Raw genomic sequence first — 288,358 nt, forward strand, 5'->3', positions numbered from 1 at the left:
CTTTCTGAAGAAAAGTTTTGATAAGGTGTAGCAGTTCTTTTTTTTTTTCTTTCTTTTAACTAACTTGTGGGTAGAAATGAAATCCCTGGAAGTAAAAAGGAAGCTCTAAAGAAATAAGATAAAGACAATTGACAGCAAGTTGGTCAGATGTAGTACATTTTTCATAGGCAAATATGGGATAAAACAATTCAAGCCAATTATTTTCCAGAGTGGTGATACTGTCCCAAGAATTTCTCTGTAGGAATGATCAGCCTCTGTAAATCCATCCCACTATACACAAAAGGGTGAATTTAAAAAGAGTTGCTTGCAAGTATATGGACCGATTGTGAGCAACTTTTATTTTAAAACTGAAAAATTACACTTTATATGCACGAGCAACAGAACACTCAAAAAAAGGGGCGGATTTGGGGTGGGTCAAGAGCATTCCAGGGCAGGGCCAACATTTATGCGCGTAAATCCCAATTTTAAAACTGGGGCAACGCAGCGTACGTTGGGCCAATACCTGCGCATAGTTACTTTTGCTCTTTTTCAGGTGTCAGAATCAAACTTGTTATAGCCAAAAACTGACTGGGTGAAGGGTCTGGGTAAACTGGGGGGAGGGAGTACAGGTTAAAGAACCAGAGGGGTCTTGATGACTTAGATATAGACTGGGCAAACTGGTGGACTAAGTGGTCAAACTGGTTATTTCCTTCATATGCGCACGTTTTAAAATGTGTTCACTTGTGTATGTAAAAGCCAAGTCATACGTGAATAATGTTTCCTCACATAACTGCTTACATTTAGCAGCACACATACGTATGCTAGATGTATTTTATATTATACATGCGTACTTGTGCAGATCATTTTAAATTCTAGCGTATGTGGGCGCGCACATGCTCGTTTTAAAGTTACCATCAAAGCTTCCATTTGATAATCAGAAATGGACTGATGAGTTACTGGTCTTGTCAAACTTCACAGTGGTCAGCTACTCACATCATTACAAAATCAACACCTCAATTTTCTGTTCATTGGCACCATCATTTCTGGACACAGAATTTCCAGTAATCAACTCATGAACGGTGAATGTCTTGCTAGTGCCCACAAGGTGCTGGTGTAGTCATGTTCATGACAAAAAATGTTGTTTCATTTTGGAATTCATTTTGCGGGGACCCAAATTCATTTGTTTAGTTTCAAAACAAAAAAAATGTTCATTTTTTGTTTTAATTCATTTTCTTTTTCCATGACAGCCAATAGGGGAAGTTGGATATTAGATAGTGGCACCAAAAGTGACAAGAATAGCCCAAGTCTCAGTAAAGGGGCAAAGGCATTGGCAGGATTTTTCTAAGCACTGAGACAGAAGCAAAGAAGCAGAAAAAGTGGAAAGATCACCCCAAGGCTCCAAAAGAGGGCACCAGCAATAGTGACATAAACCCTTGATGGCATCTAAAGTGGCAAACTGGCACCAAAAGTGGCATCAGCATCGTAAGGCAGCATGAAATAGGAACAAAGCAGAAAAGGTGGCAGAAAAATCCCCATCGAAGGCACTAATAAAAGCCAAGTAACACAAACAGTGGCTTCAAGACACCAAAACAACATGAGGTGCAAAGCAGCCCCTCAGTCTGGCTAGAGCAACTCCAGATGTAAAGTCTAGGGTATGAGAGCAAGGGAACTATAAGGTTTAAGATCTGGGCATGGAAGTAAGATTGCGTGGCACAAAGAGCAAAGACCCTCAATATAGAGGCTGGAATTTGGATTTTCTTGTGAAATGGACTTTCCAAATGCCACGGATATCAAATTTAGGACATGGAAATGATTTCACAATGATTGGGAGGCGGGGGAAGCACTGGATGGCTGGCACCATCTTTAAAAATGGCGCGGGCCATCCAGTGCTCCTACCATGTGACAGGGGCTGGCCAATGGCACAGATACCCTGTCACATGGTAAGGGCAAAGGGCTATTGGCGCCATTTTGATTAGTGGCAGCCGACGGCCCGGGAGCGGGAGATCATTCCCGGGACGGGACCCCCACTGGACCACCAGGTACCTGTAAAATGTTTTTGGGGGGGTCGGGAGGGTGGGGGAAGCAAAGGGATTAGTTTTAAAGGGTCGGGGTGGGTTTAGGGGTTATTTTTGTGTGCCGTTTTTCCCGCCCTCCCCCAAAACGATAAGAGAACCCCCACGATCAATATCGTGGGGTTTTCCTATCATTTCAGGGGAGCCCCCGATTTCTGACGATTTTGAAAATATCGACGATATTTTCAATCGTCTGAAGCCCGATTCACATCCCTATGGAATAGGTTAGGCCCTTGAGGAGCGAGTACCTGGTTCCAGGGAAAGCTCTGAGAGAGAGAAGATAACTCACTGGTGTAGTAGGCAGCGATGACTTCCAGGCAGAAAGAGTATTCAGCAACCAGTCCAGGAACATGGGCCCTCGAGGAGCGAGTGCCGGTTTCCTGACTGACCTGAAAAACAAAGAGAGAGTGAGGCCCCCGAGGAGCGGGAACCCCTCGTAAGCCCGAGGAGGCAGAGTAGCTTAGAATGAATCCTTTTCCTTTTCCTTGCTAACTCGATTAGTTAGCGATTTCTAAGACCTTATATATCCGGTACTGATGACATCATCTCAGGGGGACACCCCTGAGGTTCGCGCCACTGCTGGTACATCAGTTGGGGCTGCGCCGCGCGCGTGCCCTTAGGTCCTTGTGAATCATGGAGGATCGCAGCATCGAGCCGCTCTGGGGACGCCGGAGGAAGATGGCAGAGAGACGACGCGGCAGCCAACCTTCCACTTGAGCAAGAGGGAGTCGCCAAGGAGGTGATGAGGACAGAGTGGAGACGTCGGGCAGTGATGGTCGCAACACCATGACCTCATGCTTCATGCAGAACCAGAATCACAGCATGCAATAGCTGAATCCTCTTGAGAATAACCTGAACCTGAACTGCCATGGGTGATACACCATAAAGCTCTAGGGAGTAACCATATTATATGGCATGTAAAATCCACTGATCCAATATTTTGTGTCCACTCTTGGTAAAACTACTAGAGGCAACTGCCTATGTGATTAACTAAGAAGGGAACCTACCATTCTTCATTGTGAAATGTGACTGGTCCCTGGCTGGACCAGCCTATTCAGTTCTTGGCTTTCTAGCCTGCATACCCTCCCTGCCCTGAAAGGGCTGATTCTGTGCCTTGAATCTGAAAGGCTGGGAAGCTCACTGCTTCCCCAGCCTGTACTTTCTAGAATTTCTAAATTGACCTCAGCCCCTGTTGGCCTGGTAGAAGAAATGTCCTCTGGGAGCCTCCAAGGCTCTTACCCAACTGCTCTAAGTCTTCACCAAACAGCAACTTCCCTTTAAAGAGAAGCCTGAATAGATGAGCCTTGGGCCAAGCATCCACCGCCTGATGGCGAATGACAGAAGCCTTCGTGCTGCTACAGCTGAGGCTACAGACCTAGAAGAAATTCTAATAAAGTCATAAAAGGCATCTGCTAGAAGTGCAGCTCCTGACACCAGCCGGGCTGCCTCTTGAACTTCAGGGAACTGTTGTACCCAGCACAAGACAGCCTGAGCTACATAATCTCCACAAATAGCTAATTAGCCTGAAAATGCTGTGGAAAAGAAGGTATGATTCAAGAGAACTTCAATCTTCCTATCCTGAGAATCTTTAAGAGCTGTGCTCCCCTTCACCAAAATGTTGTATGGGTAACTTTTGAGACAAGGTTATCAACCTGTGGCATCTGAAAAAGATGCTGCACCATCTTTTTCAGATGCTGGCAGCTGCAAGTACAGTTCATGAAAGACCTTGACGCCTCTGAGCCCACTTTCTGGGGACTTGAACCTTGTCAGAAGAATGCCTTCCACTTCTGAATGAAGTGGAAGTGCTTTAGAAGACTTGAAAACTTCCTGCAGAATAGAATGCCAGACCGGGGTCTCCTCAACCTTAGATTTAAACATACTGTAAATGAGACCACCTGAAAAAGTACACCACCTCATCCTTGTGTAAAAAGCAGATGACAGTGACTTCCTCCTTTCTCTCTGAAGGGACTTCTCCCTCCTCCAAAGATCCACAGCTGCCTAGCCAAAATTTTCTTCTGAGTACGCCAGCTGGGGTTCATTAGCCAGTGCTTCACCAGCACCATAAACCTCTGAAGCCAATTTGACCTACTGAGGTCAAGTGACCCGAAGCTGAAAAGCCAGGTAAAAGACCCCGTCCAGTGGTGTTGGCTGATCTCTTTCCTTCATCAGGTGTTTGAAATGCACAGAAGGCCAGGTGCAAAAAATGTAAAGAATTTTGGGGAAAAATCCAGTTAACTAGACAGGCTGGCGCTCAGAATAGCCTTTGCAGTTGGCTTCCCTACTGGAACAACACCAGGTGACCACTAAAATTACTCTGCAGTTCAAGGGAAGAAGCAGAAGTGCGGACTGCATTCAAAATGGTTGTCGTTCCCACCGAAACAATGGCCTCAGCAAAATCAGCATGCGAATGGAGAGCATGTAAATTAAGAGCAGGACCTGTGTATGGTATTGAGGACCCAGACTCCAAATTAGCCTCTGCTAAACCAATGGACTCAGGGACCATAAATAGCTCCCCCGAATCTTTCTTGCTTCTTAAAACATGCCATGCAGAAGGACTCAGATGAGTAAACAAAGCACCATAGAGCAAGAACCCAGCAACAACAGTGCAGGCACTGAACAGTCGGAACCAGATAATTTTCCCCCTCTGTGTGCAGGAATTCATCCCTCTGCAGTCCTGAGACAATGGCTCTCCTCAACTTTCCTCCGATGTTGCTCTTTTTATATTTGAATTCAAAATCTTTAAGAGAAAGAATTGGATGGATTGGGGGGGGGGGGGGAGGAGGGGTGTGTATGTGCGGGGGAGAAAATAATGAGACAGATTGCTAGAAAATTATTTTCACTCTAACCAAAACCATCCACCAGGCTCTACTAAGCTGGGCTTGCTAGCTGGAAAACCAGGTGCCTGGCCCACAGTCTGCAGAAATTAGACAGACAGGGCTGCCAAGTGAAACAGTCCAAATCAAACCACTAGGACAGGAAAAGCCAGTATATGAGAAGCTATTCTGCTGCACTACAATTACATTCTACTATCTAATGGAGACAACTATCTAATGGAGACAAGCCCAGACATCTAATGTCTGGGCTGCAACAATGATGTCACAGAAAAAGTTGTGTCTTCTGCCTCCCTCTACTGCTGGGAGGAATAAACCATACATTTGGAGTGGTGTAGCAGGATGTTAAGGAATTTGATTTTTTTTCTCTACAGAATTACTGTTTCAATGATATTGTTATGGTTTTGAGGTGTTGGAGTGGATTCTTGGGTACTGCGGTGATAGCCACTCCCACAGGGAGGAGCCCTGTGAGGAACCACAGTACTAGGCTAGACTCTATACACGCAAACACAGAAAATTTGTATTTATTATACAACTTGATGGAACTGCCCGGGGAGCGGACAGCAATGAGGTAACCCAATAGAAGTAGTCCAGGGGTACTCAGCAGAGGAGACCAGTCCCACACTGGAGTAGATGGTAGGCAACACAGGATAGTAGAGGAAGGTCCCGGAGGGAGACTCTAAGCGCTGCAGCTGAAGGTGAGACAGACTGACAGGGTTAGTACTCACTGAAGAAGATAGCTGTATGATGAAGACCCTGGCAGGCAAAAGTAGTTCAGTAGTAGGCACCAGAGTAGGGAGAGCAGGCCCTCGAGGAGCGAGTAGCCGATGTTCCAGATAGGTACCTGAAAGAGAGCATAAGGGCCCCCGAGGAGTGGGTACCCAGGTTAGCGATGAATTACCCTGAAGGGCAGAAATAGAATTTCCTGTGGCAGCTAGGAAGCAGCAGAGCAGCTTAGACCGGAGGCATTCCAATCCAATCTTGATCCAATTCCGATCCTTGCTTTAAAACAAACTAAAAAGTAGCAAATCACCTGGACCGGATGGTATGCATCCTAGGGTACTGAAGGAACTAAAAAATGAAATTTCTGATCTATTAGTTACAATTTGTACCTATCATTAAAATCATCCATTATAACTGAAGATTGGAGGGTGGCCAATGTAACCTCAATATTTAAAAAAGGCTCCAGGGGCGATCCGGGTAACTATAGGCCAGTGAGCCTGACTTCAGTGCCGGGAAAAATAGTGGAAACTATTCTCAAGATCAAAATTGTAGAGCATATAGAAAGACATGGTTTAATGGAACACAGCCAACATGGATTTACCCAAGGGAAGTCTTGCCTAACAAATCTGCTTCATTTTTTGAAGAGGTTAATAAACATGGGAATAAAGGTGAACTGGTAGATGTAGTGTATTTGGATTTTCAGAAGGCATTTGACAAAGTCCCTCATGAGAGGCTTTTACGAAAACTAAAAAGTCATGGGATAGGAGGCGATGTCCTATCATGGATTACAAACTGGTTAAAAGACAGGAAACAGAGAGTAGGATTAAATGGTCAATTTTCTCAGTGGAAAAGGGTAAACAGTGGGGTGCCTCAGGGATCTGTACTTGGACCGGTGCTTTTCAATATATATATAAATGATCTGGAAAAGAATACGACGAGTGAGGTTATCAAATTTGTGGATGACACAAAATTATTCAGAGTAGTTAAATCACAAGCGGACTGTGATACATTACAGGAGGACCTTGCAAGACTGGAAGATTGGGCATCCAAATGGCAGATGAAATTTAATGTGGACAAGTGCAAGGTGTTGCATATAGGGAAAAATAACCCTTGCTATAGTTACACAATGTTAGGTTCCATATTAGGAGCTACCACCCAGGAAAAAGATCTAGGCATCATAGTGGATAATACTTTAAAATCGTCGGCTCAGTGTGCTGCAGCAGTCAAAAAAGCAAACAGAATGTTAGGAATTATTAGGAAGGGAATGGTTAATAAAATGGAAAATGTCATAATGCCACTATATCGCTCCATGGTGAGACCACACCGCATCTCAAAAAAGATATAGTTGTGATGGAGAAGGTACACAGAAGGGCAACCAAAATGATAAAGGGGATGGAACAGCTCCCCTATGAGGAAAGGCTGAAGACGTTAGGGCTGTTCAGCTTGGAGAAGAGACGGCTGAGGGGGGATATGATAGAGTTCTTTAAGATCATGAGAGGTCTTGAACGAGTAGATGTGATTCGGTTATTTACACTTTCGAATAATAGAATGACTAGGGGGCATTCCATGAAGTTAGCAAGTAGCACATTTAAGACTAATCGGAGAAAATTATTTTTCACTCAACGCACAATAAAACTCTGGAATTTGTTGCCAGAGGATGTTGTTAGTGCAGTTAGTGTAGCTGGGTTCAAAAAAGGTTTGGATAAGTTCTTGGAGGAGAATTCCATTAACGGCTATTAATCAAGTTTACTTAGGGGTGGATTTTAAAACCCCTGCGCGCGCCAGGCACCAGGACGCGCGTAAGTCCCAGGGCTTTCGAAACGGGGAGGGAGGGGGCGTGTCCGGGGGCGTTCCCGAAACGATGCGGCGTTTCGGGGGCATGCCGCGGCGTTTCGGGGGCGTTTCGGGGGCGTTTCGGGGGCATGCCGCGGCGTTTCGGGGGCGGGCTCGGGGGCGTGGTCGAGGCCTCCGGATCACACCCCCGGGACCGGAGGACGGAGCGGGGTTGCCGGCGACACGCGCAAAGTTACGCCTGCTTTCAGCAGGCGTAACTTTGCCGACAAAGGTAAGGGGGGGGGGTTTAGATAGGGCCGGGGGGGTGGGTTAGGTAGGGGAAGGGAGGGGAAGGTGGGGGGAGGGCGAAGAAAAGTTCCCTCCGAGGCCGCTCCGAAATCAGAGCGGCCTCGGAGGGAACAGGCAGGCCGCGCTGGGTTCGGCGCGCGCAGGTTGCACAAATGTGCACCCCCTTGCGCGCGCCGACCTCGGATTTTATAAGATACGCGTGGCTACGCGCGTATCTTATAAAATCTGGTGTACTTTTGTTCGCGCCAATGGCGCGAACAAAAGTACCAGCGCGCGTATTGTTTTAAAATCCGCCCCTTAGGGAATAGCCACTGCTATTAATTGCATCAGTAGCATGGGATCTTCTTAGTGTTTGGGTCAGTGGCGTAGCCAGAAATGAATTTTTGGCTGGGCCCAAGGTTAACATGGGTGGGCACTAAAAGTCTGAGCCATGGAATTCATATTCTTATTGATAAATACTTTCACACACACACCTGACAATAGATTTCTAAATAATCTGCTACAGCTGTTATACTTTTAATATTTTAAACTCAATTACTTCAAGCAGCTACCAATGCTAAACCTAATATATAGTTATGGAAGCATTTCAATTATACTTAAAGAGATCTCACGTGGCAGTATCTCATAACTTACAAAGAACCATATACTAGTCTACTATAAAGACAGATATCTCATCATACATCACAGTATTCTGTGAGATGTTTTAAAACCCTCTGGAATGTTGTACCAAAATATTTCTACTTGAAAAAAGCTCAGAAAGGCAATGTACTTTTAAGATGGAACTAGATTCAAACTAATTACAAATTCAATGATGAAGGAACCCTCTTTCCTATTTTCTTATCAAACGCAGTAATTCATGAACATCATAATAGGCATCATTGTGTGGTAAAGTATACCTTTGTCACTCTGCCTTATGCTTAATCATAGGTCAGTCCATATTTTTAAGTGTTTTTGTTGCTTAATTCACCCCAGTGATATACTCCAAATTTCTAGCAATAATCTTGCTATATCAATTCAAGGTTACTTATGTTGAAAATTATGAACCAAACTTATCTGGATAATACGATGTTATTACTTCTTCTTAACCACCATCGACTTTGAGCTTGATGCCACGCCAAGATACGCCATGCTGTGGAATATATTACGCCCTTGAAGAAGGACTCGATGCTAGTCCGAAACATTGTGCAATGTCGGGCATAGAACAGCAATATAGTGAATTCTCATATTGCTGACAATTTGAGGGCATCATGCTCAAAGTCGATGGTGGTTACGAAGAAGTAATAACATCGTATTATCCAGATAAGTTTGGTTCATAATTTTCAACATAAGTAACCTTGAATTGATGTAACACAAGATTATTGCTAGAAATTTGGAGTATATCACTGGGGTGAATTAAGCAACAAAACACTTAAAAATATGGACTGACCTATGATTAAGCATAAGGCAGAGTGACAAAGGTATACTTTACCACACAATGATGCCTATTATGATGGTCATGAATTACTGCGTTTGATAAGTTTAAGAAAATAGGAAAGAGGGTTCCTTCATCATTGAATTTGTACCAAAATATTTACCATAATTGAGCAAATGCCTTATTAATCTGTATCAATAAAACAGATAAATATCTTTGAAGATTTCTTTTCCTTTCCTATGGCTCAACTATTTAGTTTTAGTCTTCCTCTGATGCTGACATTTGCTGAATCGAGTCCAGGGGCTCCTGACATTCATCCCCATTTCTTTACAAAGGAAGAACAGAAAAAAAGACTGTTCTGGATAAAGAGATGTTTTGAAGGTGGTCACACCCTTTGGCTGACAGCTGGGATGTATCCTTAGCAGTGTGGAGAGGATAACTGGGTAGACAGGAGAAAAAGGCTATCCAGCCCTGTCATTTACTAAGCTATCATCATGTAAACATACACTCTGCATCCACAAATAAGATTGATACAATTGCCTACATGCTAGTAAAATACCTCACCTCAGGCACACACACAGAACCGACCTTCACCAAAGTGCAAAAAGACCACACATTATAAATATGGAGATAGAAACTGGAATGGAAAACCAAAAAAAGCCACTCTGCATGCAGTGCAAACCTGGAGAAATGGAAAGAGAAATATAGCACCTAACAGTCCCAGGATCTGCAATAATGCACACAAACTAAGCCGCACAAAGTTACACCTGCATTATGGAACATATAACAACCCTATCTATGAAAAGGCAACACTACAAATATTAAATCAGGTCCTAAACACTAATACACCTCCTATTAGGAAAACAGAACAAGCCAAGCTGCTATAGAGCCCCACACAGAAATAACTGTAAAACTATATTAATAAATGTTTCAAAACAGCTGATGAACAGAATAACATCCAACAAAACTCATAAAAATTATTAAACATTGTCCAAATATCAATAAAATATTTCAAAACAACAGACACATCACATAATACTCAATAATTAAAATGGCAGTCAATCAAGAAAAATAAACTTAAAATGCCACTTTTACTTACCCTCTCCAGCAACTCTCCTACTCCTTTCCCTTGAAAGCACATACCAGGAGCAGCAGCGGCTGCTGAAGATCTGTCCTTACGGTCTTCTTCTTTAGGGCCCACAAGTCACACACACAGGGCCGGTGCAAGAGTATTTGGCACCCTAGGTGAACCTTCAGTAATGCAACCCCTCCCCTGGATTACATATTGGCAGCAGCTCCGGCACAGCGCCCCCTCCTTTGGTATTGGATTTGTTGCAGGAGTTTGCCCCCCCCCCCCAAAAAAAAATTGTGGCGCCCTAGGCCACCGCCTAGTTTTCCTAATGGAAGAACCGGCCCTGCGCGCACACACACCAATTAAACCCTACGATCAGTCTCTGTCTCTCACACACACCCCAGTCACCTCCCTGCCCAGACTCTGTCTCTCACACACACCCCAGTCAACTCCCTGCCCAGACTCCGTCTCTCACACACACACCCCAGTCACCTCCCTGCCCAGTCTCTGTCTCTCACACACCCCAGTCACCTCCCTGCCCAGTCTCTGTCTCTCACACACACCCCAGTCACCTCCCTGCCCAGACTCCGTCTCTCACACACACACCCCAGTCACCTCCCTGCCCAGTCTCTGTCTCTCACACACCCATCACCTCCCTGCCCAGTCCCTGTCTCTCACACACCCCAGTCACCTCCCTGCCCAGACTCTGTCTCTCACACACACCCCAGTCACCTCTCTGGCCAGACTCCGTCTCTCACACACACCCCAGTCACCTCTCTGCCCAGACTCTGTCTCTCACACACACCCCAGTCACTTCCCTGCCCAGACTCTGTCTCTCACACACACCCCAGTCACTTCCCTGCCCAGTCTCTGTCTCTCACACACACACCCCAGTCACCTCCCTGCCCAGGCTCTGTCTCTCACACACACCCCAGTCACCTCCCTGACCTGCATTTCCAGCCCGTGGCTTGAACACTGCCACTCCTCCCAGCCTGATGCCTCCCTTCTTCCTGCCCCACCGGCCAATCAGAGGCTTCCTCCTTCCACTGGCAGGAAGGCTTCCGATTGGCCCGCGGGGGCAGGAAGAAGGGAGGAGGTTTCCCATTGGCCTGCGGGGGCAGGAAAAAGGTAAAGGAAAGTATTACTGGGGCTGTGGGACACCAGAAGCCGCAACACACCAGCTGATTTTATTTTTTTTTCTCCCTTGGGTGCCTGCTGATGCTGCCTGCTTTTATTGGCTGCAGTGTCTTGCAAAGAAATTTGGTGGGCCTGAATGGAAAGTGGGTGGGCCACTGCCCACCCAGGCCCACCCGTAGCTACGCCACTGGTTTGGGTAATTGCCAGGTTCTTGTGGCCTGGTTTGGCCTCTGTTGGAAACAGGATGCTGGGCTTGATGGACCCTTGGTCTGACCCAACATGGCAATTTCTTATGTTCTTATGTTCTTAACTCAGTTTGTTAGCAAACGAAGGGCAGGCTAAATACCAGGATGTGATGACATCACTCGGAGGGGACGCCCCCGAAGTTCCCACCATGACGTGGACAAAGACATGGGTGGCGTGCACGTGCGTACCCTAGGAGGCCCTCATGAAAATCATGGCGAACACCGTCACCATTGCCGTTCCGGAGACGCCGGAGAGAGCGGCATGAAAACTTGGCATGAAAACGTGGCAAGGCTTGAGGAGAGAGAAGGAAGAAAGGTGAGGCACAGATGTCGAAGCCGTCTGACACCGACAGATGCAACAGATATGCTTATAAGCAAATTATATTTCCTTTTTGCTATATCAGTTTATTTTTTTTTTATAGGATAAGCATTACAAAAAAACATTGGCTATGAACACCTGTTGCACAAACATTTTTAACAAGTTTAATCCTCTGGGTTTGGCCAGGGCCCAGTTTTATGTCATCAGTGGGGTCGGATGGCAGAGCATCAACCCACCATAACCAAAATGCCAAGAAGGGACCATCCTCAACTCATGGCTCAGACCTTACATGTTGATTTTAGCCAAAATGCTGAGAAACATACTCAGCAAATCTATCTTACATATCTTAAAACATATAAGTGCCTCCTAAGCCTTAGCAGGCTGTATGAAGCAAGGTTCCAGTTCCAATACTGGAGCATACATTTTAATTGTTAGTTATCCCCTGGCTATAAAGATGTATGTACTTTAAAACAATCATATGATAACTATAATTTAATTGCACAGTTAATACTTCATGTTTCATTTATTCTACCACAGAGCCAAACATACTAAGCATTTTCCATAATGCCATGGACCTTATCTGCAGTCATTATATTTTCTGTTACTTGAATCAGACATTAAAGACTAACAAAATCTTAAGAGAAAGACATTTACAGTTTAATTTCTTAGTCAAGTTACTATTTTCTTTCAGAAATATAAATGAACCTGGGATGTGTGTAAGAATACTGTTGCATGAACTGTCCAAAGTACCAAGGCTTAAATGCAGAAATTTAATACATAATCATATCACAAATAAAAGCAACTAGGATAAGAGCTGCTCCTACAGACATGATCACTCAATGCGCTGGCAAACCAGTTGACAGCAGTTGCAATTAAATAATAATCATAGCAAGCTCATAACCTGATTTTCAAGACACATTCTATCTGTCATGCATCCTCTGATAGGAACACCCCCTTCCATTCTGAGTCATTTTTCTTGTGGCTGCTGCAGTGCTTATGCAATGTCTCTGATCATCACTGAGTTTTTTCATTGTGTTTCAGACAAAAGTTACAGATTCAATTTTTCATTTGACTACTCTTCTTCAGGGGTTGTATATGTCATTAAATGTCCCTGTTTTTTTAATGTATGTTACCAAGACTCTCCCTATGGTCAAGAATCGCATTTTTTAACATTGTAATTGTATTAAACAATTGTGCTTTGACTGACTCCCCTTTGGTATCTTATTGGCTGGGTCAAAAGCAATTGTCCGATCTCTTTACATTTGGTCCATCGGTATAAGCACTGAATCTACATATTAAATTCTCTAGATCTAGTGAGTCTTGATCAGGAGCTACACTGCCTTTTTTTTTTGTATTATATTCTGTTTTTACGATGAGTCCTTTTTTGCTTATACTCCTTGAACGGTTTAATTGCTGCTTTTAAATACCTCTTTACTGGTTCAATCACATTTTTTTCTCTGGGTTGTTTGATTGGCTTCTTTGCTAAAATTCTGATTGGCTGGCCACTGATCACTCGATTGCTTTGGCAGCCCTTTTGGAGTTATATCTATCTAACTCAGTGGTTCTCAAACCTGTCCTGGTGGATCCCCACCCAGTCAGGTTTTCAGGATATCCACAATGAATATGCATGGCTAGGGATCCCCCAGGACAGGTTTGGGGACCACTAATCTAACTGTAATAGAAAGGAAATTTGCCATTCCCCTGCATTGGTGGTTTGCAAATTGAACACTGCCCTCTCTTCCCCTCTACTTTTCAGCTCTGACCCACTCTCTCTCTCTGTATTGTCCAATCTATTGTCTACTACCATACTGAGCTCCCCCCTCTCTCTGCCTGTACTCTCTAGCTCTGCCCCTCTCTGAATTGTCCAGTTCCCTCTCTGCTTCCACATAGTACACCAGAGCATACATCTCAATTATGCACTTCCTATATATCACAGTATTGCCCATTGTTGGATGAGATTTTACTACTCGTACTAGTATGTTCGGTTGCCTCTAGTTATAGTACACTACATCAATGGCTGTTGTAATTTTTGGAAATCTGCAAGTCTTGGGTGAGGTGTTTTATACATATTCAATTTTATATGCCATTTTGATATATTTAATCTGGCCTGTGTTCTATCATACTGTCATTTAATATTTACCTTTCATTCTAGATGTAGAATTGCTGGTGGGTTAGACTTCACCGCCTTGATACAGCTTCAGTGAAACCCAGCCCATGTCATGGGATGACTTTTCTTATGAACTTTATAAAGTGCCTTGTAAATCAATTTATGAACTTGCTATGATTATTATTTATCACTACTATTGTCAGCCAGTTTTACTGACACATTGAGCAATTAGATATGCATGAGTAGCTCTTATCCAATGTGTTCTTATTTGTTATATAATTATATATTAAAGTTTTATATTTAAGCCTTGCTACTTTAGAAAGTTCATGTAACAGCATTCTTACATACACCCCTTGTCCATTTAACTACATGTTGGTGTGAGGTTGTTTCCACTTTATTTTTTATTTCTTCTTACTATTTTCTTCCAGAGCATGTTATTTCAGCATGAATAGACAGAAGCCCTCCTTCAGATTTAAGCACAGGGTCTTGGAAACATAAATCAGTTATTTGTATTGGAGCTTAAAAAAATGTATTTGCCAAAGGGCTTGTTACTCTTAACAACCCACACCTGCCCAACATACTCATGTACAGAAATTTTCCCATCAGCAGCCAGAATAATATTTGATCCCACTAAGTAGCACAGCACAGTCCAGCTGCTGAAAAGCCTAGGCAGGCAGAAAAGCCCAGATCATGTCCCAATCTTCTGCCTGCCCACAGGGACCTCAACTACAGTAACCATAGTGGAAGACAGGAGGACAAGCAGAACAGATTGTAGTGGATTTATGACAAGAGAAGGAAGTATTAGGTATTAAAAAAAACCCCCAAAAAACCCTTCCATGAACCCACTCTAATCATCTATCACTACCCTCCATCAGCACCAAAGTCACTTCAAAACTAGCCCCAAATAAGCCAGTTTTTTTAAAACAGAAAAAAATCCCATTTCTTATCAATGTTGCTTCAGACTTTGCAATGAATGCTATGAGCACTAGCTCCTGCTATAACAAAGAAACAATGGCAGCTAGAAAAAACAACCTGTTTTGAGTACAAACCAGTACGATAATTTGAAAAATGGCGTATAGCCATGTGGAGTGTTTGAAAGTCCATATTTGTTTGAATCTAAGGCCTAGGGGATACCTGAGGACTTCAAACTGCTTGGTGTTCAGGTAGATCAGACGGATGTTGTGACAGGGTAGTAATAAGCATCGTAGCAGGCATAGTTTGTGTCTTTTCTTCTTGATCCACTGGGCTGCTTGAGAACTGATGATGCCTCAGAAACAGAAGAGAGCAGAAGTAAAGATCTAGGTCCCAGCTAGCCGCAGGCCAATAGCCTAACTAAAACCTGCAATGGTTGCAGGACTCATGCTTTCAATACCTTCATTCCATTTGGAGTCAGCAGAAATGCAGACTCAATGGAGCCAGCAGTATTTGAGGAAGAGAAGGATTGTTTCAAGATGTAATTTAAGGAGGGGAAAGGATATTTGAAAGGTTGTGTGAATTCTGATAAACCACCACACCGATAATTGTAATTTTTTTCTCTGTTCCATGGAGTAAGGTCAGCATTGTTGTTACTTTCTATGTCCTTTGCACCTTTTTACTCAGGGCAGATATAAGGTTTGCTTCTTATTGAATAGCTGGCACATAGCCTTGAGGATGAAATCACTTCACACTACCTGCAGAGACAGATACACACACATGAAATGTTTACATGTACTGACTAATTTAAATGGCAGAGGTGGCACCATACAAAGCAGCTCTTTTTGGTAAAAAGATAGATTCATTGTACAGAAGGCTTCCCAAGCCGAGGCCCCAGGTTGCTGCCGCCTGTCCAGCAGTTGCTCTTTTCATGCTTACTTTCTAATTCCATTGCAAGTTCTAGTCATGCACATACGTTGGTTCCACAAAGCATGTCAGAATATTTATTTTATTATTTATTTATTTATTTGTACAACTTTTCTATACCGTTATACAGAAAACGAGTTTCTATCTCCACGGTTTACAAGCTAATAATACAAACAAAATATTAAATTAGAATAAAAATGACATAAAACCATCCAATGAAAAGAAAATAAAAATGCAACTAAAAGATATCTAAATTCATAACTTAAAAGAAACAATAAAAGCATAAGACTTATATGACTCTTAACTCATAACCTGGATCTCAGCCTGTGTCTTACGAATCAACCCTGTAAGCTTGCTGAAAACACCATGTTTTTAAATCCTTTTAAATTTTTTTCAGATTAGGTTGAAGTCTCAAATCTTGTGGTAGACTGTTCCAAAGTTTTGGTCTCTCACCTCGCTCAAATGGGCGGATCTAACTGTGGGTATAGATCTAAAAATAAAGTAAGACAGGGTTGGAATACTCTAATAATAATAATAAAAAAAAATAGATAACCAATGTCTAATGAACTGCAAATTAGAAACTCAGAATGAATTCCTGGTTTAAGCTCCTTGAGTGAACTCACAGCCCCTATGCAAAAGAAAGACAGCTTATGTCCTAATGATGCTGCCTATTTATTTAAAAATATTTATTTCCCACCTATTACAAATCAGTCAGGCTAGGCGGGTTACAATAAATAAAAACACAATTTGATATTCCTGCAATTACTACATAAACATAAATATATGTAAAATAAACATAACATAAAAGCAAAGATAGCACCTTATATTAATTTAGAAGGATTAACTAATGTACTGTAACTCTATGGGGAGCAGCGTTTTCCTTTTTAAGTCAGAGGAAGCTGCAATAATAAGCAACCTGCATGTGAAGGTTGCATATTGGAGAAACTAGAAAAATTGTCAGAGGCCATGAATTATAACCTCTTGATGTCCTCAAAGAAAGTGTGACCTACTTTTCAAGTGAATCACTTAATGGTGTCAGGAACTCACTATTCCACCAATAAACAGAAAAAACAGTCATAATGCAAATTTCAAAGTAGGGTCAGGGGAAGAAAAGCCTACATGGACTTTCCAAGGGTACATTTGCCCCTTCTTCAGAGCAGGTGCAAATGTACGGGCCTAGAAGGCAGCCCAGATCCAACAGCACACATAGGGTTTCCCTTTGAAAATGTATTAGCAGACCTTTAGGCCTGCAAGCACTGTGGGCTGTTTAGAAATTCCTCACCAGTCTTTTCATTCCCAATGAGACTGCCACTTTTGTAAGGTTCAAGGGCAAAAGGGTCTCCGATGCTGCGCTTAAAATGTACTGGAAAAGGCAGGAAACAAATCAAGAGCGCCAGTAGTTACAGTCTGGGATGAATTTGGTTCACTGCTGCCCTTAGGCATAGATTCAGTGACATGCTGCTCCCCTCCTGGGATACCTCTGCGCTCTGCATGGCACTGCGCCCCAGACTCTAGCAGCAAATCTCACAAGCAGGCCGATGCAATAAAGTGCGGCCAGTCTAGTGAACAGGTCTACATGCAGTTGGGCGTGTGTTTTGGACACGCAAAAGCAGCATCCGATGCAGCACAAAGATTAGCACGTCTAAAACACACGCCTGACCAAAGTGTATCAGATACCGCACATCACATTTAAAGTGCATGCAAATGAAGACATTAGCTATCACCGCCTGATGCAGGAAAGGGCGCCGATCACTTTTTTCATGCCAGAAAATTAACTCCAGCTCTGGAGATGGAGTAAAGTTTACTCGCACTCAAGGACTCAAGAGAAACATAAAAAATGTGGTCCTCCGAATTGAGATAAACGTACCGCTGGTCGGGTAGGTTTGTTTAGAAAGATTAAAGATTTAGTTATTTAGGGTTAGAACAAAAAATAAAAAATGTATATAGGGATTAGTGTTATGGAGCATGATGATTGGCTAAAGGATACCTTAAAAACCATGGGTGACTCCTTTTCTTTAGGTCAACAGTCATTACAGATTTCTGTAACTTCATGTAAGCGATGCACTTTTGCTAGGAACACACAATGTAGATGTCCATGCACCCGATGCAATATACTTTTCAGTGCCAGAAATGCGCATTTCTCCCTATCGTGCTCTTTTTGTACACCACTTTGATTTTTCTCTCATTAGAATGTTGCATTGGTCACACAGGGGATGTGGATGCACGCGCGCTAGGAAAATGGGCGCTATGAGCGACCATGTTTTGCATCGGCCTGAGAGTAGCTAGCACTGTGCTTACAGGCCCCCACCCACACAAGGAAATCCAGAGGGGTCAGGGTCAGTGAGTGCAAGCTTAGTCCCTGCACTCACTGTACTATAAGGATCACTGCTGGAGCCAAAGTCCAAGGGGAGAGACAGTGGTAGTAGCAGCAAGAGAAGCATCTTTGGAGATCCAGGGCAGGATTGCAGGGGACAAGAAATTTGCTACCCTAGGCACAGACCTAGTAGGCCTGGATGTAAATCCAGGCCTACTTACATTACAGTGTTATGACAACCTGTTACTTGTACACCCCCCCCCCCCAAAAAATAAAATCCTTCCTCTAGGGTGCACACTTCAGTACATCAAAACATTTATGCACATATATCTTGCTAACCTTTAAATCTGCCCATGAATTCTTCTGTAATGCTGGAGTGTCTTTAGCACAACCATGCTCTGAATATGATTGCTTCCTACTACCTTGGTTCAGCAGCTTATAACCAGGGTTCTACAGAGAAACAGGGGCAGGCCAGTGCTACTGTGGCCCGCATCAGTTACCTTTTTCCTCATTCCCATCCCCTAAAATGGCCAGCTGTTGTCAGAGAGATGAGGGTGTGGGCCAGCATTTCAGCCATCACAGAGAAGAGGGGAATTCCCCAGCCCCTGCTTTTGCAGATTCACCATCCAGAAGTCATCAAGAGAGTTTCTTAATTGCTGCTGCTAGTGAATCCTCCTCTATAAATTTCTCTCTGCTGCTGGGGACACAGGGCCCTATGGCCTCATGAAACCCAAATGGCCCAATATGGTTCTAACTGCAGAGGGAAGCATGAAAAGAGGCAGTAGCAGCAGGAACAAGTACTGCTTGTCCAACTCCTGGTTGCATGCTGGAAAAAACTCACAGGGAGGAGGTATAGAAAAGGGGAAGGAGGAGGAAAGAACAAATAATTGTGCCAGCAGCCAAAGGGGTAGAGGGGAAGGGGATAGACAAGATGATTGTGTCAAGGGGTGGGAGAGAGATTATTGTGCCAGCAGAATGGGGGAGAAGGAAGGAAAGATGATTTCACAAAGGGAGATGGGAAAAAGATAACTGTGTCAGAGGGTGGAGAGATGATCAGGGCTGAAAAAACACTTGGGCACCTCTGTTACTACGTATGCCAGAATAGAGGAAGAACGAGGGAGAGAATGCTGGAAGTGCCAGGGAGAGGAAGGAAAGGAGGGGAAAGTGCAAGTAGCAGGAAAATATGGGAATAGTGCTTAGAAAGAGGAAGGAGAAAAAGTTAGTTAAAAAAAACCTAAAAAAACCCACACACACCAAAAAACTAAAAAAATATATACAAAATGGACATTAAAAAACAAAACAAAACAAAACCTTCCCCCCAAATTAACTGCAGGAAAAAAGCCCTTATCCCCCTGTGCCCCCCAAAAAGGAAAAACATTTCCTGGCTTGAAAGGCTGGGAAAGGGACATAGGGGAAGGGGAAGGAGGAGGGGATGTTGGGTCCAATATGAGAATCTGTGTGCATATGCCAGAGGTGGATGGTTTGCTGCTGGGTTGACTGGATGAACCATTTTGGTCTTTTTCTGCTGTCATTGAGCTGGTGGGAGAGTTTTCTAAATATTTTAATTCATTCTTTTCTAACAAATCAAATATATTTTGCTTTGTTTTCATTTTACTTTTTTTATTGTAATATTTTTATTGATTTCAACAATACATTCACACTCAAAACATGTCAGAATGTAACAGGAACTCCAAAGGAGTATCTCCAGTAATCCCTCAACATGTTAAAACAAAGCATAACAACATAAACCAGAATTGTGTATACTCCCGCATATACTATTCCCTCTCCCAGTCCCATCCTGGAGTCCAGCTACAAAGCAAGTGACACTATAAGCATTAATTCTTGTATGGTAATATTGTAATACTAAAACAGTGTTAAGCTACACTGCAGTAAATGTGACACTGCCATGAATCATGGCTTTGGAACATATAACATTACATTACAGGCAATGGGATCCAAATTAAGCACTGCCTTGCTTATCATTGGACACAAAACCTACTTTATTTCTGAACTCTGGAGGAGGAAGCAACTTCATATAGGAACTCCAGATTTGTTTTGTTAGAATTTGTAGTTTCTTCGATGGCCCCCTCACCGTTTTCATCTCCAATAGGAAGAGATCTGTGAAAGGCGTTTCCCATTCCGATATAGTGGGGCCTCTTGTTTCCAACCCAATACAATAGTATAAGCCGAGGTGCCACTAGGTAACTTTTGGTTAATAAAAGTTTTTGTGCCCTTTTAAAAGCAACATTCACTTCCAATAGGCAAAAGGCAGCAGACCAGTAGGGTACCGGGACATGTCAACTTACAAAATAGTTGTATAATGCTGTAACATAATCTAACAAACCCAAAAGCAGTATACTAAATGATGCTGCCGACTGAAAACATTTTAAACAGCTATCAGGGAAATTAACCAAGACTCAAATGCTTTACTCGGCCAGAAAATAATTCTATGTACAATTTTGAAATGGGTCTCCCAAATGGCAATGGCTTTCATTGCATGCCTAGTTAAGATATAGTCAAACATGTTGTCTTCCGTTAAAGGACAAGCCAGATCCTGTGACCAGACCAATGACAGCTTGGTGTATATCATGTACTTACCAGTGTTATATGGGAATTTATAAAATAATACAATAGACACTAATTTTCTCACAAGTGCAAAAGTTGTTGAAAGGTACAATTGGTAAGAGCTGTGCCCTAGAAAATTAGAGTTTTAGCACAGCTACAAATTTGCATATAAATAAGAAAGTCCATTCTACTAAAATGTAGATACTGGTTACAATACTAAAATTTTGCAATGCACCAGTTTGTAAATTAACAAAAGGCTCCAGAGTTGATACATGTTGCAAATGTAGCAATTAAATTATTTTATGCAACGAGCCTGGCCAAAACTGAGGATTATCTGTTTGTTGGTGTTTGAGGTAGTTGTGGATGGATCCTTGGGCCGGTGGCAGATGACCACGCCCCCGGGGGAAGATCCTGAGAGGGGTCACCGGTCAGGCTCAGAGTATGGAGACAGACACACACTAGTTCTTTTATTAAACAGTATATTGAACCACCAGAGGTGGCAGTAGTGAGCTGGAAGAGCCTGGCTGGGCTGTAGTCCCTCAGGTTCTGGAACAGCGATCCTGGATAACTGAGCTGTAGAGAAACTGAATATAGTGAGTAGGCAGGGTATGCAGAGTTCAGGAACAGAGCCTTGATGGTAACACTCACACAATAGTCTCTAGAAGTAGTCCAGGTGTTGGAATAGGTTAGGCCCTCGAGGAGCAAGTACCTGGTTCCAGGGAAAGCTCTGAGAGAGAGAAGATAACTCACTGGTGTAGTAGGCAATGATGACTTCCAGGCAGAAAGAGTATTCAGCAACCAGTCCGGGAACATGGGCCCTCGAGGAGTGAGTGCTGGTTCCTGTGACCTGAAAAACAAAGCGAGAACGAGGCCCCCGAGGAGCGGATACCCCTGCTAAGGCCGAGGTGGCAGAGTAGCTTAGAACAAATCCTTATCCATTTCCTTGCTAACTTGATTAGTAGCGATTTCCGAGACCTTATATATCTGGTACTGATGACGTCATTTCAGGGGGATGCTCCTGAGGTTCGCGCCACTGCTGGTATAGTCGGGGCCGCGCCGTGCGCGCGCCCTTAGGCCCTTGTGAATCATGGCGGATCGCAGCGTCGAGCCGCTCCAGGGATGCCGGAGGAAGATGGCAGAGAGACGCTGCGGCGGCCAACCTTCCACTTGAGCAAGAGGGAGTCGCCAAAGAGATGAGGAGGGCGGAGTGGAGACATCGAGCAGCGACGGTCGCAACACTGTTAGAGGAATGCAATAGGAAGCTTGCCAACTCAAACCTAAATGACTCCTTATACAACACCAACTTTTCCTTATTGCACCTGCCAACAGAAAATTAAGAACATAAGGAGGCAGCTCCTTCCACTTGGCATGGACCAAGTAAGGAAGACGAAAAGGTCTCATGAATTCATGAAGTGATTGAATCATCGGCTACCACTTCTGGCCAGTTTCAAAATCTTTAGGAGGCAAGCAACATTATAAAAGCCCACATCTGCAAACCGCAGCCCTCCTTCTTCTTTAGGGGCTATCAAGGTAGCAAATTTAAGTCTTGCTTTACTTGATTTCCAGAAAAATGTGGAGCAAAGTTTTTGTAGCTGATGCAAATTACATTTTTGTAGTATGAAAGGGACAATTTGTAACCTGTACAATATTTTAGGGATCAGTATTCTTTTAACTAGGGCAATGCGACCTGATAGAGAGAGGAAAATTTTCCCAACGCAGTAGTTTTTATTTAAATTCCTGCATAAGAGGTTTGATATTATGTTCATACCAACACTGACTATTCCTGTGTACTTTTATGCCCAAATATTTGATAGTTTCTGCAGTCCATATCAATGGAAACTTAGGCCAGTTTCCCTTTAAAAGTACCCATAATGTCCATGGCCTCACACTTAATCAGATTTAATTTTAGGCCTTAGAAGTGACCAAAAGTAGAGATGTGATCTAAAACTAAAGGAAGAGTATCTCGGGCATTAGCTAGTAACATCATCGTGTCATCTGCGTAAAACATCATTTTTTAACTCTTGGTGGCCCATGAGAATGCCACATATTTTCCTATCCTCCTTAATGGTACAAATTAAGGGTTCCAGTGAGATAATATATAGCAAGGGGAATAGAGGACAACCTTGCCTAGTGACTCTACTCAAACTAAACGTTTTGGTCAGTGATTCGTTTATACAGATGTAAGCCTTAGGATCATTATACAGAAGTCTAACTGCATCCAAAAGGAAGCCCTTGAACCCAATTTTTTTTTTATTGCTGTAAACAGGTATTCCTATTCCACTCTGTCAAAGGCTTTCTCTGCGGCAAACCTAATCAGGAGATGATCAACTGTCCGGGATTTGCCACAAGTTCAAAAGTCAGTAACAAGCGCCTGATATTCGCGTCTATCTTCCTACTAAACACAAATCCAGTCTGTTCGTAGAAAATTAAAGATGGCATAATATATTTGAGGCAGTTGGTGATTACCTTATCATATATTTTTATGTCCTGGTTCAACAGGACCCTGGATCTGTTGGGTTCTTTCCAGGTTTTGGGAGCACTGTAATTGCTGCCAATGTCATGGAGGTTGGCAAATGGTTTTGCTGAACCATATGATTAAACAACGTGGCAAGGGTTACCGCTAGTGGATTCTGGAGATGTCTGTAAAATAATGAATTAAAACAGTTTGGGCCAGAAGATTTATGGAGTTTTAATTCCTTTATAAATCTGCTAATTTCTTATTATGTAAAAGGTCTATTTAGGACTCCCAACTGATCTCTCATGATTTGTGACAAGTTTAAATTATGAAGAAACTGCAGCTGATTTTCTAAATTGGGAATTTCTGATTTATAAAGACGTTAATAAAAATCCAAACACACTTCCCCAATTTGTGGCGTTGAGATGACAAGAGACCTATCTTTTTTCCTAATGCTGCTTATAAATTTAGACTGCCTTTGAGCCTTAGTTAAGTTTGCTAATAATCTCCTGGGTTTATTTCAGTGTAAAAATAGCTTGTGCTTAAACATGAACATGGCACCTTTGGTTTTCTGGTATAACAAGTCATTAAGCATGCATTATGCCTCTATAAATCACTTTCGAAATACTGGATTCTTTCCTATTCCATTGAGATTTACAGTAAAAGATTTGCTTTTCAAGCTCCAAAATTCATTTGTTTCTCTGCTTCTTGTTGAACGCCACAAAGTTAATTTCCCCTCTAGGCACAACGTTTGCCATTTCCCAGAACAACCCCAGACTGTCCTTATGATGTTCATTAGCTTCCTCAAATAGCTTTCATTTTTCAACAGACAAACTTGAAAATCAGGCTCTAAACTCAGCCATTCTAGCATCATCCATTGAAAAGCCCCAGGTAAGCTGGTTCCTTGGCTCATACAGCAAAAAACAGAACAAAGATCTGAAATAATTAAATTACCTATTTCTGCACTACTTGTTTCATTAAATAAAGATTCAGATTCCAAGATATAATCAATTCTAGATTTAGTTTGGTAGGCTTTAGCGTAATGAGTAGTGTTCCACCTTCACGGAGCGGAAGGATGGAGGGCTGCTATCTCCAAAAAAACAAACAAACAAACAAACAAAAAAATAAAAACAGGGGTGGGTAAGAGTATGGGGCAAGGGTGTGGCCTGCTTGTTACAGCAGTTGCTACCCCTTATTGAGCTGGATGTCACTTGGATGCAGATACGGCGCTGCTCTCTAAATTGGTGGTGGGGTGGAGGGGAATTAGGGCTGGAGGGTACTGGAAGCCAATAGTAACAGGTGGGAGAGAGAAAAAGGGAAAAAAAATGGATAAAGTGTGTAGCTTGCTGGGCAGACTAGATGGGCCGTTTGGTCTTCTTCTGCCGTCATTTCTATGTTTCTATGAGTATAGTCTCGCTCTTCTGGGTGGAGTGCTCTCCAAATATCAATGAGCAAAAAAGTGTGTCACACAAAAAAGAAATACCTTTCCCAGTTCCCATTCTCGTACATGCAACCTTAGTGCATTTGCCTAAGTGAGGGTCAGAAACACAAATTTAAGTCCCCCCCCTAAAACAGCACCTCCTCCAAACCCAGAAATGCCTCTTGTAATTTTAGTAAAGAAAAAATGATCATAATGATTCGGGGCATATACTGAGGCCAATATTATGCCCTTCCCATACAATGTACTTTTAACCATAATCCTTCCATCATTGTCTGACCAAGAGTTTCTGAGGAGAAAAGAAACTTTTATCTATCAATATTGCAACCCCATTGCACTTGGATGTTCCGGAGCAAAAATCAACATTTCCTCAGTTTTGTGTATGTTCACTGTCTACCATATGTATTTCTTGGAGAAATATATCATCACCCTGTGACCTACGAGCATGTGCTAATGCTTTCTCTCTTTTTAATGGGCGAGCGTCAACCCGCCACATTCCAAGTCATTCATTTCATATTTACAGCCACTCTTTTTATCCACGATTCCTTTCCCTCTAACCAATCTCCCGACACAAGTTACTGATTCCCGCACAGTATTTCCCATATTCAACCAGAGACCAATGCCTTCATTTACTTTGTAAGCATAGCCACACGTTACACTCCAGGACAAGAATCAGTACCACTTTAGCACATATTCTCCAAATTACCCATTATGAAGCTACCACTAATTCTAACCGAAAACCACTCCCTGCCCATCCATCCCATCCACAACCCTCCTCTCTCATACCACCACTAAACCTTTGTCTCCCCATGCTCTTCCAGTAGGGAGTCAAAGCCACTGAAGTGCGATCAGGTGCCATCCCCCCCAACTTCAACCTTTCGAACATGGTCCAATGCATAACATAGCATAACCTAACATACAGCTAGAATGATGAGCTACACTAAGAAAAGGGGCAGGGGTGAAAATGTGCAGCCGGCTGCATTGCGGCGGTGCGTTTTCACCCGTCATGGTTGAGGGCGAGCCACACACTTTTGTACCCATAGTGCTACGGGAAAAGATGTTGTTATTTCCCACAGCACTGCCAGGCCGTAACCATGCTCAAACCCCGCCACACTCCTCCCATTCCCCTCATTTAAATAATACCACTGCAATGTGGCCGTTATCGCACCCGATAAGACCACATTGCATTTTGATAAATGACCCTAATAATTTGTCTGTAGTGCATACCAACTTGTTATTTTCACATCAAACATCACCAAAATTAATTAACAAAGAATGCACAGACAGAAACCTGCAGCACTTTTCCTGGCTACAATATTATTCCACATGTAGTAAGGTCCCAGTATTTGACCTCCAAGCTTAAATAAAAGTTCGATTGATAGACGCCCCACACCTTTTTGATATGGCAGGATGAGGTCCCTGAATTGACAAGCAATGTGGGGCCTTCTGTTGTAAAGCGCTGGTCTCTTAAATCCTTGCAAACTTTTAAATCAGGATGCCAGAAGAATAAACACACAGCAACTGTTCCACTTGCAGAAAGTGTCATCAAGGCACAGAGATCATCATACCCAAAAGTTCCCCAAGTGTAAAAAAAAAAAGTGTATTGCGTGCCTGCTCTGAATTTCGACAATCCATGACCTCTGGCCCGTACGCCGCCAACTTAAACAGGAGTGGACACAGTACTGACAGCCAGCAGCGCTTATAATCTGTAGATGTGTAGGCTCAGTGCCACAAACATTAATCTGTTTGGCAGGCAAACCGCAAATTCACAAATTTTTTGGCTGCATCCAATGTTTCAAAATCGTGTGCTGCTCCATTTTTCCAAATTTGCAATTTGGCAGGAAATTGCAACACGAAGCAAATCTGCTTCATCACTAGTTTAGCTCAGACAAGCCCGAATTCTCTCTGCTTTGCAGCACCCTTGAAGGAATGGTCCAGAAAAATTCTTAATCTCTCTCCATACAATGCAGTGCAGGTTGCTTGCGAGAGGCCCGCCAAATCATGCTTGTGTGCAAAGCTCAGAACTCTTGCAATCACTGTGGCTTTCCAACTCTTTTTGATCCCAGCCTGTGCACTCTCTCTATGACCAAGTTGATCTGTAAACACAGTAGACCCAAAACCACAGGGAGCCAATTAGCCAAAATCTCTGGCAATTTAATTTTCTTCTACTGTTTCAGCAAACCCAATAAATCATAAGTTATTGCGGTGAAATTGGTTTTCCAATTCCTCAGTTTTCTCTTCCTGCACAACTACCTTTTCGAGCTTTTCTAAATTCCTTGCCATTTTCAGCACCTCATCTTCTGCGAGAGACACTCAGCCTTCTAAGGTGTCCATTCTCGGCCCAAATTCGTTTATTGAGTATTTTAGCTCTGAGATTTTCTCAGAGATGTCATTTAACCAATCTGCAATCGCAGCTACAACTGCTGACATTAAAGCACTTATCGCAGCTTCATCAAAGGAGCATGGCTGGCTATTTCCTGAAATCATGCTTTCACTAGTTTTAGCTTTTTTCTTCTGTTTTGCAGATTTTATCAGCATGCCAAATGGCGTTTTGGTCATATAACGATCGAGATTCATGTAAGCTGTTAATTCATCAGTTTTTTAGAAAACTGGAACCACAGATATTACTCAGATTAAGGGGTTGGCACCTGGAACCCGCAAGGGAGACGTCCTCCCTGGATCTCCGCATCACCTGTCACTTCATTTTTCTTTTAATGAATCTTATTTTTTATGTAATTTTTTACATTATTAAAGTGTATTAACTTTGGTGTAGCCAAATAAAGTGAACCTAGTGTCAGGTCTGCTGCAATGTGAAAAAAACTTGGGAACCACTGTTCTGGAGAAGTGGAGGGGAGCTGCTTATAGAAATGGAGAAACTACTTACCTGATAATTTTGTTTTCCTTAGTATAGACAGATAGACTCAAGACCAGTGGGTTTATGCTCCCCTGCCATCACATGGAGATGGAGCAAGCTGACATCACAGTATATATAGCCCTGAGGTGACCCCAGCCTATTAGTATTCTCTTCAAAAGCAACCATGGACAGACTAGCAAAAAACTTGGTTAAAAACAGGTAACCAGAACTGCATTCAACCAACCATAAACACTGAATTCACATAAGATTCTAGGTACCCCAAGCTAGGGACTGGACGAACACTTACCAGTAATCCCTTGGGAGGACTATTGACACACTCATGTGGCAGCCGAGGGCGGGAACCTGAGTCCATGTGTCTACACTAAGGATAACAAAATTATTAGGTAAGTAACTTCTCCATTTCCTAGCATATAGACAGATGGACTCAGGATGAGTGGGATGTATCAAGGCTACTCCCGAACAGGGTGGGAGGCTGCCCACGATCCAGTCAACACCGTATGTGCAGTGTTCAGTGTGCTGCGGCAATCAAAAAAGCAACCAGAATGTTGGGAATTATTCAAAAGGGAATGGTGAATAAAACGGAAAATGTCATAATGCTTCTGTATCGCTCCATGGTGAGTCCGCACCTTGAATACTGTGTACAATTCTGGTCACCGCATCTCAAAAAAGATATAGTTGCGATGGAGAAGGTACAGAGAAGGGCGACCAAAATGATAAAGGGAATGGAACAGCTCCCCTATGAATTAAGACTAAGGAGGTTAGGACTTTTTAGCTTGGAGAAGAGACAGTGGAGGGGGGATATGATAGAGGTGTTTAAAATCATGAGAGGTCTAGAACAGGTTAATGTGAATCAGTTATTTACTCTTTTGGATAATAGAAAGACTAGGAGTAACTCCATGAAGTTAGCATGTGGCACATTTAAAACTAGTCAAAGTTCTTTTTCACTCAATGCACAATTAAACTCTGGAATTTGTTGCCAGAGGATGTGGTTAGTGCAGTGATTTGGTTAGTGCAGTTAGTGTAGGTGTGTTTAAAAAAGGATTGGATAAGTTCTTGGAGGAGAAGTCCATTACCTATTAATTAAGCTGACTTAGAAAATAGCCACTGCTTTTACTAGCAACAGTAGCATGAAATAGACTTAGTTTTTGGGTACTTGCCAGGTTCTTATGACCTGGATTGGGCACTGTTGGAAACAGGATGCTGGGCTTGATGGACCCTTGATCTGACCCAGTATGGCATGTTCTTATGTTCACAAATCTCACCCCAATGTCACTGTACTCCAGTCACCCTAATCTATGTATCCACAATACAAAACACAAATGGTTCAACCTTCTTATCTTAAACTGCCAACATCAAAGTTTCATATGTGGGCCCCTTACTCTCAGAGTCTGTAATCACTTCAGACTCTAAACTGGTGTAGGGTCACTTTTACTTTATTATTTTAACAACAGGTTCTCTCATTTCTTTATGTCCATTTTTCTATATCCATTTTTTTAAAAAGAGACCATTTTTCCACTGCATACTGAATTATTAGTGCCACCTCTGAATTAAATGCCAACTTTGGTTCAAACTAGTATATATACCAAACAAGCCAAAAACTTGAATACTCATTCATTGGTTTTATGTTCTTATGTTCTTCAGTGGCTGCAGCAGAAGAAAGTAAAGGTTCTGGAGTGACCATCACAGTCTCCTGACTTCTACATCATTCTGCCATTATGGAGAGAACTCAAACATGCAGTTCATGTTAGACAACCGAAGAATTTATATGATCTGGAAGCTTTTTGCCAAGAGTAATGGGATACTTCATCACATGAGAAAATAAACGATCTCATTCACAATAATCACAAAAGACTACAAGCCATCACTGATGCAAAAGGAGGCAATAGACGATATTAAGAAATAAAGGCATGCAAATTTTTGAACAGGACCATCTTATTATTTCCTTTATCACTATGGTTTGTATAATGATTGTGCTATTCTGTGATTCATAATAGTTTAATTTGAAACACATTAAAAATAACACCTATTTTATCTGATCACTCATGTTAAACACTACACATCTTACAAAAAAACTCTGCCAGGGGTATTTGCACAACTACACATTTCCACACATATAACCATACACACACACACACACACACATTGCTAGCTTTTTTTTTTTTTTTTAAAAACCTCCAAGACCAAACTTGGAGACTCACAGATCTTTTTTTTTTTTTTTTATTCCAATAAAAACCTAAAACATTATTGATTGCTAGCATGCACCTGTTTATTTTAAGGCAGGCTCAGCAAGGAAAACGGACGTCACAGAGAAGACCCTTATCAAGCAAGCTTCAATTCCCCCGGGCTCTCAGATCTACAATGCACAGGCTCAGGCTTCTCGTTTCCATAGCAATCACGGGCCAATAGCCTGTCAGTTTTAGAGATCAATTTATTCCGTCATGGTTAGCGTAAGAGCAGAGCGGCGGTTCGCCCCAGGACCCAATGCTCAGCGGGTCTCCCAATCCTAGGGCTCTCAAAATCTTCTGCGCCCCTAAGCCTTCACCAGCACCTCGGGCCTTCAATATCCAATCGGCGTCAGTCAGCTGCCCCACCTAGCCTCTTCCGTCTCCAACAGCGTTCCAGCAGCCCGGAGCGACATTTACATCAGGAAATATTATAGTCATGAAATAAAAAAATTATACTATTTACAATAAAGATAGCTACCCATCTCTTACCACCCTTGAATTATTTTATCTGAGCCGAACGCTGTTTCATAATACAACCTTGACCTAGAATAGAGGCAGCTACAGACAATAGGAAGCATTATTTGCATTAGTCAGTGCTAGACCGGAAGCAGCAGCTGGATTCCTCTAGGCTTTTACTACAGGCAGTCTGTGACGTCTCCGTGTTAGTGCGCATGCCCGGAAATGTGCTGTACATCCGGAAGAGCTGAATGTGAAAACAAGGAAAGAGAAAGGGATCTGGGGTTTGTTGTCGGTGGTGGAAAACCTGCCTATAAATTTAAAAAACAGCGAAATTTGCTGGTAAAACTTGATCTTTGCTAACATTGGCTACAGTCCTCCAGCCTTATGTGACGTAGGCGGAAGCCGGAAAGACGGGGACTCACGCGGCTCAAACTTCTTTAGTTGAGTGTGCAGCGCCGGTACGCACTGGAAAAGGGTATTGGACGGTTATAAGTGGTGAAGGGGAACAGGGGGAGAGGGACGGGGCATCGGAAAGTGAGGAGGAGGAGGGGAATGGAGTGCTTAAAGGGAAGGCATAATAGGAGGGGAAAGAAGGAAAGTGTGTGTAATGCTTATAGTAATGCAGTCATGTTAATAAAATACACTCAGTTATGCCTTTCAGTATGGCCAGATTTAATTAACTGTGTAGAACAGCTTTTATCAGGGTAGGGGTGTAAATGTGAAGATTCTCCACACATGTTTCTCCAGCACCCACAGGCATAAAGGTCAACAAATAATGGTAGGTGACACCTTTTTATTGGACAGACTACTTTTATGACTCGCTTTAAGAGCGGTGTCTTCTTCATCCTAAGAACATAAGACAATGCCATACTGGGTCAGACCAAGGGTCTATCAAGCCCAACATCCTGTTTCTAATAACGGCCAATCCAGGCTACAAGTACCTGGCGAGTGAACTAATACAGCAGCCATAGTACTTTATTCGGTACATACTAAAATTGTCATCCCATTCACACAGTAAAAAAATTGCTCAAATAATTAGTAAATTTGAAAAAAACACAGGCCTTTACTGAAATTAAAATTGAATGCCTAAGAGTGAAAAGCAAGTTTGCTTACTGTAAACAGTGTTTTCCATTGATAGCAAGTTGAAATAGCCATGATCTGTAGGGTGAGGTCTTCTGAAGGCACCGAACAGACTTGTCTCTTCACGCTGGTAGAGGTTTGGCTCTACTGAGCATGTGTGGGAATTCCCATGTTGTTGTTGCCTCAAAAACTTCCTCAGTCCATGTTAAAGCTAAGCAGGTATATAGTTGAAGCCATCCTGCTATCTATGGAAAATGCTGTTTATGGTAAACAAACTTGCTTTTTCCAATGATAAGAATGTTGAATTAGCCATGATCTGTGGGGAGTCCCAAGCTGAGGGTTGCAGCAAAGCATTTACTGTTTAAGCAATCCAGACTCTTACCAGGGCGAGGAGACCATTGAGAAACCACATGTTGTAGGACCATCCTACCTATTGCTTTATCTGAAGCAAACTGTCAAGGCAGTAAAAGGACATGTAAGTGTGCACCGACGACTTATGTAGTAGCTTTACATCTATCCTCCAGAGGCACCTCATAAGTGGGCAATGGAGGAGGCCATTGCATGGACTTGGTGAGCCTTGATTGGGTTTCGGAGACCAAATCCTGTAGCAGTACTGGATGCAGTCTAATCCAGTTGGACAAAGTTTGTTTTGAAACAGCTGTTCCAAGTCTATTTGGGTCATAAGAGAAGAAGAGCTGAGATGTTTGTCTATGAGACTGAATTCTCCTTTTATAGTACACAAGTGCAATCCAGGGTATGAAGAGACTTCTCACCATCATAAGCGTGTGGTGGCACAAAGAAGGTGGGTAAAATAATGGACTGATTAATGTGGAAAGCAGAAACCATTTTCGGCAGGACCTTAAGGTGAGTGCGACGTACTTCCTTATTGTGGAAAAATTACAGAGGAACATGAACCAACGCCTGAATTTTTCAAACTCACTTTTTAGGTGAAATATTTCAGAGATGCCGATGAAGCTCAAATGGCGGCTTAGTCGGATAAGTGAGTACAATATTGAGGTCCCACAACACAGGAGGCCTGCAGACTGGCAGTTTGACCTACAGCAATCCTTTCATAAAGTGAATGCGTTGAAATGGATCCAATTGTTCACCGAAGCATAATAGGCTGCGATGGCTCCGAAGTGCACCCGAACTGAGGAGGTGGCTCAGGTAGAAAAATAGATGACGCAGTTCACAGGAAAACAGGTCCAGCTTATGTACAGAACAACAAATAGAGTACCATTTCCATTTAAAGGGGTAATTAGGCCTAGTAGTTGGTTTTCTAGCCAAGAGGACAATAACCTCCACCTATTTAGGCAGAAAAAGGTTGGCTAAGATAGCGTGTTCAACATCCATGCTGAGAGACTGCAGAACTGGGTGAAGTAGAAGGCTGTCTTCTTGAGAAAAGAGGGAAGGGTCCAACCTGAGATGGAGCGAAGAGCATAATAGTTGCACCAGATATGCATACTAAACTTGTCTTGGCCATGATGGAGCAATGAAAACCATGTGGGCTCAGTCCAGTAGAAGTTTCTGCACTGTCCTCGCAATAAATGGTAATGGAGGAAAGGCATACATGAGGTCTGTTCCCTAGTCTATGAGGAACGCGATGTAAGTTCAGAGAGGGCTGGGAAGGATGGAGCAAAATAGATCCATTTTTCGGTTTTGCTCCAAAGCAAAGAGGTCTATTGTTGGGTGACCCCTTAATTGCAATAACCTGTCAGCAATGGATTATTTGAATGACCATTCATGAGTGTGAAAGATCCTGCTGAGATGGTTCGCCAACATGTTGCCTGCTCCTGGAAGATACATGGCTTGAAGAGTAGCATGGTGGTCCAATGCCTACTGCCAAATGCGTAGTGTGTCTTGAGAAAGTTTCTAGGACCTGGTGCCTCCCTATTTGTTCACAAAGAACATGGTGACCTGGTAGGCCATTTGAATCATAATACTCTTTCTCAGAAATGCATGAATGTATGCAGAGCATTCTTGATGGCTCTCAGCTCAAGAAGGTTATTGGAAGGAGGCGCTGAATAGAATCCAAGGCTGTAACCACCACAATAGCTTTTGTTTCATTTCCAGTGTAACTTGGACCAACTTTGGTGGTTGTGTGAGCTGAATTCACTGGGTACACACTCCCTACTGGAGGCAGCAGATATGCAAGCTTGTCATTGGAGCATTCTGAGGGAATTGCTCATTTATCTCCTTGCTTGGCATACTCAATCACCTCTTCACAACTTACAAGCACTCAGGGGGGAAAAGGCTATCTCAGCACCCATACTGCCTGTCGTTCCACACAAATGTTATGCCCATAAAATCCTGCGGGCTGCATTACCTACAAAACTCTATACTCTTCTTGGAGGGTTTACTTTGAAGGGTTTACTCTGGAAGACTCTCGCCATCTCCCACCTCCAAGTACCAGAATTCTGCCTGTCTCACAGCTCTTGACTCGGGGCTTGCCTCTGGAATCTCAGGAGATTATTTGTTCCATTCTTCCTCTATCTTCCAACAAACCCCCGATAGTAGAAAGGGATCTCATCCTAATCTCAGAAGAGGATATCACAGCCACCTGTGTAACAAATTACGGACATTGGTGCTTCTTTGCTTCCTTGATGGGAGAGCCACATGATCCTTTTACCCCTTTACTGCCTCTCTTTCCAACCCTGCATTCTCAGGTTGCGGCAATGTCATCTCCATCTGGGGTCTTGCCCGAAGCGCTAACACTACCTACACCCTGCTTCACTTTGGTGGCAGATTCTTTTAAAATTGGAAGACCGCTCTCTACTTGTGCTGTATCCAGATCAACGGCATCATAAACTAGTCTAACATAGTGTCCAATTCTTATGATGCTTTCGCCCCCAAAAAACGTTGTCAAACTCGTTCATGCGACCACACCCCATGGTACACTACAGAATTACACAACTTAAAGACAAAAATACACCGCCTTGAGCGAGATGGCGCAACAATCCAATTCCAGAATGAAAAAATGTTTATTATGCATGTCTCAACCATTACAAAAAGCAAATAAACACTAGTAAGAAAACATACTATGCAAAAAAAACTTCTGCTGCCAATGGTAATAGTTCTGTTTTATTTAACATTGTGAAATCCCTGATAACTACAAAAAGTGACCAATCGACTCACTTATCAAATTCTTTCTGCAACAACATTACAAACCATTTTAAAGATAAAATTTTAAATCTCTCCTCAAAATTTAACCATTTGCCAATTCCACACAACATCCAAGTTTCTCCATCCTATTCCTGGACTGAATTCTCCACCATTTATAGACACAACATTTCAAATCCTTTCCAAAATAAAAATCTCAAACAGTCCATTTAGCCCATGTCCTGGTAAACTGCTACGTGACGTCCATGAATCTTTAGCTTCATCATTAACTCATTTAATCAATTCATTGCTAGCATCTGGAATTTTCTTGGCTTCACTCAAAAAAACCCATCAATTCTCCCCATTCCCAAGAAAAAAAATCTGATATTAATCTCCTAAGTAACTATTGCCCAATAGCATTCCTCCCTACCCCAGCGAAATTAATTGAATCTGTCATTCTACACCATTTAAATGAGTACATCGAAGATAATAGTATCTTACACCTAAATCAACACAGCTTCAGGAAAGGTCACAGCACTGAAACCCTCCTTCTTTCATCCTTTGACTCCATAATTCGAGGCTTTGATTCCAATATAGATTACATTCTCATACTCCTTGACATCTCAGCTGCTTTCGATACCCTGAACCACGAAATTCTCTGCAATAATCTTCAAAATATTGGTATTACTGGTAAAGTCCTCGATTGGTTCAGATCCTTTTTACATCACTGCCCACAACAAATTAATCTCAAACAATACTGCTCGATCTATATTACATTGACTGGAGTACCATAAGGATCCGCACTCTCCGCTATCCTGTTTAATATATATCTTCTCCCACTATGTCAACTTCTATCAAATCTCAACATAAACTATAAAATCTATGCAGATGACATACAATTCATCCTCCCATAAGACTCATCATGGAAACACACCTCACTAGCCAAACTCTACCTTCAAAAAATAAATACTTGGTTAATGGATAATCGACTCACCCTCAATGCAGAAATAACCAAAATCATCCACCTGTCCACTATTCCAAACTCTACCTGCACCCTCCCACTGAATTTATCTTTAACAAATGACATATACCCATACACAGTCATGCTCGCATCCTAGGTGTTCCCATCAATTCCAAGCTATTCACGTCCACAAATATTGCATCTATTAAAAAATCATCATTTTATAAAATTCACCTACTCAAGAACCTCAAACCTCTACTATTTCCTGCTGACTTTTGATATGTGCTTCCATCTCTTGACAAGTCTTGATTACTGCAATTCCTTATACATAGGCCTCCCTGACCATACATTACAACCGCTCCAACTGATCCAAAACTGTGCAGCTAGACTCCTCACCCACACCCCCCGTCAAAACCACATAACTCCTATTCTCATGCAACTTCACAGGCTGCCAGCAAATCCAATATACAATTTTAATGATAATTCATACTTTGTTAATCAGTACTTCATCTATATGGTTATGCTCCACTCTCTGAATTTATCAACCACGTCGCCATTTACATTCTGCCGTCAAAAACCTCCTCCAAATTCCCACAGTAAAAACAGCCAGACTGAATTTGACATGTAACTGAGCCTTCTCAGTTGCAGGACCAAAAATATGGAACCCCCTTCCCAACCATATCCACTAACTTACCACAAAACATGACTTCAAAAAGCCATAAAAACTTACTTATTTTCACAAGCCTTTCCCAGCTTGTAACATCAACCCAACAGGTTAAAAGTACCACCCTCCTTTATTTATCAGAGTCTGTATTTCGTGTCTAGTTTTTTGTTTTATACCTTGTTTATTATGTATGTTCTTTTTAATTTGTAAACCGCCTAGTTCCACTTCTTGTGTGTATATGCGGTATTAAAAATCCCTTTTAAATAAATAAAATAAATGAACCGCAATACCCTCCTATCTCACCTCAATTGGCCAGGTGCTTCCTTACTAGCAGAGTCCCCAAGCAGCTTCATGGGTATCCATTTGGTCTGTATGTGTCTAGAGAAGTCCAGCAACATCAAGAAGGGTGATGTGCACAGAGTGCATCAAGACAGTGTGCGCTGGTGGAAGAGGCATCACCGAGGCGATCTTTGAAATATGCTTGATGCAGTTTGTGTAAGGGAATGAGTTGGGCACACTAATGCACTGGGCGCTCCAAAGCACCATACGTTGGGTGCTCTGATACATCGGGCACTCTAATGTGCACTGAGTTGGATATGGAGAAGGTCCGTGCATCAAGGTTTTTCTTTTTCTTTGGCACTAATGTATCTTAATGCTTCGTTGAGACATATGGCTCTGAAGAGTGTCCGTGTTTTGGTGCTTGCTGGCTCTCCAAGGTCAGATCATCCCAGTGGGAGGATGGAGAAGTCATAAAGGAGGTCCTGCCCAATTAGCTACCTGGGCAGCCAGAAGGCACTTGGCTCCAGGAGGAGGACCTGCTGTGGCTTCTAGCCTGACAAAAGCCTGCTAGTTTGGAGGCTCTCTGGTGCTGTGCACGTGGGGACATCTGTCCACAAACTGGGCAGTTTGACTGGTCATGGTCAAACCCCAGGCTTATGTAGCAGTGTTCATGTCTAATGGTGATGGTCATAATCTGCCCATAGACATGTGATTTGAAGCCTCTGGATGTGGCCTTATGCTTACTTGACGTAGCCTGAACAGGGTTCTAGAATGTTCTTTGAGGAAAAAGTTTTTTCTCGCTTTTTTTTTTTTTTTTTTAAAGTAGCACTGAAAAGTGCTGTTTGGAGTTCTGCAGAGCAGCAAGGCAATGGCCAGCAGAGGCAAAGGGAAATGTTTTGAGATGGTTCAAGTAACTATCCGTGCTCTAGTTCAGACAAAAAAAAAGACCGAGGAGGCATCTGAGCCAACACCCTCTAGGGAACTCCTGGACATGCTCAATAGAGCCAAAGCTGTACTAGCTTGCAGAGACAAATCCATTCAGTGCCACCAGATGACTCACCCTACAAATCATGGCTAATTCAGCCTGCTTATCAATGGAAAACAAGAAATTCCACCCAGGACTACAGCATCCTATTTTCCAGGACACTACCCCCACTCACCCATCTCCCAGCTTTCCTCCACCACCACTACCACAAACACACATAGTCGCTTTTGTCTGTCAGAGTGACTTCATCACTATAAAAACAGGGCAACTTTTTTCTTTGAGTCACGATGAAACCAAGGTTTCAAACAATCAAGGAGCAGACTGTATACATTTCATTTCTTCTATCTTTTGCTCTCAGAAAAGTAGAAGAATAACAATGTTCTAAAAAAACAGAATTTGGAAGAACCCACCTTTAGAGTCCTGAAGGTAAGTGAGCACACTACCCTCCCATACATCCCTGATAAACATAATTATGATGCTGTTGCATTGCTCTTCAATGTGAATACTGATCCCTTTACTGGCTAAGTTATTCTTGTAAATAAGAACTTGCTCTTAGCTTTCTTGTGTCTGGATGTGCTGACTAGCTAAGGATCACTTAATTGAACTCTTCTTTTTATCTTTTAGCTATATGTGAGGTTGCCATCCGATCCAAGGCAGTTCTGAGAGTCTAATCCAGTTTTGATTTTGTCCTATTGCATCTTGGCCTACAAGTTCATGGGGGGGGGGGGGGGATGTTAAATTAGAACTGATTCTGCTTGTCAGGATTGATCTGAATATGGTGCCAACCCTGTATTGGCAAAATGGAAGATACCAATAATGGTAGGTCACAGAAATCCATACCCATAACTACTGGTTTCCATTTTGAGTAGCGTGCCATGTATGCTGGAGTAGGAGGAGTCCAATGGAATGCTGGTAGAGTTGCTAACAAGCTCCAAGTTTTCAGGTTTTAGCTGAGTGGGTATATGAACTTGTAGTTTGTGCTTTCCTTGGAGAGTTTGGAACAGTAATTACATAGATGCAATGGGGGTAAAGCCAGGACTGGCTCAACTGGCCCCTGATGATACGAAACTTGTTGACAACTCTAAATTAGGATTTTCATGAGAACCAGATCAATCCGGAGGGACTGATCCAGTTCTAGTTTTGCTCCATTGCATGTCCTTGCCTTTTGCAGGGAAATGGAAATTACATTCCAAAGATGAAATGGGATAAGACCAGAACTGGATCAGACTGTCGAGGTTGACCTGAGTCAAGTGACAACCGGAGCTACAAGTTCATACAACTCTGCTATGACAGTAAAAATATTATTACTAGCTGAAAGCTCATCAACAGTGTCAGACAGGAAAGACACTCTCCCTCAGGCCCTCCATGTTTAAGCATCTTCATACTTCTTCCCAGTTATGATTCTGGGTGTGCGTGTGCATGCACATGCATTATTGAATGATTGCACATGTTATTAGCAGTAAATGCACACTATTTCACATTAGCACCTGCTAGTATCCTGTAGGGCGTATTTTCAGTGCATTAATAGTAGGGATGTGAATCGTTTTAGGACGATTAAAATTATCGTCCGATAATTTTAATATCGTCTTAAACCGTTATGGAACACAATACAATACAGATTCTAACGATTTATCGTTATAAATCGTTAGAATCGTGAGCCGGCATACTAAAACCCCCTAAAACCCACCCCCGACCCTTTAAATTAAATCCCCCACCCTCCCGAACCCCCCCCAAATAACTTAAATAACCTGCGGGTCCAGCGGCGGTCCGGAACGGGCTCCTGCTCCTCAATCTTGTCGTCTTCAGCCGGCGCCATTTTCCAAAATGGCGCCGAAAAATGGCGGCGGCCATAGACGAAAAAGATTGGACGGCAGGAGGTCCTTCCGGACCCCCGCTGGACTTTTGGCAAGTCTCGTGGGGGTCAGGAGGCCCCCCACAAGCTGGCCAAAAGTTCCTGGAGGTCCAGCGAGGGTCAGGGAGCGATTTCCCGCCGCGAATCGTTTCCGTACGGAAAATGGCGCCGGCAGGAGATCGACTGCAGGAGGTCGTTCAGCGAGGGTTCCGGCGCCTCGCTGAACGACCTCCTGCAGTCGATCTCCTGCCGGCGCCATTTTCCGTACGAAAACGATTCGCGGCGGGAAATCGCTCCCTGACCCCCGCTGGACCTCCAGGAACTTTGGCCAGCTTGTGGGGGGCCTCCTGACCCCCACGAGACTTGCCAAAAGTCCAGCGGGGGTCCGGAAGGACCTCCTGCCGTCCAATCTTTTTCGTCTATGGCCGCCGCCATTTTTCGGCGCCATTTTGGAAAATGGCGCCGGCTGAAGACGACAAGATTGAGGAGCAGGAGCCCGTTCCGGACCGCTGCCGTTCCGGACCGCCGCTGGACCCGCAGGTTATTTAAGTTATTTGGGGGGGGGTTCGGGAGGGTGGGGGATTTAATTTAAAGGGTCGGGGGTGGGTTTTAGGGGGTTTTAGTGTGCCGGTTTTTCGATTTTTCGATTTTTAACGATGTTCCGGCGAGGGATGGGGTTCGGGAGGGTGGGGGATTTAATTTAAAGGGTCGGGGGTGGGTTTTAGGGGGTTTTAATGTGCCGGTTTTTCGATTTTTCGATTTTACGATTTTTAACGATTTTTCACGATATTTTACCCCCCCAAACGGCAACAATACGATTCCCTCCCCCTCCCAGCCGAAATCGATCGTTAAGACGATCGAGGACACGATTCACATCCCTAATTAATAGTCTTTAGTATGCGGTCCATCTCCCCTGGACCCATCGGAAACATGCTAATGTGCAAATTCTTTAAACTTAACTTATGTTACATATAAGGTGAAAACAAAAATTATTGCAAGCCTTCCCTTTCTAATACGAGAGCAAATTTTCAAGAAATGTTTGTGTAAATCACTGCTTCTCAACTCAGTCCTTGGGGCACACCTAACCAGTCAGGTTTTCGGGATATCCACAATGAATATGCATGAGATAGATTTGCATCCACTGCTTCCATTGCATGTACTGATGGAAATGGATGTTAACCTGTGGAAAAAATACCTTTTGAAAAAATACCTTATTCCCCTCCCCAATGTAGGGAAAAGGAGCAACATCAGAAGGTAGGTTTAGGCCTAGGCTCAGAAAAGTACTCCAGGAAATTTCATTTTGAAATCCCCATGCCTGCTTTATCCCCACATACTTTGAATCTGCAACACATGCAGGATAAAGATTCCCTGTGGCACTGGAGAGTTTCCACTTGAAAAAGGGCATGCAGACCCATGGGCTGTTTAAAAATTGTCCTCCGTGACATGCACATATATATTAAAGAGGCACTTTGGAAGTATTCCTTTTCAGAAATATTGCAGTTTGAAAGCCCTCTATGAGCCAGGAGATTCCCAGTACTAATGTATAATTTTAGCAAATGACAGATTTTTAAGAAAGTTAGGACATGGCAGATAAAAGCTTCACAGGCTCTGGTTGACTGCAGATAAGTAGTAGGACAGCACCAGAAGGAAAAGAGGAAACAAGGGCAATGATGGAAGTTGCTGCCGAGTGCAACTGTGATTTACAGTCGGCCAGACCTCATGGACAGGGACGGATTCCGGGTAAAGGTCGGCCCGGGGATTTTCTCCAAAACCAGCCCAGAAGATACCCCGTGGTCTGCCGAGCGCGGCTCTGTTGCGGCCGTGCTCGGCAGACCACGTGACCAGAGCAACCAGCCCACCAGGGGATGCCCGATCCCCCGATAGGCCAATCCACCCCTGTTTATGGAGCATTTATTTTCCGCATATAAGTTGATGACTTAAGTTATTGCTGAAGAGCAGTAACTGCCCTGTTATAACATGGAGTCTGTCAAATATTTCCAAAAAGGAGAACGTCCACATGAGATCTCCTTTTTTACAACCACTGTAAATGGGGTTTTAATAACATTTTTTTTTAGCATCAATAATTTCAAAAGTCTAAATATTTAAGTAAAAAAATCTTGGAAATAAGGTTATAAAATTTTTTTTAAATTTATTTATTTTTTTACACACCAACACAGAATTTAAACATGAATAGTAAAGAATTGTAATTTATGTTGTTAGTGCAAGAAAGAAGCAGAAACATGAGAGCTGCTATGGCAGAAAGAATTTGGCAGACTATCAAGAGGAATAAAACTTTGCAGTATGGTGTGCCCATGCTGGTGAGTATCTGGATGCAGGGAGTGGGAGGCAGAAGGTTACTGATTTACTGTGTGGGGGGTGTGAGTTTTGCAATTGCACACAGCTCCCAACTGAGCAGAGGCAATCAAAATATTTCAGGCTGAATCAGGATCCTCTTGAAGTGGTTTATCCTTATACAGATGGGCACTGTAATGGTTTTCTAATTTTCTGCTGGAAAGTCTCAGCTGGTATCTGAGAATATTGTAGCAAAGCACATTAAATCTTACCTGTTGATGCCCTTGCAAGGTTTTCAAAGCTATGCTGCAGTGCTCCCAGAATTTTTGTCTCCTGGCTGTAATTAATAGCCTTCTGAGAATAGCAGTTAGTTCTGCAAGAGCAGGAGGAGGGGAAGACCTTGGGGAGAGAAGATGAGGGAGGTTTTGTAAAGAGGCCCCAGTTGAAACATTGTGCCTCACTGTAACACTGTATATTATTATCACAGCTTTCTTACTTTCTCATGATTCATTCGCTCCTTAACAATTTTCAGTTGTCCTTCAGACTTGTACCTTTGTATCAAAACTACCCTTCTCACTACCAGCTCTCTTCTTACTGCTGGACATTCTGTTTTTCTTTCATTTCTCTATTCTTATCAAACTGCTGCTTTTGCTGTCAGTCCCATGACTCTCCTGAGGTATCTTCCAGCTATGGATCCCTAACACTGCTCCTGACTCTTCCTTTATAATTTCCTGGACTAGTCCATGCTCTGTTCTGTTGCTTCACTTTTGGTGGTCCACATGGCTCTGCTCTGGTTAATACAGAAGAACATAATATATTCCATGCTGGGTGAAACCAAGGTCCATTGAGCCCAGCATCCTATCTCTGACAGTAGCCAGTTTGCGACACAAGTACCTGTTAGATCCCAAAAGTAGATATATTTCTAGTTGCTCGCTCCCAGGGATGAGCGATGGCTTTCCCAAGTCTACCTGGCTAATAACTGTTTATGGACTTTTCCTCCAAGAACTTGTCCAAACCTTATTTAAATACCATTATGTTAGTCGTCATGGCCACATCTTCTGCCACCAGATTCCACAGCTTAATTGTGCGCTGAGTGAAAACATACTTTCTATGATTTGTTTTAAATGTGCTGTTTGTTATTTTCATGGAGTGTCCCCTTGTTTTTGTATTATTTGAAAGGGTAAATAACCGTCCCCTATTTACCCATTCTTCCCTATTCATAAGTTTAGGAACTTCTATCCTGTCCTCTCTGTCATCCCTTTTCTAAGCTGAAGAGCCCTTAGCTATTTAGCCTTTCTTCGTAAGTGAGCTTTTCCACACCCTTTATTATTTTTGTTGATCTTCTCTGTACCTTTTCTAGTTCTGTATGCAAACCTTTGGGTTTGGACATCATATTTATGCAGATGACATCAGAGTTTTTCTTTCTCCTCTGAAATCACTTATTTGTTTGTCCGATGGTCATCTTATGGCTGTCAGCATATTTCCTGAAAGTGAATCTATCAAACCTATCTATTTCCTTCTCTGTTGATCTGCTGTACTTCTTATTTGCTACCAGGCTAACTGCTCCATCAGTTCCATCATATCTGCCTTCAGTTTTAATGTTTAATTCAATCTCTAACTGCTTTTCTTTTCATAATGCAACTCTAAATCCTTCCATTTTCTCCTCTTTCACATTTCCAAAGTCTGCCCTAAGCTTATTTGTTCTTATATATTCAGCTATCTTACAAAATTCATTTTCATTTACCTAAAGGATTTTGAACTGAGGAGGGCTAAGCTAATTAACTGGTAATTCAAATCACAGTGGTGAGCTATGTACATTTTTTGTATCCATCATGTCCTAGCAACATTTTAAATCATACACAACTGGGTGCAAGCTCACTTTTCCTACTCTTTGTACTCCATCATCCAGCATAACATGGAGAGCCTCATAATAAATGGATGAGAAACAAATAGCATCCATAGGATTGACTTGCTCAGCTAGCTAGTGCGAGCCCATCTCTGCTTCCATATCAGATAAAAAGCACAGCACAGGCAGCAAACCAGACAGTTAATGTAAGTGAGAAGAGGATTGTTGTGGTTCAAGAAACACTTAGAGCCAGCAGCTGAGGGGAAAAATCTGTTTTTTAATTAAAGTCTACAAATAATATTATAAAGTATATGCTATGGAGAGAGTGACACAGTGCCGGGAAGGGGGGGGGAGGTTGGGGGACAGGGGGCATTGTACAAGGCTAAAAGTTTCACCTAGGGTACCTAATACCCTTGCACCAGCTATGGGTTCCGGGGTGGGGGTGGGGTTTAAAGTTTGTATCACTGGAGGTATCTGGGATTTTTTTTTTTGGATGGATTCCTATGAATGAAAAGTGTGTGTGTGTGTTGGGGGGGGGGGGGACCAGCATAGTAATTATTCGCTCAGGGCAGCAAAAAAGCTAGCACCGGCCCTGACACCTTGTTGCAGATTTTGGTGTAATCAGCAAAATGACAAACCTTTCCTGTCAATCCTTCTGCTATGTTGCTCAAGAAAATGTTGTAAAGAACCGACCCCTGAGACACACTGCTAGTAACACCCCTCTCCTCAGAGAGCTCCATTTACCATTACCCTTTTTTTGCTTCCCACTCAGCCAGTTTCTAACCCAGTCACTCACTCTAGGTCCCATACCAAGGGTGTTCAATCACTGATCCTTCCAAGTATAGACTATTGCAATTCGTTATATCTAGGGCTACCCCTTCATATTATTAAATCCATTCAGGCTATTCAGAATTCTGCTGCTAAGATTATCCCAGGGACTTCTCGTTTCGATCATATCACCCCTCTCCTTAAAACCCTTCATTGGCTTCCTGCGCAATCCCGCATTCATTGCAAAAAACTAACCATCATTTATAATGCTCTTAACAATGATCTCCCTTTCATCATCAATCTGCTGCTCAAATTTCATAGACCCATGAGACATCTAAGATCAGAAGGACAATGTTTGTTAGATATACCCAATTTTAAAACTATCCACCTCGCTGATTCCAGAGAGCACATGCCTGGTGCCAGTCGCCGATTCCCCTCGTGGGTCCAAGGAAGATCTGGCCACCCCTCCTTTCTCCCAGTCAGTGTTATTTATTTGTTTGTTTATTTATTTAGACATTTTATATACTGTCGTTCCATGTATAGATCACAACGGTTTACAAAGTGACATTCAAAATAATGATTCAACAAATAAACAATAATTGGTTTTAGAGGAGGTCTTCATAGACGGATATTAATATTTATCAAGTAAGATTATCTATTACATATTAATAATTGATCTAGTACTTAAGGCAAAATAAAACAAGATGATAGTTTTCACATCTTAGGCATCGGCAACATTTAAGGAGGAGCTGGAGTGCTGAGTCCAGCTGGCGGTGGAGCGGGCACTGCAGGGCTTCGGTGCTGGTGTCACCTGTCCTTGTACTGCTTCTGGAGAAGCTCATTGTGCTTATCAGTGCATTACCGACCCAACTGGTGTCAGTTCCTAAGACAGCACCGAGGCTTTTCCCTTACTGATACAGTGGTTGTCGCCAGTTCCTCTGAGAAGGAAGCTCCACCGAGGCTGGTGGAGATGCCAAGGCCTGTAGTTCCCCATCCAGTTTCACTGGAGACAATCCTGCAGATTTTCTTTCCCAGGCCCCATTCACCCCAAAGCAAATGAGCACTGTACAGTTTGGACTGCAAGCAAGCCTTAGCCTTCTATCTGGAGTGAACAGAAGCCCATAGACAGTCCACCCAGCCTTTTGTTTCTTTTAATAAGAATAGGCTGAGCATTGCCGTTGCCAAACAGACACTATCCAGTTGGCTAGCAGATTGCATCTCCTTCTGTTATGCCCAGGCGGGTCTACATCTTGGGGGTCATGTCAAGACTCATTCTGTCAGACCTATGGCAGCGTCGGTGGCCCACTTTTAAGCAGTTTCCGTGCAGGAGCTCTGCAAGGCTGCAACGTGGAATTCTCTCCACACATTCCCATCTCATTACTGTCTGGATTGGGATGGCCGACGGGACAGTAGGTTCGGCCAGACTGTCCTCTGGAACCTGTTTGAGGTGTAGAACCCAACTCTCCCAACCTAGGGCCCATGATTTGTGTTCAGGCTGTCTCCCCCTCTGTTACCAACAGCACCGGTGGTGTTGTGCCTGTTAGCACTTGGCTGGGTTTTTGTTGTCCCCTTTTGTGTTGGGGGGAGATATCTGTAGCTAGGGATTCAACCATGTGTGAGGACTACCATCCTGCTTGTCCTCTGAAAAAGCAGAGTTGCATACCTGTAGCAGGTGTTCTCTGAGGACAGTAGGATGTTAGTCCTCAAGAAACCAACCCACTGCCCCACGGAATTGGGTTTCTCCTACTTCTTATTTTAATTAGATTTCTATCTTACAAGACTGGAGAGGGAGCCCCCATGGATGCATGGTGTAAGGCATGCTGGCATACTCAGTGTGCCTAGTCAAAGTACTAGAAACTTTGACATAAGTTTTCCACATCGGGGCTCCATCTGATGATGTCATCCATGTGTGAGGTCTAACATCCTGCTGTCCTCTGAGAACACCTGTTACAGGTAAGCAACTCTGCTCTACCCTCCCTCCCTACTCCTCATCCACTCATCCCACTTCTTCTTTCTCTTACATAAGTTGGTTGTTTGTGGGGCAGGGACTCAATTCTCACAGCTTTAGCTTATTAAATTCTACCTAGTAATCCAACATTGATACTTTAAATCTTTTTCCCCCTTATCATTTATAATGCTTTATTATCTTGTCTGTTTTGACTGGACTGTAAGTATCACAGAGCAAGGGCTATCTTTTTTGTGGACCTGTACAATGCTGCATATACCTTGCAGTGCTATATAAATATTTTGTAGTAGCTCGTGGTATGATGCTAGCCGAAGTTAGTGGAAGTGGCAAGAGAGCACTAGCATGTGCAGTTAAGTAAAAGGCACATATATAATTAGCACCAAGAATTTTGATTCAAGTGAGACAGTCCCTTGATCTCATGGCCTGAAATGAACATTGATGTCACTGTCTTTCTCACTTCCCTCTTTTTCCAGCTGTCTTTCTCTGTTATCCCTGTTCTTTGTACATTCATTTCCCTCTGCTTTCCCTTCTCCCTGCTTTGCACAGCAACCTAGCTTGCTGTTGCTGCTAGCCATGCTGGCAAGAATGCTAATTTTGCAATACTTCCAGCATGCTGGTGGTATAGCAAGAATAACCTGAGTGGTGACAATAGCCAGCAACAAGTTGGTGGAAGGATTTGCCGCATGAGTGTACATGCGCTAGTGTCTCCATGGAGATGCTGACCGTATGTCAAATTGCAGGCATCCCGCTATCCCCTGGCCAGACACACATTCTGTGTCTGAATGCCATCCTCTATTATAGCGGCAGCAAGTGACAAAAATTGAAAACAAGAGTATTGTGGAAATTTGAGAATAAAAATAGTAATGGTGAAAATGTACAATCTCCCTTCCTGGCCTGAGATTACACACAACCCATTGCCTGTACTCTGTGATAAACTCAGAAAATGGAGGTACAAATTACTGTATGGTCAACCCTGAAGATTTTTAATCTGTAATAATTTCAGTACCTGTTCATTGCTTGAATATCCAGCATTCATAAACAGTAAGTATCATGCTCACTACATCTGACTAGCCATCATGTTCACTACTACCTGATATGTGAGCAGATTGCCTTCTAAAATTAATAACAAAAAAGATGAATAGTGGTGTGGCCCAGGGATCTGTTCTGGGACCACTGCTTTTTAATATATTTATAAACAACCTGGAAATGGGAATGAGTGAGGAGATCAAATTTGCTGATGACACAAAACTATTCAAAGTTGTTAAATCAGAAGAGGAATGTGAGAAATTTCAAGAAGACCTTGCATGCAAAACTGGGACACTGGGCCTGCAAATTGTCCACATTAAATTTAATTTAATGTGGACAAGTAAGTGCAAAGTGATTCTCTTAGGGAGGAGTAATCCAAATTATAGTTACAATTGCAAGGTTCCAGATTAGGAGTCATAGTCGGGAAAGGATCTAGACGTCATTGTTGAAAATACATTGAAATCTTCTGCTCAGTGTGCAGCAGCAGCCAAGAAAGTAAATAAAATGCTAGAGATTATTAGGAAAGGAATGGAGAATAAAACAGAATATCATGGGGTAGATTTTCTAAATTTGCGCGATCGCATACTTTTGTTCCCGCACCAGGCGCAAACAAAAGTATGCTGGATTTTATAAGATATGTGCGTAGCCATGTGTATCTTATAAAATCCGGGGTCGGCGCGCGCAAGGGCAACCTGCGCGTGCGCCGAGCCCAGCGCGCGCTGCCTGTTCCCTCCGAGGCCGCTCCGATTTCGGAGCGGCCTCGGAGGGAGCTTTCCTTCGCCCTCCCCCCACCTTCCCCTCCCTTCCCCTACCTAACCCACCCCCCCCCCATACCTTTGTTTCATGATTTACGCCTGCTAAAAGCAGACGTAAATCTACGCGCGCCAGCAGACTGCTGGCGCGCCATCACCCAACCCGGGGGCTGGTCCGGAGGCCTCGACCACGCCCCCGGGCCCGCCCCCGCAATGCCGCGTCATGCCCCGAAACGCAGCGTCCTTTTAGACACGCCCCGACACGCCCCTTTTAGAAAGCTCCGGGACTTACGCGCGTCCCGGGGCTCTGTGCGCGCCGGCAGCCTATGCAAAATAGGCGCGCCGGCGTGCGAGGGCCCTGCGCGCGTAAATCCGGCCGGATTTACGCGCGCAGGGCATTTAAAATCCGCTCCCATATGTTTAAACATCTTTATTCAGGAAAAAATAGATATGACAAAACAGTTGGAAAACAGGTTCCAGTTCTAAATTTCAGTAACATCTTATGATAATAGTAATCACAACCTGTAAAACATGTCAACATTGTCGGCTATATCTATCCCCCCCTGCATCTCAGACATACAGATTCCCATATCCTGGATGCCTTTTTCCTTGTATATCCAAGATCCAGCTACTAGTCCTGAGGGAATTCTGCACAGAAAATTGCAGAGGAGACCCCGGCATGCTCAAACTGAGCGAGTCCCGCGTGTGGCATGGGACGCGCTCTGTTCGCAGTGACGATGAAGGGCCCGGCACTCCGTAGATGGAAGGCCCCTGTGTGCCGCAAACAAAGTGTGCTCCGCTCGCAGCGAAGATGGAAGGCCCCAGTGAGAGAGAATGTGTGTGTGTGTGTGTGAGAGGGGGGAGGGGAGGGTATGAGAGAGAGAGCATGGTAGGTAAGAGAGTGGGGGGTATGCTTGAGTGTGGGTTTCAGAGAGAGGGAGCCTATATGAGGGGAGGGGTGTAGGGGAGGGGAGAGAGAGAATGGGAGATAAGGGGGGATGCTTGAGTGTGGGTTTCAGAGAGAGGGAGCTTATATGAGGAGATTGTGAAGGAGTGTGTTATATGTGTGAGAGATTGGGAGCTCGTGTGTATGAAAAAGGGGATTTTTGTGTGTGCGAGAGAGTGAGGGAGCCTGTATGAGGGTGTGTGTATGTGTATTAGAGAGAGGGAGCATGTGTGTGAGAGAGGGGAGGGACCGAGGGAGCCTATGTGAGGGGCAGTACTGAGAACTGGGTCAAACTCTGGGACTGGCAATAGAATGGAAGGGGTTGAGCCTAGAGGTGGAGGGGAGAGATACTGGAGGGTAGAGGAGTTGGGGCCTGAGAAGGCAAAGTGGCCAGGGGAGTAGGGAGAACGAGTGGAAGGGACACTCGTACAGTGAATTTCTAGGGAAATTCTGCTCAAAATATTTAAAATTCTGCATCTTTAAGTAATAACTTTTTTCTGTATTAATTTAAAATGTAATTACTTAAAGACTGTCATGTAAATTGTGTTATTTTGACCAATATAAAGTTTACAGAATTTTAAGTTTTTGTGTGCAGAATTCCCCCAGGAGAGCCATGGGGATGGCTTGCTGGAATGTTTACTACCTGGTGATTACTACTACCCTTACTCAAAAAAATCCCTTGCACGGTTAATACAACCCCAACATTGCTCTCTGCTTCGACGGCAAAGGGAATTGTGGAAAAGAGGATTTGCATTCCGATAACAACCAAAAAGAACTGAACTTCACAATCTGGGTAAATAAATAAATGTGGGGGTAGCTTGCTTATTGCAGCGGTTACTACTCTAAACCAGTTAAGCCTGATACATCACTTGAATGCATATACAGTGCTGCTCTCTGCTTCTACGGCAAGGGGAAAAAAGTAGAAAACAGGATTTACATTCAGGCAACAGCCAACAAGGACTGAACTTCACAATCTGGGTAAACAATCGTGAGAGTAGCTGCTTATTACAACGGTTATACCCTAAACCAATTAAGCCTGAAAGATCACTTTGAAAGCATATACAGCATTGCTGTCTGCTTCAATGGTAGGGGGAAGTGAGGAAAATAGGATTTGCATTCAGACATCATCCAACAAGGCATCGATCTGTGCAGTCTGGGTGAACAAGCATCGGGGTAGCTTACAACTCCAACATTACTCTCTGCATCAATGACAGGAGATGGCAGGAAATTTGAATCAAATAGTTACCAACAAGAGCCCTGAAGTTGGTGGTTGGTGAAACAGATAAGTATGGGAAAATAAGAGTCGAAGCTTGCTGGGCAGACTAGATGGGCCGATTGGTCATTTTCTGCCATCATTTCTATGTTTCTGTGAGTAAATTACCCAGTTGAAATAGATACAATTCTCCCCCCTTCCCCTACCCCCTCAGCTTCTTCCTGTATTTCCCTACATATCACAGGGAGGTAAAACTACAAATCTTAACCAGATACCAGTTAGATATCTCATTCCATCTTAGAGGCTATTTAAAATCAAACTCCTAGCTCATCCAGAGAGACTCTGTATTTACTTGTCCCATTTATCCAAAAACCTTCTTTTAAAAGAAAATGTTTTTTATAGGAGGCCATAGATTCCATAAACAACATATCATGTAATGCATTCCTCCATTGCCAAAAGCAAGTGGCTCAACCTCCCGCCTTGTCAGTAGGATAAATCTCTTGCCTTGAGCTAGTGCCTTTCTAGCAAAAAGTCAATCCCTCCTTTTCCCAATATATTTCGAAAGATCCATTTACAGAGAATATCATAAAGCTTGTTTATAGCTCTTTGGTGTGACCTCATCTGGAGTACTATGAACAGTTCTAGTCATCACATCTCAAAAATGATATAGTAGAATTAGAAAAGGTACAGAGAAGGGCGACCAATATGATAAAGGGGATGGAACGATTCCCCTTTGTGGAAATGCTAAAGATGTTAGGACTCTTCAGCTTGGAGAAGAGACAGTTGAGTGGAGATAAGGTAGAGGTCAATAAAATATGAGTGGAATGGAACGAGTAAACATTAATCAGTTCACTCTTTCAAAAATGATGAAGACTAGGGGACTCAAAATGAAGTTAGAATATAGAACATAGAACTGATGGCAGAAAAGGACCAAATGGTCCATCCAGTCTGCACAGCAAGCATATTTGTTTTCCCAGACCTTAAAATTTAGTGTCCTTGTTGGTTGCTGGCTGAATCTGATTTCCCCCCCCTTTTTTTTTCTTTACCCCTACCTATAAAGCAGAGAGCAATATTGCAGCAGAGAGCAATTTTGGAGTTGTATCAACAGTATGAAGGCTTATTGGTTAAGGGTAGTAACTGCCACACCATTACCCCCATGCACTTTTTTCTTCATTTCCATCCTTTAGTCTTTAGAGATCCACAGTGTTTATCCCATGCCCCTTTGAAATCTTCACCATCTCCTCTGGAATGGCATTCCAGGCATCCACCATCCTCTCCGTGAAGAAATATTTCCTTATGTTGGTTCTGAGACTTCCTCTCTTGAATTTCTTTTCGTGACCCCTAGTTCTACTAATTTCTTTCATTCGGAGAAGGTTTGTTGATTGTGCATCAGGTATCTGATGGTCTGTATCATATCTCCCCTGCACCTACTCTCCTCCAGGGTATACATATTTAGGTCCTTCAACTTTTCCTTGTTAAGTCATTTGATGGAGAAACCCCCCCCCCCCCCCCCCAAAACCACCATTTCCCTGTACGTACCTGGATCAGTCCAGACAGTGGGTTATGTCCCCAATCCAGCAGATGGAGTCAGTCAAAGCTTCGAGAGGGCGTCACCACTAGTGCTACTACCCCCTCTGCAGGAGTTCAGTATCTTCTGACTCCAGCAGATGCGAGTAGGGAATCTGGGTTGCTCCCGATTACCTTAGGCTTTTCCTTGTATTTCTTGGATTCCTTTTCTGGTTTCTTTCTGCCTACTTCGGTTTGGATCAAGTTTTGTTGAAAAAAAAAAAAAAAGGATCAGTAAAGTGAGTTAGAAGGGGTCTAATTGGGAGGCGTGGCTTCCCTCTGTGTTTGTCTGCCTTTTTCCTTCTTCTCTCGTTGCGAGCGGGGTAAGTGCAGTGTTGTTGTCTGTTTGTTTTTTTTTTCTTTCCCTGCAGCTTTTCTTCGACGGAGGGGCTCGCGGAGGCCAGTAGTACCGGCCCCTCCGCGTTCTCTCCCTTGTCCGCGGCCATTTTCGCGGCTCCTTGTGGGCTGCGAAGGCGGGCAGGGAGTTCGTCGGCGGCGGGTTGCGCGGCCAGGAGGCCCCCCCGCGGTGCCGTTTTTCGCCGGTTGGCGGGTTGTGCAGGCCGTCCGGGCCCCCCCGCAGCGGCGCTTCCGCTTTCGGCCCCCCCCCGCGGCTCTGCCGGGTGTGGTTTTTGTCTGCCGGGACCGTTTCTTTGATGCCGCGGCCAGCGCGCTGTGCTGCTTGCGGCGAGCCGGGCTCGCGGATCTCAAGGGAAGGCATCTGTGCGAGGTGTCTCCCCGGGGGGGAAGGCACCTCGCGGCCCCTCAATGATTTTCCTATCCTGGCAGGCTTGCCCGGGCGGCGTGGGCCGGCCCCTCCCCCAGTCCTGGCGGGAACGGCGGCCATATTGCATTCGGTGCGCCCTGAAGGGGAACAGGCAGCGCTTGGGGCCGGGGATGCGGGGGAGTCTCCCCCACGTTTATTTCCGGAATCGGACCCGGAGGCAGCCCGGCAGGGGCCGGTTTCCCCGGGCCCCCCCCCCTCGGAGCCCCCTTCGGGTAGGCCGGGGTTTTCCCCGGAGTTTATCCTTTTGATGCACACGGCATATCTGCAGGGCCTTGATGCTCCCACGGGACCTCCTCCAAGCAAGATATCGCGGCCCGCGCCACCTTCCCCGGCCCCCCCCGCTCCGGCGGGTGTGGGGGCCCCTCCACCTCCCGCCCGCGCCCGGCTCCCGGTGGGCTCGGGGGCAGCGGGCACAGGACCAGCTTCCCCTGGATCGGACCCGGCGGATCCGGGTCAAGGGGACTCCACCTCAGAGGGTGATGATCCGCACACGCTGCGCCTGTTCCAGTGGGAAGAGCTGGATGATCTATTGCCACAAGTCATTAAAGAGTTGGACCTCGATCCACCGCCGGAGCCGCCCGCTCCCGTAGCGCCCGCTGTGGTCACTTCCTCAAGGAAGGGGGATCCGGTCTTGGCAGCCCGGAGGCCGAGAGCTCGAGCTTTTCCAATCCACGAGTCTTTCCTGCAGCTTCTCACCGGGGAGTGGGATGCCCCGGAAGCTTCCTTTAAGGGCAGCCGGACCATGGAGAGACTTTACCCGCTGCCGGAAGATTTTCTCGATCTTATCAAAGTACCTAAAGTGGACTCCGCGGTGACAGCGGTCACGAAGAGGACGACCATCCCAGTGACGGGGGGTGCGGCATTAAGAGACGCGCAAGATCGCAAGTTGGAAGTCTTCCTCAAGCGGGTCTTTGAGGTCTCCGCGGTAGGATTGCGGGCGGTGATGTGTAGTTCGCTGGCACAGCGGGCCAGCCTCCTCTGGGTGCAACAGTTGCTCACCTCTCAGGTCCTACCGCCTGGGGAGGCCGCCCAGGCGGATAGACTGGAAGCTGCGGTTGCCTATGGGGCTGACGCCTCCTACGACCTGTTTCGGGTCCTCGCCCGCTCCATGGCATCGGTGGTAGCGGCACGCCGTCTCCTATGGCTCCGCAACTGGGCGGCGGATACCTCCTCCAAGTCGAGTCTGGGCTCCCTGCCATTCAGGGGCAAGTTTCTGTTCGGGGAGGATTTGGATCAAATCATCAAGTCGCTAGGGGAAAACGCGGTTCATCGCCTGCCGGAAGACAGATATCGCTCCACAAAGGCGTTTTCGTCCTCTCGGACCAGAGCCAGGGCGCAACGGCGCTATCGGAACTACAGACCGGCGGCAGCCAGGCCCTCTGCCCCCAGGTCTCAGCCCTGGTCTCGCTCCTTTCGCGGGCGCCGCCCCGCGCGTCCCGCTCCCACAGCTGGGCAACCCTCTCCCAAATCCTCTCAATGATGTTCAGCTCGCCCACTCCGCCGTCCCCAGGATCGGGGGACGGCTGGCGTTCTTCTACGAGGAGTGGGCGCGGATCACCACGGACCAGTGGGTCTTGGATACCATCGGTCGAGGCTACGCTTTGGAGTTTGTCCGCGCTCCAAAGGGACGGTTCATATTCTCCCCTTGCGGCTCGGACACCAAGCGAAGGGCGGTGCAGCTGACCCTGGACAGACTTTGGGAGATAGGCGCCATTGCGCCCGTGCCCTTCGGAGAGGTGGGCTCGGGCCATTATTCCATCTACTTCGTGGTTCCAAAGAAGGACGGTTCCTACCGGCCCATCCTGGACTTGAAGGAAGTCAACAAGTCACTCCGGGTGGTTCGGTTCCGCATGGAAACGCTGCGGTCAGTGATCGCGGCGGTGCATCGGGGGGAATTCCTGGCCTCCTTGGACCTGACGGAGGCCTACCTCCACATCCCCATTCGCCGGGAGCACCATTGTCTTCTACGGTTCAAGATCCTGGATCAACATTTCCAGTTTGTGGCTCTCCCGTTTGGGCTAGCAATGGCTCCGCGCACCTTCACCAAGATCATGGTGGTGGTAGCGGCCTCCTTGCGGAAGGAGGGGATTCTAGTCCACCCTTACCTGGACGATTGGCTCATTCGAGCAAAGTCTTTTCGACATGGTCAGGCGGCTGTGGCCAGAGTCATAGAGTTCCTACAGTCTCTGGGATGGGTGGTGAACTTCTCCAAGAGCTCCCTGGTACCCTCGCAACGCTTGGACTTCTTGGGGGCGACCTTCGACACCCGTCTGGGTGCGGTTTTCCTACGTCAGGACAAGGCGCAAGCCCTGCGGGAACACATACAACGATTCTCTGCGTTATCGGTTCCCACCTCCTGGGACTATCTACAGCTCCTAGGGGTGATGGGTTCCACCATCGACATGGTCCCTTGGGCATTTGCGCACCTCCGGCCTCTACAGAGGGCACTTCTATCCCGCTGGAAGCCGCTCTCGCAGGACTACCAGGTACTCCTCCCTCTGCCGCAGTTTGCCAGGAACAGTCTGGCCTGGTGGATGAATCCGGAGAACTTGGCCCGCGGCATGTCTCTCGATCTGCCAAATTGGGTCGTGGTGACCACCGACGCGAGTCTCGTAGGATGGGGAGCGGTCTGCGACCGCAGCGCCACGCAAGGGACGTGGTCCGGGGAGGAATCAAAGTGGTCCATCAATCGCCTGGAGACCAGAGCGGTCAGATTGGCGCTCCAGCACTTCCTGCCACTCCTCCGGAACAGGGAGGTCAGGATCTTATCGGACAATGCGACGACAGTGGCCTATATCAACCGACAGGGCGGCACTCGCAGTCCGCAGGTCGCGCTCGAGGCAGAGTTACTGATGCAGTGGGCGGAGCGGCATCTGGCCCGCCTGGCGGCCTCGCACATCGCGGGCGTGGACAATGTACAAGCGGATTTCCTCAGCCGTCAGCTCTTGGATCCCGGAGAATGGTCCCTCTCCGACGAGGCGATGCAGCTGCTCGTCCGGCGGTGGGGATCCCCCCACCTGGATCTCATGGCGTCCGCACGAAACACCAAGGCCCCCTGGTTCTTCAGCCGTCGGCGAGAGCGAGGAGCGGAGGGCGTGGATGCTCTCGTACTCCCGTGGCCGGCCAACCTGCTTCTATACGCGTTCCCGCCGTGGCCATTGGTGGGACGACTACTCCGCCGCGTAGAGGCCCACCAGGGACCGGTGATCTTCGTCGCTCCGGAATGGCCAAGGCGACCTTGGTTTGTGGACCTGCTTCAACTGGTGATCGACGGACCCATCCGTCTGGGACATCTCCCCCGCCTCCTTCACCAAGGCCCGGTATTTTTCGACCAGGCAGAACTCTTCTGTCTTGCGGCCTGGCTTTTGAGAGGCACCGCCTTTGGCGTCGGGGCTACCAGGAGGCGGTAGTGTCAACGCTGCTGCGTTCTCGAAAGACTTTGACGTCTGTAGCCTACGTGCGGGTCTGGAAGGTGTTCGAGCTGTGGTGTGCCGGACGGGACACGAGTCCCACGGAGGCTTCGGTTCCTCAGATCCTTCAATTTCTGCAAGCAGGGGTGGACAAGGGGCTTGCCTACAACTCACTCCGGGTTCAGGTGGCCGCCCTTGGTTCGCTCCTGCGGGACGGGGGTTCTCTGCTACAACACCCGGATATTCTCCGCTTTCTCAAGGGTGTCAAGCATATGCGTCCGCCGGTGCGGAATCCTTGTCCCTCCTGGAGTCTCAACCTGGTGCTCCGGGCCATGTCGGGACCTCCGTTTGAACCACTGCGGAATGCGACGATCAAGGATCTCACTCTCAAGGCGGTGTTTCTGGTGGCTATCTGCTCCGCTCGGCGCATCTCGGAGCTGCAGGCCCTGTCGTGCAGAGAGCCCTATCTCCGGTTCTCGGATTCCGGGGTTTCGATTCGCACTGTTCCCTCATTTCTCCCGAAGGTAGTGTCCGCGTTCCATGTGAATCAGACGGTGGAGCTTCCTGCCTTCTCCTCTTCGGAGCCGAGGTCTCTCCGGCTTCTGGACGTCAAGCGCACCCTGCGCCTCTATCTGGAGGCTACGAATGATTTCAGGACTTCTGACCATCTCTTCGTCCTCTGGTCTGGCCCGCGGAAGGGCGCCCAGGCCTCGAAGATGACCATTGCCAGATGGTTGAAGGCCGGCATTGCCGCTTCCTACATCGGGGCGAACTCCCCCGCCCGGTATTGTAGCGCATTCTACACGCTCTCAGGGGGCCTCTTGGGCGGAGACCCGCTCAGTCTCCTCTCAAGAAATCTGTAGAGCGGCTACCTGGAAGTCGTTACACACGTTCGCTAGACACTATCGTCTTCAACTCGCGTCCTCGGTCTATGGACACTTTGGTGAGCAGGTTCTACGAGCGGGTCTCGCAGGACCCCACCCGGTTTAGGGACGCTTGGGTACATCCCACTGTCTGGACTGATCCAGGTACGTACAGGGAAAAGAAAATTATTACTTACCTGCTAATTTTCGTTCCTGTAGTACCATGGATCAGTCCAGACGCCCACCGCATTTGGGTGTTATTTCTGCTCGACAGTTTTGCCGCTACTGGATGGGAGTACTTTCTCTCTCTCCCGATTTCTCAGTTTTTCACTGTTTGTCACAGTTCCGTTTCTGGGGGTGACACGCTGACCTCTTGACCTCCCACCCGTTGGTGGGACAGGTACGGTTTTGTTGCTTAGGTTATGCGGCTGTTTTTGCCGTTGATTAAACTTGATCCAATCTGGGGGTTCTTTGTTTACTCGGGCTTTGATATACTCGATACTGAACTCCTGCAGAGGGGGTAGTAGCACTAGTGGTGACGCCCCCTCGAAGCTTTGACTGACTCCATCTGCTGGATTGGGGACATAACCCACTGTCTGGACTGATCCATGGTACTACAGGAACGAAAATTAGCAGGTAAGTAATAATTTTCTTTTTTGTTGCCCTTCTCTGGACTGCTTGAGATACAATCTCCAGAACTGAACGCACTACTCCAGGTGAGGCCTTACCAAGGACTTGTTCAAGGGCATTATCATCTCCATTTTTTTTTTTTTACTGGTTATTCCTCTGTGCAGTCCAGCATTCTTTTGGCTTTAGCTATTGCCTTGTCACATTGCTTCGCAATCTTCAGATCGCTAGACACTATCATTCCAAGGTCCCTCTCTTGCTCCGTGCACATCAGCCCTTCACCCCTCATCACAAACAGCTTTTTTGTATTACCACACCCCAGATGCATGACTCTGCACTTTTTGGCATTGAATCCCAGCTGCCATATCTTTGACCATCATTCAAGCTTCCTTAAATCACATTTCATTCTCTCTATTCCTTCCAGCGTGTCCACTCTGTTGCAGATCTTAGTATCATCCGCAAATAGACAAACTTTACCTTCTATCCTTTCCACAATGTCGCTCACAAAGATATTGAACAGAACTGGTCCCAACAACGATCCCTGCGGCACTCCACTTAACACCGTTCTCTCTTCAGAGTAGGCTCCATTCACCATCACACTGCTTTCTATCCGGCAACCAGTTTGTATTCCACTCCAACACCTTGACACTCACTCCCAAGCTTCTCATTTTATTCATAAGCCTTCTGTGCGGGACCATATCAAAAGCTTTGCTGAAATCCAAGTCGATCACATCGAGCGCTCTTCCTCGATCCAATTTTTTAGTCACCCAATTTGTCTGACAGGATCTTTACCTGGTGAATCCATGTTGCCTCAGGTCAAGCAACCCATTGGATTGTAGGTAGTTCACTATCCTTTCCTTCAACAGAGTCTCCATTAATTTTCCCACTACTGAGATGAGGCTAAACAGCCTGTAGTTTCCAGCCTCCTCTCTGCTCCCACTCTTATGAAGCGGGACCACCACTGCTCTTCTCCAATCTTGTAACACTACTTCTATTTCCAGGGATCTATTGCACAGGTCCTTCAGCGGACCCGCCAGCACATCGCTGAGCTCCTTCAATAAATAACCTCATCCGGCCCCATGGCCTTGTTCACTTTCAGTTTTCCTACCTCTTCCCATACATTCTCTTCTATAAATGGAGTTTCGTCTACACCTCCCCCAACCATAGTCTTATCAATTAGCATCAATCCTTCTCCAGGGTCGTCTTTAGTGCACACCGAACTGATTTAATTGTTTAATATTTCAGCCATTTCTTTGTCGCTCTCCCCCCCCCCCCCCCCCATGGATCTTTGTCTCCTTTTAATTTCACTATACCACTTCGGACCTTTCTTCTTTCTCTGATATTTCTGAAAAATGTTTTGTCTCCTAACTTTACCACTTTGGCAATCCTTTTTCCACCTGTCATTTTGCTTTCTTGATTTCATTCTTTGTCTCCCTCTGTTTCACCAGATATTCTTCCCTGTGTTTATCTTTTTGGGATCCTTTATATTTCTTGAACGCTGTTCTTTTTGCTTTTATTTTATCAGTCACCACCTTTGAGAACCAGATTGGTTTCTTATTTCTCTTACTTTTCTAACATATAGATTTGTTGCTCTTGTACGTGCTTCTTTTAGTTTGGCCCACTGTTTTACCGCTCTCATTTTCTCCCAGGCTTCTAGTTCTATTTCCAGATACTTCCCCATTTTGACAAAGCCTGTATTTTTGAAATTCTAAACTTGGGTCTTTGTGTGACTTGTCTGTATCTTATTTGTTTTATCAAACCATACCGTTTGATGATCATTGGTGCTGCAGTGGGCACCCGCCTGGATTTTAGAGACAATTATCTCCATTAGTGAGCACTAGGTCAAGTATAACTCCCTCTCTCGTTGGTTCCATTACCATTTGTTTGAAGAGAGCCCCTTGCAGGACATCTACTATCTCTCTTCTTCTGGTAGATTCTGCAGAAGGGATTCTCCAGTCTACGTCTGGCAGGTTAAAATCTCAATCAATACTTTTCCCTTTTTTTTTTTTTCCACCTTTTGGATGTCTTCGATCAGATCCCTGTCCAGTTCTTCCTTTTGAGTTGGGAGGCCTTTAAGCCACTCCAGTGAAAATGGATGCACCATCATCTTTTTTTAGGACAGCCCATAATGCTTCTTCTCTACCCCACATTCCTTGCAGTTCAGTTGCTTGGATGTTATTTTTGATATAAAGAGCTACTCCTCCCCATTTTCTGTCCTCTTTATCCTTTCTTAACAAGTTATAGCCCGGGATGGCCACATCCCAATCGTGAGACTCTGTGAGCCATGTCTCCATAACAGCAACAATGTCCAAGTCCGCTCACAATTAAGGCCTGCAGGTCTGGGATTTTATTGACCAAACTACGGGCATTTGTAGTCATAGCTTTCCACTTACTTTCCCTTGATTTGTTTTGCTTCTTAGACACCTGTTCTGCTTTTTTGAGCTGATTGATTTTGTTGTTTTCTCCTCCCTCATCTTTTATAGCTTTTATTGCTTGGGGGTGACATGTCCCTTTTATTGTCTGTCTCCTGCCACCCCCATTCTTTAGTTTAAATGCCTTGTAATATATGATCTGAATTTCTCAGATAGCATTCTCTTTCCTGCTACTGACAAATGTAGGCCATCCTTTCCATATAGCCTTTTACTGCTTCATACTCGACTCCAGCCTCCAATGTATCCAAAACCACTTTCTATGCACCAGTTTTTGAGCCAGGAATTGAAATTGTCAATATGGCATATCTTCTTATTAATTGCAACAAAACCCAAAAAATCTGAAATCCAGAGACCTATTATGAAGATTTATCAAATTAAAGAAGTGGTCAACTGGTCATTTGTTTCAAAACTATTTTATTCTTTTTCTTTTTTATATTTTTTCTTTTTATATTGAATATCTGTAGGACTGACACTCCAACAGCTTGTAACATCACAGAGCTGTTCTTAGTTTAAAGTCCACTTTACTTTATTATTAATTTGTTCATTTATAACTAACTTTTCATGAAAAGCTTCGTAAAACATCCAGTACAGTGAGCATTAGTGATCACTCTCAGAAAAGTATGAGTAACTTCAATTTGAAAAGTTCTTATCTTGCCACGGCGAAAAGGTCATACAACCAGACATGGATCCATGTTTCGAAAACCAATCTGCTTCAGGGGGTGGAATCTCCAAAATCACATCCATACAACTCTTTAACACTTCAACCTGCTCATTTTATCTGAAATGAGTCTGTCCTGCACCTATCACAACATATTCATAACAATTTAAAGAACCATGGCGGTGGAAGTGATCTTTATCTTCTCATTACCCTTTCCATGAACATGTAATACTTCCAAAAAGGCAATAGTCTTTGCAGTGTGTCTTATCTTTCCTAGATTTTGGAAATATTTCTTTACTTCATGGATACCATTTCTGTTGAGGTCGTTGATCCCCAGATGGATGATAACTCTGACATCAAAGTCTCTTCTTTCTTCTTCAATGACTTGGACTATCTGGTTTGTATTTATACTAACTGAGGATCCTGAAGGCATTTAACTGTTATGTCACTATCAAAATGTACTCCCAATTTGGATCCTCTGATAATTGAATCTCCCAGCAGAAGCTGTTGTCTTTTCTGACATGTAATTCTGTTGAAGGGCTTCTGGATGCATTGGGTGACTTTTGGAAATCGCTTCAAAATCTATTGCTGATGTTTCTTCGGTCTCTAATGCAGAAAAAAGTATTTTGTAGGGGTACATTTAAAATTAATAAATGAAAATATGTGTATGCTCAATGCATAACTAAGCTCTGGAATTTGTTGCCAGAGGATTCGTGAAAGCTATTAATGTAGCTGCATTAAAAAATAGGGATGTGAATCGTTTTTCTGACTGATGAAAATATTGTACGATATTTTCTAATCCGTCAAGTATCGGGGGGGTCCCCGAAAGTGATAGAAAAACCCCATGAAATTTTCGTGTGGTTTTCTTATCGTTTTGGGGGGGGAGGAAGAAAGGGCACGCAGAAAAAAAACCCCAAACCCATCCCAACCCTTTAAATCTAATTATTTAGAATTTCCCACCCTCCCGACCCCCCCCCCCCCAAAAAAAAACATTCCTAAAGTACCTGGTGGTCCAGCGGGGTCCCGGGAGTGATCTGCCGCTCTCGGGCCGTCGGCTGCCACTAATCAAAATGGCGCCGATGGAACTTGGCCCTTACCATGTGACAGGGGCTATCGGTGCCATTGGCCGGCCCCTATCACATGGTAGTTGCAATGGATGGCCCGTGCCATTTTTTAAGATGGTGCTGGCCGTCCATTGCTCCTACCATGTGACAGGGGCTGGCCAATGGTACCGATAGCACCTGTCACATGGTAAGGGCAAAGGGCCATCGGTGCCATTTTGTTTCCTGGCAGCCGATGGCCTGAGAGTGGGAGATTGCTCCCGGGACCCTCGCTGGACCACCAGGTACTTTAGGAACGTTTTGGGGGGTCGGGAGGGTGGGGGATGCTAAATAATTAGATTTAAAGTGTCGGGGTGGGGTTTTTTTCTCGGCTCGGGACAGCCGAAAAAAAAAAGCAGTGAGAACTGTGGGAAACGAAGATTTCCCGTGATTCTACGAACACGATACCGGAAACGATTCCCGAACTGATTCACATCTATATTAAAAAAAGGTTTGAAGTTCCTGGAGGAAAAGTCCATAAACCATTATTCAGGTGGAGTTGCAGAAATCCACAGTGCTTATTCCAGGAATAAGCAGCTTGGAATATCTCTATCTCTTGGGATCCTGCCAGGTACTTGTGACCTGGATTTGCCACTGTTGGAAATAGGATACTGGGCTTGATGGATCTTTTGTCTGACCCAGTATGGCATGTCATGCTTGGATGTATTTTGATTCAGCATTCTCAGCTCAAGTGGCATTGATGAACATTATCTCAGAGGAGGCCTCCTGCCATACTGGAATAATTGAGATCAGGGGAAATAGGTTGAAATGATAGAAAAATGTGGTTAAAAAATGTTACAGTGACACCTTTATCTTCCTTCAAGTAGCCTCTTTGCTCCAGGACATTTCAGCTGAAAATGAAAACATTTTTCTCCTTACTTTTGTACCATCTTCTAGCTGCAACTTCTAAAGTGCTACTGTTTTGATATTTATCTGTTTAGTTGCTCATTATTGGTGGTTCATTTGGCCTCCGTGAATTTACCCAAATTCGATATGATGCCCACAAGCGCCATGGAAAGGTAAGTTAAGAAATTTTGCTTTGAACTTTGGTTTCCATTGTACAACCAGTTTTTAGGTCATCAGGGAAGTTATTTGTGTAAGCTATGCTTGTAATTATAGTTCTGGTGAGAACACTATCCTAGCTTGCAGCTTAAGAATTTTCCATGCTGTTTCATGCTTGCCACAGTAAGCAACATTTAACAGAATTCTGCTGGAATGAACATTTTTGTAATTTATAATCATAGGCCACAGGAGTGTACTTAAAACTAAGGCTTCTGGTGTAGAGTGTTTTTTCATTCATTTTAAGAAGTATTTACATGCTTAAAATTGTGTTGTACATGTGTAAATGCACTTTACCTGTATAAGTGGGCTTTTGAAAATTGCTACAATATATGCCATTGAATTATCCATAGGATATTTACATGATTGTAATATTGATAGCTCTTTTGTGAGGACAACATTTTTAAACATGGAATTAAGCCACCAGAGGGCAGAGCAGAACCATAAAACAAAAAAGATGATGATTTGAGGGATGTAGGTAGTACTCTTTGTTTAAAAAGGGGATTGTCTCTGTGGCAAGTGTAATTTTAGGCTTCTTATACTCATGTATATGTATGTATACATCTAGGGATGATTACGAATTAGTGTATAAATATTATGTGCTTCATCTTTCTCTGTGGCTTTTTTTATTCCCAAGTTACCATAGATTTAAGGGACCCTGATTACACACAGACATCAAAAGTATGACTCGGGGTCTTGAAACAGGAGAAGAGTGTTACATCTTTAACGAAGATGAGCATTGCACACTTTCAGTAATAAGAATAGTGGTTATATTGGAAACAGAGAAAGTTAAGACTGGAATATGAAATAGTTACTGTAATTTGGCAGCTGTGTTAATCCACTTGAATACACAGAAAGATTAAGAAAAAAATATATATATAGCGATACATTTTTATTGGATTAACTTGATACATTTCTTCACAAGTTTTCAAAAACTAATACTCTCATCTTCAGGTTAGAATTCAAGTAGCTCTCAAAAGCTTGTGAAGAAATGAATAAGTTAATGCAAAAAAAGATATTATCTATATATTTTATATACCGCGGCACGTGTGGCACATCACCTCAGTTTACAAGCAACATTAATTCAGCAAAGCGCTTTACAATAAAACATATTAACTAGAGACAATAAACAAGTAGTAAGTTTAACCGATAACTAGAAGCATGAATAAATAAATAGAGTCTAGGGGAGAGAATAACAATGGAGAAGTGTTATGAAGGGGAGCCAACAATTAGTAAAAGACCATAAAGAACTAGGAGGGAGCATTTCAGGTGGAGGGTGGGTAGGGAGGGAGAGGGGGACAGGGGGAAGTGGTAAAAAAAAATATATGTCTATATCTATATATATATAGATATATTTGTTTTTCTTTAACCTTTATTTCTGTTCATTTTTACTGTATTAAAGCAGCATATGTTATTTATTTATTACATTATATTAATCACCTTATTGTTAAAAATGCCCAAAGCGATGTACAATTATAAAACAAAATACAATATACAAAAATACAATGTAACATTAAAAATAATAAAATACATTTATACACTAATTGCCAACTACCATTATCCCATACCAGTGATTACTTCTACTAGATCTCCTTAATACTGTTATCTAGATCAAATAACAGTGCTTACAACCATTAACGACCCTTGAAGGTTACTTAGTATGTGATTAATTGAAGATTGTAGACATCAACCATGTTTTCAGTTGTTTCTGAAATAACTTTAAATTGGTTTCGGCTCTTATGTCAAATTGGAGACTGGTCCATAGTATTGAGGCAGAAGCCGAAAAAGATCTGTTGAACAATCTCAAATAAAGAACTTTTTAGGTGGTACCAATTGCACTAGATGTTTTCCAGTTGAACTCAGATTTCTTGCTGTCTCATGCCATCTCAGACTATTTTGCAAATGTGGTGAACCACTCCCTCTTAATATTTTGAAGGCCAATATTACATTTACATTATACTAGCTTAGCCAATCCAGAAAGTTCATGCTGTTGAAATGCTTCGTATAGTAGGGATTTACTCCTTTATGAGCTTTTTATTAAACATTGGGAATTTATGCATGTTGAAGAAACTCAGGTTTAAGTGCTGCTTTTAAACCCTGATTGCTGCATAGTCGATAAGCTGCCTAATGACTTTTTAAAAAATTTTTTATTTAACCTTTATTTGGGCAGGAGGGTTTTTAGGACTGAAATGGAATCCTTCAGGCAGTTATTTGAGAAGAGTTTCAGCAAAGTTGCATATCTTTCTGTAATGAATCTTGCGCCTAATCGTGGCCCCGCCACTTCCCACTATTTTAATGAGTCCCATTAATTTCTGCTTAATGATTTGATGCCTAGTTTGTGGGCACATAGGAGCAGGAAGAGAGGGAGGGAGAGAATATGTCAATTTCTGAGGGGGAGCATGCTATATTAGATGGTGGTGTGATCTCAAGAGTATGTAGTGGAATGCTGGGAGTTAGCGTTGAACATATGTGATAGACAATGCGCGTGACTTGCTCAAGTTTCAGGAAGTAACTAATCAACATTCTACATCCTTGACAAATGCATGTTTTGTCACGTGCTGGATGATTTTATTTAGGGGACTGCCCATAAAAAAGACAGAGCTGGAAGAAATTAGTGGTGGTTTCATCTATGTACGTTTAAAAAAAAAAAAAAAGAAGTTTAGTAGATGGAACTTTATACAACATGCATCCTATATGTGGGGGTACATAAAGGGGCGGATTTTAAAAGTCCTGCGCGCGTAAATCCGGAAGGATTTATGCGCGCAGGGCCCTCGCGCGCCGGCACGCGTAAGTCCCTGGGCTTTCGAAAAGGGGAGAGAGGGGCGTGTCCGGGGGCGTTCCCGAAACGACGCGGCGTTTCGGGGGCGGGCCCGGGAGCGTGGTGCCGGCCCGGGGGCGTGGTCGAGGCCTCCGGACCAGCTCCCGGGACCGGAGGACGGAGCGGGGCTGCCGGCCGACGCGCGCCAAGTTGGGGGGGCTTTAGATAGGGTCGGGGGGGTGGGTTAGGTAGGGGAAAGGAGGGGAAGATGGGGGGAGGGCAAAGAAAAGTTCCCTCCTAGGCCGCTCCGAAATCGGCGCGGCCTCGGAGGGAACAAGCAGGCCGCGCTGGGCTCGGCGCGCGCAGGTTGCACAAATGTGCACCCCCTTGCGTGCGCCGACCCCGGATTTTATTAGATACGCGCGGCTACGCGCATATCTTATAAAATCCAGCGTACTTTTGTTCGCGCCTGGTGCGCGAACAAAAGTACGCGATCGCTAGTTTTTAAAGATCTACCCCAAAGTTGTTTATTGCTTTCAGACTTAATTTTGTAATTTAGGTATTTCTAGTAAGTTATAAAGTTTCATCGAGCGTTTTTTGTTTGAATTATTTCTGCTTAAGATTTTAAAACAAGTTTCCAGCAAAAATGTATTCATCACTGTGAATGAATAAAAATGATCATATACCTAGTTTGAAAAATGCCAACAGGCCCTGTGCACATTGGCAACCCAGACTCGCTTCTTTTATGCAGGGGTCTTGGACCTCCTGTTATCCAGGTTATGCTACATTATTGGCTTCATTACAATATGAATGAAGCTCATTATTCTTTCTCAGATATACAGAGTCTCTCTGCTGATGTCAGCAACATCTGGAATTAGACAGAGAAAGATCACAGAGTATGCTCGTTCTGTGACAACAACATGAGCTATGGGCAAGAAGTCAAAAATGCTTGCTCACCCTTCAGTCATTTCACTGTCTCATTTAATTATGCTTTTAAACATTTAAGTGGGCCAGCATCATAGGATGCAACGGGGAAAATAGCAGTAACACATGTACAAAAGACTCTTATTAGAGAAAAAACAGTAACTTTAAGCATGAAGAACTGTAGTTTTGAAAGGCAAAAGTATCTAACCCTCCTCTCATCCCCAAAAAATATTTCCATGTCTAGTTTCTACCTTCTCTGTTATTGATGAACAGCTACCTTGCCCATAAAGCTATAGTACTGGCTCCTCCAGATAGCAAAGCACAGCTTTTGCTTTCTTAGAACATTCAGTAGTAAACCCCTATAATGCTTTCATGGCCTGGCAGCTCACAACAGCATCTGTGACTGCAAGAGTAGGGGAACGATTAGTGGGAGTCTCATCTGCTCCACATATGAGCAGGATTCCTCAAATAGGCATGGTTACCATATCTCTGTAACACCACCTTTGGGAGTGAGCTGTGCTCCAGTGGAGCCATGAAAGATTGTGTCTCTCTTTGGGGCTGGAATCCCATCAAGCTAGCTTGTACACAGTCTCTTACCCCCAGGGCGTGGATCCTTTGTTGGTAGGGGAAAAGATTTGTTCTTTCAGGACCCAAAGTGCTAAGGGTGAGTTGGGTACACATTTCTCATTGCTCCTCGGGAGTGGTATCTTTCATTCACTGTGGGGAAGATTTTTAAAAGAAGCGCGTGCGGCCTACATGTGCATGCGCACATGTTCGCCCGATTTTATAACATGCGCGCGCAATGTTATAAAATCAGGGGTTGGCGTGCGCAAGGGGGTGCACAATTACGCACCTTGCGCGTGCCGCACTGCCTACCCCCTCCCCCCCGGCCTTTGTCTTATGTTTTGTGCCTGCCAGCAGGCTGCCCACACACAATCCTCCGACACAGCGGCAATGGCCGATCTGTCGGAGACCTCTGGCCCCGCCCCGGGACTTACACATGTCCTGGGGCTTTTTGCGTGTCGCCGGGCCTTTTTAAAATAGGCCTGGCGCGCGTAACCTTTTGAAAATCCGGCCCTGTGTGTGTGAAGCTTGTTCCCAAAATTCATGCTGGGGTCACTGAGTTAGTAAAGATTTTTAGCTGAATGCTGATAGGCAATCAGATTTTAGAATGACAATATTTAACAGAATCCTCTGCTCCACAAATGTCTTACTTTTTCTATCTGTGCATGACTTTCAAGATCAGGGCAAAGGAAGAATCCATATTCCAGGGTGTGGATAAGTGGGCAGGATATCCTTAAGCTGGATGAAAAAACCCTTTCCAAACTGGTAAAAATGGTAACATAGGATTTGACTCTCTGTGCAAGAGACTTTCTCTCCCTTGGGGTGAAGACTCTGGATGGGTGTCCTCAGTGATCTCATCTTTGTTCTTACTCATGGTTAGGTGATCTTTTGTTATTTCTCTCTTTTCTGGACCTCAGATGGGAGGGATCTCCTGGAAACGGGCAGCGTGCCCTGCTCCAATGCAGGAAGGAAGGGGCAGACAGAAATCTTCCTCCTGGGTCTCAAACGAAGTCCTTTTCCCTTTCAACAAAATTCAGCATAGGAATTCTTCCTTTTAGCAGGTCACCACCGCACTTCCTTTCCTCGCTGAGGGCATGGAGGGGGCAGGTCTTCCCTAACCTGGGCAGTCCCCAACATAGGGTTCCTTGTGACCTGAATCCAAGTGGTACCCAGGGTCTCACAAGTCTCCTCCACCAAAAAAAGTGTCATAGCTCAAAAAATCAACACACAGGGAAATACCAACCCTGAAGGGAATACCCTCCCATCCCTGATCAGGGACACCAGGCAGGAGGTACCTAACTCCTCTGATTAGGCCTGAAAAACGAACTCAGAAAGATCTCCTCACTACCTCCTAACTGCTAGCAAACCGTAAAGGACTACCCATAGTCTCTTTAGAGAGAACTGTTTAAAAAACCTTCCCAGGGAGGTGGCCATTCCAGCACTCTCAAAGGGAGGGCCTGTATTTGAGTGGTAACCTCCCCCCTTCTCTGACTACACTGATCTATCTGAATAAGCAATCGCCCAGGGCTTACTTGTAACAGATTGGGTAGGGTACATTACATCTCTATTTATAGAGGGACCCTGCCTTCATCTGTTTCACTTGCGGCAGGACCTATCAAACTTGCACGCCACCTTTATTGACCACAGTGAGGAAATGATAGAAATCCCTTCTCGCCTCTTGCTTTTTCAGCTCTGTAAAGGAATACTGTATATCACTCAATATATAAAGGCTGCTGTTCATGCTGAGAAATGAGCACAGTGGTCCCAAGTGAACACAAATAGACATGGCCTGTTTTAGATAGCACCGATTCTGACTTGCAGTGTCTTTGCACACCATAAAACTGCAGAGATCACATACTGCAGCTCTTTGCCTGGCTGAGAAAGCCTCATGGTGACAGAAAGAGGCACTGCTACTGTTCCTTCAGTTGAATGTGAGCATGAGTGCAAAAGTATATATGCATACATACAGTGTGGCTATAGATAGTGTGTGTATCTGCAAGAAGGTATGCAAATGAGAAGACTGAAGGGGAGAGACATATGTGGTGAGTGTATGTGTGTTAGATTGGTCTGGTTTAGCTGTATGCTTTCAGAAAGTTCAGTGTCAAGCTCTGCTGTGGAGTAAACAGCACTGTATCTTCAAAGATAGTATTTACCATAATAATAAATAAAAAAAAAAGTACAGCCAAATTGGTTTACTGTTTTTGTCAAGAGAAAACTAAGTGACAAAATAATTTATATAGACTATATGGGAACATAAGAAGTGCCCTGTTGGGTAAGACCAATAGTCCATTGAACCCAGCATCCTGGGTTCAATAGCAGTCAATCTGAGTCATTTGGAATTACAAATCCTAATGGGGAGATCCTTCAATGTTACTCCTTTTCAGAAGTAAGGGTTGGCATTTCCCTCATCTACCTGGCTAATAATTGTTAATGGAACTGTCCTCCTTGCTTAAACCTTTTTTATATCCAGCTATACTATTAACCTTGACCATGTCCTCTGACAACAAATTCCACAGCTTAAATGTATGTAGACTGAAAAAATACTTTTTAAAAATTTGTGTTAAATCTGCTGCCAGTTTGTTTCATTGAGCATCTTCTAGGCCCGAAAGAGAAAATAACAGTTCCCTATTAATTTGTTCCACACCACTCATGATTTTATAAAACTCTGTCCTATCCCCTCTTAATCTTTCCTTGTCCAAACTGAAGAGCCCTAATCTGTTTAGCTTTCTTTCAGAAGAAAGGCTAAATCTGGAGCTAAAAAGGAGCTACTCTAGTTTGTAAAAGGAACTATGAAAGTTTATATATGTGGGGCTGCAGGAGGTGAATAAAACAGCATGAGTAGATGCATGCATAACCCCATGTGTGACCATCCGTGGTTGAGTGGGAGGGTAGGTGAATCCATCTCCTTCACACCGCAAATTAATTTTCTCAGTAGTGTTGAATATTCGCTCATCAACTCAAGAGACCCTTTATAACCATCATTATTGGGCAAACTTGAAATTTCTGGAGCTAGTTGCCCTCTGGAGCCCAAAAACAGCAGGGATAAATTGATCCCTTTTGTTGCATGTGTTTTTAAAATTTTTACTCTAATCCAACTTACTATTTAGGTAGTATATAGCCAGTTAAAATCTGAATACCAATGATTCTGTTTTTGTTTGTGCAATTTATGTAAATGTATGCATATACTAGTGAGAAGAATGCTGAGATTAGAGCAAAAAAGGTGAACATATTTGATCCTTGGCCATTTAACTAAGCACTTGAAAAGTACAGGCTAAAAAAATACCAGTGATATTTGTTGAAGGTATTCTAAGCTCTGAAAAGAAAGAAACTAGGAAAAATGGAAAGATGTTACCACATGGATGGTACAGTTATACATAGGAAGAGCTACCGAAAAATTTATATTCACTTCTACCAAATATATTACATGGCCTCAGAACAATTCCCAATGAAGTGCAATATGATAAAGTAAATGCAAAGTTATGTGCTACAACATTTTTGTATGTGGCTATCATTTGAGTGAAATGTTAGTGAAATTGCATAGGTTACAAAATGTATCATTGTAAGCATTCTCCATAAATTTGTTTACAGCATGCAAAATATTTTCCCTATAAACTTTGGTCCCTAATTAATGTCTTAAATATTACAAGCATGAGAACATAGAATTTTCTACCAAGTTTGTTGCAGCAAGATTCTACACACCTCATGCTCATTAATGTACAATGTTAAAAAAAAATTACTCATATTTGCAAATTTGATTTAAAAATATAAAAGATATATGAAAATATAACTCTTCCTTTCAGTCAATTTTCTAAATATTTTGAAAATGCTTCCTATTTTATCATTAAACAAAGTCAAAAGAATGCTTGTAACTTTTTTTTTAAATGTTGTGAGATTTTCTGATTAGCTCAGGTGGGAATTTTAAATAACATAGTTGACTGTGGATTTTTTTTTAAATATTTCCTTAAGTTTTAATGAGGACTTCAATCATGAATACTACATCTTTAAACTTTGTAACTACTAGACTAGTTGGCTGTCTTTATACACATAATTCTATGATAGATAAATCTAATGTTAAGATTTTATGCATTAAAAGATTTGATATAAATCTCTATAGGCTGCGGAATATATTTGGCGGAAGCAGATAAAAATGTTTCAGTAATTCTTCCGATGTTCAAATATAACATCCATATAGTCACATGTGGTTATCTTCAACAGATATCACTGACATTTTCCTAGTCTGAACTTCTTACCTGTTTAGTTAAATGGCTGGCGATATTTACCTTTCTTGCTCTAAAAGGAGGATTTTTCTCACTAGTCCATTCCATTTTTGTAATCTGTAAAGGCAAACCGTTTGCATACTCTGCAGGTGACTTTCTTACATTTCTTAATCACATTAGCAAAAATGTTGAATTTTGTACTCTTTTTGTTCAGCTTGTTTCTAGCTATATAAAGTCAAGTTTGGCCTATATCTCATGTCATCTCTTCCCTCATGATCCTCATTCAGTTCAGTCACTGCTCTCCCTCATAGGACAAAGAAACATGATGGCAGAAAAAGACCATATGGCCCATCTAGTGCCCATCTCTCCAATTAATTTAGCATTATAATTCCCATCACTTTCTGAGCGATCCCCTGTATTTGTCCAAGTTTTTGAAGCAGAACCTCTATTTTCCACCTTAAACCTGTGTAGGACCAGGCTAGATGCCTGGTCCACCTTAATTCCCCTACGAGAGAGAACTCTGTGGATGGGGCCCAGCAGATGAGGAATAAGAGTTGGGACCCAGGTGGGTTAGTCAGATCAGACCCAGATCTCCATGAGGAAAGCAGCTGTAGAATAATGCTGCCCAAACATTGAGCTGTAACGAAGGTGTGAGTATTGAGTGAAGCTGCAAAAAAGCTGTGAGTATTGAGAATACACTGTTCTGAAGTTAAACAGTCTGCTAATGTTTGTTTAGTTGAAGCTATAAAACAGTGTTTTGAAAAGGCTGTAGTCAGTCTAGAATTGTTCTTCCAGCCGAGGGATCACCGCTCAGGTTCCACATATGCTTTCTTCAATTCAGATACTGGTTTTGTCTACATTACCTCCACTAGGAGGCTTTTCTACGCATCCATCATTCTCTCTGTAAAGAAATAATGCCTAAGATTTCTCCTGAGTCTATCCCCTTTCACCTTCATCATATGATCCCCTTGTTGTAGAGTCTGCTTTCTATTGAAAGAGGCTTACCTCCTGTGCATGGAAACTTTTGAGATGAGAACATAAGAACATGCCATACTGGGTCAGACGAAGGGTCCATCAAGCCCAACATCCTGTTTCCAACAGTGGCCAATCCAGGCCATAAGAACCTGGCAAGTATCCAAAAGCTAAGTCTATTCCATGTTACCGCTGCTAGTAATAGCAGTGGCTATTTTCTAAGTCAACTTAATTAATAGCAGGTAATGGACTTCTCCTCCAAGAACTTATCCAATCCTTTTTTAAACACAGCTATACTAATTGTCTCTATCATATCACCCCTATCTCACTTTTTCTCTAGGGTGTTCATGTTTAGATCTTTCAGACTTTCCCTCTATGCTTTAGAACGAAGACCACTGACCATTTTAATAGCCACCTTTGGATCAACTCCATCCTGTTTCGATCCTTTTGAATGTGCGGTCTCTAGAATTGTACATAGTATTGCAAATGAAGTCTCACTAGGGAGCTATACAGGGGCTATATTGCCTCCTTTTTTCTGCTGACCATTCCTCTCCCGATGCAGCCAAAGATCTTTCTGGCTTTTACCATTGCTTTAGTCATCTGTTTGGCCAACTTAAGATCATCAGATGCAATGACCCTCAGATCCCCCTCTTCCTTTGTTCTTATACAGATTTTACCTCCAATACTGTACCTTTCCATTGTATTTTTTTTTTGCATCTTAAATGCATTACTTTGCACTTTTTAGCATTAAATATTAGCTGTCTTAGACTATTCCTTGAGCTTTGCTATATTCCTCCTTATGTTTTCCACACCTTCCTGGCTGTCCACCTTGTTACAGATTTTGGTATTAGCAAAAAGACAAACCTTTTCCCACAATCCTTCTGTTATATTGCTCACAAAAATATTGAAAAGAATCTGTTCAAGGACCAATCCCTGAGGCAACTGCCAGCAACACTTCCCTCCTCAAAAAAACGACATTTACCACTACCCTTTGTCACCACCCAGTCAGTCACTCTAGGTTCCATACCAAGAGTGCTCAGTTTATTTATAAGTCTCCTGTGTGAAACCATGTCAAAGGCTTTACTGAAATCTAAGTACACTACATCTAGCACTCTTCCTTGATCCAACTCCCTGGTCACCCAATCAAAGAAATTTATCAGATTCATCTAACAGGATATACCTCTGGTAAAACCTTGCTGCCTTGGATCTTGCAATCCATTGGGTTCCAAAAATTGCACTATCCTATGTTTTAGCAGCAGTTCCATTAGTTTGTTCACCACAGAGGTAAGACTAACTGCTCTGTAGCTCCCAGCCTCCTTCTTACTCCTGCTTTTATGAATAGGAACCCCAGTCACCCTTTTCCAGTCCTCTGGGACCACTCCAGGCTCTAAAGAAGCATTGAAAATGTTAGCCAGTGGAGCTGCCAGAACATCTCTAAGCTCCCTTAGTCCCCTCTGATGTATTCCATCCGGCTTTATCTCTTTAAGTTTAGTTGGCTCCTCACGAACATACTGTTCTGAAAATCGATTGAGGTTTACCTCACTTCCAGTTTTATTCTTTTTATGTGGTCCTGCTCCAGGCCCTTCCACAGTGAATACCGAACCGAAATAGTTGTCTTTTTCCTCATCAGCCTCTATATATTGCTCCCTTGCCACTTTTGCACTTCCTTCTGTCACAAACATCTTAAAATAAATAAATAAATAAATTTGTCTCCCCTCTTTTACGATATTTGCTATCTTTTTCTTCTATTTGAATTTTTGCATTACGGACTATTTTCCCACCTTCTTAATTTCTCCATATATTGTCGTCTGTCTTCCTCTTTTTGCAATCTTTTGTAGTTTACGAATGCTAACCTTTTCTCCCTTACCTTTTCAGCTACTTCTTTACAAAACCATAATGGCCTCTTTTTCCTCTTCCCTTTACTTACCTTTCTAACAAAAAGATTAGTTGCCCTTATGATATCTCCTTTTAGTTTTGCCCACTGCCTTTCTACTTCCCCCAGATTTTCCCATCCAATTAATGACTCCTTGAGGTACTCCCCCCACCCCCCCCCCCCCATTTTAAGAAAGTTAGTTTTCCTGAAGCCTAGGACCCTCACCTCAGAATGAGCCTTCAACACGTGTGTCCTAATATTGAACCACACCATCCGGTGTTCACTGGATCCCAGATGATCATCCACTGCATCATCAGAAATATTGTTCCTGTTCGTAAGCACCAGGTCCAGTATCGCCACCTCCCTTGTGGGTCCTGTTACCAGGTGACAGAGCAGTTCTTGCAGAGAATCCAGGATCTTCCCTGCTTCTAGAAAATAACTGCAGCTGGGATGGCCCAATCAACATCTGGCAGATTGAAATCCCCCAGCAGCAGCACCTCCCCTTTCTCAGCAATCCTGTGAATATCCTCCATTAAATCTTTCTTCATCTCCTCTGTTTGTGATGGAGGTCTGTATTTTACACCAATATAAGTAGGTATTTCATTCCCTCTTTCTAGATTAATCCACAGTTGCCTCTTCCTTACCTCGGAAGCCCAGCAGTGCTGTTGCTTTAATATGGTTCTTTTCCTAGCATGTAGACAGATGGACTCAGGACCAGTGGGTGATGCAACTCTGTCAGCAGATGGAGATGGAACAAATTGACATCACAGTATTACTCCTGGGGGAATTCTGCGCAAAAGAATTTAAAATTCTGCAAAATTCAGCAAACTTTATATTGGTCAAAATAACACAATTTACTTTGACAGTCTTTAAGTAATTACATTTTAAATTATTACAGAAAAAAGTTGTTACTTAAAGTTGCAGAAATTTAAATATTTTGAGCAGAATTTCCCTAGAAATTCACTGTAAGGGTGTCCCTTCCACTCGCTCTCCCTACTCCCCTGGCCAGTTTGCCCTCTCAGGCCCCAACTCCTCCACCTGCCAATATCTCTCCCTGTTGATGACCAGCTCTGCCAGGAGGGCGGAGTTAGCAATCTGTTGACGCTGAGCCCCGCCAGGAGGGCGGGGTTTGCGATCTGATGTCGATCACCCCGCCAGGAGGGCGGAGTTCTCTATCTGATGTAGGATCTGCTGCGGAGATGGCAAATCTGTTAGAGTGTCTGCTAGGAGTTATCAGTCTGTTATAAGTTAGGACTGCTGCGTAGCAATTGTAACAGGAGCTGCTATGGAGTTGCTCCTATAGAGGAGATGTCAGCAACAGTTGAGGGTAGACTGCAAGGTAGCAGTTTGTTATACTCAGCTCTTGAAATGTGAGAGATGAGCACTCTAATGTAGAATGGTGAATCCTTGGGCCGATGGCATATGACAGCGCCCCCAGGAGGATATCCTGAGAGGGACCACCGGCTAGGCTTTGGTATGGAGACAGACACAGATAGTTCTTTATTAGACAGGTTAGTAGAACCACCAGAGGTGGCAGCAGTGAGCTGATGCGCCCGGCAGGGCTGAAGTCCTTCAAATCCTGGAACTGCAATCTCCGGGTTTAGCTGAGCTGTAGAGAGAGACTCATAGATAGTGAGTAGACAGGGTATGCTGGATACATAACCAGAAGTAAATGATACACTCACATAGATATTAATAAAGCTCAGTAGTTGGAGAGAGTTAGGCCCTCAAGGAGCGAGTACCTGGTTCCAGGAACAGCTCTGAGAGAGCGATGGTAACTCACAGTTAATTATCTCTGTAATGGTTTCTAGGTAGACTATAATAAGAACTCAAAATATCTGTATATGAAATACTTCTGAAATAGAAAAGAGTCTTTGTAAGGTTTTAGGAATATAGGCCCTCGAGGAGTGATTACCAGTTCCTATCTGCAATCTGTAATAACTCACGATCTCCGTACCTGCAATAGAGTCTTCAGTGCTCTAGGAACATGGGTCCTCGAGGAGCGAGTACTGGTTCCTATATGCAACTGGAAAGGACACTCACAGTGTTCACGTCTGCCATCGCTTCCAGGCAGTAAGGAGTCTTCTGAGCATTCAGGGATGAAGGCCCTCGAGGAGCGAGTACCAGATCTCGTCTTAGCAATCTGAAAACAAGAGAAGAGAGCGGGGCCCCCGAGGAGTGGGTAACCCTGGTAAGTTCGAAGAGGCAGAGCAGCAGTGCAAGTAACTTGGACAGCTGAAGCAAGACCAAATGGGGTCCTTGCTAACTCAAGTTGTTAGCAAAAGTAAAGACCTTTTATATTGGAAGTAGATGATGTCACTACGGGGGGACGCCCCCGAGGTTCACGCCCTTGCTGGTACAAACTCCGGAGTGCGCGCTTGTCCTACGTCATCAGGAACATGGCGGATCCGCAGCGTCAAGCCAGCCCGGGGACTCCAGGAAGAAACAGCGAGGAGAAGCCGCAGCAGCATCTGTCCATCAGACCCAAAGGGAGTTGCCTCAGAGGTAGAGAGGGTGGAGCGAGGGCAAGAACAGGCACGAATGCAACACTCCCCTTCACCTCTAGGCTCAACCCCTTCCACTCTATTGCCAGTCCCAGACTTTGACCCCATTCTCAGTACTGCCCCTCACACAGGCTCCCTCTGTCCCTCCCTCTCACACACACATGCTCCCTCTCTCTAATACACATACACACACCCTCATACAGGCTCCCTCACATACATAATCCCTTCACACAGGCTAGCACCCTTACATACACACAGTCCCTTTTTCATACACATGAGCTCCCAATCTCTCACACACACACACACACTCCTTCACAATCTCCTTATATAGGCTCCCTCTCTCTGAAACCTACACTCAAGCATCCCCCCAGCCCCCCTCTTACCTCCCATGCTCTCTCTCACCCTCCTGCTCTGTCACCCACCCCTCCCCCACAACCCTCCCCTCATATATGCTCCCTCTCTGAAACCCACAAGCATCCCCACCACACACCCCTTCTCCTCTCTCACCGGCATCCCCTTCCCCTCATATAGGCTCCCTCTTTCTGAAACCCACACTCAAGCATCCCCCCCACCCACCCTCTCTTACCTCCCATGCTCTCTGTCAAACCCTTCTGCTCTCTCTCACCTCCCCACCCCCCCTCTTACCAACCATGCTCTCTGTCACCCTCCCCTCTCTCACACACACATTCTCTCTCACCGGCATGCCGCAGGACATGCTCTGTTCGCAGCGAAGATGAAGGCCCGGGCACGCCGTTCGCAGCACACCGGGGCCTTCCCTTTTCGCCGCGAACAGCGCGCCGGGCCTTCATCTTCGCCGCGAACGGCGTGCGTCCCGAATGCCGCGGGACGTACTCCGTTCGCGGCATGCCAGGGTCTCCACTGCTATTTTCAGCCGAGCTGCGATGCCCCCACTCCTTCACTGTCCCACGATGGCTGCTGTCTGTGCGCTTCCGGTTTTGAATCCTCTTCCTGCGAGGGAGGAAATTGGCGAGGCTTTGGTGGAAATCTGCAATAAGGGCGACGAGGAGGAAATCTGCGAGGTGAGGGAGAAAATCTGCGGGAAGCGGGAATTCTGCGCAAATTCTGCATTCCGCAGTACCACAGAATTCCCCCAGGAGTAAATGTATGTATACTCCTGCAGTGACATCAGCCTGCCAGTATTCTCCAACTCCAGCAGATGGTGGATGTACATCTCCCTACTGGGGATTGCTTCAGATTTTAGAAGGAGAATTTTATAAGGAAATAAAAGCCCCGCTCTCTTGTAGTGATACCAGATGGTCCCTCCCCCAGTTGAGAATTCCTGAGGTGATTTCCGTGGTCCCTCAGATGTGTGCCTTCGTCCTGTAACTGGTTTTTCAGCTGATATGAACTTAGCTGATTGGACAGCTTAAAGACAGCGGGTGCAGGAAGCAAAGTGCAGCGGTGACAGCAGATCCCCCAGCAGCCGAAGACCGTCTCTGTACTTTTTCTGAGAAATCACTATTTTTGGAAATATTTACAAAACCACTGTTGTTTGAATGCCAGACTTGTGATTTTTTTTTATTTTATTTTTTAATTTTACTAATCCCTGCCTTAGAAATTAGCAACTCAAAGACAAAGGTGTCATGGAATGATAGTAACTTCATTAGCACACTGTACATAATAAACAGTAATTTGCAATGCTAAAGATATATCAGAAAAATTAAATTCAACCTTAAGGGAAACAAGTCCTAACTCCTGGACTTAAACTCTGCGCTAGTTAACACCAAGCAAATGCATCTAACACCTATTAGATTTGGAGTAGCTGCAGAAGTACATACTATATTATACTCTAAAGGCATTATTAAAATTAATTTTTAAGTGTTTCATATCTAGTAATGTGTTCATGTATTTCTAGTTTGTTGTAATGGCTTTCCTCCTTTCCTCCTTTGTTTCTTTCTTTTTCATGTATTCTTCTGGTATAACCTTTTCAACCTTTATTTTAAGTTTTGTTTTTTGTACAGTATATGTTCCTACTCTAACGGATGCAAACTTAGGCCTGGATTTATCAAAATGCACTAAATATCGCATGCGATAGGAAAAGGGGTGTGTTTTATGGTAATAAGCAGTTTATCGCAATATGCGCTAATACCTATGCGAAGCGCTAAGATAGCGCAAATTGCGATAACCATGGGGGGGGGGGGGGAGGAAAAGAGAGAGAGAGACTAGCCATATTGCTCTCATACTAGATAGGTATTTATATTGTTGTAGGAGGCCCACCTAGTAACTCGAGGTGAGGTTTAGGTATTAGTGTAGGGGTTAGGGGCCACTTTGACATTCAAAGTGAGATGTACGAACAGAACAGTGCTCTCTTGTGAAAATTTGATGACCTTTGGAGTGAGGAAACTCACCCAAAGATGAGATTTGTACAATGTTCTCTCCACCTAGCTTGATGGACTCTCTACCTGGGTAACATCAAGCTAGGTTGAGAGAACATTGCACAAATCTCATCTTGGAGTGAGTTTCCTCACTCCGAGGGTCATCAAATCTTCACAAGAGAGCACTATTCTGTTCGTACGTCTCACATTGAATGTCAAAGTGGCCGCTAACCCCTACACTAATACCTAAACCTCACCTCGAGTTACTAGGTGCGCCTCCTATAGAGATCTAAATACCTATCTAATATGAGGGCATTTATGGCAAGTCTCTCTCTCTCTCTCTCTCTCCCCCCCCCCTCCCTCCCCCCCCCCCCCCCCCCCCGGTGGTTGTAGGAGCCAAATCCCGCCCCAAAATCCTCCGTTTTTCTCATTTGCGAAAATGCCATATAGCACTTTGATAAATGACCCCCTAACATAGCCTAATCTTTCTTTGTTTAAAAAATGTCTACTCTACTTATTTTTTTTTTATCCTAGGCAGGTTACATAACATACATAAAATCATTAACATGCAGACATTAAAACATTTCTCCATGCCACTTCTTAAGCATCCTCACTATTTTAAGCTGTATCTACAGAATAAAATGAACATATCTTACTGGCTTCTGTAAGCCTGAGCGAACAGAAACCCATTCATCTTTTTCCTGAAAGTTTTAATGCTCACCTCTAGCCATAGTTTCTCTGGTAATGAATTCCAGAGTGTTGGATCTACAGCTGAAAACATACACTCCCCGGATTCAGTAATTCAAAGCTTTTCGAAGGAAGTAACCCCATAAGCTTGGTCCCCTGCGATCTTAGTGGATGGGTAGGCACATACATTTTTAGGGCACAACTAATGCAGAAGAGAACTTCACTGTGCAGCGCTTTAAACACTAGCATTAAGCTTTTAAATTTCAACCATCATATAACTGGGAGCCAGTTGCAAAGATTTCAAGATATGAGTAATATGATCACGGCAAGAAGCACTAACCAATACATGGGCTGCTGCATTCTGGACCATCTACAAAGCCTTTAGTATGGAAATTAGCAGGCTGATATTACCGAATTACACTTATCAAGGCTGCCTAGAACAGGTGCCTGAACCACAGCATGAAAATCATCTGCACAGTATATTATACATTGTTTATAAAAAGAACTCTACACGATTTTCTTAAACAGAGGATGCGATGACAGGGCTTCTTTTCTGGGTCGAGATTGGAAATTGTCTTACTTTGATCTCAACAGAGGAAGGTGTATCATCCTCAGGAAATCTGGCCAAGCACATTATTTCTGCCATAGTAATATTTATTGCTAGTCTGTCTGCAGTCATTGCCTAATGATCATAATGACCATTTCAAAGTGCATTATCGACTATAGTTACTATTGGTAATAAAAACTGGATCTCGTTGGCATACAATTTATAATCGAGGTATATATCAGCCAGAAGTCTGTGTCAGGTGTTTAATCAAAAGCAACACCAGGACCATGCATGAAATGAGGTTTTAATAAAGAAACAGAATACAACAAATCTCCTGGATCAGGGGTGGCTCAAGACCAGCTGCCGCCTGAAGCAAGAGATGAGATGATACTCCTCCCTCCCCCACCATGCATGATGCAGGTCAAATCATTGAGCAGGCCGAGGGGGGGGGGGCTTTCAGTGATTTGAAATGCTAGGGAAGGGGGGGGGGAGGGGAACAGGGGACATTGTTCCCAGAGGACTGGTAGATAGAGAATCAAGGATAATATTTCTAGGAAGCTAGCAATCCTGCCACACTCACAGAAACCCTACCACCTGCCTCCCACCCTTCCTCACCATTTGCCCTCTGGGGATATGGAAAATGTGTGAATGGTGGAGGTGTGTGTGTGTGCTGCACACTTTCAGGGCCAGTGCCAAGGGTATTAGGTGCCCTAGGCAAACCTTACAGCTTTGAGCTCCTAAACCCCAGCCCTCACCACATGCAATAAAAAAAAAAGCATTTATTGTAACAGATTTTATATAGAAAAAGGACATTCAAAGGACTTACAACAACATGTGTATTATATTTACATACACTACTATGGTATCAATAAGGAAACCCTGCAAAAATGCAAAACTACACTTGAAACCCATATGGTATTATGTCTGTTGTAAAGTGCACTGGGTTTGGGCATGGCCCTCAGAAAGCCATGAATAAACTGAACTACACTTACAATATAGTAAATCTTCTATACAAAAACAGCAGTAGCTGCAACCACTAAAACATAACAACCCTACCTATGAAAAAGCAACACTGCAAATATTACACTAAGCCCTAAAACATCAATACACCTCCTATTTTATTTATTTATTTAAATTCTTTTATATACCGTCGTTAAGCTGGGAGCCGTCCCAACAGTTAACAATGAGGCACATAAATTAATGTTGCTAAATGCGTTTGTTATACCAACTAGACAGGTGCCTGTAAGTTACGGTACAGAGTTTCATAATAACTATAGGGTGATAAGTGTGATAGATATGCTTAATTTATTAGAACAGTTTTTAACAATATATGTAATCTACATGTAATCTGTTACTGCTTAAAAGTACAACAAAGTCATGTTGTTTAGTTGTGTTTCGTTAGTGTACCAACTCATTGCTCTCTACAATTCCCTGGATTCTATTCTCCATTCTCTTTGCAGTATGCTTGTTTAAATAACCATGTTTTTAGGCTTTTTCTGAATAGTTTGATGTCTTTTTGTAATCTGATTTCTAGCGGCATGGTGTTCCATAATGATGGCCCTGCTAATGATGGGGCTCTCTCTCTTACTTGCGTTAGCCTTGCTGTTTTGACTGAGGGAATAGTTAGTAGTGCTTTGTTTGCAGATCTCAGGTTCCTATTGGGGATGTGTACTCGAAGTGCAGTGTTTAGCCAATCTGTTTTTTCATCATGGATAAATTTATGTATGGTACATAGTGACTTGTATTGTATTCTCTGCTCAATGGGTAACCAGTGTAGTTCGATGAGGGTGTTAGTGATATGGTCTCTCTTACTTTTTCCTGTCAGAATTCTTGCTGCTGTGTTCTGCAGTATCTGGAGTGGTCTAATTGTTGTGTATGGTAAGCCCAGTAGTATGGCATTACAATAGTCAGCGCTTGCAAAAATTAATGCTTCTAGCACTGATCGGAAATTGTTTGGTGTTAGCAATGGTTTTAGTCTTCTAAGAGTCATTAGTTTGTTGTAACCTTCCCTTATTTTAAAGGATATATGTTGCTTCATATTTAGTTCAGTATCGAATATCACTCCTAGGTTTCGTACTTTCTCAGCTAGTTCTGTCTTTTGGCTGTTTTTGAGTGTGATTGGGTTCTGAATGACTTCTAAATTTTTTCTTTCTAGATGTATGAATTCTGTTTTCTCTATGTTTATAATTAACTCCATTTGGTTGAGAAGCTGTTTAATGATATCTAGGTTCATATTTACCAAATCCAGTGTCTTTTCAATTGTGTGTTCAATGGGAATTATTAGTTGAATATCATCAGCGTATATGTAATGTGATATGCCCAGTCCAGCTAGTAGGTGGCAAAGTGGCAGCATGTATATGTTAAAAAGTGTAAACCAACAACTAGGGACAAATTAATAATATATTCTCTAAATTTAACTCATATACATACACATAGAGAAATATCATACATTCAATTTTTTGTTTTTTATTGTACTTATACAAAATATTACACCATTAAGGTATATTAAGGTATGTAGCATAAACAGTACACTCAGATGTGTTTTTCAAAGAGTTAAGTGATAGTTGGATTTGGAAGTTATGTTTAAACTTTGAATTGGTTTTAATGGCTCATTGTAGGTTACTTCCTGTGATTGTGAAAGATGTCCCTGAGGAAGCCCATATGTGTTGGGTGAAACAAGGATCCGTTGTTGGACCAGTTATACGGAGAGGATCAGTCGTATGGAGATGGACCATTTATATGAAGGATGATTTATATGAAGCAATAAGAATCATCATTTGAGAAGGATAAGCATTGTACTCGAGTTGTAGAACTTGGAAACTTTGTGAAGTACAGTGATTCTACTGATAAACATTTGAGGCACTCGTGCACTTTTTTTGTTTGTAAAAATATTTATATAGTGTCTGTTGGGATGAGGGTTTTATGGTGTGAATGGGAGTGATTGAGTTTTGTATATTTTTAATGGTGTAATATTTTGTATAAGTACAATAAAAAACAAAAAATTGAATGTATGATATTTCTCTATGTGTATGTATATATGTTAAAAAGTGTGGCAGACAGGGCGGACCCTTGTGGGACTCCTGTTTGAAGGTCTATTTTATCTGATATTACATCCTTTATCTGTACTTGGAAATACCTGTTATTTAGGTATGATTTGAACCATTTAATTGTTATATTCCTTAGTCCTATTTCTTCTCATCTATCTAGAAGTATTTCGTGGTTCACTGTATCGAATGCCGCTGATAGGTCTAGCATAACTAACATGTAATGTTTACCATTATCAAAGCCTCTCATGATGCTGCAATTAGTGCAAGCAGGAGAGTTTCGGTGCTGTAGTTTTTGCGAAATCCGTGTTGTGATGGGTACAGGATATTATTGGTTTCCAAGTGTTCTGCTAATTGGTTTTGTATAGTTTTTTTTCTATTAATTTTGCGAGTAGAGGTAGGTTTGATACTGGTCTATAGTTACTTAAGACGAGTGGGTCACTTTTTATTTTCTTTAAAATTGGTTTTACTATTGCTCCTTTGAGTGTATCTGGCATGGTTCCTTCAGTTAAGGATTGATTAATGATGTGTGTTAGAGTCGGGGAGACAGTGCTGGCTAATTTTTTTAAGTCTATGGTTGGTATTGTGTCCTGTGCATGTGAATCAGGATTTAGCTTTTTTAGCACAGATTCTACTTCTAGTTCTGATATTTAGTTAAATACTGTCCATTGTGTAACGTCTCTTTTTTGCATTTTGATTGATTGTTTTGATGTTTTTGGAATTTTTATTTTTAGGTTCGTAATTTTGTCCTTGAAGAATTTAGCTAACTCATTACTTCTATTTACTGGTAGGTTTAGGGAAGATTCTGTTTTGTCATTTGTGAGATTTTTAACTATAGTAAATAAGGTTCTTGGGTTGTTTGCAAATTTTTCAATTTTGGTACTGTAATATTGTTTTTTTGCGTTGAGAATTACTTGTTTATAGTAGGCAAGTAGTTTCCTATGTTTGTCAGGTTTTCAACTGTTTTATTTGCCTTCCAGTCTTTCTTTTTTTCTCAGATTTCTTTTTACTTCCTTTATCTTTTCATTGTACCATGGGTTGGTTTCTTTGGGTTTTTTGATACTAAGCGATTTTATTGGGTTTATTTTGTTAGCTAAGGTTTTGGTGGTTTGTAGCCATGCTGAGGTGGCAGAGCAGCAGTTGGTGTAATCTATTTCTGTTAATCTTTCTTCTAAATTGTCTTTCAGGATGTCTATGTTAAATGGTGGGCGGTAGTTAAATTCAGTGGGTTCTCTTATTATTTTCGTTTGCTGTTCAGTGTATTTGATGGAGGATTCAATGAGGAAATGATCGGAGCAAGGGATCTGTGTGTATTCGGTGTTAATGTGTTCTAAGTGTTTGTGATTAATGAATAATAGGTCCAGGGAGTGTCCTGCTTTGTGTCAGGTCGATACTGTAACGTGCGGTTGAAGATTTCCCGTCTGTAACGTGCTGGGAGCGCACAATTCGGACGCGTAAGGCGATCCAGCGATACAGTCTCCAGTTTCACGTGTCCTTAGCGCTTCTTAAAACAGACGCATAACCCTTTCCGCACGTAGCATGTATATGATATGTAAATGAAGAATTAGCTGTATAATGAAGGAATTAGCTATTCCCCTCCGATACTGTGACGCGCGCTCAGATTATCTCCTTTGTAACCCGCTATTTTGCCGCGTCCTTAACCTGTTAGTTTACCGCCTACCCTCTACGTGGTGTTAGTGTGGTGTTCGAAAATTAAAACGGGAATAAAGTGTAAAAAATGGGGGTAAAACCGTAAAGTGTAAAAAACATTGCAGCGTAAGTTGTTTATATATATGTATAAATACCTGTCACTTTCCGAATCCCCCAGGCGTGCGGTCATCGAGGCGGCGGCGGGAGCCGGCGGGCGGATGGGCGCTCGTTCATCCAGGTGGCGGTGGGAGCCGGCGAGCGGGTGGGCGCGCGTTGGATCCAGGCGGCGGTGGGAGCCGGCGGGCGGGGTGTTCGATCCAGGCCGCGGCCGGGTGGGCGTGCATTCATCCAGGCAGAGGGAGCCGGCGGCGAAAGCGGCCTCCAGCTCCCTCTGCCTGGATGAATGCATGGCCCCCGCCGGCAGTGAATGAATGCATTCATCCAGGCAGAGGGAGCCGGAGGCCGCTTTCGCCGCCGGCTCCCTCTGCCTGGATGAATGCACGCCCACCCGGCCGCCTTGAGCGCCGAAATCGGGAGGAGAGGAGAAGGGAGAAGGGACTACCGTAGCAAGCCCGAGCCTTGCTACTTTTTCGGGTTTTTTTTTTTTTTTTTGCTTCGGGAGGAGGGGACAGGACTGGGGCTGCACCGGAGACCGGACGGGGCCAGGGCAGGTAAGCGGGGGCTGGTGGAAAGTTTGCTGAGCATCGGGGAACATAACTGTCCACTTCCTGGTACCTGTCATTTCAAATGTCATTTGAAATGACAGATACCAGCGTGGCCGTTAAGCGTTAGGCCCGCGAACCCAGGATACTGTATAGGCGCTCTATACAGTAAAATGGGTTGTGCGGGCCTAACGCTTGCCTAAGGCTTCGCAGACGCGGCTTGCATTTGCATGCAATTAGAAGAGAGTATCGAGCGGTAGGTGAAGAGAACTGTGCGTGCGGGGAACGAAGGTGCGCCTGACACTGCCGCACTGTTTCTACCGCGGCCTTAGAGTATCGATCTGTGTGTGGACTTGTTGGTTGTTAGAGTGAATCCTATTAGAAAAATAGACCGAGCCAGGCTCCTATAAGCCCATACATAGAAACTATGGGGCAGATTTTAAAAGGATTACGTGCACCGGGCCTACAGCCCCGGGATGCGGGCAGGTGTAACTTGTGAGATAAAGGTACAGGGGTTTGTTTTTTTTCTGGCTGGGGGGCGGGACAGGAAGGGGACGTGAGGGAACAGGGAAAACCAGCTGGACTCCCCGAGGGCTCGGCATGCGCAAGGTGCACTAGTGTGCATGACCCCTGATTTTATAACATGCGCGCACGTACCTTTTAAAATCTGCCCCTATATGCTAACAGAATACCTCACCTCAGACACACATACAGAACACAAACAGACCCTCACCAAATACAGAAGAAAGAGATCATAAAGTGAGCAGTCAGTGTTGCTGACTGCTCACCTCCCCTTGTCTCCTCCTTCCCACAGGATATATTATGTTAATAATCGCCTAGGATAAATCTCTGTTTATGTCTCGCTACTCGATTGTTTTTCGTTGATTATTTTATCACTCTCCAGTTGTTATCGTTTAAAATCTTTACTGTCTTCCATCTCCTATGTTTTCGCTCCCTGTTTTAATGTAACTTTACCTTCTACTTAGTTGTTAATTGGTTTCCCCTGTTCTATTGTAAACCGGTACGCTAAGACCTCATCTTGAGTATCGGTATAGTAAAAGAATTTAAATAAATAAATAAATAAATAAATAAGAATAGAAACTTGACAAAAACTGAATTGGAGACCGCAAAAAGCCAGACTCTATATGCAGGAGGAGTAGCCTAGTTGTTAGAGCAGCAGGCTACAACCCAGGGAAACCAGAGTTCAAATCCTTTACCCTCCATTGACTCAGGTATAAAATTAGATTGTAAGCCCTGTGTAGAAAAATAGAAATATCACCATTCTTCATAGAGCAAGAAAATCAGGAAATATAAAACATCAATTACAATACTAAAACCATATTAATAAAAAATGTTTTAATGTTTAATATTCAATAATTAAATTTAAAAAAATTTAAAATAAAGATTTAAAATTCCCCACTCCTCCATATCTGGTATATTTTGATTTCCAGTCAGGCCAAGATTGACCTGAATTACTGGGGGAGAGGGACTGCACACAAACTATGACCACTCTCTCTCTCATATTTACATACTAACACACGATATGTTCATTCTCTCACACATTTGTTGACACGCATACCCTCCATCAAATGCTCTCTCTTGTTAGTTCACTCTTATCCCCTTCTGGAATACACAAGCAGGAGCAGACTTCATCTTCAGCCTATGCAGTCATCGGGATTCCTCTGCAGGCTGATGCTGATCCTACTTCTTCTGGCCATAGCGATTGCACTTCCTCCTTCCCACCCATGCAGTCTCTTTTGACACAATGTTTTCTTCCAGGCTCACGTTGGAGGGAAGAACAAGGGGTCTCAATCATTGCAGTTTTGTCACTGCAAAACTGTGGCCCTGCACGCTCGCCCACTCACATCCCTTCCATACAGTGTTGCTCCAACTCTACTCTTTACCTCACTAACATCAACTTCCCTCTCATTCACAGCATTCCATTCCCTCCCCTCACACTCACTCACCTGTCTTCTATTCCCTTCTCATTCACTTATCCTCTCCCTTTTCACTTACCCTAGTCTTCCTACTCATTCACCACCAGCCATTTCCTCTTCTCCCTTCCATCTCTTCTCACTCTTCCTAAGAACAAAAGAAGTTGCCATAATGGGTCAGGCCAAGGGTCCATCAAGCCCAGCATCCTGTTTCCAACAGTGGCCAATCCAGGCCATAAGAACCTGGCAAGTACCCAAACATTAAATAGATCCCGTTCTAATGCCCGTAATAGCAGTGGCTATTCCCTAAATCAGCTTGATTAATAGCAGTTTATGGACTTCTCCTTCAGGAAGTTATCCAATCCTTTTTTAAACCCAGCTACACTAACTGCCCTAACCACACCCTCTGGCAACGAATTCCAGAGCTTAATTGTGCATTGAGCAAAAAATAATTTTCTCTGATATGTTTTAAATGTGCTGCCTGCTAACTTCATGGAGTGCCCCTAGTCCTATTATCTGAAAGAGTAAATAACTGATTCACATTAACCCATATTAGTCCTCTCATGATTTTATAGACCTCTATCATATCCTCCCTCTTCCCTCTTACTCACCCTCTCCCTCCCATCTCTTCTCACCCACCCATTCTTTTCCCACTCACATCCTTCCATCCCCTCTCACATATTCACGCCCTTTCCCCCTCCTCACTCCCTTCTCATTCTGGACAGACTCAGTCACATCCTCCCTCTCCACTGGGTCTTTTTCTTCTGGCAGTTCATTTTGATGTTTCACCAAGGATCCTTTATTGCCCGCGGGCCCTGGGATTGCTGTGGGCAGTTCATTTTGATGCTTTGTTGCAGGATCCTCTTTCTGCTAATGGGTTGGGATCCCTCTGGGCACAACATCTCCCTGTGCTATTGCATGATGACATCTTTAAGTGGCAGTGCTGCTGCCGCTGAGCTCCTCTTCCTTTCTAAGGAACCTAGGAACCCCGTGGGACTTCGTCATTAAGCAACAGTAACATTGCTAAGCTCTTTCTGCCTGTGTGATGTGATCTTTAAGTGGCAGTGCTGCCTCTGAACTCCCTTCTTGTGGGGCGTGACCCCCGCAGATACATTAAATGCTGTGCTGCAGGTGCCATTTATTTGAAGGCAGGGTGAGATGGTGGTCGCAGAGGAGCTTTGGGTGAGGGGCACTTGCTGCTGCCTCAAAACATTTCCACCTGAGGCAGCTGCCTCACCCTGCCTAATGATAGAACCGCTCCTTCATGGGGTACTCCAATTTTCAGCAGTGACGAAGGGGAAAAACTATCCTTTATTGTTGCCCTTTGATAGTGTCCATTTAGATATGATCTAAATCACTTGAATTTAAGAGAGCTGGTGATGCAGAGTAAACTTGACAATAACATATGAGGTCTGACAATTAAGTTCACAAACTCATCTTAGAAAAAGTGCTACATACCTCATTGCTGAATATCACTACTGTTATCTTCGAAGTACTCTCCTTGGGAGGCTATGCACAGACACCAGTGCCTAGTCCACCCTTCAAAGCAATTTTGGAACTCTTTTTCTGGAATCATCATCAGAGCTGTCATCATATTACCCTTGATGTCTTGAATGTCATCAAAATGGATTCCTTTCAATATTTCCTTTATCTTTGGATAAAGAAAAAGTCATTGGGGGCCAGACCAGGTGAGTAGGGAGGGTTTCCAATACAGTTATTTGTTTACTTGCTAAAATCTCCCTCACAGACAATGCCGTGTGTGCTGGTGCATTTTTGTGATGCAATAGCCATGAGTACTTGAAGAAAAGTTCAGGTCGTTTTCGTCTAACGTTTTCATGCAGCCTTTTCAGCACTAACTTGGTTAACTGTTTGTCCAATTGGTACAAATTCATAATGAATAATCCCTCTAATATCAAAAAAGGTTAACATCGTTTTGACTCTTGATTTGGACTGACAGAACTTTTTTTGTCATGGAGAATTGTCTGACTTCCATTGTGCACTTTGACACTTTGTTTCAGGGTCATATTGGTACACCCATGTTTCATCACCAGTGATAACACGGCCCAAAACATCGTCTTGCCTCTCGAAAAGGTCTTGGCAAACTTCGACTCTCCTTTGCTTTTGTTCATTGGTGAGCTCCTTCGGAACCATTTTTGCACACACCTTTCTCATGCCAAGATTTTTGGTTAAGATTTTCCTAACTGTTTCTCTATCAATGTTTACTTGGGGTTTGCTATACCTCTCACAGTCCGCCTACGATTTTGCCGAACAATTTGACAAATATTTGCAATGTTTTCGTCAGTTCTGCTCGTTACTGGCCGCCCTGACCTCTCTTCATCAGTGATGCTTTCTCTTCCCTCAGAAAAAAGTTTAATTCATTTGTACACTGCTGTTTTCTTCATGGCATTATCCCCATAAACTTGGACTAACATGCCCCTGATTTCACTTCCACTCTTGCCAAGTTTAACTAGAAATGTAATGTTTGTTCGTTGCTCTAATTCAAGCTCCGACATTTTCGTGACAGCACACAAAAACACGCAACAACAATAATGAACCCAACTCAGCAAGACAGTGCCACACGTCGACACGAACACAGCTATGAGACACTGATATACCAAGGCTATGAAGCCTTATCGAACTGTTTGTACAGTGCTGTCACAGTAAGGCATGGCGGCAAGCTCGCAAACTTAATTGTCAGACCTTGGTCATAGATACAATTTGCCTTCCTCCCTGACTTAGCTTTAGGCAAGCACACACTCAAATACAACCGCCTTCTGTCCATGCTGGTTCTCATTGAACTACTGTTGCTTCTAAACTTTTGTCATTGCCTTTAAGGAGGCAGTATTTAAATTGCCGGGGTTTTTACCTTGAAATATTACAAAAAATACAAAACAGAACACCCCCTTCCCAAAATAACAGGGAGTCCAACTTTAAAATCTAACTGTGTATAACATTTGCTCATGTAAGCAGATGTACAAATGATGGTGTTCTCTATACCGTGCAGTGGGAGCTGTATAGTTTATAAAATAAGAAGTATTTCTGCTCCGAAAGTACATGCATATGTTTCAGTTCTCGTCTATTTCTAATGCAAGAAAATGCATATTTTCTCTACTTATTTTATAAACATATGCTTGTATATTTTATGTGCATAATAATTGTGTCACTGCACAAATAAACACCAAGAATTAAATGCAGAGGAAGGTATTTTGAAAATATTTGGAATCACCGATTTTTGGTTACCTCCGCTAGTTTACTCATTCCTTCTCCAGTTGATCTAGATCCTCTAGTACTTTACCCTGAACCCTCACCAGTTTATCCAGACCTCCCACCTAAAAACTACAGACAACAAACAAGTTTGATTTCACTTGTGCCAGTCAATTAGCAGGTGTAAAAGTGAACAAATAAGTTTAGTAATATCTACGCATATATCTCTTACAAAATAGCAACTACCGCACGTACTTCTAAACCCTGCACCAGAATGCCCCTAGACAGTCCCTACCTCTCCCTGGTAAAATGTAGGCATAAAACTGAAAATACACACATACTCTTGTCTTTTTCAAATTAGCAGATACCTGTGATTATGTTATTTTTTTTTCCATATGGAACCCCTTTGAAAATTCACTCCATAAGGTTAAATATGCACTGCAAAAATATCAAAGAGCCAATTAACTAGAACAGAGGTGGCCAGCTCAATCCTCAAGAGTCACAATCAGGCCAGATTTTCAGGATATCCACAATGAATATGTATGATATAGATTTGTATGAACTGCCTCCGATCGATATAAACTAACGCATAGGAAAGATAAATAAGAACAAAACATGAAGTTAAAAGAGCTAAAATGATCTGTAAATACAATACACCTTAAAATCAAATAAAATACACATTAAGGTAAAATAAAATATAAAATAACACTATACTTTCATCCTGGAAGAGATAATATTTTCCTGATTAATGCTATCTATCCTACTTTATTCATAACAATCACTCTATACTTGTACTATCCTTAAAAACTAAATTAAAAAGACATGTCTTCACTCTTCTTAAAAATATTTGTCAGAAATAGTTCTAAGATCTGGCATTTTATTCCAAACAATTGGGCCGTTAACATATGCTGCAAAAAAGAGCTTAGTGGTTTTCATAGTTTTAAATAGATCTTAAATTACTCTGCTTTTCAGCTCGAATCAGTTTATATTTCTACATGGTGAAGACCAACTTCCACCAAGATGTAACGTGATTTGTGAGCTATTCTTCCAGTTGTTTAGTATAACCTTTACCGCCAGTGCTGAAGTGTAACAGAGTGCCAAATTACTAATTTAAATGAAATAGAGTCTAATGCAACAATATGTAAAATATTCCTCCACACCATGTTTCAGTACCATTGGAATAAAGGTCAATAGTACAGCACATGTGCAAATGTCTCTAAATCCGCATTACAGAACCAACAATTATTCACTCTTTCCCAACCCCGCTCTGCTCACTTCACTCAAACTCCTCCCACTATGATTAAATCACTCACACTTTATAATCACTTCAATACCCTCACTCACACCTCACAGTATCTTTGATCCTTTCACTCATACTCCTCCCTCTCCTTCACAAAACCACAACCCCTTCAATCTGGTTACTCTTTTGTCTTCCTACAGCCCCTCACTCACTTGCTGCCCCTCACTCTAATCCACTCATTCTCTTACCCCTCCCCACACCCTGACTCACCTTTCCCTCCATTTGATCACTAACACTCCCTCCTCCACCTCCTCTCACTCGCCACTTCTTCTACCGTTGTGTTTACCAGGGGCAGATACAATGGAACCCAGCATGTCAGCATGATGAGCAGCTGTGGAGCCTACCAGTAATGGCAGAAGCAGTGGGACTGATAAGCATTCACTCCATGTGTCTTTGACCTTGTCCAGATTGCCTCACAACCTCCTCAATTGTGCTGGGAAATTGCACAAAAATTAAAGCCATGTGGCTGCCCCTTTCTCAAGAGCACTAGCACTCTGCAAGGGGTGGGGGGCCAAAAATGCTACTGGCTCTGCTCTGTTTCCACAGGGGAGCTAAACTATTGTCCTCTGCTTCCTTCATTCCCAGAAAAAAAAAGGTGAGGACTGTTGTTCAGGAACGTTCCACCAGAAATCAACCCCTAGGGAACAGACACAAAAGGAGGCTGAAGTAATTTTGCATAAGTTGAAGCCTTGACAATTGATCCTGCGGATCACAGATTTGAAATTTGTGCTAATTCAATCATTTTTGGGTCTTTTGCTCTGAAGTGTCTGCTTCAGGATCACCCTTCCCCTCCCTTCTTCTGTTCTCTACAGAGCAGGAATGGAGGGAGGAGCAACATTGTGGGAGGTGGGATGAAGTGGGACTAGATTAGGGAACAGAGTGACTATTTTCTGTTCTGTCTACACCAGGTCCATTTCAGGTCTATCAAATGAGTGGAGTGGAACAAGTAAACATTAATCAGTAGTTTACTCTTTCAAAGAGTACAAAGACTAAGGAACACACAAAGTTACTAGGTGATAAATTTAAAACTAATAAGAGAAAATATTTTTTTTACTCAACGCATAATTAAGCTCTGGAACTCATTGCCAGAGAATATGGTGAAAGCTATTAGTGTAACTGTGTTTAAAAAAGATTTGGATAAGATCCTGGAGGAAAAGTCCATAAACCATTATTAAGGTGGACTTGTGGAAATCTACTGCTTATCCCTGAGATATAAGCAGCATGGGATCTATTTATTGTTTGGGATCATACCAGGTACTTGTGACCTGGATTGGCCACTGTTGGAAACAGGATACTGGGCTAGATAGACCTTTGTTCTGACCCAGTATGGCAAGTCTTATGCTCTTATGTGCTTAGTATTTCATAGAGAACAGTAAAGAATATCAGAAGCCAAAATGCAGTCAAAATGTAAATGATAGTTGGATATAAAAAAAAATCCCAGTATTGGTAATTTTTCAACAGGAATTAATTATTCAGTATTTCACTTGTTGCTCAAAAAGCAGAAGCTGCTATATTTTGTATAAGGAGAGACTTCATTCTCCTCTTGAGATGGCTTGTTCCTCATACCTTTATCCCCTTTCTCTGAGGACAAGCAGGATGGTAGTCCTCACATATGGGTGACATCATCGGATGGAGCCTGGCACGGAACTTTGATCTCAAAGAATCTAAAACTTTCAAACATGCCCCACTGAGCATGTGCAACTGTAGTCATCACCCTGCCCTCTAGGCAGAGTCCCTCAGTCCATGGTATAGCTAATACATGGTAAAACCAACTCCCAGGAGAGGTGGGTGGGTTTCATGAGGACTCTCCTCGGAGAACACCTGTTACAGGTAAGCAACTCTGCTTTCCTCCTGACGAGGTAATGTTCTTTCCATAGATAGGGGAAGGAGGTAACTTCTCAGCAGCTTGTTTCACCCTTGCCCTCTTCTGCCTCCCTATCCCATTTTCTGTCTTCCTTGAATGGTAGTCCTGCAACCTGAATAATGGTTAAAATCTTGCCAAGGACAATCATAGTTGAAAAGAGAGAAAATAAATTATTTTTATCAAAGACACGCAGTCCTACCAAAACTATATGTTGGACAGTAGATGTTAAAAACTTCAGACCTTTATTAGTATTTAATAAAAGCTATGAATGTTTCATCAACGATGCTTCAGTTTGAAAAGTGGATGAAATTTAAATTATTGCATTAATGTGCCTCTGGTTTTTTTTTTCCATGATGATACCATAAGGGTTTCAGTTAAATCATTCACTTTGTCTATTTTAGTACTGCCTTCTAGGTTAAATGTGCCATATAAGAGACTTGAAAAGGCAATGAGAAAATTTTTGTTTTAATAAACATGAGCACAGTCAAGTCATTGAAGTGACAAGAAATCAAGTCTGTACTCATAGTTTAATGGATGGTTATAAGATAGAGTCGGCTTGGAGTGCACTTCCTTTCACTCTTTGAATAAATGGTTTTTTGAAAGTAACCACTTATTTATTTTGTGTAACGAGTTAACAAATTAAAAATACAGCAAACTTTTTATAGCAGTATATGTCCAGAAATGTGACTAGAAATTCAGCGAAAACAATGTGACAGAATGAGAAGTTATGGTATGAGCCTCTAAGGGGACAGACTTCAGGACCAACATTAGGAAATTATCTTATTTATTTATTATCTTATTTATTTATTATTTTGAATTCTTATATACCGACATTCCTGTAAAAAAAATACAGATCATACCAGTTTACAGTGGAACATAACTGCCGCCGTGGGGCGTTACATTGAACCTTAAACAATTAGAGCAATTAAACAATTAGAGCAATCTTCATGGAAATTATGGTGAAGGCCTTGGATAGCCTCTCAGAAGAGGTGGTAAAGATCAAAACAGTGACAAAATTTAAGAAAGCCTTGGATGAGCATTCCTAGTTGTGAAGAAGGGAGAAGCATTGCACCAGGTCTTTATCTGCTATTATATTCTACATTTCTGTGCCCCATAAAAATTATTTCTTTATGAGTGAGGTTTTTTTTAAGGATGCATCAGTAATTCACTTTCTCTTCTTCCCCTCTAGCTGTGTCAGTATGTCCTGCAATGACATTCAGATGTATAAATTCATCTAGAACATGTATCTAATTTGTCCAGTGATGTCACAATTCATTGTCTATAACAATGCATCCTTTTCCGTGGCATTGAGCAATGTTGCTACAAGTAATGAATTATTACTGAATAAAGTAAGGAGAATAGTGAGGTGTATATAAAGCAAGAGTTACTGCTTCCTACATGCAGATCTGGGTAAAGCAATAATCAAAGCTCTTTCTGCAGGTAAAATGCTGTTTCTACCAGTGTAACTGGACTTTTTAATTATTGTCCACTTTATATTTTATTTATTTATTTATTTGAAAATTGGGTAAAAGTGCCCAGGTACATTGTCAGCATGGGCACTTTTACCCACGTACGTTTCGAGATCTTCCCAGTGCTGGATTTGGTTAGGGGAGTCACTTACGCTGATATTTTTGAGTAATAAAAACTACCTATGTAAGTTTGCCTTGAACAAGTACCTGCACAAAAAGCAGATGCAACTATGTGCGGATACTTATTTATTGGTAATAATCAAAGATGGGCCTGTTGGACTTTATCTGCCTTCATCTACTATATATGTTACTATGATCTCTTGAGGGCCTTTCCAGCACTAATTTTATATGATTCTGGTTTTGGCACACACATTCTACAGAGGAGGAGAATTTACAATCCAAATCAGATGTACGTGACAAAGTTCCTCATGAGAGGCTTCTAGGAAAAGTAAAAAGTCATGGGATAGGTGGCGATGTCCTTTCGTGGATTGCAAACTGGCTAAAAGACAGGAAACAGAGAGTAGGATTAAATGGACAATTTTCTCAGTGGAAGGGAGTGGACAGTGGAGTGCCTCAGGGATCTGTATTGGGACCCTTACTTTTCAATATATTTATAAATGATCTGGAAAGAAATACGACAAGTGAGATAATCAAATTTGCGGATGACACAAAATTGTTCAGAGTATTTAAATCACAAGCAGATTGTGATAAATTGCAGGAAGACCTTGTGAGATTGGAAAATTGGGCATCCAAATGGCAGATGAAATTTAATGTGGATAAGTGCAAGGTGATGCATATAGGGAAAAATAACTCATGCTATAATTACACAATGTTGGGTTCCATATTAGGTGCTACAACCCAAGAAAGAGATCTAGGCGTCATAGTGGATAACACATTGAAATTGTCGGTTCAGTGTGCTGCGGCAGTCAAAAAAGCAAACAGAATGTTGGGAATTATTAGAAAGGGAATGATGAATAAAACGGAAAATGTCATAATGCCTTTGTATCGCTCCATGGTGAGACCGCACCTTGAATACTGTGTTCAATTCTGGACGCCGCATCTCAAAAAAGATATAATGTGATGGAGAAGGTACAGAGAAGGGCGACCAAAATGATAAAGGGGATGGAACAGCTCCCTTATGAAGAAAGGCTGAAGAAGCTAGGACTTTTCAGCTTGGAGAAGAGACGGCTGAGGGGGGAATATGATAGAGATGTTTAAAATCATGAGAGCTCTAGAACGGGTAGATGTGAATCGGTTATTTACTCTTTCGGATAGTAGAAAGACTAGGGGGCACTCCATGAAGTTGGCATGGGGCACATTTAAAACTAATCGAGAAAGTTCTTTTTTACTCAACGCACAATGAAACTCTGGAATTTGTTGCCATAGGATGTGGTTAGTGCAGTTAATATAGCTGTGTTTAAAAAAGGATTGGATAAGTTCTTGGAGGAGAAGTTCATTATCTGCTATTAAGTTCTCTTAGAGAATAGCCACTGCCATTAGCAATGGTAACATAGAATAGACTTAGTTTTTGGGTACTTGCCAGGTTCTTATGGCCTGGATTGGCCACTGTTGGAAACAGGATGCTGGGCTTGATGGACCCTTGGGCTGACCCAGTATGGCATTTTCTTATGTTCTTATATTCTTAATAGGCAATATTCCTAATGGAGATAGGTTGTTATGATTGGATAAACTGACACAAGAAGATTTTCAGTGATTTACAGGAGTAAAACCTTTTACTTATGTAAATTGGGAGTATGAAAATTACCCTTCCTCAATATAGCTAATAGTCTGTTTTATAATGCATGTGCTTTTAGCCGTATTCAGAGGAGGCCTGTGCATGTGCTTTTAGCCGTATTCAGAAGAGGCCTGTCTGGCAGTGCGGTTTAGATAATTTATTAACTTGATTAGCTGATTTTCTTATGAAAACATTAAAGTGATTTACAATGAAAATTATATAAAAACAAAGTTATAAAATTAAAATGACACTAGCATACACACCACATAATGAAAACATCAAAATATAGTATAAAAATAGTCAAATAATAAAAATCATCAAATTTTAAGCACCAAATGCTTGTTTATGGAGCCAAACTTTCTTCACTTCCGAAACTGTGGCTAGTTATTCTTTTGCTGAAGTTCCAATGAAAGAATACTTCAGAGGGAAGGTGCCAAATAGCTTAAAGCTGTATGCCGTGAAGCTGATAACAGGTGAAGAGGGGACAGTGAACAGGTCCAATTGTGAAGAACAAGGCATTTGTATGTGCTTAGAAGGGAGCAGTAAATCTGACATATTTACAACAGTCCCTATTTGAGCACCTAAACACAATAGTCAGAATCTTGGAACTTTATAAAAAATGGGAAACTAGTGAAGTTCAATCAACAAGGGGGTCATATGATCTGGGTTTTTTTGTCCTCAAAATAGTTTAGCAGAAGTATTTTACTAGATATGAATGCACTTTAGGGATACAACTTAATACAACTGTATTACATGTATAAATATATATAAATGGATAAATGTGCATGTATAAATGTATAAAGCATTAATATTTATTTATTTGTTTTTATATACCGGTGTTCGATTTACATATCACATCGGTTTACATATAACTTAATGGTGCAGGAAGTCAAGCATTTCCTTTTGTTTGATACAAATATAATATAATATAATATAAAATATAAAATATAATCTAACCGATTTAAAATCTGTGAATGAACAATTATTTCAAGGTCTCTTTTTCTCAAGAAACGTCTGTAACTGATGTACAAATCAAACATTAAAACAATAGAACTAAATACAGTTATAATTTGGCTCTGCATAGTGAGATAGATATTCAAAATTTAGATGGATTTCTAAGGCAGCCGGTTAGACATATCCAGATAACAGACAGGATAGTCAGCAGCACAGCTATACTGCTGAAAATCCACATAGTACGCACTTCTTAGGTGGATAAGTATTATCTGTCTAAGTTTAGACCTGGATAAATTATCCACCTAACGCTGAATATTACTACTTAGTTGAATAATTTATAGCTCTAGTTATAAATTCAAAAGGATTGGTGTCAAATTGAACTCTGAGGGACACTATATAGTAAGGTCTAACTATGGAGAACTCGGCATCTCAGTTTATTCTAAGAACATGCCATTCTGGGTCAGACCAAGGGTCCATCAAGCCCAGCATCCTGTTTCCAATAATGACCAATCCAGGCCATAAGAACCTGGCAAGTACCCAAAAACTAAATCTATTTCATGTTACCGTTGCTAATGGCAGTGGCTATTATCCCAGGACAAGCAGGATGCTAGTCCTCACATATGGGTGACGTCACTGAACGGAGCCCAGGCGGGAAAACTTTCTGTCAAAGTTTCTAGAAACTTTTGACTGGCCCCAGTGAGGCCACTGAGCATGCCCAGCATGCTATGATATTCTCTGCCACAGGTGTCTCTCTTCAGTCTTCGTTTTTTCCGCGCTGCAGCTAGCATCGCGGATCCGGAGCCGTTGAGTTTACCTCAACTGTTATTCGACTTAATAGTCGTAAATTTGAAATTCTCTGTCACAGAAATCTCTCGGGGTTTGTTCTTGCCGGCCGGTAAGTAACCCAGTCAAAAATTTTGATTTCGGAGATATTTTTAAATTCTCCTCAGTCGAATCGACGGCCGTCGATTTCACAATGTCCACAGGATTTAAAAAATGCCCTGTGTGTATGAGAAAAATGTCTCTTACAGACCTGCACACCGAATGTGTGATATGTTTAGGAGATAAACATGATGTCCATAACTGTCCACAGTGCGCGGAGATGACTCCAAAAACTAGGAAAATCAGGCTTGAAAAGATGGAACATCTATTCAGCCTGCAACTCATTCCTTCCACATCGCAGTCGTCGAAGTCGTCTCCGGCTGGAGCGACTAAGAGGGTAATACTTAAAAAACCTCAACCGGGACCTTCGGGAGACCACTCGTCCCCTTCATCGTCCTCGACGTCGACGAAATCGATAGAAAAATCAAAGTCGAAACATCGACACCGTCATCGAAGCCTCTCGTTGTCCGACTCGGCTTCCCAGGAACCCTCGACAGCGAAGCGGCCTAAAAATCAGGAAACCTCAGAGTCAATAACGCCTCGGCCTACCTCCACTCCGATATCGACACCAGAGCCACCACAAGGTACGTGTCAGGAAATTGTGCTTCAGCCTACGCCACCGCCCTCAACCGCTCTGCTCCCAACGGTTGTGCGGCCGGAATTGTCGGAATTAATCCGTCAAGCGATTTCACAGGCTCTGAAGGAACAACTTACCATACTGACTTCATTGTCGATGCCGATGTTCTCCACATCGATGCCGGCAAATTTGCCGATGCCGGTGTCTACACCGATGCCGGGGTCAATTTTGGCTCCGACGGCTCAATCGACGTCGACACCAAAAATAATCACGTCATCGACGTCGATATACGCCCAAATCCCGGCTGTAATGTTACCACCGTCGACGGAATCGACACCGAGAGCATTACACTCGATATCTACTTCGAGGACACCCATCCTTCCCTCGACAGTTACAGAGCAGGAAGATACTGAGGCCCAGGAATTGGCACTTTTTCGACGACTTTCACAAAAATATCAAAAAGTTGTCGATAAAACTCCTCAAAAACGGATGGACATAAATCCTCCAATGATCTCCATCGAGGACCCATTACCTGGACCATCAGGTATTCCTACTAAAACAATCCCAAGAACTCCATATCAACATCCAGATGAAGATGACTCTTGGGATGAGCAACAATCTGAGACATCTTCAGAAGAGTTCATGTCAGAACCATCACCACCTGAAGTAAGAAAAAGATCCCCACCTGAGGACTTATCCTTTTCAAGTTTTGTCCAAGAGATGGCGGATACAATTCCATTCAAACTTTCCACTGAAGATGATTCAAGACAGCATACCTTAGAGGTATTACAATTTGTGGACCCACCAAAACAAGTTTTGGCTATTCCCATCCACGAAGTTCTGTTGGACCTACAACAACGAGTGTGGGAACACCCATGTACGGTCCCAGCAGTGAATAAAAGGGTAGATACCACTTACCTAGTGCAGCAGGCACCAGGTTTTCAAAAAACACAGTTACCACATCAATCTGTGGTAGTGGAATCTGCCCAGAAAAAATCTAAAAGGGTACGTCCACATTCATCAGCTCCCCCAGGAAAAGATCATAGTTTTCTGGACTCTTTGGGAAAGAAAGTGTACCAAAGTGCACTTTTATCTTCCAGAATCTCTGCTTACCAACTGTACATGACACAGTACCAAAGGGATCTCTGGAAGCAGATGGAGCATTTCACGAATTCTCTTCCAGAGCAGTTTCAAGAGTCTACACAATCAATCATTGCCAAAGGCCTAGACGCTGGGAAACATGAGGTTAGGGTTGCTTATGACAACTTTGACACAGCCTCAAGAACAGCAGCAGCGGGCATCACTGCTCGAAGATGGGCCTGGTTAAAAGCGTCAGATCTCAGGCCTGAAGTACAGGACAAACTTGTAGATCTGCCATGCCGTGGAGACAATTTATTTGGGGAAAAAGTGCAAGATGCCGTCCAGCAACTTAAGGATCACACAGAGACCTTAAGGCAATTGTCACAATTACCTCAAGAACCAACCACCCAGGCCCCTAGACGTTTCCCACGAAGGGAACCTAGACGTCCATACTACAGGCCAAGGAGGTACTACAATCAACCTACGAGAACTAGACCTTCTAGACCTACCCAGCGTTCTCAAGCTAGGCAACCAAGACCAGCCCGTACCCAGCCTCCTCCACAGACGGGTCCAGCTACGGGTTTTTGAACACAGATCCAGGGATCAGACCCAACCTCCAAAACCCCAATCAAAACATACCAGTGGGAGGAAGAATTTCCCTTTTCCACAACAACTGGGAAAGGATAACAACAGACCAATGGGTACTTTCCATTGTAGCTCATGGCTACAAACTAAATTTTCTCTCAATTCCTCCAGAATTCCCACCAACTTCCTACTCACATCAAAATTCCCAAATAATTCAGCTACAAATAGAATTATCCACCCTTCTGACAGCCAGGGCCATTCAACCAGTGCCCAGGTCTCAGCAGGGCAGAGGATTCTACTCCAGATATTTCCTCATTCCAAAGAAAACTGGAGGCCTACGACCCATCCTAGACCTCAGAAATCTCAACAAATTTCTAAGAAAAGAAAAGTTCAGGATGGTTTCCCTAGGCACAATGCTCCCACTTCTTCAAGCAGGGGATTGGCTCTGTTCTCTGGATCTTCAAGATGCTTATGCCCATATACCAATATACCCTCCTCATCGAAAATACCTACGCTTCAAGGTGGGCATTCATCATTACCAATACAAAGTACTGCCATTCGGACTAGCTTCTGCTCCCAGAGTGTTCACAAAATGTCTGGCAGTAATAACAGCACACCTACACAAGCAAAGTGTACATGTTTTCCCATATCTAGACGATTGGCTCATCAGAAGCCAATCTCAACATGGAGCAATACAGTCTCTCAACAAAACTATTGCTCTACTGCACTCCATGGGATTTCTCATCAATTATCCAAAGTCCCATCTCACTCCTTCTCACCTACTTCAATTCATAGGAGCGGATTTAAACACCAACCTCTCAAAGGCATTTCTACCAGAGGATCGAGCAAACACACTGTCTCTACTAGCAAGCTCGATTCACTCCAAGAAACAAGCAACAGCACATCAGTTTCTCACGTTACTAGGCCACATGGCCTCCACAGTTCATGTCACTCCTATGGCAAGACTAGCCATGAGGGTAACTCAATGGACTCTAAGATCACAATGGATCCAAGCCATTCAACCACTTTATTCTCCAATTCAAGTAACCCACCAACTACGCTCTTCTCTACTATGGTGGGTGAACAAGGACAATTTGTGCAAGGGCCTACCCTTTCAACAACCGGTCCCACAAGTAACTCTGACTACAGATGCATCCACCTTGGGTTGGGGAGCTCACATAGGGACTCTCCAAACACAAGGAACATGGACAAAGCTCGAAGCAACATTTCAAATCAATTTCCTGGAACTTCGAGCTATACGTTATGCTCTTCATGCCTTCGAGGACTGCCTTACAAACAAGACTGTGCTGATCCAAACAGACAACACAGTAGCCATGTGGTACATCAACAAACAGGGAGGGACAGGCTCGTACCTCCTCTGTCAAGAGGCAGCTCAGATATGGGGTTGGGCCTTGAACAACTCCATAATTCTCAAGGCCACTTACCTAGCAGGCATTCACAATGTAGTGGCGGACAGACTCAGTTGTCAATTCAAACCACACGAATGGTCACTAGATCCCATAGTAGTGACCAAGATATTTCATCGTTGGGGACAACCAACAGTAGACCTCTTTGCAACACATCTGAATCACAAAGTGGACAACTACTGTTGCCTATACAACCTGAACAACAAGCCATCCAAGGACACCTTTGCTCGCCCTTGGAACTCAGGCCTATTATATGCGTATCCTCCGATACCACTCATAACCAAAACTCTAGTGAAGCTACAACAGGACCAGGGGACAATGATACTCATAGCCCCATATTGGCCTCGACAAGTATGGTTTCCCACACTTCTAGACCTCTCAGTCAGGGATCCCATTCGCCTGGGAGTAGCTCCCACTCTCATAACTCAGGATCAGGGTCGGTTGCGACATCCCAACCTTCAATCCCTGTCACTGACAGCTTGGATGTTGAAAGCTTGATCTTACAACCACTCAATCTTTCAGCTAACATTTCCCAAGTTCTTATAGCTTCACGTAAACCTTCTACAAGGAAGAACTATGCTTCCAAATGGAAGAGATACTCTTTGTGGTGCAGGCAAAAAGACATCAATCCTTTCACTTGCCCCACAAAGTCTTTATTGGACTACCTGTACCATCTTTCAGAATCTGGTCTGCAAACCTCCTCTGTAAGGGTACATTTAAGTGCAATTTCAGCTTACCATAATCAGGTATCAGATGCACCGATTTCTACACAACCTCTCATAAAAAGGTTTATGAGAGGTTTAATTCTTCTTAAACCACCAATTAGACACCCAGTCACTCAATGGGATCTAAATTTGGTTTTAACTAGACTCACGCGTTCTCCTTTTGAACCCATTGATTCCAGTGACCTAAAATTCCTTACATGGAAGACTATCTTCCTCATAGCCATTACATCAGCTAGAAGAGTTAGTGAGTTACAAGCACTTGTCACATATGAACCCTACACTAAGTTCTTACATGACAGAGTGGTTCTCCGTACTCATCCTAAATTCCTTCCTAAGGTAGTTACGGAATTCCACTTAAACCAATCTATAGTTTTACCCACTTTCTTTCCAAGGCCTCATGCTCACCAAGGAGAAAGGGCCTTACACACATTAGATTGCAAACGCACTCTGTCTTTTTACTTAAACCGCACTGCAGTTCACAGGAAATCCAATCAACTCTTTGTTTCCTATGACCCAAACAAACCAGGTAAAGCAGTGGGTAAACATACTCTATCAAACTGGTTAGCAGATTGCATTCAGTTTTGCTATGAGAAAGCAGGCCTTCCTCTCCAAGGGTGAGTAAAGGCACATGCAGTTAGGGCAATGTCAACTTCAGTTGCACACTATCGTTCAGTGCCAATACTTGACATATGTAAAGCAGCAACATGGAGTTCTCTACACACATTTGCAGCTCATTACTGTTTGGACAAGCAAGGACGACAAGATTCAGCCTATGGACAATCTGTCTTAAAGAACTTGTTTCCAGCTTAAACCCAACTCCTTCTACATCCAATGTTCTGTGATCCTCGGCTGACTCATTTCAACAACAACAATCCATTACAAAATGACTCAGCCTCTAGCTTGCTAATCACCCATATGTGAGGACTAGCATCCTGCTTGTCCTGGGATAAAGCAAAATTGCTTACCTTGTAATAGGTGTTATCCCAGAACAGCAGGATGTAGTCCTCACAGAACCCACCCGCCACCCCGCGGAGTTGGGAATTTTTATTTTTATTATTCTTTTAGCTAAAGCTTTTTGCTACATACCAGACTGAAGAGAGACACCTGTGGCAGAGAATATCATAGCATGCTGGGCATGCTCAGTGGCCTCACTGGGGCCAGTCAAAAGTTTCTAGAAACTTTGACAGAAAGTTTTCCCGCCTGGGCTCCGTTCAGTGACGTCACCCATATGTGAGGACTACATCCTGCTGTCCTGGGATAACACCTATTACAAGGTAAGCAATTTTGCTTTCTCTAAGGGGCGGATTTTAAAAGCCCTGCGCGCGCCGGCGTGCCTAAGTCCCGGGGATTTCGAAAAGGGGCGGGAGGGGGCGTATCCGCGGCGTTTCGGGGGTGGGCCCGGGGGCGTGGTGCCGGCCTGGGGGCGTGGTCGAGGCCTCCGGACCAGCCCCCGGGACCGGAGGACGGAGCGGGGCTGCCGGCCGACGCGCGCAAAGTTACGCCTGCTTTCAGCAGGCGTAACTTTGCTGACAAAGGTAGGGGGGGTTTAGATAGGGCCGGGGGGGGGGGGGGGGTGGGTTAGGTAGGGGAAGGGAGGGGAAGGTAGGGGGAGGGCGAAGGAAAGTTCCCTCCGAGGCCGCTCCGAAATCGGAGCGGCCTCGGAGGGAACAGGCAGCTTGCGCTGGGCTTGGCGCGCGCAGGTTGCACAAATGTGCACCCCCTTGTGCGCGCCGACCCCGGATTTTATAAGATACGCGCGGCTACGCGCGTATCTTATAAAATCCAGCGTACTTTTGTTTGCGCCTGGTGCGCGAACAAAAGTACGCGATCGCACAAGTATTTAAAATCTACCCCTAAGTGAACTTAATAGCAGGTAATGAACTTCTCCTCCAAGAACTTATCCAATCCTTTTTTAAACACAGCTATACTAACTGCACTAACCACATCCTCTGGCAACAAATTCCAGAGTTTAATGGTGTGTTGAGTAAAAAAGAACTTTCTCCGATTAGTTTTAAATGTGCCACATGCTAACTTCATAGAGTGCCTCCTAGTCTTTCTATTATCCGAAAGAGTAAATAACCGATTCACATCTACCCGTTCTAGACCTCTCATGATTTTAAACACCTCTATCATATCCCCCCCTCAGCCGTATGATCAGTCAAACTCATTTATGATCAAATCAAGCTCATATAAATGTTGAATCAAATGCTAAACATATTTAGAAAGATAATAAGGGCATCCTTCCCTCCTTCAGCCTTAATCAAAATTTCATTGATCATTGCAAGTAATACTCATTTGGTAATGTGTCCTTGATGAAAGCCTGAGTGGGATGAAAAGCATTTATTTTTTCCAGATAGTCTTGAACTTGTTGAAATCTCACCATTTCCATTACCTTTGCAATGAAAGGTAACTTTGAAACAGGCCTAGAATGGTTCACATTAGCAGAGTCTAAATATATATGGAAATATCTAAACATGTATACCCCAGAGGATAGGAGGGATAGGGGAGACATGATAGAAATTTAAATACCTCCAAGGTTTCCATGCAGAGAAGGCGGGCCTCTTTCAATGAAAAGCAGGATCTAGAATGAGGGGGTCATGGGATGAGAGTGAAAGGAAGTATACTCGGCCGTAATCTAAGGAACTATTTCTTTACAGAAATTGTAGTGGATGCATGGAATAGCATCCCTGTGGAGATGGTAAAGACAAGGACAGTATCTGAATTAAAAAAAGAATGAGGTAAACATAGAGGATCTCTGAGGAAGTGGTAAGGATTGTAAGGATGAGTAGTTGGTGTGGCTGTGCCCATATGGACTTCTTATGCTGTCATGTTTTCTGTATTTAACAAAGAGTGAGCCCTTGCTTCTTTGAAAAGAGATAAGCTGTAATTAATCATAGAGCAAAGATATGGTTCAAGAGCACTTCTGATTCAGGGAATCTAATGACGAGGTAGAGGAACTAACAGTTTGTAAAATTGTCCCTAAACCTCTCTCTAAGATTTTATTTAAGGTAGAAAATTTACTCATAAATTAGTTAACTAACAGCTAAGTTACAGTCTCACACGATGAGGGAATGACAAATTCCCTGTACGTACCTGGATCAGTCCAGACCGTGGGTTATGTCCCCAATCCAGCAGATGGAGTCAGCCAAAGCTTTGAGGGGGCGTCACCATAAGTAGAACTACCCCCTCTGCAGGAGTTCAGTATTTTCTGACTCCAGCAGATGCGAGTAGGGAATTTGGAGTGCTCCCAATTCAGTCTATGCTTCTGACTTTATCTTGGTCTTGTTTGCTTGGGCGACTGCCTATTTGTTTTGAATCAAGTTTGCTTTAAAAAAAAAAAAAAAAGCAATTAAGGGGTTCAATTTTGGGGAGGCGTGGCTTACCCTCTGTGTGTGTCCTTTCCTTTTCTGTTCGACGGACGGGGTAAGTCCTACAGCTTGAAGTTTTATTGTGGTTCTTTTCTTCTTTTCTTCTTTTCAGATCCCCAAAAACCTCTGGTGCCTCGCGGATGCCGGTAGTGCTGGCCTCTCCGCGTTTGCGATACTGACCGCGGCCATCTTGGGCGCCTCGTGGGCTGCTCGGGAAGGCAGGCAGGCATCTTTCCGGCGGGTAGTGCGGCCAGGAGGGCCCCCCCGCGGCTTTTTTGTTCGTTGGCGGGCAGTGCAGGCCATCGGGCCCCCCCGCGGCGGCGGCGTTTCGGCTCGCGGGACCCCGAGGGCTCCTTTTTGATTTTTGCTTTGCGGCTCATTTTTTCGCGGTTTTTCACGTCGTCCCGATGCCGCTGCCGACGTGCTGCGCGGCCTGCGGCGAACCGGGGTCCCGCATTTCTCGTGAGGGCATCTGTGCCCGGTGCCTTCCCGGGGGGGAAGGCACCTCACAGCCCGTCGCCGATTTTTCTTTCCTAGCCCCTCTGCCTGGACGCCGTGGGCGGGCCCCTCCCCCAGTCCTGGCGGGAACGGCGGCCATCTTGAACGCCCGGCGCCCCGAGGAACCTCAGGAGAGGCTGAATGGCAGAGAGTCGGATCCGGATTCGCCCCCGGCCTTGCTGCCGGAGCAAGGTCCGCAGGGGCAGGAGTCCACGGATGTGCCTCCCGCCAGGGCCCCCTCGGCGAGACCGGGGTTTTCCCCGCAGTTTGTCCTGCTTATGCACACGGCATATCTGCGGGGTCTGGATGCGCCGGTGGAACCCCCCCCTGCCAAGCTATGCCGGACCTCGCCTTCGGCTCAGGCCCCCCCCGTTGCGGCGGGAGCGGGGGCCCCTCGTGTTCCCGCCCGTGCCCGGACTTCGCCAGGGGTGGTGGGAGCGGCGCCGGACCCAGTGGACCTTGACCCTGACTTTACAGATCTGGGACAGGGGGACGCCACGACAGAGGGGGACGATCCGCGGACGCTGCGCCTCTTCCAGAGGGAAGAGCTGGACGAGCTCATACTACGCATCATTCAGGAGCTGGATCTGGATCCACCGCCGGACCCACCCACTCCAGTTGCGCCTGCGGTGGTCACATCCTCGAAGAAAGGAGATCCGGTCCTGGCAGCCCTGCACCCGAGAGCGCGGGCTTTTTCCATTCACGAATCGTTCCTGTAGCTCCTCACGAGGGAATGGGATACTCCTGAAGCTTCGCTGAAGGTGGGTCGTGCCATGGAACGGCTGGACCCGTTACCGCAAGATTTCCTGGATCTCATTAAGGTCCCGAGAGTTGACTCCGCAGTCTCGGCGGTTACGAAGAGGACGACAATCCCGGTGACAGGAGGCACGGCCTTGCGGGATACGCAAGATCGCAAATTGGAGATCTTCCTGAAGAGAGTCTTCGAGGTCTCCGCGCTGGGTATGAGAGCAGCGATGTGCAGTTCCCTTGCCCAGCGGGCAAGCCTCTTGTGGGTTCAACAACTTCTCACCTCCCAGGATCTGCCTGCGGCGGAGGCTGCCCAGGCGGACAGATTAGAGGCTGCAGTGGCGTACGGGGCGGATGCCTCGTATGACCTGTTTCGCGTCCTGGCAAGGTCTATGGTCTCGGTGGTGGCGGCCAGACGGCTGCTCTGGCTTCGCAACTGGGCGGCAGATACGTCTTCCAAATCGAGTCTGGGCTCCCTGCCTTTCAGGGGTAAGTTCCTCTTTGGGGAGGATCTGGATCAGCTCATCAAGTCTCTGGGGGGAAAATGCAGTTCACCGCCTTCCGGAGGATAGATATCGCCCTTCCCGGGCGTTTGCCTCGTCCCGGACTAGAGCCAGAGCGCAACTGCGTTACAGGACCTACAGGCCGGGGGGCTCCAGGCCGGCCGCTTCCAGGCCCCAGCCCTGGTCGCGCTCCTTTCGCGGCCGCAGACCCGCGCGCACCGCTCTCGGGGCAGGAAACCCCTCCCCCAAGTCCTCGCAATGATGCCAGGTTCGCCCACTCCGCCATCCCCAGGATCGGGGGGCGGCTGAAGTTCTTCTACAGGGAGTGGGCGCGGATTACCTCAGACCAGTGGGTCTTGGACACCGTACAGCACGGTTACGCATTGGAATTTGTTCGACCACCGAAGAGTCGTTTCATATTTCCCCCCTGCGGCGAGCGGTGCAGTCAACGCTGGACAGGCTTCAGGAGATAGGCGCTATTGCGCCCGTGCCCTTCGGAGAGGTGGGCTTGGGCCACTATTCCATCTACTTCGTTGTGCCAAAGAAGGACGGATCGTTTCGGCCCATTCTGGACCTCAAGGAGGTCAACAAGTCCCTCCGAGTGCTCCGCTTTCGCATGGAAACGCTGCGGTCGGTGATCGCAGCGGTGCATCGGGGGGAGTTCCTTGCCTCCCTGGACCTCACGGAGGCTTACTAACACATCCCCATCCGCCCGGATCACCATCGTCTCCTGCGATTCAAGATCCTGGACCAGCACTTCCAGTTCATAGCTCTGCCGTTCGGGCTGGCGACGGCACCACGCACCTTCACCAAGATCATGATAGTCGTGGCTGCGGCTCTCCGGAGGGAGGGCATCCTGGTTCATCCCTATCTAGACGATTGGCTTATTCGCGCGAAGTCGTTCGCCCAAGGCCAAGCAGCGGTGTCCAGGGTGTTACAGTTTCTGCACTCCCTGGGATGGGTAGTGAATTTTTCCAAGAGCTCCCTCGTGCCCTCACAGCGTTTGGACTTCTTGGGGGCGACCTTCGACACCCGATTGGGCAAGGTCTTCCTGCGGCAGGACAAGGCGCTCTCTTTGCGGGATCACATACTACGATTCTCTGCGTTACCGGAGCCCACCTCCTGGGACTACCTGCAGCTCCTGGGGGTGATGGGATCCACCATCGACATGGTCCCCTGGGCGTTTGCGCACTTCCGGCCCTTACATTGGGCGCTCCTCTCCCGTTGGAAGCCGGTCTCGCAGGACTACCAGATGATCCTCCCGCTCCCTCAGAAGGCCAGGGACAGTCTGGGCTGGTGGTTGGATCCGGCGAATCTAGCCCGAGGGGTGTCCCTCGACTTACCGGATTGGGTGGTGGTAACCACCGATGCCAGTCTAGCGGGCTGGGGCGCGGTCTGCGATCGCAGCGCCATGCAAGGAACGTGGTCGGCGGTGGAGGCGACATGGTCCATCAACCGTCTGGAGACCAGGGCGGTCAGGCTCGCCCTGCGGCACTTTCTCCCGCTCCTTCGAAACCGGGAAGTCAGAGTGCTATCGGACAACGCGACCACCGTGGCCTACATCAATCGCCAAGGAGGCACGCGCAGTCCATAGGTTGCGCTGGAAGCAGCGCTGCTCATGCAATGGGCGGAGCGTCATCTCGTCCGGCTAGCAGCATCACACATCGCAGGAGTGGACAATGTTCAAGTGGACTTCCTCAGTCGCCAGCTGCTGGATCCCGGGGAGTGGTCTCTGTCCGACGAGGCGATGCAACTCCTCGTCCATTGGTGGGGGGCCCCCCACCTAGACCTGATGGCATCCGCTCTAAACGCCAAGGCTCCCTGCTTCTTCAGTCGGCGAAGAGAACGCGGTGCGGAGGGGGTGGACGCCCTGGCGCTCCCATGGCCGACACATCTTCTGCTCTACGCTTTTCCACCGTGGCCCCTAGTGGGACGGATGCTCCGCAGAATAGAAGGACATCAGGGGGCTGTGATTTTCGTCACCCCGGAATGGCCCAGGCGACCCTGGTTCGCGGATCTGCTGCAGCTGGTGGTCGACGGCCCGATCAGGCTGGGGCACCTCCCCTTCCTCCTACACCAGGGCCCGGTATTTTTCGAGCAGGCAGAACTCTTCTGTCTTGCGGCCTGGCTTTTGAGAGGCGACGCCTCCGGCGCAGGGGGTACCCAGAGGCAGTAATATCCACGCTGCTGCGGGCGCGCAAGACGTCCACGTCGGTGGCCTACGTTCGAGTCTGGAAGGTGTTCGAACTGTGGTGTGCCAGCCAGGACACCAGTCCCACAACGGCTTCGGTCCCTCAGATCCTTCAGTTCCTACAAGCCGGGGTGGACAAGGGGCTAGCCTATAACTCGTTGAGAGTTCAGGTGGCCGCCCTCGGTTCGCTGTTGCGTGATGGGGGATCTCTCCTGCGGCACACGGACATTGCTCGGTTCCTCAAGGGTGTCAAACATCTACGGCCTCCGCTACGGGATCCTTGTCCCTCCTGGAGTCTCAACTTGGTGCTCCGCGCCCTGTCGGGGCCTCCGTTCGAGCCTCTGCGCAGCTCGACGCTTAAGGATCTCACCCTCAAGGCGGTATTCCTGGTGGCAATCTGTTCCGCTCGTCGCATATCGGAGCTACAGGCTCTGTCGTGCAGGGAGCCCTACCTTCGCTTCTCCGACTCTGGAGTTTCGATCCGCACCGTCCCTTCCTTCCTACCGAAGGTGGTGTCGGCTTTTCATGTGAACCAGACGGTGGAGTTGCCGTCCTTCGCCTCCTCCGAGCCGAAGTCTCTCCGACTCTTGGATGTCCAACGCACGCTGCGTTTCTATCTGGAGGCTACCAACGAGTTCCGGACGTCCGACCATCTGTTTGTCCTCTGGTCCGGTCCGAAGAAAGGTTCCCAGGCCTCCAAGACGACCATTGCGAGATGGCTGAAGGCGAGTATTGCCACTTCCTACGTTGGGGCGGGGTGGACGCCTCCGCCCGGCATTGTAGCGCATTCTACACGTTCTCAGGCGGCCTCCTGGGCGGAGGTTCGCTCGGTCTCTCCCCAGGAGATCTGTAGGGCGGCTACCTGGAAGTCGTTGCACATGTTCGCGAGGCATTATCGCCTACACCTCGCTTCTCCAGCCACGGGACATTTTGGTGAACAGGTTCTCCGAGCAGGTCTCGCAGGACCCCACCCGATTTAGGGAAGCTTGGGTACATCCCACGGTCTGGACTGATCCAGGTACGTACAGGGAAAAGAAAATTATTACTTACCTGCTAATTTTCGTTCCTGTAGTACCATGGATCAGTCCAGACGCCCTCCACATTTGGGTTCTAATCCTGCTCCACCTTACTCGAGGGAACGGTAATGGTATCTGTCCTTCACCACTTTCAGTTTTTCACTGTTGTCCCAGCTCCTCACAAGTTGACTTACTGTCTTTGTAGCCTCCTACACGTTGTAGGACGCTCACTGTTCGTTTGTTACTACGGTTATACGGCTGTTTGTTGCCAATTTCCATAAACTTGATTCAATGAGGGGGTTCGGTTTTTCTACTCGGGCTTTGATATACTCGATACTGAACTCCTGCAGAGGGGGTAGTTCTACTTATGGTGACGCCCCCTCAAAGCTTTGGCTGACTCCATCTGCTGGATTGGGGACATAACCCACGGTCTGGACTGATCCATGGTACTACAGGAACGAAAATTAGCAGGTAAGTAATAATTTTCTTTTCTTTTTGAATTTCTAAGATTTTATTATCGAAAGTATTTACAAACAGATCCATTGTTAAAACCCTTCATATCTCCTTTAGATAGATCATTGTTTCTTTTAGATACATTTTAAAACAGCTGAGTAGGATGTTTCTCTGCCTCTCTGAACTGATTTGAATAATAATCCTTTTTTGCAGTTTTTATTACATTCCTATATTTAATAATAATAATCGGGCATGGAAAAAGATTGTATTAGGTTTTATTCTTCTGCCGTTTCCTGTTGGACCTGTCTTTTGAGTAAACACAGGCCCGAATGATATCCTGGTGGATTTTGAGTTTAGATTAGGGGAGAGAAAGTACACACATTATAGTAGATTAAATTTTCAAATCTATGCATATATTTTTCAAACAAAATTCTACCTGCAGAAAAAACAGGTGCAAGTGACTGCACATAGTTTGTGCCCATGGAAAACTTTGCATTAATCCGGTCAGTTTGAAAATTGTTCCCAAAGTGATCTGTTTTACTTCATGCAATGAGAAAGCACATTTTGAACTCAAGCTTTTCCTGAATTGTTCCTTAATGTTCTAACCACTAGCGTCTAGACCAGTGTTTCTCAATCTTTTGTATGCCAAGGGTTGGTTGGCTAGCTACCTTCCTTAAATTTCTGGACTGATTGCAGTGCTGATGGGTGGGGAGGGGTCCCCTCAGAAAATTAAAGAACAGGGGATGGAGAATGATACACTCTCTCCCCTGCCCGCTCTTTAATCTCTTGGATCAACCCTGAGATGTTCTGTTTAATTTTAAAAAAGTAACTAGCCAGTTTAAGAAAATTGTTTTCTAAATTAAGTTGCTCTTATAAAAAAAAAAAAAAAAGAATGTTCTCTCTCTCTCTCCTTCCCAAAACAGCAAACAGTATTGCCTTCAGAAAAGAAAAAACATGCCATCTTCTCCCTCCCAGCCAGCCACTGGTTGATCATTGAAAATAAAAATCCCTCTCTATCTCTTACCTCCCCCATCCCAGTCAGCCACCAGTTGGTCATTTAAAAAGGAAAAAACACCCCTTCCTCTGCCAGCCAGCAACACTAATACACTTAATACCCCCTGCCCGTGGACTTTTTTCACTGGCTGGGGCCAGTCCTAAGGCCCAGTCTCTGAGAAGAGAGTAATTGCAGCTAAATGTTAATGAGCCGGTATGAGACTGAGTTGGCGACTGTCCGCCCTCAAACCCTGTGGCAGCCCTGTCCCCTCCTGGCTTCTGTGCGAGAATTGGGGCATGAGAATGGAGCAGAAGCTAAGTCTGATGCAGACTTAACATTAAGCTGCAGCTGCTCCTCTCCCAAACAAGGAGCCCCACTTTGGGGGGGGGGGGGGAGGGGAGGCTCACAGGGCAGGGGGCAGGGTTTGGAAAAGTCTCTGCTAGTGTAGTGCAGGATGTGTTGCTGCAGGTAGGCTTTGTTTCCTCCTTATCTTCCTGCAGTGACTGTCACTCTGTGGACTGGCTGAAATGCTGTTCTAGACAAATAACTGGGCAGCCCGGACACCGTGGGCTCCTATCCACCCCCACCCCAGTCTTGCTGGGCTCCCCCACTTACACAGAAAGAAAACATAACACACAATTTGGATGCAAAGGCTGCAGCTTTATTAGAATTCCCAACATGGGTATCTAATTAAGCACCGAGTCCATTCAATAATGTTTACAAAATTGCGGCTGGGCAGGTGCTAGTACTCTAATATCCGCCCAAGTGGAACCATGGGGGTCTCGTGCCAAGCGAATCCCAAGAATAGGCATCATGGCTGCCAAGAACCAGATGGGATCATGGCTTGGACTGCCACAAAGCAAGCCCGCTGCTATATCCCATCTGCCAGAGGGGATGCGAGCCTGGCTGCCACAAAGCAAGCCTTGCCAGAGCCCCTTCCCACGTAACAGCCTCGATCCGTGAGGCCTGACATTGATCATCCGTGGAAAATGGGTGAGGGCTCCAAGGCCTCTCGCGTACATATCGGCACCTTCCAGCTTCCTTCTAATGCTTCTTCATTTACAAAGGCACTCCTGGACTTGGTCGCTGCTGCCACAGGGCTCAGCATGCGAGAGAGCATCTTCCTGCCCACGCATGACAAGCATCCCTCAAACAACGGCTATGACCACTGCATCTGGATGAAAAACCCCATCAGGGCATACAGCTCTGCGCAGTGCCCATCCACCTATTCATGTCACAAATGATAACCATCCTGGAGCTGTTTGGCTTTGGCTACCTGTTGGTTGAACTTGGTACAGTATCTACCCCACCACCCATTGCACGTGAAGCTGTGACGGAGTATGATCTCGGACCAGCAGATTTTTGCGGTCGGCAATAAGGAGGCCAGGTGGATAAATTCTTTCCTGATTGCATTCATAAGAGTGATGTCGACACCTTTGCCTAAGTCATTGCTGGCAAGGAGAATGATGATTAGGTCAGGCGGTGCTGTGCTCACACTCCTCGAATGCAACATGGGCCATAGCTGATGCCATTGCATGCCTCCTTGACCCAGACAATCGATTGTCCAACCTTTCCATGAGCACCCAAGATCATGACCGAACTTCTATTCGATGGATCTTTTCCGTGTATGCGGAATGAATGAGTGGCCGACGATCCATGCCGAGTGGCACCGGACAACAGGTGCAAGTGAAATTGAAAATTAGGTCATGGTGCATGCCCGGCCGGATGCAAGTGCAGGGGAACTATCCTCGTGCCTATCGTATGACGCGTAAGCATCCGACCTCCATCGACCCAACTGCTGAATTCCTGCCTGTGGGATCCCGGCGCTAGAAGCAGTTCCAATGGAGAATGAGTGAGTGCCAAAACATTCGCTCTGGAGTTCCGCCTCCACTAGGGCTTTCTTGAACACTGCTGAAAACTGATAGCACATTAAAGGGGATTTATCGCGGTGTAGCAAAAATAGACTATTCCCTATTGGGTGTATGGCTAGCTATCAGGTTACATCCGCTACCAGACATGTCTCCAGTTCCCTGACCACTGTCAGTGCGATGACTTAGCCACGGGTACTCTGGTCAGTCTTAGACTGCCTTAACGTTAGGTTTAGGGTGCCGTCTGTGACGCTGATGTCCTTCCCCAGCAAGCCCCGCAGCTGAGATGCCTTGCACGACGGTGCCATAAATTCATTGACGTGCAGGGCACTGAAAAATGCCAGTGCAAAAGCGACCCGGAAAAGTGCAGTCTCAAACTCGTCAGTAGCTACCGCAGGCAAGACATGCCACAGTTGTAGCAGCAGGTCATGAGTTGGTGGTCTCTGAGCATCATGCCAAGGCAGAGATTCTCTGGCCCTGCCTAGCATCACTCTTTTCATTGCAAAATGGTGCTTACGCGATCCATTTCTAGCTTTGAGAAAAATGCTAGAGCTGCTAGGTGTGAATGAACCATGTTTCTGGACAGTCCCTGCCGTTTGGCGTGAACAATGTATGTAATCAAGAGGTCCTCTGGAACCCGGTGGCTGGAGCAGCAGTTTGCAATGAGAAATGCCTTCACTTAGCTGTAGTTGTGGATGTATGAATTCCATGTAGCTCGGGCAAGTGATCTTCGCAGCATCTCGTGTGCTGTCCGATTCCGAAGGACCAAAGCTGTTCCGGAACCTCTCTGCTGTTCGGTTTGGCTTGCGGCACCAGCGAACAGGGACCACTTTCTACGAGAAAGAGAGTCTGCTATCTTATTGCGCATTCCAGGAACATGCTTTCCCACACAACAATGTTCTCGCATAGGCAGCATATAATGAATTCCCGCAGCAGCTCTGTTACCAGGAGGCACTTACAAGTCTGATTGCTAATTGACTGAAATACTGCCTCATTGTCACACCATAGCTCCACTAATTGGTGGCTAAGAGCACCGTTACAGATAAGCACGGCAACAACGCTAGGAAAGAGCTCCAGAAATGTGATGTTCCTGGTTAGGCGGCATGCGGTCCAGCTGTCCGGCCAGCGCACTGTACACCAATCGCCCCTAAAATAGACACCAAAACCAATGCCTCCAGATATGTCAGACTATAACTGAAGGTCGTCGTTGTTGACTGGGCTTGGAAGCCAGGCTGAGACACCGTTGAAGTCCCTGAGGAGTTTGGACCAAAACGTCAGGTCCTCCTTGATGGGCCTGCTAACCTGCAAGTGATGATGACCATGAATCAGTACTACCGTAGACTGAATCAAACAATGCAGGAAGATCCTTCCCAAGGAAATAACCCGCATGGCGAAGGTGAGGCTACCTATAAGGGACCTTATGTGTCTCAGCATGACTTTCCTGCTGCACAAGGTGGTGGCCACCAACTCTGACAGTTTCACTACTTTGTCGTGTGACAGCCTGGATTCCATATGGGTGGAATCGAGCTCAGTCCCCAGGAAAGTGAGGGCACTTACCGGGCCAAGGGACTTGTCTTCTGCTAAAGGGATGCCAAATCTGCTCACCAAATTGCGAAATGTGTGGAATAACTTAACACATTCCAGCAAATGCTTTTTTTCCTATGAATAGGAAGTCATCTAAATAGGGAACTAGCAATGCTAGCCTGAAGCCTCCTCAGTTGCCCAGTGAAGGAATGCACTGAAGGTCTCAAAATAAGCGCAGGAGACCAAGCATCCCATTGGCAGACACTTGTCATAGTAAAAGCCGCCCTCAAATTGGAAGCTGAGCAAATTGAAACTGCTCGGGTGTACTGAGAGCAGCCTAAATGCAGACTCGATGTCTGCTTTAGCCATGAGGACACCCAGACCACAGGATCTTAGTAAGGCCAACGCAGTGTTGAAAGATGAATATTGCACTGAGCAGTATTCCGCGGGGATATGGTCATTCCCGGAGGCTCCGAGTGGGTGAGAGAGGTTATGTATGAGCCTATATTTTCCAGGCACCTTCTTGGGATTGACTGCTAGAGGGGAGAGCACCAGGTGCTTTAAGGGAGGCTCAGCAAATGTGCCAGCTAAGTGCCCCAGCTGAACCTCCTTTCTGAGATTCTCCCAAACGATGTCAGCCAGAATGCAAGCTGAAGGTGCGTTGGCCACCGTAGCAGATTGTGGCTGACCTGTGTTGGGAATAAGGAAACCCTCTCAGAAACCGCTTAGTATAGTATTTGCCATGGCCCTATTGGGGTAGCGGGCCAACCAGGGAAGCATCGCTTGCCACCTCATTGGCATTGGGGCTAAGGCATGTTCATTTTCCTCACTTATCACTGCATGGACAGTTGTTGGCCTGGTGTGGTGTGGTGCATCGCCTGCAGATTTGTTTAAATCTGCAATCTGTCATGGAGTGGGTACCACAGTTGAATTTCCAGCATGCGCCGCTCATGCCTTGCGTGTGCTTGGCTTGTCCGCCGTGCACCAGCTTGCTACGAAAGGGCCAAGAACTGGCTTTAGTGTCCTTGGCCTGGGTACACATTTTTGTGAGCCAAAGGCTGACGTTGTGTCTTCCCCATGACATGGCAGACCTATTAGCCATTCTCCCGCAGAAAGCCTCGTCATAGTTCAGCCACGTGAAACCACTGTATTCTTTGTATGCATCCAGGATAGTGTCAGAGTAAGATGGCAGCAAGCTTGGAACTCACCACAACTGAGGTCAAACAAGTGAAGGCACGCGCCCAGTTAATGATCTCTCTTTGCATGGGCTTGGCTGCTTCCAGCTCCTTTCTCCTTTCCTGCTTGGTCTGGCCCCACCTCCTATGCCTTTCCATCAAGCGGAACAAATTGATGAAGTACCTGTGTCTGATGTGATGACTAAAGGGCCTAGGCATCAGCTCCCATAACTCGTTCTGATTTCGACAGCTCGCAGGGGTGGACGGCGTCCTCCCTCTCCTGTCTGTGAGCCGAGGGGTGCGACCTGAACTACGGGAGGAAGAAGAGAATGAGCTTGAAGAGCCGCTAAGTGAGGAAGAGGAAGACAATGACTGTCTGTGCCCAAGCCGCTTGCACCTTTCCCTGCCTGAGTGCTCCTTTGGGGGAACTTCTATGCTATGTTCATGAGGCTTACCCTGCTCCTCATCTGGCCATGCTGGCGGTGATGGGGTCCTTGGCGGCGGCTTCAACGTCGGGGATCTGCAAGCGGTGATGCTGTGATGGGACTCTGTTGAATGCACTGACGAGGAGCATTGTCTTTGACTGCGTGCATCGCCGTTTCCCCTTCTCTGGGGAATGTCCAGAGGTGCTGATGTCCACTTGTCGTGACCGAGGCTACCTCTGTATTGTTCGACTGCGCCCTCTGAATTCCTGACCCCATTTGGGATAAGATGAGAGTTCTCAGTGAGAGTACAGCTGAGATTGGAAAGTGGGTGGGGAATAGCGAGGCCAACTGTCCCACTTGGGCTGTGGGTCGATCTTGAAAGCCCTGTATCCCAGTAATGCGAGGCACCAGCCAGGTCCTGAAAGAGTTTATGGTCGTTGGAGGATCAGTGGTTCGGCTGGTGCCAAGGGCCAGGGCTGGAGTGGAAATGCTCAGACGGTGAAGAAGCCGGCCAGGATAGGGACCTGTACCTCCTCTCGCTAGGGCTGTGGGAGTACCTGGTGCTGGGCTCACAAGGAGATGCCGCGGCATGTTTTGTGCGGCCCGCAGGACTTTGTGCACCTACATCAGATAATGCATTAGTAAGGATAGGAGGGACGACTTGCATCTGGATGGCTGCTCTAACCTTGATTTCCTTGGGGGTGAGCTGCGTGATATCGGTGCTGAGGGCACGGGTGCCGCTGATGTTATCCTCCGACGCTTTTCCTCCATGGCTCCCATTTTTTTGCAGAATTATACTTTCTGTTAGTGGTCTTTTGGGCCCTTGCCCCATGCTTCGCGGTTCCCTTGATGGAAACTTTTGCTCCTCAAGGTGGCCCGGATGCCCTACCTCCTCCCCGTCTGCTTCTAGCTCCCCTGTGGTCAGAAACCATGGGGTTGGTAATGCAATAATTGAATAATCTGTATATTTCTGTTTATATATATAGAATTGTTTTGTTTATTAATTGGAATTGTTCAAAGGCTCCCTTACTGTTTAGTATTATGGAATTAGGAAGAGAAGGAATAATAGTTTTTTGATATATATCATTGTTGGATGACGTGATTTATAAACATTCCTGAACCTGTAAAATTTCAATGTAAAAATTGAAATACAGATATGAATGTAGTTGTATTATAACTAAAAATTCATAAATAAAGAATTAAAAAAAAAAAAATAAAAAAAAAGAAACCATGGGGTTGGAACCAGAGGGTTTCCACACCAGTGGGCGCCTCGGGGACGGGTGTGCCTATAATCCCTGCAGCGCACTGTGCTGGATCCTGCCGAGCTACAGCTGAGGAGTCTGACCTCAGGGACATCCGTACAAACATTGGCAGCACCTCCTAAAGAGACATGTATCGGCCGAATTGCAAGCCAATTAAAGTAGAATAAAAGAAAAAAAAAAGTATTTTGTTTTGTTTTGGAGCAGCGGTCACCGGCCGGAGCATGCTCTAAATTCAGGGCCAAGAGGCAGAACAGCCTGGGACCCGACCCAAAGTACCTCCAGAAAGGCGCAGCAGCTCAGACTTCCTAGATGGAAGTTATTCAATTTAAAGAGCTCGTTATGCAAGATTAGATTATTACATTTAAAAGGGCACTTGCTGAAAAGAATCTTCCCCCCCCCTTTTTTTTTTTTAATGAGCGAGGTCACTTACCAAAAGACGGATCCAATTGGGACACCTGAAGTTGTGGGATCCGAAATGGCTCTGCTCGGGGGCCAAGGAGGAAAGAGGCTGGCTTATGGGTGCCGGCGGGATTTAAATTGCCCTCCGGCCGCCTCCAGTGACGGGTGCTTCCTCCTCGGCCAATCAAGCGGTCCAGTTTCGGGATGCACCTTGATGATGTCACTACCCAGAAAGGGCAATCGGGGGGAGCACCATCATTAATGCACCGTGGCACCCTGTGGCGCCAGCGACACGAGGCAGGTGCCATTCTTGTCTGCATGTGGAGGGGAATTGGCGGGGGGGGGGGGGGGTAGAATCTCTTCCGACAGCTCAGGTACATCGCAGGGCATGGCGGGGGCGTCCGCCAGTACGGGTGCATCGGGCGCCCGCACATCCGTGCTGGAGAGGTCGCCCATTTCTCCTTCCTGTTATAAACCTTTTTATGAAGGGCTCATCCTCTGCAGTCTGAACGTCATGTGGGATATGCAGCTCTATTCACGTGCATCTCAGAAGCAATTACCATCTAAAAGTGCTTAAAATGGATGTCTTCAGAGTTTTTAATTGGGCCTGTAATGCCTGGAGTAGTTGTTCATTTTGAAAAATAGTGAATGTAGCCTAATGGTTTTGCAAAAGGTAATAGTGAGATCTGTTTCCCAGGCTGACACAAGGGAACAAGCATTCTCTGTGACAGCACCTGCATTCTGGAATTTATTGCCTCAGGAGTTAAGAATCTTCGCATGTCTCAAAGCCTTTAAATCCCATGGAAAGACCTTTTTGTTTAAACAGACTTTTCCTGACTATCATTATGAGAAATATGAAGCATACTGGTGCTGGAAATGTAGTTCTTTGTTTTGACTTATTTGGTTTTATTTTGCCTTTTATTGTTCGTTATGCTTTACGTATGTCTTTTATGTAACCCGCCTAGGGCCTTGGTATTGGTAGGATATAAATACAAATAAATAAACATTAATAATAGGTTTCTCCACTTTTTTGGCTGCAGATTGATCCAGCTTTAGAAGAAAAAATAAAAAAGAACAAGGTTTCCTTAGAATCAGAATATGAGGTACAGTATAACATGCATTTTTTTCAACTGGCATGTCATCAGTTTCCTGCCCACACTGGGCAGCAGTTGCATATGTCTGTCTCCTTAACTAAAATTAGACAAACCCCACTGTTTTGGTTCATTGCCCTCCAGCTACCAAATCATGTGTTTTACAAAGCTTTGAACACATGGAGCTTTTTTCTAAAAACTGACTGCTTTGACTTTTGACTGCAAAGTTTGAAACCACAAATATTCAGAGATCCTAACATTTTAAAGCCATAAAGAGGGGTCTTTTCTGTGGGTGACAGGCGTGCTGCAACCTCTTTTTGTCCTTTGAGATCTAGTAAATTAGATGAACATTTTAGTGTGACTGTGTACAGGAGATATTATTGTGCTTGTCAGCAAATGAATGCTCTCTTAAAACCAAATTTATTGAAGAGATTCAGGTTTTCTATAGATAACATCACTGGGGTATTTGCACGACTGATTCAAAAGTCACCACAATTAAAATGCTTCCTCTGGATATAAAGTGATGAAATATAGTCCTATACCCCCAAAGTAGAAAATGTCTTTTTAATAAATAGTTATTTTCTCTGTTATAATGAGATTACCAGGACATTTGGTAACATAATTATTGGCAGGTGAGGATATCCTCACCTTTTCGCCTTTAACTCTGCCTCTTGTACCTGTCCCACATGTCTGAATGCTGTCACTGTTTTCATTTATGGCAGGATCCTCTACAAGAGTGTTCCAGTCCCCATGAGATTATCTTGCTATGGGAAAATTCATCATAAGCAGGGACATCTGCTAAGTGCTGCAATGGTAGTAACTGTGTTCTGGACTAGCAATAAAGAAAGCTGTTTCAGTTAAACATATGAACTTGACTTGTGCTGTTGAATGACTATGGGGTCGATGTAATAAGCAGCGAGTGGTAAAGCTGCCGCAGATTTCAGTGCGTACTGTGCGTGTGTTTATATGCAGGTTTTCCCACGCAAACCCTAGACAGGTGTGTAATAAAGGTTTGTCTGTGGGGAAAAAAACGCGCGTATAAACCTGCTTACCAACCTGCTGCTTGTTCTGCGCGAGTGCATGCTGATGGCATACAAAAGAGGCGATTATCTAATCATGGGCAATGCAGGGAGCTGCACTAGCAGGGAGATCGGGTTAGTTCAGAATTTTTTAATGCAGGGTTTTACTGCCTGGGTCAGGGCAGACGTTAAGTGAAAGCGCCGGTGTGGCGACTGTTTTTTTGATGCTTTTGCGGGTCAGCCAAGAGATGGACGGAACTGATAGAGAGAAGACAGCTTCTCAATGAGGCAGAATCACTGATCTGCATTTCACACAATCTCCGCCAGTCGGAGACTGATCAAGAAGGGGTTAGATATTGCTCTACCCACCTTCACATCAGCTTCCCAACTACTAATATATTCATTTTTTTGAAAAAGAAAGGCTTTTGCCCCGAGAATCAATCGTGAGTGTTCACATGCCAATGGGTGTCTGCGTGGGCTTCTGCATGGATGTCTGCATGATTTACCAATAGGGTCATGAGCATGCATTACTGCACATATTATGGTGCATATGTTTGGTGTATGTGGATTTTATGCATGTATGTAATTAGCATACGTAGCCATTATTACATCCCGTGCTTCTGCTGGTTTTTGCCATGCGTGCCCAAAAAAATACGTGCAGAAAAATCTGCATGGATTTTAGCCTAGGTCTTATTACATCGGCCCCTATGTTTCTAAAGGACGCTGGCAGATGTAGGATTAACTACAAAAAAGACAAAACAAGGAAGCAGAACGTCAGGCTGTCACGTGATTGGCTAGGAGGACGCCTGACAAGTTTAGCTAATAAAGATCCAGCAGAACTGAGGGAGAAACGTCAAGGATGTGTCTCCAGCCAATCAATGGAAGAAAAACAAGGCACAAATTTTTCTAGTTTTATCCCAGCAAAGGCTGCGGCTGTTGTTGAGAGAGGAGCCAGGCTGAGAGAAGGGAGAACAGATATGATAACTATAAGAACATAAGAAATTGCCATGCTGGGTCAGACCAAGGGTCCATCAAGCCCAGCATCCTGTTTCCAACAGAGGCCAAAACCAGGCCACAAGAACCTGGCAATTACCCAAACACTAAGAAGATCCCATGCTACTGATGCAATTAATAGCAGTGGCTATTCCCTAAGTAAACTTGATTAATAGCCATTAATGGACTTCTCCTCCAAGAACTTATCCAAACCTTTTTTGAACCCAGCTACATTAACTGCACTAACCACATCCTCTGGCAACAAATTCCAGAGCTTTATTGTGCGTTGAGTGAAAAATAATTTTCTCCGATTAGTCTTAAATGTGCTACATGCTAACTTCATGGAATGCCCCCTAGTCCTTCTATTATTCGAAAGTGTAAATAACCGAGTCACATCTACTCGTTCAAGACCTCTCATGATCTTAAAGACCTCTATTATATCCCCCCTCAGCCGTCTCTTCTCCAAGCTGAAAAGCCCTAACCTCTTCAGCCTTTCCTCATAGGGGAGCTGTTCCATCCCCTTTATCATTTTGGTTGCCCTTCTTTGTACCTTCTCCATCGCAACTATATCTTTTTTGAGATAAGGCGACCAGAATTGTACACAGTATTTAAGGTGTGGTCTCACCATGGAGCGATATAGAGGCATTATGACATTTTCCATTCTATTAACCATTCCCTTCCTAATAATTCCTAACATTCTATTTGCTTTTTTGACTGCTGCAGCACACTGAGCTGACGATTTTAAAGTATTATCCACTATGATGCCTACATCTTTTTCCTGGGTGGTAGCTCCTAATATGGAACCTAACATCGTGTAACTACAGCAACGGTTATTTTTCCCTATATGCAACACCTTGCACTTCTCCACATTAAATTTCATCTGCCATTTGGATACCCAATCTTCAAGTCTTGCAAGGTCCTCCTGCAATGTATCACAGTCTGCTTGTGATTTAATTACTCTGAATAATTTTGTATCATCTGCAAATTTGATAACCTCACTCGTCGTATTCCTTTCCAGATCATTTATATATATATTGAAAAGCACCGGTCCAAGTACAGATCCCTGAGGCACTCCACTGTTTACCCTTTTCCACTGAGAAAATTGACCATTTAATCCTACTCTCTGTTTCCTGTCTTTTAACCAGCTTGGAATCGCCTTCTGGCGATTCCAAGCTGGTTAAAAGACAGGAAACAGACAGGAAAACAGACAGGAAACAGACAGGAAACATTCGAGCTGGTCCGGTGTCCCCGGACCAGCTCGACGTTGCAGATCCGCCATGTTGCCTGAAGACCTAGGGTGCGCGCGCGCGCTCTGATTGAAGTACCAGCAAGAGCGCGAACCTCAGGGGCGTCCCCTTGAGATGATGTCATTCGCTTCCAATATTTAAAGGTCTCTATTTCACTATCTAACTGAGTTAGCAAGGGGGTTGGGTATGGGAATGTGTCTCCAAGCTACTCTGCCTCCTTGGACTTATCAGAGGTACCCGCTCCTCGGGGGCCTTGCTCTTTTTCTTTACTTTCAGATTACAGATAGGAACCGGTACTTACTCCTTGAGGGCCCATGTTCCTGGACACTCTGAAGATTCTCTACTGCTTGGAAGCTATCGTTGCTACAAACATTTGTGCATTACCATCGCTCTCTCAGAGCTTTCCCTGGAACCAGGTTCCTCGAGGGCCTAAACCTTTCCAGCTCCTGAGCTTCCTTGAGACCTTATGTGAGTTTTGTCATCTAGTTCTGTTCATGAACTCTGCCTGTTCTGCCTACTCTCTTTCTACAGTTTCTCAACAGCTCAGCTGTCCTGGATCACTGTTCCAGTACCTGAGGGACTTCAGCCCTGCTGGGCATATCAGCTCACTACTGCCACCTCTGGTGGTTTCAAAACCCTGTTTAATAAAAGAACTAATATGTGTCTGTTTCCATACTCAAGCCTAGCCGGTAGTCCCTCTCGGGATATCCTCCGGGGGCGTGGTCATCTGCCACCGGCCCAGGGCTCCACCCACAACTATATCAGATTCATTACAGATTGCTACTCCTTAGCAAGACGATATCCGAGACACTATAAGATTGCTGATTCCTCCTTCTTTAGGAGCCAATAATAACAGATTGCTACTCGTAGTTTGTCAACTAAGCTTTCATAACAGATTGCTAACTCCGCAGTCTAACTAACAGCAGATTTATTACACTCTGTCCATTGCTCCTAGAGTAGAGGAGCAGGTAGGGACTTTGTTCCTGCTTCCCTGGAGGATGGTGAAATTCCTCCAGGTCTAGAACAATATAGAACTATGGATCTTTTGAGAAATGAACTGCCAGCTCTGATCTCCCAGACCTTGGAAATGCTTGTGGTCCCTGGGCCAGATTCTGTGTCTGAGCCGAAGAAAAATCCCATTTTGGTATCCTTGCATAAAGCCTGTACCCTCTGAATCTAGTGGTAAGAGGGTGCTTACGTTTCTGAAGGTAGATGCACTTGTGTGTACAATCTCCAACTGGTCCACTATTCCTGTGGAAGGAGGAGTGGCCTTGAAGAATGCTCATGATAGAAAGATTGAAACTATCCTTAAGCAAGCATTTGAAGCAGTGGCAATATCCTTGCAGATCGCTTCTTGTTGTTACCTCGTCACTCACTCTTGTTTGCTTCTCTCCCAGGAGGTTGATGACTCCGTGGTTGAATTCCAGAGCAGTTATGGAATCAGCCACGGCCACCTTGGCTGATTCAGGCTGTGATTTGGTCCACACCTCCGCCAGAGGGATGACTTCGATAGTAGCGGCCGGGGTCGGTTATGATTGAGAAATTAGTCAGCCAATGTGACCTCCAAGGCTAACCTCACCAAGTTGCCCTTTAACAACTCACCTTAATTTGGGAGCAAGTTTGAGAAACTGGTCAGTAAGTGGGGCGAATCTCCAGTTCATTCGCCGGAGGATAAGAAGCAGATGCAGCGCCCCTTTAACAGGAGGGGTCTTGCTAGAGGATCCAGGCATTTTTGACCATATAGAGGCGTGACCTTTCAGAGGACTTGCCTTTCAGTAGGTTTCAGTCCTTTCATCCCAGACAGCCCAGAAGAGGCATGGGCTCGGATAGTGGAACCACCCGAGCCTCCCAATGAAGGTTTGTTGACCCACCCCTGGGAACAGGAGATAGGGGGACGCCTCTCTCTCTTTGATCAGAGGTGGGTCGAAATCACACAGGATCAGTGGGTCCTGGATGTGATGCGAGACAGATATACGATGGAATTTTGCAGTGTTCCTCAGGACATATTCATGGCGTCACCCTACCACTCCCTGCAGAAGGCGATTCCAAGCTGGGATCGTGTCTTCAAAAATGGATGGATGCAGCTATTGAATACATCATACTGGTTCTGATTGTCACGGAATAATATGAAAGTTTTTGTCCCCTGAAGCAGGACCCCAAGAGTGGGGGTCCGAAACGCGATCGTGTTGGGCCATGCAGATAAGTACTTTTGCTGAATTAATTGTTATCGGGATTGAGAAAAGTGACAGCCTATAGACTTTCAAATGTGACTTTTTTGGAGTTTCACCAGCGTGATATAAAGTTATAAAAAATCATAAAAAAATTTTTTGAAAAAAATATATAAAGTAAATTGGACCAGAAACCATGAAAAAGAGTCTGGTAAAAATACCTTGACCCTATGAGCAGTGGTCCTACAAAATTATTGTGAGATAGTAGCTATTCCTCAATATTTGAAGAAAGTACCAGGTGTACCAGCACTTTGGGATAAGGCTGATGACACTGCCATATATATATATATGTATATATACATATTTTGATGTCAGTTTACTCAGTCTCCATCTGCTGGTAGGGGAGCATAAACCCACTTGTTCTGGATTCATCTGACTGTCCTAAAGAAAAGGAAATTATCAGGTAAGTAGTAATTTCTCAATAACTGCCTGAGAGATACTCTAGGGAGAGCCATGTGGAGGTCTTGCTTGCTATCTTATTATTGTAGGAGCTTATTTCCAACTGGAAAACAGAGACCCTTTATGAATACTGCAAGTCAGGACACTTTTCTCAGTACCAGGGAATCTGCAAAGTAATTTTGAATCCAACCAGCTTTTACAGAGGATTGAGGCTTCACCAGAGAAAGTTGATAAGTGTATATATTGCAGAAATCGTACTCTAGATGTCTACAAACTGTGTTCATCTAAAGCACAAAGGGCCCCTGATGTTTTTTTTTTCCTCCCCAATGCTTTCTTTTTCTCTTCTAGATGTGAACATTACAGTAGAGTGACTGGTTATAAATACGGGGGAACTGTCTTGTGGGGCATTTATAGTTGCCAGCTTTTGTCAAGTAAGAATTTGCGATACAAAAACATCTGCTAAGTTAACTGCCAATATTACTGTATTGTTAAGCTATCATCATTACTGTATTTGTAAGTTATATCTTACTTTCATTGCCTGTTAGTCTATTACCCTTCCCCTGTTTACCACACGTTATCAGTAAAAGATATTCGCTTATCCTTTTTGTGTGGTGATTGCCTATGATACTTGATACTACAAATAAGGGGTTCCTAAGAAGGGATACCAGGTTTGGCACTGGGATTTGGGACACCATCTCAACCCCTCCAGGTTTTGAACCTGGAGGGATCTTTTAAGGTGATTCTTCCCTTCCCTTAGCCTTGGGGAAATACAAAATACCTCAGAGGGGGGTTACATAGAAGTGGGGGCACTTCTAGGATACTTTTACGCCTGTACAACACTTAAACAATGTGAGTACTATTCTGGTAACACCCCTTGTGAAATATAGTGACTATAGCATTGGACATTCTTGAAAATTGGTGTAAAGTGGAGGAGGTGGATACTGCTGGGGCCTTCCTAGTACAAAATATTCCCTTGAGCACAGAGTTACAGGAGATTGCCACCATACTAGAAGAAGCAACTGATTTTGACTTATAAAAGTGATAGGACGAGCCTGGGACTCCATGCAGCAGAGATTAATGGCCTTGTGTGTGCTGCCACACTAACTCAGTCAAGAAACTACTTAAAGAGATAATACCCATAGAGAAAACCACTCCTTGGGAAAATTCTAGTGCAAGAGGGGGCTGCTAATGAGGGTGATTTGATACCAGGTGGCAGCACTTTTGTAGAAGAGCTCACTGATTTCCTTGCCAGGAAGGGAAAAACAATTTCAGATGTAAAAGAAATGTTCGCCCCAGCAGAACCTTCTTTGCAGAATACTGTATCTCTCATATTGATTATAGGCAAAGTTTGGATGCAATCAGGAAACCCCAGAATGACCATAGTTTTTACAAAGGATTGAGGAATTTCTCAGGTAAACTACCCATCCCTGGAGAGGAAGATGATTATGAAAATTGGATCAAGAGGCCATGCAAATAGTCGTGGAGTGGGCTCTGCCCTGTAGAAGAGACAACAGTGGAGTGTCTCAAGGGATTGCTTTGGAGATCTATGTGGCAGTGAAATCCAAAAATCGACTGGCCATGGTAGAGGAGTGCCTGGAAGCCCTAGAGAGCACTTTCAGCACAACCAAAACTAGGTCAGACTTGTGTTTCCAGTTCAGACAGGCCAGTCAGAGAGATGAGGAAAAGCTGTCTGAGTACGTGAGGCGTTTGGGGTCCTTATTGTGGAGAGTAGGTTAAAAGGGGGGACTTACACCTGCAGAAAAAGTCTTGGCTTTGCTGGAGCAGTTGGTGAGAGGTGTGCCCCAGTCTGACTGGCTGTTGGTACATTTGCAGCTTTGTGAAGGAAGGGGAATGCTCCTTGGTTTCTTTTGATTGCTGAAAGTGATTCAGGATGGAGAAGAGCAAGAGGTGGCCAGGTATGCATTAGTAGAAACCCTGTTATCTCTGGAGTGTCCTGCTAGAACCTCGACCAAGGTTACTGAAGTGTCCTGAGTGGCAGAATCAGTTAACAAGCTGCAAGAGGAGATAGCTGTATTGAAAGCACTGCACATCCATGCCCCAAGGGCCTGAGCTGAGGGATGTCCCTAAGATGGGTTTCGGCCGGGGTGATTACTGGCCATGCCTGCTTGCTGACTTGCGCCAGAAGATTGTGCCTTGAATGTTGCCCTGAGGCCTGTCTCAGGGCCAGAGATGGCTGTGTAACCACTCCCCCCCCCCCCCCCCCCCCCGCCCCTTGATAGGTCCTGGCAAAATTCCCTTGAAACATGTAGCTGGCTGGTCTAGTGAGTCAAAGCCACATGAAACAGACTTCTGCTACTAGTGTGGTCAGGATGGCCACATCATTGAATTCTTTAGGAATCTGGAAGATCTACAATTGGTCAGTCCCCCAGATGGTCAACCCCTCTACAGGATGAATAAGCAGGTGCCTCAAATGAGCTTCATACTAGCAGTCATAGATGATGGTAATCTGTGACCTTCTGTCCAATAAGGCTTTTAAAGGGAGGCCATCCACCCTCTTGATCACTATAGGCTTGGGCCCTATCAGTCCCTTTGGAACTTCTTAGATAAAGCCCATAAGGGGGTGTATGTTGGAGTTGCTTGCATTATGGGAGCTCAGTTGCTCCCTCACTGGGCTCCTCTGAAGTTTCCCAGGCTGTGAAAACTGTTCATAATACTAACACAAACCTGTGAACCCACTGGACCCACAAACAAAAAAATCATCCAAATAATGGACACTACTATTAAAACCAGCTACACGCTCAGTGACCCACGGAAAGGAAAAGTTGTGAATCAGCCTGAACTTCTCAGGTTCCTTCTTTAGGCACCACAGCCAAAGGAGATATAATTATACTAAGAAATGGAAGTTTGACAAATGGACCAGCAATCCTGAACAAAGAAAGTTCTTCAATTAACTTCTGATGTAGCACCTCCTCTAACCTGCTTACTGAACCAGAATTTGAATGCCCACCCCTCAGATTACCACTATACTGAACTTGAAAACCTACAGTGAAACCATCTTTCAAAGTTCTGGCCACTTCATGGTTAGGTTGTAACCCAAGCCAGTAACCTATAGCTGAAATAACAACCAGAGTAGGAGCCCTATCCCTATTCAAATTACTTTGCTCCGACTGCTGCGGGGCCAGATCCCCCTTTTCGGGGACACAATGGCAGAGTGGTTGGCGGCACACACCTAAACAGAGGTGTTTGAATTGACCGGTTAAATCACTAACAGACATGCGGCATGCTTGCCGCTCTTTTCCCTTGTGCAAATCCGACACCTTGTCCAAAAAAAGACCAACCATGCTGAGCAGATGCCACCTGACCAACTCGCCCCTGTTGCCCCAAAACTGTGGAGCCCATTACCATTCGTCATCTGTTTTAACCAGAGGCTAACATATTGAGTGCCCCAGCACATCAATTTATTCCCCTCCATCCTACCCCTGAATCGCTCATCATAATTAAGCCAGGCCCATCCCTCGTAATCCTCATGAGCCCCTATAATCATATCTGCATAATTAAGCAAAGAGCCATACTGCGATGGGTCAAAATGACCCACCACACTAGCCAGTCTGAGAAAGCACCTAACCCAGTTCAAAATTGACCTAGGAACCTTCCTCTCCATATCCTGAAAACCCACTTTCTTGCTCTTTTTCTTCTTCTGTGAGCCTCACCTACCTTCAAGCAAACAAAATATGTCAATATACTTTTGCTTCCTAATTTTCTCCCTATATGAACAGGATACTTCCTCCCACAATTCTGTAAGAGCAACCAGAGCCGGAGCCCCTTTTTCACTCCCTTGAACTGGCTGATTAGCAGCCCCAGTATTCTGACCTGACGAAGAAGAAGAACTAGAAGATAAAGAGCTAGAATCAGAACTACTAGACTTCTTGTGACCCCCATAATGCTTACATCTCCGCTTACCAGACTTAGCTTTATCTATCCCCTTCCCTATCCTTTGCCTGCTCCCCAACTGCCTCCAAACCCAGGACATTAGACAGACCTTGCCCTGACACACCTTGCACAACATTACTCCCTGCTGCCCCAGCCCCTAGCTTGGTACACTCTGACTCCCTGCTACCACTAACCATCATGTCTTTAGCCTGCCTTATAGTGGCAATCACCCCATTAGCCTACGATGCTGTATTACCAGACAAAACTACTGAACTTACTTGGGATAACTGAATTATCTTTTCTAGCAAGTAAATTTCTAACCTCCCTACCATTAGATGTACTAGATCCCACAGCACTGCCCCCCCCCCCCCCCCAACAGACACACACTTACCAATAGCAACAGAATCCTGAGGAACATGAGGCCTTCCTGACTGTTGTCCAGCAGTTTGGTTCCCTCCAACTGTGCCAGACTCCACGGACACCCCGCCTCCGGTATCTGAAGAAACACCAACCCGATGCACAGCAATCTATTGCTGATTTCTCCAACTTTTATGCAGTGAAGGTCCAGGGCGATCGACAGCCTCACCCCCCCAATAGGTCAACAGCTCTCCATCTGAAACACAAAATCAGACCCCAAACGAGACTCCCCCCAAGCCTGCCCACCTCCCAAATTCACCAAACTCCGCTGTCCCCCACCACAACCAGAACCAAAACCCTGATACGCAGAACTATCCAACTGCCCCAAAGGAGAAGGATCACACCTCCATACACTCGCAGGTAACCCTCAACAACCCCCTGGGACCCCACCCCCCCCAACCAGGACTCACCCCCTTCCAACTCATATCAGATCCTAACGTCTTACCAATTCTCCAAGCCCCTGACATATCTGAAAAACCCATGCCCAGGCTCTAACTCGAGCCACCATGGCCAAACAGAGCCGCCCCCCCCACCCCCATGCATTAAAAAATAGGCCCCGAGTTTCCCTGAATCACCTGCACCCCTGGAAAAACTGCTGCCCCTCCAGCGGTGGAAAAACCCTTACCAACCCCCCCCAAACTCCCATAATAAGGTATTGCTGATAAACCAGAAGAATCACCAGCATGCGCCATGAGAGAATCAGGCACTGTGGCAATTGACACAGAAAACACAGCCTCCCCACCAACGCAGGCAAACTGCTGACCAGCACTGGAAATGGTGCCGATATGGGAACTTGCTGACATAGACCTGACTGGACCAGGCACAATAACCTGCTCATCCGAAGAACTCGCACCCACCTCCAACAGGAACAGACCCTGCAGCACTCATCACCCGTCCCAGCGGGGCCCTCCCCGACTGCCCTAGCTCTAGGCGTTCACTCCACGGCACAGCGACGGCGACACTACATGACCGAAGTTCCCCGGCTGCAGCTGCACGCACCCGTGCTGAAACAGGAAAGATGCCCAGCATCTTCCCAACGCGAGACAGCCCTTGCAGCGCCTTAGACCCGGAAACGCATACCTCCTCCCACTTCCCAACAACCCACTAAGACATCGACTGGCAAAAGCGACCCAGGAACATGTGCGGCTAAATCGGGCCTATCAACGTCCGCCTGCTCGACTCCTGAAGGGACTCCCACTTCAGCAGAAGCCTGCATGGATGCTCCAACCCTGGATTTCTTCTTAGCAGGCATAGCAAGACAAACAAGGGAAATTCGGAGGTGCTGAAGCAAAGAGCTATGCTGGAAGGCAAAAGGGCAGCAACAGAAGGTAACCAGCCCCTAGAGACCCTGTTTATTCCTTTGATGCACTGGGACCCAACCAATCAGGACTCACAAGAGCCCTGCATGATTCAAAACCCCAGCGCAGCAAGGTCCCAGCCCTAACAGGCGTACAACCCCTGGGTAACCCCGCCGTATTACTCAAGCGGAGCAAAGCCTGGTGCCCACATTATCATGGGCATCTAGAGACATGGCTCTACCTTCCCTGCACAAAATAGATCAAAGGAACCTGAAAGAGTATCTATAATGGCTTTAGGATTGGCAGTGTTGAAATGAAAGTAAAGTGAATTGATTGATTAAAAAAAAAATTGAATTGATTTACGGTTTATTTTTTTACATTTTCATTAGTTGGTATGGCTGTTTAAAAGCAGTATTTTCCATTTTCTGTCCTAAGTCTTCCCATTGTAGACTTCCCTTTTTCAAAGAAAACAATCAATATGATGATTAGATTTGCTGTGAGAGATGCAAAATATGGAGAACATCAAGATAGACCGTAGATGAAAATAACCATTTTGTACAAAATGAAAATGTGTAAAGATCTTAGAACATGTATTGTGATTGTAAATGGCATTATTTTTTACCTTCTGTATAGCAAGTTAAAGGGAGGGGATAGAAGAGAATGGCGCAAGCATTTTTTTTTTTAAATGTCACCAGATACATTTTCAGATAGTGTCAGAAAAATTAAAATCATAAGCACTTTCCTGCTTCAATGCCATTGTTTATGTTGCTCGTTTGACATTTACTGCAGTCCGACATTTAGACATGGAAATTGCATGAAAATATAATAAATTGATAGAGCACAGAAAACACCATCTAAGAGCAAGATGGACTTCATTAGCCAGAATAAACTGATACTTATTTTTGTTACATTATTTTTATAATTAGAAGAATTACCTGACAAACGGCCGCTGTGGGAACACCTTTTTTAGTCTCTTCCCCCAGAGTGGACTTTTGCATCTGATGAGACAATAGAGGAAGTAGGAGAAAACAACCCCCTTTCCTGCCTCCCCTCAACTAATCTCACATAATGGGGTCATTGCAGTCCTTGTTGGGTTATGTTAGCCTTTTGGCAAAAACTTAAGTACGCCTCAAGAAGGAATAGTTGAGTATTTGCATTGCTAGGGGGTTAATGGAAATTGCATTGCTTAATGCGATTTGCCTTAATTCTATTGTATTATTAATGACTTACTTTGCATTAATTTGCATATGATACATTTCATTAATATTTTTATTGTGCGAGCCTGTGTTAATGTTGCATAAACATTAATTTGGTCTAATATATAAGTGCATTAAGGGTAATGTCACGTTAAGGTGGATTTAATGTGTGGTTAACATAACATTACCTTTAATGCACTTTAGTACCTCAGCCCCTTAAGGGCAGTTTTCATACTGCCCACATTGGGACAAAGATTGCATAAACTATTTACCTGTGGGCTTTGTACCAATTCTCAAAGCAAAAGAATGTATGAAATTTGCTGTAGGTAAAACTTGCATGTGAACACTTGTATCTGTTTTTTGTAGAGTTAGAATTTTGCTGGAAAAGTACTTGCAAATATTTGAAAATGCAGTCATATATATGTAGAAACATAGAAATGACGGCAGAAAAGGACCAAACGGTCCATCCAGTCTGCCCAGCAAGCTTATGGTAGCATGAAAGGTATCAGGCTTATTGGTTAAGGGTAGTAACAGCTGCATCAGCAAGTCACCCCAAATCTTATCTGTATTATGTATACACCGACTTAAACCCAGTCCTGGGAATGCCTCCTGTCAATGCAGAGCAATCTGGGAACTTTTTTTTAGTTTTGTTTTTATTCAGTTTCAAATTAACATAGCACAAAAGCTTTGTACAGGAACACAAGGATAAAAAATTGAAATCTCTCTTACAAACAATACACTTATTTTAACCTTCCAGGTAAATAATCCTCTTCATGAAAGAAAACAGTAAGGGAGAAGAGAGAAATTATGGAGAATATAAACAAAAAATACAAAGAAAGACAATAGCAAGCCAAAAAGATTCCTGTAATTAACAAAAAAGCAAGACTACTTAGTTCACTGACAGGCTAATTTTAAAATGAATGTGCGTGCCCCCATACACTCGCATATCGGCATGAGCACAGATATGCTAGAATTTTAAATCATGCACACACATTTTAAAATACACCAACCGTGCATAGGTATGCTCCTAATTTTAAGAGGTTACTTGAACGTAGGTAGTGCCTGTGTCTTCCATAGGACTTTTTTTGGCTTTTACACGCATATGTAGGCGGATTTTAAAATAGGCTCGCGCGAGGGACAACCTATTAGTCCACCTGTTTGCCCAGTTAATATAGAGGTCTTCCAGACCCCTCTGATTCTTCATCCTGCAAGCATCCCAGTTGACCCAGACCCCTCACTCTGTCCTGTAAGACCTAAAACTCGAGATCTACAGACTTGCTCCTCATCTGGAGCAGCAGTAAAGTAACGTGGATAACAATCTGATGTTTGCTGTGGTTACCAGTTTTAAAATATGTAGTCATGTGCGTAACTGTTGGCCCCGCCCTGGAGCACCCATGCCATGCCCCTTTCCCGCCCTCTCATTTTTGACGTGCCCATTGGTACATATGCGCGTACTTCGTGGCTTTTTAAAATCCATGTTGGTTGCGCACACGCCACATAAATGCTTACGTGGCCATTTTTGCTTGAGCAACGCTTTTAAATTCTACCTATAAGGGAGCAGGAGAAGATGTTAATACCCTTCTAGCATCTAAGCAAGTAAGCTGCTCAAAGGAAAAGAAAAGAAAGCAATCTGTGAGATATTTCTCAAAGCAGGATATCGTAGGGTGAATGAAGCACCCAAAGCTAAAGTATCTTTCCTAAGAGCCTAAAAAGCTTTTCTTCTTTCCTGTGTCAGCCTTGATAAATCTGGGTACATTCTCACTTCTTGATCAGGAAAGGCTACGTTTAAATTCCTAAAATATGCAGCCATCACTTTGCTTACATCAGACTCAGGTATAAAAGAAACAAGGAGAGTAGCCCTTTCTATAATTTCAGGCCCAGATGATTCCAGAATCTCAGCTGAGTTTAATGAAGAAACAGCAGGAACATCTTGTTCAAATAAACCATTAGAACGAGGAGAAGATGACAAAAAAAACAAAACACCAAAAAAACATTTAAAGAAGGAAGTACCTCAGAGGGCAAATGTAGAGCCTCCACAAGATATTTTTTTAAAAGTTACTCAAGCAAGCTCTCCCATTATTTTTGGGAAGTTTAATATGCAAAGATTAAGCATCCCTAGAAGAATTTTCTAAAGCCTCAATCCGTCATGAATGGTCTCCTCTTTCTTGAATCATAGTTGCTTGAATTCCTTGCATTTTCCCCAAGTCGTCTTGAAGAACAGATTAACTATTTTTCATGTTCCTGTAATTGTATCTCCCGTCTGGAAACCTGCAGCTCCAGCCTCAAAGGAAAAGAATCTATTTTTCTGGCTGAAATGGAAAGACGCTGATTAAACTTAAGCCATTAATTCCGAAAGAGAATCTAGAGTTATTACAGCCACTTTTTTCAGCAGCTGAGTAAATTCACCTGCAATAAGACTACCTTCAGGTACAAGCCCAGAAGCAGCTCCAGTCGATTCAGAACACGAACCTGACAGAGCATCCAGGATTCGCCGCAGCATTTCTGTGATGCAGGGAAGACATCTTACGTGCTGATGGTGTTGATACAGATGCTGAAACCTCCCGCACAGTGCAGCTTCCCGAGACGTAACATGTCTGATAGCTCCTTCACTCTGGCTCCCTGGCTGGGCTAGCATTCCTTCACCTTGCTAGCACTCCTTCACCTGCTCCCTGGCTGGGCTAGCACTCCTTACCTTGCCCTACAGTAGGGATCTCACTTCCAGATAAAGCAGAAATCAGAGACATGAAGGATGTAATCACTTGCTGGCCTGGAAGGGTGAGTCTGGTGGGAAAAACCCTCTCCTTCCCTTTACATTTAGGAGCCATAGAAAGAAATCTATAAAGACAAAATTAACAGATACAGCAAAACTTCAGTGTCTAGGTGCTCGCAGCCATCTTGCTCCTTCCCCCAATCTGTGTATGTTTAGCAATTTTCAGACAGCTGATTAAGGAAGGTAAAACATTTTTTTACCCATGTAAATCACTTTGAAAATGGATCTCTTAGTGAAGTAAAGTTTTCTGATATTCAGTGTTTGCTGTTCTTTCACTTGATGAGCATATGTGCAAACAATTTGGACTTCTGAAAAAGTGCACATTGTGTATGAGTATGATATCTGTTTATCTATTTTAGTGTTTGGTTTTTTTCATCAATGAAGGATGAAATCAGTCATAACATGTAGGTGATGGGGTGAGCAAGATGGCCGCTGTGTGAGGCAGACCGGAGGAACGCTCTCATTCTGATGAAAGTTTCTTGAAGATGCCTGCAAAAAGGAAAGGCCGGGTGCGTCTATACCCCTCCGAAGCCGCCATGCCCTCCACTCAGAAATTGATAACGGCTTACCGGTCGCTTCCAAGTCAACAGGAGGAGAGCGATATCCCCGCTGAGGTTCCTATCGAGGGAGCGAGGGAATCACCTGGGGAAGTAACCTTAAGCCCTCCTTGCCTTCACCCACACCAGGCCCCGGGATTGTCTGGCTCCTCTCTCTCGCCTGGGACGCCGAAAGATGACGTCGGACGAGTCGTCCCAGAAGGTGGGGGCCAGAGAGAGGACTTGCCCGAGACAGGCGGTTCGCAGCAGCGCTCGGGGGGACTGAATGGAGAAGGAGATGGGACGAGGTTCCTAACTTCAACACCGGACGGTGGACACGAAGCGATGGCACGGACTGCTGAAATTGCCGGGACAGCAACGGTGAGAGAGGACACTGCCCAAATGGAGCTGGGTGAGTCCTTTCATATTCCAACTAGGCCTGAGGTGGTAACGCTGGAAGCGTTATGGGACCTAATGGTTGGCCTAGGCCAATGCCATAAGCAACAAGGGACAGAGTTAAAACAACTGAAAGAAAAGGTAGAATTGCTGGAGGAAAGGGTGGAGAGGCAACCTGTCGAAATTAAACAGCGTTTTGAGAAACTGGAGTTATCTTTGGTTAAGAACTCTGACTGTGTTGGGAAAATCGTAAAGGATTATAACTATATGAATAGAAGAATAGAACATCTTGAAAATTACAACAGAAGGTTAAACCTACATATGCTTAATTTTCCTAAAGTTTTGGGACAAGACTTTTTAATGACTTTTAAAAGATATATGTTGCAAGTATTAAAATTTGAAGAACAAAATATTCCAGTAGTTAATAAGTTGAATTTCCTACCTGTATTAATAAATTCTAGGGATAATCAAATACAGCCAGAAGCCTTAGAGAATCTAACGCAATTTTTGGAAAATTCTACTGAGGAAGTTCTCGAACGTGGAACCCTGTTGATAACTCTCTTCAATGAGGCTGATTTAAGCCTGATTATGCAGAGATATTTTAAGAATATCTCAATTAGTTTTCTTTCTCAACAAGTCAGGATTTATCCTGACTTTACACGAGTTACTCAGGAAAGACGTAGAGACTTCCTAAAATTAAAATCCCAAGTAATACAATTAGGTTATAATTTCCAGTTGAGATATCCATGCAAGTGCTTGGTCAGATCGAAGGATGAATCTTTCATTTTTTTTATACCAGAACAATTAAAATCTTTTGTTAATGCTAGGAATATAGTTATTCCCTCTGTACCTAACAACTAGTCCCGAAGGCATTTAGTTAAATGAGATTTGGACACACAGCTTATACTTGTTTTGCTATTTATATAATTCTCCCAATGATATTCTTTTGTCTCACCTTATTTTTTCCTCTATTGTGGGGTCACATAGATTAAGACATATATGGGACAATGAAAAATGTATATGTTATTCTTGAAATTATTATATTTTTCTTATTTGTTGTTAAAACATCAGTATTTGGTTAAATGATATAATACTATGTGTAAACCAATTTTTTCTGGAAGTAAGATTGTATTACTTAAATTTTGCTGAAAATCAATAAAGATAAAATAAAAAAAACAAAAACATGTAGGTGATGACATCCGATGGCACCAACATAGACCTAGCTTTGATCTCGGAGAAGCCTGAGTATGCGTGAGAGTTCCTGCACTCTGTCATTGCCTTGTGAGTTCCTCAATCTTTCTTCATCCAAGCTACCACATGGACAGGTTTTCCCAGTCTCGCTATTTTTTACTTTTTTTTTTAGTTTTGCAAGTTTGCAATCTTCCTTTTTCACTGCTGTCTTGACAGTCCTTCAAAAGAACTTTTAAATTCTACTAAAAAAAAATAAAGGAATGAAAATAGAGGAGGATGAGTGGAAAAAAAATACAAAGCTAAGAAGTGTACAGCCTGGGGGTATAGGCGTCACATATTCAACCTGGACATCTACTCTGTTATTGCTGCCTGGACCTGGACCTGGACCATGATGCACCCAGCTCTCCTAGTTGTGGCCAGATGTCTCTACACAGCAATATCATGTCTGGAAGATGGAAGGCCCCTTTGGATAAGACTCTGAAGCCTCATTGTAAGGGCAGGCAGTGCAGCCACACTGTCCCAGAATGAGGCCTCTTCAGACTCCTGGCATCATAAAAAGCATTGGTCATGCTGGGACTCCACACCCTCAGTCAGGAAGGCTCCCCCATCTTGTAGCTCCAGCCTCTGGATTGTCAGCGGTCAGAGGTTGCGCTTGGCGTGAGAAAAGTACCTTAATGGCATGAGGGATCCCCTCAGAGTTTGTTCACCTCAGCACCAAAGAAGTCAGCACCATGGGCACAGTGCTTCACTGGGGTGGAACCAGCCTTGATGCTAAGAAAAGCATTTTTAGTCACCTCTCCGCTAATTGTTTCATCCTTCCTTGCACGGAAACTCTCCAGGGTTTACATCAACCTGTTTTCCTAAACCTCCTGGTCCTGGTACTGTCCGAGAGACCATAAGTCTCTTCGGTGCCGAGCATGCTGGCACACGACAGGACACTGCCAGTCCCCTTGGCGTGAAGCACCTGGACGCCATTGGTCGCATTGATATGGAGCACTTTGGAGCAGGGGAACAAGCACCAGCCTTGGCACGAAGCAAATCCTTTCTGACACCAATGGTGAGGCCCAATGCTAGTTGGTGAGGCATATCACAATGAGTCATCAGAACCAGGTGTGATTGAGGTTGCAGTGGCTGTTCCCCCAAGTTCATATTCGGTGCCATCCACTATAGCAGTGTGCTATGAGGAAAAACCCATATGAATGTTATCAGAGGATTGTCTCCACCTACACCACCATAGAAAGCTCCTCAACGTTTAGGTGCCCAGTTGTTGCAAATGGTGAGAAATTGTAGCCTGTCCTATCTAGGAAGGAGGATATTTTCCTGCAAAGCAGTACCTGAGAGAATTCACAGGAGGTCCTTGCCTCTTTTCATGGATTGCTACATGGCTGATGCAATGTTCTTTCGTGGATTGCAACCTGGTTAAAACACAGGAAGCAGAGAGTAGGATTAAATAATAGTTTTCTCAGTGGAGTGCCCCAGGGATCTGTACTTACCTATTTATTTATTTATTTATTTATTTATTTATTTATTTAAAAATGTTTATATTCCACTTATAACAATAGTATGTGCTAAGTAGATTAAAGTACATGATTATACATTGATAAAACCATACAAAACAGTATAAACACAATGTATAAAAATAAAAACATAATATGTAAACATGTTAGAGCTGCATTGGCACAAAATTGATTGGTTATTTCAGTTCATAAGCCTGCCTGAAAAATACTGACTTCAAATGTTTTCTAAACTGACTAAAATCATTGAGCAAACGCAAAGTAGGTGACAAGAGTTCCACAATCAGGGGCGGATTTTAAAAAGCATTTACATGCGTAAATCTGGGTTTTACGCATGTAAATGCACTTTACTCGAGTAAGTGGGCTTTTGAAAATTGCTACAATATATGCCATTGAATCGTCCATAGGATTTATTCGCATAAGTGCACTTTACGTGAGTAAATGGCTTTTGAAAATTGCTACAATAGTAGTTACATTTATGCGCGTAACTCCTTTGAAAATTACCCCCAAAGGGTCCTGAGACAAAGAATGATCGTAAACGTGTCACGTTCAGCAGCACCATTCTTACTGTGGGAACAGTAAGGAGATTTTTAGCTGCAGACCTCATTGCCCGGAAGGGGCATAGGTTTACCACAGATTTGATAAATAGCTGGAGGTAATAGATTTATATCCCAGAGTTAGAATGTTAAATTTAATCCGATATTCTATCAGTAACCAATGGAGCTCTTTCAAAATTGGTAATATATGTTCCCAAGATTGAGACCCACTTATTAAGCAAGCTGCAGAGTTTTGCAAAACCTGAATGGCCCGCAGCCGACTACTTGTAAGCCCAATAAACAAAGAGTTACAATAATACATGGTACTTAAGACAAAGGCTTGAACAATAGTTCTGAAATCATTTGGATTCCGAATATATTTTAAATGTCTTAAAAGGAAAAATTTATAATAACCATTTTCAGGATATTTTGGAAATGCTGTCTAAATGTTAGCCTACTGTCGAATAAAATGCCTAAATTATGAACAGAGTCCCTAAATGGGATAATCTCATTTAGCATAGATAAGGAACTTATGTTATGACTGGCTAAAAAGTCAATTTGTCTAGAGAAACAGATCATCTCTGTCTTCTGGACGTTCAAGATTAGATGATTTTGCCCCTTCCAGTTACTAAATTGTTGTACACTAGTAACTATTTTATTTAGAATTGTATTAAGATCACAATTAACAACAAAATAGAGTTCTGAATGGTATCTGCAACTCATCGAGAAGCATACAGAGTGAGCGCAGATATATATTATCTATGAAATTCTATGTTAAAAACTCTGTTATTCTCCTATTATTTTTTCCTGTAAACCGTTATGATGGCAAAACCGAATATACGGTATACAAAACATGTAAAATAAAATAAATATTAAAAAGAGTAGCTGCCAATACCGACTCTTGTGGAACTCCACTTGGGATGGTATTTTATTTATTTATACAGTTTTTTATACCGTTGCACAGAAAACAAATTTCTATCTCCACGGTTTACAAAGTAAGAACTCAAAATAAACACATTAAATAGGAATAAAAAATACTATAAAATTATCCAATATAAAATCATAAAAAAATTGTTAAAGGAACTAAAAGTTTTTCATTATAACAACTAAAAGATAATAGTAAAGCATGAGTTTTTATGTGGACCGGTGCTTTTCAATGTATTTATAAATGGTCTAAAAAGGGGTACGATGAGTGAGGTGACAAATTTGCAGATGATACAACATTTTTTGAGTAGTTAAATCACATGCAGATTGTGATAAATTGCAGGAGGACTTGCGAGATTGGAAGATTGGGCATCCAAATGGCAGATGAAATTTAATGTGGACAAGTGCAAGGTGATGCATATAGGGAAAAATAACCCATGCTGTAGTTACAAGATGTTAGGTTTTAAATTAGGAGTTACCCAGGAAAAGGATGTAGGCATCATAGTGGAATAAATTGACATCATCGGCTCAGTAAGCTGCAGCAGTCAAAAAGCAAACAGAATGTTATAAATTATTAGGAAGGGAATGGTGACTAAACTGGAGAATGTCATAATGTCTCTATCGCTCTATGGTGAGACCGCACCTTGAATACTGTGTGAAATTCTGGTTGCCGCATCTAAAAAAAGATATAGTTACACTGGAGAAAATATAGAGAAGAGTGACCAAAATGATAAAGGGGATGGAACGGCTCCCCTATAAAGAAAGGCTAAAGATGTTAGCACTGTCCAGATTGGAGAAGAGACAGCTGAGGGGGGGATATGATACAGGTCTATAAAATCATGAGAGGACTAGAACGGGTAAATGTGATTCAGTTATTTACTCTTTCAAGTATTAGAACATAAGAACATAAGAAAATGCCATACTGGGTCAGACCAAGGGTCCATCAAGCCCAGCATCCTGTTTCCAACAGTGGCCAATCCAGGCCATAAGAACCTGGCAAGTACCCAAAAACTAAGTCTATTCCATGTAACCATTGCTAATGGCAGTGGCTATTCTCTAAGTGAACTTAATAGCAGGTAATGGACTTCTCCTCCAAGAACTTATCCAATCCTTTTTTAAACACAGCTATACTAACTGCACATCCTCTGGCAACAAATTCCTCTGCACATCCTCTGGCAACAAATTCCAGAGTTTAATTGTGCGTTGACTAAAAAAGAACTTTCTCCAACTAGTTTTAAATGTGCCCCATGCTAACTTCAAGGAGTGCCCCCTAGTCTTTCTACTATCCGAAAGAGTAAATAACCGATTCACATCTACCTGTTCTAGACCTCTCATGATTTTAAACACCTCTATCATATCCCCCCTCAGTCGTCTCTTCTCCAAGCTGAAAAGTCCTAACCTCTTTGGTCTTTCCTCATAGGGGAGTTGTTCCATTCCCCTTATCATTTTGGTAACCCTTTGTACCTTCTCCATCGCAATTATATCTTTTGTGAGATGCGGCGACCAGAATTGTACACACTATTCAAGGTGCTGTCTCACCATGGAGCGATACAGAGGCATTATGACATTTTCCGTTTTATTCACCATTCCCTTTCTAATAATTCCCAACATTCTGTTTGCTTTTTTGACTGCCGCAGCACACTGTACCGACGATTTCAATGTGTTATCCACTATGACACCTAGATCTCTTTCTTGGGTTGTAGCACATAATATGGAACCCAACATTGTGTAACTATAGCATGGGTTATTTTTCCCTATATGCATCACCTTGCACTTATCCACATTAAATTTCATCTGCCATTTGGATGCCCAATTTTCCAGTCTCACAAGGTCTTCCTGCAATTTATCACAATCTGCTTGTGATTTAACTACTCTGAACAATTTTGTGTCATCTGCAAATTTGATTATCTCACTCGTCGTATTTCTTTCCAGATCATTTATAAATATATTGAAAAGTAAGGGTCCCAATACAGATCCCTGAGGCACTCCACTGTCCACTCCCTTCCACAGAGAAAATTGCCCATTTAATCCTACTCTCTGTTTCCTGTCTTTTAGCCAGTTTGCAATCCACGAAAGGACATCGCCACCTATCCCATGACTTTTTACTTTTCCTAGAAGCCTCTCATGAGGAACTTTGTCAAACGCCTTCTGAAAATCCAAGTATACTATATCTACCGGTTCACCTTTATCCACATGTTTATTAACTCCTTCAAAAAAGTGAAGCAGATTTGTGAGGCAAGACTTGCCCTGGGTAAAGCCATGCTGACTTTGTTCCATTAAACCATGTCTTTCTATATGTTCTGTGATTTTGATGTTTAGAACACTTTCCACTATTTTTCCTGGCACTGAAGTCAGGCTAACCGGTCTGTAGTTTCCCGGATCGCCCCTGGAGCCCTTTTTAAATATTGAGGTTACATTTGCTATCCTCCAGTCTTCAGGTACAATGGATGATTTTAATGATAAGTTACAAATTTTTACTAATAGGTCTGAAATTTCATTTTTTAGTTCCTTCAGAACTCTGGGGTGTATACCATCCGGTCCAGGTGATTTACTACTCTTTAGTTTGTCAATCAGGCCTACCACATCTTCTAGGTTCACCGTGATTTGATTCAGTCCATCTGAATCATTACCCATGAAAACCTTCTCCATTACGGGTACCTCCCCAACATCCTCTTCAGTAAACACCGAAGCAAAGAAATCATTTAATCTCTCCGCGATGGCCTTATCCTCTCTAAGTGCCCCTTTAACCCCTTGATCATCTAACGGTCCAACTGACTCCCTCACAGGCTTTCTGCTTCGGATATATTTTAAAAAGTTTTTACTGTGAGTTTTTGCCTCTACAGCCAACTTCTTTTCAAATTCTCTCTTAGCCTGTCTTATCAATGTCTTACATTTAACTTGCCAATGTTTTTGCTTTATCCTATTTTCTTCTGTTGGATCCTTCTTCCAATTTTTGAATGAAGATCTTTTGGCTAAAATAGCTTCTTTCACCTCCCCTTTTAACCATGCCGGTAATTGTTTTGCCTTCTTTCCACCTTTCTTAATGTGTGGAATACATCTGGACTGTGCTTCTAGAATGGTATTTTTTAACAATGACCACGCCTCTTGGACATTTTTTACTTTTGTAGCTGTTCCTTTCAGTTTTTTTCTAACAATTTTTCTCATTTTATCAAAGTTTCCCTTTTGAAAGTTTAGCACGAGAGCCTTGGATTTGCACACTGTTCCTTTTCCAGTCATTAAATCAAATTTGATCATATTATGATCACTATTGCCAAGCGGCCCCACCACCGTTACCTCTCTCACCAAGTCCTGTGCTCCACTGAGAATTAGATCTAAAATTGCTCCCTCTCTCGTCGGTTCCTGAACCAATTGCTCCATAAAGCTATCATTTATTCCATCCAGGAACATTATCTCTCTAGCGTGACCCGATGATACATTTACCCAGTCTATATTGGGGTAATTGAAGTCTCCCATTATTACTGCACTACCAATTTGGTTAGCTTCCCTAATATCTCTTAGCATTTCACTGTCCATCTCACCATCTTGACCAGGTGGACGGTAGTATACCCCTATCACTATAGTCTTCCCTGACACACAAGGGATTTCTACCCATAAAGATTCAATTTTGTATTTAGTCTCATGCAGGATGTTTTGTATTTAGTCTCATGCAGGATGTTTATTCTGTTGGACTCTATGCCATCCTGGACATAAAGTGCCACACCTCCTCCCGAGAGGACTTAGGGGCACGCCATGAAATTAGTTATTTGTTATTATGTCCGATTTTATTTGTATATTTTTTGTACTCCACTGAGATTTGTGGGTCAACGAAATAGAAGTATGTATGTATAAATAATCAAGTAGCATATTTAAAACAAATCAGAGAAAATTATTTTTCACAATTAAGCTCTGGAATGCATTGCTGAAGGATGTGGTTAGGGCAGTCAGTATAGCTGGGTTTAAAAAAGGTTTGAATAAGTTCCTGGAGGGAGAAGTCCATGAACCTGCTATTAATGAAGTTGACTAAGAGGTAGATTTTAAAAACATTGGTCAAGCAAAAACAGCCACATACGCGCTTATGTGGGCTGCGTGCGAGCAACACAAATTTTAAGGAGCTGGGAAGGGCGCGCGTACATGCATGTATGTGCATTCAGAGTAAGGAGGCAGAAAAAGGGCAGGTCATGGGCATTCCAGGGGCAGGGCCAAGACTGATGCGCATAACCACAAAGTTTGCAAAGGTGACGCGCGTATGTTGCTTATGTAACTTTGCTACTGCTCCTCATGAGGGCAGGAATGGGAGGGAAGGAGAGAGAGAGATCGCCTCTGTATAGGGTCAGTCTGATATTCTATATATAGGTACCACTCTAGAGGGGTGGATTTCGGGAGGTGGGTTGGAGTTAGGGAGGTCTTCACATTTGGCCTGGTTGTCTATGTTGGGCATGGGAGCTGGGTTGGTTTTCATTAAGTTGCATACTAATTCAAATAGGGCACGAGCATTGAATTGGAGATGGTGGATTCTTTGAGAGTTGAAATCTCTTTTGGTTTTATCAATTGCTACTCGATATGTGTGGAGGTAAGATCTTAACTTAGCCAGTTGTGCAGGGGTGGGGTCTTTGTGCCATTGTCTTTCAAGCTTTCTAAGATTATGTTATCATTATCCTAAGCACTTCGTTCCTTAGTCTTTTTCTTTCCAGCAATCCTTGCTTCCAAGTTTTACCTCCCTTGTTGAATGTAACTTTGTTCTTCCTGTTACCTACGGTTTCGTTACAGTTCCCCCTTTTTGATGTAAACCGACCTGATATGGTCCCTACCATGAAGGTCGGTATAGAAAAGTGTTAAATAAAAAAAAAAAAAAAAAGGTTTTTAGCTCTGGAGTATACCAAGGTTGTTTATTTCTTTTTAATGGGTCGATCTCACACGATTTTGTAGGGCAGAGCTTAGTGGCTATCAGACTGGTGATGTGGTTCCAGGAGGAGAGTGCCGTATCCGCATCAGTTAAGTCAAGTGTATTGAGGTCATTAGATAGGGTTGTTATTAAGTCTTCTTGCTTGCAACTACATCTGTAGTGGATGGTTTTTTTGGGTTGGGTGGGAGTGGTAGTGTTCTTTATGGTACAGGTTATATCGATGTGGAAGTGATTGGACCAGGGAATGGGAATGCATGAGGGAGGTTTAGTTTGGATTTGGGAATTGGTAAATATGAGATCAAGGGTGTGGCCAGCTTTGTGTGTCGGGTGTGAGATTAACTGAGTGAAGCCTAGGGCATGTAGTGAGGTTAGGAGGAATTCGCAGGAGGACGAGATTGGTGTGGCATCAACATGGAGGTTAAAATCTCCTAGGATAATTGCTGGTGCAAGTATATTTATGTTTTTGGAGATATATTCTATCAAGGGGGAGGAGTTATTTTCAAAAAGCCCTGCGGGGGGGGGGGTATATACTAGGCAGATTTGAAGGTTGGATGAATGGAAAATGCTGATCTCCAGTCTGTGTGGGGGGGGGAGGAGGAGATAGGTTTAAGTGTAAGTTTGAAGGCTTTTTTTGCTGCTAGGAGGAGACCCCCTCCTCCTTTTTTGTGTCTGGGGATGGAGAAAATGTCATATGTTTCTGATGGGAGTTGGTTAAATAGAACGTTATCCAAATCCTTTAGCCATGTTTCAGTAATGGCTAGTATACCAGGATTGTCGTCCAGTAGGATGTAATTGATAAGGGCAGTTTTTTTGATGATTGATTGTGTATTGAGTAGGAGGATTGTGAAAGTTGTGAGACCAATTAATTGGGTGAGTGGGATGGTCATGATGGGGAGGAGGTTTCTCTGGTGCTCGAAGGAAGATTTGGGCTGGGGGTCCCGCAGTGCGAGGGTATGATGCCTAAGGGTAGTAATGAAGAATGTGCGCATGGTTGATGCACAGTGAATAGAGTGAGGAATCAAACTTTGGGGGGGGGGGGGGCTGGATATAGAATAGAGAGGGGGGTGTGGGGAGGGGAAGAACTAATAGGAACTGATAGAGAGGTGGGTTAGGTAGCAGGGCGGGCTAGAGGGGGTACAGTCAATTGGATCTGAGTAAGAGGACGGAGAACAAAATAAGTCAATAGATAAACAATTAGATACAGTAGATATACAATTACAGTTACAATCGGTATAGGGTTACTGAGGTAAAGACAAGCAATATCACTATAGGTGCTAACACATGAGCAATACTGAGAAGTATTTGCAGTTTATGGTAATGGCCTCTGTAACAATGAACTTCGAAAGCAGTTATAGAGTAAACTGTATCTAGAGTCAGACTTTATCACAAGAGAGCTGTAAGCGGCTGTGGAGAAAAGGGGGGTATGATGAGAGCAGGAGTGGAGTTTGGGGGTCAGGGGGGTGGGTAGGAGAGATTGGGGGGTGCATAAAAGCGGTCGTACAAGGGAGGGCGCACTAAGGGGAAGATTCCTTAGTCGTGCTCCTTCAGCACGAGACGCCCTGCGAGATGCGAGAAGGCAGATGGGTTATACCTAGAGAGTCCTCTAGGGCCGGATGTGAGATAGGCCAGGGGGCGGGTCTACCTCCGCATGGGTTTCGGCTCCGGGCCTGTTGCCGTGGAGGCCACAGGTCTTGCTGGGCTCGGACCCCGATGGATCAGGGAAGCCGACTGCGCTGAACTGGACGGAAGCACTGGCGATCGCGAAGAGAGAGAGCAGCGGCGAGTCTCTTACTTTTAAGAGCCCTCCAGGGCCAGATATGAAGTTGCGGCAGGCAGGTGTTGGCAGGCCGAGCTCTCTCGCTGTACAGGTCGTTCAGAGGCTAGTCACCCTGACCCCAATGGGTCAGTGCCGATCGGACGTGTGCGCTCGCGGCGGGTTCAGGCGTGTAAGATAGGCAGGGTGGTTGCTCAAGAGTGCAGCTCAAAGGGGCACTCTAAGGGGCAGGCCCCTTTGTCGTGCTCCTTCGGCACGCGGCACCGGTGGTGAGTGCCCCGATTTGAAGGGCCTTCCAATCGTCTCGGGCAGAAGTCGTGTGCACCGGGTCTGGCCTCGGATAGGCCAGTGGAGCTGGAGGGGGCGCGGTCTGTGTTGGGCCGGGTGGTCCGTGCGGCGGTGTGGGTCGATTGGCGGTGCGGCGCGGCACTTTCAGGGGGCCTCTTAGTTTAAAAAATATTTAAAACTAAAAACATCAAGAAAAAAAGAAGTGGGAAGAAATGTGCTTTCGACCGTTTTCTAAAAGTTTATAATCAGTAAGACTTCTCAACTCATTGGAAAGGGTGGGGCCTGAAATGGCAAAAGTCCTAGCATGAATTGTCTGAAGCTGACAAGTTCTAAATGTGGGAACAAGGAGCAGACCCTTATCTATAGACCTTACAGACCTAGGGGGAACAGGCTTCTAGGAAAAGTAAAAAGTCATGGGATAGCTGGCGATGTCCTTTCGTGGATTGCAAACTGGCTAAAAGACAGGAAACAGAGAATAGGATTAAATGGACAATTTTCTCAGTGGAAGGGAGTGGACAGCGGAGTGCCTCAGGGATCTGTATTGGGACCCTTACTTTTCAATATATTTATAAATGATCTGGAAAGAAATACGACGAGTGAGATAATCAAATTTGCAGATGACACAAAATTGTTCAGAGAAGTTAAATCGCAAGCAGATTGTGATAAATTGCAGGAAGACCTTGTGAGACTGGAAAATTGGGCATCCAACTGGCTGATGAAATTTAATGTGGATAAGTGCAAGGTGATGCATTTAGGGAAAAATAACCCATGCTATAATTACACAATGTTGGGTTCCATATTAGGTGCTACAACCCAAGAAAGAGATCTAGGTGTCATAGTGGATAACACATTGAAATCGTCGGTTCAGTGTGCTGCAGCAGTCAAAAAAGCAAACAGAATGTTAGGAATTATTAGAAAGGGAATGGTGAATAAAACAGAAAATGTCATAATGCCTCTGTATCGCTCCATGGTGAGACCGCACCTTGAAAACTGTGTACAATTCTGGTCGCCGCATCTCAAAAAAGATATAATTGCGATGGAGAAGGTACAGAGAAGGGCTAACAAAATGATAAGGGGAATGGAACAGCTCCCCTATGAGGAAAGACTAAAGAGGTTAGGACTTTTCAGCTTGGAGAAGAGACGACTGAGGGGGGATATGATAGAGATGTTTAAAATCATGAGAGGTCTAGAACGGGTAGATGTGAATCGGTTATTTACTCTTTCGGATAGTAGAAAGACTAGGGGGCACTCCATGAAGTTAGCATGGGGCACATTTAAAACTAATCGGAGAAAGTTCTTTTTTACTCAATGCACAATTAAACTCTGGAATTTGTTGCCAGAGGATGTGGTTAGTGCAGTTAGTATAGCTGTGTTTAAAAAAGGATTGGATAAGTTCTTGGAGGAATAGTCCATTACCTGCTATTAAGTTCACTTAGAGAATAGCCACTGCCATTAGCAATGGTAACATGGAATAGACTTAGGTTTTGGGTACTTGCCAGGTTCTTATGGCCTGGATTGGCCACTGTTGGAAACAGGATGCTGGGCTTGATGGACCCTTGGTCTGACCCAGTATGGCATTTTCTTATGTTCAGTACATCTCACCACCTTCTTAAACAAAGAGGCTGAACAGTATATATATATATATATATTTATTTTTTTTTTTGCAAATAAAGAAGAAAAGCCATTTCCAAATGGCTATCTATTTTGCTATGGGGTTATTGGTTTGTTTCCTTCTGTAGTCAGAATACAAACTTGTGTCTAAATTGTCAAAATGGCTATGCTCCTACATTTCTTATGGAAGGATTGTTGTTGCTTGAGGAGCAAATTAGAGTTTATTCAACCAGAACCATGGTAGAAAAAGCAGCCAGCTTCAGGTTAGCCCCTCTCGGAGCTGTGCAAGGCTGTCTCTCTGAATTTATTTCATGTATATTATATAAAGTACCATTGCCCAACATTGTGTGGTGGAGGGATTCATAAATTCAGTGGCTATGACTTACAGGATACATGTTTACTGCTTAAATACTCAATTCTAATCTGCTTTCTTATGTATGTCTGTGACTAGGGTGTGCTTCTTTTTTATATTTTCAATTACTAATCCGTCTTTTTTTTTTGTTTAGAAATTAAGCCCAAACCTACATTATATAATGCTCTGGAGCTAGTATTTTCATATTCCCACACACACTAGCCTGCCAAATAGAAGACTTATACTCAAGTCTCCTGGGCTGCAGGGCACAGTACTATGGTGAGAACGGTCTCCGTGTTTCTCCTTTTTACAGGTAGGTGATATGTTACCAGTAGTCAAGTCTTTGGGATTTTTCCTGCTAACAGTTTAATTTTAAATGGCTAATGCTCTGGAATTAGTATTTCCATACACATACATATGATAATATGTCACTTACCTGTAAAAAGGAGACTTGAGTATCCAGCAGGGCTCAAGCCCGGTTAGAGAAGAAAGATGGTTGCCAATACTGCAAAATTCCCTTCCAGTCAAAAAGTGGTGCTGAGGGTTCGGCTCAATGGCTGTGTTGCCTAAGCATGCCAATAGGGTTGGGAGGATTATTCAAAAAAACAAAAAAAGGTTGGAGGAGGGGAGGATACAAGGAATTAGACTAGTTCCCTTGACTTAAAAACCTGGAAAAGTATTGTAAATTGTAAGCACCTATACAGTTAGGAGCTAAGAAACAAGCACATGTTTTGGTGAAGAACAAATCATTCCGAACCAACCTCATTTTCTTCTCTGATAGATTAGCAGTCCTTGTAGGTGGATGCATTAGATGTGTTTTATATATTGATTTTAATAAGACTTTTTCACTGTCTAAAATGACTTATGATTTAGGTCATAGTACTGTTAGTACAAGACACCACACTTTACAAGGAAATATGAAATGCATAAATATAAAATGGGGAATTATTGACTGACAATAGCACTGCAGAAAAAGTTCTGGGAGATGTAGAAGACCACAGATTCAGAATTCCGCTGCCCGTTTACTAACAGGAGCACCTATGAGACATCATATTTCCCCCATCTTATTTAGCTTACACTGGTTGCCTATTAAGTTTAGGGTGAAATATAAAATACTGTCACTAATCCACTCATTAATACATGATCCGGATTCAACTTGGCTCTGTACCTCATTGCGGTTATATAAACCTACTAGAAATCTCAGATCTACCACCAAGTATCTACTTGATGTTCCCACGGTTAGGCTGGCCAGATTGAATATAACCAGAGAGAGAGAGCTTTCTCAGTGGCGGGACCCATTCTTTGGAACTCGATCCCAAATACACTAAGATTAATCACTGATCACAATGAATTCAAGAAGGTTTTGAAAACCTACCTATTTAAAATGGCCTTTGCAGGAATTGAGGAAACGAATATCTTTCCACAAAGATCTTCATAATAGTATTGGATGTATATTATACATGCATAGAGCTTAATAGCTTGTTTTTGCTAACCTTGTGATAACACTGGTCTCTGGTTTCTTAACTTTTTCTGACTTTTCTTGTTTTAGTTATAAATTTTAGTATAAGTTATGTTAAAGAATTAGGGATTATAATTATACATTGTATTTTTTTCCATCTTTTTACTTTATTTATTTTTATCTATTGATTTTGTTTTTTGTTATGTAGTTTTTTTGTTTAATTATCTTCTTTAGTTTTTTTATATTTTGAAGTTGTGAACCGTCTTGGTCAGACTTTGTCTGTGAAAGTCGGTATATAAAATGTTTTAAATAAATAAATGAGTCAGCAATGTAGTTATTTTTTTTAAAGTTTTTTTTTTTTTTTTTTTTTTTAAATCTTCAACACACTGGGATAGATTAACAGGAGTATTACATACATGTAAGAGATGGGGGTACATTTTCAAAAGAGTGTCTAATTGTAAAAGTATGTGTGCAGTTTTAAGCCCAAATAAAAGAAGCCAGTTTTCAAATGCAAAATACCCAGGTATTTGATGTTTGAATAGCAGGTTATGTATCTACACGTACACCCTTAGATTATCATTCTGAAATATACAAGTCACATTAGTGGCATGCCTACAAAGCATGAATTTGCTTGGCAACTAATGGGGCAATTTTTGAGTAACCCACAGTTGCAAAGCATGTGGGTACTTTTCCAGCAGAAATTTTGTAGGTCATTTTTTGAGAGGAAACTGCTGGGGTAGTTTTGTCTTTGAAAATTAGGTAGTGTATAGTACATGTGCTAAAAGCAGTTGCATAATTTGCACCTGTTTGTGTGGGTGGCCAGGGAGTAAAACAGTGCACGCACATTTGAAAATGGAATGTACATGACTTAAATACTCCCCCCTCCCCCCCCCCCCAGGAAGTCCTATTTTTAACCCAGCTAAAAGTACATGTACTTTGATCCAACTGAGAAGGGTAATTTTCAGGTAGGTCAATTTAGCCAGGTAAACAGCTTTAAAAATTGTCCTCCAAACCTTAATGCAAAATTTCTAAATATGCCTCCAAAACACCCTTCCGGCCTTCCCCAACCCAATTTGCCTTTTTTTATGTGACCAAACGTGCATGTTATGAAAGTATATGCATACGTTCTGGCAGCTAAAAATCCAGTTACCCAGATATGGCTGAATGAGGGGTTTAAAAAGGCACCTAATTCTTTGAAAATGTATTTCATAAAGTAAATCTTCCTCCTGTACTCAAATTGGTAAGCACATGGTTGGAATATTGTGTCCAGTATTGGGCTCCACACTTCAAAAATGTTGTGAAAAACAAATTGGAAGGCGTTTCGAGGAGAGCAGCAAAGTGATTACAGCTCTGGATACCTTTGAGGATAGGTTGAAGGAATTAGAATTATTTAACCTGGCAAAGAGAAGCCTGAGGAGTGACTTTATAGCATTCATTAGTTACGGTGTGGATTGCAGTCGTTTGTTCTCCATTTCCACTGAGAAAAGGACTAAAAGTAACGGAATTAAATTGTGGTAGGAAAGATTTAGATCAGAAAGTTGTTTTTTTTTAAATTCTGTTTGTAAGAGTAATCAAGCACTGAATCAAACTATTTGGGAGGCAGTGGAATCTCCATCTGAAGGTTTTTCAGAACAGATTTGGCAAACATTTGTCTGAAGTGATGTTGGCACAGTAAAAGGTGCCTGGAGGCAGAGAGGAGGGGTATTAAAGTACTTCCTAATGTTTCTTCCAGCTCTTGCTTTCTATAAATGCTATACTATAATGTGCTTATCATGCCACTTCTGATACCTGTTTGTCTCACTGACACAATAAGGCAGAGTTTCCAAACTCCACTTGCCCTAGCTGGCAGATCAGCAGCAGCAGGCAGTGATACATTCAGTCCACAGTGGGGCTTAGGAGGAAGCAGGCAGCAGAGGCATCTTTGGCCCAAATCCAGGGCCCTGGGAGGAGGAGGCAAAGAAAGCATCTTTGGCCCAGATTGGGGTCCCTGGGGGTTGAGTGGGAGGAGGCACCTTCCACATTCTCTAGGACTTGGGAGGAGGAGATGGCTGAAGCAGGGAGTGGGAGGAGGAAGGGAGAGAGAAGAGGTGAGGAGGAAAATGAGAGCGCTGTGGGGCAGGGGAATGGAGGTGGGGGGATGTGAAAGGGGCTGTACTGGAATGAAGTGGGGGTATTCTTGCTGAGAAGAAATGCACTCACCATATAGTCGTGCGTCCCCTCCCCTCCCCCCCCCCCAAAAAATAAAATTATTTGGGTTGAGGGTGGAGTGGGGGATTGAGTAGAGATGGGAGCACACGGTGAGCACACTTTTATTCCTAGCAAACAAGTCCTGAAGGATTTTTCTAATCCCTGAAAAAAGGCAAAACACCCATTCCAACTATATATAAACATATGAATGGAAAATGAGAAGTGATACTGAATCTTAGCTTTTGGCCAGAAAACGCTCACAGAAGTTTTATGTATCTGCTGCTTTGCAGCTGAATCACTGTGAAGTTCATGTTCACACTAACTGAGCACAGGATTGCGGTGGCACTTTGTTCATTTCTGTTTCTTTCCAGAAGTTTTGCACACACAGGGACAGTAACTTCACGGGCGCCAAGATGCAAGTGTAAACTAGCGCGTGGCCAGATGCACTGCAGTTTTATATCCTGCACGCAGATATGCACCCGTTATAAAATAGGCCGGGCACATGTATGTGTGTTCTCTATTGTAAATGTGTACGCGCATGCCAGAGAAATATCAGCTTTGAGATGGTCAAGTAAGGGGATTTTATAACAGGTGTGCGTCCAGGACATGACCATTTTTACCAGCTCGTCCACCAATTTGCCTAGTCTATAGCTAGGTCCTCAAGACCCCCCCCCCCCCCCCCCCCCCCTGGGTCTTTGGCCTGAACTCCCTCCCAGTTAACCCAGACCCCTCGAGCACTTCATAGATGCATGGAGATTGTTTTATTCAAACTTGCAGCTCATCCATAGCAGAAGCACCTTTGCACTGAAATGGACCTGGATGCGCATCCAAGTGCATAGCTACATACAAGCATATCTTTTGGCCCTGCCCTGGAATGCCCACACCCCGCCCCTTTTTTACCCAATGCGAGATATTTGTGCATCAGTACTTGTGCACATATATTGGGCAGTTTATAAAATCAGGTGGGCATGTGCCAGATGCATGCCCATCTCCCAGTTTGGGCCCGCATCTGCTTTTAAAATTCACCTTTAATGAGCAAAGCTCCACTAAACCAAAAACATTTTTTGGCAAACATTGGACTGCAGTTTTAAATATCCCTTAATATGCTGCTTAATTGGATAAAAGTATTATACAGTATTTTATTTATTTATTTAACAACTTTTTTTATACCGACGTTCGTAGGAACATCATATCGGTTTGCAAAGAACTAAGAGAAATACAGTGAACAAGGTAAAGGGGAAAGGGTGTAAATAACAATAGATATAGATTAACTAATAAGAAAGTAAAAATAGTAGAAAAGAACACTGCAAACAGATAACCGTAAACATACTAATAAAATAAAGGGTGAGCTGAGGTGCCCAATAAGGGGAGAAAATAAATAGCTAAGATAAAATAATAAAATGGAGGGGATGGGAAGGGAAGGGAGCTGGAAGACTTATGCTGGGAAGGCCTGCTTAAAGAGCCAGTTACTTAAATGTTCTTTGCTAGCACAGGAATTCTTGCCATGCCTGCATTTGCTGTCGATAAGTTTAGGCAGCTGAGGGCTGTCTGTCACCATATGTTACAATATGAGCAAGAAATGTAATTAACAATCACTATCATGTTGATGGTGATTAAGAATGTCTTAAAAACCAAACCTGGGGATGAGTATCCAGGACAGCATTAAAACTGTTAATTAGCAATTGTTAAATTGCTGAATAGTCTCTAGAACAAAAATCCATCCAGTGCTATGCTGCACCATAGTTAGAGATCAAACATAACAATGAGTTTCATATCAGAAACTTTTATCAGTTGTGATTGTGACCTTCCATGCCTTTTACAGAATTCTCTGACTTGGCAATGACTTTTGTTATAATTTAAATTTTATCTTAAAATTATGAGATGTTTTTTAGAGTACTGCTTATAAGTTTGTGATGGAAACATTTGATGTTTGAAAAATACATGCATCATGCTTCAAAAAGTTGTGGGGTTTTTTTTACCCATGGAGACATCTGGATCTAGCTATGATATTTGTTTGGCTGGCCCTATGGCTCCAAGTTTGGATCTCCCATTGATTGGGAAGCAGGAACGGAGGGACGGTGGTAGTCCCTGCTAGTTACTGAGAATAAGGCTCAGGAAAAGACACCCCATCCCGACCTGGCTGTAGACTGGCATGGGTGCAGCAAGCTGCCTGGGAAGGAAGGAGTAAAGATAGAAGGATTAAAAGGGAAGCAAATAAAACCACTCCAGCCACCCCCTTTCCCAATAGCTTAGTTATGAAACTCATTACAAATAGTGATCAGTTCCTATCACCGATTAAAATGGTATTCAAGGGCTATCGCATTCCCATCAGTTCCACTGTTAAGCCCTTTCTTTAGAACCTCATTGATTTATTTTATTTGTAGTGACTGCAACCAAAGAATTCCATGTTTTTTGCAAATGTATGATTTAGAACTATTCTTCATCACCCACAAATAAATAAACCACTTACCTAAAATATTTAATTATGAGTTGCTAAACAATGATATTCAGTGACCTAATAATATACCTCGGGGGTGGTGCTAATGTTAAAATGTTCTTGTTTGGTTATGGTCTTTGTTATGGCCATCCAATAAAACTATTATTTGTGATTTATTATTTTTTATGGGAGGAGGGGAAAAGGTTTCCCTCTCCTTTGACTTGCCAGCTGAAATGAAATCAGCATGTATTGGGCTATTGTGCCATGAAGTTCTGATCACAGCTATCTTGGGGAGGTTTCCCTTATTTTAAAGATCCCTACTAGCCCAGCTAATGACGGTCTTTGGCCTGGGGCCAGAGATAGCAGCTCTCTCCTGAATCTAGTACAAGTGTGTGATGACTGGGACTCCCTCCCACTGTGAGCTGTGAACACTGCCTCTGCACCATTCCTTGCTCCAGCTGGCCATGCTAATCGAACTCCGCTCTTCTGCATAACAATGTCACTGAACTGCTAGGCTTTCAAGAGATCCCTGGACTGAGATGGGGTTCACTGCTGGCAATGCCTGCCAAACATAAACTACAAACAAGAGCCTAGATGAATCTCACTATACCTTAACAGCAGGAAACAAGGCAAGGTCAGGAAATACATAGTCCAAGAAATCCACTTAACAGGAACCCATGACAGACAAGGACTAGAGCAAAGATCCATAAACATGAAAGGCAGGCAGCAGAGCAAACTACAGAAATTAACAAACAATCCCAAATAGTCAATAAACCATCAGGAAACACAGCCTGAGATGGTGCAGAAAGAAGTGATCAATGCAGGATGGTCCCTGCTGGGACAATTAGGACAGGAGAGCACCTGATACATCCAGTAGAGACCTGGCTGAAATGCAGTCATCCTGGAGGAGCTGTGCTGCCAACCCCCTGAGGCAGCTGCTCAAGTCTAGTCTGTGCCTGACATGCAGGGGTGGTTCTATAATAATGAGGCAGGGTGAGGCGGCCGCTTCAGGCGGAAGAATTCTGAAGCAGAAAAAATGCCCCTCTCGGATCACTGCTATGGCATCTGCCTCACACTGCCTGCCCCTGCCACAGCTGCCTCACACTCATATCTGGAAACTCTCCGGATTTGGCCCGGAGACTGGAATTTTGAACAAATTGCTGGTTCTCCGGGCCAAAACCGGAAAACTCTGGGTGCCCCGCTGCAGAAGGCCGGAAGAGAAAGGGCCCGGAGCAGCGCGCACTCGAAGAAGGAGGAGCATTAGCACCCGTGCCCCTGGAAGAAAATGTGAAGCTCGGTGCTGCCAGGCAAGAAAGACAAGCAGGAGCATCACCCTCCTCCGTGAGAAATTGAAGACGCAGGAAGAGGAGCAACAGTGTCAGGCTGCAGCCCGAAAATAAAACAAGGGCACAGCAAGCCAACGCTAATAGAGGAGGAGGAAGGTGGAGCGCATGTCCCGTGGGCCTGGGAAAAGAGGAGGCTAATGAGAATCGAGATGAGATGAGACAATGAGCGTGCGTGTGTGTATGGAAGAGGGACATGTATGGGTGTGTGTGGAAAAAGGAGAGGGGGGCAGAAGGGGCGGGGCAGGGGGGCACCATCTCATCCCTCGCCTCAGGCAGCAGATTGCCTTGAGCCGCCCCTGCTGACATGAGCCTATTAGTTTTGATTCTGATGGCAATTTATTTGTAAGTTCACTTGCTTGTTATTTATCAAAGGTTTTTTTTTTATTATTTAAATTGTATAGACAATGTTGTAGTATCAATCTTTGGCCTAGATTTATAATTTTGCTATAATTATAGCAAAATGATTGCCCGCAGCCAAAACAGGGGAGTGGGGTCGAAAGTGTGCAACTGGCTGCATCGCAGCAGTGAGGTATCGCACACCATGGTTGCAGCTGCACTGAACACGTTCGCCGCTGTAGCGCCAGTAGAAAAGTGTAGGTATTTCCGTCGCTACTGCCAGCGATAATGTGTGAAACATTATCGCCCACAGGGCTAAGGCCCCTCCTTTTCCTAAACCTGTCCAAACTCCTCCCCTTTCCCACATTTACATTTTAACATTGCAATGCGGTAGTTATCGCTTGCATTAGGGCATTCTCACAGGACAAGCAGGATGGTAGTCCTCACATATGGGCGACATCACAGGATGGAGCCCAATCACGGAACACTCTTGTCAAAGTTTCCAGAACTTTGACTGGCCCCCACTGGACATGCCCAGCATGGCACTAACCCTGCAGCCAGCAGGGGTCCCCCTTCAATCTTCTTTTTTCCGCGCAGCAGTAGCCTTGCGGTAAAGGAGCTCTGCAGAGATTCCTGACAGGAATTTTCCTCACGGAATTACTAAAAGTTAATTTGCCCCACAGGGGTCCCTCCTTTAACTTTTTTCAAGCCGCAGTACTCTGGTAAGTTTTTATCCGTTTTCCGTCGATTACCGTCGAGTTTGGCCCTCGCAGCCTACTGGCCGTCGACCGTACCACGGCTCAATTTTTTCTATGGCCATGGCGTCAGGGTTCCGTCGGTGCCCGGACTGTACTCGCACCATGTTTATCACAGACCCTCATAACGTCTGTGTAATGTGTCTTGGACGAGAGCACGATGTCCTAACCTGTACCAAATGTGCCTTAATGACACCAAAAGGTCGCAAGGCCAGAATGGAGAAGATGGAACTTCTCTTCCGTGCTCAAACCCTGACTCCGTCCGTTGCATCGATGTCGTCTGAACCGGCACCGTCAACTTCGCGCCAGTATCAACCACCAGCCGGTAACCGTCCAGCATTGATGACATCTCGGCCTTCGACACCTTCTACTCCCCCTCAGGACCAAGGGGATCGCAGAGAGAAACATCGACATTGTAAGCCTCAGACCATCGAGGGAGCAAAGTCATCGACCTCGCCATCATCCAAGCCACCATCGAAAAAACCCCGTCCAGAAAATGCACCGACCTTTTCGGCGACCAGGTCACCAAGGCAACCCTCACCCGACAGGGGATCAGGAGCCGCGACTCCGCCTTTAACGGTGGTCCCTCCGACTATGCCTCTGCCTCCTTCTTCTGTTCCGGAGCTGGGGCTGCTTGCTTCAGGTCTCCGAGAAGAACTGGACCGGATGGTTCAGGAGGCCATCGACAAAGCGATGCAACAACTCCAGGTTCCTCCGGCACTGACACCGGTACCAATTGTGGAACCGAGCATGACCCGATTCCAGCAGCATTGGCACCGCTGCTATCCAGGATGGAAGAGTTCATTGCTGCTTTTCCACCTATGGACCCCGGGTCAACGATGGCTCCGGTGCCCTCTCAGGAGGAGAAACACCGTTCCGCATCCCTCCATCCGGAGTCCTGCCTCAGCCATCGATACCGATATGTCCCTCGCCACCAATCCAACCATCGGTGCTGATATGTCCGTCGACGCCACCGAGCCATCCATCGATGCCTGCGCTGGTGATCTCTGTGAGGGAAAGTGAGAAGTGCAGGCTGAAGGCTGCAGAAGTTTTTCCTGATGATTTTTACAGACCTGAAATATTTAATATTTTTAAATGTGAGAAAAAAAATCCTAATTTTAAAAATGGTATTTTACTTTAGACTTTTTTTTTTTTTTATATACACATTCATGATTTGAGAGAGGTATTTTGACCAGTTTCTTTCTGTCTAATAGTAAGGTTGTTTTTTCCCCTGCAGCAAAGACCATAAGTTCAATTATAGGAATTTCTTCACACCTTAATTATAATTAGGCCATTTGGCCTTAAAATTAAAACTGATACAATTCTGAGATTCTGAAACCCACTATGTATACTAATTATTATGGATAGTCATGCTTGGACCAAGTGAAAATTAAGACACTAATGATAAAGGAACAGGGATCTCAGAATAGACTCAGAAAATGTGTGGTGAAAAAACTGTTTGTTAAGGTGAATAATGCAGCTGTACTGCTGGTAATGAAGTATGCAAATCAGAGGAAACAGTGTCAGGAAAATCAGACAAGGTCTCCTAAAGTGCCCGAGGCAGGCAAGGTACAGGATGGTGTTTCTTGTATGAAAGAATGGTCTGTCAAAGTCTTAAGACTAATGGTGCATGATGACCCCTGTTTATTTTAAGAAAGGTATTAGCTGAGCTGGCCAATAAGGTATCACATCTTTAATAGTAAACATATTAGGTCTTAAAAGAAAAAATTCACAAACTGTAACGCATAAAGATAAAATGTATTTTATTTTACAGGTTTCTCAGATATCTTAATTGTCTGTTCCAGTGATTAACAAACATTTACAGTTTAAAAAAGTGTGTGGTCACTACTCCATCTTGACTAAATTAGTGTGGGATACTGCATGGGATTTTTAACTCACATAGGCCCTGATGTAAGAAAGTGTGCTAGGCTGTGCACACAATATTATCCGCAAATGTGCACACATTTTTTACTCTATGCAGCAAGGAGTTCTGCAGGTAAACAAGGTCCACATAAACCAGTGTAAAACTGTGCAAACTTCACTCCTCAATTTAAATCCCATATTAATGTTAATGAAGGGGTTAGCTGTTATTCCCTGATGCAGAGAGCCATGTAGGATTAACTCATGGTTTCTTAACACTCGAAATGTAATTCCTGATCAGAGCTGGAGTAAAGTTACTCAGGCTAATGTTAATTTATGGGGTTTGGATGTAAAGGCTGGATGTGAGGGTCCTGTTCTCAGAATTTATGCGCATAAAACACAATGTCATGGGGTACCTGGCTAGGGTTAGGATACACCCCCATAGATATGGTACAGGACTGCAGGACTGAATAAGAACGTGTCTTCTGCCTAGCCAGCCCCCTTGCCCACAGGTTGAGCCCTTGGGTTCTGGGGTCAGAGGGCTTGGCTTCATCAGCAGAACATCATGGCTGGAAGCTAGGTTGGTCCTTTGCCTAGCCAGCTCTCTCTCTCGCAGGTTGAACTCTTGGGTTCTGGGGACCAGTAGGGCTTAACTGGACAAGGTGGGACAGGTTGGACAAGATACAGCAGGCACAAGCTGGAATATGAAGTCAGATACAGGCTGGATGTTGTTGGCAGAGACAGATGGAGCAGAGGTCTGATTATGGAACAGGCAGGGAACTGAGGATGGATACCAGAACAGGCTGGACAAGACTGGACAGGATACTAAGCAGGGACTGGGAGTAGATAGACACAGGCTTAGGCAGGACACTGAGCAGGAATTGGAACTGGGTCCAGACAGGCTTCGGCAGGATACCAAGCAAACTGGATACTGGATATAGACTAGGGCAAGGAAGGCAATAGCAAGGTAGGGAATGGATACTAGGAACGTGACTGGGCATGGCAGGAAAGGACAAGACCAGACAAGGACTAGACAAGACAACACAGAACAACTCTGAGGCCTGAAGTCCACTAAGCATAAGGCCTGGAGAACACTAGGCAAGGAGAGTCCTGAATAAGCCACAGAGCAAGGTCTAAGGTAAGAGCAGGCCCAGAGGCCACAAGGCAAGATATGGCCTGAGTAGGTCACAGAGCAAGGTACAAGGAGTCAGAAGGCCCAGAGACCACAAGGCAAGGTAAGGCCTAGGTAGGCTAAAAGAGAAGAAGTAAGGAATAAGAATGCCCAGAAGCCACAAGGCACGGAGTAAGGTAAGAGCGGCCAGGTCAGAGAGCTAAGGGTGAGTCCATGAAGAGGCATCTAGGTTCTGGCAAGACAGGGTTAAATAGAGCTAGAGCTTGGGAATGGTGCGAAGAGCAAGACGGAGCTTGGCAAGGCTGAAAGTGAAGTTCACTGAGGACCCCTTGTGGAGAAGAGGCTACACCACAGGCTGAGTTAGGTGGCCAGTGGGAAGATGGCTCAGGTAGCTAGGAACAGAGCTTACTAGAGGCCTCTGCTGGTGGGGAGGTGTCATAGTGGACAGGATGAGGGCTAGAGAGGCTGCATGGCAGGCAAAACCATGATACAATTTGGGGTAGATTTTAAAACCCCTGCGCGCGTGCCCGCGCACCTATTTTGCATAGGCCACCGGCGCGCGCAAGTCCTGGGGCTTCATAAAAAGGGCGGGAGGGGGCGGGTCTGGGGGCGTGGCGACGGTTCGGGGGCGGGCCGGGAGGGCGGTCCCGAGTCCCCCTGCACTGCGGCCTGTGCCGGGGGATGCCGGGGCGGCAGGCGTAACTTGCCCAACAAAGGTAAGGGGGGGGGATTTAGGTAGGGCTGGGGGGTGTGGGGTAGGGAGGGGAAGGTGGGGTGACGCGGAAGGAAAGTTCCCTCCGAGGCCGCTCCAATTTCGGAGCGGCCTCGGAGGGAACGGAGGCAGGCTGCGCGGCTTGGCGCGTGCAGGCTGCCGATTTTGCGCAGCCTGAACGCGCCGACCCCGGATTTTATAAGATACGCGCGGCTACGCGCGTATCTTATAAAATCTGGTGTACTTTTGTTTGTGCGCGCATATGTTTTTAAAATCTACCTCTTTGTGAACAAATCAAGTTTTCTATTTATAAATCGTTTTATGTGCAGAATATGCTTTGTACACAGATTTTTTTTTTTATGCACACAAATTGTGTTTTATGCGCAGAAGACGTCTGTGCAAAAATCATACTTTGTGCACTGTAAGGAAGTAATTTTCAAAAAGCTTTACATGCTTAAAACTGGGTTTTACACATGTAAATGCACTTTACCCGTGTATGTGGGCTTTTGAAAATTGCTACAATATATGCCATTGAATTGTTCATAGGATATTCAATTGCTACGATAATATGTTGCATTTACACATGTAACTCAATACGCTACTTGAACCTAGCCGTTAAATTATGTTTCTTTGTTTAACATGTTATAGTTATAGTTCTGATCTCTTGTTTGCCATCTCCTGGCTAACTTTCTCTTTGTTCCTGTAGTCCCTTCCCCTGTCCCTGTTTGATGTATTTTCTACCTCAGTTCGGATGTAAACCGGTATGATGTAACCACTATTACCGGCATACAAAAGAATTAAATAAATAAATAAACTCCTTTTAAACTTACTTCCTTAAGTAGTAATTAAAAAAAAACATTTACGCACATAGGGGCAGATTTTAAAAGACTTACGCTCGTAGGGGGGTTGCGCACACCAGGCCTATTTTCAAAAGGCCCGGCAGCGTGCATAAAGCCTCTGGCAGGCGTAACTTCTACAACAAAAGTTCGGGGGGGGGGGGGGGGGGCGGGACAGGTAGGGGAAGGTGGGGGGGAGAAAGGAAAGTTCCCCACGAGGCCAGTCCGATTTCGGAGCGGCCTCTGAGGGATTGGGGAAAGCCAGCTGATCTCCCCGAGGGCTCAGTGCATGCAAGTTGCACTAGTGTACACCCCCTTGCGCGCGCCAACCCCTGATTTTATAACATGTGTGCGTACATTCGTGCGCGCAGGTTTTAAAATCTGCCCCATAAAGTGCACTTATACGTGAATGTCCTATGGACTATTCAATGGCATATATTGTAGCAGTTTTCAAAAGCCCACTTACATAGACACTTACATAGATAAAACCCAATTTTAAGCCTGTAAATGTTTTTTTTAAATCAAGCCCTATGTATATTTTCTGTGCATATTTTTGGGTTAGTCTGTTTAAAAAAAAGAAGAGCTCCTGCTGCACTAGCAAGAAATATCTTAACCTAGGACCTGACTCATACTTCATATTTATTGCAAACTATGGGGCAGAGTTTCAAAGGGGTATGTGCGTACCCCCCGAAAACCTGCCCCAAGTTCCCCCTGCGCACGCAAGCCCCTGGGCTTTCCTGGGGAGGCGTGGCGCGGCGGCGCATCATTCGGGGGCGGGGCCTCGGGCGTGGTTTCAGCCAGGGGCGTTTCGGGGGCGTGGCCGAGGCCTCCGAAACAGCTCCCGGGCCGGGGAATTGCGCGCGAGTTGCAGGCGTAACTTTTAAAACAAAGGTAGGGGGGTTTAGATAGGGCTGGGTGAGTTAGGTAGGGGAAGGTGCGGGGGGGGGGGGGTGGAAGGAAAGTTCCCTCCGAGGCCTCTCTGATTTCAGAGCAGCCTTGGAGGGAACAGGGGCAGGCTGCGCTGCTCGGCGCGCGCAGGCTGCTGATTTTGGGCAGCCTTGCGCCCGCCGACCCCGGATTTTAAAGGATACGCACGGCTACGCGCGTATCTATTAAAATCCGGCGTACTTTTGTTTGCGCCTGGTGTGCGAACAAAAGTACGCGTGGGCGTATTTTTATAAAATCTACCCCTTTATCTTTTTTGTTTTACAATTGGTTTGTTTTAATGGTATTTTAATTGTGTATATTAATATGTTCACAGCTTTTAGCAATTTTTTATTCTGGGAGGTGGTTATAAATGACTGTAATTAAATACTAGACTTGATAGAGTTTAAGGAATGATTGTTTTTTTATGTAGTATGTCTATTTTAACATTTATGTGAAATGTTATAATCCACCCTATACAATATTATTAATAGGCAGAATAGAAATATCTATTTTTTAAATAGCATGCTGTTATTACGTTAGCTTACTGCATTGGTAGTCAACTCAGTTTTTACTGCATGAGTAAAGAAAATGTGAGCTAAGATTTAGCTCACAATTGTTTTTCACAATGTATTGCATGGGGTCCATAATTCTACTGCATCTATCACTTTCTTATCACTCTAAGAACACATTACTCCCACTCCTGCTCTTCCCCTTCACACCACCATTATAATGTAATCTGATTCACTTGTATATTCAGGCATCCTCATCTTTTGCTTTGACCTGCTCCTTTTGTTTTGATCTGATGATGGAAGTAACTAGTTAAGAAATGTATTATTAGTCCAATAAAAAATTATTACTTTGTATTTTTTTGTTTGACAACCTTATTTAAAGAGGACTGAAATAGAAAACAGAATGGTTAAGATCCCATGTTCCAAGACCTTGAATTCCCGATATCTAGAAGTTGCTATCACTAAACACAGATCTAACCAGCAAAAATAAGCTCTAATGACACACATTGCAGCAATTGAGATAGGAAAATGTATATCTTTTGAAATGACTGACCATTGATGCTTGCTGTAAAAGGAGATAATCTAACAATCAGAGACATTATTTGATAATTCCAAAGGATTCCTCTTTATATCTTTGCCTGTGATTGGAATGACTGTCCAAACACCACAAAATAATACCACTTATGCACTGCTACATCTTTAAAGGGATGAATTTACCAGTAGTTTTACGGTGTCACAACTGTAGATTTACCTGACATGGAGTCAGATGTTTTAGAGGATTTAAGCAGACTAAAGCAGAGTAGCAAAATGTAGGTAAATAGCAATAAAACAGAAATCTATTTTTGATAAAATATAGAAAATAGAAAAAAAAATCAATCCATTCCTAGACAAAAGTCAAATTTATAAATGCTGCCAAATAATTTCCTAATATTGGGTTTTTTGCATGTAAAATGTAGACTTTTTCAGTTGCATGTGACAAGATCACCAGGTACTTGTCATTAGATAGAAGTTCAAGGTCTATGCTTTGCTGCTTTTCTTCATTGTTACCAAGGGTAATGTGGAATAAAAAAAACCTTACAAAACCTTACATTTATTGAGTCGCTGACAACACTTGTGAGAAGAGGCTTGGATGGGGTGAAATGTGACTAACCTGAAAGCAAAAGCTAGTGTGTGTTTGGCTATTTGAGAGCTTGGAGCAGTGTCCTTGCTGTGCTGCTACTGTAGACTAATTTTCTTTTTTATAATGCCTGCTTGAAATAACACTTGATAAACAGAGCCTATGTGGTTAATTATATCAAATCATAAAATGCATTAAGCTGCAGTGTGTTTCTTTGATAAAGCTCAAATACCTATATAATTGGGTTATTCCTGTTTATAATTTTTCTTGGTTACATAGAACAAAATTGCCTTAGGAATAGCAAGACTCAAAAGTACACACATGATTCTCCCCAGAGTCCCTAGGGAATGAATAAAAAATATGGACTAAGCAAGATTCAAAACTTCTACTGAGAAAAGGACCCCAATATATAAGAAATCCAAGGAGACAGATTTAGAAATACTGCAAGGTTCAAAATGCTAATTCAAGATTGAACAAAATAGAATAAATTAACAATAAGATCATAAAAAAGCCCACTCAGTAATACTTATCAAATTCAAAAAGAATACAAGTGATACACAATGAATACAAATGATATACAATGATCCAAGCATTATAGATGAGCCTTCTATTTCAGAAGTCTCTGAAAGAGTTGCCACAGATGTTACTAAGCAAAAATGTATTAAATTGGACAGGATAAAAAACGGTATAATGTAACCACTTAAAACATATCCTACACTTAGCTGGAAACCTTAGTGAAAATTGTGCCCCAGTTCTAGAACATCTTGGCACATAATTAGGAATTTACTTCTGTGAGCTTGGGTTAAGCTTAGAAGATCTTAACATTTAAACCCAAAAATTGCTTTTCCTCCTATTGAAAAAAGGTTTTCAAAATCCATCCTTGCCAGTCTGAAATGCAAACTCCACTAGAAGAGTAAAGTTATGTGGACCTGCTCCTCTCTATGCCTTAGAATTAAACTGCCTGTCACCATATCAGCCAAATTTTCAAAGACCTGTGTGTGTAAAAACCGGGGTTTTCCGCATGTGGCTGGGCCTTGCGCGCGCTGCGCACATTTCCAAACAGGCCCGGCTGCGCACATAAATCCCGGTATGTGCACAAGTGCCAGGCCTCTTCAAAGGGGCAGGGCGGGGGTGGGCCGAGACAGTGCCATTGAACACTGTTCCGGGGAAGCGTGCGCCAGGTAAGTTGCTTCTGCTCCTGAGGAGCAGTAAGTAAAAAAATAAAAACATTTGGAGTATCTAGGTAGACATTAGGAGTCGGGATGGAGAGGGGAAAGGAAAGGAAGGTTAGGTAGAGGGGGAAAGGAAGTTCCCTTCCAGTCCGCTCCTTAATCGGAGCGGACTGGGAGGGAACTGGGGGGCGCCCGATTGTGTCGCCGCATGTGCTCATGCAAAATTCGGCCCCCCTGAGTGCGTGGATTATAAAATCCGTGCGTGCGGCCCATGGATTTTATACCATGCACACACTGGTGCACGCTTGTTATAAAATCCCCATGTCCATGTGTGTGTGCACTTTTTAAAATCTACCCCTGTATGAGTGCCTTGAACTTACTGTTACAATCTGTTGTTTTGCTGAGATGTTTGTTTTCTTTCAAGTTTGGTCCTTACTGTCCACCTTCTTCAGACTAGACACCTACCATTCTTTTTACTGTTACGTTGCTATTTTTTTGTTTTAATGTACTTTCTATTAGATGTTCAAGATATATTCTTAAAATATCAAAGAAACACAAAGCAACTCCGATTAGAAAAATACTAAAATAACCCCAAAAACCCCAAAGAAAAATAATATTATACCTAGGAAATTAACCTTGTCTTTGTCTCCAATTCACAAATATGGGGGGGGGGAGGGGGGGAGGTTAGAGACAGGCCTTGATGGAACTTAGAAAACTAAATACTAATAGATCTTCCAAAAGCCATAACAAGTCAGAAAAAGAGGATCGCTTTACTGCAGCTCAAGATCCTCCAGGTTTTTTCTCATCCAAGAAATGCCTAGGAGGTTCGGGATTATAGAAAACATTCTTTTTCTATATATCAATACACATTTGCATGGAAATTCTAAGAAAAAAGGTAGCTCCCAACTCTATTACCTGTTCTCTAAAACTCAGAAAGCTCTATAAGTAGTCTGAGTTAACGTCAACAAATCAAGAAATATATTCACTCTTTGCCCCCCCCAAACCTTGGAAGACTTATTTTAAATAAGATTTCTTCAATAAATGTATCTTTCTCCAGAGCAAATGAAATCATCAAAGCCCCTCTAGATGTTATCTCTGTGAGAGATATCCAAAAGAGCTAAGCTATCCAGACACTAAGGAGGTAATTTTCAAAGGCAATTACGCACGATAGCATACTATCATAGCAATTTTCAAAAGCCATTTACTCGAGTAAAGTGCGCTTAAGCAAGGAAATCCTATGGACAATTCAATGGCATATATTGAAACAATTTTCAAAAGCCCACTTGAGTGAAGTGCATTTACTTAAGTAAATCCCAATTTTACTCGAGTAAATGCTTTTAAAAATGTGACTCTAAGGGGTAGATTTTAAAAAACGACGCACACGTGTTATAAAATTCCGGGTCGGCGCACACAAGGGGGGGTGTATAATTTTGCAAATTCGTACGGTGACGCATCGGGGCCTTCCCCAGTTCCCTCCCAGTCCACTCCAATTAAGGAGCGGACTGGGAGGGAAATTCCCAACCTCCTACCCTAACCTCCCTTCCCCTTCCCCTATCCCTATCCTAGCTACCCCTATTTTTTTATTTTACCTTTTGCTCTTGCAAAAGAGCAGAAGCAAGTTGCGCACACCAGCACAGTGGCAAATGGCCGCTGTACTCGTGACTCTAGCCCCACCTCGGACCACCTCGCCCAGGGGCGGATTGACCTATCGGGGGATCGGGCTTCCCCCGGTGGGCCGGTCACTCCTGTCACATGATTTTTTTTTCTTTTTTGTATTATAAAGTTTCCAACCAAAGTATTAGGGGGCGCCGCGAGCAGTGGTATCCCAAGGGGAGCCAATGCCCCCTGGTGCAAGGAGGCTCATGCGGCCGCTGAGCAGTGACACGTACATAGCACACAGATCGGCAGGGCCGTGGTGAGGCTCACATCACCACGGCCCGAAGAAAAAGATCGTGTTTAAACGCGCTGATGTTCCTCCTCCTTGCTGCCTGTTCGGCCCCGGAAGTAAACGTTGCCGGAGCCGCATGGGCAGGAAGGAGGAGGAGCATCAGTGCGTGCAGAAGAGGAGCAGCGCTTACGGGCCAAGAAGAGGAAGAGGCCCGGTAACAGGGCCGCCACGGCCCGAGAAGAGGAAGAGGCCCGGTAGCAGAGCCGCCGTGGCCCGAGAAGATCAGGTGACCCGCAAAGAGGAGGCACAGAGGTGAGAGAGAGGCTGAGGGTCTGTAGAGGGTGTGTGTGTGTGTGTATGAGATGAGTTGACAGATTGTGTGTGGGAGTGAGGATCTAAATGTTTGCAGAGACAGCATGTGAGAGCCTCTGTGTGTGTGAGAGAGACAGCATGTGACAGTGAGAGCCTGTGTATATGAATGATTGTATGAGAGAGCATGTGACAGTGAGAGCCTGTGTGTATGAATGATTGTATGAGAGAGTACATGTGTGTGTGAGAGACTGTGTGTATGAATGATTGTATGAGACTGCATGTGACAGTGAGAGCCTGTGTGTGTGTGCCTGTGTGTGTATGTGTATGTATGTGTGTGTGAGAGAGAGAAATGCATGTGAGAATGAAAACCTGACTGTGTGTTTGAGGGAAGAAGATGGAGAGAAAAGAAATAGAAAAAAAGACAATATAAAAGGAATTGGCAAAAAAATAAGAAAGGGAAGGTTGAAAAAAAAAAGCCTGTGACCAAACAATTAGAAAACTAAGATCAGCCAGCAAAGGTAAAAAAATAAATAAATTACTTTTTAGTGATTGGCACATGTAATCTTTGGGAATGTGCAAGAATAGCACTTTCTCTATGCGGATCTCACAATGTACGAGATCAGCATGGAGAAAGTGGAAGCCCACGGGGCCTTCACAGAGGAGGCAGCAGAATGATCTTCAGTGTCAGTAGCAGCAATCGGTGCCTCCCCAATAGCCATGTGGCAGCAGAGGAATGAGAGAGGTTCTGAGGTTGCTGGCAAAAGAAAGAGAGTGGGATCTGCCTTTAGTGTGTGCATGTGTATGAATGAGACTCTGCCTGGGGGTGTATGTGTGTGTGTGTGTGTGTTTGTGAATGCATAGGTTCCTGCCTGGGGGTCTGTGTGTGTGAGAATGAATGTGTGCATGCCTGGGGGATGGGGATGGAGTGGTGTGAAAATGATTGGGAGCCTGCCTGGGGGTCAGTGTGTGAGTGTGAGAGCATGAGTGTGTATGAGAAAATCCAAGGGAGTAAGAGTTTGTGTATGTGGGTGTGTGTGGAGGGGGAGAGAGTGTCTTAGAGCCTGAGAGTGTGTCAGTGTCAGTGAGAGCGAGAGGTTATGGTGGGTATAAGAGCATGAATGTGTATGTATGTGACAGTGTATGTGTGAGAGAGAATGGACATGTGAGTATGTGTGAGAGAGAGAGGATAACCTAATCCTCGACAATATCAGGGTGACTGGAAATAAAGACCCACAGAAGGGGACAGCAGGGGCTTTTTAAAATCCTTATTATTTTTAATTATTGAATGTTATTTGATATATGTGCTGTTTTGAAATATTTTATTAGTGTTTGGGACATTGTAAAAAATGTATATGATTTTAATTAATAGAAATTCTATTTATCAGTAGTTTTAAAATATTCTTTTATTATGGTTTTACTATTATAACTGCTGCTTTATGTTTCTTGATTTTATTTGTTTTATGAGGAATGGTGGTTCTATTTTTCTATTGTTAATACACGGAGTCTGGCTTCTTGGAGTTTCCATTTCAGTTTTTGTCATTTGTGCTCCTTCATTTTGTATTCTGTATTTGGTGAGAGTTTGTGTTCTGCATGCAAAGACTGAGATGAAGCATTCTTTTAGCATGTGGTTTCTCTGTAGGGATCTGTAGTAGCTTGGCCTGTTCTGTTTTCCTGATAGGAGGTATATTGATATTTTAGATTCTGGTGTAATATTTGTGGTATTCGTTTTCATAGGTGGGGTTGTTATTCTTTGAGTGTTGGCAAATAGTACTGTGCTGATATGGGAGGACCATACCGAAATATAGGGGTGTGTACATATATATGTAAATTATATATGTAAATTATATTGTATATGTAATTGGGTACCCATGGGCCAGTATGGAGAAAAATCCCCCGGGCCACTATTTTCCCACAATCCGCCCCTGACCTCGCCCCACCCAGAAAACGCCCCCCACCCCCACCCTGGCCTGCCCCTTTCAGGAAGGCCCGCACTTATGCATGTACCGGCCTTTATGCGCCTGGCCGGGCCTTTTTGAAAATAGGCTCGGCATGCGCTAGGCCCGGCCAGGCGCATAAAGGCCGGATTTTATGCACGTGGCCTTTTTAAAGTCCGCCCTTAAAGCTCTAACTGTCCATCTTGATCCAGCAGTCTTTTCTTTAACGGTAAGTAATAGACTGCAGAGTCGTGGAATGTGCTCAGAGAGGGAGGGAGTGCTGAGAAAGAAACGCTTAAATATTGAGACAAAAAAATTTCTTAGAGATTAAACTATTACTGACTGTTTAATATTCTTTGCTAGTTTTAAGGTTAGTATTTGTTTGCCAGTATCCATATTGTTTGTGTGGTAAGACAATATACTTTGCACAGAGCAGCAGTTGCTACTACTCTTAACAGAAGGCTTGGGTGTAGCCTACACAGAGCGGAAGTTACTACTGCCCTTAACAGAAGCCTTGGGGGTTAGGCTGCATGGAGCGGCAGTTGCAACTACCCTTACGGCTGACTTTTCAAAGTCTACGCACGTAAAAACCGGGGTTTATGCGTATGGTCAGGCCTTGTGTGCGTAGCGCGCATTTTATAAAGGGCCCGGCCACACACATAAACCCCGGTTATGTGCACAAGTGCAGGGCCTCTCCAAACGGGCTGGCCAGGGGCGGGACGGAGGCTGTCCTGGACAGCGGCCATTAGCCGCCATTCTGAGGAAGCACGCCCCAGCCATCTGGCTGACGTGTGGAGATTACTTACTGCTCCAGAGGAGCAGTAAGTAATAAAATAAAACATTTTGGGAACGTTAGGTTAGGTTTAGGGGGTGGGGAGAAGAGGGGAAATGGAAGGAAGGTTTGGTAGGGGGTAGGGAAGTTCCCTCCCAATCCGCTTCTTAATTGGAGCAGACTGGGAGTGAACTGGGGTAGGCCCTATTGTGTCGCATGTATTTAGCAAAAATTCGCCCCCCACACACACACACATGTGCGCGGCCCTCAGATTTTATACCATGCGCGCATTCCTTTTAAAATCGACCCCTTAATAAAAAATGTAAAACCTTGCTGTAAGACTAGTTGGATAATTTTGGCCTTTACTCTCATTCACTATAGGATCTATTTTAAAACGAGCGTGCGTGGTTCCCGGCGTGCGCACTTGGACGCATGCATGTTATAAAATACGATGTCTGTGCGCCAGAGGGGAATTTTTTAAAGTATGCGCGGCGACACAATTGGGCCTTTGCCCAGTTCCTTCTCAGTCTGCTCCTTAATTGGAGGGAACTTTCCTTTAGCCCTATCTACCCTTCCTCCCTTTTCCCCTCTCCTCCCTGACTCCTAAACTCACCCTACCTATCCCCTTTTTTTATTTTCATGCTTACTGCTCCTCAGGAGCAGACGTATACTCCGCACGCCGGCCAGCTGCCAGCGTGCACTTCCCCGGGACATCAGCTAATGGTGCTGTCTCGGACTACCCTCCACCCTGCCCCTCCCCACCCAGACCACACCCCCGGCCTGCCCCTTTTGCAGGGCCCGCACTTCTGCGCATAACAGGGGTCATGTGCATGGCCAGCCCTGTTCTAAAATGCACGTGGCATGCACAAGGCCCGGCCATACCCATAATTCCCGGGTTTTATGCGCGCAGTCCTTTTAAAATTGGGCCTTGAGTTACTATGTTTGATTCTCTGAGCTAGGAAAAAAGTTTTTGTTTGCCAGAATTAGAAATGTGAGATTGCAAGATCATTTATTTGATCGCAGAAGGTGAGAATACAGCATTCCTAGGCATCTAGTTACTAGTTTAATTCCAACCCCATCTCCCACATGCCTCATCTCATTTTTTTATTTGATATTATCACCCCCAGTAAGAGGACAGTCTTCAAAATGTCATTTACTGGGTGATGCATTAAGCCGTAGTAGTGCTCTAATGTGTGTTAAATAGCATGTATCGTATGATATCCATAATAATTTGCATGTCCAAGCCCTAGTACCCTCCCCAGTTATATCAATCTGCTTTGCATTGAATTTGCATAAATGAATAATGCAAATACATGCAAATCAGGTCATTACTAGTCAATTTGATGCTAATTTTTTCTCATGGCCAACCGAGAAAGTGATCAGCCAAAATAAAATAACACCTGTAGGAAATAGAAGTTTTTACCACTGTATGAAACAAAATATGAATTCTGATCACAATATGGACACAGATGTGTATTCCAACAAAGAGATACAGAGGTGAAGAACTTTGACTTGGAGAAGCAATTCATGGCTGAGCTAATCTTTCTGCCAACAAGATGTGTACAGAGGCCTCTCTAAGGTCTGACACTCTTTTTCCATAAACAAGCTGAAATACAGCCCAGGTATATGTCAGTGACAGCTCCCGATGCCTTCTGGAAACAAGAAAAAAATCAATCCAAGAAGAACATAAGAACATGCCATATTAGGTCAGACCAAGGGTCCATCAAGCCCAGCATCCTGTCTCCAACAGTGGCCAATCCAGGCCACAAGAACCTGGCAAGTACCCAAAAACTAAGTCTATCCCATGTTACTGTTGCGAGTAATAGCAGTGGCTATTTTCCAAGTCAACTTAATTAATAGCAGGCAATGGATTTCTCCTCCAAGAACTTATCCAATCCTTTTTTAAACCCAGCTACACTAACTGCACTAACCACATCCCCTGGCAACAAATTCCAGAGTTTAATTGTGCATTGAGTGAAAAAGAACTTTCTCCAATTAGTTTTAAATGTGCCATATGCTAACTTCATGGATTGCCCCCTAGTCCTTCTATTATCCGAAAGAGTAAATAACCGATTTACATTTACCCGTTCTAGACCTCTCATGATTTTAAACACCTCTATCACATCCCCCCTCAGCCGTCTCTTCTCCAAGCTGAACAGTCCTAACCTCTTTAGTCTTTCCTCAGAGGGGAGCTGTTCCATCCCCCTTATCATTTTGGTCACCCTTTTCTGTACCTTCTCCATCACAACTATATCTTTTTTGAGATGCGGCGACCAGAATTCTACAAAATATTCAAGGTGCGGTCTCATCATGGAGCGATACAGAGGCATTATGACATTTTCCGTTTTATTCACCATTCCCTTTCTAATAATTCCCAACATTCTGTTTACTTTTTTGACTGCCGCAGTACACTGAACCGACTATTTCAATATGATGCCTAGATCTCTTTCTTGGGTGGTAGCTCCTAATATGGAACCTAACATTGTGTAACTATAGCATGGGTTATTTTTCCCTATATGCATCACCTTGCACTTATCCAGATTAAATTTCATCTGCCATTTGGATGCCCAATTTTCCAGTTTCACAAGGTCTTCCTGTGATTTATCACAATCTGATTGTGATTTAACTACTCTGAATAATTTTGTATCATCTGCAAATTTGATTACCTCACTCGTCGTATTCCTTTCCAGATCATTTATAAATATATTGAAAAGTAAGGGTCCCAATACAGATTCCTGAGGCACTCCACTGCCCGCTCCCTTCCACAGAGAAAATTGTCCATTTAATCCTACTCTCTGTTTCCTGTCTTTTAGCCAGTTTTTTTTTTTTGTGTTTAAAGAATTTATTGTCAATCAGTGCAAAACAATGATACAAAACATCAGCATATAAAAACAGAAACAGAAAGTGTAATACAGAACAGTAAGTGCAATTTGGTAGCATCAACAAACTGCTAGAGGAACCAATACATTCCGAACCAAAATTGACCAAATTTTTAATTATACAGTCACCCCCCACCCCAGTACTCCACCCCCCACCCCCCTTACACACTGGGAATATATATATCGGCAAGGAAGTAATGTATGGAAGAGTTGTATGGAAGATTTTAGCCTGGGAGAAGGAATGAAGTGAGACCACCAATAAATTGAAGGAGAGGTAGCAAGCATATGGGCTAAAACAGCGACAACTATAACAGAAAGGGCATATCCCACGTATGCGACCAGAGTAAGGGCTCTAGTGGATAAGTTTATAGCTGAGGCCCAGCCCCCGAATGAGAGTGGCCAAGGTATCTAGATAGGCTTAGATATACTAGATCAGGACCTAGAGCATCGGTGACATTCATTTATGTAGACATGCTTTGGAGCTCGAGCCACTTGGTGTAATGACCCCACATCCTGTCAAACGCTACCAATCGGTCTCTGTGTACCGCAGTAAGTCTGCTAAGTTGGTAATATGTGTGTAGTCTGCTTTGGATTTTAGCCAAACTGGGGGCAGTGGCGTCCTTCCAATGGCAGGCTATCTCCGTGCGCGTCGCAATAAAGACTTGCAGCAAAAATTTCTGTGTCTCTTTATTGTGTCCAAGTAAGGGTAGGCCTAGAAGTGCGTGCATCGGTTCAGCTCTCACCGGCTCCAGTACAACCGCCGAGAGCCAACCCAAAACCTCTCGCCACACTGTTGCTACCTTGGGGCATGCCCACCAGATATGATAGTAGGTTCCGGTGTGTCCGCAGCCCCGCCAACATTGGTCAGATATCGTGGGCCGAAACTGATGGAGACGCTCTGGTGTGTAGTGCCACCGGTAAATCAGCTTATAACAGTTTTCCTGTAAACTGGCCGACACTGAGCATTTGTGAGCAAGGGAATAAATAGAATCCCATTCCGTATCCTCTAGAGGACATTGAAAGTCTTGTTCCCATAATGTGCGATGGCGTGGAGTCTCCTTCAGTAACCCATGAAAAAGGCCATATATCTTGGATATGACACCCCTGATGGTAGTAGCATATTTACAATAGGTCTCGAACAGGGTGCTCGTCAGTTTTAGAGTGCTCCCCCGTAGCCCCCGCTTAACAAAATGGTAAAGTTTGGCGTAGTGCAAGAAGTCCCCTTCACCCAACTTATATTGATTACATAACTGGTCAAGAGTGTACAGGGACCCCTGAAACTGAACATGTGCCAATTTAATGATACCTGCCGATATCCAACTCCGCACAATCGGTGATTTGTCAGAGAGGTGGTAGACAGTATTCGTGTGAAGGTGTGTCATAGTAGAGTACCGTTCAGGCCCCACCAACTTAACCTTCCAGTTAAGCCATACCTTTAGGGTGGTGCGGAGAGAGATAGGCATATATTGAATCTGTACCCCAGTCAAAGGTGGCTGCCAAGGAAGTACCGATAAGGGAACCCTCCCCACCAGTGCCTGTTCCAACAGCACCCACTGCGGCACATCAGTTGTGCGGTGAAGGGCCACCAGAGCCCGAAGCTGTGCAGCGAGGTAGTACCACAACAAATTAGGTAACTGAACACCCCCTTGAGGCTTTGTTCTATATAAAGTCGCCTGGGCCACCCTTGGGGGCCTCTTGCGCCAGATGTAACTGCAGAGCATCTGCTGCCACTTCTTTAGAATTGAAGAAGGCAAAAAAATGGGTATCATAGTAAAAAAATATAAAAACCGGGGCAGGATATTCATCTTAATAATGGCGAGTCTACCCAGGCATGAATGCATCTGACACTGCCAGGTGTTTAGATCTTTACGTATGGTTTGTACTAGCGGGTCATAATTTAACGTATATAACTGGCTAGTTGTGGATCCTAGTCGGACACCCAAATATTTAAGGGAGGAGGCAGCCCACTTAAAAGGGAACTGTCGCCTTAGGGATTGCACTTCCAGAGGCGACAGAGTAAGATTGAGAATTTCTGATTTATCATAATTAACCTTCATTCCGGATACAGAAGTAAATCGGATTAATTCTGACATAATCTGTGGCAGGGAGTACGCCGGGTCTGTAATAGTGAACATCACGTCATCAGCGAAGAGGGAAATCTTAAAATGATGTGCCCCCTTCCGAACGCCCACCACCCCCTGTGAGTTGCGAATGGCCGTAGTGAAGGGTTCAAGGAATAGGGCGAATAGTAAAGGTGACAGAGGGCACCCCTGTCTGGTTCCCCTCTGGATCTCAAACGGCGTACCATAACTACCATTAACCTTAACGCGTGCTAAGGGTTGAGCGTACAGTTTTTCCAACCAGGTCACAAAGGAAGGGCCAAATGACATGGTGTGCAGAGTCTGAAAAAGAAACGGCCAGTGCACCAAGTCAAATGCCTTCTCCGCGTCCAATGACAGCAGTACAGCCGGCAATCCCTCAGCATGCACCCAATCAATAATATCGACTATCCTGCGAACATTGTCCGCCGCTAACCGCCCCGGGACGAAACCCACCTGGTCGTTATGTACTAAACTGGGCAATACTCCATTGAGGCGAGCGGCCAAGACTCTGGCAAGGATTTTAAGGTCAATGTTAATGAGTGATATAGGCCTGTAAGAGCCACAATTGGTGGGGTCGCGGCCTGGTTTCGGTAACACCGTGATACCAGCAGTATTAGCGTCCCGTCCAATGGCCGACCCCTGCAAGAGGGAGTTAAACGCATCCGTCAAAGGTCCCACCAGGAGATGGGCAAACTTGCGGTAATAACAACCCGTATAGCCGTCGAGACCCGGAGCCTTGCCAGGCTTCAATTTTTTAATGGCGGTAAGCACCTCCTCGGTCTCAAGAGGCTTATCCAGAAAAACCTTCTGTGACTCAGTCAAGGAAGGTAAGTGCACCGATTGCAAGTAGTCGACAATGGCAGTCTCATTTATCGTACCATCAGGTGAATATAAATGGGCATAAAAATTTGTAAAAGCATGCCTAATACCCTCCGACGTCGTAGTAGCAGAGTCCCCTGAGGTAACTATCCTGGCGATGGTCGCCTGTGCCCTCTTAGCGCGCAGCTTTTGGGCTAAATATCGCCCTGCTTTATTGCCTCCCTCAAAGAATTTTTGTTTTAACAGGAGCATATGATGGCTAATAGCTTCGTCGTCTAGGGACCGAAGTTTGCCCTTAATCTGTAATATTTGGGTATAAACAGAATTCGAGGAGGTAGCGCTGTGCCTGTTAGGCAAGACCCCTAACTGAGCTAGCAGACTGAGCCTAGTGGCCTCCCTTTTCTTGTTGCAGTATGCTGCTTGAGAAATAGAGGCCCCGCATCACAGCCTTAGAGCATTCCCATACTGTCACGGGGGTCATATCCTCTGTCTTATTTTCCTGAAAAAAGAGTTTCAGGTGGGACTCTATCTTAGTAACAAAATCCCGATCCTTAAGCAAGCCCTCATTAAGTCGCCATGGCCTATACCCAGGGACAGTGTCCTGAAGTTCAACATCTATCCAGATTGGGGCATGGTCAGACCAGGTGATATGGTCTATCTCTGTTTTCCGCACCCTATTTTGCATTTGTGTGGAGACAAAAAAATAGTCAATCCGAGAGTACGTGCCATGGGGATGAGAGTAAAAGGAATAGGATCTAGAGTGTGGATACCTCCGCTGCCAGATATCAATCACACACCATTTGGCCAGAAAGCTACGCCACTTGGACCGAAAACTATGAGCAGCACTGGTGCCTGAACTGTTGTCCAAAGAGGGTGATAAAGTGGCATTAAAATCACCCCCCAGTACTAAATCCCCTTCTAAATGCTTGAACAGGAGGTCATCAATGTGATTCAGAAAGGCCACCTGATCCGTATTTGGGAAATAGACATTTAGCAGGGAGAGAATATTTTTACCCACCCTTAGTTTCAGAAAAACATATCTGCCCTGGGGATCTATCAATTTAAATAACTCCTCATGAACACATGCAGAGGAAAGTAGGATGCCCACCCCAGCATATTTCTGCTCTTTAGAGCTGGCTGCCCAATAACAGGTAGAGAACTGTGGGAAAGTCAGAAGCCGTTCATGGTGTCTCCGTACATGCGTTTCTTGAATAAATGCTATTCCTGCCCTCTGTCGCTGAAGCTCCTTACGGAGCAGCAAGCGTTTCCTCGGAGTATTCAACCCCTTCACATTTAGGGATAATATCCTAGTAGCCATGTCGCATAACAAGTACATAGCACACCCGTGGCGGTGAGGACAGTACCCCCCCTCCTGATCATGTGGCCCACTAAACACAAGTCTCCCCAACTCCTCCCCTCCAATCCCAGGATATCAAAAGTACAGATGTGTCCCAATGTGTTCCCCAGCAATTCAACCGTATCCCTCCAACCCTCCTGGGGATACATAATATGGAGGCCGTATACACCCGACTTCCAGCAGTCACCAGCATACACCACCCCTCCCCCCCCACCCCCCCCCGCCATTTTGAGAAACATTAACAAATAAACTAAAGAACTGCATATAACTAGAACAGTGAGCATAAATCAGCTGAAAAAACCAGCGCAAGGTGCACCTTGTCGCCCTCTGTACCCGGCCACAAGTGCAGATAATGGCCAGACCCGGCAGTTACTGAGGAGTGAACCAGAACCACTCCAGAGCAGTCATTCCACAGGTTAAAGTTGCCAGTCAGGTGAAATCAACCTTGATCCTGTGGGGGAGAGCGACGGATGTCAGACTGTCTCCGGAGTCTTTTCCCACCCTTGTCTGCCCGCTGCCAGCGAGGAGCCGAGTCCAGTTTTGCCGGTGGGGACGCCATCTTGGGAGCTTGAAATGTCGCAGGGATGTGCGCCTTAGTAAATGCCTCCAGTGCCTCCACTTTATTTTTAATCTTGTAAGTCACCCCCTGAGCTTGAAACAAAAGCCCAAAGGGGAATGTCCATCGATATTTGATATTCTGGTCCCGAAGTGCCAGGGTCACGTCCCGCAGCTCGTACCTCTTTTGCAACGTAATAGGAGCCAAGTCCTGAAAAATGGAGATGCGGTGATTTTTCCAAGTGATCTCCTTCATGAGGCGGGATGCAGAATACACTCTCTCCTTAAGTTGGAAATTATGGAAGCAAATTACCAAATCCCACGGTTGCTTGTCTCGGCGCTGGCCCAGAGCCCTGTGTGCCCGATCCAGCGAAATCGCGGAGAGCGCAGGCAAGGATTCAGTAGAGCTTCCCTGAATTTCGGAAAGAATATGAAGACAGATTTGTTGAGCCACCACAGTGGCATCAGCGAAGTCCTGGTTATCCGGCACACCCCGGATGCGTAAATTATTGCGCCTGTTCCGGTTTTCTAAGTCCTCAATTTTCTCCTGGAGCGCTAAGAGCTCTGCGCTGTGTTGGAGCCCTTGAGTATATAAAGTATTTAGGGCCTCCCCGTGGGAATCCACCCGGTTTTCAATTTCATCTGCCCGATTCCCCAGGGCTGCTAGGCCTTCCTTTACTTCTGCCACCGATTCCATAATTTCTCTTTTGTGCTGCTTCATATCACCCCTCAAATCTATGAACCATTGTCGTGCCTCTTCGCGAGTAAGGGGGGTTCCTTCTGAGGCAGCCAGTGCGGCTGTGCACGTTGCAGGAGGCGCCATGCTGTCCTCACCAGTGCCAGCAGCGTTTTCTCCGTCTGATCCGCCATCTTGTTCGGGGTCGGGAGCCAGCTTGCCGTAGGAAAATTGTTTTAAATCGGCGGTCCTCCGCTTCGTGGCCATCGGGTCCAAATCGCCAGCAATATTAGGCACTGCCATGTATTTTTGTAATAAAATTTGGCTGCGTTTGCGCTAGTTTCGGCGGGGAAGGTGTTTCCGGGGGATCGGAGCTCCGCAGCTACGCGACCGCTCTCATCGATCGCTCAACAGCGCCCCCTTTTAGCCAGTTTATAATCCACGAAAGGACATCGGCACCTATCCCATGACTTTTTACTTTTCCTAGAAGCCTCTCATGAGGAAGTTTGTCACACGCCTTCTGAAAATCGAAATACATCTATCTGGTTCACCTTTACTTACATGTTTATTAACTCATTCAAAATAGTGAAGATTTGTGAGGCAAGACTTGCCTTGGGTAAAGCCATGGTGACTTTGTTCCATTAAACCATGTCTTTCTATATGTTCTGTGATTTTGACCTTTAGAACACTTTCCACTATTTTTCCTGGCACTAAAGTCAGGCTAACTGATCTGTAGTTTCCCGGATTGCCCTTGGAGCCTTTTTAAATATTGGGGTTTCATTAGCCACCCTCCAGTCTTCAGGTACAATGGATGATTTTAATGATAAGTTACAAATTTTAATAATAGGTCTGAAATTTCATTTTTTAGTTCCTTCAGAACCCTGGGGTATATACCATCCGGTCCAGGTGATTTACTACTCTTCAGTTTGTCAATCAGGCCTACCACATCTTCTTGGTTCACTGTGATTTGGTTAAGTCCATCTGAATCATTACCCATGGAAACCTTCTCCGGAACAGGTTTCTCCCCAAATCCTCTTCAGTAAACACCGAAGCAAAGAAATTGTTTAATCTTTCCGCAATGATCTTATCTTCTCTAAGTGCCCCTTTAACCCTTTGATCATCTAACAATCCAACTGACTCCCTCACAGGATTTCTGCTTTGGATATATTTTTAAAAGTTTTTACCGTGAGTTTTTGCCTCTACGGCCAACTTCTTTTCAAATTCTCTCTTAGCCTGTCTTATCAATGTCTTACATTTAACTTGCCAACACTTATGCATTATCCTATTTTCTTCTGTTGGATCCTTCTTCCAATTTTTGAATGAAGATCCTTTGGCTAAAATAGCTTCTTTCACCTCACCTTTTAATCATGTCTGTAATCGTTTTGCCTTCCTTCCACCTTTCTTAATGTGTGGAATACATCTGGACTGTGCTTCTCGGATAGTATTTTTTAACAATGATCACACCTCTTGCACACTTTTTACCTTTGTAGCTGTTCCTTTCAGTTTTTTTCTAACAATTTTTCTCATTTTATCAAAGTTTCTCTTTTGAAAGTTTAGCACGACAGCCATGGATTTGCACACTGTCCCCTTTCCAGTCATTCATTCAAATTTGATCATATTATGATCACTATTGCCAAACAGCCCTACCATCATTACCCCTCTCACCAAATTCTGTGCTCCACTGAGAATTAGATCTAAAATTGCTCCCTCTCTCGTCTCTTCCTGAACCTATTGCTCCATAAAACTGTCATTTATTCCATCCAGGAACTTTCTCTCTCTAGCATGTCCTGATGATACATTTTAGAGAGAGAAAGTTCCTGGATGGAAGGAGGGTTTATCAGACAGGGGAGTTCACAGGTGAACTCCACCGTGGTCCTAATCTGCTTAGAGATGAAAACAACATGTCCAAAGGGTGAGCTCATCAGACAGGTCAACTCAAAGAAAAATTGTGATACAGTAAGATAGCTTGGTGGTCAAGAGATCAGATCATACCCTGCTCTGCAGCTGCCATGTAACAGGAGCAGTGACCTCCCCCCCCCCCCCCACCCCCACCCCCTTGGGAGAGGGGAGCAACACTCTGAAATGAAGAAATGGCCCTTTTTTTGTGCCCTGATTGAGTATGCATGAACTGTTGCATATTTATGTCCCGACTATTAAAAGCTGCAGCAGAGACTCAGTAACACCTGAAAACGCCTGGGTGATGGGTCAATGCCCCTCCCTATGGCCAGCAGATCCACTTCAGTCTGCCCAAGGTTTCCCCACGTAAAGAGAAGTTCCTACCTGCTGCATTGTGGCCGGGGCAAAAGAGATTTCAATGTGTGCTGCCACCCCAGGGACATCTTCCGTAAGCACAGTGTCTCCCACAGATCTGCAAACTGGACCTCTATAAGGGTGAGAACTGATGGTAATCTTCTGTAGTCATGGAGGCTAGTTAATGGTTATCCACTATAAGAACATAAGAAATTGCCATGCTGGGTCAGACCAAGGGTCCATCAAGCCCAGCATCCTGTTTCCAACAGAGGCCAAAACCGGGCCACAAGAACCTGGCAATTACCCAAACACTAAGAAGATCCCATGCTACTGATGCAATTAATAGCAGTGGCTATTCCCTAAGTAAAATTGATTAATAGCCATTAATGGACTTCTCCTCCAAGAACTTATCCAAACCTTTTTTGAACCCAGCTACACTAACTGCAGTAACCACATCCTCTGGCAACAAATTCCAGAGCTTTATTGTGCGTTGAGTGAAAAAGAATTTTCTCTGATTAGTCTTAAATGTGCTACTTGCTAACTTCATGGAATGCCCCCTAGTCCTTCTATTATTCAAAAGTGAAAATAACCGAGTCACATCTACTCGTTCAAGACCTCTCATGATCTTAAAGACCTCTATCATATCCCCCCTCAGGGGGGATATGATAGAGGTGTTTATTAATTAACATACGGGAAGCAAGTTGAAGTCTCTAATAGGTTTATCTTCATTAATATTGTAGAGCTTTACTCAGTATAAGCCTATGTTGTGTTAAGAGCTGTAGAGGCATTTGTGGTCTGTCATTCTAAGTGGTAAACTTGAAATGTTTGATAATCAGTCAGATTCTGAGACAAACAGGTGTCATTTCCTGGGCTTTTTGTATTGCATATAAGGTAATAAGTGGTAAGTTTCTGTAGAACGGCCAGTAGCCCCCAAAGAGAGAAGGGGAAGAGGAGCTGGCAGTCTCCTCCCGGCTACGAATACCCTTACATTACCTATACACCTTTTCAAAATTTGGTAAATGTTATGTTAGATTCCCAGGACCCTAATGTGGGTCTTGAGGCTCCTGTGCTATATGTACTTTGCCATGGAAAAAAAAATTACTAAGGCTCAAAATAAAAGGCTGATGGGGGTCAGGGCTGACCCCCGATTCCACCCAGGGCTGCCATTTGAGGCAGCCCCGACTCCTCAATGTAAATGAAATGTACAATTTCATGCTCAGCAATGGCCGCTCCCACCCCCACTTCCCTTCCAAAGTTTAAAATGAAAGTCATTAGGGTTTCAGTGGTACCCCCACCTCAATAGAGCCATAAAGGCATTATGGTGTAGTTCCCCCTGGCATCCCCTCCCCCTCTTCTCTCCCCATAAGGATGTGAAATTAAATGGAGTTCAAGGTGCCCCCATACCCCATGGCATCCCCTGACCCCTCACACACCCTGAACCTTACAAATAAGAATAAGGTCCCACGATGGGGCTAGGGCTCCACCTAGCACCTCACCCAGTCAATGCCATTTTTAAAATGGTGCTAATGTAACCTTGCTCCTGTTGGGTAAAAACAATTAATAAATATTGGAAAGTACATTCAAAGTAAAAAGCCTGTGAGGGAGTCATTTAGGCCTGCTAGATGACCAAGGGGTAATAGAGGTAGTCAGAGAGAACAAGGAAATAGCTGAAAAACTAAATTAATTCTTTGTTTCTGTCTTTATTGAGAAGGTTGTTAGGGGTCATACCCATACCGGAAGTATTTTTTGATGCTGATGACTCTTAGCAACTAGTTGGAATCACAGTGAAATTGGAGGATGTAATAATTCAGATTGACAGACTAAAGGTTAACAAATTATTGAACCTGAATGGTTTTCACACCAGAGTTCTGAAGGAACTCAAAAATGAATTTGCAGACCTGTTTCTGATTTGCAACCTATTATTTAAAACAGCCTCAGTACCAGAAGACAGGAGGGTGGCCAATGTGACACCTATTTTTAAAAAGGAAACTACAGACCAGAGAGCCTGACTTCATTGCCGAGCAAAATGATTGCAACTATTCTTAGAAACAAAATTATTGACCACATAACAGATATGGTTTAATCGGGCAGAGTCAACATAGTTTTTGCAAAGAGTAGGGTTAGTACATGCATGTAACGTAATTCACATGTTAACATCCATGCTGGCTGTAACACACTTTTGTCTATGGACCCTTTAGTGCCTTCAGTACCTCATAAATGCAGTAAATTGCAATATGTTGCTGAGCTTGCACAATTTTCTGAAAACTAAATTTGAAACATATGACCTTATAACATTTTAAAAGTTAATAGTCTTAATCCCATGTTTAGTGTAACCACAGTGTTCAGGTGACCTACAGTTGTACATCACATACTGTGAAAGATTTCTCACTATAATTTTAGGAATATGAAATTTTTAATTGGCTAGAAAAGCCTTTTCAAATTAAGTAAGCCTATAAACTTGCAAGGTCTGCCTCGAATACTAAGAGATCCATAAGAATGTATGCATACCTTTTCTTAAACTTCATTTAAGATTTGAAGGGAAGTCTCCCCTTCTTCAGAATATTCTTTGAAACCTTTTGTACTGTACTTTGGAATTAAAAAAGCAGGTCTGAACTACTCTGGGCTTCTACCCATAGATTAGAATCCATGCTGTGTATGGTAGTTTGCAAAAAAAAAAAAAGGGATAGTGATGGGGAAGAACAGCAAACTGTCAAAAGCTGATGATAGCATAGTTTTCTTTATGTTGATGATGGCATAGTCAAATAGTATGCTGTAGATTATTCCTTTTGAAGGCAGCTGGGTTTTTCATGTATATATTTTGAGAAATAAGCATGAAAGGTCTGTATTCTTTTTCTTGGCTCATGGTGCATGGAGTGTATATTGAAGGATTTTGGCGTAATCAATGTTTTATAAGTGACTTTAGGGAAAGCGTGCTTGTTTATAGATGATATGAAACACTGCAGCACAAGTAGACGTGCCAGAGGGGATAAATAAGTTGAAATATGATTTTAAAAAATGGTCAGTGGTATGGAAACTAGGCTTTAAAACAAAATGAATGCAAAATCATGCATTTAGGAGGTAATTTTAAAAGGCGTTACACATGTAAATGTAACTATTATCGTAGCAGTTTTCAAAAGCCATTTACCTGCGTAAAGTGCACTTACCAGGTGAATCCTATGGACAATTCAATGGCGTATGTTATAGCAATTTTCAAAAGCCTACTTTCACGAGTAAAGTGCATTTACATGTGTAAACCCCATCATCTCTGTTTACCTCAAAGTAGCCAGTTTAATCATATATGAAACTGAAGGGAAGGAAGCTTAAAAAAGATGTGAGTAAATACTTTTATCACTGATAGTAGTGGACACATGGAACAGAATTCCAACACAGGTTATAGGAACTAAAATGTGGTAGAAATTTTATATATATATATATAGGGTAGACCCAAATGATTCTTAGTGGCAGAGGGAAGATCGCACATCATATAAGACCCATGACAACGCAGTAGACAAGTGGTCCTTTTCTGCTGACATCTATATTTCTGTGCTTCTTGACAAATCACAATGTTTGATTTTTCTGAGCCATCTCATATATTACATTTATTTCACAGTTGATATCAACAACTTCTCGGGTACATTAACTAGTGTGATTTAGCAGGGGCTTCATACACGCTAAAGCAGCCTTAGCTGCTTAGAAACTCCAGAACACAGAAGGAACTCTGAAGGGAGGCCCAGGAGGAACACTGCTTCAAGGTGGAAAGAAAACAAAAACCAGAGTTGGCTAGGGGACTGGAAAGCCAGAAGGGAACAGGAAGCACAGGGCTGCTTGGAAATATAGGTGCCAATTTGAAAAGTCCGGAGTATGCAAATCCTGGGAGATATGTGCAAGGTTGGGCTGCACGCGCCGAGCGCATTTTCATAGCCCGGCCATGCGCGTATCTCCCGGTACACGCGGAAGTGCCGGGCTTTTAAAAAGGGGGGCAGGGTCTGGGCAGGGTGGGGGGCCGGCCAGGACAGCGCCAGCTGGCGCGCGCAACCTACAACTGCTCGGAGGAGCAGGTAAGTTGCAAAACAAATGTAAGGTAGGTAGGTGGCGTTTAGGGGTTGGGGAGGAGAGGGAAAAAGAGAGGAAGGATAGATAGGGGGTTAGGGAAGTTCCCTCCCAGTTCGCGCCTTTATTGGAGAGGACTGGGAGGAAACTGGGGAAAGGGCCTATCGTGGCGCCACGCGTTTATAACAAAATCCCCCCCTTGCGCACATGAGTTGGCACCCGCGCACCCACCGATATAAAATCGTGCGCGCGGGTAGCCGATTTTATAACATGCGTGCAGCGACACACGTATGTTATAAAATCGGAGCATCCATGTACCGCGCCGGGAACTGTGCGTTGACCAGAGTATCTTACCAGGAAAATCATGGTGTCTCAGAAGGGAACTGAAAGTTGCAAGTGCGAGGTGAACATTGATGTCTGGAATAAAGTTTTTTTTTTACTGCAAGTGGCTGGATCTAAGCATGTGTTCCAGAAACTATTAGTGGGTCATACAGGGCCTAGACAGTGACTTTTGACACCAATCCCCAATTTTACCATTCTCAGTTCAACTTCAGTTTATCATGAAACTAGTGAAAAGTGCCCACTATTGCTTGGGGTCTCTGGTCTATAACAGCGGGGGAGGGGTGGGGGCTGTGTGGGTGTGTCTGCCTAGGGGAGCCTATGGGGTGAATTTTAAAAGCGTGGCTCGCACTAAAAACTCCATATACGCGAGTATCTGGGCCACATGCAAGCAATGTATATTTTAAAAGCCATAAATTACACGCGTATATACATGGGCACAAATTTAAAAAAAAAAAGGGCAGAGCTAGGACATGGGGCATTCTGAGGTGGGCCCAACAGTTATGCATGTAAATCTGTATTTTAAATCCAGTGGCCACAGCACACAGTGGCTTGTTAGCGATGCATATTTACTGCTGCTCCTAATGCAGAGATCGCTTTTTAGGCCTAACACGACATGGTGAGGGGTCCAGGTCAACTGGGGGGAGTACAGTCTGAAGAGGGGTCTGGATGACCGTGAGATAGACTGGGCAAACTGGTGTTCTTCATGTGAGCATGTTTTAACATCCACTTATCTGTGCGCGTAAAAACCGACAAAGTCTTAAGGAAGATACGCAAAGCATGTTTTCTTGAGTAATGGGTTAAAGTTAGGAGTACACATATGCATGGAAGGCGTATTTTAAATCATATGTGCCCAACTGCACGCACAATTTAAAATTTCAGCATATGTTCATTTGCTTGTCCATACGTGCATATTTGGGCGCCTATGTGCTTGTTTTAGTGTGTGTGTGGGAGCCTATGTGTGAATTTGCATGTGCCTGTAAGTGACAGAACTTTGCAGACAGAGCATATTGGGGCCGATGCAATACCTTGCACTGAGTGCAGCACACTGTATAACATGCAGTTGGACGCAAATGCATGTGAATGAGGCTATTAGCTATTCACTCCCTATGCAAAAAATAAAATGTGCATCTAGGACACACAGTTTAGCGATCAGAAATTAATGCCTGCCTGGAACAGGCGTTAATTGCTGAGTGCAGTACAGAAAAAACTGCTTTTCTGTACTGCCTCCTACTTTTCACTGACATTTGTCTGTACTGCCTCCTATCCTTTTCACTGACATTTGTCAGTGAAAGGACCAATCCCCTTTCAGGACAGCCTTCTGAAAGGTGATTGGTCCTTTCACTGACATGTGACAGTAAAGGGACCAATCCGCAATAAGTGAAGGAGTGAATAAATGAATATTAAGTGCCCGACACTTTAATATTGATTTTATACATTCCTTCTGGTGCCGGTAGTCAGGTTGGGAGAATGGACGCTGAATCAGCGTCCTTTTTCCTAACCCCTGCATGTGCGCTGGTTAGGAAAACGGATGCTGATAAATTCAGCATCTGTTTTCGTAACCAATGGACAGCCACCACAGCGGATCTCTTTCTGGCTTGCACTGTCAATGAGGCGCTAGGGGTGCGCAATCGCCCCTAGTGCCTCCTCGACAACGCGAGCCCTAATTTAAATATTGCTTCACACCCCCAGGAGAGGTGCCTGGGGGCGCGTTATGAAAGCGGGCACTGAATACACAGCGCCCGCTTTCAGCACAAGTTTTTTGCATCAGCCCCATTGTCTTTGCACAGTGCATCTTTCACTGTTCAAGCCGCCACCTGGTGTCCACAGACAGACACAACAGTGCGACTATCTGAGCGATCGATACAAGCCTTTTAAATATATAAATATTGATCCATTCATAGCTTTCTAACTTCCATTCCAGTGTGTTCCACAGGACGGTAAGCACCAGACTAAATGGATGAAATGGAAATTGGAAATATATTTGGCTCCTTAATGTGGATAATATATATGAGATGTAAAGGTATATAATAGCCTCTAGTTTTGCTCATAAATCATATAAGCATCTTCATAAAATTTGATGACTTCCTTGCCCTGTAAAATATGTGAGAACCTCTTGTGTGGATGAGAGGGTTTCTTGGTCTGCAATTTAAAATATTATGAAGGTAGGGAGAGATGCTGAAATGGTGCTCACACTTTTCCTTGGATGCTGTCGTAGAGTCTGAGCACCAAAATTTGGCTGCCAGATCATGCATCGCAGCTGACTGCATTGATGTTAAGTGTTGTAGGTGTGAAGCCTGTTGGGATTGTGTTTAGATGAAAGAAATCTTATTTAATCTAAATTATGATGATTATTATACCATGAGTGCTTAAATGCAGTTCTGCCACTTTTCAGACTTAAAAAGCAGAGCAGCAGGGGTGTTCTGCTCCAGCCCCTCCCATTCAGGCAGTCTGCAGGGGATAAGGTGAGCTTAGAGCAGACAGAGCAGAGAATGGCTATTCTACTCCCTAATCTAGCCCCTTCCCTCCTGCTCTTCCCTCTCCCCCCATCTTCTACAAGAAACAGGAGAAGGGATGGTACTCAAACAGATGCTGCAGAGCCAAAAACAGACATAAAAAAGGGTTAAGAACATAAGAAATTGCCATGCTGGGTCAGAGCAAGGGTCCATCAAGCCCAGCATCCTGTTTCCACTAAGAAGATCCCATGCTACTGATGCAATTAATAGCAGTGGCTATTCCCTTAGTCAATTTGATTAATAGCAGTTAATGGACGTCTCCTCCAAGAACCTTTTTTGAACCCAGCTACACTAACTGCACAAACCACATCCTCTGACAACAAATTCCAGAGCTTAATTGTGCATTGAATTAATATGTTTAAAATTTTTGAGCAATAGTGCCAGTCATTAAGTTTTCAACCCTGGCCTTCATAAAGCACTACAGCTCACGAGTTTCAGACGTGGTAATTGAACCCCTTTTTGTTTCTGTTACCTAGGACTCAATTTGTGGCCGAACAAACAAAAATGGTGTTCTTTTACCTTTTTTCCAGGATGCAAGGAAACAGAGCCGAGCGGGTGATAAATCAGTTCTGGCTCCCCCACAGAAATGGAGCAGATCTGGTAGTGTTAATCAATTTCAGCTCCCTGCAGAAGTGGAGTGGAGCTAGGCCTGGTGCTTTGGCTAGGCAAATTAGGCGGTTGCCTAGAGCATCAACCCTTAAGGGGCACCAAAATTGCCAGCACGAGCCCCCCAGCTGAAGATAGAGAGAGGCCACCCATAGAGTCCATTCCACCGGCAGCAGAAGACAAGGAGAGCAGCCCAATGCCTATGGGTAAAGATAAGAAAAAAAGACTCAATAACAGCAGTGGTCCAAGGAGAGATACCAACCAGGCAGGGCCATGGGTGAAGTGCCATCTATCCATAACCGACAAAAGAAAGAAGCATGGGAAGGCCATAGGCAGAGCTTATCCCACTCACAGCCAAAGACACAAAGGCTCGAGAGGGCCACAGGTGAAGCCCAACCCTCCTGCAGCCAAAGACAAGAAAAAGTGAGGCTTTGGAAGGGCTGCAGGCAGAACCCATTCAGTCCACAACAGAAGACTTGGAGAAGCCCCGGGGCAGAGCCCAGTATACCCATGGCCAAAGACATGGAGATGCCTTGGAAGGGCTGCTTCCAGCAAAGCCCATCCCACCCAATGCAAAGACAGGAGGCCCTGAAAGGTACATGGGTGAAGCCCTTCCTACCCACAGCCAAAGAAGATGAGAGGCTTGGAGTGAGAGAGCAAGGGAGACTGTGTGTTGAGAGAGGAAGCCTGTGTGTATGTGTGGCTGAGTGTGTGTGAGAGAGGGGAAGCCGATATGTGTGAGAAAGAGAGAGAGGAAGCCTAGGTGTGTCTGAGATATGCCCATCTAAGCACCAGTGATTTTCAAATGGTATGGTTTGATATTGCAAATAAGATACAGAGAAGTCACACAAAGACCCGGTTTTTGAATTTCAGAAATACTGATGTCAAAATGGGGATATTCCTGGAGGAAAAACCAGTAGACTGGGAGAAAATGAGTGAGGTGGAATAACAGTGGGCCAAATTAAAAGAAGCTATTACAAAGGCAACAAATATGTGTGCTAGAGAAGTAAGCAAAAGTAGGAGGCCAGTGTTCAAGAAGTATAAAGTATTCCAAAAAGAAGAACATAGGGAAGAATATCTGGTGAAAGTGAGAGAGACGAAAAAAAAAATCAGGAAAGCAAAAGATCAAGCAGAAGAAAGGATTGCCAAAGAGATAAAGCGAGGTGACAAAACATTTTTCATATATATGAGAGAAAGAAGGCAGGCCCGTAGTGCATCTGTATAAGAGCATTATCACGTCCCTTTTCCTGCTAATTATACCTCTCTCTTTGCAGCCCAGCATCTTTCTGTCTTTAGCTACTGCCTTGTCACATTGTTTCATTGACAAGTGACAAGGAGCAATGTGTGGAGAAAGACAAAGAAATAGCAGAAATATTAAACAAATACTTCAGTTCAGAGTTCACTAAAGAAGACCTTGGAGAAGAACCATTGCTGATTTACTAGACCATGGATGGGAGTGGTGTATATTTATTTATTTAGAACTTTTTTATACCGAATTTCATTTAAGATACATATCACATCGGTTTACAGCGAAACAACTTATTTGGAAAACCATTACATAGAACAGGGGTAACATCAAACTGGGATCTGGGGTAATAAATACAAACTGCTAACATAGTGGTGATTTAATTAAAGTAAAAAGGGAGAAACCGAACAGTTTAAAATAGCACATCACATAGTGAGGACCACCGTCTTCTCTGAAGTAATCGGGGTTACTTCCATGGCAGGGGGAGGAGAGGGAAGGTAGGGAATGTTAGTGGAAGATTGGCAAAAGGATTATAGCAGGGGGAAAAATGAAGGGAGGTTAATAACCAGATTACAACAGGGGCCTTGGAGACTGGTGGTTCTCTAGTCAGATGAAATGTTTTTGCAGGGAGGGGAGGGCAGGGCAAATGGGGGGAGGAAGAAGTTGAAGAATATCCTTGTCAGGAATAACATATCTGAATAAAATGAGCTAGTGAGAGGCAGGGCCTGCCATCAAGAGGGAGGCTCTATACGGGGTTAGTATAAGCGTCCTGTCATGCCATGGGTATGAGAGAGATCATTCAATTATGGGAATGCTTGTCTGAAGAGCCACATTTTAAGCTTTTTTTTGAAGGTCAACAGGCAGTGTCAGGCAACCCCATTTACAGAAGAAAACATATGGGAACCCATTTACAGAAAAAACCCATTTACAAAAAACATATGCAACCCCATTTACAGAAGAAAACATATGGGAAGAGCTAGGAAAATAGAAAGTGGACAAGGCAATGGGATTGGATGAGGTATATCCCAGGATACTGAGGGAGGGAGTGGTTCCACTGAAAGACCTGTTCAATATATCCCTAGAAACAGGAATAGTGCCGCATGATTGGAGAAGAGCAGAGAGGAGGCTGGAAACTATAGACCGGTTATCCTCACATCAGTGGTGGAAAAATTAATGGAGACTTTGCTGAAGGAAAGGATAGTAAACTGTTTGCAATCCAGTAGGTTGCTGGACCGAAGGTAGCATGGATTCACTGGGGAAGGTCCAGCCAGACAAATCTGATTGACATTTTTGTTTGGGTAATGAGCAAACTGGATCACAGAAGAGCGCTTGATGTGATTTACTTGGATTTCAACAAAGCTTTTTGTACGGTCCCACATAGGAGGCTCGTGAATAAAATGAGAAGCTTGGCTGAGGGCACCAAAATGATGGATTACTAACTGGTTGATGGATAGGAAACAATATGCAGTGATAAATGGAAGCTGCTGTGATGAGAGAGCAATGTTAAGTGGAGAGCCTTAAAGATTGGTTTTGGGACTGGTTCTGTTCATTATCTTCATGAGCGACATTACAAAGGGGTTAGAAGGAAAAGTTTGCCTTTTTGCAGATGATATTAAGATCTGCAACAGAGTGGACACACCTGAAGGGGTAGAGAGAATGAAAAGTAATCTAAGAAAACTTGAGTGGTCGAAGAGTTGATAGCTGTGATTCAATGCCAAGAAGTGCAGAGTCATGCACTTGGGATACAGAAATCCAAAAGAGATGTATGTGATAGGGGGCGAAAGACTATCATGCACGGACAAGGAAAGGGACCTTGGGGTGAAAGTGTCTGGCAATTTGAAGATGAAACAATGTGACAAGGCAGTGGCTAAAGCCAGAAAGATGCTGGGCTGCAAAGAGAGAGGTATAATTAGCAGGAAAAGGGAAGTGATAATGCTCTTATACAGATGCTTGGTGAAGCCTCACCTGGAATACTGTGTTCAGTTCTGGAGATGGCTTCTCAAAAAAGGATAGAGACAGAATGGAAACTGTCCAGAGGAAAGCAATCAAAATGATGTGGGTTTTGTTTCAGAAAATCTAAGAGGAGAAGCTGAAGGATCTAAATATGTATACTCTGGAGGAGAGGAGGTGCAGGGAGGATATGATACAGACCTTCGGATACTTCACAGTAATTAGCAATTCACAAACTGTTGCGTCCGTCGGTCTTCGGCTTCACCCCGCCTACACCTCTCTACTTGCGGCTCCTCCCGCTCACCTTGGACTGATGGCTGCCATGGCGTCTGCTTGCCGACCTCTCCGGTGTCCCCGGACCGGCTATGGTGCTGCCTCCCGCCATTCTCCTTCAAGGTACCTCTAGGGTGCGCGTACGCCACCCTCATCTTTATTTCCACGTTGACGTGAACCTCAGGGGCGTCCCCCTGTTCTGACATCACGACTCCAGGGTATATCTGCCTACTACATTTGCTAGCTCGTTGAGTTAGCAACCGGGACTCTTACGGATGGGATTCGCTCTCCGTTCCTAAGCTACTCTGCCACTCCAGCTCTACTGGAACTCTTACTTCCCTTCGGGGTCACTAACGGGGTACCCGCTCCTCGGGGGCCTCTCTGCTTCTTTCAGGTGCTATCAGGAAACCGGTACTCGCTCCTCGAGGGCCCATGTTCCATGTGTCGCTGCCTGCAACCTCAACCTTCTGCTTGGAAGAACTAACTACAGTCACCATCTGTGAGACATCTCTCTCTACAGTACTGCTTCGCCGGAATCAGTACTCGCTCCTCGAGGGCCTGCCCTCTGCTCCGGTGCCAGACCTCTCATCTAGTGGAATCTCTGCTACTGCTAGTGAGTACAACGCTACTGAGTCTCTCTGCTCTAAGGGATCAGGTACTCGCTCCTCGAGGGCCTGCTCTCCCTGTCTCGGAGCTCTTCTATTCTACTTGGGACTCTGAATGCTGTTCTATTGTGTGCTCATAATTCTCAGTCTCTTTTCCACTATAGCACTGCCTACAGAGGATCCGCTGTTCCAGCGTCCTTTGAGAGACGTGTCCAGCCGGGCTCTACAACCACTTCTCACTACTGCCACCTGTGGTGGTTCCATATACTGTTTAAATAAAGATTCAGTTCTGTGTTTGCCTGTCCGGAGTTTAGCCTGACACTGTGGTCCCTCACGGGACTGCCCCCCCGTGGGTGTGGTCAGCTGCCACAGTATCCAAGGATCCACCCAAACACCAATAACCATAACACAAACTTCAAACCTTTTCTGCTTGAAACAGTAGAGCTAGGGGTCACAATATGAATGAAGCTTCAGGGAGGATGACTCAGAACCAATATCAGGAAATATTTCTTCATGGAGAGATTAGTGGATGCCTGGAATGCCCTCCCAGAAGAAGTAGTGAAAGCGAGAACATTTAATGGATTCAAAAGGGCACGGGGCAGACACTGGGCATCCTTAAAGACTTAAGGAAAGGGATGGTATAACATTTCTGCATGGAGGTAACCTGCATGGAGCAGCAGTTACTACCCTTAACAGAATGCATGGGGGTAGCCTCCATGAAGCGGCAGTTACTACAATTAACAGAACTCATGGGGGTAACCTACATGGAGAGGTATTTACCACCATAAGTAAATTGTTAGGCAGACTAGATAGACCATTTGGTCTTTATCTGCCATCATTACTTTGTTACTGTTTTGTGTGTGTGTATCAAGAAAGAGAGGAAGCGTGTTTGAGAGAGAGGAAGCCTGATTGTGTGTGTGAGGGAATGAGTGTGTGTGCATAAGAGTCAAGAAACCTTGGTGTGTGTTAGAGAGAGAGAGAGGGTGAGAGAACCTGTGTGCATGAGAGAATGAGGCGGTGTGAGTGTATGTGAGAGAGAGAGGGTGTTTGTAAGAGGGTGAAAAAGAACGGGAGCCAGTGTAAGTGAGGATATGTGTAGGAGTGATAAAGGAAGTGTTTGAGGGAAGAGGGATCCTGTGTGTTTGAGTAAGAGAGGGAACCTGTGTGTGTGTGCGCACGCATATGTGTGTGTGTGTGAGTGATAGAGAGGGAGTCTGTATGAGAGACAAAATTTGTAAGAGAGAGCTTTTGTGTTTGTTTATATATGAAAGATTGGAAAGTGTGTGCACAATAACTCCACCTCTCCACCCCGCTAATCCACAACAATCTCAGGACATCTAAAAATGAAACATTCCCAGGTATGGAGAGTGGGCAATTTTTTTTTCCCTGTTAGGTTTAATTATTGGGTAATATATGAATTGATTGCTGTTTTAAAATATTTTATCGTGCTTGGAACATGTTTTAACATTTTTATGAATTTTAAATTTTTGAATGTATTCTATTTTTCACCTGTTTTGAAATATTTTTATTAGTATAGTTTTACTATTATTGATGTTTTATTTTTCTTTATTTTATTGTATGATTTCTTATGTGGAATAGCAGTATTTCTGTTTTCCATTGATGTACTGCATACATAATCTGGCTTGTTGCAGTTTCCAGTTCAGTTTGTTTTCACATTTCTATTTATACTTGTAGAACTTTTATTCTGTATTTGTGAAGGTCTGTCTATGTGCTGCATAAGTGATTGAGGTAGGTATTCTGGTAGCATGTAGATTCTGTGTAGGGATCTATAGCAGCTTGGCTTGTTCTATTTTGCTAATAGGGGTTTTATTGGTGTTTTAGGGCCTGGGGTAATATTTGTAGTTTTGCCTTTTCTTTCATAGGTAAAGTTGTTACTGTTTATGGACTGGCTCTTAGTGCTGTTTTGGTATGGGAGGTTTACTATATTATAACTCTAATTCAGTTTACTCATGGCTTTCTGATCATCAAGCCCACACACAATAATAGGCCTAATACCATATGGGTTCCAAGAGTCTTTTTTGCTTTTTAGCAGGGTTTTCTGGCAGGCACCTCACAAAACTGAACTTTGACCATCATTCTCATTTAAAATCTGTTGTTATAAAATGCAAAATTTTAAATTGTGTGTGGGGTGGGCTGGAGATGTGGATAGGGTTGAGGTCAGAGAGGTGGAGACTTGCGCAAGGCAGTAAGATTTGCCTAGGGCACCTAATACCCTTGCTCTGGACCTGAGCAGAGATACTAGTGGCAGGATCATTTCTGATCCTGCCACTAGTATCTCTGCTCAGGTCCACCCCCCCCCCCCCCCCCGGGCACCCCCCGGGCCCCAGACAAAGCAGAACCGAGTGTGTTGGAGTTGCTTACCCCAAGATGAGAGCAGCCACAATTTAAAAGGCCAGGAGAGAAGATTGGAAAGGGTGAAGAGACACGAGGTGAATGCCTGCTCGCCCCACTGCTTCTGCTGCTGCTGATTGTGTTTGCATATATATGCGAGAGAGAGAATGTGTATGTGTGTGTGTAGAGGAGAGTTTAGGACCTAACGAAATCGCCCTCCCTACCTTTATTTTAAAAGTTACGCCTGCCCGGGCCGGCTGCCGGTGCGTCAGTCCCCGGCCCGGGAGCAGTTTCGGAGGCCTCGGTCACGCCCCCCCCCAAGCAAAGCCCCGGGACTTGCGCTCATCCCGGGGTTTTCCGCGCGCCGGCAGCCTATGCAACATAGGCTCAGCGCGCGCAGTGGGAGCTTGGGGTAGGTTTTCGGGGGGTACACGCGTATCTTATGCGCGTACCCCTTTGAAAATCTGCCCCATATTGTATGTGAGCCATTCCTATGTCCTTCACTCTTTGCTAACTTAGGCCCATATCCTGTAGCTGCTTTCCTTACAGTACGCATTTGATATCTGCTGGCACAAACTTAGTAAGGCCTAGCTCAGCAGTCCAGCAGTCAGAATTATACAACGCATTGTGTAGAGCATGCTGGGCATGCTGTGTGGCTAGTCAAAGTTATAGAAACTTTGACATAGGTTTTCTTCATCGGGTTCCATCTGTTGATGTCGCCCATGTGTGAGGACTAACATCCTGCTGTCCTTGGAGAACACCTGTTACAGGTAAGCAACTCTGCTTGATTGTGCTATTCTATGATGCATAATAGCTAATTTGAAACACATTAAAAATAACAGATGTGTTTTGTCTGATCACTCATACTTTCTTAAAATGCTGCTTACCCCACAAATTCTGGGGTACATAAACGTATGATCACAACTATCTATATGGTGACACTGAGCTTGATATACAAAAAGTCAATCTTGAGCACTGAGGTTTCATGCTTATACACATTCTTATGTTCTTGTCTGCTTACAGAAGCTGAAAGATGCAAAATTAGATGACTGGAAAAATATCCGAGGACCCCGACCGTGGGAAGACTCCAAGTCCCTGCAAGATAAGCAGCAGTAGATGGAGTTGATAGCATTTCTTAGGGAATATGCTCAACAGGACAGGTTTTAAATCAAAGCTATTCGAGCAGTAGCTGCAATGTTTTGCTTTTTTGAGAGTCTGGACAATAACAATCAAAGCCTGAAGCATAGGGAATCATCTGGATGTATCAGAAAAGAATACCATATCATAAAGATTGTTCTTCATTACTAGAATCAAGAACCCTATGTGATGTATCGACACTGTAAATGGCTAATTTTATTAAAAGAAAGCTGTTTATTTTTCTGTTATCAAATATTAATTGCTCAAGTTAATGTTTCTGAAATGGCTAAATTCAGAGAAAGCTTCCTGTTGGACACAGGCATACTATTAAAATAAAGTTGGCATGTCAATTTATTTATATTTTTGTTAGAGATAGGGAAATCTGTGATAAGGATAAAGCTATAGGCACATACTTCTAGTGCTATACTGTATCTAAGTGATAATGGTGGCACAAGCTCTTTTTAGGTATATCTACTATGTTTAGCAGTTCAAACCCAAAGGTACAGAGTATCCATCTGGTTGTGCACTGATACTTACATTTAGACTGTGCAGTAGATGCAGTTTTCCAGAATAATAATTTGTAGGTCAGTAGATCTTATAGCCTTGTAGTAGATGCTATTAAAGGAACATTACTAGCAAAACATTTTCAAGATAATTTAGTTAGAAGTTTAGAGCTAGAAAACATTTCAAATTATTTTTGTCATTCTGATATTAATATTAAAAGATTATGAGAACCCATGCTATTCACTTGTTGCTACCATTATGAATTTAAATAAAGCTTGGTGTTGCTCTGCTGATCTTTATCACAACTTCATCCAGACATAATATGGTTATATCTAAAGTCTGAATACAGTGAGAGCAACTGGACTTAAGAGAATTTTTTTAAAAAATCGGGAACAGAGCCCTATGGAAAGATGCAAAGCTCTGATTTTTGAACAATGTGTCCTAAAATAAAAGAGAAATTAGAGGCAAGAAAAAGAAGACGGGAATAACAGCAAAAGCGAAAACCAGCCAAGAAACAAGCTGGTTAATATTTTGAGAGTAATGGGTGGGCCCCCCCCAGCATGGATGTGCGGGTGCAGCTAATAACCAGGCGCACGATGCACTTGTATGGGCGGTTGCCCCCGCCGCGCCGATGGCTCACCTCCAGTCAGTGGAGGGAAGGTTCCAACCCTCTTCCCCTCCATGTGGTCCTCTGAATGGCGCTGGCATCATGTTGCCAGCGCCTCCTATGATGATTGGCCTGGAGAAGACATCAGGATGCGCCCCAATGCCAGGGCATCTGATAGGCTGGAGCAGCATGCAACGTGACGTTGGAAGGGGGGGCAGCAGCCAGTGGGCACTTTAAATCTCTCCGCCTCCCCATGGTCTGGCCTCTTCCTCCTCAGCCCCATGACTCAAGTTCACGGCTTTGGCGCGTCTTGCCCCATTAGCAATAGGTGAGTTCAAAATGATGCTGTTCCGACTTGCAGTCGCACTGGCATTCTTTGGAGCCTGGCTGTTTACAGCGCCATCATGTAATGCATCACAGCTTTGTGGCTTAATGGTGAGGTATCGCCTTATACCTAGCATGAACAGCCTAACTCAAGACTGATCAAGGAGCCCAACCCTACCCCCAAAAGGGGACGGTCTGTTTTGTTTCACCGTGATAAATCCCCTTTAGCCATTACCAGTTTTCGAGAAACCCTCACAGAAAAAAGGCTTCAGAGCAAATGTCTCTGTGCTCACTCATCCCCATTGAGCTCTTCTAGTGCTGCCACTACCGGTATTTGACCAGCTGTTATACAGTGGAGGTCAGGATCTTACGCGTAATGGGGCAGATTTTCAAAGGGTTATGCGCGTAACCCCAAAAACCTGTCCCTGCGCGTGCCGAACCTATGTCCAGGGGCTTTGAAAAAGGGGCGGGAAGGGGGCGTGGGCGGGGCGCCAGTCTGGGGGTGGTCCAGGGTCGGGACCGAGGCCTCCAGCACAGTGGCCATGCCGGGGGTTTGCGCGCTGGCCAAGTCCCGGCGCGTGCAAGTTACGCCTGCCCAGAGGCAGACGTAAATCACAAAATAAAGGTAGGGGGGGGAATTTATGTAGGCTGGGGGGCGGGTTAGATAGGGGAAGGGAGGGGAAGGTGGGGGGGGGGGGTGGAAGGAAAGTTCCCTCTGAGGCTGCTCCGATTTCGGGGCTCCCCTAGAGCTTAGCACGTGCAAGGTGCACAAGTGTGCACCCCCTTGTGCGCGCCGACCCCAGATTTTATAACCTGCGTGCGGTTCTCTGTTAGTTCCTTTGATGCAAAGAACTCCCCTGGACTCCTCCATTTGTCTCATGGACTCACCCTTTATGAGATGGGCTACCCTGTCACTCTTAGGTGACACTGATCCGAAGAAACATTTCTATGCTGGAACATTCCCCATAATAAAGTATAGTGAAGCCTAGTAGGTTTCATATCTGTGTTTGTGAATCTATATATGTAAGCCTTGTTTTGTTGGCACTTTTGGATTGGTGAAGCAACTGAACACCCCATGCTCCCTGGTTCTTTTCATGACAGGCCCTTATGCTTGTGGAGTGTCTTTCTCATACCTCTCAGGATAGTAAAAAAACCAGTCAAGGTGGAGTTGATCCAAATTTGTTGCAAATGAATAATTTCATAGATCAATGGTTCTGAACCTTTTTCCCATTGTGACACACCTGACAGACCATGCTCACATGTGTGACACACTGCTCATTAAAATTCATGATGGAAATAAAAAAATAAAGGTCCAGTATTATTTTATTGTTAAGAATGACACAAGGTAAAGACAAATACTCTGTCTGAACAGAAATTGCATAAATAGTAAACATCCCATACCAAAACACCAATTTCCAGCACTCCATCAGTAACCACCTTACCTAAGAAAAGGCAACACTGAACATATTATATGAGGCATTACAACACCAATTCACCTCCAATTAGGAAAATGGAACAAGCCAGGCTGCTACAGAGCCCTACACAGAAACTACATGCCAGCAGGAAACCTCACCTGAATCACATGTGCTGACCCTCACCTAACAAAGAATAAAGAGACCAAAACGCATAAGCATGCAGACAAAAACTGAATTGGAAACTGCAACAAGCCGGAGAGATTGCAGTTTAACAAAGGAAAAAGAGAAACTTCACCAGTCTTCAAAACAAATCAAGAAATATAAAATCAATAATAGTAAAACCATACTAAACAAAAAGAACAGATTCTTTCAAAACAGCTGATGAATGGAATATCCAATTAAAAACTCATATAAAAGATTTCTAGATACCAATAAAATATTTCAAAATAGCGACACAAAAACCCAATAAAAAAAATAAGGATAAAAAAAATACTTGGGAACATATGATATCCAGGTGCCCTCCAGAAAGGGGTAAATTAACTACAAAGTCAGTAGCGATGTGTGACCAGGGCTGTTCCAGAGCTGGCAGCGGTTGCAGCAATCCCCATGGTTGGCCAGAAGCAGGTTTGTTTTTGGCACAGTTGGTACAAGATGCCATGTAGGATAGTGTATCTTTTTTGATAGTAGGCCACCAATAGAACTTCTGGATCTTGAGCAGGGTGCGGCGTTGACCAGGATGGCCAGCCAGCTTGGAATCGTGCGTCCAAAAGAGCACTTTCTTCCTGAGGTGTTTAGGCACAATGGTTTTACCAGTGGGCACAGAATGTGTAGTCGCCAAGATGACTTTCTTCGGGTCAATTATGTGCTGAGGTTCTTCAGGCACATCCTCCGAGAGAAAGGAGCGTGACAAGGCATCGGCTCTGGTATTCCTGTCTCCGGGGCAATATTTAAACACAAAGTCAAAGCGATTGAAGAATAAGGACCATCTAGCTTGTCTATGGTTAAGACGTTGCGCATGGCAGAGATACTCTAGATTTTTATGGTCCATGAATACGGTTATTTGATGTTGAGCGCCTTCGAGCCAAGGCTGCCATTTCTCGAATGCTAGCTTAATAGCCAAGAGCTCTTTATCTCCAATGCCATAGTTCGTCTCTGCCGGGGAGAGGCGAAGAGAGAGTCAAAAGAATGGTCAGTCAAAGCAGAAGTCCAGGACTGGAGAGAAGCAATGGCGCAGTCAGGCGATGCAGAGGTCTGGGGCCGGAGAGAGGCAACAGAGTAGTCAGGCAATGCAGAGGTGTGGGGCTGGAGAGAGGCGACAGAGTAGTCAGGCCATGCAGAGGTCAAACCAGGTTAGCAAATCCGAAGGAGAGATGAAGGAACAGGAACAAGGAAACAGGAACGAAGGCAATCAGGATCAGGAACCAGGAACTGAAGAGGCAACGAGTACTCGACTAGCAAGGGGACCTGTTGCAAAGGCAATTTGAGAGAGCAGAGCCTGGGCTTATAACTGGAGCTCTGCCGGAGTCATGTTCCAGGGCTGCGGCCAGGTTCCCGCCATGGACCCTATTTAAAGACTAGCTGTGCGTACGCGTGCACACCTAGGGAGGGGCGCGGTGCTGGTCGGGATGGTGTCTCTCTGCGGGCCACGCGGAGAGGCCCGACGCGGAACATCAGGAGCTGCAGCAGAGCCAGAGTGCCCAGGGGCAGCCCAAGGACGGAGCCGGCGGCCCACAGCCGCCAGAGGCTAGGGACCAGATGCTGGATCACTTTGAAAGAGGTGAAGGGGCTGAGCAGCTGGTCTGCCGCAGCTGGCGCCTGTAACACATCCTGTGTTTAATAAAATGAAATCTTCAATTTCCAACAAGGGGCCCTTTGATTCACCCTATAGGCTTTCTCAGGGGTCATTAAATATTCTGTACCTTCATACATAAGTATTTCTGTTCACATTTATACCCTTATCTCTAGTCATTCTCATTTTAAAAACATCATCTTATTCTCATTTGTAGACTATTCCATCTTCCTTTTGGATATACTCTCATTAATACCAAACACAGCTCATATTCAAAATACCTCAGTCAGCAAAGCCATGACTTCTTTATATCGCACTTCCTTTGATCAAATAATTTCTCATCTGATATTCATTGCACATATAAGCAATTATTTGATCAAAGGAACCTGATGGCCAGGCTGATGTGGCTCTCCAAGGCAGCCAGAAGGTCCCATCCTACAAATTCATCTTTTATAGATTCTGACAGGCCTTGGCAGAAGATTGCGATCAGGCTGTCCTCTCTCTGTGTTGGAGCTTCAAAGCCAGTGTCCAAAAGTAGTACCTGTGTAGTACCTCACCAAAGTAGAGCCTTGACAGATCTCTAGGTGTTCTGTTGCAGCAGATGTAGTGCGACTGGGTTCATCAAACATGAGGTGGAATTTTCAGAGGAACTAATCCAGGTTGGACAAGAAAGGATCATCCCTTTCCCAGAGGGGGGAAGCCCAAGCCAATGCCAACTGAAACAAAATGTATATCACCTTAGCTTTGTTGGTGGGGAAAAAGGACCACTGGAGGTCAAAGTACATGCTGCACTGGTTAAGAAAACCTCTGCCCTGTGAGGGCTTGTCATGAAACCGAGGTGGAGGCAGCAGCTGTGGCACAGGTCTAGGGGCTGGAGTTAGAACTGGTAGAGCATCCAGATGAATGGCAAGTCTCTCCAAGATCCCAGTGACCTGATACAGCATACCCTGCTGTTGCTGTATCCAATGGCCTGTAAGGCAGTCAAGTCCACTGGGTCCATGGCCTCAGCAAACTGTAATGCTGGCAAGGAATCAGGTGCTAGTTAACCTTTGGTGCTGAAGGGTCATTGGTGTAGCCTAGCAAGCGACCCCTTTAGGCCCACCCCATAAGCTAGCAGATGCGTGCTATGGCAGGGCTGACTGGAGCTTCGCATATACCAGCCATTTTCCCTGCAGGTTGAATCCTTGGGTTCTGGTGGCCAGCGGTCTTAGGTGGGTCCCTAGGGAAGTGACAAAAACAGGCCAAAAACTGAGTGGAGGTCAGGGCAGGCAGCAGACAAGAATGGTCAAAGTCCAGAGCCACAGAATCCAGGAAGTCAGGCCTAGAGAGGGACAGATAAGACGAGAAAGAACAATACAAGACCGGGGAACTGCATAGAAAGGAAGAGGACCGGGCAAGGCAAGGCAAGGAATTAGGAACATGGCAGAAGACAATGGTAGGAGACAAAGGCAGGGCTGGAATGCAGGAACACAGAACATACAGGAACACAGGAACAAGGCAACACGCACTGACGAGCAAGGCACATCAGGAGACCTGTTGCTGAGGCGAAGAACTACTGCGTGGCCCAGTTTTAAATAGGGTAGGAGGCTGATGTCATCAGGAGGTGCTGTTCAGGTTCTTCCTACCATTGTGTGCATATTATGTGTGCGCACCTATGGGGACACCGGGTGCAACTGCATTGCGACTGGATCTGGTGGCATTCCTGCTGCATGAGACTGGGTGAGTGCCGCAAATCTTAACACAAATTTTGTCCTAACAAATACAATTCTCTAGATGGAACATATATGTCCAACATGGTAGAGCGACAACAAGTCCCCCCAGTGTAAGTAACCCTGTGTACTAATGCATGAATCTTAAATTTGACTTGTAGATCTATGGGGGGCCAATGCAGTTCTCTCAATCATGGGCAATTCTGTCTTTATATCCTACCTCTATAATTCTAGCAACTACATTTTGGACAAGCTATAAAACCCATAACAATTTCTTAGGCAAGCCTAAATATAGAAAATTACAGTAGTCTATGTAACTTAATACTAATGCCTGTACCATCAGTCTAAAATCATCTCTAGAAATAAAATATTTGAAAAGTTAAATTATTCAAAGTTTAAAAAATATTTTGGCTAACTTTTTTATCTGAGCTCCAAAAGTTAAACAAGAGTCCAATTGGATTCCTAGATCTCTTGTTTTGTCTGATACTAGTATTTTTAAATCATTAAGGGCCACAGATAATCCTCCTTCTGACTTAGGGTTCCTATTTTCCTCAAGGTCTCTGTCTATAGTATATTTAAATTAATACTAGCATCCAACCAGTTATAACTCTAAAACACAGATTTAGAAAACCCACCAGAATGCTTCCATTGGAATTATAAGGTTCAAGGAACTGAATTTCATCAGCATATAAATAATAGCAGACTCTCAAAGTGAATAATAGCTTCCAAGTGTTTATAATTGCAGATTGAATAGTACAGCAGAAAGTGCTGAAACCTGTGGCATGCCTGACTCTAAGGTCTTCCATGAGGAACACTTATTCCCAATCCTCACCTACTGCCTCCGATTTGACAAAAATGAGGAAAACCTTTCAAGAATGGTAGCACCTATCCCAAATGATTTGAAGCATGATAACAGAATCTTATGATGACAGTATCAAAATGCTGCCAAGTCTAATTGGATAAGTAGTACAGCTCCACCTTTGCTTAAATTAACACGGAAAATAAATATGTAACCCCCTGTACAGATGGGGGCCATAAAAGTATTTGTAAGTTCTTTGGAGCAGGAACCCTGACTACCTCTTTTCTGTACCCCTTTCCCCAGGGTGTGGATCCTTGGTCTTGGGGGGAAAGGGTTCCTTTTGGGTCCCAGTGTAAGGGTGGCTGACTTCCTCTTGGTTGTCCCTGGGAAAGGGGTCACTTTTCTTCCTATGTGCTGCGAGCCCAAATAAAGACATTGATTGCACTGGGTTAGTGTCCAAACTTAAATTTACTGAATGAAATAGTTTGTAAATAGCACAATAAATATGCTTCCAGCACCACAGTCTTTTCTCTTCTCTCAATTACAGTTTTCACCTCTATCTGTGCAGGAATCTTTCACAGAGCAAGGGATCCTACCACCCTCCTGGATTAGGTGAGATGGAGGTCCAGATGGGCAAGGTAAACTTTTAGCTGGGCAGGAAAACTCCTTCCACAGATGGCTAAAAATCCTGTCCTTGCATAGAGAGTAAACCTTTCTCTCTCCCCAGGGGCTGGAGACTCCTGATTGGAGTCCTCTATTCTCTTTACAGTTCTTGTTCTCAAGGTTAGAAGGTTTTTCCACTCTTTAGTTTTGTTTCAGTCTCTTACTCTTCTCTGGATCCCTAGAAACAGATTCTCTTACCCTGCTCCACTGCAGGTAGGAAGGGGCAGTCAAACAATCTTCCTCCTGGATATCTAACTTAATAGTCTTTCCCTCAACCGAAGACAAATCTGGAATTGTTCCTCACAATGGGTCAACACTTCTGAAGGCAGGTCTTCCCTATCCTGGGCGGCCCAGACACAGGGTTTCCTGTTCCCTGAATCCAAGACAGGCTCAGGCGTCCAGTGAGGCTCCTACCACGTAAAGCTCAAAATCCAGAAAACAACTCAGAGGAGTATTCAAACCAACTAGGGAGTATACTGGCAGAGCCACCTCCCTACCCTGTTCAGAAATCTCAGGCTCGTTTAACCTGTTCCCTCTGGACCTGACAAGTACAGAAATGGTTAAGTGCCTATCACCTCCTAACTCTCAAAACCATACAAGGTACTGCCTCCAGATCCTCAGGAGAGAGCTGATATAAAGCCTCCTAGGGGGACGGCCATTCGCAGGCCCCTCAAAGGGAGGGACTGGAATTTGAATGGGTCCTCCCCCTATCCACTAACCTAGTCTTTTTATTATCTCTCAGGGCTTACTGGAAACAGAAGAATGGCTCTTGGTTACAAATAAGCGAGTCTCCATCCTTTGACCTTTCCTAAACCCATATTGGTTTACATCTAAGATGTTATAATTTTCTATAAAATCTTCTAACTGACTTAATACCCATGTTTTAATTACTTTACTTAATGTGGGTAAATTAGATATCAGCTGGTAATTTGAGACCTCACTTGCTGGTAATTTAAGCTTCTCCATTATAGGGGCTAGTGCTTGTTTTAAACTAATAAATAGACAACCTTCATTCAATGCATTAATAATACTCACAAAATGATCATATGAGACAGCAGGTATACTTCGCATAATCCAGAATGAGCAAGGATCCAATAAACAGCTTGCAACTTTCAACTGAGAAATTACTTTTGTAATATTTGATGTTATTCGCTCAAACTTTGTTCATCTCACTGGAGAAAGAACCGCAGGATCTGGATCAACAGGAGAAATAATTGGTAGGGAAGAAGAGATTCCTCTCACCTTGCCGACAAAATAATCTGCCACTCTCTCACAACCAATATCTAAATAACTCTGAATCTTAGACATTTTCATTAAATTAACTATATAAATAATTCCTTTTCTTAATTTCGTGATAGGGGAAAGAGAAACAATTCCAAGGCCCTTAGGCTGTTAGGAGGTCTTCTGACACCTTCCAGCACAAATAACACATTTGGTAAAAAAAAACAAAACAAAACCAAAACCTTTACTTGAGTACTGGTGCAGATGAACAAACTCAGTAGAGTGCACACTGGAGAATAATGCAATATATACAGCAAACAAAAGGCAATATACAATTCAAATAGTTATAGTCACCACAAATCTTCACTCACTAGAGGTCTTTCGTCTTCCACTCTGAGATACTCTTAGGAAAATGGGACCTTGCCAGGGTTTCTCTTTATTGGTACCTGCTTTCTAGTGTGCAGATCTCTGTAATCCAGTAATCAAACTGGAACACTTCTCCTGAACAGATGAACTTCTGCTGACTCCTTCCAAGCAGTAACTCTGAAAGTAGATTTCCTAGTCTGGCAGTTATTACTCCGACTCCAGCCAAAAATCCATTCTTCAAACCTTAAGCAAATCTTCAGTGAAACGCAAAGAGAATGGGACTAATTTCCTTTTCACTATTCACCTCTTTTGTTTCTTTCAGTCTCAGGATCTTCCTTGGACCCCAAGAAATCTCCTTCCTTACTTCTGGAAGGCCCAAGGGTCCTAAGCCTCTGGCACCATCCCAGTATGTAAGACCGGATGAAAGAACATGAGCTGAAGTGGGCTCAGGGGAAGTTCTACCATGAGGCAGGGTGAGACGGTTACCTCAGGCAGCAAAATTTTGGAGCAGCAGAAGGTGTCCCCCCAAAAATAGCTTTGTGGTGACTGCCTCATTTCCCAGCATAAAATAAGTAAAAGTCCTGCACAGTGGCGCGAGTAGAGGAACCAGTGGAGCTCCCAACCCTCATCTCTTGGCAGGAAGTGAGCGACATGGTTTATGGATGTGCCATTGAGGTTCTCATCCCCATCAGCAGTAAGAGAATGGTGCAGTTTATTGACTTGTCTGTGAAACTCCCACACCCACCAGCAGGAAGAGGATTGCGTGATCTGTTGACTGCCCGGTATGCAGAGAGTTCTGCACGGGAACAACAGTGCCATTTGATGACGTACCGGTGAAAGCTCCCAGGCCCCACTGGCAAAAAGAAAAATGGCACGCTGACTGGTTTCTACCCTCTGCCTGCAAAGCAAAGGCTTGCCAGGAAGAAGAGTGAGTGAAGGAGGACTGAGGGGAAGGGGTTGTGAATGAGGTGAGAGGGGATGAAAGGAAAAGGGAAGAGGATGTGAGTGAGTAAATGGTAGGGGTGTGCATTCATTTTGATCGCATATGTAAAACGCAACTTTTTTTTTTTTTTAACTTAAAAAAGTGATGAGGCGAAAACGATCGGATTTCCAACTTAGTCAACATAGCTATGTTGAATACGTTGGAAATCGCGATTGTTGATCCTAAATAAAAATTTAAACCCCTCACCCTCCTTAATCCCCCCCCCCCCCCAAGACTTACCAAAACTCCCTGGTGGTCCAGCGGGGAGTCAGGACGCCATTTCTGTATTCCTTTGCGAGGAGCACGTGACGTCGGCGTCACGTCGGAGTGACGCGGACGTCACGTGATTCTCCGCGCGTTCGCTCCGGGACCCTCGTTGGACCCAACCGGAACTTTTGGCCAGCTTGGGGGGGGCCTCCTGACCCCCCAAGCTGGCCAAAAGTTCCTTAATTCTTAATTATTTGAAGTTCTATATGTCACCTATTTAAAAATATTTTTTTTGTTGTTAATATGGTTTTACTGTTATGATGTTTTATATTTCTTGATTTTATTTGATGTTTTATGAAGAATAATAATGTTTCAGTTTTTCCATTGTTGCACTGCTTACACAGTCTGGCTTGTTGCGGTATCCAATTCAGTTTTTGTTTACATGCTCTATTTATATTTTATCGCTTTTTATTCTGTATTTGTTGAAGTTCTGTCTGCCTTCTGCTTGTGTGACCAAGGTGAGGTATTCTGCTAGTTTGTAGTTTCTGTGTAGGGATCTATATCAGCTTGGCTTGTTCATTTCCTAATAATAGGTGTATTGGTGTTTTAGGGTCTGATGTAATATTTGCAGTGTTGCCTTTTCATAGGTAGGTTTGTTATTGTTTTGAGTGCTGAGCAGTTAGTGATGGTGGTATAGGGGGTTTACTATATAGTAATTGTAGTTCAGTTTACTCATGGTTTTCAGAGGGCCAAGTCCATACCCAACACTTGTTAAAATAGGCCTAGTACCGTATGGGTTACGCATGTCTTTTTTGCATGGTTTTGTGATTGGCATCATAAGGCATATAAATCTAATATAAATGTTGTAAGTGATGTTTTTATCTCATAAGATTCTACTTTGAATGTCCTTTGTCCTTATTATTAATGCATTATTTTTAATTGTGTGTGGGAAGAACTGGGGACTGGGAGCAGGAAACAAAGCTGTAAGGTTTGCCTAGGGCTCCTAATTCCCTTGCACTGGGCCTGAGAGAGTGCACCACACACAGACCCTTACCATACACCCAACTCCTACTTCCCCAGGGCAGATGCTGGGGAAGGGTGGGAGGCAGGTGGTAGGGTTACTGGGAGTGTGACAGGGTTGCCAGCTTCTTAGAAATATTATCATTGACACACTCTGCCACTCTTCTGGGAACCCTGACCCTCTCGTCCCTCTTCCCCAGCATTTCAAATTTATTTATTTATTTATTTAACAGCTTTTAATATACCGGTGTTCGTGCGAGCACATCACGCCGGTTTACAATAAACTTGCGAAAGGAGGAAATTACAAAAAACAGGGAGTGGGGGATGGAGCAGGTTTGAGATCACCCAAAATGCCAGACTTCAAGGGACTCCCCTTTTTTGCCCTCTCACAATTTGACCTGTGGCTTGCCGTGCCTTGACTGGGGGGAGGGGGCGCCATCTCATCCCCCACCTCAGGCAGCAGATTGCCTTGAGCTACCTCCGAGTGGGCTCATGAGTTTTGTGAAATCGCACTCCTTCATGAGACATCTTCCACATGGGAGTGTCAAGAAACACTATACACTCCTACTCTATGAGGACTCTGATGCCTTTAGTAAGGGACAGTTTGGTGATACCTTTACATCTAATTAAACCTTCAAAATGCTTCCCCAAGGCTATTGACAAATCCAAAATTCTGCAGTTTTTTGATCAGTTTATTCATCATTGCTTCATTCTGATGGTCTTAATTAATATTATCTTCAATCACAGCAGCCACAACAGTTTTAGAACCATATCGCAACATTTTTCAGTAACTTTTGCCTCTAAGTTTTGTTCAGCTTAATTTTTTTCTAAAAAAAAAAAATTCAAACATACTATTCCTAACCTCTAAGCTTTGAATAGCATGCAAAACATTCCTGACATCAGGGTTAACTCAAAGTCCCCATAATGTTCCAAACCAGGCTTGTTAATAATACTCCTGTAACTACTGACTGAGATTGCTGAAATCCCACATCTGCTCCTGGTCCCCAAACTTTACTCGAACCAAATAAAAACATTTTTTTAAAAAAATGAACAATAAACATTTGCTCACATGCAGACAGCAAAGAGCAGGAAACCACTGCCACAGGTCTCTCTGAAACCCCCAAACACTCCAAGCTCCTAGTCATGTGTGACCAGAGCTGCCATCTTGCTTTCCCCAAGCTGATTTTTCTGCTGACTCTAGTAACTTTCAAGATTTTATGGTAGACTTGTATGCACAACAGTAACTAGTTCATCTGTGACCATTACCTTCAGCTTATGTCCTACCCTCTCTCCCCTTCTAATCTCTTTCAGTTCTGTCCAGCCTTTCCCTTACTGCATAAATAATTTATACCTTTTAAAAAATCACCCAAGTTACCTATAGTTAAGAGCTGGCTAGCCGGCTAAAGTTGTTCCCCTTGTATTCACCCTGTTAACATTGTTAATGAACCCAAGTTCTTGGCTTCCTTGTTTAATGTAATGCCTTGTTAGCGCAGGTTTTATGGTTTAATGTAAACCGAATTGATTTGTAACTTGTTACAAGAATATCGGTATATAAGAGCCCTAAATAAATAAATAAAAAACTGACCCAGCTGATCCATAAAGAGATGGGGAAACATCACAACTATAAACAGTCTCTTATCTAGGTATTCGCCTGCCAACAGGGTTTATTGGCTACAAAACCCATAAGAAAGCAACAAAGCACCCCCCTCTCCCCTCATCATTTTATGGGCTTTGCAGTTTTATCTCAATTTAATGAGTTTTTCTTATTGCATTTACAAACTGCAATTTAATAAATCCATGACTGATTACTCTGATTATGCTCTGGGTTTATTACCACTGCTGAGTGCAATCATTTTGACGATCTTTAGAGCCATGTAAATACATCAGTTAAAATGTACACCCTGAGCAATCATGAAGACCTATAGTTCACATTCCTTTAATCTTCTGAGGAAGAGAGATTTCTCTGGCACCGCTATTGCTGGTCTCCAGTTCTGTAAGAAATACTGAGAGCTGGCAGGTGAAAGAGAAGGTTTGCAGAGCATTTGAAATAGTTGTGTATTATATTCCTTTAAAAAAGCTTTGTGGGCCAGAGGTACAGTGCTGCCTACTGCCATGCGGTTGGTTTCATTCCTAGTTCAGGTTTGGCTGAGGCTGAGAATGCTGTAAAGGCAACGTTCAAGCCCATGGAGGGAGAGGGTCATCCGGTGGCCAGAGTTAGGGCCCATGATTGCAGGGTTCCAGCCAAAGAGACACTTGGGAGGGGATAAAAAATGGGAAGCAATCCTTAGAGCTGTTGTGAATGAAGACTCATGGCGCAGGTCCCAGCCCTGGTTCCGATCCCAGCCCTGGTTCCAGAGGAAACTGCTGGATTAAAACATATGTTAAAATATTGACAGTAGAGCACTTTTTCTCTGGAATGGTTGGGACCAGGTTTGTTCTGGACAGTAGAGTTTTCTGGATAATCAGAGTTCTCTGATAAGAATTTTAGAAATGGAAATTTTTCAGTGTCATGGGACATATGAAGCCAACACAATTTTCAGTAACAGAAATTTTTCCAGACAATGGAACGTATGAAGCCAACCGATCTTTGGATAACAGACGTTGTTTTGGATAACAAAACACATGCCAAAGCCCATAATTCTTTTTTATATGAATAGGAGTTTTCCGATAAAAGGACCTCAGATATAAAGTGCACTACCTTATTCTGTTCTGTCAGCATCTGGTGTTGTACCAAAAGCAACATCAATGTCAGCTTTTGCTTTTTCCTGTGATAGTTATTCGGTTGCAGTTTCTATTTAATTGTTCTATTCTAATGTTGTTCTATTGCTAGATTCAATCTAAATGGAATCTGTTTTCTGACATCAGTGCATATGTTGAGTTGAATTAGGCTTCATTCACATTTCTCTTGATTAATTCACCACAAGGATCCGTAAACTTTCTAGCGCTATACCTTCTCCATATATGGTTACTCACCACTAGAGTATACCGCTCATCATCTCCACTTCCTATTGGGAGATGAATTATGCTACATGACTTTGGTGCTGTGGGATTGTGAAAAGCAAAGACATTCCAGCTGGGCCTCTGTACCTGTGTAAACTAGTAAGTGAAGATATTCATTCTTTGTTATTATACATAGCACAATACAAGATAAATGCTGTAGTTAGAGGATCTCTGCCGCAAATGTTTGAGAACAAGAGGGTTGTTTTAATGGCTGTATCAGTCCCAGAAAAAAACTGTAGTCAGGGAGTTCAACTTTCCAAACTGCAGAGCTATCTGCAGTACACCAGAAGTGCACATAAGTGGGCCTGCAGAGATTTATACTAGTATTTTATAAAATACTGTGCATTTCTGCCCTTTAAGTATGCACGTATGTTTCAGTGCACACATATATTTTTAATGCATGAACACGGATACTTTCTCTATCCATGTAACAAAATTACGCACATATATATTCCACATATAATAATTGTACAAATGTGCATGTAATAACTAAGAATTAAACACAGAGAGCCTTATTTTCCAGGCTAACAGCGCAAGCCTGCGATAGCTTGCGAAGGTAGTGCACGCCTGCGCTACCTAAATTGGGGCAGAGTCGGCCCCGGAAGAGGAGCAGTCGGGGCGACACCGGGGCCGACTCTGCGAAGACGCCGCGGACGGTGAAAAGGTAAGGGCCTTTTCGCGTCCTACTTCGCGCCCAATAGCTACACCTTCTATGGTGGTGCTATTGGGTGCGTAACCATCAGCGATCGCACCACGGCAGTGCCATTGCTGCCGGCTAGCGCAGGACTGCCCCCCCCCGCCCCTTATTAACGCAATTTTCTAAAGTATCGCAGGTCGATTGCTGGCGCGCGATCCCGTTCGAGGCCTCTGGCCACGACTGCCACACCCCCAGACTGCCCCACCGATTCCCCACCCCTTTTTGCAAGCCCCGGGACTTACACGCGTCCCGGGGCTTTACGGGCGTCGCCAGGCCTTTTGAAAATAGGCCCGGTGCGCGTAACCCCCCCCCCCCCCCCACTCGCACCAGGCCTATTTTCAAAAGGCCCGGCGGCGCGCATAAAGCCCTGGGATGCACGTATATCCCAGGGCTTTTCTAAATGGGCGGGACAGGGTGGGGCAGACAGTCCTGAGCGTGGCAGTGTGTTACGGGGGAGTGGCTGGGTGGTCCAGGAGGCGTGGCTGAGGACTCCAGCCCAGGGGGATCGCATGCTGGCTGTGGTCTCATGGGTGTGCTTCTCCCATTGTTTGCCGTGCATTCTTCAAGAGATCTTTTCCTAGTTTCCTTTGATGAAACCGAACCGACGTCCCCGATGAGAATCTGAAGAATCAAAGGACATATTAAAAGTAGGTGTCTTTGATCGCTTTTGCAAAGGAGTCCTCCAAGAATGCATTGACTTTTGTTTGTAATCAGACTCATCTTGCTGAAACTTCTTATATTTCTGATCCCTGCCTCCCCCCTCCCAAGCATTTGAAATCAGAAAAATGGGTCAAATTCCAAAAGGGACCCCCTCCCTTTGCCTTCTTGCTGATTTGACCTGCGCTGTGTCTGGAGGGGGTTGGGGGCAGCCATCTCATCTCTCTCCGCAGGCAGCAGATTACCTTGAACTATCCCCGCCCCCAATCGCATGGCAGTATTGTCACACTTGTGTTACGTACAGGGTGATAATGGCAATGCTCCCATATTTAGCAGCAGATGATTCTTTGCTCTAAAGGCTCAGAATGAAATTGCTGGTTAAACCCCGCCCCCACACTTTCCCATGCACAAAAAAAGGCCTCTGGGCTCTGTTACCCTTCGCCTACGAATATAGCAAAAGGCCTCCAGGCATTGTTCCTTCCTCATGCCACCTCCTGGTATAGAAGAAGGACACCAGGCTTTGGAAGCAGGAGGGGGCGCACTTTCCTGTTACCCAGCCAGTGCAAAATTCAAAATGATGCCTGCTAACCTCTGGCTGTACTCCTGACACAGTGAGAGGTTGGTTAATGTCATTTTGAATTTGGCAGGAAGGAAATGCACTCCCTTCCGCCATCAGACACCTTGTGGACAATGGGGGAGTAAATAAAAAAAAATCTGGGGAGACATGGGGCCATGCAATGCCAATAGACCTTTTTTTGTGCATGCGATTGAGGGCAGGGATACTTCAAGGCAATCTGCTACCTGAGGCAAGGAATGAAAAGGCTGACTCCCCCCCCCCCCCCCACCCCATGCAGGTCAAGTCAGCAAGGAAGCAAAGGGATGGGTCCCCCTTGGAGTCTGATCCATTTGGTGATTTGGAATGCTGGGGAATGGGGGAGACAGGGGTCAGGGTTCCCCAAGGAGTGGTTCCCTAATACAGTGTCAGTGATGATAATTCTAGGAAGCTGGCAACCCTGCCACACTCCGTGGAATCCTAGGAATCCTACCATCTGTCTCCCACCCTTCTCTAACATCTTCGCTCTGGGGAAATGGGAGAATAGTGGGAGTATATGCGTGGCATACTCTCCGGGCGAATCCAAGGGTATTAGGCATCCTGGGCGAACCTCACAGCATGGTTCCCCCAACCTGACCCTTCCCACACTCAATTAAAAATTATGCATTTCTAATCATAGAGTTTACAAGAAAAAGGACAATCAGTCTTCTGAGGTAAAAAATATCACTTACAACATGTGCTGCTGTGGTATCACAAAACCCTGCAAAAAGACACTTGGAACCCATATGATATTAGGCCCATTGTAATAAGTGTTAGCTTGGCAATTAGGAAGCCTTAAGTAAACTGAACTACAATTACCATATAGTATACCTCCCATAGTAAAACAGCAATAACTGCCAGCACATAAACTGTTACAACCCTACTTATAAAAAGGCAACACTGCAAATAGAACAGCAGACCCTGAAACACCAATACACCTCCTATTAGTGTAGGAACCCTTGATTTCCCTAACTAACAGAAGTGTACCAACCAGCGGGGGGAGGTTTATGCAGAAATTAGTAAAAAGAGGATCTTGCTTCCCCCATGCTTGGCTGATGCTAGCAATTTTGCTGCCCTGTACTAATAGTTACTGTGCTACCCCCCTTCCCACCCACCCCAGTTTTTATAACACTGAATTTTTGTTTTCCAAATAACCAACACACAATAGAAACTGTCAGTCTCACAATTTGTCCCAGACCTCCTTTCCCCACCTAAAAAAAATCCTTCTCCCTCCAGCGATTCAAATTTTCAAAACTGAAACACCCTCTGAACATATCTTACCATATTTACAGGTCCACAATTGCTAAATTGTGCAGGAGTCATCCCCATGTGCTCCTGCTTCATCTACCAGTATGTAAAAATGGCACTGGATGGGCTTGGTAGCCGGTAACATTTTTTTGTACAGAATATGCATTGCTGTGGTGTCACCCAGAAAAACTTACAAAAAAAGTCATTTATAACCCATAAGGTATTAGACCAATTGTAATGTTAATTTGGCCCTCAAAAACAGGTAGATTTTAAAAAGGCTGTGCATGTTTATCGAAGGAGTTAATAAACATGTGGATAAAGGTGAACCGGTAGATGTAGTGTACTTGGATTTTCAGAAGGTGTTTGACAAAGTCCCTCATGAGAGGCTTCTAGGAAAAGTAAAAAGTCATGGGATAGGTGGCGATGTCCTTTCGTGGATTACAAACTGGCTAAAAGACAGGAAACAGAGAGTAGGATTAAATGGATAATTTTCTCAGTGGAAGGGAGTGGGCAGTAGAGTGCTTCAGGGATCTGTATTGGGACCCTTACTTTTCAATATATTTATAAATGATCTGGAAAGAAATACGACGAGTGAGATAATCAAATTTGCAGATGATACAAACTTGTTCAGAGTAGTTAAATCACAAGCAGATTGTGATAAATTGCAGGAAGACCTTGTAAGACTGGAAAATTGGGCATCAAAATGGTAGATGAAATTTAATGTGGATAAGTGCAAGGTGATGCATATAGGGAAAAATAACCCATGCTATAGTTACACAATGTTAGGTTCCATATTAGGTGCTACAACCCAAGAAAGAGATCTAGGCATCATAGTGGATAACACATTGAAATCGTCGGTTCAATGTGCTGCGGCAGTCAAAAAAGCAAACAGAATGTTGGGAATTATCAGAAAGGGAATGGTGAATAAAACGGAAAATGTCATAATGCCTCTGTATCACTCTATGGTGAGACCGCAACTTGAATACTGTGTACAATTCTGGTCGCCACATATCAAAAAAGATATAATTGCAATGGAGAAGGTACAGAGAAGGGCTACCAAAATGATAAGAGGAATGGAACAGCTCCCCTATGAGGAAAGACTAAAGAGGTTAGGACTTTTCAGCTTGGAGAAGAGACGGCTGAGGGGGGATATGATAGAGGTGTTTAAAATAATGAGAGGTCTAGAACGGGTAGATGTGAATCGGTTATTTACTCTTTCGGATAATAGAAAGACTAGGCGGCACTCCATGAAGTTAGCATGGGGCACATTTAAAACTAATCGGAGAAAGTTCTTTTTTACTCAACGAACAATTAAACTCTGGAATTTTTTGCCAGAGGATGTGGTTAGTGCAGTTAGTATAGCTGTGTTTAAAAAAGGATTGGATAAGTTCTTGGAGGAGAAGTCCATTACCTGCTATTAATTACGTTGACTTAGAAAATAGCCACTGCTATTACTAGCAATGGTAACATGGAATACACTTAGGGGCGGATTTTCAGAGCCCTGCTCGCCTAAATCCGCCCAAAACCGGGCGGATTTAGGTGAGCAGGGCCCTGCGCGCCGGTGAGCCTATTTTACATAGGCCTACCGGCGCGCGCAGAGCCCCGGGACTCGCGTAAGTCCCGGGGTTCTCCGAGGGGGGCGTGTCGGGGGCGGGCCCGGTCGTCGCGGCGTTTTGGGGGCGTGTCAGCAGCGTTTTGGGGGCAGGTACGGGGGCGTGGCTACGGCCTGGGGCGGTCCGGGGGCGTGGCCGCACCCTCCGTACCCGCCCCCAGGTCGCGGCCCGGCGCGCAGGAGGCCTGCTGGCGCGCGGGGATTTACGTCTCCCTCCGGGAGGCGTAAATCCCCGGAGAAAGGTAAGGGGGGGGTGTAGACAGGGCCGGGCGGGTGGGTTAGATAGAGGAAGGGAGGGGAAGATGAGGGGAGGGCGTTAGAGGATTCCCTCCAAGGCCGCTCTGATTTCGGAGCGGCCTTGGAGGGAACGGGGGTAGGCAGCACGGCTCGGCGCGCGCCGGCTATACAGAATTCATAGCCTTGCGCGCGCCGATCCAGGATTTTAGTGGATACGCGCGGCTCCGCGCGTATCTACTAAAATCCAGCGTACTTTTGCTGGCGCCTGATGCGCCAGCAAAAGTACGCCTATTCGCGTTTTTTGAAAATCTACCCCTTAGTTTTTGTGTACTTGCCAGGTTCAGCCATTATTGGAAACAGGATGCTGGGCTTGAATGACCCTTGGTCTGACCCAGTATGTCATGTTCTTATGTTCTTATGTGCCCATATCTCACTGCTTGCAAAGATACATGCTATTTAATAAACTACCGGGCCGATACAGTAAATCCTGCGGGAGAACCGGCTCTCCGAGGCGAGCGTCCACTCTCCCAACTCGCGCCCAGGCCACTCTCCTGGGCGCGCGATCAAGTATTTAAATGAGGGCCCGCGGTAAAAAGAGGCACTAAGGACACTAGCACGTCCCTCGCGCCTCCTTTTTGACAGGAGCGGTGGCTGTCAGCGGGTTTGACAGCCGACACTCAATTTTTCCGGCGTTGGTTCTCGAGCCCGCTGACAGCCATGGGTTCAGAAAATGGTCACCGACATAACTGAACGTCCGTCTTTCGACCCGCAGGCACATTAAAAATTTTTTTTTTTAATTTTTAATTTGTTTTTATTTTTGGGGCCTCCGATTTAATATCGCTATGATATTTAGTTGGAGGGTGTACAGAAAAGCATTTTTTTCTGCTTTTCTCTACACTTTCCCGGTGCCGGCAGTTAACGCCTGCCTTTGGGCAGACATTATTTTCTGAAAGTAAAATGTGCGGCTTGGCTGCACATTTTACTTTCTGTATCGCGCGGGAATAACTAATAGGGCCATCAACATGCATTTGCATGTTGCGGGTGCTATTAGTTTCAGGGGGGTTGGCCACGCGTTTTCAACGCGCTATTACCCCTTACTGTATAAGGGGTAAAAATAGCACGTCGAAAACGCATGGCCAAACACGGGCTAACAGTGCGCTCCACTGGAGCACACTGTACTGTATCGGCCTGTATGTGTTTAGGTTGGGAGAGAGTGAGAGAACCTCTTTATAAGGCTCAGTCTGAAACTCTATTTATGGACCATTGTAAGGGGCACTTTGATTGGGGGTGAGTTTTTGAGACATGGATTGGGGTTAGGGGGTATGTTGTTATAGACACATTCACAGGTATCCATTGTAAAATTGACATTATTAAAGAAATTCTTTAATGATGTCAATTTTACAATGGATACCTCTGAATGTTTCTGTAATACCTCCCCCCTAACCCCAATCCACGTACCAAAAACTCACCCTGAATCAAACTGCCCCCTTACAATAGTCCATATATAGAATATCAGGCTGAGCCTTATAAAGACGTTCTCTCCCTCTCTCCTTACACCTACCAAGGAGCTGTAGCAAAATGGTGTGTGTGTAACATTATTTATATTTACACACACTGGCTGAGGAAAATTAGGAGTTATGCACATCAGTGCTGGCCCTGCCTCTGGTACACCTATGCCCTGCCTACTTTTTGTAGGCACACATACACTGATGTACTTGCACCCTTCCCGGCTATTTAAAATTCACATAACTCCCGTGTGGCCTACTTACACACATATGTGGCCATTTTTGCATTCTCAAAGCTTTCAAAATCTATCTCAAAGTCTTGAGTAAACTAAATGACAATAATGATATTAATAATGATATAGTAAACATTCCATACCAAAACAGTACTAACTGTCAACTCTCAAACTGGAACAACCCTTTCTATGGAAAAGGCAACACTACAAATATTATGTTAGGCCTAAAATACCAATACTTCTCCTTTAGGGATGCAGAACAAATCAGTCTGCTATAAATCCTTACATAGAAACTAGGGATGTGCATCATTTTTTTGGCGGATGAAAATATCGTATGATATTTTCTAATCTGAAAACGATAGGAAAACCCCACAAAATTTTCGTGCACTTTTCTTATCATTTTGGGGGGGGGGAGGAAAGAAAGGGCACACAGAAAAAAAAACCCCAAACCCACCTCGACCCTTTAGATCTAACTATTTACAATCCCCCACCCTCCTGACCCCCCCCCCCAAAAACTTTCCTAAAGTAACTGGTGGTCCAGTGGGGGTCCCAGGAGCGATCTCCCGCTCTCGGGCCATCGGCCGCCACTAATCAAAATGGCGCCAATGGCCCTTTGCCCTTACCATATGACAGGGGCTATCAGTGCCATTGGCTGGCCCCTATCACATGGTAGAAGCAATGGATGACCTGCACCATTTTTTAAGATGGCGCCTCCCCCCAAACAGGAAGATCGGTGGGCCATACGGCTGCAGGACTGGAGAGCAGCGCATGTAAGTTGAAAGCAGTTGAAATGGTGGACCGGGCCTGGGTCCTCCTCTTCGCTGTAGCAGGGATGGGATCCTGCGACGGCCTTGCAGTTCCGGTTCCAGTTGGGTGGGCCTGGGTCCAAATTGAGTGGGCAGCTGCCCACCCGTGGCTATGCCACTGGCCTGCATGGAGTGGCAGTTGCCATAACCCTTAACAGAAGACAACGCCCCCCCCCCCCCCAAAAGAAAGCACCAGAAAAAAACAACTTATTTGGCAAACTTGAATGACTGTATTGGTCTTTATCTGCTGTCATTCCCTATTTTACTATGCTCCCTCCCATTCTGTCCCCTCCACTCACCCCTCATTCCATCCTTTCCCTTATCCACATCTGTTGATAAAACAGGAGGGTGGGCGATCTAAAAAAAGCCATGGGGGCCTTATCCACATCCTCCATTTTCTCCATTCCATCTCACTCATTCCCCTCTCACCACAATCCCCACCCTTCTTTCTCTCAGCCCCTTTCCTCCATTGACTACTCCCCACCATTTTCTCACCCTTCCCTCTCTCACCCCATCTCCAACATTCACTTGCCTCTCCTCCCTCTTCACTTGGGTGCTCCAGCGTTTCTTCAGTTGTCAGAGCCTGGCCTCCCCAGCACTCACTGTCTTCCCAAGCAGGGACACCAGGTTGCTTTTTACTGGCGGGACCTGATCTCCTCACTATCTGATTTCCTCCTTGATGGGGTTGGCATGCCATTTTTTGTTGCCAGGTGCCCAGCCTCCCTAGCAGCCACAGTCTCTCTTGGTGTGGGGCCAGTGTGCGATGCTGAGGCGAGAATTTGTCTTCCTGCTGGTGGGAGAGAGATCCCCCACCAGCATATCAATAGATCGCGCAGCTGAACAGGACTTTTCTTGCCAGTGGGGTGCGGGAACCTGCAGGCATCTTGTGTAGGGACTTTTTTATGGCAGGGAAGTAAGGCAGTTACTATAGGATATTTTAGGGGCATTTTTTGCTGACCCAAAGTTTTGCTGCTTGAGGCAACTGCTTCATCCTGCCTCATGATAGAACAACCCCTGACTGGGGAGAAACAAGCTATGGAGTCCTTTTTCTGTAGCTGTGGGGAGAGGAGAAGTATAGGGATGGTTAGGAAGAGAGGGGAGCGGCTGTCGGGGGACCCAGAGACTATTATCTTTTGACAGAGAGATTAAATTAGGACTGTACATTAATGCAACTCATTTCCACCAAATTTAACTATACATTTTGAGGTGTAATTAACTTTGATGGGTTAAGTGGGCTGTGTTAGCACTCATTAGATGTTCATGCTGGATAGTTAATCCAGCATTAACAAATAATGAGCTGATTTAATTTTTTTTCTAATTTGCATGTATGTTAGCATTATTGTCAGGGAAATGATGGTAACATTAACATGCAAGCAAATAACACATATTAACACAGATTTGTACAGCTTTGGTTCAGTTAATGCCTAAGTTAAGACATGTTCAACGTAGGTATTACTACTAATGGCTGTTAGCTGGCCACTGAGTGACTTATTGAAGGTCATGCAATAAATTGTTGACAGGAAATTTGGATCTGGGGCTCCATCTTACACAGCCATACAGAAATCATCAGGCTGTATTACCAATCCTATGCATTTTAAGAGGACAAATTGCAAAACCATTTACATGGGTAAATACTGATTTACATGCATAAATAGACTTTGTGAAAACTGCCTTCACGCAATGTGACTAAACGTATATGCATTGTTCCATAACACTTGTACTTTTAGTCACATTTTCAGGAGGCATTCCTGGGCACGTGTAGGTCGGGGAAGAAAATAGCGCAAGTAGATTGCATTTTCATATCTACATATTTTTAATGAAAAGAACATGCTCATACAAAAAGTAGATGCCAATGTCTGTGCATACTTTCTACCTATGGTAAGTTTTAAAGCAAAAACACATGAATACCTGAGTTTGAAAATCGAGGCAAAGATCCACGAGTACAAAAGAACTCCTGATTCTTGTGAACAGTTTGAGAATTGTCCCTGGAAATCCTTCATTGCAGGCTCTTACAAGCCTTTGTCCAGTTCTATGATCTGATGCTATTTGTATAGCTTAATTGTTAATTTCATGGTTTGTCCCCTAGTTTTAGTACAACTTGAAAGGGTAAGTAACCATTCTCTATTTACCTGTTGGACCCCACTCAAGATTTTATAAACCTCTATCATATTCCCTCAGTCACTTCTTCTCCAAGCTGAAGAATCCTAACCTGTTTAATCTCTCTTTGTAAGGAAGCCATTCAGTCCTCTTTATCATTTTTGTTGGTACTCTCAGTACTTTTTCTAGTTCCATTAACTTTTTTTAGATAAATTATAGAGAAAATAATTTTTTTAATGATTTTTTTTTTTATAAATACAATTAAAAAACTCATATGAACTTCTCTGCGGTTATTTATCTGCAGTTATTTTTAGAGGTGTGCATCTTCACTATGTAAACTGTATTAGATACTCAATGGTGTTGCACCGGAGGAGGACCCTTGGGACGAGGTGGGGTTGATGCAACCCGTAGGAAGGGTCCTACGGGTCTCCACCATTGGCAGGTGGAGTGGGCTGATGGACGGAGGCCGGCTGGCGCTTCACCAATATCCGCCCTCGTTCCCCGCGGGTTGAGCCTTTGAGTGCCGGGGCCGGCTGGGCTTAGGTGGGCCTCCGTATATCGTCATCGATGGAAGGATTGAGGTCAGCCCAGAGGCAGCAACAGAGGAGAGAAGAAGTCTGTACTGGACGAGGTGGAGTCCCGGAGATCCAGGTACCAATAGAACCAAAGTCAGACAGGGGGCGCCCAAGCAAGAACAAGCCGAAGCCTGAATAGGCCAAGTCCAGGACGTAGACTGAAGAGGCGTCATAGGGCAAGCTTGAGTCAGGGCCAGCGGCAGTCTGGAAGCGGTGGCAAGCAAGGCTGAGGTCTGGACGAGGAGAGACTCAAGAATATAGTCAAGCAATGCAAAGGTCCAGGTCTGGAGAGAGGCAACGGAGTAGTCAGGCAATGTGCAGGTCTGGGTCTGGCGTGGTTGGGCAAAGCAGAGGTCCGGGCTTGAAGAGAGTCAATGGCGTGGTCAGGCAAAGCAGAGGTCCGGGCTTGGAGAGAGTCAACGGCGTGGTCAGGCACAGCACAGAGGTCAAGGTCCGAGAAGGCAATCCGAGGATAGGTTGAGGATCAGGAACACAGGAACGAGGAACACAGGAATGAGGAAACCAGGAACAGGAGTCAGCGAGGAACCAGGAACGAGGAGAATCTCTAGGAGGCAATGAGTACTCGACCAGCGAGGAGATCTGTTGCAAAGGCAATCCTAGGAAGCGGAGCCTGGGCTTAAGTACCGGAGCTCTGCTGTCGTCATCATCCGGGGCCGCGGCTTGGTTCCCGCCATGGGCCCTACTTAAGACACAGTGATGCACATGCATAGGGAGGGGTACGGCGCTGAGTAGCGGCATCTCTCCGTGGAGCACCAGGATCTGTAGCTGAACCGGAGGCACCAGGATCTGTAGCTGAGCCGGAGGGCGGGGGCGGCCCGAGGACAGAGCCTGCGGCCTACCGCAGCCAGGGACCAGGCCCTGGATTCACTTGAGAGAGGTGAGGGGGTTGAGCCGCGGGTCTACCGTGGCCAGCACGCATAACAGATGGTTATTCACAGGCCGTGTTTTGAAAGACAATCTTCTTCAGGAGCTACAATTTAACCAGAGCAAAAAATGTCTGTGAATGAAGCAATAAAATCCTTGCTAAACCATCTATCATCATAAAAATAATAATTTCTCATAATGGGAAGAAACATGCTTCTATATGAGTGGGGTTTTGTTGATGATGCAGATGTTCACTAACAAGTTCTATGTCTGTGAACAAATTATGAGATAATTCCCCTCTGATATATAAATGTATTTTTGCTCTCTTCATTACATTAGTCCTTAGCAGATACAGATATTGAGGAAAGGCTGAAGAAGTTAGGGTTGTTCAGCTTGGAGAAGAGACGGCTGAGGGGGGATATGATAGAGGTCTTTAAGATCATGAGAGGTCTTGAATGAGTAGATGTGAATCGGTTATTTACACTTTCGAATAATAGAAGGACTAGGGGGCATTCCATGAAGTAGCACATTTAAGACTAATCAGAGAAAATTCTTTTTCACTCAACACACAATAAAGCTCTGGAATTTGTTGTCAGAGGATGTGGTTAGTGCAGTTAGTGTAGCTGGGTTTAAAAAAGGTTTGGATAAGTTCTTGGAGGAGAAGTCCATTAACAGCTATTAATCAAATTTACTTAGGGAATAGCCACTGCTATTAATTGCATAAGTAGCATGGGATCTTCTTAGTGTTTGGGTAATTGCCAGGTTCTTGTGGCCTGGTTTGGCCTTTGTTGGAAACAGGATGCTGGGCTTGATGGATCCTTGGTCTGACCCAGCATGGCAATTTCTTATGTTCTTATGATTGTTGATGAGTTATAATTTATTTCACTCTACCAAGTGGATTTTGTACAGTATTAACACCTAAAGTTACTATAGGTTACCCCATTTCTTCATTTCTGTCATCTAGCCATTAGGGATCCTCTGTGTTTATCCTATGCCCTTTTGAATTCCATTACCATTCTTGTTTTTACCACTTCTTTTGGGATAGCATTCCACGCACCCACCATCCTTAAGTAGTTTTATTTAATGCCCTCCCTTCAGATTATGTCAAATTCGACTGTATTCTGATCACTATTGCTAAGTGGCTCCACCACTGTTACTCCTTGCATCAAATTCTGCATTCCATGAGATCTAAAATAGCTCCCCCTTTCATCAGTTCCAGAATCATCTGTTCTAGGAAGCAGTCATTCAAGGTGTTCAGATACTTTACCTCCCTAGCATTTCCTGATGTGACATTTACCCAAACTGTATTATAGTAATTAAAGTGTGATGACAATGGTACTGTCTGATTCTTCATCTTGGTCAGGTGGACACCCACTACTATGCTATTCCCATCATGGCTGAAATTTCTATATATAAAGATTTGACAGTGTATTTTGTTTTCTGCATCATTTTTATCATACTGAATTCTATGCCATCTTTGACAGATAGTGCCTACCCTCCACCAATTTGATCTGCCCTGACCTGTTGGCATAATATGTTCCCTGCCATCATAGTATCCCATTGCTTATCCTCCTTCCACCAGGTTTCTGAGATATTAATTATGTCTATATCCTTATAAGAACCCCATTTATTACATTTTTCAACAATGCAGACCAAATAAAAGATCAGAAATCATTGACAATGCAAACTCCAGCACAATGTAGGTACCCTAACAATCCCAATTTATATCCTCCCTCTCTCTCCAGCCATCCCGTCCAGTAGATATCAAAACCCCACCCACCCCTAACTCCCATCAATCCTTATAAAAAGCCTAATTTTTAATAGTCTGTGTAAATCACCAAATGCATGCATAAGTGGGCCCACAGAGATTTATGCTAGTAGTTTATAAACTGCATGAATCCCACCACAAAATGTATAAAATACCACATATTTCTGCCCTGAAAGTATTCATGCATGCTTCAGTACGTGTATATTTATAACACAAAAAAATGCATACTTTCTCTGTTTTAAACAATTATGCACATATAGAGGTCCATATTCAGAAGCATTTAGCCAGATGTCTCTGAAATTATCTGACCAAAAGAATATTTGGGCACTTATCCGGCTAAATTCTAGCTGGATAACTTATTATCCAGCTAAAATGTGGTCTGATAAGTTAGAGATGTTCCAGGGACATAACTGGGAGGGGCTGAGTTAACCAGATACGTTATCTGGCTAAGCCTGATCATCCCATAGACCTGTCTTAAAGTTAGTGAGACTTATCCGTACTGAGCCTGGAGATATCTGCAATGCTGAGCCGTACTAATGAATATACAGGCTAAGTTAACTTGATAGTTTTATCTGGTTAACTTGCTAAGAAGCACAGCAGCATAATTATTACAGCATGTGCATGATAACCCTGAGTTATATGTGGTCCTCTCTCCTTCTCCTCTCCCCATCCCTGGTTCATTTACCCTCACCATTTCCTTCTCCTCACCCCATTCCTGATATCTCTACCCTGTACTAATATTTGAGATCTCTTTTCCTCAATCAATAAAAGGAAAGCAAAGTTTATAAAGACTATGAAAGATGGAAATATTTATTAATGTGCTTCAGAATCTTTTTGCCACATAATCTACCCCTGAGCTGTAGCAGAAAACTCTGGGGTTATGCCTCAGACTCTGTTGTCCGAACTTACCAGGGGTGGGTCAATCCCTTGATACACAATCAATGCCTAGGCATGGCAAAATACTAAATCTGTTACTGCATGTGTATGTATATACATATATGTATCTATCTCTATATCTATCTGTGTATTTTATTTGCAGATGCTGCTTTTGCTGTTGGTACAAAATTCATATGATTCACTGCAACTTTTGCTCAGCTGAGAGGTTTCTACTAAAATATGAATATGTTGAACATATTTCCCTTCAGGCTCATTAAATCACCCTTGCATTGCAATGTTCCCAAAATCTGCTGTGCAAGTTTCCTCGTGTTGTGCTTTTTATTTCTGTGCGTCTGCATATTTATCTGCTGTACTGAGTGAAGAATTAGTTGTGCAAATAGAGTAGAGATGTGTCTTACCACTGTCTTATACTCATTTAGTCCGACATTTGTAGTTAAGCGCAGGTCACTGGAGATAAGTCATAGTAAAAATGAGGTTTTCATGCTGTCTATGAGGAGGATTCACCCCTTGAATTTTAAGCCTCCACTTAGTGACTTATATGATTTTCCCCAATATTAATTTTCATAAAAGGGTTAATTTGGGGAGAAGTAACATCTATCTGGTATAGTTTAGAAAAACAAAATTGGGGACATACAGACGGTCAGTGCCATTTTGAATGCAGAGGTCATTGAGCCTGGAGCCTAGGGGGGGGGGGGGGTGCTCTGGGCCCCACTAGACTGCTAAGTATGCCTGGGAGGATTTGGGGAAGGGGGGTAGTGGGATGCTATTGCCAGGAAGGGAGGGAGGAGTTGGAGCCAGGGGAAAGAGGATTTTTGAAAAGGTGGAGTTGTGCTGGGGAATGGAGCATTTGCCGCATGACATTGATTTTTTTGATCCTGAACATGAGGGCTATCTCTAGAGGCAGTAGAGAGAGAAAGGAGGGTCTCACGAGACCCCTGGAGGGGTTTATGGGGGCCTCTATGATCCCTTAAGAGACTACCCGAGAATATCAGAATGCATGTCAGCATCCCAATGCTCACAGAGAAAGTTAGCTACAACTCCTGCGATGTAGCTAACTTTACACGGCTTGCAATTTTTGAGGCAAGCTACATTATTTTATTACCATAAAATTTACTAGTAATATGCAGTTTTGCTTAGTAGCTGATTACCCTACCTTCGTTACTTGTGGTAAAATAGTGCAAGTTATTATTGTGCAGTACACACCTAATGCAGCTTATTAAATGACCCCCTAAGTTTGTACTTGAGGCAATGGAGAGTAAAGTGACTTGTGTAAGGTTATAAGGAGTGTCAGTGGGATTTGAACCCTGGCTTCTCTAATTTTATAGCCCACTGCTCTAACCACTAGGTTAGTCCTCCACTAGCCATACCTGTGAACTTCTGATTTCCAGTCAGAGCTGTAGCTAGACAATATGGCGCCTATGGCCAAGAGAAGAACTGCGCCCTCCCCCTTTACACAACATATGACACCACGAGTTGGGAGATTCTGTTAAATGTTTGTACAGCAAAGCCCATGGCCAGTGCAAGGTTATTAGATTCCCTAGGGAAACTTTACAGCCTTGCACCCCACACCCTATCACACCCTCCTCACACAGAATTAAAAATTATGCATTTAAAATAACAGATTTTACATGAAAAAGAACATTCAAAGCACAGTCTTCTGAGGTAAAAATATCACCTTACAATATGTATATAGAAACATAGAAACATAGAAATGACGGCAGAAGAAGACCAAATGGCCCATCCAGTCTGCCCAGCAAGCTTTCACACTTTTTTTTCTTTCTCTCTCTCATACTTATCTGTTACTCTTGGCTTTTAATAACATTTTGGTTCTAGTTACCTTCCACCCCCGCCATTAATGTAGAGAGCAGAGCTGGAACTGCTTCTAAGTGAAGTATCTAGTTTAATTGGTTAGGGGTAGTAACCGCCGCAATAAGCAATCTACTCCCACGCTTATTTGTTTACCCAGCCTATGCAGTTTAGTCCTTGTTGGTTGTTATCTGAATATAAATCCACCTTTCTTTATTGCCCCCTGACGTTGAAGCAGAGAGCTACCCTGGATATGTATTGAAAGTGAAGTATCAGGCTTAATTGATTGGGGGTAGTAACTGCCGTAACAAGCAAGCTACACCCATGCTTATTTGTTTACCCAGACTGTGTAATTCAGTTCTTGTTGGCTGTTGTCTGAATATAAAATCATCTTTTCTTCATTCACCTCTGCTGTTGAAGCAGAGAGCTACACTGGATATGCATTGAAAGTGAAGTATCAGGCTTATTTGGTTTGGGGTAGTAACCGCCGTAACAAGGAAGCTACTCCCCGCTTTTTTTGTGAATGCAAATCCTTTTATCCACATTTCCTCTTGCCGTTGAAGCATAGAGCACTGTCGTAGTCACATTAACCATGTGTATATCTATTGAATAAGGGTATTATCTCGGTATTAGCTGTCTTTCCTGCAAGTCACCCTCTCTTCATTCACATCCTCTAGACTTTATGGATCCACAGTGTTTATCCCACGCCCCTTTGAAGTCCTTCACAGTTTTGGTCTTCATCACTTCCTCCAGAAGGGCATTCCAGGCATCCACCACCCTCTCCATGAAGAAATACATCCTGACATTGGTTCTGAGTCTTCCTCCTTGGAGCTTCAAATCATGACCCCTGGTTCTGCTGATTTTTTTCCAACGGAAAAGGTTTGTCGTTGTCTTTGGATCATTAAAATCTTTCAAGTATCTGAAAGTCTGTATCATATCACCTCTGTTCCTCCTTTCCTCCAGGGTGTACATATTTAGATTCTTCAATCTCTCCTCATAAGTCATTCGATGAAGACCCTCCACCTTTTTGGTCGCCCTCCTCTGGACCAACTCCATCCTGTCTCTGTCCCTTCGGAGATACGGTCTCCAGAACTGAACACAGTACTCCAGGTGAGGCCTCACCAAGGGACCTATACAAGGGGATAATCACTTCCTTTTTCTTACTCGATATTCCTCTCTCTATGCAGCCCAGCATTCTTCTAGCTTTAGCTATTGCCTTGTCACATTGTTTCCCTGACTTCAGATCGTTTGACACTGTCACCTCAAGGTCTCTCTCCTGCTCCGTGCACATCAGCCCTTCACCCCCAATCGATTATATATTATATTTACATGCACTGCTGAGGTGCCAAGCAGAAAACCTAGCAAAAAAGCAAGAGACACTTGGAATCTATATAGTATTAAGCCTACTGTAATGTGTCTTGAGCATGGGCATGACCCTCAGTGAGACACGAATAAAAAAGAATTTCTATATATAAAAAGCACTAACTGTCAGCACTCAAACAGCAACAACCCTACCTATGAAAGTTAATACCACAATTAATACAGCAGGCATAAAATAATAATACATCTCCTACTAGGAAACAGAGTAAGCCAAGGTGCTATAGATCTCTACATAGAAACTACACACTTAGGGGCAGATTTTCAAAGAATACACATGTAACCCAAGAAAATCTGCCCCTGCGCGCGCCAAGCCTAATTTGCATAGGCTCAGCGGCACGCGCATGTCCCAGGGCTTTGAAAAAGGGGCAGGAAGGGGGCAGGACCGGGGGCATGGTGGTGGTCCGGGGTAGGGGGCAGGTCTGGGGATGTGGTGGCGGTCTGGGGATGTGGTGGCGGTCTGGGGCGGTCAGGGGGCGGTCCCAAGTCCTCTGACACAGCGGCCTGTGCCAGGGGATGGTGCGCCAGCACGCACAAGTTACGCCTGCCTCGGGCAGGCATAACTTCTGAAACAAAGGGGGGGGAACTAGTTAGGGCTGGGGGGTGGGTTAGATAGGGGAAGGGAGGGGAAGGTGGGGGGAGCGGTAGAAACATTCCTTCCGAGGCCGCTCTGATTTCGGAGCGGCTTCGGAGGGAATGGAGACAGCCTGGGCGTCTCGGCATGCGCAAGTTGCACAATTGTGCACCCCCTTGCGCACGCCGACAGTGGATTTTATAACATGCGTGCGGCAGCGCGCACATGTTATGAAATCGAGCGTAGATTTGTTTGCGCTGGGTTGCGTGAATAAATCTGCACCCAGTTTTAAAATCTGCCCCTAATGGAATAACTCACTTTAGACACACATGCAAAACACAGATAGACCCTCAAATACAGAATAGAGAGACCATAAAATATAAACAGAAATGTATAGACAAAAACTGAACTGGAAACTGCAACAAGCCAAATTCTGTATGCACTGCAACAATGTAAAAAACAGAAACATTACCATTCCTCATAAAACAAAATTAGTAAAACTATACCAATAAAATGAATAATTAAAAACAATTAATTAATAGAATAACATTCAATAATTAAAAACTCATATAAAAATCTTCCAAACATCAATAAAACATTTCAAAAGAGACACATCAAATACCACCCAACAATTAAAATAAGGATTGTAAAAAATTCCCTATTATCCATGCCTTGGAACTTTTGATTTCCAGATGCCCTGAAATTGTCATAGATTAGCAGGCAGAGAGTAAATGGGATAATTGTGCATACACATGCACATGCACATTTACATGCACATGCTTTCTGTCACTTCCCTACATACATACATACATGCTCTCTCTCACTGTCCCACACACATGCTCTCTCTCACTTTCCCAGACACAAGTACACATGCTCTCTCATTCTCCTACACACATGCTCTCTCTCACTTTCCCTCACACATGCTTTCTCTCACTTTCCCACACACAACCACACATGCTCACTCTTACTCTCCCGCACATATGCTCTCTCTTGCACTCACTTCCTCCTTGATGTAGCAGGCAGCAGCAATCTCCTCCTTTAGCCCCCGTAGCCAAGGAAACGTCTTCCAGGCCACGGGGCTTTGGACTACTTCCGGCAGGGGTGCTCCTCCTCCTCCGAAGCAACGTGGCTCCGACAAAATTGACGGCGTGGTAAGTGTGGCCTTAGTAAATTGAAAAGCAGCACAGACCTGCCAGAATCAGCAGCATTGCCAGCAGGACTGCTCTGCTGTTCCACTTACTAAGGCCACACCGACCACACCCTCAATTTTGACGGGGCCGTGCTGCTTTTCTTTTGCTGAGGACCCACCGATGGCCAGTTGTACTGCTTTCATTGGCACATGGCTCTTGTTTTCACTTGCTATCACTCTCAGGCTCTCTCTCACACATAGACACAGACTCTCATTCTCATATGCTCCTTTTCTCACATACACAGGCTCTCACTCTCATGTAGGCTATCAATCTCACAGGTTCCCTCACACACACACACATTCAGGCTCTCACTCTCATATGCTCTCTCACACATAGGCTACCTCACACATACACAAGTTCTCACATTCACATGCTCTCATTCTCACACACATGCTTGCAGGCTCTCATTCTCAAAGGCACTTTCTCTCACACTCACATACCCACAGGCTTTCAAGCTCACAGGCATTTATTCTCAAAGATTCAAACACACACAGATTTTCATTCTCCTAGGCTCACACTCACACACACATATAAGCCTTCGCCAGTGTTCCCTCTAAGCTATGTGCATGTGCGCGCCCTCACGGCCCGTGAAGGCCACGCACATGGTACAAAGTTTAGCGCACAGAGTTTTTAATCCTAGAGTTTTTCCAAAAACTAGTCAAATTATTAGGCATAAAATCAGTATACTTGCAAAGCAATGATGGGAGACACCTAGCGTGCGTTACATAATGTCTGTGCCACTTTGTGGGTTAAGAGATCTCTGACTCATCTCTACACGGTCCATAGTATTGGTTTAAACACTTGCTCCAAAGTTTCTGTAACCCCAGTGAATTTAGGCCTAAGTGCACATATTGATACGGCTCTCTGACAGAGGCCAGGATGCCACTATTACTTAGAACTGACTGCTAGGTCATTAATGGAATGAGGTCAGGGAGAGTTCATACTCCCAACCTCCAATGGCATAGCTGCGATGGTTCAGGGTACAGCGACACAGTGTGGATGGGAGGGATGCTAGCATTGCTAGGCTACACAATACACACGCATACAAGAATCTATGCTCTGCGTCAGCAGCTAGATGACTGAATGTATATGACGCCATGTGGTAATATAAATCATTTATAAAGAACATTAGAAAAAGATAGTGTCAACTGGTTAAGTTTAAATAAGTCGATAATATTTAAGTTAATTACAATTAAGATAATATGATTTGAATGCATAAAAATCGAAATGAGAAAAGGTGTTAAACGCAAGAAAACAGCTACATCATTTAAATCCGAATGGCTAGATGAGACTGTTGAAACTAATACCGCGAAGTTGCACGGCCTAACTCGTGTAGTCCTACGCGAAATTTTTTTGTATGATGAAGATAAAGGAGTCATTTGTCTGATCTGCGCTGAAGCGAAAGCTGTAGGAGAGTTTTCTACGGGTAAAAGTTGGAACAAGTTCTGGAAACTGGATTTCCTTAAAAGACATCTAGTAAGTAAATCTCACATTGACAGTGTAACAAAATTGAAAAATATGAATCCACTATTTCGCAGTGGGTTGAAGAACCTGATACTAGAGACTCCAGAAGAAAAGCAAAGGAGGCAAATCGTTGTAGAATGGAAGCGTTCAAATCCAAATGAGATAAAAGTCCTGATTGACAGCGTCTTGCTAGCCTTCAAATTGAATTCCTCTATGCTGGCTGTTACAGATATAAATGAACACATGGCCAAATTTGTAAAGCTGCCAGATAGTTGGAGAAGTAAAAATTAAGCATTTGAATTTCTTGAAATCATCAACAGCGTTGTTCAAAATGATATAATGCAAGAAATTTCTTCGGCATTGTTCCACACTTTAACCGTTGATAAAAGCACTGACATATCTTTGACCAAATGCTTAATACTTTACTTTAAGTATCAGCCTAGCAATGCTTTGGATTACAAAGTATAGTTTGGTGGCATTTTGCAATTAGAACATTGCAATGCTGCTTTAATTGTATCTGTCGTCAAACTCTTTTATACAGCAAACAAGCTTAATTTAAGGAAGATGGTTATGTTTACATCGGACAGAGCCTCTGTTATGTTAGGAAGAAAAAATGGAGTAGCAGCACAGTTGAAAAAAGAAATCCCATACCTAACTCAGCAACACTGTGTAGCAACACTGTGTAGCACATCATGAGAGTCTTCTAGGAAAAGTAAAAAGTCATGGGATAGGTGGCGATGTCCTTTCGTGGATTGCAAACTGGCTAAAAGACAGGAAACAGAGAGTAGGATTAAATGGACAATTTTCTCAGTGGAAGGGAGTGGACAGTGGAGTGCCTCAGGGATCTGTATTGGGACCCTTACTTTTCAATATATTTATAAATGATCTGGAAAGAAATACGATGAGTGAGATAATCAAATTTGCAGATGACACAAAATTGTTCAGAATAGTTAAATCACAAGCGGATTGTGATAAATTGCAGGAAGACCTTGTGAGACTGGAAAATTGGGCATCCAAATGGCAGATGAAATTTAATGTGGATAAGTGCAAGGTGATGCATATAGGGAAAAATAACCCATGCTATAATTACACAATGTTGGGTTCCGTATTAGGTGCTACAACCCAAGAAAGAGATCTAGGTGTCATAGTGGATAACACATTGAAATCGTCGGTTCAATGTGCTGCGGCAGTCAAAAAAGCAAACAGAATGTTGGGAATTATTAGAAAGGGAATGGTGAATAAAACGGAAAATGTCATAATGCCTCTGTATCGCTCCATGGTGAGACTGCACCTTGAATACTGTGTACAATTCTGGTCGCCGCATCTCAAAAAAGATATAATTGCAATGGAGAAAGTACAGAGAAGGGCTACCAAAATGATAAGGGGAATGGAACAGCTCCCCTATGAGGAAAGACTAAAGAGGTTAGGACTTTTCAGCTTGGAGAAGAGACGACTGAGGGGGATTATGATAGAGGTGTTTAAAATCATGAGATGTCTAGAACGGGTAGATGTGAATCGGTTATTTACTCTTTTAAATAGTAGAAAGACTAGGGGGCACTCCATGAAGTTAGCATGGGGCACATTTAAAACTAATCGGAGAAAGTTCTTTTTTACTCAATGCACAATTAAACTCTGGAATTTGTTGCCAGAGGATGTGGTTAGTGCAGTTAGTATAGCTGTGTTTAAAAAAGGATTGGATAAGTTCTTGGAGGAGAAGTCCATTACCTGCTATTAAGTTCACTTAAAGAATAGCCACTGCCATTAGCAATGGTAACATGGAATAGACTTAGTTTTTGGGTACTTGCCAGGTTCTTATGGCCTGGATTGGCCACTGTTGGAAACAGGATGCTGGGCTTGATGGTCCCTTGGTCTGACCCAGTATGGCATGTTCTTATGTTCATTCTAAAGTATGATTTATCAATAAGAAAACAACTAGTAGGACTCAGACCTGTATGCCTACTGCCCACCCATGTTAACAGTTCTGGCTATGCCCCTGGTGTGCATGAAGCTTGCTTATGAAATTACTTGTGCGTGTGCTCCCAAGCACCAGTTTGCTAAGACCTTCACCACTTCATCCATACCCTCCACATTTGTTCCAGACCTCCCACCCAAAAATTGCACACAAAAGGGGTCAGATTTAATATCTGCGACCAGATTAGCAGCTGTAACAGCATGTGTGTATGTTTGATAATGTATACATATACTATTTATAAAATATGCAGATCTGCACATACTTCCATACCCTGTCATGGAACACCTTTAAAATGCTCTCTTTGTTCGCGCATACTTTACTGCACAGCAGCGACTCCTCACATACTTCTGCCTTCTGAAAATTCACAGAGACGATAACTTTCAAAGTTGTGCATGTGTGCACATATAGCGGCTCGTGCCCAGGTATGCAGCCATTTTCTAACATATGCATGCTTATGTGTATATGTTATAAAATAGCCTGGCCGTGCTCACATGTTCGCCAAATTTTAAGTGGGCACGCACATGCGCGCATAAATGCCACATCTAACACACAAATCGGGGGAATTTTAAAAGGGGCACGCGCAAACGCCATTCCCAGTTCACCCAGTTAAGATATAAGTCCTCCAAACCGCCCCCTCCCCCCAATTTGATAGCTTTCGCTCCCTCCAGTTAGCCCTGGCCCTTAAAACCCCACAAAACTGCCTAGTTTTCTTTAAAACTTACACGTCATCCATAGCAGAAGTAAAGTTACATGGCAGGGAGCCTTGGTGTGTGCTGGATTGCATCACTATTTACATGCATATCTTTGTTTTATGCCCCAAAATGCCCATACCACACCCATGCCCCACCCCTTTTTGAAAACTTTTGAGATGTGTGCGCTGCAGGAGATACGCACATATCTCCGCAGATTTTAAAATCCGCTAGGTGCATGTGAGCCCGACATCTTCACGCATCCCCTAATGAATGCGCACATCGAGATTTTAAAATTCACCTCTTGCTGCACACAGAGTATACTGATGCTCATATATATGCCAATTTTAACTGAGCAATCCCCATGTATGTCTTTGAAAATTGACCTCTACACATGCAAGTTATTCTTATGCACATAAAATTGTATTTTATGCATATAAGTAATTTATGCTCACAAACATCTGAAAACGAAATGAACAAATAAAAATACCGACAACAGTATTCAAAGCTGTTGCAACACAAGCAGATTATGAGGAACTACAGAAGGACGGACTGGGCATCTACATAGCAGATTAAATTTAATATGGACAAGTGCAAAGTGATGCACATAGGGAAAAAAAATCCTAACTATAAGTACACAATGCTGGATTCCTTATTAGGCATCACCTTCCAGCAAAAAGATCTTGGAGTTATTGTGGACAATATGTTAAGATCTTCAGCTCAATGTGTGGCAGCAGTCAAAAAGCAAATAGAATGCTAGGAATTATCTGGAAAATAAAACAGAGACTATCATAATACATCTATATTATCCATGCTGCAATTGCATCTTGAGTATTTTGTGTGGTTCTGGTCAACCCATCTCCAAAATAAAAAAAAGATAAAACAGAACTAGAAAAGGTACAGAAAAGGACATCCAGTATGATAAAGGGGATGAAACTGCTCCATTATGAAGAAAGACTACACAGATTAGGGCTTTTCAGCTTTGAGAAGAGACGACTGAGAGAGGATATGATAGAGATATATAAAATCATGACTAGGTTGGAACAGATAAATAGTGAACAGTTACAGTATTTACCCTTTCAAATAGTACTAGGGGACACTCCATAAAACTAGCAGGTGACAGATTTAAAAGAAATTGAAGAAAGTATTTTTCCACTCATTGCACAACTACTGTGGAATTTGTTGCTGGAGGAAGTGGTCAAGGCATCTAGCTTAGCAGAGTTTAAAAGGATTTGGACAGGTTCCTGGAAGAAAAGCCGAAAAATAATTATTAGCCAGGTGGACTTGTGGAAAACAATATAACAAGGTTTCGGATCAATTTTTCAAATTTCAACACGCCATATACAAAGGTGCAGTTACTTTAAGAACAAGTTATGTAGGACCACTGCCAACGGGATCTGTATAACAATCAGACCCGGCATAGGAGAGGTCACATTACTCTATTAATAGTATTGAAGTCTTTCAAAAATTATATTGCCACGGGAAGATAAACCTATGAGTTCAAAACAAAGCCACAAAAAGCTTTTGTCTAGAGGAAAAGAATCATACGCGGAAATTGCAGTACTTAGCTTCAAACCAGGATCAAAGATGGAATCCCGACGTGATCACGTTTCGGACCACCGAGGTCCTGCTTCAGGGGTTTTTCCTCTAGACAAAAGCTTTTTTGTGGCTTTGTTTTGAACTCATAGGTTTATCTTCCCGTGGCAATATCATTTTTGAAAGACTTCAATACTATTAATAGAGTAATGTGACCTCTCCTATGCCGGGTCTGATTGTTATACAGATCCCGTTGCCAGCGGTCCTACATAATTTGTTCTCAGAGTAACTGCATCTTTGTATATAGCGTGTTGAAATTTGAAAAATTGATCCGAAACCTTGTTATATTGTTTTGTACGTGTCCTCCCGGTTTCTGGATAGCTGGGCTTATTGTTTGTGGACTTGTAGAAAGCCATGGCTTATCCCTGGGAGTCAGTCAGGAGGATCATCTTATGTTCTCATGCTAAAGTTACTCATAACGTTTATCAGCAGATGAAAATAGAGTAAACAAATGAACCATGTTCAATAACAAAAGAAAACAGCGTAAACCGTGGGTAATCTTATAAATGTGCATGTTAGGATAAAGTCTACTTGTAACTTTTATGCTCAGACTGTATCTCAGATTTTCAAAGCGAGCTTCTAGGCATAAGAATTGCCATACTGACTCAGAGAGAGAGTCCATCAAACCCAGTAACCTGTTTCCAACAGTGGCCAATCCATGTTACATGTACCCGGCAAGATCCCATGCTGCTATCACTCAGTGATAAGTAGTGGCTATTCCCTAAGCCTGCTTGTTTAATAACAGTTTATGGACTTCTCCAGGAACTTGCCCAAACCTTTTGAAAACCAAGCTACACTAATTGCCTTAACCATATCCTCCTGTAGGAAATATTTGGTGAATATCTTACATTTGATTAACAGAATTTAGTCTGGTAACCTTATGATACAAATTAATTCATTTTAGGGAGCAGGTAAATATGATTTAATACTGTACAATTATTTCTTTGGTTTTGATACAGTTTCAGTTTTAGCTTTACAGCACAAGCACTGTCATGTAAAAGATAATCAGAACTTTTAAGTGTTATCTAAGCTCAACTGTGCACTTAGAATTACTCAGTTGCCACACTAACAGGCGATTGGACGCGCGTTTTCGACGCACTAGCTTTACCCCTTATTCAGAAAGGGGTAATAGCGCATCGAAAACGCGCGTCCAACCCCCCCGAACCTAATAGCGCCCGCAACATGCAAATGCATGTTGATGGCCCTATTAGGTATTCCCGCGCGATACAGAAAGTAAAATGTGCAGCCAAGCTGGACATTTTACTTTAAGAAATTAGCGCCTACCCAAAGGTAGGCATTAATTTCTGCCGGCGCCGGGGAAGTGCACTGAAAAGCAGTAAAAACTGCTTTTCTGTGCACCCTCTGACTTAATATCATAGCGATATTAAGTTGGAGGCCCCAAAAGTTAAAAAAAGTAAAAAATTAAAAAAAAAAAACAATTTAAATGGGCCCGCAGCTCGCAGGTCAAAAACCGGATACTAAATTTTACCGGCGTCCGGTTTCCGAACCCGTGGCTGTCAGCGGGTTCAAGAACTGATGCCGGCAAAATTGAGCATCTGCTGTCAAACCCACTGACAGCCGCCGCTCCTGTCCAAAAAGAGGCGCTAGGGACATGCTAGTGTCCCTGGCACCTCTTTTTGCCGCAGACCCTAATTTAAATAAATGACTTTACTGTATTGCGTGCACAGGAGAGTGGCCTGTGCGCGCGCCGGGAGAGCGCGCAATTTTTACTGTATCGGCCCGTAAATTAACACAGATGAAAGGTAATTAAGCCAGTTTTCTCATTCTCTGCAATACAACACAAGTCCAGGGATCTGCCTGGATACCAAGGGTTAATCCAGCGAAGAGTACCTACAGATGTCTCCTTGAAACGTGATGGCGGGAAAAAAGGTAACTTTACTAGTTTGCTAAAGTCTTTCAACGAGTGTTGGCAAGAACAGCTGCTTCTCAGTTATGGAGCAGACTGTACTGAGTACCTGAAACTCAGTTTAGCTCACAAGTAATGGACATCTCCTCCAAGAACTTATCCAATCCTTTTTTAAACCCAGCTACACTATTTGCACTAACCACATCCTCTGGCAACAAATTCCAGAGCTTAATTGTGCTTTGAGTGAGAAAGAACTTTCTCCGATTAGTTTTAAATGTGCTACTTGCTAACTTCATGGAGTGCCCCCTAGTCCTTCTGTTATCCAGAAGATTAAATAACTGATTCACATTTACCCGTTCTAGACCTCTCATGATTTTAAACACCTCTATCGTATTCCCCCTCAGCCGTCTCTTCTCCAAGCTGAACAGTCCTAACCTCTTTAACCTTTCCTCATAGGGGAGCTGTTCCATTCCCCTTATCATTTTGGTTGCCCTTCTCTGTACCTTCTCCATCACAACTATATCTTTTTTGAGATGCAGCGAACAGAATTGTACACAGTATTCAAGGTGCGATCTCACCATGGAGTGAATCAGAGGCATTATGACATTTTCCGTTTTATTCACCATTCCCTTTCTAATAATCCCCAACATTCTGTTTGCTTTTTTCACTGCCGCAGCACACTGAACCGACAATTTCAATGTGTTATCCTCTATGACGCCTAGATCTCTTTGTTGGGTGGTAGCAACTAATATGGAACCTAACATTGTGTAACTATAGCATGGGTTATTTTTCCTTATATGCATCACTTTGCACTTATCCACATTACATTTCATCTGCCATACGGATGCCCAATTTTCCAATCTCACAAGGTCTTCCTGCAACTTATCACATGTGAATACATTAGTCTCTGGATATGTAGCAGCACTACTTATCCAGCCAAAGCCACTACTTAACTGGAGAAGTCTAAAAAGCGCTACTTGTCTACCTTTTCAGACTTATCCGGCTATCTTACATGGATAAATCAGAATTTAGCCAGATAGGTGTATGCAACTGGTATACCCATGTATTTTTACTTCTAATTTTAAAGTTATATGGAAATGGATTTAATACATGTAAATTTGACGCATTTATCCGCCATAAATCAGCTTTTACATGCATAAGTGGGGATATTTTCTAACATGAACATGGCAATGAAATTACCAGTTCTATCAATTAGTGTACCAGTTTGCCCAGTCCATCTGCAGGTCATTGAGACCCTCCTGACTTTTCAGCCTGAACTCACCTCATTTCACCTAGACCCCCCACCCAGTCAGTATGTAGCATTTAATCAGTTTGCGATCACTTACTCCAGATATACAGCAGCTGTAAATATATGTGAGTAAGCTGCTAAATTAACATGTATAAATTGCTTATAAAATAGCCACTTACTTATGTAAATGTTGGCTATGCCCTGGCCTGCCCCTTTTTCACTCGCATAGATTTACTTATGTGTGTATTTTGAGGTTTTAAAATAGCATATACCCGAATATGTGCTATTTACATGTGTATGTGCTGATGTTTACACATGCAACTCTGAAAATTCACCTTTAAGTACGTGGCCATCCAACTAGCTAACTTACCACCTGCTCTGGCATGGGCTGTGAGCAAATTGAACAATAAACAAACTTAAAAAATGACTCCTCCAACCCCCACACAAAAAAAAAAAAAAATTTTAAATACCAATTTTTTTTTTCTTTTTACATTCGTATCAAATAAAATGATTGAGTTCTCTGTGTTCTCCAATTATTTCCCAAGATGCACTGGGCATAAGGCCACAGGCTTATGCCTATGGCCTTATGCCCATTTGTGGAGCTCCTTCCTCTGGCCTGCAAGACTGTGTAGCCCAGACTGTCCCTATTTTTTCTTAAATACAGCTTGAGAAAAGTTGTCTTTGATTTAGTTTTAGTCATGTTATAGAATCAGTGTCAAAGCTTGTAAGGTCAATTGATTTTTTTTTTCTTGGTTCATTTTAATGCTAAATCATTTTGTGAGACAGCACTGAAAAGCAAACGAACTTGGTGAAGGCCTGCAACAGTGGGGCAGAATCACTCTGCAATTTAAAGTCACTGAAAAAAATATATTTATCAAAGAATTGCTGTATTATATTAGCTGAACACCAACTTGCCTGGTAGTTTTATCTCTGTGTAAGGAAGAATCCAAAAGCAGTAGTAACTTGGTTTAGAAGCTGGTTTATCATTCTAAAATTACTCTGAGGACTACAGTTGTGTCATTTTGTTGGTACTAGAAATAAGGTAAATGCAAAAGTCTCTGAATAATGTTTAAATGTAAATGGGATCTTTTTTTAAACATGTACATTCCTCTGCATATTCTGCAAAATAAACCAAAGCATGTAATTACATTTAATTTTAGTAAATCGGCCCTGATAAACTTTGTAAGATAGAACCTTTGGACTGCATGTAATTATAATGTGCATGCCATGTTAGCTCGTTCTACGTAATGACCTCTTTATTTTTACATGTTCATTATACAGTAAGACTGCCTGCTGATCTCAATGGTGTTTTGTTTCTTCGATGAGATAATTAAACAATTAGATGCAATCATTAGACATATAGCATCTTCACAGAGATACTTGCATTTTGTTTTAGCTAAATTTGCTGCTAGTTTCATTTTGATTTCTTTTATTAAGGTTTAAAAATTAGAACTTCCATGTATATCTAATATAAATAGATGCTTCATCGATTCTCTTTCTCTATCTAGCTGTCTATATACACGCATACACACACACAGACACACACACACACACACACACACAAGTGGAAAATTCCAAGAGCTAACGTCACCCAAGTACCTGAAAATTGTCACCTGGTACTGGGCTAGGCCACAGGGTATTTCTAAATAATTAAAAGATCCCACTGCCCTGCCCCCTCCCTAGCACCACCAAAATTTTGATATGTACATTGAAGAATTACAATTAGAAGACCCAGGGAAGTTCTCTTTTGCTTTTAGGAATTGCTATTGATGTTCATCTATTTTTAATATTGTATTTTTAGCTGATGTATTTATTATACACCACTTGGGGCTATCCTGATAGGGCAGATAAATGAAAGCAAATTAAATAAATAAAATTATTACAGAGGAATTAAATTAAACTTTACAACTCACCATACAACAAAAATATTAAGTTTCTGGTATCACTTCATTAACAGCAATACAGTTCTCTCCATGATCAGGCCCATTGTAAGCAAATACAAAACTCAGCAAAAAAAAAAGACACTCAGAATCTATATAGCAAACCATCCAGACTAAATCAGCGCTACCCATCAAAACTCAAACAAATACAACTCTGCATATGAAAAGCCAACACTATAAATATTACAACAGGTCCTAGAACACCAGTACAACACCTGCAAGAACAAAAGAAGCTATAAATCTTTACACATGCCTGGCCTGACCAGGCAGAAAAGCAACATTAGAAGTCTGGTGTTTCTATCCAGTGCCTTGCAGCACTGAATCCTCTCTCTCCTGTTCACTGCATGAGTACAAAGAACTGAAGCAAGAAGGAAAAAGGCAGGCCTCAGTGGCACGAGTGCCAGTGCTACTCTTGTACCATCTGAGGTACACAATTAACAATTATATATTTATAATAACAGATTTTACATATAAAAAGGACAAAATAAAGGTAAAAGTATCAACAAAGAAAAGTCTAATTCCATAGGAGTTCCCAGTGTCTTTTTTTTATTTTGCAGACTTTTCTGATTGGCACCACAGGAGTGCATGTAAATATAATGGGGCAGATTTTCAAAGCCCTACGTGCGCCGGGCCTATTTTCAAAAGGCCCGGTGGTGTGCGTAAAGCCCCGGGACGCGTGTAAGTCCCGGGGCTTGAAAAAATGGGCGGTCCGGGAGCGGGGGGGGGGGGGCATGGCCAGAGGCCTCTCCACGCGCTGGGCCGGGGGATCACGCACCTACTCCTGCCTCTGGCAGGCGTAACTTGTGAAATAAAGGTACAGGGGGGGTTCCAGGCTGGGGGGGGCGGAGGGAACTGGGAAAGCCAGCTGTCTCCCTGAGGGCTCGGCGCATACAAGGTGCACCCCCTTGCGCGCGCTGACCCCCGATTTTATAGCATGCGCGTGGCTGCGCGCATGCTATAAAATCAGGCGTACATTTGTGCGCGCCGGGGTAGTGTGCACAAATGTAGGCTGTGCGTGTACCTTTTAAAATCTGCCCCAATATGCAGGTTGTAAGTGATATTTTTGCCTCAGAAGACTGAACTTTTGAATTTTTTTTTCAAGTAAATTTGTTATAAATGCATAATTTCATTGTGTGTGTCTGTAAAGAGTGTGGGAATGTGTGTGTGTGTGTGGGGGGGGGGGGGAGGGGAATGTGTGCAAGGCTGTAAGGTTTACATAAGGTACCTAATACCCTTCTTGTGGATCCCTAAAGGCTAGAGGATGGAAATGAGGAAAAAAGTGCATGGGAGTAACTTGCTGGTGTGGCAGTTACTACCCTTAGCCAATAAGCCTTCATACCGTTGATGCAACAGTAGGGGGAAAAGAGGAAAGGGGGAATTAGTTTCAGACAGCAATCAACAAGGACATGAATTTTACAGTCTGGGAAAACAAGCATGGGGGTAACTTGCTGATGCGGCTGTTACTACCCTTAACCAATAAGCCTGATACGTTTGATGCAACTCCCAACATTGTTCTCTGCTTCAATGGCAAGAGGTGACGGGGAATTGGACTCAGACAGCAACCAACAAGAGCCCTGACTTTGATGGTTTGGGAAACTAAGTATGGGGGTGACTTGTGTGGCGTGGCAGATGCTACCATAAGCTTGCTGGGCAGACTGGATGAGCCATTTGGTTCTTTTCTGCCGTCATTTCTATGTTTGTATGTTTCTCTATCCATGGCTTCTGTGGGGGGCAGGTGTGTCAGTTTTTAAAAATGAAGGGGTCATTTTTCAAATTGCATTAGGGCCTTATTGCGAGCATTAGGGCCCTAACGCCCATGATAACTCCATAATGCATGCGATAAATAACGCATTGTGAGTTGCGTGTGCAAATTTGAAAAATGTAGTCAAATGAGAGGAGTTTAGGCGGAGTAAATGAAAATGAGCAAAAACGTAATGCACGCTATCGCAGGATTTCATGCAGAAATAACTACACCTTTTCCCCTCAGAGTTATATCCTGCGATAGCGTATGTTACGGCCGAAATGGGATGCCATCTAGGTGGAAGAGGTGGAGAGAAGAGCAGCAGGGGAATGGGAAGCATGGTACCTTGCCAGCAGAGGATGGTGACACACCTGCCTGGGCTTCGTGACACACAGGTTGAGAACCACTGTTTCCGTTGATCAGGCCACCAGCCCTTCTTGTTTCTGACTGTGTTTTAAACTAACATGCATAAATGTACTTTTCCATTGTAAGTGAAATATTTTACTTAATGTAGGATGTGGCTGCTTTTCGCCCCCTGTATGTTGAAGTGATTCCCCATGTTTTTTTCTGCGTTGGAAGAGACCACTAGCAGTAATAAAGAAAGCCTAAATGGTAACTTTTAAACAGGCACATGGGCACACACACATGTGCATTTTTTTTGCTGGCTCGTGTCCAGAGGCATGTCCATTTTATAGCATACGCATGTATATGCATGCATGTTATAAAATCGCCTGGGCTCGTGTGCATGTGCGTGCAATTTTAAATGGATGCGTGCATGTGTGAGCAAATGCCGCTTCTATCCCGCAAGTGGGGGAATTTTATAAGGGATGCGTGCTGATGCTGTTTCCCGTTTTCCCGGTTTGTTCTGAGTTTGCCCAGTTTAGGATTAGGACTTGCAAAAACCACCCTAATTTAATAGCCTCCATTTCCCCCCTTTAGCTCCAACCCTTAAAATCCTGCTGACTAGCCTAGATTTTATGTTTTCCTACATGACATCTAAGGCAGTAGTAAACTTACGCAGCATGTGACCCTGGCAGGTGCCTGGCACGTAGTATTTATGTGCACATCTCTTGGCTTTCCTCAACATGTTCATGCCCACGCCCCAACCCTTTTTTGAGAACATTTTTTTGTGCGCATAGAGGGAGCTGTGCGCTTATGTGGGCACATTTTTAAAATCCTCTCAGTGTGCGCTGCCCAACTTATGCATGGTATCTCCTGGTTTTGGCACACGTGGGGATTTTAAAATTCAACAAAAAGTCTTCACATGTGGAGCAAACTGGTCCCATCCAACTCTCACCTAATAATTGTTTGAGCATGTGTGAGAAGGCTTGAAGCACTGACTACCAACTCTAACTGACTACCAACTACTAACTCCCGTTAGCGCGCACTAATCCGAAAAACGATTTTTCACTAAAAAAGAAAAAATGCCGATCCGCAGGAAGCCGAGATTTTCCCGCGGCCACACGAACCCGATAGCAGAAACGATGGGGCACCCGATTCACATCCCTACCTAATACCCCACTCCCCCTTCCATTTGAACCAGAACCCAAATAACAATGTGGAGGAGCTGCTTTTGTAGACCTTCCCTTCCCCGCTTCTCTCCCATTTGAATCAGAACAGCAGCATGATGAGGAGCTGCTACTGCATTCCTCCTGTGCATTGATGTCCTGGGCCAAGCAAGTGAAGGTAAATAGGGACCCATGATATTTCCTTGAGGGGGCAAACCTGAAAAGCCCTCTTTCCTGCCTGGGTTTGAGTGGTCAAGTAGAGCCCACCCAGTCTCCTGGGGGTTGGGAAAGAAAGCAGGGATAAAATTAGGAAAACATCCTGTGAAAGGATGTTAGCCCAGAAGACCTCTGCAATAAATGATTCCGTGATAATAGTTTTAACAGTTGTATTGTACTAAAAAAAGAAATGGATTAAGAACTATCTGCTTGTGACTTGGATTGGCCACTGTTGGAAACAGGATACTGGGCTTGATGGACCTTTGGTCTGACCCAGTATGGCAATTTCTTATGTTCTTATGCATATATTAACTGGCTGGCAAGAGCAATAGAACAAGTACTTTTAAACATCAGCTCAAGAAAACGCTTTTTATTATTTAAACAATTTTAAATTTCAGCATATTCAAACTTATTTTCTTTTAGCATAGAAATACTTTAAAACACTGGCAACAATTATATTCTTTTTCTTGTAGGACTGTAAGCCAACACAACTATAAGTCAGATATATCCTTGTGTTTCCCTTTACACTGACTGTGTTTGTACTTCAGTTTTGTATTTTTAAGAAATTGATTCTTTGTGTGGGTTTTTCTTTTTAGTGTAAACCCTCCCCCCCCCCCCCTTTCACGGGGGCCACCTTCTCAGTCTCGGGGCAGTTGGTACTCACAACCCCGAGGTGGGGAAACAGTTCTACAGGGCTGAGAGCTGGGGGCAGGTCATCCTGCAGGGCCAGGGCCAGTGCCAGGCCGAGAACAAGCCAAGTAAATAAGATATTCTCCAGTCTCCAAATGTGCTCCAAAAAAAAAAAAAAGTTTAATTCAGTTTCTTCAGGGGGAAACATACCGACAGTGGCAAGCAGATATGCAAATCAAAAAGGATAACACTGTCCAGGAAATCTTTACTCCTCTTTACATAACTCCCACCTTTAGAGATGGCCTCTTAGTAACACACAGAGGGTCCCTAGTAACTTTGCTATTTTTCCTCCTCTTATTCCTCTGTGGCAACCTCAGGCCCTCTTTTCCTTCGCTCATCAGTTATGGATAGAGAGTTTACTCACTTGACTGTCTGTTCCAGCTCAAGGAAAAACCTTCAGAGGCAACTTCAGAGTCCTCTGAGCCCCAGCACAAGTCCCCACTGATCCAGTTTGGCTTCCTAGTTCAAATGAGTTCCTGTCCGGGTTAGACACAGGGTCAGTCTTGTAAGTCCTGGGTAATATTGTACCCTTTCTTCTACTTCCTAGGCTTCTAGGGATTTTAGTGGAAAATCCTTGCCTCTCTCCTTGCTACTCTCTATCAATCAATCCTGGGAGAGGATCACAGCTCCATCCAAGTTCTTTCAGTGCAAATCTGGAGCAGCCCCTGACTCAAGAGAGTCAGAGCCTTTTATTATCTCTGATATTAAGCCCCTCAGGGGATGCCCCCCCTTGCTTGTCAAGAGGGTAAGTAACACCCCTTGACACACAGATGACACAGGGCCCTGGAAGGATCCTATGCTTCCTAAAGATTAACCTCTTGGACTCCTTGCACATCCTGTGCACTTCCAGCAGATGTTAACTTTAGGTCTGGTCAAATAGTCATGCCTTTGGTAGCTCGGATTAAATTGGATGGGAAACAGAATCATGTTCCATAGTTTGGGGGTAGAACAGCAGAAGGTCTTCTTTCTCATGCAGGTTAGTTTTATGGATATCAGAGGAGTGGTGGCAAGGGCCATCTGTGAGGACTGGAGCTGTCTTGCTGGGATGTAGGGGTTACGAAGAGATGAGAGATACTCTGGGGCCAGTTTGTACACAGATTGTTGGATGAAACAGAGGATTTTTAATTTTATCCTGGCTTTTATAGGAAGCCAGTGAAGATTGTGAAAGATGGGCATGATGTGTTCTGATGATCTGGCACCTGCCAGAATTCTGGCTGCTGTGCTTTGTATGAGTTGCAACCATTTCAAGTTTGTTTTGGAGATCCTATTTAGTAGGGAGTTGCAATAGTCTAAGTGACTAGTGATCAGAATGTGAATGACAGAGGCCAGGTTATGTTGATCAAAGTAATTGAGTAGTTGCTGAATATGGTGGAGATGCATGAAGCAAGCTAGAAGGGAAGGTAGAACAAGTAGGAGGTGACCAAGGCGGCTCAACCAGAGGAATTCTGATTTGGCAGGGTTAAGTTTAAGCTTATGAATAGAAAGCCATTGTGCTACTGCCAAGGCATAGTTGTTGAGATTGGAGATGGGGATAGATTGGTCACTCGGATCCTGTGTTGATGATAGGTTGATAGGTTGGATATCGTCAGCGAATAAGTGGTATTTTAATTTGAAGCTTTAAATCAGGTCGCAAATTGGAAGAGCATAGGTATTAAAAAGAATTGGGGAAAGAACAGAGCCCTGTGGCACACCACAAGTAAGAGTCCTGGAGGCAGAAAATTTGTAGGTCCACAAAACAGTTTGAGTTCTGTTTGATGAAAAAATTCGAACCATCTGCTAGCAATGCCAGTGTTTCCCAGATGCTAGATCAGAAGATTGTGATCAACTGTATCAAAGGCTGCAGATCTAGTAAGATAAGGATTGAATTGCCCTCTTGGTCTGTGTTAAAGTGAATCTCATTTGCGATGTCTAAGAGGATACATTCTGTTCCATGACCTGTCCTGAAGCCTGATTGATGGGAATGTAGTATGTTTCTCTCTGCAAGAAATTCTAGTAGTTGATGATAGACCACTTTTCCCACTAGTTTTGATAGGAAGGGGAGGCTGGAAACTAGGTGGTAGTGATCCAGGATATTGGTATCAGAGATGGTTTTTTCAGTATATATTTGACTGCCACCTCTTTCAGTGTGTTTGAAATAATCTATGAAATAAGGTATCATTGATTATATTACAAAGCCATGGAGCTAGGTTATATGTTAGGCTACAGATGAACCTAGGGGGAATAGGGTCCACTGGGCTTCCGGATTGACTAAGTCACTGAAGGATATTTCCACTGCTTTGGGGGTGAAAAGGCTGAAATCTGACAGTGTTGTTTTGACCTGTGGGAGTTGGGAGTCTCCTGTTGAGCTGGAGGGAGAGGCTGTTACAACAGGTGTAAAGGAAGGAAGGAGGAGTGGTGAAGGAGGAGCAGATAGCTGCAATTTTTTCATTGAAAAAATGAGCAAAATCTTCTGTGGTGAGATCAATTATGGGACTAGTGGTGAGGTGAGACAATGGTTTGGAGAGCTTCTGACAAGTTCAAAGAGTTTGCTTGGATGGTCCATGGAGGATTTGAGCTGTTTGGTGATGTGGTCTTTTTAGGCCAGTGCAATGGCTATTTTGTATTTTTTTTGTATGAGCCTTGCAAGTTGCACAGGTTGGTGTCTGATTTGTGTTTCCACCATGCTCATGGGCAGTTTCTAGGATGTCTGGTGGGTTTTGGTTTGAGTAGAGCAAATGAGTTGAGTGCAGAATTTAATCCATTGTTCTAGTGTTGGACCAAGGCCTCAGGTAGGTCTGAGGGGATAAGAGTTTCAGGTATGTTGAGGAGTTGTAGTAAGTCATTTGTAATAGATGAGAGGTTCCTGCCATCCATACCCTACCTATCCCCCACCCAAGATAAAAATCAATCTACCTCAGTGGTTGACATTGACATACACCCTGCCCCCTCCCCAAATCCATTTTATCCCATCCAAGTGTCCAAAATTCCTAACTGGGGCAGGAGTGAACCCTAGGCGTACTTCTGTTCCCCCTGCCAGTATTTAAAAATGGCACCAGCTGGCCTTGTGGCTGTACCTATGGACAACAAAATGGTGCTAACCACAGGTCCAGCAGGTACCTTTTTTTTGTGTGTGTGTTCAAACATTTTTATTAAATTTCAGAATGTTACAAACAGTAAACAAGGTATAACACCAGGAACAGGAAGATAGCCCTTACCCAATCAGCTGCTGCCATTTTTAAATTTTGGCAGGCGCTGCACAATTGCCTGGGGATTGTTCTTTTCTCATTTAGACATTTTGGACCTGTGGATGGAGAAAGATGGGTTTGGGGTGTGTACATTTTAAAATGTTGTATTGCCAGAGTTGGGCAGCATCTTCTGATTCTCTGACTCCACTTGCACTAATCAACTGTCTATAGGGATCCCCCAAGGTGTGCCGCCCTGTGTAATTGTGCACCCAGTAGCACCAGGCCAGCAGATGATACATACTAGAGAATGAAGAAATTGTGATCACCTGGGACATTCCTATTCCCACTGACAAGAAGATCAATGCTAGAAAACCAGATGTTGTGGTGGAGGAGAAAAACACAATAATAGCATTGCTGATAGAGGTGTCCATACTCAGCGCCTATTCTGTGGATCTATGGAGAAAGCTTATAGCTTTAAGTACTAAGAAATGCAATCAGAAACCATGAAAATCTAGCAGAAAGATACAGAAATAGTCCCAATTATATTGGATCCAAGTGGCCTGATTAAGAAGAATTTCCAAATAAGCGCGCGAGTGCCCTGTGCGCGTAAATCTGGCAGGATTTACGCGCGCAGGATTTTTAAAATCTACCCCAAAGTGATTATAAGGTGTTCTTTCTTTTTCAAGAAAGAACTCCTAAAAATGAAGGGTGGATGGGAAATTTCCAGGTAGTTATAAATTAAGATTCATGGTGGTATAGCCCCAGGAGAGGATGATTCTGATTGGACTGGACATTCATTCCAAAAGGAAGACACATAAGCCAAATCATCCCCTGCTCCTCCTGTCCACACACACACACACACACACACATATCCCCCCAAAAAGATTGAGGTACGTGGTATGGATATGTGATAGCGCACATTTGAGGCTCATTAGCAAATTGGATAAGAAAGCTTCAACACTGTTTCATGGGATCCAGTTTACATGATCATCTGCAGTCTTTATGAACATAAACATTAAACAAATAGAAAATAGAAATCTGGTAAGGCCTCATTTGCCTGGTTTTCTGTTGAAAAGATGGTACCATACTTAAGGATTTAGTTGGCATACTCTGCTATGGTTTCTCAGTACAAAGCCAACTTATTCTTCTGTATCTCTAAAACCATCTGTTATCTTTTTTTCCACTACCAGAGGGAGGTTTCCCTTTTTTTTTCTGTTTTCATGTCTACCAATTCAGTTCATTTCACACCTCTTCTGCAAAAGGATTAGATAAGGTAGCACTTTTTCCAAATTTTGAAAGGTAAGGCAGGATTTCAGTATGTAGGTAGTAAAAGGAAAAAAAATAAAAACATACGAGGCTACACACATGTAGCATTTGGTACTAGTTTTGCCCTGGTTTAGCATCTAAACGGACAAGTTTAAAAGGATTACTCGCGCAAAAATGGCCACATATGAGTGCATGTGGACCGCATCTGAGCAACACGAATTTTAAAAAGCCGCAAAATATGCGCATATGTACCCAGGCACATGTAAGGAATAAAGGGCAGGGCATGGGGGTTCCAGGGTGGGATGGAGTCAAGACTTACGCGCATAACTCCGAATTTTAAAATCGAAACCCATAGCGCACGTACGCTAGATATCCGCGTAACTTTACAGCTGCTCCTGATGAGGCGCAAGTCTGAGGATCTTGCATTTTAGGGCTTATAGAACAGGGAGAGGGGTCCAGGTCAACTGGTGGGCAAGTAAGATGATGAACTAGAGAGGTCCGAAAGACCTAGCTGTTAATCGGACAAACCGGTGGACTAATTGAAAAATTGGGAATGTGCCTCGTGTGAGCATGTTTTAAAATTCGCTGACATACGCACGTAAAAGGTCCTGTGGAAGACACATGCACGCTAGCTGTACTCGAGTAACCTCCTAAAATTAGGAGCATACTTATGCAAAGTTGGTGCATTTTAAAACATACGCGCGCAAGTGCACACACAATAAAAAAAAAATTGCAGCATATCTTTGCTCGCATTTCAATCCATGCGTGTATGGACGTATGCGCGCTCATTTTGAAATCAGCCTCTAAAGGTTTTGGACCTTTGGGGTCCTCTCCCTGCTTTTTCCAACTTTTTTTGTGGGGCAGTGGCTCAGGGATATACATTTCTCCCTGAACATGTGTAATTGCGTGTGGGTAGTTTCAATGGGATAATACTCAAAAGGGAAAGTATACACATATGCATACTTTCCTTTTGAAAACTGGTGTAACTTATGCACATATATATTTGCCGCTTATGCTGCTGCAAAATTACCCCCCTAAAAGGACAAACATTGTTTACATGGAGAGATTTTTACCTACACAGCCCAAAATGTGCTTTTGTTCTCATCGTACATTTTGATCTCTTCTCACCAAGTGCCTTTTATTTAAAAATTGTAAATGCCATTAAAGCAGGGGTAAGAAAGCTCCAGTCCTTGATTAGACTTTCAGGAAATTCATAAAGATGAATTTTAAAAGCCCAACGCGCGTAAAAACCGGGAGATACGCGAATATGTTGGGCTGGCGTGCGTCGAGCAGATTTTAAAAGCCACCCGAGTACACCCGTATATCCCGCTGCGTGCACAAATGAAAAGTTCCGAAAAAGGGGCGGGGCATTCCTGGATTCCACAATGAAACTGGCACGTAAATACGCACACAAGCGTGCACTGGGGTCCCCTGTCGCGTAGCTTTATTTCTGCTGCGGTTGGTGTGTAAGTCAGAAAACAAAACAAAAAAACAAAAAAAACAGATCAGCGGGGTTTTAAATGTCGGGGCTAATAGGGGAGAAGGGAGACTAACTAGGGGGGAGTTAGGAAGTCCTATCCCTTTCCTCAGCGAACTGGGGATGAACTGGTGAAACTGGCAATGGCGTGGAAGTTCGCCCCTTTTAAAATCCCCCCGCTTACACAGTGAAAGCGGGATTTGCGCACACATACGCGTGCCCACTTAAAATTGCCTGTATATGCGCGCTCGTTCAGCCTATTTCATAACATGCGTGCATATACATGCATATGTTATAAAATGGCCACGTCCCTGGGCGCGAGCCAGCAAACGCACGCACGTGTGTGGCCACGTGGCTGTTTAAAAGTTACTGTCCCTATGAATGTCCATGAGATAGATTTGCATGCGCTGCCTCCAATGTATGTAAATCTACCTCATGCACAGTCATCAGGGATATCCTGAAAACACAATTGGTGTGTGGCCTTCAAAAACCAGAGGTTCCCCCACTCCTGCCTTGGAGATGTTTTCTTCCCAGGAAAGCTGAGAAAAGGTTCCTTTTTCCCTTGGGATCCAGAATCTGTCCCATTTTGTCTATTCTGACTCGTATGTAGAGATACCCTTATTTAAGTCAGGGAGGTTAAGGGGTTTCAATTTAATATTAATTTGATTTCAACACACTGGCAGATCCTTTGGAACTATTTAACCTTTTACATTTTCAGTGACTCAGAGTTCCTTTTAAAACATAAAGATTTAACAGAACTTGAAGCAGTCCATTTCAACCAATAGTTCTGTCATGAACCCTTTTCCTTTTGTGCTTTGGCAGCGTCTGAAGATTTGTACCAGTTACAAAGAATTATTTTGTGGCGGTAACAGTGAAAAAGCCTCTGACATAACCTTCCAGCTATAATTTTCTTTTGTATTTCCTCTCATCATTGCTGGTATATGAGAGAGTTTCTCTTTAAACCCAAATATCTTCTGTCTTCTGACTCACTCAGTATGTAATGCCACAATATAGAGTCGGTGACATCCCAATTTGTGCCTAACTCTAACATTGCTAAATGAATCAGACAGAAGGAATGACAGATTATGTTCTGAAGGAAATATAGAGGCCAATATTCCGTTGGCCGTTTAGGGAACAAGTTATCCAGCTAATGTTGGCCAGATAACTTGTTCTGGATATTCAGTGGGATAAACATCCCACTGAATATCCCTGCTTAAAGTTATCCGACTAACTATAGACTGATAACTTTAAACATAATCGTATATTCTTTTGAATATTGCCAGTCATGTATAAAGTTATTCGGCTATGATTAGCCAGATAATTTGACACTTAACCGGCTATATTCAAAGAGCATAAGTTATGTTTATTTAAAAAAAACAAACAAAAACCTTGTGGGCCTACAGGCTCAAAATATGACCCCCACCTTCCTCCCACCCAAGTTCCAAAGGCCCATTGGGCAGAACTGGCAGCCCCCTCCCCAAAACAGCTCATCTCACAGCTCTGCTTCCCCTTTTATTTTAAGAGCACATCACACTGTCTCCAGCCCCTGCCCTACCACCCACGTCAACCCTTTCTCTTCTAGGCACCCCTCCCCCCGCGCCCATACTTTTAGTCATAGTAGCTGTACTCCTGGATAGCAGTAGCCTCCTACCTCAGTCTGGAACCAGTGCTTCCTTCGTAGCAATAGCATTCTTCTGCCATTGCTAGGCTACTACAGTGCGCTTCCATCATAGTAACCTAGCAACGGCAGGAGCATACTGTGGCTATGATGATAGCGCCGGGCCCGGATCGCGGTAGGAGGCTACCGCAATCCGGGAGTGCAGCTACTATGATTAAAGGTGTAGGAGTGGGAGGTGGGGCTGGTGCCTAGAAGGGAAAGGGTTGGGGTGAGTGGCAGGGCCTGATTTTCCCACATATCCCTAATGTGGTAGTGCATTTGGAGAGACCCTTGAATGTTAATCCTGGAATAACAAATCCTGGGTTATTTATGAAGAATCAGATTTAAAAGCCTATGCATTAAAACCCACACTACAAAAGGTTTAGCATGCACTCTAAAATGTTTCTTAGTGAATGATTAACTAAATATTCTTGTGCCACCAAAAAGCTGCCTCCATCGTGAGCCATCAAAAGTAGCATGTGTGCACAAAGGTATCAAGAAGGTGGGAACAGGAGAAAGCATGGCTTCCTCCTGCCTCACTGTCTCCAATTTCCAAAATAGTGCCAGTTCAAACTGGCAACATGTTGGAAGCCAGGGGGAGAAAATCATGCTCTCTCCTGTTCCCATCTTCTTGATACCTTTATTGCAAGTGTTAGGCAAGGGGCTGGACAAAAGGCCAAGGAATACTTTAAGGCACCAAGGCACCTTACTGATTGTGTTGGGGGAGAGAGGGTTTCATCTCTCCATACACTTACTTAAAGAGATAGGCAAAAACAAAGTCATCCTCTTCTAGAGCACCTTAATTCCACTGTAACCATAAGCAGAGGTTAAATGAACATATTGGACCAAGGACACATTACTAGTGACAGAGGATGGGAATTTAGAGCCTGGGCCACATGGGTTATTTAAGGGCACCATAGTCTCTTACTGGTTGTTTTAGGGGAAGGAAGAGACCCAAGGAGATTACTTTGTGGCATTGAAGCCCCTCTGTGGATTGTGTTGGGGAAGGCGGAGTGAGAGGGTTACAATGGGGCATGAAGAGGCCTGCCTGGAGGGTGGGAGGGAGGAGGCAATCTGTGCATAGAGACCTAATTAGATCATAGTATTGGGGTGAGAGGAGGTGATGCAATCTGCCATTGAAAGTTCAGAGGGAAGCCCCAAGAGAATGCCCTTCCTCCACTGACATCATTTTAATTTTTGTCATCTAACAGGCTTTAAAAAAAATAAATAAAAAAAAAAGACTAGGACTTAATTCAAACAATTTAAAAAAGTATTGTGGTGCACCAAAGTAATCTTATTGTTGCATGTTATGCTCTCATATTATGCACCTATGGTGCTATAGCTACCCATGCCTGATTAGCCTTTGACTATTTAGATAATTTGTTTTTAAGATTTTACTTATACATTCAGGCAGCATCATCCTTTACTTCATTCTGCAGTGACCTGATAAAGGTAGCATAATTCTTAAACACTAGTCACAAATGTGTAACAGACAGCTCAGTTCTATTGCCAGTAAATCCTGGGTTTTTCTGTGTTAGTAAAGATCAGTGCAGGTTAGTGGTTGAGGGGAGGATCCTTTCAGGGAGCTGGAATGGCCATCCCCCATGCGAGGTTTTATAGCAGCTCTCCACTGAGCGCGCAGGGGGGCAGTGTCATTTGTTTTCTGAAGGTTTAAGAGGTATCTGGAGGTTTTGCCTAACTTTTGGATTTTTGGGCCTGCTCTAGGGCTCCAGCAAACCCTGCTGGTAGACTGTGAGTGGGTCGGGGATCTGCCTTTCCTTCTCCACTCCCTGGTGGGTAATAATGGTATCCTGGGAATATTTTGGGCTTAAAGACACTTTTCTTGATAAGGAAGCCTGGTGAGACCCTGCACACCACCTGGACTCAGGGAATGAGGAGCCCTGTTTTTTGGGGGGCTTTGTAGTTTAGGGAAGACCTGCCCTCTCTACACTATCAACGAGGACGGAGAAGGTGGTCGCTTGCGCTCAAGGCCTTCTGGTGTTTGCATCATTTTTGGGGGAAAGACTTTGTTCTGGAAGAGCTGGGAGGAAGGTTCTGCTGCCCCTCTTCCTGCCTATCCAAAGGATGATTGGAGCTGCTAATCCAGTCTGGATCCTTACAATCAGGGATCCTAAGAGCAAGAAATAGTGAGAAAACTGCTAACCATGAGTAAAGAACTTTTCAAGATCACCGAGGACACCGCACAGGAGTCTTCGGCCCGTGCAGAGACAGGGAGTTTTACATTTTTACCAGCTTGGAAAGAGTTTCCCCGCCCACTGCTGGATACCTTTCACACTTGGGGAATCTGGTGTTTCAAGCCATGGTGGCAAGAAGTTTTCTTGATCCTGGTTTAAGACCTTCCTGCAGAGGCAGAGGAAAGAGACTGTAAAAGAATCAAACCAGAGAATCCTGTGGTGCTGCAGTTTACGTTTATTGTGCCATAATTTCACCTGTGTCAGTAGTCAAGATTATTTTTTTGGGCCCTCTCCCAGTGACTCTGGAGTGGTTTCCTTGGGCACTTATAGTGCACACAGAGAACACATGTAATCCTCTGCCAGAAAACTAGAGAAAGGTAAGATGCGAGAAAAGAACACTCCTGTCACTCAAGGTCTTGAAAGTAGAACTCCCCCCCCCCCCCCCCCCCCCCCCGGGCATAGCATCCATAGTGCCCGGGGCACAGGCACCACCAACTTTAAAACAAGGTGTGCCCTGCACTACCAACTGGGTGTTCATCCAGGAGAGCGGTGACACAGAGGAGGAACCAGGCCTGTGAGGCTGCCGGTGGACCCTATCTCTCCAATGGCTGAGAAGAGGAAGAGGCCCGCGAGGCCACTGGAGGACCCTTTTTCACCAGTGGCTGAGAAGAGTACCATGACTAGGAAACTGCCAGCTGACGAGGCCGCCAGCAGACCCCATCTCTCTGGTGGCCAAGAAGAGAAGCTGGACTGGGAGGCTACCAGCAGACCACATCTTGCTGGCAGCCAAAAGGAGAAGCAGAACCAAGAGGCCGCGGGTGGATCCCATCTTGCTGTTGGCCAAGAAGAGAATCAATACCAGGAGGCTGCCGGCAGACCCCATCCCAGCGGAGATCAAGAAGAGGAAGAGGAGCGCTAGGCTGCTGATGGCCAAGAAGAGTAACAGGCCCGGGAAGCCACTGGCAGACCCCAATCCACCATCAGCTGAAGAAAGAAGAGGTCTGGGAGGTCACTGGTGGCCAAGAAGAGGAAGAAGCCTATTCTCCCAATTCTCTAAGGGGCAGATTTTATAAATCTGCGCACACGCACACGCAGCTGGCACACGGTGCGCATAAAGTTACGCCTGCTGAAAGCAGGCGTAACTTTATGCGCACCGGGCCAGCTGCCACGCTCCATGTTCCGGTCCGGGGGCTGGTCCAGGGGCCGCTGTCACGCCCCCGGAACGCCTCTGGGCCGGAGCCACGCCCCCGGCCACACCGCATCACTCCCGACACGCCCCCTGTGCAAGCCCCGGGACTTACGCACGTCCCGGGGCTTGCGCGCCCCGCCGAGCCTATGCAAAATAGGCTCGGCACGCGCAGGGGGGGGGGGGGGGTTGGGGTAGGCTTTCGGGGGTATCCGCGATCCCTTTGAAAATCTACCCCTAAGTATGCCAGTCTTCAAACTACATGCAGCCAATATGTGTTCTTTGCTGATCTTGTGCATCATGAGATCAGCATATAGGCAGTGCTAGCCCTGTGAGTTTTTAATAGCACAGGGCACGCACACAAGGAGCAGTGGGAGAACAGGCTCCTTCTTCTTCTTGGCTGCCAGCAGCCTCCCAGGCCTGCACCTCTTCTTGGCCGCAGGCTGGATCAGGTCCACTGGTGGCCTTCTGAACCCAACGGGGAGCCTGCCTGGGTGTGTGTGTGTGAGAGAAAATGGTAAGTTGCCTGTGTATGTGTGTGAATGGTAACCTGTCTGGCTGTGAGTATGGCTATGTTTTTCATGTGAATGGTAACCTACCTGAGTGTGTGTGTGTGTGTATGTGAGAATGGGGGCCTGAGTGTATGTGAGAGAGAAGAGAACATGTGGGTGTGAGAACCTGTATGTGTATGTGAGAGAGAGAGTGCAGGTGAGGGAGCCTGTGTATGTGGGTGTGTGATAGCGGCAGCATGCACATGAGAATGAGAGCCTGTATGTGTGTACGTATATATGGGAGTTGGAACCTGCATGTAAGAGACAGCATGTGAGAGCCTATGTGTTTGTGTGGCAATATGAAGCTGTGTGAGAGAGAATGTGTCTGTCTGTGGGGGCGGGAATGGGAGTATGTGTGTGAGAGTGAGAGGCTGTGTATCTCTGTATGTATGTGTGGGAGTGGGAGCCTGCATGTGAGAGCCTGTGTGCTTGTGTGTGTGAGAGCATGTAAGAGTGGGATCCTGTGTGAAAGAAAGCTTGTGTGTGAAAGAGATCCTGTATGTGAGAGAGCTTGTGTGTGAGAGAGAGCCTGTGTGTTTGTATGAAGGAAGGAAAGAAGACAGGAGGAGAGAGAAGAAACAGAAAGAATAAAAGAAGCATTGAAAAGGGAATAAGGAAAAGACAGACAAGGAGAAACAAAGAAACACACAGGCTCTCACAGGCACATATGAGGAAGAAGAGAGCCTGTATATGTAAGAAAGAGTGAGTGTATGTGAGAGCATTGGCATGAATATGAGAGAGGGAGTGTGTGAAAGAATGAATGTGTTAGTATGTATGTGTAAATGAGAAAGAGGGGAGATATTTTATGTGGCCCTACCTCTCTCAATCTATGATAATCTCAGGGTGAGTGGAAATCAAAAGGTCCCAGGTATGGAGAGCAGGAAATATTTTAATCCCCATTAGTTTTAATTATTGGGTATAATTTGATGTTTCTATTGTTTTGAAATATTTTTATTGGTTTTGGATAATATTAGAACATTTTTAAATTATTCAGTGTTTTATTCATCAGATGTTTTTTGAAATATTTTATTGATGTTTGGGAAATATTAGAACAAATTTATGCAAGTTTTTTAAAATTATTTTTTTTATTTATCTTCCACTTTTTGCACTTTTTTCAGCGCTTCAAAGTGGATTACAATGTAAGGGCCTTATTTTCTAAGGCTGTTAGTGCAAGCCTGCGATAGCTAGCGAAGGTAACGCACGCCTGCGCTACCTACATTGGGGCGGAGTCAGCCCCAGAAGAGAAGGAATTGGAGTGTCATCAGGGCCGACTCTGCGAGGAACTCTGCGAGGACAGCAAAAAGGTAAGGGCCTTTTCGCTGCTTAATTCGCGCCCAATACCTTCTATGATGGAGGTGCGATCGCTGCCGGCTAGTGCAGGACATGTTGGCCCCCCCCCCCCCCCCACCCCACCCCTCATTACCGCATTTTTCTAAAGTACCGCAGGCCTGCAATACTTTAGAAAATGAGGCCCTAAGTTTGTACCTGAGGCAATGAAGAGTAAAGTGACTTGACCAAGGTCACAAGGAGTGACAGCAGGACTCAAACCCTGGTTTCCTGGTTCATAGCCCACTGCTCTAACCACTAGGCTACTCCTCCACTTCAATTATTGGATATTTGTCAGGTGTCTTGACATTTATTGAAATTTATTCTTTTTTTTTTAAATTTTTTATTTATCGAACTTTTTATTAATTACATATCAAGATAACAATACTTGACCAGAAAAGTGAAGTATAATCATTAATAGTTACATAAGCAAAAAAAAAAAACCATTTATTATCCTTCTTATCCTTACTCAATACTTCACACATAATATCCTCAATACTAATTATAATAAGGATCCAGTAATTTAACTTTCATTCCAGAAAACTACTTAGAACGAAAAAGAATAACTTTTAATAGGAATATTGTCATATAAGCTGCAAGAGGAGGAAATTTTTCTTAATGAGAGATAGTCACAGCATATTAGGGGTACTGGATGTATCTGGACCTTGATCTTCCACTCCTACATGTTTAATTAGTTTATCAGAAAGAAGTTGAGTTAATTGTGAGGGAAGGAAAAAGAGGTAGTTTGACCCTTTATATTTAACTTGACATCGACAGGGGAACTGCAATTGAAAAGTAGCGCCTATTTGTAATACCTGTGCTCTCATTAGCAAAAATTGCCTCCTTTTCTTTTGCGTCACCCTTGACACATCAGGAAATAATCTCACTTGCATATTAAAAAAACTACATGAGCGATACTTAAAAAAACAATCTAAATATCCACTCCCTATCTATTTCCAATGCAAATGAAACAATCATGGTACTAGATTCAGCGAGACTAGAATCTGAACTCTCTAATAATTCAGTAACATTCAATGATATGGTCTTTTTTTCAGGTACTCGAACTTCTCCTCTATTCCCTCCTTCTAAACCCTTTCTACCTGTTGGAATATAGTAAGCTTTCACCACCGGTGGAATATTTTCTTCATATACTTTTAATATATCTATTAAGTATTTCCTGTACATCTCTTTCGGAGATATATGTACTAACTTAGGGAAATTGGCAAATCTCAAATTCCTAGCTTTTAACACGTTTTCCATATTCTCCAATTTGTTTAACAATTTTATATTATCCTTCATCATGGACTCTTGTGAGATTTTACTAGAACTCAATAGAGTTTTTATCTCTGAATTCTGTGAGACAATGCTTTTAAATGTGTTCTCCATAGTTATCAATCTCACTTCATGTTCCTTACAAATATCATTTATAGGCAAAATTTTATTCACAATCAAGTTATTTAAACCTTCTATTGCGGACCATACAGACTCTAATGTCACTTCTACCGGTTTCTGTAACTTATAAGAAAAAGTTGAAACAATAGGAGTATTTAGATCATGTCCAGCCACTAATCCTTGTTCCCCTTTGTTGGACTGCTGGCAAACTTGCCGGGAATAACTTTCCCAGTGTCTCCACTTTGTTCTCCCAGACTATAAAGCCCTGGCTGGCCGTCCAAACTGCAGACATCTTTGGACTGCAGTGATGCCAGCTCTAAATCTGGGCTCCTAAGTGTTGCAGGGTTTGCCGGCCCCACTCTCAATATCAGGGAAAGCAAGATGTCAGAGTCGGGCACTGGGACTTGAGATGCTTCCAAAGTCCCCTGCCTCAGTGACTGCACTCCCGATTCAGTTCCTCCTCTAATAACGTGGACATCCATCGGTCTGGATATTTCAGGGTTAAGAGAGGCTCCAGGGCTAGCTTTTTCTTTTGCCCTTCTTTTCCTTACTCTATGCGGCATTGATTCAATCCCAAGATTTCAAAAAAAGGATTCCACGGTATGATACAGCTTTTAGCAATTTAATTTGGACCCTTATTATTTGGAGGCGTGAGGTGGGAGGAGATATAATAAGGAATATTTAAATTCTTTAACATACCCAAGGTGGAGGTATCGAGGAGTTCCAAAGTTGAAACTGGACAAAGCCACGCGCCAGCAACGGCGACGCGCCATAGGAGGGCTGGACTTATAGCTCCCATGCCGGTCTCTCCCTGATGATGTCACAATCCTGGAAATGTCCCGAGGCCCCGACTGGGCCAAGCAAGATTCCTTGAACCCTAGGCAACCTCTCAGGTAACAGTTTGAACAACTCCTCACCTCCACCTTGAATTTCATGCCGTAGGAGGGCCGGACTTATAGCTCCTATGCTGGTCCCTCCCTGATGATGTCACAATCCCGGAAATGTCCCGAGGCCCCGACTGGGCCAAGCAAGATTCCTTGAACCCTAGGCAACCTCTCAGGTAACAGTTCGAACAACTCCTCACCTCCACCTCCATTTATTCTTTTTATTAGCATGATAATGAAGTTTTATATCTCGTGATTTTATTGCTTGATGTTTTGCAATGGTGATTCTGTTTTTCCATTGTTGCACTGCATAATACAATCGGGCTTCTGGTTTCCAGTACAGTTTTCATTGGAATCTTTCTATTTTGTATTTGGTGAGGGTTTGTCTGTATTTCCAATTTTTGTGGAATTCTTGCTGTGAAAATTATGGTACTTATCACTGGCTTTTCTGGCATTATGGTTCTCCCTTCCTCGTTTCTATTTTAAATATTATGAGCACGGTCTCTGGCCGCTGTTATGACCCGAGGGCATGAAGGCCTTCGGATACTGTTATAAGCCGAGGGCTTGGAGGCCTTCAGATACTGTTATGTGCACAGAGGCGGGATCACTTCTGGAACAGGTATTGTGAGCCCTTGGACCATGTCGTGACTCAGGGAGGAGCCCCAAGACACTCCGCGGGAGGTGAGCTGGTACAAGCACGGGTAGAATTAAGCCAGATTGAACCTCGGCCGGACCTGCACACCCCTTACAATGTTGATAACTGAACAGTCCTCCGACTGTTCCAGGCCCTTTTTGACCAGCCGCTGGTTATGGCAAGAGGCGGCAGGCCGGACAGAGGACGAGTCCTCTGTCCGGCCTGCCGCCTCTTGCCATAACCAGAGTCCTTGGAACATGGAAGACTCTGGACGTAGATCTTGGAAGACTCTGGACGTAGATGATGAGCTGGAAAGGTACAGACAATGGCACTGTGTCTCAGGGCGCCCTACACAGCCCACCGACACAGGTGGACCCCATGGGCTGGTCGCGGACCACCCTGTCCCACTGCGCACCCTACACAACCTAGGAGGCTGGAAGCAGATCACATGGAGAGCGGGACAAGCGCAGGACAGGAACCCGGCCCAAGGAAGCTCCAATGACTGGAAACAGGGTTTGGACGGAACGGAACTACCTTTAGGATGGCCATCTGGATACCTTGAGGAGCTGGAAGGTCAAGAGACTTGGAGGAACTCTGAGTGCTAGGAAGACTCAGACGAGGACTTGGAACAGGCGACGAAGGAGCGGGACCTTGAAACATCAGGAACTGGAACATCAGGGCATGCGACATCAGGACATCTGGACTTGACGCAAACAGTGAAGAACAGGACCTCAGAATATCAGGACATGGAACATCAGGAAGCGATGAAGGAGCTCCAACGGAGGACAAGATCAGGGACAAGACACTGAACACGGAGCCATCTAAACAAAAGAAGACCACGGAAGACCTGGATCAGTCACGGAGCACAGCCAACTGTGGAACCTGATCTGAAGGCACCGGAAGAAGTCAGGCAGGGCCCTTATATAGGGCTGAAGCAGGAAGTTGTCATCGGAAGGAACCCGGGGCATATCCGGCCTCGGGCCCTTTAAATACCATGAAGAGATGCGCGCCGGCACCTAAGGGGAAGCAAACAGAAACAGGAAGCACCATGGACAGCGGCACCCAGCCGCACGAAGGAGACATCGCAGGGAGGAGCAGGCAGGCAGGCTTCAGGACAACCTCCTGCCATCCGAGGAGGACCCTGAGGATGACATCGCGGCTCCCTGCTGCAGAGGCAGGCCAGCAGCGTCAGCCCTAGACACAGGGCCGAAGATGGTCGCGGTCTCCGGGCCGGAGAGGACGGGGTCGGTGTCATTGGCAGAGGCGGCTGCTCGGCAGGACCGGACCTGCCGAGTAGGTCAGGAGCTGCTGCGGCCTCCAGGCCGCAGGGAACGGAGTCGGCAGCGTCCAGCCACACTGGAGAACCAGGTTGGTGGAGAGGCCTGCTTGCGGAGAGTAGCTCCGCGGGCAGGAATCGTAACATTAAACAGAGGTGTGCTGTTCATTAATTTCATTTGCATGCAGAAAATGGTTTTGAATGTTCTTGCAGAAAATATTTTTTTCAATCACATATTTTATTGTAAGTGCTACTTGTTGATTAGACGATTATTTTAAGGAACGGATTTCACCTATTTTCTCTCTAAGGATTTGAGTTGCTGTGAGCATAAAATTAATAAGCTTTTTACATCAAAGAAAGCAGTGCTCACAAGGTGATGTAGGAGGGTGTATTGTGTTCTAGGGCACCTGGTAGCAACAAATTTTCTAGTGCACCACCAACTTCAGCAGTCACCCTACGCCCCTACCCCCATCAACAACGGATCCCAACCCTGGGGGGAAAGGGAACCATTTTAGAGCTAGCCAGGGGTGACTACAGCCCTGAAAAGACATTAAAAACTTTTATGGCCCCATCAGAGTATAGTAAGCTCCCTGGGGTGGGGTTACAAATGCATTAAAATCATCAAAAAAGCCAGCACCTCTAATTTATTGACATTTGTTTGACATCCTGATCAAACAGGAGCAGTGGGCCTCTGTTGGGAAGGATAGAACGCCGTAGAGATATGAACCTTCTCCAGGAACTGGCCCCGTAAGCAATGCATCCCAAAGGCAAATTCCTATTTACAGAGTTCATATGATCACTCTTTTCAAGAGGAAAACAGAAGCCCTGATTTGGTACTGTCACCAGATTTGCAACACTGCTTTTTGGGCTTCTGTGTGTTTCTGTTTCCTCCCTGCAGGCACCTCTTTTTAATTTCAGCTTCTCTGTGGGGCTTGAAGTTAATGAGAAATGCTGTGGCCCAGCAAGGTTGTCAGATGGCTTTTGAAACGCTTCACTAACAGGGAAAGGTTAGATCACATCATCGCTTGCCTGAATTTGCTTCTAAGCTTTATGCAGATCATATCTGTGGCATGACAGAGGTAAATAAGCATACACTAACTGCAGAGCGCAGAGACATCTTAGAGAAATGTATGAAAAAACTCAGATTCTTCAAAGGTGAAATACATCAAAGATATGGCAACTGGAAATGTTGTATTGTCATTGCATGTTCTTAAGAATCTTGTTTTCTGCATTTGTAATAATGTTTCTTCTCCTCTACTAGCAGACAATTTAGTCTCTTAGAATAATAAGCTAAGAATCAAATACATTTATTTTTTATGAGATTTGTTTTAGCAGAATGTGCATATATTATTTTGGAAAGAAGATTTCAGTTTTATGAGTTTGTTTCAAAGAAGAGACTCTTTCATTGTTTCACCATTTGAGGTTTTTTACTCTGTGCATCATCTTGGCATCCTATAAGGTAGTATTAGCAATTTTCTTAATATTTTTTTATTAGTGGCTGAACTTTTCTTCTGGGGTTGCTTCTCCGATATATTAGCAGGGCATTGCAAGATGTTCTTTTTAAAATATTCCACAGAGACAGATGATGATTGATTGCACATAAGTGTAAGGGTGTTACCAAAGTGTCCCTTACTACTGTATATACATTAGAGTCTTCATAGACGCTGAAAGTATGAGGTCAGAGAACACAGTATTCCCTGACATTCCCCAAAGGGAGGTGATTTGGCAGGGAGTGTATTTTAACAAAGCTCATGAGCCATTTTTTACTCATGTTCTCTGTCATTCAGTCGTTCATCATGAGAAGATGACTGAGGCTCAAATTTGGAGCAATGTTTCCTCTAAGGTGCGTGCATGCCCACGCATTCAGAGTTTTGCTGCCGAGAATACCACATTTTAATTTGCAGACAATCCAGACATCCAGCAGAAATAGGGACCATTCCTCTGTGCCCTCTCATTTGCCGGCACTGCAAGCTTATTCAAAACTCACAAAGTTGACATATCTTGTATGCTGATCTCGTGATGCACAAGATCAGCATAAAGGAAGTGTCAGGCCCTTGAGTTCTGAATATACTTGTAGGCCAGTAAACAAGAGGGAGAAGAGGGAGGGGCTTCTGTTCTCTACTCCAAACAAGGCACACAAGTTGGCAGCATTGTAAGGAGAGAAGCCCAAGTGGGTCCAGTCATATTGGGGGATCCCATGCTGGCAGCAGCTGAAGGAAGTAGAGCTAGAGTTCCTGGAGGAGCCACCAAAAGGAGCAAACATGAGAGCCTTAGCCTGAGTGAGAGGGGTTGCTTGCCTGTGTGTATCTGTCAGGGAAAGGTTGCCTGCCTATGTGTGTGCATGAGAGAGAGAGAGACAGCCTGCCTGTGTGTGTGTGTGTGTGTGAGAGAGAGAGTGAGAGAGGTTGCCCGACTGCGTGTGTGAGAGAGAGAGAGAGAATCTGTGTGTATGTGTATAAGAGTGAGAGAGGAAGCCTGCCTGTGTGTGTGAGAGTGAGAGAGGTTGCCTGACTGCATGTGAGAGAGAGAGATAATCTGTGTATATGTGTATAAGAGTGAGAGAGGAAGCCTGCCTGTGTGTGAGAGTGAGAGAGGTTGCCTGACTGCATGTGAGAGAGAGAGATAATCTGTGTATAAGAGTGAGAGAGGAAGCCTGCCTGTGTGTGTGTGTGAGTGTGAGAGAGTGAGAGAGGTTGCCTGACTGCATGTGAGAGAGAGAGAGAATCTGTGTGTATGCGTATAAGAGTGAGAGAGGAAGCCTGCCTGTGTGTGTGTGTGTGTGTGTGTGAGAGAGAGAGAGTGAGGGAGGGAGCCTGCCTGCATATGCATGAGAGAGGTTGCTTACCTACCTGTATGTGTATGTGTGTATGCATGGGTTCCTGAGTGCCTTTGTGTGAGTGTGAGAGGAAGAGAAGACATTTTGTGCCTGAGGATCATTCCTGCCTCATTTAGGCAATTTGGACCTGTGGATGGGGTAAGATATGTTCAGGGTTTGTGTCAATTTTGAAAGTTGGGATCACCTGAAGGAGCAGAACATTTTTTGGGAGGGAATGGGGGGCCCAGTACAGTGTGTGAGTGACAGATTTTCTATTGTATGTTGGTTATTAGAAAAAAAAAATGTAAGTGTTAAAAAAAAAAAAAAAAAAGAACAAGGAAGGTAATTGACAGTAATTGTCTGCATAGGACAGCAAAATTACTAGCACCGGTCCTGGCCCTAAGCTGTTTATCCTTTCTTCATAGTGGAACCATTTCATCCAGTTTATCATTTTTGTTGCCATTCTTTGTTCCTTTTCTAGTTCTGCTATATCTTTTGTAAGACTATCCAACCAGACCTGCACACCATAGATTTATACAGAAACATTATGATAATCTAAATTCTTTTCCAAATAATTCATATCATTCTATTTGCATTTTTGTATTGCTGCTGCACACTGAGATGATGATTTTAGCTGGTCCAAGATCCTCTTTCTTAGCAGTAGCTCCTATTGTGAAACCTAGCATTCCATGTAGATAGGATTGTTTTTCCCTATGGGCATTACTTTGCAGTTGTCCATATTAAACTTCATCTGCTATTTAGATTTCCAGTTTCTCAGTCTTGCAAAGTCTTTTGTAATTCCACATAGTCTGCTTGGTTTTAATTACTTTGAATAATTTTAGCCATCTACAAATGTGATCCTCTTACTCATTGCTCACTTTTCCAGACCATTAATGAATTTGTTAAATAACACTGGTCCCAATACAGATCCCTGGAGCATTGTTTCTACCTTTGTCCCTTGGGAAAACTGATCATATGTTTGTAAAAGGTGACTGACTGGTAGGTTATATGTCACAGAATATACAACACTTATTTACAAGTACAGATGTTTACTTATAAATCTGAGAATAAGCAATAAAAGCATACAAGATTAGAGTTTGCATTAAAGAGTACAAAGAAAAATATTTCTCACAGTTTCCAATGTGAGTCTGATATATCTTTGTAAAGACAGAACTACAGCACCAGGAAACCAGGAAGAGTTCATTAGGAACTTCATTAACCACTGTAATGTCCAAAAGCCTTTCCTCTGGTCTGTTTTTTTCTCTGATTTCAAACAGTTTGTCTCATGTCGCTCTTTCTAAGGCCTGGATTCACCATTCTATCCAGTGAAAACAGGGGGCAAAGGGGGGGGGGGGTGGGCCTGCGAAAGCTGGCAGCCTTCGCACCACCGCGGTGTTTTCGCTGCCGGCTTTTACACTCAATAGCACCACCGTGAAAGGTGGTCCTGTTTTCCTCTGTTATCTGCACAATTAGCCTCCTAAATAACTGCTATTTAATATATCTGATTTAGTGACTTGATTTTTGTTACAAGCAGGCTATGAAAAATGGCATATTTATTCTCAGAACTTATAGGTCTTATATTAAATAATTACACTAATAATATCAGTGATTCTCTGCTCCTCTAATTTCTATCACAGTACAAAGTTCTTCAAGTAAAATAAATAGCTCCTTAAAATAATTTCCCACAATAATCCTACTCTATTTTCTATCCTTAAACCAGTTACCAGTCCACAATAGGACATTGCCTTACTGAGGAGTCTTGTCATGAGGGACTTTATCAAATGCCTGCTGAAAATTCAGATACACCTTGTTGACTGGTTCACCCTTATCCACATGCTTATTTATTTCTTCATAGAATTCTAATAGATTGGTAATAAAGACTTCCCTTTGTTAAATCCATGCTGCTTCTTCCCCATAAAGCTGTGTCTATCAATGTGAGGAGGAGACAAAAGAGTAAATGCTGGGGAGGGGGGGGAATGGAAGGTTATAGGTGGCAAGGGATAAGAATGGAAATGGAGGCATTATATAGATGATGGATCATGTGTAGATGAAGGAACTAGGATGGAAGTGGAAGGAATGAGAGATAAGGAATGTAAGGCTAAGAGAGAGAGGAAAATATGAAAAAATCTTGGGAGGAGTGAGAAAAGATGGCAATGAAGAGACATGAGTTAGAAGCCAAAAAGACTTAGTGGTGTGCTAAAGGCAGTGATAAGTAGTGGCACTATGATAAAATCAATCTCTTGTTGTCTCCTGGACCCTGCCTCGGTTACTCATGTGCAGAAGTTATGTTTTCAATGATGGGGTGCATCTGCTCAAAGCCTGATAAAAAAAATCAGAGGAACATTTGATTGGAGCCATTAGGCCTTCCAGGAGCTAGGGAGATTTATTGGAAGTCCAAAGAGGATTCTATCTCAAATAGAGGAGGTTTAGCTAGCAATTCCTTCTGGGACATGTAGAAGGGACTCACATACCAAATCAAAGCAGAATTACCAATCTGAAATGGAAAAATATGGACTGAGCACTTGGAGCACCTATTTAAAGAGATAAAAGCTGAAGATCTCACACAAGATTTATTTTATTTATTTAAAAAGCTTTCATTCTACAACCTCCATAAAACATTTGGCACGGATTACAATGTAACAATCATAAAACCACATAAGATGAACATACAAACAAATTAAAACATCACTTACATACTTTCTCATTCAAACAATGTTTTAAAAATTTGTTAATACACTTGACTCCAAAGCTGCTTTATTTTTATTTAAAAAAAAAAAGATTAAAAATATACTGTAAAAAATGCAACCTAAGACCCCAAACTACTCAGAAACTGGGGTTTCTCCTACTGATAAAACAAAGGATAAAATCTGATTCTTGGGCCTATTTCTTTTTCTGTATACAAATGACAAAGGCTCCCACTCCAATTCACTATATGACCTTCAAACATTAGAAACATGAGTAGAAGGACGTGAGAGTCTACTGGTTTTGATAAGAATATCTGAGCTACTGATACTGAATTCCTTCATTAAGAGCCATGAGATCGGCCTGGGAACAAGCAGGGAGACCATTTATCCCAGCTGCATAAATATAACAATTAAAATAATTCCACTGTGTTAGCAATAACTGCATAGCTAATTCAAATTGATCTCTGTTTATTATTCAAATCTATTATAATCTGCTTTGTGGCCCTCCATGGTAAAAAGCAAAATATCAAATGTCAGTCAATAAATAAACTAGATATAGGTGAAAGGTTAGGAAAATTACTGTAATAACTTTTTGACTTTTATGAGCTTTCATTCTCTAAGTGGCATCATAGACTAAGTAATTCTGAGGTGATTATACCAATTTTCAATCAATATCAGATCAATGTAGTATAGTCAGTGGATATGGGTTTATCCACCATGCTGACTTTTAACCATGCATGGATAGAGGAGAAGGGTGTCTGACAAATAAAACCATATATTCAAGGGATTTACAATTTACCCACACACACACACACAATAGAAATTATGCCTGATGGAAAGGGCAATCAAACAATATCAAACACCACTTTGACAACTCTATAACAATACAGGAAATCAAACAATGCCTCCAGATGCTTATGCCCAGAAAAGCGTGTGACCCAATAGGATACTAATGGTTAATGGAATCCAATCTGTTTTGTGGGCCATCAAATTATTTACCTCTAGAATCCTCACTTGTACCACAAGTGTACCACAGGGCTCTGTTCTTTCATTGATTCTCTTCAACATCTATGTTTGACCAATTTGTGACATTCAGTCTTTTAACATCAAATGCCACTTGTTTGCTGATCTCACCCAATTTTATGTCAATATAGGAGCCGACCAAGCTACCCCCATCTCTAATCTCAACAACTGTCTCACAGTGGTAGTACAATGGCTTCATAACCATAAGCTTAGACTCAACCCCTCCAAATTTGAACTCCTCTGGCTGAGCCACCATGCCCACCCCTTATTTGCTCAACCATCCCTATCAGGAACCCCTCTCCACCCCAAAGAATCTGTCTGAAGCCTAGGGGGTCCAACTAGATCTTAATCTGTTAATGATCTTCACATAACCAAAGTAGTGAGCTTCCTTCATGCACCTCCACCGGATCCGGCAACTATGCACAACCTGGCTTCTATCATTCACGCTCTCATCACTAGTCATTTAGATTATTGTAACTCCCTACTACATGGTATCTCCAAGACTATTTTGAAATGGCTGCAAATTGTGCAAAGCATAGCAGCCAGACTCCTGCTAGGTGCAGCCCTGCATTTGTCAATAGGCACCCATTATACTTGTGCCTACGGCAGAAAACATTTAGGGACAGCAGGTTGGCTAAGATTTGCTGCCTTCCAGCTCTGCTGAATCTCATTAAGCAGAGAACCACCCTCTGCTACCCTGTAATACAGACCCTTAGAAGAGATTAGGGCAGAAAGCACCAAAAGTGTCTGGGGCAACCAAATCCTAAATCCATCCTTGATAGGTTCCAAATCTTCTGATCACATAAGAGCCATCCTACACAATCTTCACTGGCTCCCTATCGAAGCTAGGATAAAATTCAATATTCTCTGCTTCTCCTTCAAATGCATGAATAACAGGCCCCAGTGTATCTCTTCCTTCTCCATGCTCCTCACATCCTGGAAAGAGTACTCCAGTCTTCAGAAGATGCCCTCCTTGCCTCCCCTCCTTAGATGTCCGTGAAACCTTTCTGCACAAGGTAGAGGGCCTTCAGCCGTTTTGCCCCCAAGATCTGGAACAAGGTTCCATTTCCCATCCACCTTGAATCATGCTACCTCACTTTCAGAAAGAAAGCTAAAGCATGGCTATTCAACCAGACCTTCTCTCAGTTTGCTTGTTAAATCAACCTAACCCTGTCATCCATGAGCACCAGCCATAGATATCAAATAGAGATTTTGTTCAAGACTATGGTTCGGGTACTGTTCTTGCCAGTCCATTCAAACATAATGTATTCGCAGGCTGCTTGTTAAAACAACTAAGTTTTGCCACCTATGAGCACTTGCCTTGAAGGATAGTAGAGTTATTGTTCAAGATCATGGTCCTGGTACAGTTTGTTAAAATCAACTAAATTCTGGCACTGTTTGTTAAAATAACCTAGTTCCACCTCAGATGGGCATCCTCCTTGGAGGACAAATTGAGTTATTGTTTAAGATTCTGGTTCTGGTACTGATCTGTTTTCCATTCTGATAATTTGTAATCTGCATTGAGACCAGTCTTGGAAAAAAGGTGAATAGCAAATTTTTGCAAATGAATAAAATACTCAAATACAGCAATGTACAAATTCAGGAAATGATATTAAAATTATTTAACCTGAATCTATAATCTGATCATTTCTCTAAGACACAGTCAGAAGGAATAATTACACCAATGTACCAATAATCTAAATAAATATAGAGGAATCTGTGTCAATAGTAATACTAGCAAACTGTTCTGTAGTGTCCTCAACAAACAAATACTAAAATTCCAAGAGCCTGATATTCAAAGCTACTTACATAGAAACATAGAAATGATGGCAGAAGAAGACCAAACGGCCCATCCAGTCTGCCCAGCAAGCTTCGCACTTTTTTTTTTCTCATACTTATCTGTTTCTCTTGGCTCTTAGTAACCTTTTGGTTCTATTTCCCTTCCACCCCCACTATTTATGTAGAGAGCAGTGTTGGAACTGCATCTAAGTGAAATATCTAGCTTAATTAGTTAGGGGTAGTAACCGCCGCAATAAGCAAGCTACACCCATGCTTATTTGTTTACCCAGACTATGTAATTCAGTCCTTGTTGGTTGTTGTCTGTATATAGATCCACTTTTCTTCATTCCCCCTGCCGTTGAAGCAGAGAGCTATGCTGGATATGCGTGAAGTATCGGCCTTTCTCCCCTGCCGTTGAAGCAGAGAGCTATACTGGATATGCGTGAAGTATCAGTCTTTCTCCCCTGCCATTACAGCAGAGAGCTATGCTGGATATGCATTGAAAGTGAAGTATCAGGCTTATTTGGTTTGGGGTAGTAACCGCCGTAACAAACAAGCTACTCCCTGCATTTTGTGAATGTAAATCCTTTTTTCCACATTTCCTCTTGCCGTTGAAGCTTAGAGCAATGTTGGAGTCGCATTAACTGTGTGTATGTTTATTGAATAAGGGTATTATCTCCAGGTAGTAGCCGTCATTCCCGCTAGCCACCCACTCTTCATTCACGTCCTCTAGATTTTATGGATCCACAGTGTTTATCCCACGCCCCTTTGAAATCCTTCACAGTTTTGGTCTTCACCACTTCCTCCGGAAGGGCATTCTAGGCATCCACCACCCTCTCCATGAAGAAATACTTCCTGACATTGGTTCTGAGTCTTCCTCCCTGGAGCTTCAAATCGTTACCAGATAAATAGTGACTTATCTGGCTAAGTGGCGGCCGCTGAATATCTGGCTACTTTCAACTAGGGATGTGAATCGTTTTTTGACGATTTAAAATATCGTCCGATATATTTTAAATCGTCAAAAAATCGTTAGGGCCACGATACAATACCAATTCCCCCGATTTATTGTTAAAAAATCGTAAATCGGGGGAAGGGGGAGGGCAGGAAAACCGGCACACTAAAACCCCCTAAAACCCACCCCCGACCCTTTAAATTAAATCCCCCACCCTCCCGAACCCCCCCCCCCAATGCTTTAAATTACCTGGGGATCCGGCGGTGGTCCAGAACGGCGGCGGTCCAGAACGGCCCCCTCAATAGAATCGTGTTGTCTTCAGCCGGCGCCATTTTTCAAAATGGCCGCCGCAAAATGGCGGTGGCCATAGACAAAAACGATTCGACGGAGGAGGTCGTTCCGGACCCCCGCTGGACTTTTGGCAAGTCTTGTGGGGGTCAGGAGGCCCCCCCAAGCTGGCCAAAAGTTTCCTGGGAGTCCAGCGGGGTTCCGGGAGCGATTTCTCGCCGCGAATCGTTTTCGTACGGAAAATGGCTCCGGCAGGAGATCGACTGCAGGAGGTCGTTCAGCGGGGGTTCCGGACCGCCGCTGAACGACCTCCTGCACTTGATCTCCTGCCGGTGCCATTTTCCGTACGAAAACGATTCGCGGCGAGAAATCGCTCCCGGAACCCCGCTGGACTCCCAGGAAACTTTTGGCCAGCTTGGGGGGGGCCTCCTGACCCCCACAAGACTTGCCAAAAGTCCAGCGGGGGTCCGGAACGACCTCCTCCGTCGAATCGTTTTTGTCTATGGCCGCCGCCATTTTGCGGCGGCCATTTTGAAAAATGGCGCCGGCTGAAGACAACACGATTCTATTGAGGGGGCCGTTCCGGACCGCCGCCGTTCTGGACCACCGCCGGATCCCCAGGTAATTTAAAGCATTTGGGGGGGGGGGTTCGGGAGGGTGGGGGATTTAATTTAAAGGGTCGGGGTGGGTTTTAGGGGGGTTTAGTGTGCCGGCTCACAATTTTAACGATTTTTCACGATAGTTTACACACCCAAACGGCAACAATACGATTCCCTCCCCCTCCCAGCCGAAATCGATCGTTAAGACGATCGAGGACACGATTCACATCTCTACTTTCAACCACTGCCACTTAGCCAGATAAGTCACTTATCCAACTAAGTAGATAGCCAGATACATTGTGGGCAGGCAGTGAGTAGATCGGGGCACTACTTATCTGATTAACTTAGCCTTAGAACCGGTCTAACTTAGCTGGATATAACTTATCTGGTTAAGTGGCGATTTTGACAGGGTTGTTCAGCAGCATAGCCTTGCTGCTGAATATCCCATGTATGTTAGCCAGATAAATCTTATCCGGCTAACTTACTATAAACATTTCTCTGTGAATATCGAGCCCCTAATGAACAGCAAAAGTCTGCACAGAAGTCAGATTGGGTTCTTTGCAAAACACAGAACCACTGACCACATCTTTACCTTACAAACAATAATCAAAAAATGTAAAGACAAAAAAACCCCACCCCCTGAGGTAGAATTTTTGCATGTTTATTCTATTTTTGTAATTTATTTAGATTTAGCTTGCACCTTTTCATTGGTAGTTCAAGGCGAGTTACATTCAGGTAGAAAGGTATTTTTCTGTCCCCAGAGGGCTTACTATCTAAGGGCACGATGTAGTAAGCTATGCACAGCAAAGTGTACATTTTTTCTGCACAAACTTTACTCCTGAAGCAGCAAGGAGTTTTGTGCACAAAATATATTTGTGTAGAATTATGCTGTTGTTCATATGTGTCTCATGAATAAAGAAAGTTTAACAAAATAATAATAATAAAAAAGAACTGTATGCACAGCTTAACACCCTGGCATGGTGTTGTGTCTGTGAATCCTTGGACTGAGGCAAGATTGGTTCTGCCTGCAGGGTAGAGGAGGCCTGCAAGTTCTCACAGTCAGGGGGTGGGCCCAAGTGTAGCAGAGACTGGATAGGAGCTTCATCTTTACCAGCCCGTGTTCCACTCAAATTGAGCTTTTGGGTGCTGGGTGCTGGCAGAACTTAGGCGATGGTCTCTGCTGGTGACTGGAGACATGTTGTGAGGCCAGGGGAACGCAGACCGAGAATGATGGGATTAACAGCTCTGGAGATCATGTGGAAACTGATCTTCTTTAAATGTTCCATGTAAACCGCCTCCCCGGCGATAGTTATTTCTGTTAAATGTGAACCGGAGTGATATGTATTGTATACAGGAACTTACGGTATATAAAAACCAAAAATAAATAAATAAATAAATAAATGCAAGAGGCCGGTGCCCAAGGCTACAGGCACTGTGGTCTGGGTAACCTGGCCTGGAAGTGGATCTCCTTAGACTGAGGAAATCATCAGCGGGGAAGTCATCTAGACCATGGGAATTTGGAGTTGGTTGACCAGGTCTTGCAAAATGAAGTTTCCTCTGGAGCCTGAGTCCACAAAAGCCTGGGTGGAGAAACACATGGAGCCCAGTTCCAATGTGACCAGCAGGAGGAGTTGGGAAGCCAGAAGGACCCTATGTGTTTAAGGTTCCTAATCTCTGTGGACATTGGGCCAGGAGAAGGCCTCGGGCTGAGCATTAGAGACAGAGGCCTTGTTGTCTGCGATGGAGTCTTTCTTCTGGGGTCAAGCAGCAGCGTCCCAATTGCATCAGTTCTTCAAGAGAAGGAGGAGAGATCGAGGGTGTGGCAGCTGGGGGCAAGAGTGGATGTTGTAATCAGGGTGCAAAGGAGACACTTCTCCATGCCGAATGGAACTCTCAAACCCTTTCCTGCAAGCGATGATCTATTTTGCCAGTTAGGTCAATGAGAGCCTCTAGTGAGGTGGGGGGATTCCAAAGATGAGCTCATCCTTGATTTTCCCAGAGAGGTCTTCCAGGAAGATGGCCACCAAGCTGTCCTCTCACCAGTTTAACTTAGAAGCCAGTGTCCGAAATTCCACAGCGTATTTGAGCAAGTTTCAAGACCCTCGAAGAAGATGAAGCAGGTCAAACGCCAATGCTGCTGCATGACCTGGCACCTCCAAGAACTGTTGGAGGCCAAGCCAAATAGGATCCCTTCACTACCAGAAGAGAGAAGCCCAGCCCAGTGCTGTTCTATCTAGTAATGAAAGGATGTAGGTCTTGGCATGGTGGTTGGGAATAATGGAGCTCATAACTGGAAGTGCATTTTCACTGATTAAGGAATCCCCAATACCACTTAGGATCCCTGGCATACTGGGGTGGAGCTGGCAGCTGACGGATTGGCCAACTGGGCACAGAAGGAGGTGGCCACACCGGTGCAGGTAGAGGCAGTGCCATGTGGAGTGGTCAAGGTGTCCAGATGTTTGGTGAGGCAGTCCATAGCTGCAGCCAGGAGTTCCAAGGTACCTTGCAGATCCTGCAGCCTGAGGGCTATACCAGGGATGGCTTGGTGTGAACTCAAGTCTGCCATGGCCTTAGAAAACTGTTGTGTCTGGACCCTTGGGCTGAGGCGAGACTGGCTCTACCTGCAGGGAAGAGCCCTGCAGGTTCTCACCATCAGCAGGTGGACCCAAGCAAAGCAGAGACCGGACAGTACCCCCCTTCAAAGGGCATCCTCCGGCCTTCCTACCTGGTCTAGGTTTCTGAGGATGCATCTTGTGGAATTCTTGTAGCATCTCTTCATCCAGTATATTAGCCAAAGGTGTCCACGAGTTATCTTCAGGTCCATAACCTTCCCATGACAGGAGGTATTCCCATACTCTGCCTCTTTTTCTTACATCAAGGACAGCATCTACCTTGTACTAGATGTCTTCTTCTGCATCTATTGGTGTAGGTTCAGGTGTCTTGTTAGAGAACTCACTAAGGATCAATAGCTTCAATAATGAGACATGGAATGCATTATGAATCTTCAATGTAGGTGGTAGCTTCAGGCTATAGGTGAGATTGCCTAATCGGAGAATGGGAAAAGGTCCAACGAAGCATGGAATGAAGCGAGCTGAAGGTATTTTAAATCTTAAGTGCTTAGTGGATAGCCAGACTTTGTCACCAGGCTGGAAATCTGGAGCCTTGCAGTGGTGAGCATCATATCCTTTCTTAGCTCGAAGTCCTGCTTTGAGAAGCATCTCTTTGGTCTGAATCCAGAGTTGTAGATTGAGCTGCCGGGGACGACATGGACAGTGGAAGTGGCAGTGGTGGAAATGGTAGTCGTCCCTAAATCACTTAGAATGGTGTTGATCCAGTGGATGTTGCTGGATGAGAGTTGATGGCGAATTCAGCCCAGGGCAACAGTTCTGCCCAATCATTCTGGCGAGTGTTCACGTAGGCATGAATGAACTGCTTGAGTGTCCTATTCATCCTCTCTGTTTGCCCGTTAGATTGAGGATGGTATGCTGAGGTGAAGTCGAGAGAAATGTCAAACTTCTTGCACAATGCCTTCCAGAATTTAGCTGTGAATTGGACTCCGCGATCGGAGACTATGTGCTTAGGCATGCCTTGTAGGCAGAAAATGTGCATGATGAAGAGCTGGGCAAGCTCCATAGCTGTGGGTAAACCAGGAAGAGCCACAAAATGAGCCATCTTTGAGAACCGATCTACAGTTACCCAAATCGTGTTGTTTCGTCCTGATAGTGGTAAGTCCACCACAAAGTCTGTGGCAATGTGTGTCCATGGCTTGTCTGGTACTGATAAGGGTTGTGTTGTATCCAGTGCCCAACGCCCTCTCTCCACCCTCCTTACCACTCTGGCGCCTTCCTCTCCATCCACGGGAAGACTGGCTACCACGGCATTCTCCTGCCACACTGCAATCGCCATTTTCCTGGAGGCCTAGGGGCGCATGCGCGGCACAGCCCTGATTGAAGTACCGGCATTGGCGCGAACTTCGGGGGCGACCCCGAAGATGATGTCACCTGTGACAGATATTTAAGGTCTTTGAATTTGCTAACACATCGAGTTAGCAAGGGTTTCGCTACCTAAGCTACTCTGCCTCCTCGGACTTACCAGAGATATCCGCTCCTCGGTGGCCTCGCTCTCTCCTTGTTTTTTCAGGTGACATTCTGGAACCTGTACTCGCTCCTCGAGGGCCCTGATCCCAGACTTGCTTCGTATACTCCTCTGCCTGGAAGTCTTCACTACCAACTACATCAGCTACATCAGTGAGTTACCATCATTCTCTTTGAGCTTTCCCTGGAACCAGGTACTCGCTCCTCGAGGGCCTATACTTTCCAGCTCTTGGGCTTCATTTATTTATTTCTAATTTTTATATACCGACATTCTTGTATCAGATACAAATCATACCGGTTTACATAGAACCAAAGAGATGCAGGAAATAAGTTTCCTTTATCTAATACAATGAAACATTTATAACAACAATATTGTTAACAAGGAAAAAAAAACTAAAGACCTAAAGAAAGGTTAAATTGAAAGAAAAAAGAGTAATTAATTTAAAATAAAAGGATAGCACAAGGTGCTGTACGAAGGGGTGCACAAAGGGGAGTGCAGGGTCCTGCACTGCTTCCTGCGTCCTCCTAAGGGGCAAAGCCGCACCTTTATGCCCTTCTTAAAGGGCTAGTGCAGGTGTTGTTCCTTCCTGACTCCTCCCAGGGTGTTTCCTGCTTCAGCCTACAAAAGGCTTCCATTGTCATTCCTTCCTCGCCTTCACAAGGAGTCCTCCCTAGGACTCCATGTCTGTTCTCCTCCTAGGCACTCTGTTTCTTGTGGGATCCCGAGTTTTCGTCCAGATGTTCTTTGTTCCTTGGTCTCTTGTCTTCATCCTTGTTCCAGAGGTTTTCCTGATGTCATCTGTATCCTGATGTTCTTGTCTTCAAGTTGTTCCAGATGTTATCCTGATGTTCCGTTCCTGTCCTGAGGTTCCATCTTCCCATCCCTCGTGGTCCGCGACCAGGCCGGCTGGGCTGATAGGGCACATAGTGGCCCAATGGTCCGCGACCACCCCAGCTGGGGTGTGTAGGGCACTGGTGGGATTCTTCCATCTTCGTAACCAAGGGTACCCATGTCCCTGTCTCGGATTAGCGTCCTCAATGTGTGAGCTTCGTCGTCCGCAATGGGTGAGCTTATGGCATCCTCAACGTCTGAGCCTTCGGCTATCTCCAAGCCGAGTCTGCCTTTGTCCTCGAATAAACCCTGTCTTGTCATTCCAAAGTGTGGTCCGTGCCTGGTCTTGGTTGGCTGTGGAGAGCACCCTTTGGTACTGGCCTTAGAGTCTTCATTTACTTCCAAGTCTTCATTGTCCTGCAACATCCTGATGTCTTCGTTTGCCTTGAATCATCGTCTGAATCCTCGTCCTGTGTCTTGTCCTCATCTGCCTTGTCTTCTGTCTGACCTGCTGCTTCCCGCCGCTCCCTAGCGGCAGTTCGAAAGAGCTTGAAACGGACGGAGGACCATTCAGAGGCCACCCTTGCATTGGTGGTCCTAAGGAAGCATGCAGGTCCGGTCAAGGCTCAGGGTAAGGACGTTTCACCGCAAGGGCACACATTTTGTCCCGCACTGGAGAGCGCCCCCTGGTGCTCTCGTCCATCACAGCGAAACAGTCTCAGCTTATTAAGTACCACCATTCTGAGTAAGTACTAGCTTTAGTTTGGTTATTTATCAGTGCTATAGATTCAAGACTTTGTGCAACTCATGCTCAAACATCTATTTTTATGTCAGATAGCTGGTGTTTTTTTCCCCCAAAATAAAAACCCTGAGAAAGCCATTTACAGATGGCGAAACAAGGGCATTCAGTTAGGTATTTTTAATGCTTGATTTGACCATGCTGTAACTTCAGACATGCAGCTACATCCTTAATATAAAGAGTAGCCTATAAGTGATGCTTTCTAGTTATATTACATTTTTTAAAAGGCAAGACAAGACAGAGTACTTTTATATTATTAAAAAAGACAGATTAAAAACATTTTCTAAATCCTATTGGGCACTTAATATAAAAGCAATTGTTTCCTGAAAAACATTTATTTTGTAAGTGGGGTTTATTATGCCAGTAGTGATTACAAACGCTTAAAGCCGGTAGGCATTTCTTGCAGCAGTTTTATAAGTCGGCTTGCTATGTCTGAGTAAGTTATGAACTGGTTTTTTCCCCACTTACAATTTCCTCTCTGGAGTTTTCATTTCTTTTTTTTGCTACACATATTTAATTTATATTTTTTCATGATACACATTCACTTCCCAGCGCACACACATGGATGCACCGATTTTTTTTAACATGCGCGCGCTGGCCTGCGCATGTTATAAAATCCGGGGGCCACACACACATGCGCACCGGATTTTATAATCCGGGGGGAGACTAATGCAGTTTCTGCGAGGCGACACACCCCGGCCTTCTCCAATTCCCTCCCCCTACCCTAACCTTCCTTCCCATTCCCCTCTCCTCCCCAACCCCCAAATCCTACCTTTTTGAATTTTTTTTGTTGTTTTCCAACTTACTTCGGGGCCCGACCTGAAGTAAGTTGCGCATACCGGGACAACGATCAATGGCGCTGATCCAGCCCGCCCTGCCCCCCTCTGCCCAGAACATGTCCCTGCCCTTCCTTACAAAGAGGCACGGCACTTATGCATGTACCGGGGTTTACACACGTGGCCAGGCCCCTTTGAAAATGCTCCCAGCGCGCACAAAGCCTGGCCGCATGTGTAAATCCTGGGATTTATGTGCGCGGCCCTCTGAAAATCTACCCCTTTATATTTTGTAAGCCATTATTATTGAAATAATTTTTTTCTGTATTTTTTGGGCGATCAGAGTGTTCTCTTTAGTAGTGTCTTACATTTCTCGCTATTCACTTTAGGGGTGATTTTAAAACGTCCCCTCGTGCCCATGTGCACATGGTTCCCATCACGCGCACATGGACGTGCAGATTTTATAACATGCGTGTGTTGGCGCGCGCATGTTAGAAAATACGGTTCCCACGTGCATATGTGCGCCAGATTTTAATGTCCACACGCACATGTGCGGGCAGGTGGCCTCCTCCGTGCGAGGGGGAGGATTTTAGAAAAATACACACGGCGACACGATCAGCTGATTCCAAGTTCCCATCCAGTCTGCTCCAATTAAGGAGTGGTCTGGGAGAGAACTTCCCTATCCCCCTTCCTACTCTGCCTCCCTTTTTCCCCTCTCCTCCCTGACCCCTAAAACCCCTTTCTCTACAATTGTTTCCTTTATTTCATAACTTACTTCATCTAAATAGATGAAATAAGTTCCACGCGCTAGCCGGCTGCGGGCACGCGCTTCCCCGGGATAGTGTCTAATGGCACTGTCCCAGCCCGCCTCCCACCCCTCCCCGCCCAGACCATGCCCATTCCGGCCCACCCCTTTTAGCTGGCCTGACACCTCTGCACGTATCGGGGGTTATGTGCGTGGCCGGGCTTTTTCGAAAATGCACACAGCACGCACAGGGCCCAGCCATGTGCCCTGTGCGTGCTGGGCACATGGCTGGGCCCTGTGCGTGTTTATGATTAAGATTTAGCCACTATTTATATCTATTCTTATGTTGGTATATTATTATATTTATTTATTTAGACAATTTTTAGGCTGCATTATTCCAAGTGCTAAGCAGCTGCAAATAAAGCACTCATGTGAAACTCATATATTAGGAAGGAGTATGTATATTCAAGCAAATAAGCCAGATATTCACCTTTCCTTTTTTCCTCTGCAGGAAGGAGGCTACCTTAAGCAGGAGGCATTGGCAGACAATTACAAAAGTTGCCCAAAAAATGTGTAGAAGCAGTCTGGAGGTAACTCACTTGAAGTAATGGGAAGTAGCACTGGTAACTCTTCTGGCCTGCTAACCCACGGGCAACTGACTAGTTGTCATGTTCCCATGAGAAGGAAAAATTCCTAAAGATGGGATACTGGAGCAGATGGGAGTTGATTTCAGTTGTGAAACCATAGCTAGCAGGGCAAAAAAAAAAGAGAGATTTAAAACTCCCAGATCAGAAGGAGGGGAAGGCTTGGTGCACTGTCTTCCCTTTCCAGGTCTCCAGGAGGAGGCAGCTCCTGTGAAACGTCGCTGTCCTAACACTGAAGCTGTAAAGAGTCTGTGAGTATTGATAGCACACAGTCCTGAGGGAAGGCGGTCTACTAATGTATATATGCTGAAGCTGCTAAATAAAGTTACAAGTGGTTTGAAAAGGCTGGGGTCAGTGTGGCTTTGTGCTTTCCAGCCTGGGAAACACCACTTGGTTTCCCCACATATGGTGTCAGGCCAGGGATTTTTTTTCCTCTAAGCAGTGCACAGAGGAAAACCCAGCCTCCAAAAGAAAGCTCTTGTGTGTGAATAGCCTGCCAAAAATGTGGACGCAAAGCAGGGCTGAAGAGAAGTATAAAAGGGAGCACACTGAAGCAAAGAGGAAAAAAAAAAAACCCACACTTAAAAAAAAATGTTTCAGTTTAGAGAGGAAACTGCTTAATGGGTGTGTAAAGATAATTTTAGGCAAGCTAGTTAGATCTCTGGAAGACTTTGTAACGCGAATAGACAGCTATGGATCAGAACAGGTTCCAATGATTGATGAGTATGGATCAATATATTGCAGGTGATTTGAGTGCAGGGATGGTTCAAAGACATGACACTATCACCATTTGTTCCCCACATTCCTGAGACATTCTGGCAACAATGAGCTGATAAAGAGCTGGGATGGCCCCCAAGGAACATCTGGTGTCTCTGGGGACATCAAAGGCCATGACATTTGGTATTTCTTATCACCTTGGAAGATCGAAAGCTAAAGACTAGGACCCATCCCAATGAGCTAATAATAAGTTAAACAAATGATGTCCTTTACCAAATGGGAGATCAAAGGACTGGTACTGAAATACCTTCCTGGGTGAAAGTGCAAACTGAAGCACCTAACTTGCAGAGCGGGATATATAAAGCAGAGCATTTGCTTATTTTAGTTGGATGAGCTGAGCAGACCAGAGGTGTCTTCTTCAGAGTCCCTGGATCTGAGTCCTCCAGATTTCCTATGAACACTGGCTTAAATATATATCTGAGGAGGGCGTATAAGGGAGGTGTTCAGGTCTTTTGTTCTTTATTATTCTTTATTAATGTTCTATCTTTATTTCTGTCGGTCTCCTATTCACCTGTATTGCTTTATGTACAGCTTACTGTGATACTGTATTTAATGTTGCTATTACTTTGCTCATTTATTATCCATATATATATTCACAACATTTAGTAAACTAAGTTTTGTTTTGCAATATTTGTTTCTGCGCGCTCTATGACATAATATAAAATATACCCCCACACGACCACCGTGCACAATGGGTCCGGTTGCAGGGACAGCCAGAAAGTGCTAGGAGTTAAACAGGCCAAGAATGCCAGCTCCACCTGAGGGAATGCCAGCTCCACCTGAGGAAATAAAAAGTGATTGTTATTTCTGGAGAGGCAGGGGTTTTTTTTACTTGTATAAGAGGAAAAAAACAGAGTAACTATGTTGGACAGGGTGTAGCCCTGCAGGTAAACCTGCCAGAAGTGCTGTGTTTGGATGTGTGGGAACGGGGTGTGGCCCTCCACGAGCAAGCAAGCTACTCTGCAGCTCAAGGAGTGCAGCCACAGGAAAAAGTGAGTATACTGCAGCTACAGGTGAAGCAAAAGCAGCCAGAGGGCTGGAGGGAACGGAACAGCCATGTACTTCTGTCTGGTAGGAGTTCCCATCTCTCCAGAGCCAGAGGGAAGAGAGAACCCAAGGCTGGAGGTAGGGATGTTTGAGAAACAGAACCAAGGCTGGGGAGCCAGGGAACCCGCTCCCAGATCTCCTGGCTGCGCAAAGAATTAAATGGCTACAGACGGTGGCTGGAATACATGCGATTGCAGCAGAGCTGGACCAAGTTCTGAGTGAGCTGTGGCAATGCACCCTAAAGGAACATGGCAGGGAGCCAAGGAAGACACTGCTAAAACCAGTGGCAGAAGAGAGAGAGAGATGCTGTGGAAAGCTCAGAGAAAGGTGTCACAGAGAACCCAGTGAGAGGCTTTCTGGAAGGAGCCAGTGTGCATAAACCAGAAGGAGAGGCTGCGGTAAGCCCAGAGAGGGGTATCATAGGAAGCCCAGTTGGGGCCACAGAGAATCCAGAGACTAGTACCTTTGGGAGAACAGAGGCAACTCCTGTAGAGAAGACAGTTGGAGGCACTGCCATGGAACGCCCAGAAAAAGGTGCTGCGATGATCTGAGAGGGAGGGGCCATGCAGATTCAAGTGAGAGACACCATGGAGTGCACAGTGGGAGGACCCGAGGAGAACCCATTAGGAAGCATGACAGTTGCGCTAGCGAAAAGCATTATAAAGTGGCCAGAGTGCATTGGAAGTGATACCACAGAAGAGGTGTCTGATGCCAGAGAGCACACTCAACGAGGGCCACAGAGACCACCACCTCCATAGCCAATCTCAGGAATCCGGCTGGAACTGGTTTGGAACTCAGCGTCAGTGGGGCTTGACTCATTTGAGAAGTGGAGGGTGAATCCTGGACAGAGGGAACACCGGGTGGCAGTGGTGAAGTTTTTGGAGCTAGCCCTAATTTTTTGGGGGGGCAGCATGACCCAAGAACCCTGAGCCTAGCAATGCGGAGGCTAATTTGAATGAAACCACAGAGGTGTAGCATTTCCCTGGATAGAAACCAGGGGGAGTAAAGATGCTTGCCCCAAGAAGTGCAAGCTGAGAGGGAGGGTATGTGATGGAGTGACCTTATTTTCCCTCTTTAACTGGTGCAGGACCGGGCATTTAGCCTGGTCCATCTTAATTCCTTTAGAGAGAGAGAGAGCTCTGTGGGCAGTACTCAGTAGTGGAAGAATAAGAACTGGTACCCAGGTGGGGATAGTCAGACCAGGCCCAGGTTTCCAGGAGGAGGCAGCTCCTGTGAAACATCGCTGCCCTAACATTGAAGCTGTAAAGAGTCTGTGAGTATTGAGAGTAACTGTCCTGAGGTAAGGCAGTCTACTAATGTATATGTGCTGAAGCTGCAAAATAAAGTTAAAAGTGATTTGAAAAGGCTGGAGTCAGTGTGGTTTTGTGCCTCCAGCCTGGAAAATACCGCTTAGTTTCCCACACCCTCACTGACTGGGAGGGTACTGCCTTGGGCGAGTAGAGAAGAAGAAGAGCTGTTTTTTATTCTTGTCCTGCTCCTAGCTCAGGAGAGCAAATACCCCTTCCTGAGGGGACTGGGATAGGGAGCTACTATGCCCTGCATCCAGTTAAAATGGGGACTGTAGTTGCCCAGAAGTAAGAACTGTTTTTGGAGAAGTTTTCCTTTAATCTTGGATGGGAGGAAGTCTTTTTTTTAACACCACCTTCCTACCCACTTGTTGCAGGAAAGAGTTTTCTTATGTTCCTGTCACCAGGATGGACATTGACTCAGAGAAGAGAGAGAGAGATTAAGGCACTTGGAGTTTCAATCCATCTGATCAAGAGATTTTTATTTTATATTTTTGTGATTTTATTTTTATTTTGATTAAGTTCTTCTGAATTAGAATAAACCTTTTTTATTTGTACACCACATCAAGTGTACTGACTGCTCTTATTGAGTCAAGAACAAGCCTGCTGAGACCTACAGAAAACTCAAGTGGAGCTTATGGGACTGGAGAGACTGTGTAGTGATCCCCACCTTCTGTGCACTTAGGGCCATGGATGCTTGTCCTCCTCCCCTCCGGTGGAAACCTGGTGTCCCAGAGGTCAAACTACGGTGTGTATATGGCAGGAAGAATTAAAGGTTCAGTACAATAGGATTGGCTCTTGAGACAATAGTGACCCCTATATTCAGGACATCAACTGAAAAGGGAGTTACAGATAGTGCTTGACCCAAAGATATTTACGTGATGGAGGATGACTTTGAAAATTTGAGATCTATTTTGAAACATTTTTGTGGTTTTGGTGTTTTAGCCAAAAACCGCAAAGATGCTCTAAAATGGTGCCGTTCCTGCCATGGAATGACTTGGAGAATGGGAATGTACCATAATTTCAAGGAAAAGAGAGCTGTCCACAGAATTGGGATGATGAACAACATGTCATCATCAGCCAGCTATTCTGGATTTACACTCCCTTCCACTGAGAAAATTGTCCATTTAATCCTACTCTGTTTCCTGTTTTTTAGCCAGTTTGCAATCCACAAAAGGACATCGCCACCTATCCCATGACTTTTTACTTTTCCTAGAAGCCTCTCATGAGGAACTTTGTCAAACGCCTTCTGAAAATCCAAGTATACTTTATCTATCGTTTTACCTTTATCCACATGTTTATTAACTCCTTTAAAAAAGTGAAGCAGATTGGTGAGGCAAGACTTGCCTTGGGTAAAGCCATGCTGATTTTAAATGCCATAACTCAGATCAGAGTGGGAAAACACCAAGGGACAACCTCGCCCAGTGAGTCTGTTGGTAGTGGGGTAAGCAGCGATGCCTGTAGCCAGAGTAAAACGTAGGCCACACTATCAATGGGAGCCCATGAACCCTAGCCTAGATCAGCATCTGACAGCAAGAGGGGTTTGGATTTGCTAGCCATTACAGTATCCCATGCCACAGATGGACTAAATATAATAATTGAAGAGAAGATTGAGGAAACGGCCCTGGTAGCTCCGAGTGGGTCTGCCAGCCCCTCATTACCAAACATGCAGTTGCGACAGAGCGGGTAGAACAAGGGAAAAGGAGTAGAGAAACTATGTGAGAATGACCCACCTTGCACTGGCTGCTAACATCTGCTATGCCACAGGCAGGGCCTAGGTGTCTATCCCAGACTGCCCTTATAGGCAGAGATGAAAGAAGGAGCCAGTCCTTAGACAAAGGAAAACCGATGCCCATGCTTCACATAGGAGTGGTCAGATTATTGTCAGTAAGACCTTCAAGTCCCGGGAAGGGAATATCACCATGACCAGTACCTGATGAAGCTTCGCTATAGTGACCCCAAGGAGCAATGCAATGGACCTAAGAGGATGCTTGAGTTTTGCCAGCTGTGCTAAGATCACGCTATCTCTCTTTTTTGAGTTCAGGGGTTTCCTCCAGAGGCTTTTATGGTGCTCTAGCCTCACTGGATTCTGCTTCTTTCCCTCAGTATTCTGTCCTCTTTCAGCAGTGGGCTTGGAGGGTTGCTGGATACCAGTGTTCTAAACCACCTAATTGCTAAGGAAGTCCAAGTTCAATCACAAGTGGTGCCCAGCATTATTGAACATGGACAAACCATTCAATGGGCCTCACATTTAGTTTGGAGGAAAGTGAGAGACCTATTTGGACTTCATTATCCATAGGTCCCAGTTCATGTGATGAACTATTTAGAGCATCACAGAGAGGAATAGATCTGGGAATATGTCAAGAAGGATAAGATTGATTATGATTTTATGAGGCGTCACCTGACTATGCAAAAGAAATGGCTAAAAAGGTGAAGGAATTTAAGATTGGAAGAAATATTTACAAATATGCGGCCATGTATTTCAGGTGGGATGATTTTGTGGATAAATCCAAATAGAATACTTGTTGCCTAATGGAGTGACTGCAAAAAAGCCACTTACTGAGCACTATGATCCCTTGCCATCTGGGACTGATGAAGAAGAAGGGTGTGAGTGAACTCATTGCAGTCATTTTCCATTCCTAATATAGGGTGGATAGAACAGTATTTTCTTGTTACAGTTGAACTGTTGAAATTACAAGATACCATATTATGAAGGTTATTTTAATGATACTTGTTTAGCCTGTTGTGGGTTTGTTTTTGTCCTACAGAAACTACTTAAAGATTGAGCTCAAGTAGGTGGCACCTGGCATGAAGAGGCCTAGAAGACTGCTAGATGGGTTGATTCTACCATCAACTGGGGTTATGAACTGAGATCCTCCTTTAGAGGGTGGGGATGTTGTTATGTTTATTATTGTTGTTGTGATTATTGCATTTGGTTGTTTCTCAAAAAATGGAAAATTCTATAGAAGTATGCAAAACATTTTAAAAACACAAAAATTGTGATGGATCACAGTAGGTCTCACAGCCTGGAGAACTGGAAAATACAAGGACAGTAGCCTTGCTAGAGCCCTCACTAACTTATTTATTTATTTATGAACTTTTATTATACCGATATTCGTAGGTCACATCATACCGGTTTACAATCAACTCATGGAGAAAAGAAAAAGAATTACAAATAACAGGGAAGGGGAGCAGAGAAGGCAAATGGAGAGAGGGGGGCAGGGAGAAAGCAAGAGCATAAGGAGCGTGAATAGCAGAAGTAGGAGAGAGTGAGATAAGAGTAAATAGGAACTGTAATAACAGTATTAACAAAATCATCACATTTCAATAAATTACATAATCAACATTTCCATACGATACATGATTGTTGGAGGGTAATATAGCAAGATGCTTGATACAGATGGTGTTTCATTCCATCTGTATCAAGAGATTTTTATTTTGTATTTTTGTATTTTTATTTTGCTTATGTTCTTCTGTGTTACTGTAAACTTGTTTGTATTTGAAAACCATTTCAAACATCTTGCCTGCTCTTTCTGAGTTGAGAACAAGCCTACTGTATAGGGCCCTGATGGGACCTCATTTGGAATACTGTGAACAGTTGTGGAGCCTGCACCTTCAAAAAGATATAAAGAGTCTGTCCAGAGGGTGGGTACTAAAATGATCAGTGGTCTTCATTTTAAAGCATATGGGGATAGAGTTAAAGATAGAGACATGTACATCCTTGGGGAAGGGGAGATATGATAGAGGCATTCAAATATCTCAAAGATTTCCACTCAAAGGAGTGAGCCTTTTTCAATGAAAAGAGATGAGGATGAAAGGGGTTAGATCAGGAATAATCTTAGGAAATATTTCTTTACAGATTGAGTAGTGGAGACAAAAACAGTATCTGAATTTAAGGAAAGCATGGGATAAATACAAGGGATCACTAAGGGAGTGATGAGAATTCTAAAGCTAAATTAATTGGGCAGATGGGCAGACTAGATGGGCCATATGGTCTGTTTCAGTGAGCTCTACAGGAGTGAGTACCTCTGAGAGAAAGATCAAGTGGAGCTTGTGGATCTGGAGAGACTGTGTAGTGATCCCCATCTTCCATGTACCTAGGGTCCTGGAGGCTTGTCTTCCTCCCCACCAGTGGAACCCTGCCACCTCTAGGTAAACAACATACAGCATATACATGGCAGAAAGAATTAGAAGTCCAGGATGATAGGATTGGCTCAGAGACAATAGTGAACCTTTTATTCTGGGCATCAAACAAAGAGGGGGCTTACACAACCAAACATTGCTCCACCCCCATGATGTGAATAGCACATGCAGAAATTTGGTAGTATGGTACAGAGCTGCTCCTCATGCAAAGGGAAGCTGGAAATTGGGCCACACAATGGGCCCTGTCTCACTTCCCACCCTGGAGCCAGACTGCTGCTGGTCTCATGCATCACAAGATCAGCAACTGGAAGTGCAATCTGGCAAGGTTTGAACCTATTTGCTCAGTTACAATGCTGGCAGAGAGAGACCAGGTAGAATGGCAGCAACTGGGGGTCTCTTGCAGACGTAGCTGAACCTGCCTTCTAAGTCTCATACAGTGGGGTGGGAGTTTCCTTCTCTTGTACAGGAGATGGAGTCCCAAAGCAGGAGACTCCTGCCCTACAGG

General features: G+C 44.1%; 1 protein-coding gene across 6 annotated transcripts; it reads left to right on the forward strand.

Annotated features, from left to right (window-relative positions):
- The first annotated feature begins 30,337 nt into the window (after positions 1–30,337).
- Positions 30,338–197,487, forward strand: LOC115090090 (cytochrome c oxidase assembly protein COX16 homolog, mitochondrial). Of its 6 annotated transcripts, none has more exons than XM_029598766.1 (7): positions 30,338–30,606; positions 37,575–37,642; positions 41,289–41,386; positions 62,259–62,336; positions 120,314–120,376; positions 121,087–121,177; positions 197,137–197,487. In XM_029598766.1, exons 3-6 carry the CDS (start codon positions 41,309–41,311, stop codon positions 121,147–121,149), a joined length of 282 nt encoding a protein of 93 aa, XP_029454626.1. In that variant the 5' UTR covers positions 30,338–30,606; positions 37,575–37,642; positions 41,289–41,308; the 3' UTR covers positions 121,150–121,177; positions 197,137–197,487. The 6 variants fall into 6 exon arrangements, 5 of the variants coding, with proteins under 5 accessions (XP_029454626.1, XP_029454624.1, XP_029454623.1 ...); XR_003856304.1 differs by lacking the exon at positions 121,087–121,177 and adding an exon at positions 126,599–126,681 and having other exon boundaries at positions 30,339–30,606; XM_029598764.1 differs by lacking the exon at positions 121,087–121,177 and having other exon boundaries at positions 30,343–30,623.
- The last annotated feature ends 90,871 nt before the right edge of the window (positions 197,488–288,358 follow it).

This window comes from Rhinatrema bivittatum, chromosome 4, assembly GCF_901001135.1.
Source record: "Rhinatrema bivittatum chromosome 4, aRhiBiv1.1, whole genome shotgun sequence".
NCBI lineage: Eukaryota > Metazoa > Chordata > Amphibia > Gymnophiona > Rhinatrematidae > Rhinatrema > Rhinatrema bivittatum.

Bases quoted from the DNA above. Each gene is read 5' to 3' on its own strand.
- LOC115090090 (XM_029598764.1), top strand. From the start codon at position 41,309: ATGAGAGCTGCTATGGCAGAAAGAATTTGGCAGACTATCAAGAGGAAT. The intron at 41,387-62,258 runs GTGAGTATCTGG...TTATCTGTTTAG, and splicing joins AGTATGGTGTGCCCATGCTG to TTGCTCATTATTGGTGGTTC. The intron at 120,377-197,136 runs GTACAGTATAAC...GTCTGCTTACAG, and splicing joins CCTTAGAATCAGAATATGAG to AAGCTGAAAGATGCAAAATT.